General features: G+C 33.8%; 13 protein-coding genes across 13 annotated transcripts; 5 read left to right on the forward strand and 8 right to left on the reverse strand.

Annotated features, from left to right (window-relative positions):
• Window positions 1-14,082: 14,082 nt before the first annotated feature.
• On the forward strand, window positions 14,083-17,029 carry LOC120623977 (UDP-glucosyltransferase 2-like). Its single transcript, XM_039890277.1, has 4 exons — window positions 14,083-15,173; window positions 15,347-15,569; window positions 15,753-15,972; window positions 16,652-17,029. The coding sequence occupies exons 1-4, from the start codon at window positions 14,322-14,324 to the stop codon at window positions 16,938-16,940; spliced, it is 1,584 nt and encodes a 527-aa protein (XP_039746211.1). The 5' UTR covers window positions 14,083-14,321; the 3' UTR covers window positions 16,941-17,029.
• A 1,580-nt stretch (window positions 17,030-18,609) lies between these two features.
• On the forward strand, window positions 18,610-21,446 carry LOC120623987 (UDP-glucosyltransferase 2-like; the record flags this gene model as incomplete). The annotated part of the gene is made up of 4 exons (XM_039890288.1): window positions 18,610-19,571; window positions 20,166-20,388; window positions 20,554-20,773; window positions 21,173-21,446. Coding segments are annotated over exons 1-4 (1,542 nt in total), but the record flags the coding sequence as incomplete, so codon positions are not given.
• A 26,504-nt stretch (window positions 21,447-47,950) lies between these two features.
• Window positions 47,951-51,843, reverse strand: LOC120637663 (UDP-glycosyltransferase UGT5-like). The gene is made up of 4 exons (XM_039909597.1): window positions 51,009-51,843; window positions 50,581-50,803; window positions 49,128-49,347; window positions 47,951-48,230 (listed from the first exon to the last, which is right to left on the reverse strand). Exons 1-4 carry the CDS (start codon window positions 51,831-51,833, stop codon window positions 47,951-47,953), a joined length of 1,548 nt encoding a protein of 515 aa, XP_039765531.1. The 5' UTR covers window positions 51,834-51,843.
• Window positions 51,844-71,005: 19,162 nt separating this feature from the next.
• LOC120637670 (protein ALP1-like) lies at window positions 71,006-73,301 on the forward strand. Its single transcript, XM_039909611.1, has 2 exons — window positions 71,006-71,456; window positions 72,256-73,301. Exons 1-2 carry the CDS (start codon window positions 71,158-71,160, stop codon window positions 73,139-73,141), a joined length of 1,185 nt encoding a protein of 394 aa, XP_039765545.1. The 5' UTR covers window positions 71,006-71,157; the 3' UTR covers window positions 73,142-73,301.
• LOC120637684 lies at window positions 71,471-73,494 on the reverse strand. The gene is made up of 2 exons (XM_039909635.1): window positions 73,300-73,494; window positions 71,471-72,195 (listed from the first exon to the last, which is right to left on the reverse strand). Exons 1-2 carry the CDS (start codon window positions 73,478-73,480, stop codon window positions 71,489-71,491), a joined length of 888 nt encoding a protein of 295 aa, XP_039765569.1. The 5' UTR covers window positions 73,481-73,494; the 3' UTR covers window positions 71,471-71,488.
• Window positions 73,495-74,044: 550 nt separating this feature from the next.
• Window positions 74,045-76,340, forward strand: LOC120637677 (protein ALP1-like). The gene is made up of 2 exons (XM_039909624.1): window positions 74,045-74,495; window positions 75,295-76,340. The coding sequence occupies exons 1-2, from the start codon at window positions 74,197-74,199 to the stop codon at window positions 76,178-76,180; spliced, it is 1,185 nt and encodes a 394-aa protein (XP_039765558.1). The 5' UTR covers window positions 74,045-74,196; the 3' UTR covers window positions 76,181-76,340.
• LOC120637693 lies at window positions 74,510-76,533 on the reverse strand. The gene is made up of 2 exons (XM_039909648.1): window positions 76,339-76,533; window positions 74,510-75,234 (listed from the first exon to the last, which is right to left on the reverse strand). Exons 1-2 carry the CDS (start codon window positions 76,517-76,519, stop codon window positions 74,528-74,530), a joined length of 888 nt encoding a protein of 295 aa, XP_039765582.1. The 5' UTR covers window positions 76,520-76,533; the 3' UTR covers window positions 74,510-74,527.
• Window positions 76,534-80,629: 4,096 nt separating this feature from the next.
• On the reverse strand, window positions 80,630-97,063 carry LOC120632054 (the record flags this gene model as incomplete). Its single annotated transcript, XM_039901861.1, has 11 exons — window positions 96,233-97,063; window positions 95,733-95,955; window positions 95,204-95,423; window positions 92,397-92,641; window positions 86,012-86,241; window positions 85,238-85,448; window positions 84,535-84,598; window positions 82,384-83,161; window positions 81,913-82,132; window positions 81,605-81,824; window positions 80,630-80,843 (listed from the first exon to the last, which is right to left on the reverse strand). Coding segments are annotated over exons 1-11 (3,456 nt in total), but the record flags the coding sequence as incomplete, so codon positions are not given.
• A 609-nt stretch (window positions 97,064-97,672) lies between these two features.
• Window positions 97,673-177,875, reverse strand: LOC120632138. The gene is made up of 12 exons (XM_039901970.1): window positions 177,033-177,875; window positions 172,478-172,700; window positions 171,546-171,765; window positions 170,472-170,663; window positions 167,144-167,936; window positions 166,673-166,895; window positions 166,102-166,321; window positions 165,761-165,929; window positions 98,977-99,199; window positions 98,478-98,697; window positions 97,832-98,043; window positions 97,673-97,689 (listed from the first exon to the last, which is right to left on the reverse strand). The coding sequence occupies exons 1-12, from the start codon at window positions 177,873-177,875 to the stop codon at window positions 97,673-97,675; spliced, it is 3,555 nt and encodes a 1,184-aa protein (XP_039757904.1).
• On the reverse strand, window positions 135,668-141,343 carry LOC120637702 (vitellin-degrading protease-like). The gene is made up of 5 exons (XM_039909660.1): window positions 141,244-141,343; window positions 139,554-139,716; window positions 137,906-138,158; window positions 137,083-137,232; window positions 135,668-135,841 (listed from the first exon to the last, which is right to left on the reverse strand). The coding sequence occupies exons 1-5, from the start codon at window positions 141,281-141,283 to the stop codon at window positions 135,668-135,670; spliced, it is 780 nt and encodes a 259-aa protein (XP_039765594.1). The 5' UTR covers window positions 141,284-141,343.
• A 5,734-nt stretch (window positions 177,876-183,609) lies between the features above and the next one.
• LOC120637710 (UDP-glycosyltransferase UGT5-like) lies at window positions 183,610-190,614 on the forward strand. The gene is made up of 8 exons (XM_039909672.1): window positions 183,610-184,461; window positions 184,764-184,986; window positions 186,056-186,275; window positions 186,426-186,653; window positions 187,451-188,246; window positions 189,111-189,333; window positions 189,412-189,631; window positions 189,708-190,614. The coding sequence occupies exons 1-8, from the start codon at window positions 183,628-183,630 to the stop codon at window positions 189,997-189,999; spliced, it is 3,036 nt and encodes a 1,011-aa protein (XP_039765606.1). The 5' UTR covers window positions 183,610-183,627; the 3' UTR covers window positions 190,000-190,614.
• Window positions 190,615-239,946: 49,332 nt separating this feature from the next.
• On the reverse strand, window positions 239,947-246,442 carry LOC120632228. Its single transcript, XM_039902073.1, has 8 exons — window positions 245,397-246,442; window positions 245,107-245,326; window positions 244,794-245,013; window positions 243,353-243,607; window positions 241,830-242,691; window positions 240,865-241,087; window positions 240,528-240,747; window positions 239,947-240,217 (listed from the first exon to the last, which is right to left on the reverse strand). The coding sequence occupies exons 1-8, from the start codon at window positions 246,225-246,227 to the stop codon at window positions 239,947-239,949; spliced, it is 3,102 nt and encodes a 1,033-aa protein (XP_039758007.1). The 5' UTR covers window positions 246,228-246,442.
• Window positions 246,443-265,692: 19,250 nt separating this feature from the next.
• On the reverse strand, window positions 265,693-273,831 carry LOC120632572. The gene is made up of 6 exons (XM_039902515.1): window positions 273,756-273,831; window positions 272,840-273,071; window positions 271,457-271,599; window positions 269,891-270,032; window positions 268,944-269,070; window positions 265,693-265,917 (listed from the first exon to the last, which is right to left on the reverse strand). Exons 1-6 carry the CDS (start codon window positions 273,811-273,813, stop codon window positions 265,693-265,695), a joined length of 927 nt encoding a protein of 308 aa, XP_039758449.1. The 5' UTR covers window positions 273,814-273,831.
• Between the last annotated feature and the right edge of the window lie 14,527 nt (window positions 273,832-288,358).

Here is a 288,358-nt window from a genome sequence, read left to right on the forward strand (position 1 = left end):
CAGTCAAGCTAAAATGTACGTTGGATTTCTAATTTTCAGCGAATAATTGAAAGATTTCATAATATCGCAATTAAAGCGTTTCAGTTTTCTATTCAAGTCTAAAATTTAATCGAAAACTGAAACTCGTTTTTAGGCACCAGAGATATCAGGGTCAGGCCTTTTGGGACTCAGGACACACCAGGCTCCGTGCCAGCGGAAACGTCAAATCAATAGTATTATGAAAACTTTTTAAATGCATATTTAACGTCTGTTGGCGGTTTTCAAACTTCGTTAAATATACATTTTTTGTTTAACGTAAAATAAATACATTATGTTGCGAATATATGTTACCAGGAATTAATTGAACATACGCGGAAGCACGTTGTATACTAAGTACTTTTTAATGGATATAGTGCATTTCCTTGTTAGTTTTCACTGTCTGTAACCAAGCCACACTCCTTCATTATCCTCAGACCTTAGCGTGACTAACCTTTTTAGTATTAGAGTTTTTAGTGATAGAGCTAATCTGGGTACTCCCGTCATGCTAATTTCTGCAGCTAAACAGAGTTGCTATAATTGATATTAGTGTTTTTACCTACACTTGGAAGAATTATCAATTTTTATAAATTTAAAATGCATATAAAAAATTTCGGAACCGACAGTATTTGAACCTGCGACTCTCTGGCAATTGCGGCCTGAGCGCTTTCTCCAATTAAGCTACGGCTCTCCTACCACCGATGCCAAAATTAGTATATGCCTTTCATATCAGTCTTATAGCATTGTTTCTGTATGGAGAGCGTGGTTGCCGGCGTAATTTTAGGCACATGAGGCTGTACACTTACGCCTCAGGTTATTGGAAACAGGGTGGCACTTTGTAGGACGTTTTTCCCTGCGATTTTTGAGCTGTTTGTAGGTGACGGTTTCCAGGATCCAGGTTGTTAAGCAAACGAGGAAGAATCAATAACGGTAAAATATTCTATTATATCTAAAACATTTATCTTTTTTTACACACCTGAATTGGTTTGCCGTAAGAGGTTTTCTTTATTGGCTCACTTACCCTTCCTTACACGTGTTCTGATAATTTGACCTTGACTAGTTCGGGACTCAATACGTTTATTGACTTTTATTGATTGATTTCAAATAATGCTGTCTATATAACTGGGAAGACTAAGAGCCCAGTGGGTAGGACTTTGACTTCACTCGAGGGGCCGAGTACGAATCCCAGCACGCACCTGTAACTTATAGAAGTAATGTGCGTTTTTTAAGCAATTGAAATATCACTTGCAATAGCACTTTTCCTCGAAGGAAAAAATACAAAATCGTGAAGAAACCTGCATGCCTGAGATTCTGCGTAATATTCTTAAAGATATGTGTCCACCAATCCGCACTGGTAAAGCGTGGTGGACAACGGCCTTAACCTCTTGCCATTATGATGTAACTGTAGGTATATAGATAGCATTATTTCAAAATCACTTTATTCTTAGTATAAAGTGATTTTGAAATAATGCTATGCTGAGTATTCTTCTTCTTCTTCTTCTTCTTTTTTCTCTCCAATTTTAAAGGTTGGTCAGCTCTGCGGACTTCAGGTGGTCTTGCACCAAACGAAAATTACGCTTCTCTTGAAAATTCGCTTGGTTTAATAACGATGATGATTAAATAAACTGGGTTGTGGGTATGTGCTCTAAAACTCCATCTTCTATGACGGATCAGACCTAGCCCAGCAGTGGTATGTTAATAGGCTGGTAATAATGCTCGGAAACTCGGAAAATACATAAAAGGTTTATTAAATGTCTCTGCATAATTTGCGGGAACCGAATACCCAATTTGGGGTATGTCATGTTAAAAAAAGTCCATTGCCGTGTTTTATCTAAAAAGCTGCGTTCACCTTGCTGATAAAATAAATATTTGATAAGCGTTTACGACAGTGTTGAAAACATTGACAAAGGTACACCTTCAAAGGGAATAAGAACATATATTTTTTGGATTTTGTGTGTATTATTAGAGCGTTTTATGACTGAGCGCGTCCGTGAAAGTCACCATCATGCTTATTACTGCCACATAGTAGCATTGTAGCGTTGCTGTGTTCCGGTCTGAAGGGCGTGTTTTCCGGTGCAATCACCGACACTTACGCTTCCTGTTGTTGGACACAAAGTGGCACGTTGCAAGACAAGTTCCTTGCATGCTCTTCTAAGTGTTGCTATGTCTATACATAGCAACATCATCACCTCTATAGGTGATAGAGGTGATCGTTTTGGGTGGGCCATATCCGTCAATTTTTATTATATAAAAAAAGAGTATTGATAAATTACGGGAGTCTAGTTCATGTACATACAAGAAACTCACGTAGTATTCTGAGTTTTTGGATGAAATCATAATCATTATAAACCTATTATAGCCCACTACAGGGCACAGCTTTCCTCTTGAAATGACAAAGAAAAGGACGTAGCCCATCACACTAGACAAGCGTGGATTGGTAGACTTCACACCTCTTAAAAACCTTAGGTGAACTCTTGGGCATATAGGTTCTCCCACAATGTTTCCTGCCTCCGTTATAGAAAGTGATATTTGATTACCTCCAACTCGACAACAACTTCGAAAAGTGGGAGGTTGGACGTGCTAGGGATCGAACTAAGTCCACTGAATGAAGAGCCGACTTCCTCACAATTTTTATGCATAAGAACTTTATGAAGTAAAATTGAAGAAAAATTCAAGTAGGTAGCAGAAAATGGCGCAATAGAAGGCGCAGTCATACCGTCATTTATTAAAGTTTAATAACACGAGAATCTGCAGAAGTGAAGAAAGCTAGACCCACACCTAATATCGCGTATTCAAGTAGTTCAACAGTAAAACAAAGTATAAGTAGTTCCATGTACGTTCGAATGAACCCCTTATAGTAGTATCACATTTGATCGAATAAACATTAAAATAAATAGCACGTGATAAGTTTTATACATACCCAACACGAATTATTACCAACTGAAATTCGGTCAGATAATGGGGCCATTAGCAGAAATTATGTTCGCGTCCGTGGCGTTTAATCCATACAAATAATGTTGTGTGTCTATATCATATTATGTGAATTGTGATTTAAAACCAAAACGCTCTAGTCACTTGGAGACAGATCCGAATAGTTATTTAACAATACAAAGATACCAGGCTTATATTTTTCATATAACGATAGCCTAGTGAGTAAGATAAGCCTCCACTTGAGTTTGATCCTAGGCACGAACCTTTAACTTTTTCGAGCTATGTGTGTTTTAATTTAATATTACTGGCTTTCACGCTGAAGTAAAACATCGTGGGGAAACCTACATGTATGAGAGTACGTGTCGGGAAGAAATCGCTGTGAAGCGATAAGGCCGTCGATTTACATAAGTTGTATTTTTTTAAACATTTATTTTTTTATGTCCTTTTTATTAATAAAAGTATACTCATTTATTCATTCATGTCTGAGAGACTAAATAATGTTCTTAAAGACACCAAACATGGCAGATTTTTGGCGGACAGCAGTGTCTACACCTTTCTCATTCTAAAAGGAGACCCCTGTTGTGTAGAGGGTGTTACCGATCTAGTTAAAAAGTCTTTCTTGTGGTGATAGTATTATGAAATCCGATTCAGTAGTTTCAGAGTTAATTTATTCTAAACAAACAAGTAGACAAACAAACATATATTTCCTCTTTATAGAATATAGCATTGATCACATCAAAGATGAAAAGCAAAAAAATAATTTACGATACTAATAATGCGTGATAACGATAAATTAATGAAATCAGTTGTGATAGAAACAATATAACATATTAAATCAATGAAAAGAACCAACAAAATTCAATTAAAGCTTTTATTACTACGAAAATTTTAAAACATGTTTAAAATTTTCGTAGTAATAAAAGATAATATACTTAAATACGACCAAATATTTTATGTCTCCCTAGATTTCTACATTGTACTGCCGTTATCTACAAGATATAAAGTTTCAAGTCAAAGCCGTTTTTACATCCACCGGGGAACTCTAAAAAGTGGATAAAAATCAGCGATAGTTATAACGCGGTCGTAAATCAGGTCGGCAATATTTCGTCGAAATCACTATGAAGGTTAGGGTTGTCGCGTCACTTTTTGATATCTCCTTTTATTATTTTTGTAACTTTATCAGCTCTATGTTAACATAAACTTTGGTGTTCAGTAGATAGTAGCAGAACCAGCAAATATCGGAGACTTAGCTGTTGTCCACGAATTCGTCCACTTTTATTTCGGCTTATAGTTCATTTTTCCAGATCAAAAATTATGTAAGTCCAAGATGCTAGTTGTCTATGTATAAATTTGATACATCATTACCTTCAAGATGGTTTTATCATAATTCAACCATTTTAGCACGCAGAGGTCAAAACGATATGCACCTAGATCTTTTCCTTCACGAATCATGCATACATTTTTCGGTATATCTTAATGCACTCTTAAGCCTCTTATTCTTTAGGACGGGCGATTGGCGAAGCGGGCAGCGACCCTGCTTTATCAGTTCAAGGCTGTGGGTTCGATATTCACAACTGGACAATGTTTTTATGTGTTTGTGCGAGAAAGAAGGATAACATACCCTTTTGCATCTGTTATATTAGAAAGGATTTGACATAGAGATAATATCGTTAAGGCAAACATGCGTGTCGACTTGATAACTTTCTTAGGTCGGATGAAATACACAACCCTACCGTATCAAACGTGCAACGAAAACTGATGGCACATTACGGGCTGCCGCGCTTATGCGTATTTCGGATGCCGTGTTCACTGCCATATTGTTTTCTGATCCTCGGATCTTTATGGACTTGACGTTTAAATATTGGGAAGAAACAGGCGTTATTCTGCAGAAGTCCATCAGTTATTACGATGCTTTATTTTGTGCGCACGATTTCGCTTTAATCTGCAAAAGTTCATCATTTAATACAATGGTTTATTTGGTGCGCAAATCGATGGAAAGTCCTCAAATTAACATACTTAATCAGATAACTGGAACTATGAGATACTAACATACATATCGAGTTTTCCTTGTATTGTGTATACTATATTGTGTATTATGTGTATACTAACCTAGACAAGTGCTAAAAAAGTGATAAGTATTTATTGTTACTAACTCAAAAGGGGTTTTGTTGTCATAATAAATAAAACAAAATAAATAAATAGTAGTAAAGGTTTCCTTATTATTGACATGTATTAATGAAAAGGTCGCTTGGAAGCATCCGGCTCCGCTTTCATCTCTCACAAGATAGAAAAATGTAAAATGTAAATTGTTGATGTTGGAAAAGAGCAACTGCTGAGTTTCTTGCCATCTTCTTCTCGGTAGAATCTGCTTTCCGAACCGGTAGTAGAGTCACTACAAACAGACAGACAGACAGAGATTATAATATAAGCCTAATTGAAATGAATGAATGAATGAATTTAGGATATAATTGAATATTTTTTTTAAACCGTGAAGAGTACAGTAGTAGAGCTTTTTATTACAGGGCCTATGACCTGGGAAGTACTGCGGCCTTGCTTATTTCTGCCACAAAGCTGCATTGTTGCATTGCTGTGTTCTGGTCTGAAGGGCGTCGTCGCTGGCCTAATAGGCACACGGGGCTTTACACCTACGCCTCAGGTTTATGGACTTAGGGCGGCAAGAGTTCCTTGCATGCACTGCTTAGTGTTTCCTTGTTCATAGGCGATGGTTTTCCATTTACAATCAGGCGGGCCATCTTCTTGCTAAGTCAAACATCACTACATGAAAAAAAAAAAAAAACTGTCTGACCCGCATGCGCGGCAAAGTTATTCGAAATTCGAATGAGATAAACTGCAGTGCCAACAATGTAACTTTCTATATTTCCAACCAGATGTCATTTTACGGTACGTTTTGGTACACAATATTATTAGTTAGTTACTTAAAGCTATTAGTAATTATCGCTGGTCTTAATATATTAGACACCTATATGGTGTCTAATATATTAGACACCATATAGGTGTCTAATATATTAAGACATCTCTTACGCATCATCATCATCTGCTTTAGGTGTCTCTACAAAAAAAATCTCTCGAATGTAGGACGTAATATAGTTAAATTATCAAATTGTCTCTTTAAAGACGAGATAGTGAATGCTTTATATTAAAATTAAAATAATATCCCAAAGTGGCAAAATCTTGTCTAAAAAAATCATTACTATGCGGGCGTTGAGAAAAATGTTTATGTTACATAAATATTAATTACTACATGATTAAAGTATTTATTATTATCAAAGAAAAATAAATGGAAATATCTGTCGTTATCATAGTTAAGCCACAATAGAAGCTTAAAGAGGTGGCTCATATAACATTGCGTAACGACCTTTAGTTCACGCGGGTGAAACCGAAAGAACAGCTAGTGATTCAATAAAACAACAAGTTATAAGTTTCCCAATACAACATAAGTTTAAGAAGTACCTATACATTTTGTTAAAATGAACAAGCTTTGCTTTGTGAAATTACATCAGACACTTTGGGGATAGCGGTATAGAGCAATATAACTCACTCATGCAGTATAAAGTTGGAGTGCCGTAAAATCTTTATTGTAGGTACGCATTGCCAACTGGAAATGGAACTAGTATTTTGAAAATATATCAGAATTTTTCGTATTGTTTTAATGTAACAATGAAAATTTTGTTCAAGAAAGAAGGATTTCCGTATCAATTTGATAAAATTGTTTATTGTAGTTATTTTTATTAACTATCGATAATCACTAGGTATTACTCATAATGGTCTGGTGGCAGGCTTCAGCAGGCGTTAGTGGCGTTAGTGGCGTTGTGTTAGTGGCTCGGCGCTAAGCGATTAATAGTGCCGGTATGATGTCGCGTAGGAACCGATTAGGAGTATGGGTTCAATATAACTGCCATACTCCCTAACAGGTTAGCCCGCTACCATCTTAGATTGCATCATCACTTAGCACCAGGTGAGATTGTAGTCAAGGCATAATATGTAGTGTAATTAAAAAATGAGTTATTAGGATAAGGCCCTACCCCTGCTAGGACTTCGGCTTCTAGTTCAGGGACCGAGTTCAAATCCCAGCCTCTAACTTTTAAAATATCACCAGTTTCAACGGTGAAGGAAAACAGCGGGAGAAAACCTGTAGGCCTGAGAGTTCTCCGTGATCTTCTCAAAGGCAATTACTACATTCACTATCAAAGTATGTTTTTTTAACTCTTCGATAAAAAGGTCGTATGATTGTTCAGATATATTTAAGAGTAAGATGAAAAACCAAACCTTATAAATATATAAAATGTATATCAAATTAAATAATTATGTATTGCTAGTAAGTTGGTTGCAAACTATGTAGTGTTTATCACGGTAATGTTATAAAATTAAAAATCAAATTCAAATATTATTTATTTAACTAGGCCTTTCGCAGGAACTTATGAAGCGTTCATACAAATATGTTTTCATAATCGGTGATAACTACGTTCGCCAACCTAAACCCAAAGCTAGGAGGGTTTCAAACGCACCGGTGTTTATTAACGCATCACATGTTGCGTAACCATTAAGATCTTTGGAGTTATGAACTCACAACAAAAAGAAGTACAAAACAACTCGGGCAGCACTAAAGTTAAGTTGAATATTAACATCGGTATTCTACAGTAACCTGCAACACGTTTACGCTGTAGCCCTAAAGCTAAAGCCCTAAAACCAATGACCCATGTCCTACTGCAGGGCAATGGTCTCTCAGTCAGAATGAAAAGGGTGTAGACCGTAGTCTTCCACGCTGGCCAAGTGCGTATTATTAGTAAGGTCTACGAAGTTCACGTGAAAGTTTTACATAACGTGCTGAAAAGCGTGTGAAATATACCAACTTGAACAGCGTGTTTGACTACGGCCTAAAACACTTCTCATTATAAGACGAGACCAGTGCCCTGAAGTGGGTTGATAATGAGAATGATATACGAGTATGTCTATAGTTTTTTTAACAATTTTTTGAAACGCTCGCAGTATCATTTTATGTATATACACCAGAGAAAGATTATCCTAGGTTTGCTGCAGTTTAATAACTAGATAATCGCAATCAAACATGCACTAGTCCTATTGCATTAGTGAGTAACAAGTATGTAAAACATATTTGTACTCACTGGTGTCGACGCAAAGTGCTGGCAGAATGAATTGATTTACACTCAACGCCGCGTTGTCTTGTAAATTATTAACCTACTTCACTTCCCACATCGTGCTTGGGTTATGAGATTACCTTTCGGGTATCGCCTGAGATTTGCAAAAATCGAACGTAAAATCCCGACTGGAACGAATACTTCAACACGCAAAACAGAAATGAAGACTGTTGTTTATGCATTGAACTTGGTCTAGATTTAAGGTTTAAGGTTTATCTCACATGTTGGTGGTTTATATTATGATTACAGAGATATTACAGTCAGAGCGGGAGCGGAACAAACCCCTTTCTTGAATATACTGTAAGATAAACTGATCTCTTGGTCAGCTTGTTTGACTGTAGATTTCGAGGTCGTGGGTACATTTCAAATAGGCAACGGGGCCTAACTTTTACTTGGTTTTAATATTAAAAAAATACAGAGAGTCTCAGAGAGAGAGGTGGAGTAAAGTAAGTAAATGGTTGGATGACAAATTTCAGGCGTTCAAATGCCTATTGTTAGATAGAGTTTAGAGCAAATGGCCCTAACTGCATTTGATCAATAATGATCAATAATGACGAAGACTTTTAAATTTATTAGAACGATTCCTATCCTTGGTTCTTATTTCGTATTGGTGGACTATAAATCCGTACTAATATTATAAATGTCAATGTAAGTTTGTTTGTTACACTTTCACGCAAAAACCACTTAACCGATCTTCATGAAACTTTGTACACATATTCTTAAAAGTGTTAGAAGTAATATAGAATACTTTTTATCCCGACATAAAGCAACATAACTCCAACAAATTATAACCGATTTAAATAATTATTTTTGTACTATAGAGGTTATAATATGTGGTTATAATATTAATTTTGCCCAAACTTTGTGTAGATCTGATGAATGTGGTCGGAGATAGAAGACAGAACTCCTCAGCGGACAGCAGCAAACTCCTCAATTAAGGCTTAGCGATACTGAATAGTTTTTTTTTTAACCACAACTAAATTCAATGCCACATCAAAAAACAAAATCAAACGCAGACAAAGTCGCGGGCAACAGCTAATAATATATAATAATACCTTAATATTTGTAAAGATATTACAATAATCACTACGTAGTGATTATGGGCAAATTCTCCCGTTGGCCTTATATCCAAGAGTGGACTGTTATAGGCTGTTGATGTTGCTATTATTTAACTGTTTATTTGTACACCACTATGAAGATAGGAAAATAAAATAACAATAGAAATACAAAGACAGAAGTAGAATACAAAAAGCGGCCTTATCGCTTCGAAGCGATCTCTGCCAGGCACCCTTTGGATTGGGAAAAGATGAGCTAGCGCGGACAGGTGGTGATATTGATGAAGTGCAAGCAATAAACAAAAAAATAAATCCAAAGGATAAATTTCAAACCAATGCCGTGAGTTAAGTAGGCACACCTAATATATAAGCATTTCATTTTACCTAACTAAAAAATAAAAGACTTTCAAAACTATGCTCCTATACAAATGTTAAGGCATGTACATCAAACATGCAATAAGTTGGTATTATCAAGTTTATGAACGAAAACCTACTTACATACTTCAACAGGTAGGTATAAAATACTTAAACCTATTATAGATAGATCAATGGTAAAAAGTTTCTACAGTTCATGCTTTTCTAATACAATAAATACCAAAATAATAAATATTTATCTACACTTATCCTTACTTCCTTACTAATATTATTAATGCGAAAGTGTTTGTTGTTTTTTGTCATAGAGTTAGTTGAAAGGATTAAAGAAGACAAAGGGTTCCTACGGAAATGGTAAAAATCGTAATAAACACAGACGCTGAAGCTAGTAGTATTATAAAATTAAAATTTGTATGGATGTTTTTGACTGAGTCAAGCCAGGACGGTTGGAGGGTTTGGATGAAATCTGGCACAGAGGTACATAAAAGTCAGTAACAGCATATAGGTAACTTTATATGCCGGAAAATTGTACGATTCCCATGGGATAAATTTGTTTCTGTTTTTACAGAGCACGAGATAGTCATGTTTTTTTGAATGGTGATAGTTTAGGGGTCAGAATATAACCTAGGCATTCACATAAAAATTTACACGCTAATGAAGTCACAGGTAACAACTACTAATTTATAACAAAACATAAATTTCATTTATGCGTAACTAAACCCTTATTGTAATAAAAATTAAAATCTAGGAAATAAACTTCAAAAAAACCTCAGTACAATAGTAATTCTAACTATAGCACTTAATCTGTGCTTAAATAACGCTAAACCCAGGTGCCTTTAAAGATCTAGAATTTAAGAAAACAAAAGAAGAAACCGCTTCATTGAACAACGGTGCAACCGTCGTGCTCATTTCCATTCAAAGGGGATTTATTGTTCGGTTTTTCATTGATCATTTCTAAAGGCTATTGAGGTATTTGTTATGGAAAAGGAACTTTGAATTCAAAATATCTGGACTCGACTAACAATGTTTTTAAAGTCATATTAATAAATATGATAAGCAATCGTTTTTAAAATGAATATAATAATTATTTTACTATTTTGTTACAGCTGTTAATTAATACATAAAATGATTATAGCAACGTTTTCATATAATTAATTCTCAACTCATTTGCGCATAGTTACTCTGTTATCGTTTTTAAAACAGCTTTTAGCTGTATATTCATGGTTCTGATATTTATTGTGTATATAATATTATAGTTATAAATACACAAACTAAAAACTAAAAATCGACGAGAATATAAATACTGCGTTAAAAAACTATATAGACTATTAATTTAGACTAAAGGGCACGGCAAGGGTCTTGTTATAGTTTACGTCAGGCGGCTCAATGGTATTTGTATCCTCTTTGGGTCAGTGCAGCATTCACTTCTTTATCAAGCATACAAGGTGAATTTATTCTAGGGGAAAAGTTGGTCCCGGCAAAAACTACCGAAAAAGTACAAACGAAAACATTTAGATCTAATAAATAAAGAAATTTCACAATGCAGCGAATTAAATCTGTTTTGTCGAATCAGGGTCGGGAACTGTTTAATTTAATTCGTCAATTTAATTCAATTTATTTCAACACTTGTCCTATTAAACGTATTGATAAACGTAAAAACCTAATAGGTACTTGCTTGTGCATAAATATAACAGTCTTTCGACGCTATAAAATTTTGCGCTTTGAACATTGCAAACTTATATTATAATGCACTGGTATATTGGCTGACTCTCCGATACATTATATATTCTTGAAATGAAATCTTGGCAAGACAATTATGATAACATGCCAATTTCCTTGACAGTAACTCATGTACCTGCAATAATATGCGTGTGTGAATTAAAGAATATATTTATTTCAGTAATTATTGATTGTATGTGCCACCCGAAATATAGTGCTGTGTTAAAAAAATATCAATAATATCTCTGGAAAAATATTATGTTTAAAGGTATTTTTTCAATTTTACATTTAATTGCCCAGTTGGGATTTAATTAGTGACTTTCGGAATGCGTTTTTTTAAACGATGGGTATAACAATATTTATATATTTATTTACTTGCAACCATGCCTTAACATAGTCTATCAGTAAGTGTTACATTTTATAAGTCCAATTTCAATATTTAATTATTAATCATATATTATTACCACCTTCAGAATATTTAAGTCCAGTGTGAAACTAAACCTATATTTATCGTTTTCTTCTGGAACGCTAGGTAAATAAGTCACTTGGCGACACGTCTTTGTCGATAGGATGGTAATCAGCTACGGCCGAAGCCTCCTACCAGACATCCCATCCAATTCTTCCTCTATTTAAATTAAAACACTGACAGATAAAAAGACATTTTTTTACCAACAACATAACGCAAACAGATTGTTTGAGCTATGCTTTCGGTCAAAAGATCAGGGTTTAATGAGATATCGTAATATCGAAGTCACAGACACGCATATTGTATAAATAATGATTGTGTAGACTCTGTACTGGCTCGCAACTGTCTCGGTAGTCAAGTGGCCAGAATGGTCCTGGGTTCAATCTTGGCCCATACAATATAAGCATCGGTAGGTTTTCCTGATAAGAAATAATTATTACCAGCTTGGAGTTAGTATTTATCAGTGTTTTACACCTCCATGTCCCGTTGAACATGTTAAGCCGTTGGTAAATATCACTTCCATAACGTGGTAAGACTGCAAACCTTCTTAAATCTTTCTCTTCTATGACACAGGAGGTCTATGCTCAGAAGTGGAATATTAATACACTGAGGCACGCATCTCTGCCCACAATGAGAGTCGTCCTACAATGTGTTTACTGCGGAGTGGTAAACGCAGTAGTCCGTTGGACAGATGAGGAGCGTCTGGTTGAGAAAGGAGGAGATCCGTGTCTGGCGGTGCGCTTTCGGAAAGTCCAGCAGTGGATGCTTCCGGGCTGATGATTATGATGAGATTGAGATCTCTCACTCTTTAATATGAGTGAGCAGTAGTGGGACATTTTTTATTCCGATGGTGATAATTATAAAACATACTTGTTTCCACGTGTAAGCATGACAAGCACTAGCGTTCAAACTAATCGATTAAAATCAAGGAAGACAAACGATAATAATACACCTACGTATACTATTTTATGATAACACTGTATCATAATAATTAAGAAGTTCACATCTATACTAATATTATAAAGAGAAACGGTTTATTTGTATGTTTGTAATCTATATATTTTGAAACTGCTTAACCGACTTTAATATCGTTCTTTCACTATTAGAAAGCTATATTTAATTGGAATTTAAATTAGATTTCACTTAAAAATAGTGGTATTTCTTGAGCAAAAAATAGTCGCATATAAATAATACGTACTACAAAAATAAGCCTCAATAACACATTGTATGTAAAAAAGCAAGCAAAAATTGGGCATGTTATTTGGCTGCATTTAATGGGATATCATGAAAACTTTATACTAGAAGGATCTATGAGTCTATCAGAGTGAGAAATATTAGACTACAACCTATACTACATACTATAAGAAAAACTAGTTAGGTATAAAAAACCACACTAAAAAAAATATTGAAATGTTAAACAGAATATATATACCTAAATATGACGTTTTTTTACTAAAATGAGCCGTTTTACTATCGTACAATCGAATGAGGAACCTCTACGTTTACCTATATAACGGGACGTACGCGATTGGTTTAAGTATTTGAGTCATCGTGGTCTCATGGCCAATATAACACTTATTTAGGACTCTTAGCTTACGCGCGTGAAAACGTGGATAACATGATTTGTAAATATGAAGTACCTTGTATGAGTAGTATAAAGACGCTTCATTTCAAATTAATTATCTAAGAGTATTTATATGTTTCTATTATAAAGAGATAAGATAAGACATTTTGTATGAGAATAAACGCAGAAACTACTAAATCTATTTAAAAAATCTTTTGCTTGCAGAAAGCTACATTTAAGCTTATAACATTGTAGTCTATATTTAAATAATTAATAAATATTGTACTATAATAGCCATCTAGCCCCAAAATAAGCGTAGCTTGTGTTAAGGGTACTTAGATGGCCGATGAATATTTTATGAATAATAAACAATTCTTGTAATATACAGGTACACCCACCACTGAAAAACATTCATGCTCATCACATGCCTTTTTCCAGTTGTGGGAGTCGAACCCACGGCCATGAACTCACAAAGCAGGGTCGCTGTCCACTGCGCCAATCGGTCTAATTTAAGCGAATAAATTTATTTTAGTATTAAAAAGATTTCAGTCTGAAATATGTAAAACAAGCCAGAAGGAATAGCGCTAACGAGTTGCTTTATTCACGTGTGCTGACTTAATAAAGCTTGTCTTAATAAAGTCCTGACAACCAACCAGTAGCAGATGCAAAATGTTTGTTTTTATATTCTTAAAATAATGGATAAAAATCATTATTTTAAATAGGTCGAGCTACCTACTGCTATTTTAATTGAATATGTTACTTATTTTCTATAATTTTTTTCAGACTGCAAAATTAATATTGTGCATTAAGTCATAGTATCTCACTTGTTAAAACTATGAACATGTTATTATGTATACTTATAATACACGAAGAAATCATAAGTGTGGAATAAGATAATAATAACATTTCTGCACTTAATAGATGACTTCGCAGTATTGCATCTTTATTATTAAGCAGTAATATATAACAAGAAAATTAGTATCCGTGACATTTTTGCGACCGGCGTGTGTTCCTGTAACAAAATGAGCCTGGAAATATTAACGGGAAGCATACTAAAAATATTTTTTATTGTTTGTGTGATTGGATCAAACGAGTCAGCCAGAATATTAGCAGTGTATCCAGTGCCTTCCATAAGTCATCAAATAGTGTTTCGTCCATTAATGCAAGAATTAGTGAAACGAGGACACGAAGTAGTGGTGATTACAGCAGATCCCGCGTTTCCAAAAGGACAAGCTCCTGAAAATCTCACTGAAATAGATGTCCATGACTTATCTTACAAAATATGGAACGTTTTTTTAGAGACAGGGAAGGCGCAATCTAATAATATGAATCCTCAGCAAATAAAAATATTTTTCGACGTCATGTTAGACGTTTTTGAAGCGCAAGTTAAGTCAGAGAATGTCCAAAAACTTATTCGTAATAAGGATAAAAGTTTTGATTTATTGTTTGTAGAAGCTTGTATGAGACCAGCTTTAAGTTTCGCATACCTTTATAAGCGTGATTTGCCGATAATAGAATTCAGTTCATTAGGTGGTTTATGTGGAACATTTGACGAGACCGGAGCCCCAACTAATTATCTTGTGTATCCATTGCCTTTTCGCCAGAAAGTCTATAATTTGTCTTTATGGGAAAAAATAACAGAAGTTTATAATGACTACCAGATTGAAAGAGCTTGCAAAGAACATGAAAAATCAGAAAATAAAATAGTTAAGCGCATATTTGGTCCGAATACACCTGATCTGAGAGAATTGAAGAAAAATGTGCAATTGATATTTTTAAATGTAAATCCTATATGGGATTTCAATAGACCAGTTCCGCCTAACATAATATACTTGGGTGGTATTCATCAGAAGCCTGACAGAGAGTTGCCAATGGTAGTATCAATATATATTTAGAAACGTAGAATATCGATATTAAAATTAAACAGTTGTAAACCACAGTTGCTTGCTATATGACCAATAATTATTATGGTATCGTTGCAATCTTTACACATCCTATATCTTATTTTTTTATGTTTAAATCATTTAATAATAATTTACTTTTCTAGGATGTTAAAACCTACCTTGACTCGTCTAAAAACGGCGTTATATACATGAGTTTCGGTACAAATGCTAGACCATCGCTATTACCAGCTGAGAAATTGAGAATATTCACAAATGTGTTCTCCCAACTGCCGTATAATATTTTATGGAAATGGGATAAAGAGCAATTACCAAACCGTTCTAAAAACATAAGGATTTCAAAATGGTTACCACAATCAGACTTATTAAGTAATTGTTATCTTTCTTATTCGTTATTTACTTTGTAACTTACGAATAAGTAAGTTACAAAGCTTATTATGTCTAAGTTGCTCACTGTGAAGTTATTATAAAGTTCATATTTTGAATGAAGATATTTTTTGCTTCATATCAAAAAAATTATACTATTCTGTATATCTTTTCTTTTAATTTTAGAGCATCCTAAAGTGAAACTATTCATCACTCAAGGAGGTCTTCAGTCAACTGATGAAGCTTTGACAGCAGGTGTACCATTAATTGTAATACCATTTCTTGGAGATCAATGGTTCAATGCCGAACATTACGTTAAACTAAATATTGGGTTACATCTTGATTTGGAAACTATTACTGAGACTGACCTGAAGAATGCCATTCTAAACATTATTCAGGATAAGACGTGAGTAAAACATTTGTAAATGAATGTAAGAACTAAAAATAGGAATTTATAGATAATGTTTGGAATAAAGAGATTCTTTGATCTACTTTAAAACAAACACGTTTGAATTTTAAAATATTTTTATTTGAAATAGCCAATAATATATGCAAAAGTGTGTGTGAAAAACCAAATGGATTTTTGTTTGTTGTCTATGTTCGGCTAGACCAGTGCACCAATCTTGATGATATAAGGCACATAATATCTGGTTTGCATCCTGGGGAAGAATATATGAAACTTTAATTGATAACATTTACTTCATTTGATACAAAAGACTTATTGTTATTGTAACTGGTGTTTGTGAATTGCAGTCAAGAGTATTTAATATCCTATAATATAGAATGTTTTCTTTTTATTCCGCTTTCGATGATGCAGTCTAAAGAAAGCTTCATAACCTTAAACCGGTATAACAGTTAAAACCCGTACCTTATCCATAATCTTATAAGCGGCATCGTACCGGAACGCATATCCGTTTGCCGAAGCCTCATACTAAATCAGACCACAGAAAATGCAGAACTTAGAATTTACAACTAGTCCCTGCCTGGGATCAAACCCGGAAGCTCCCACTTATTAAATCACAACGCACAAGACAGCTGGCGTCTGAATAAAAACTCAATATTATTTTTTAATCTGTGTTTATCAGATACCGTGAGAACGTAGTCAAACTGAATAAACTTATACGCGATCAACCTCAGTCGCCGTTAGAACGGGCCGTTTGGTGGACGGAATACGTGCTTCGGCATGGTGGAGCGACGCATCTACGAGCCGCAGGCGCGCATATGCACTGGACGGAATATTACGCATTAGATATTTTATTATTGCTTTTGAGTGCGTCTGTAGCACTCTTTATGGGTATTTTATTAGTGATACGATATGTTGTATCAAAAGTACAAAATAAAAATTTAAAAATTAAGGCGAACAAGATAAACTAAAAAATAATAGTATAATTTATTTTTATTACGTTAAAAATTACTCAGGTGTAGTAAAAGTTCTTAGGTAATATCTGTACGATACAATACACACAAATTTCATTAAAAATGTGAAATAATAATAAATACATATACTACGACAATATACACATGAAAAGGTTTAACTTTTTGTATTGTTTAGTCAGATCAAAAAAATTGAAAAGGTTTTCAATAAGTTTATATATATTTTATTTATTAGTAGAAGATCCAGTACGCTAACCTTATCTCAACGCAGTCCTAAACAACAAACAAACTCTAAAATCAAAAACAACTAGTCCTTGCTAAAGAAAAAAAAACGGTGAAGTCGTTTAGGAAAGGAGTTCCAAAATTCTTATTTGTGTAAATATGTAAACAATTTACCGTAATAATTTTTTTTAATATACAAATATACTTGAAAATATCAAGATAATCACTGATTCTTAGATATTTATCGATCTTAAAATCAAGTGTTTTACATTATTTAGATTTTAGTGATAGAGGGTAAGAAAAAACCCAGTTTATATCATAATATATCAATACTCATAATTGTAAAAGCTCTGAAATTAACATTAATTTCTGTTTATGTAACGTTTTTAAATATTTTCTAGTCAAATGTCAGTGTAAGTATGAGAAAATTTTATTTTGAGTAAACAAAATACATGGTTTTTCATTGTATATTTCAAATTTTATACTTTACCCGACCTCCTCACGGCTTCAGACAATATTAACAACAATACCTAGGAATTTTATTTTTTATTTTGATTACGTTATTTTATTTCATCAAACCCTGCATTAAGTGGAAAGACTCATAAACTATTGCAAGGCTGACTATACAATAACTTCATCAAATGCATTTTCAGAACCATAATAAAATAAAACACAGTTAATTTATCGTTAACGTCAAGTATATCTAATTGTAGCGACTATACCCCTGGTGAGGTTACCAGTTGTTCTTTTCCAATATCATTTTACAGTTAAACAAACATTTTCTATCTTCTGAGTAATGAATTTAGGCTTGAAGACTTTTTGAGGGTTGCATATTCGTCACAGTTCTCATTTAAATATAGAAGGTTAAACTTACCTTTTGGTTTCCGCTAAAATCTATATTTTGGATAAAATATGTCCTGGATAAATATGTGGTTTGGAATATTTTATATTAAGAATTTTAATCGAAATACCTCTTAAAGAGTTCTTAATCAATCACGTTACTGAATTTTATCACTATAAAACTAGTTTCCGCCTTGAACTTAAACCTAACGTTGTATGGCAAAAAAACTGTAAAGACCAATAGGTTAAATTAACGTTATTGCATAACGTAATAAATTTACTGATAATAGTATTTGGTGACAAGCACAAGCCCGCAACGTCGTTCGACGAACAGTATATAACAATTTAGTATATTATACTAAAATGTTGCTGGTAAATAACAGTGGTTTTCTAGTAAGCTTAGAGCTTTCTAGAAAACGTAATAATGAAAAATTACAGATGGACCCGTACAAAATGCCCCGATAACGGGGTGGAAGTAAATTTAAATAAAATAGGTTTGTCTCTATCTAAAAAGTCTCTGCACTAGCTTAAGCATATTAAATAACAAAGGTTAACCCCCACTAAAAAATATTTCACAAACATTTATTTTACATGGTGTCAGAATATTCATTATTCACACTATATATTAATGACGACGTCACCGGTTCAGAAGGGTATCAAATCATTATATTACATCCAGTAAGTAGATACTATTAATTATACTTTTAGTAATCATGACAATTCATTATTAGTATTTAAACAACGATGTACAACTTACTGAAAATATTTTGTATTTTTTGCGTTATTGGTGCAAATAATTCTGCAAGAATACTAGCAGTGTATCCAGTGCCTTCCATAAGTCATCAACTAGTGTTTCGTCCGGTAATGCAAGAATTAGTGAAACGAGGCCACGAAGTAGTAGTAATTACAGCAGACCCCGCATTTCCAAAAGGTCAAGCTCCCCAAAATCTGACTGAAATAGATGTTCATGATTTATCTTACAAAATATGGAATGATTTATTAGAAGCGGGATTAGCGCAATCTCGTATGACTACGGAGACATTAAAACTAATTTTGGATTCCTTTACGGTAATTTTCGAAGCACAAGCAAAATCGGAGGACGTCCAAAAACTCATTGAAGATAAAGAAAAAACTTTTGATTTATTATTTGTTGAATCTTGTGTGAGACCAGCTTTAAGTTTCGCTTACCGATACAATGTGCCAGTAATAGAATTTAGTTCGTTTGGTGGTGTATTTGGGGTGTTTGATAGAACAGGAGCTCCAACTAATTATTTCGTTTATCCTTTTTCAATACGTGAGAGGATATTTAATTTGACTTTATGGGAAAAAATTAAGGTAGTGTATAACGAGTACAATTTTGAAAAATTATACTATGAACATGAAGAATCAGAGAATGAAATAGTTAAAGGCATATTTGGCCCAAATGTACCTATGCTAAACGAGTTAAAAAAATATGTGCAACTGATATTCTTGAATGTAAACCCTATATGGGACTTCAATAGACCCGTTCCACCTAATGTAATTTACTTGGGTGGCGTTCACCAGAAGCCTGATAAGGAGATACCGAAGGTAGGTTTATATTTACATTGTCTTATAATATATTTATATGGAATCAAAAAAACTTTATTTAGTGACAATACTGTTATAGTGTAACTAGATGGTGTTTGAATAAGGAAAAGTAGGTAGAAAATCTCACAACAGGCACCCATTTCACTTATATTTACGGTCGAAACAGTATTTTGAAACAATACAATACTAATTTGCTTAGATTTTACATAAACAATCCAAAATTTCAGCTTTGTAGTTGCAATAGAGATAAAAGTTACAACATTATTGCAAAAATGAAAAAGAGTACAATTGATTATGCTTTTGGATAAGTTATGTTTTCGTTGTGTTTATCCTCGTGCGCTGTCAAAACGGCCAGTCTTACAGAAAAACAAAATCTATACCTACTAAAATACTGGTACTAAAATAAATATAGAGCTTTGATAAAATGCGTTATAAGAGATAGGTAGAATAGAACCTATACGAGTATATACATGGAAACTTTATTTTAAATTATTCAAATTAAATTGTATAACACGGTTGCAGTTTAGACTTTAATAAACATAAGGTTTTCATTCTATATTTTCAATTCATAATTATTGGTACCTTTATTTTCAGGATCTCAAAACTTACCTCGACTCGTCTATTAATGGCGTAATATACATGAGTTTTGGTACAAATGCTAGACCATCACTACTACCTGTCGAAAAATTAAGTATATTCACAAGAGTGTTTTCCCAACTACCTTATGACATTTTATTGAAATGGGATGCAGAAGAATTACCAAATCGTCCTGAAAATGTCAGAATTTCAAGATGGTTACCACAATCAGATTTATTAAGTAAGTTTAATTACAATTTATCTTTTTATTGATTAATGTAGTTATTATAAGGCAAAGAATGAATTGCCAAAGTATTTATATACCAACTAGTTGAAAATTATTTAAAATTGATATTAATAATAATTTGACATCGTTAGGTAAATTATTATTTCTTTATACTTTAAGAGCATCCAAAAGTGAAACTATTCATAACTCAAGGAGGTTTACAGTCAACCGATGAAGCGTTAACAGCAGGTGTACCATTAATTGTAATACCATTTCTTGGAGATCAATGGTTTAACGCCGAGCACTACGTAAAACAAAATATAGGAATACGTCTTGAGTTGGAAACTATTACTGAAGCTGGACTGAAAAATGCTATTGAAACCATTATGCGAGATGATACGTGAGTATTCTCTTTAAAGAGTCATCAAGACAATCGGTGTATCGCTGCTCATATACCGAATTTCTGTTCATTACTACAAGGAAGCCTTTGTTACTTATTTTCAGCCCTACCATCTGAATGCCTGGTATGCTTATTACTATCTGTAATTTATTTTTTCACGCATACAGGGTAAAAAGGACAAAATTACTTGTAGACCCTAGATTTGATCTTAGACCTAAATTCATATTCAACGGAATCTGCATCATTATGTGTTAGTAATAATTAGCCAAAGTTTTTACGGTTTATGTGTAGAATTGTTGAACCAACTGCTTGGGCGACGTAGGGACATGAAACATGTTTTATTTAAGTAAGTTAAAACATTGTGTGGCAAAAATAAACATTTTCGTCCATCTTTTTCAGTTATCGCGAAAACGTAGTTAAATTGCATAAACAGATGCGCGATCAACCTCAGTCGGCGCTAGAGCGTGCCGTGTGGTGGACGGAATACGTGCTTAGGCATGGTGGCGCGACGCATCTACAAGCTGCAGGCGCACATATGCATTGGACGGAATATTATGCATTAGATATTATATTAATGCTTTTGAGTATGTCTGTCGCAATATTTAAAGGGATTCTATTATCAATAAGATATATTGTACTAAAGCTAAAAAAGAGTAATTTAAAAATTAAGATGAAAAGAAAGTAATAAAACAATATATTAAAATATATTAAAGGTTTAATGAAAAAAATATAAAAGCATAAGAACAACGTATCTCAATAAACACAAAAAAATTGTTATCGCTATCGAACCAAAAGTTCTGCAGTTAGGGTGTTTATAAAAAACCTTGTAGCTTTGTTATATTAAGGACCGGTAGATAAAGAAGATATCAATGCTATTTTGCTCAACACATTTCAGCAATCAACTGAGGTGTACACGTATGATATACTTGGCTGTTTTCACCTTTCGACTAATTAGTCGAAATCACTCAATCACGAAAACTCAATTAGTGCCTTAGGTAAGCAGCGTTTACCCAAATAAGTAAACTTTAACCTAACCTTGGAGATTTGGAAGAGATTCTCTGAGGACAGTCAATAATAAAAAATACCTTTTGTAATAACATAATACCTTCAGCCTGCATGCAAAATCCTACCCTTATGTGATAGCATGCTATGCCTTGATATGCAAGAATTGAAGTGTTGGAGTTTTCTTAAAAAATAAAATAAGGTGTTAAGTTGACAAGCGTTTCCTTTGTTTCAATAATTAAAGTCAATACTGGCACTTATGAATTTTAACTAAAGGAGAAAGGTTTAACTAATTAGCATAAAGTTTCAGGCGGAACGATAATTTGTTGTTAATTGTCCGTGAAGAAACAATCTTCCTCTAATTACTGGCTTAATGACCCCCGACCGAAAACCTTAAAAGAAAAATACTTTCCTTCCTAAGTTTAGGTTTCATTAGCATATTTCGCACGCGATACGCTGTGTCTGTTGAATTCTTTCAAAATTAAAACACTTTAAATCGTTTATGTGCACACGTATTTATTTTATTTATCAATATTAAAAAAAAACTTACTGCAATTAAAAAAATCCAATAAATTTATTAAATCAACAAAATATATCCTTACAATAGAGTTTAAACGAAAAAACCTCAACATTCAAATCGAGGTACCTAAATATAATATATATGCACGCTTTAGTATAAGTTTTTTTTTGTTTTAATTAATCTTAATATATAAAAATCTCCTGTCACGATGTTTGTCCGCGATGAACTCCTAAACTACTTAACCGATTTTAAATTAAATTGGCACACCGTGAGCAGTCTGGTCCAACTTAAGAGATAGGATAGCTTAGATCTTTAATTATAGTAACAATTGACAGTAACATGTTATATATATATATATACTATACTCATTTAAGGCTTAGCGATACTGAATACTTTAAAAACAAAATCAAACGCAGACGAAGTCGCGGGCAACAGCTAGTATTATTTAAATATTGAATAGAAGCAGGCGTTACTTTGCGAAAATACATGTATATGAAAATGATATGATATGAAAATTAAACTTAATTTACTATACTTCACAAAAAGCAGGAAAATATGTATGGTGTAACTTATAATTTCTTCAATCTTGATACTTCACACCAGACAGATATTCGGCTATATAGGTACCCTCTGCGCAAGTTTCGTTCCGAAACCGCAGCATCCTCAGGAGATGCTGACTTTACAATGAATAATTGTTGTTGACTTTACAATTATGTATGGTAAAGTCAAGTATTTTTTGTTTTTTTGTAGTTTTTATCAATACAATATCAACATTTGTTTACTATGAATAAATAATTCTTCTTCTTCTTATTAGGGTGCCGTCTCCTTACGAAGGTTGGCGATCTCATCAATAAATAACAATATACAATATTAACTCATTAATATATACTGAATAGCGCAAAGGGCATCCAAATTTAACTTCAGTTGTCTATGAACAGCATAGGTAATGCTGAGTCTGCGGCTATTTGCCATATTGTCAATAAATATAATTCTTTTGTCATTGCAAAAACTGATAATAGCGCATGGCAATAAAGTAATTAAAAATTGAACATATTATTTTTTATAATGATATTTACTGTAGCAAAATATATAAACAAATAATAAGATAATACTCATGTAATTACTTATAGTTAACAAGGCAAAAGGCTACGGAAATAAGCAAAACGAAGAAAGTTAATGTCGCCATATTGGATAAGTAAGAAAGCACCTACGTTAGTTATTTTTAGACCAACTCACAATCTGGTGTGGGAAAAGCTGTAGTTTGTAACCAGGATAATATTGCAAAGAACAAAGATCTCCGCTTTTGTTGGAATAGTCAATAAATAGGTTAAAGTATTAAGCTGACCATATAGATTTAAGCTATAATAAGAAGCTGATAATCTTGTGAAACACTTCGTTTTAAATCATGTGTAGGTATGATGTGGCATTATTAAAGTAACGTTAGTTGGTTTTTTTTATAATAATAATTGACGCGTCGATCCTACCTGGTAATTGAAAAATATCGCTTAACAGAGAGACAACACAGCCATCAAACTGAGGCGTACTGTCCCGATAAACAATAAGTTTCCTCCGGAAAATAGGATGATTTTTTTTTATGAATTTTACTTCATAGCCCGTTAAATTTGAACCGATTTTAATAATTATTTTCTTTATTTGAAAGTGTATACTAACGAGTATGTATTGTCTAATTTCAATGGAGATCTGATAATTATTGTCGGAGATAAAGGACATAACTCTTCACAGATAACAGCAAGTCGCAAGGCATACGGGACAACGATCAAATGCATGCGTACCATCCTACTTAATACTAATATTATAAATGCGAAAGAAATAAAATAATATAAATATTAAGTTTGATTATATACCTGCAAATTCATTTTTAAATTATTCCAACTGAAGTTCAGTTCATCGCTTAGAAGTTGCGACGGGTATAGAATAACACGTACGGCGACGACGCGACGGGCCGCTAATAACATAGTTTGGAAATAAAACTGGACCTGGTAGGTAGCGCTGCAATTAATTTGTAGGTTTTTTTAATATATTAAACAATCGTCGCAATGCGCAACGTCGTCTGCACCAAGCAGGCGATGTTGCACGGGTCAGCTAGTATATTAATATATATTATGAAAGAAATATATTGTAATAGAAAGAAAATACGAGAGTAAACTGAAGGCGGATCGCCAATAAAGCATAAAATATAAGACAACGGCTCTGAAGGCACTCTTATACCTAACAAGCATGAACTAGTGAAGTTGAAGCGCTCTGTAATTAAATTGAATTTACAACAACTCTCAGAGAAGTTGTGAATTTCTGGAATAACTTTGTAACAACAAATAACAAAATCCTAATGGGTGTTTTGCAAAACTAATATATTTGAAGCAAATTAAGTTATCTCAAATTATAAGTATATGTTATTATTTACGTGGCATTTTATCTGTATGTATAGTATATAACAAAGGGGCAGAGCATTTTCCCAATCGCCTTATTCATGGCATGGTTATTTTTTTTAATTTAATACAAGTTAGCCCTTGACTGCAATCTCACTTGGTGGTAAGTGACGATGCCGTCTAAGATTGTAGTGCGCTAACTTTTTAGGGAATATGGTAGTCATAATAGTAGTATGGTAGTCTTAATAGGTTTCGACGCGACATCGCACTGAAACACTAAATCTCTTAGTGGCCCGTCTTTGTCGGAAGGGTAGTAACTAGTCACGGCCAAAGCCTCACACCAGACCAGATCAGAAAAAAATCAGAAATCATAAATTCTCAAATTGCAGGGAATCGATCTCGGGACCTCTTAATTAAATTCACAGCGCTCACCATTGCGTCAGGGTGGTCTTCACGTATCACGAGGTCCTGTATTAAATTTCCGAAACAGGGTTAAAATAACTTAGGGTTTTCTGAGTATCATATTTGCATTGCTCACCTTTGTGCCTCGGAGAGCACATAATGCGGAGTGAAGATAATGGCTCCGGTTATTAGCACTCACAAAAAAGTTCCAGACGTTTCTCGTTAAATATTTTATACTAAGAATCACGACGACAGCGTGCCATTGAAATACTTTCATACAAGCTCAACAACTTGTTGATTGCTAAAGTAATTTTAGATTAATTGTTTTAGAGGTATTTGAATAAAATCTATTCAGATTTTAAAGCTGTAACTTAAAATCTTAGAACATCCATAAAATCTTCAACTTTTAGATTAAAGTCATGCTTAGTTTAATGATATACCGGTTCATCATCACCATCATCATCATTTCAACCAATTGACGTCTACTGCTGGACATGGGTATTTTGTAGGGAGTTACACAATCCACGGTCCCGGGTCGCTTGCCTCCAGCGACTCCCAGCGACTCGCCTGATGTCATCTGTCCACCTCGTTGGGGGCCGACCAACACTACGGTTAGCGGTGCGGGGTCGCCATTCCAACACCTTAAGATACATGTTACCTGCGATACCGGTTACTAGCCGGTTATATGATACCAATTTGCTAATTTTGTTCCGATCCAAAAGCAGTTCACTTATCGTAGAGCTTCGGGGAGTCATACTCTAGTCCTTTACATTCAAAAATACTTTAACACTTGGATAAATAAGCAGTTGATTCGGCATCTCCACAGCAACCTTAAGGGCAAATTTTCAAGGGCAAATTTCCGATTATTCTTTTATTATTTAAAAATTACGGTGTTTATTAATTTTTGCGGCCTGTTTTTACAACTATTCAATAACATAGTAATTAATAAGGTTGATTACATAACGGCACTATACATATAAGAATGCCACGGGAACAGCTCGTAAAAGATATATCTCATCAGTTCAAGCTGCTCAGTTTCGATAAGAGCAGTAAAATACACGTGCAATTACCAATAAAAACAACGATCTCATTAAGTCCTTCAGAAGTTCCAAAAAACCATTCTGAAAACGACATCTTTATTCGGCGTGAAATTGCACCGATATTGGTTAATTTATTGTGTTCTTGAATTCTAAATGCGATAACGAAACGATTATTTTAAGCAAGGGTAGCTTATCGTGTGAAGTTCAGAGCTCCGAATTGTCGATCTTTAGAAAAAAATAAGAGTTTATGTACCTATGGGTACGGTCTTTTTAAAAATACTGCATCTGATTTGAAATACCTACTGGTTTTTTTTTGGTTTTTGTTGCAAAGCACTCAATGTCTAAGTTGCTATTTAAAAAAATCGCTATGTATCTATCCCGGAAAATCCAGTAACAAAAAGAAACGAACAGTAAAAAATTATGCTATAAAAAGCTATAGTCTAAGTTTTTCTTTTACCTTACCTGCCTTAAAATGTGAAGGATCTTATTATTCCTTTATAGTTAAAAATATGTTTTTAGTACACAGAAAATAATACTTGTTATGAAATAATTTATATATTAATATATGTTATAATTAAATATATCATACAAAAAATTATAATATGTTAAAAAAAAGATAGAGGCTAAATTATACACAGAGCGTCTGTTAGCGCTCTTTTGACGTAATGTGCCGTGCAGCTCTTTGATTAAGGGGAACTGTAAGATTGATTATGCAGAAAGACAATAATTGCAGACTTTTCTCAGTTAATATTTTACTGAAAAAATTACGAAACTTTTGTCATAATTATGTTAGACTAATTATTAGCCGCGTTTATTTCGGTTTCCTTAAATCCTGCGGGAACTTCAAGTTTTCTAAGTATTAAAAGTATTATCTCTTCGTTTCCAGAATGCAAGCCAACTTTAAGCGACATCTTGCTAAGATCAGTTAAGGTGTGAATCCCCACGTAGATAGTAGTAGTAGTAGAACAAAGACTACATTTCTAAATGCCCTGGAAATCCTAACATGGTGTTTTCCGGATTAAAAAATATCTTATGTCCATTTCCAGAATGCAAGCTATATATATATGCGCCAATTAACATCAAAATCAGTGCAGTGGTAGAGCCGAATATATGTAACGAAGAAAGTAAAAGCACTAACCCTTTCGCTTTTAGTATGGATACACTGGTTATGGCACTTGTTGTGTACTTTGAGGTGAGAGCAAATCAAAATACAGTAGTCACCACACCTCTCCTTCTTGCGGTTGTCGTACGAGACGGAGATCAGGCAGCTGTAGGATATATCTTATAGAGTAAGTCATATCTATGTCATTTATTAGCGGAATCCCGCGACCTCGTTCCGTATAATAAGTAAGTGCAAAGAATTCAGAACATACAGAAACCGTGTACACAAATAATATTGAAGCATCAAAAACCACTCCACTTAAGTAGTGTTTCTCGAACGTAGTTTTAGTAGTATCGTAGTGTTCATCGAAAAATTCTATTAAATTTCGAACGAAGGGTTTGACAATGTCGTTCAGGGTAATGGTTTTAGACGCATTTGGTATAATCACGAACTTTACGGACCTTTATTGTCAAAACTATTAAACTGTTAATCTGTGCTACTAGTTCTTTCTACTGCGATCACCAACCCGTCTGCCCAGCGTGGTGATTATAAGCAAACTCTCACGTGGGAGACCTTTGATTCAGCAGTGGTCTATTATATCTAAACCTAGATGGTGAATGGCTAACAACTACCCAACAATTTTTTCTATTTATTTAAACTCATTATTTGTATACCACTACACAGTTAGGAAAATAAAGGACGAATAGAGAGAAATACAAAGACTAGAGTAGAATACGAACGGCCTTATCGCTCAAAAGCGATCTCTGCCAGACAATCTAAGGATTAGGACAACAAGAGCGAGAACAAATAGGTGGTGTAAAATTGTTATAAAGTTACATTCAACTAACGAATACATACACAAAAATTATACAAATAAAATATATATATATGAAATAAATATAAAAGTAATAAACTAATATTTAAATTGCACCCTAGCACTAAGTACTATTACTGTTTTCCTTGTACTTTTCCTATTGTGTTGTGTTGCAATAAAGTTTTTTGCAACACAACACAATAGAAAATAGCTATATATTATAATAAGCTATATTAATGAATAATGGAAAAAAAACAAAAATAAAAACCAGTCAACAATGGTGTGTGTATCCAAAGTTTTTATCAGGGTTGCCATTAAACTCCGTCTGCTGGAAAAATACAATACGAGTTATAAAAAAATTATAGGGTAGGCAGAACTTTTGTGCATGTATGAAACGCACAACACTGCTTTGCGGTATACAGTGACTGACAGTTTACCCTACATTAATTTTATTTTGCTGGCACTATTTTAGTCGAAAGACTATTAATTTTATTGGTTTACAGTACATTTGCAGTCTGCTTGTACATTTAATTTGAAATTGGGCTATTTGCGGCTCATGTTTCAATTAGTAGTCTAAGGTTACCTTGATTACAAGCGCCCGTGTTATATTGCATAGTGCGCTTTGACATAACACTCCATAATCTTTAGCTTTAATTTCTCATGGACAGCTGCAACTTTTGGCCGCTATTCCATTATCATTATCATCATATGAACCCATTAACGGCCCACTACAGGGCACGCGTCTTCTAATAAGAGGTTAAGGCCTAAATCTACCATGCAGGCCCAGTACGGATTGGTGAACTCTTGAGAACACATTTTGAGACATTTGAGAACATTATAAAGAACTCTCAGGCATGCAGGGTTTCACGGTGTTTTTCTTCCCCGTTGACGCAAGTGATAATTTAATTAATAAAACGCACATAACTATAGAGTTGCGTGCTGGGATTCGAACTCGTCTGCTCGTAAGTGAGATGGATGCCTACCTACTGGGCCCTCGACGTTTTAAATCATATTCCATTATAAAAATGGATAATACCGCAAAAAACTTTGAGTTTATGCATAAATAAATAAGAGTTTTAATAGAATATAAGGTGTTATTTTATTATTTATTAATTTTTATTTATTACTTATTGTGCTAGGACACTGAATCGCTTGGTGGGCTTTGTCTAAAGGTTTGGCACAAACCTACCACAGAACCAACAGAGAAAATTCTGAAATTAATAATTACTCAACTGCCCCTGCCGAAATTGAACCTACTATATTTATTTCTTTTGGCAATGTTATGGTCTTAATATCTCTTCATATTAAGACCATAACATTGCCAAAAGAAATAAATATTGAACAGGGAACCTACCTTGTACTTTTCTGAATTCACAACTTTTTACTAGTATAAAATAGTAAAAGTAAAAAGCCGGTTAAATATTAAAAAAGTTTCGAATCTACTCGGGCGATCCTAATAATTTCGCCGATTTGAAAACTGCTCACCTACGCGGAGATATTTTTTGTTCCTAACTTATGAGGGTTAAGGATAATCGATAGCGCGTCATATGCGATGATTTTGTGTGAATTATGGAGGGTGAATAAATTCGCATCGTGACTTTCTGACTGGCGGGTCTCTTATTTGCTTTTTTACGTCATTTGTATACGCTAGGATTGCCATTTTTTTACGTAATAAAGTAAGAAGTGTGTTTATATAGAGTAAGTATCCTAGATGATATCACCTTATCGTAGAAAATCGTTTTTCTGTACCTTTTATGTCAAAACTTTAGGGTAGGCGGTGCTTTAACATCATAATTATCATCTTCCTCCTATAAGTGTGCAAAGCTTGGCACAGACATCCATTGAGCATTAACTTACTGCGGCTTTAGTGCGAATTTGCGGCTCACGAAATTTTTTATCTCATAATATAGAATAATGTGATGAATTGATGACAGACGGCCTTTTGTCATCTTCAAGAAACGTCCACGACAACGCGGAGGACAGCACTGATTCACTATCACTGGTTCCGAATTTTTTAAAGAGAAAAATTAAATATCATACAATCATTGACCCACGCCGAGAATGTAGTCCATGCCACGGGATTCGTATTTAAACATACTGATCACTAGATCAACAAAACAGTAAGTTAATGCTTGTGTCTAAACGGGAAACCTCTAGTTAATAAGTTTGGTGTAACGTTGAAGTAGACACGCAGTAACATTCCAAAGCTGCTGTGGATTGAAGTATGACAAAACGCTGAGAAACTATTCCAACGTTACTCCAATTTTATGACTTAGTGGCATAAGGCCTTATCATACGTGGCATAATATCAAATAGCCAGTTTGGGTGCCCTGAAAAATACAAAAACGGTGGAACCGTTTGGAGTCGATTTTTTGTTTCGTTTGCCTCGTTACAGAGGTGAAATTAAAATGGAAAAATACAAAGGAATAGTCAAAAATTTAATGTAAAATTATAGATAAAAGGTAAAGAGAAAACATTGTTTAAATAATCAACAGCTATACAGTGTTAAGTAAGCCAAAGTGTATACGTAAATACGAAAAGAGTTTTAACTCTTATTTGTTCATACTGCTAGCTAGTTGGGTTGTCAATCTTTTTTCCCAGTTTAATGCAAGAGTGATTTTGCTCTGGTTAGACGAATTAGTTCGACCCTCTCGGGGCTCGAAAATCCTAGATTTATGTTTCGGGAAGATAGTTTACTATCGCGTAAATGATACTAGGCATGTAACAAACCTTGCTTCGTGGTTTAGTTTCAAAATATATTGTTCCTTTGTTTCCTTTTCTTACGTTTTTTTTTTCATTTTTATTCCCCTCGTTTAAGCTAGCCCTTGAATGCAAACCAATTGAACCCCACATCCTTATTGCATTGAAATAAAACAATAGTCAAACTTATTTTAATTTCAGTATTGTATCAATATTAAATTAAATAACCCTACATGAAAACCATACTCGAAAATAAGTTGAATTTCGGCTTTCCTATTAAAATAATCCCTCAAAGTGATGACATAATATTAACCGGGGGACAATACACACTGGAAACACAGTCTTAGTGCTTTTTTAATTTTATGCTGTTGATATTTATGATGAAAGCAAGAGTATTTTTTTAACGGAGAACGGTTTTCGAAATTGACATTATTATTATTGAATCTTAAATGGAAATTAACTATACATTGTTGCGTCACGATTCGATGGATTATGTTTTAAATTTCAATTCCAAATAACCTTCAACGGTAACGAAAGTTTATAATTAACTTAAGCCCCTGGCTCCGCTCACGTTAAGTTCAATTTTTGATTTGGTACAATTTAACTACAAAGGTTTACAAAAATGTCTTGCTGCTAATAGAAAAATATAAACGTAATTTACTTCAAAAATCAGAGACCTGCTTATAAATTTTCATCCCCTATTTGATGCCTTTGGAGTTTCAATTTTTAAAATTTGTCAAACACGTTTTCTTTGTTTTTAATCGAAAACCTAAAATCAAAGTTTTCAAGTTTCTTCCATAAGAAAATTGAATAATAAATTGATAAACGAAGGATTTTATACAAACTTTCATCCCCCATTTAACCCTCTTTAGGTTGGAATTTTCAAAAATCCTCCATCTTTGCGGATGCCTACGTTCTAATAACTATCTGTGTGCAAAATTTCAGCCCGATCCGTCAAGTGGTTAGCTGTGCGTTGATAGATCAGTCAGTCACCTTTGCCTTTTGTATAAATATATAGATTAAAGATTGTCAGCATTGACATGATCGTCTTTGTACTCCTTACACCGCGCCGTACCTTGGTTAATCAAGCAAAAATCTTCCTAGTCAAAATGTATTAGTCTAATTTTTATGTGCAGCAGTGATTATCAGCTTGATATGGGCTTCTAAATAAATGTTTCTAAAACGCATTTTTGTGCGTAAATTTGTATGTCTTACCTTTTATCAAATATCAAATACATGTATGGTTCTCGGATATTCCAATCTATCACGTTTAAATTGCAATATGTTTTATGAGACGAAGAATTTGTCTTTATTGATTATACAGCAATTCTTATGTACTTATACAATACAGTCAGTGTACCTATTACTTGTCTTTCCGTCCATATGTCGCGGCTCTCTAGATCGTAGTTACTTATAAACTTTTATTTATATTAGCACTTCAAATTGTGTCGCATCAATGTACAGTTGTTTACAAGCCCTGCCTTATAAGTAGCCGATGCCGGCCTGTCAGCAGCCGATTTCGTAGTTTATGCGCTATATAGCGGCTGAAAGAACTATACTTTATCGTGTAATTATAGTTAGTTTTAAAATATAATGTCAATTTCGCTATCGACAAACAATTTTCTCAAACGGGAATATAAAAAAAGAATTATTAAATTATTCCGGATAACCAAATAAATCCAACGCGATTCAACACGATTTGGACTAATATCAGCCGACATCACGCGCTGAACCTCGCTCGCTGGATCACATCATTTCCCACGAAACCAGTTTCGTACATTTATGCTACCGCTAACGTATTCGATATAGAACCTGAAATTTTATAAAACTATGCTTTTTGCTTTTTGATATCCGTTTATTGAATAAACTTAACAAAATAAAATATGGCCAATAGTACGAGTATGTAGACCTACTTAAAATAGACTCGTAACTTTTTACCGCCAATTACGACGCCCCAGCAAACTTTAGAGCGTTCAAAAAGTTTGGAGACGAAATACTTACTTTATGATTGTAGTACCTTTAAACTTAAAGTATATTATTTTTATCGAGGCGCAAACTTCCTACATATATATATTAGAAAAAGTTGATTATAAGAGCCAATTCAAAACATTTGGGAGTAAAGTCATTAAATAAATTAGTAAATGAAATAAATGCATGAACAAGATTTTAAGCGGATCAAACAGTATAATTTATAGTGAGGTCTAGTAGGTACGTATATCCTTTTTTGTCATGGGCAAGTGTGTGTATCCTCTTTGATATCTTAGAAAAAGAATATAAGGTAGTTAGTGTGTACACTATTTACCTTATATTCTTTGGCTTATTACCTAGGTCTAAACATACCTATAAAAGATGGGAGCCCAATCTGCTCTACTGGTAGCTGGAAAAATGATCGTTAAAAAGTTGAATTCCCAGACATTAACATGAATTCTGCGTCTAACTGCGTGTTACAATTTATCCACGTCATCGCCCCGCGCTCTGTGAGGAAATACCTAAGATTCCCGCGAGACGCATGGGGAGGATCAATATTGTTCAATTTATAGGGTTGCTTGCGAATATATTCAGAATTTCTATACTTATAATAAAACTGTAACAGGTCACATTCTGTACACAGAAGATATTTTTGTAGGGCACTCTTATAAACGATACTGAAACGAAAACTTTAATTTCTTTCATTCTGTCCGTCCGTAACCACTCATCACGCTGAAACTACTGAACGGATCCAAATGAACCCTTAAATGATTTGAGTTCATACTACGAGGGAAGTAAGACATAAGATATTTTTTATACCGAAATTCAGCCTAATTCCTATGTGTAAGTGTTTGTCAATTTTACACCATAACTCCGTCAAATGTTAACCAATTTTTTTTTTCTGTATAGGTTATACTATCAGTTCAGTGTTGCCCAAATTTCGTGTAGATCTGATGAATATAATTGGAGATGGACCACTGAACTCTACAGCGGACGGCAGCAAACTCCTCACTTAATGCTTGACGTTTAACGATACTGAATACATTAAATTATTATGTTGCCACTTTTATGAGAACTTCGGTGCTAGGACTCAATAAAAAATGTTTGAAATTTTCTTGGTTATTAATGCGGTAATTTGTTATAGGAAATTCAAAGTATTTTAAATTATTATAAGTACATATAAGGCAAAACGGGAGTATGATCCCGGGACGGCTATATACGATTGGCAATATTTAGATTACTCACTCACATTCACTCACATTTTAGTCCTTTGTTTTTACATGTTCAAATAATATCTGTACTTAATATCATATGTTTGTATATTTGGCATTATCAGCACGATAGAAAAAACTTTACGTCTGATTTATTGAGGTAGGTGTAGACTATGTAGCAGTAATTTTCAAGGGCGGAGTAGCAGGGCACACCTATATTATCATTACAATAGACACTTTAATATATTCAGTCTGTTTTAATACGTTGTTTAAACTTGTGCAAAGGTAAATTTAATATTACTTTCGGTGTCATCTTGTAAAAGCATTATATTTACACAACACCACATAGGATTTCTGTACATTTCTTATACGATATGATCATATTACTTGTCTATACTTTATACCTACTATATAAGTATTAAAAATAATTTACTATTTTCCAATATACTAGTATATTTCGCATATATTATATATTTGAAAATGGTTTAAAGTCCCTTTGATCTAGCTATAATATGTGCGGATTAGGATTATAATCCTGCGCCGATTAATTCACTGAGGCTTTACTCAGAAGGTATTAAACACGTCACGCCTATGTGATTATATTGTCAATCAGGTATTTAGTGATATCATTAATTAATAATTGTGAAACAATAATGTTAGCAAAACGGCCTGTACGTTTAATTCAAAAAAATAACGTATTTGGGTTTTATCTTGTATTAACTGTGTGAGCAATTGACACACTGCATTAACCGATAAAGTGAGGAACATGAACTTATAAAATGTGCGTGTGTGTGTGTATATTATGACTCCTAAGGGGGTCAAATAAATGGTAAAAGTTTGTTTGAGTCTGTCATTTTTCCTCATTAACACAATAAACATATTATTAAACAGTTAACAGGTAATTCTATTCCCAAAGAAGGGAAATAGGGGATGAAAATCCTTAATTATTGAAGTCCAAGAAACTTTAGTTTTCAACTAAAATAAAAAATACGTGTTTTAGAGTTAATAGGGGTTAAAAAGAAGTTAAGATCTGTAGTAATAACCCGCACTAAAGTTATAACGGTGAAATTTTGTATTTGGGATAAAAACTGAAATGGTCAGATACACGTTTTAGTATGTATAAAAATAACAACCCCAAAAGTATCTAAATACTTGGACCTTGCTCACGAGATTACCGCCATGTGGGGTGTTGAGTCGATCGTTATTGTTCCGATCGTCGTTTCAGTCAATGATCTTCTCGGGAAAAGCTTCGGCCAAGATCTTAAGAAGCTTTCGCTTGGTTGTTGGATCAAGGGTCGGATACGGAAGGCAGTAGTCCTTGAAACGGCGCGTATTGTGAAAAGGTTCCTTAATCTGGAGCCCTGACTGCCGGTTGCTTGGGTACTCAAAAGCCCCGCAAGCGGAGGAGTGGTTTTTTTTTAAATTTTAATAGAGCTTTTTTATTTTTCATTCATAATTTCACTGTTGAAAATTAAACAAAAAAAGGATTTTAAGAAATGATAGAAATAACAACCCCAAAAGGGTAAGAGAATAAAAGTTTATTCGAACGTTCTATTTTTTAGAGCAGTCCATTAGATTTGAAACATCGTTCTTACCTTAATATTTATCAAAGAAACTTATACGAGCAAACGAAGTAAAAGCGTGGGTGGACATTGCGACATGGTGAAGGCTGTAGAATAAATACTATACATGCGTGAATATATTAGCGAGAAGGTTGCTTGTAAGGACCCCATTTTTTCCATCTTTACCAAGATTAAAAAAAAATAATGTTAAAATGTAAAATGTATTTTTTTATGTTGTAACTTATAAAATTGTAAGCGGACAAAGTCGCATATATTTTGCTCTTAGAGGTTTAATTTTAGATAACGGCTATTATTATAAATCCAAATATGTTAGTGATAATTAGGTGCCGGGACTGGGATTATTTACAATGCTTTCCATCGGAAGTCCAAAATGGGACTTTCAAAATTTTAAGCAAATGCAGTTATCGGTTTGGTACAAATTCCTCTACATACCACAACCTACCCTTTTTTAAACTTTGCAAAAATAGCAGTGGTTCTATAAAAATATAATAAAATTTCGACTTCCACATTCGGGTGCTACAAAATATCACTTTTATTATATTAAAGATTTTATGGACTTCATAAAGTTACGGGTTAAACTCCGTTATCGAATTTATCGTCAAAAGTTAGTAAATTGTTGCAGATCGGAAATTACAAAGTATTTTATCAGATAAAAATAAATCTTAATTGAAATTTTGGTGTATCCTTTTATGTATCGATCAATCAATCTGTACATCGACTCGAAATTGAACATACGCAATATTAACATGGCAAATGTGCGATGGGCAACTGTGGTTTCACACATTACATAGCAATATGCGTAATATTTATACACGCCCACATAACTTAATATTTTTGCACCAAACATGCAGATGTATTTACCTAACAACAAACATATTAAGCTACTTTAACTTTCATCATAAGTGCAACAGTGCTAGTAATCAGATAAGTGATAATGTATTAAATTTTAAAATAATTAGATACATTTTTACGTATTTCATGTAACGGAAGTTTAGCAGGAACCCCTTTAAAAACAGCGGTATTATCCAGATAAATTATTATGAATGCTTTGTTGACATACATATAACTTGCCGTGAGGTATAAACAACTCAATCGGGATAATTATCATAAAACACAAGTGCTGTTATCTTATAATCTGAGCTTAAAGCAATTCTATAAGGTCCAATTTTCCAAAAAATTAAACAACACAAATAGTAAACAAGAATATAATTTTTAATTAAAATTAAAACTTGAATTTGAAATAAACGTTCGTTGAACTTGCAGTTCGATCGTTCTGAGAGCAGATGAATAATTAGTGAACGCTATAATTCTAGAAGAGACTATAAAAGGTCTCGAACTTTCAATAAAAATTGCATACTATTCTTTGAATGCTTGGTGTCGCTTTCGTTGCTGATGCATCTTCTACCTTGGATTGGTAGAACCGTTACTATTACTTTCACTGTAGTGTCTGATAACGTTATTAGCAGATCTTAATGTTTCTGCCTAATAAACTAGTTTATCTTTGTAAAAGGTAATAAGTAATAATCCGAAAACTCAATAATACGAATACATCGAGGAAGAAAACGTTGAAAGCTAGGTTAGACAATAACTCTTTAAGATGCGGTGGAATCCGTTGTCACGAAAAAAGGACGGTCTTTCTTAAGTGGATATTCAGATAAATTCTAGTTCCCAAAAGGGTACTACAAAGAAATATTGAAGATTATTTCATCACGTTTTTATGCGGACGCAAATCCCACTCATTCTTGCTAACATTAATAAATGCCACAAGTTTCGCATTACAAGTTGAAAATAGAATTCTTGGAAGTGTAAACCCAAATCTATATAAAGACTGATGGATTATTTTAGTATTTCTTTGTAAAGATGTAATATTACTATCAGTTTAGAATTCGTTCTGGAAGTTACAAATTTAAAAAATAATAATTCTTCTGAATAAACTCTTTCAATTCCACTAATTGATACTGTTTTTTTATTCCTCTGTAATCAAAACAAAATAACCCATTCAGTAGTGCATTTTTAAGAGATTTTTAATTGAATGGTTGGTAGGACATATCATGCAACTATTATTATTGCATCTTAATAAAAAAAAAATAACAAACAGTTTTGTTAAATTTTTTCACAATTCCTAGTCATCATTCGTTGCTTAGATGTATTAAAAGATATCACACCTCGCTAGGTGGCCTAGTTGGAGCCATTTGGAGAGAAAACTGCTTTCTCATTACATACGCAAAGAATCAACCTGGCTGTTCAGCCCGAATAAGCAGCCATCTATCTTGATACAGTTTAATGCGAGCATGACTTAGTAATATGTCTAAGTTAGATAAAAGCTGAAATTGAATGAACAAGGTTTACATATGTTTAACTAAACAAGTCTCCTCTTGTTACAAGAGGAAACAGGGATTGTCATATCTAGTTCCAATTCTTACTTAATTCAAGGTTGTAAAATGTTTTCAGAAAGGTAACTTCGACATTGCAACAGAAAATCTCGCTAACATCACTTTCCGATTTCGCAGCTAAGTTGGTTTAAGATAAAAGTTCTCTAAATGGTTTGGGGACATGGGATTTATTGTTTGTTCAACAAAGCGAACTTTGGATTTCTTAAATTACTTTTAGTGTTTTTTTTTTCTTTGCGGAAAGAAAACCTATACGAAAGGAACGCACTTTTAGTTTGTTTATCTATGTTAGCGCATACGATTTAAGTAGTCTTTATTATGGGATTCATATTTTACATACTTAAGGGTTACGACAGCTATCTACCGCTGCATTGTTGCTTTGGTTTGTTTAGAAGTTCGATTTCGGTTGTGCTAAAAATCTAAGTTAGAAATTTTGCTTCATTTGACCCTGCCTCAGAGATTAGACGTCATCGATGCCGTTTTTTATCAGTATACTATGATAAAAATCGTTAAGACTTACCGAACAAGCGTCAAACCGAAAATTTCTATGACAGAGAATTCCCAGCAATGGAATCAATAAACGTTGAGAATGATGATATTGATGAACTTACCAAGGAATAACAGTACTTATGATACCACGCCATAAAGTATACATAATACCGAGTCGTGACAGTAGATCAGAATACAGTTGTCATCATCTCTCGTCTTCCCGCGGGTGTCGTACGGTTCCACTAAACGTCCTCCGTGCTACTGCAGTATGGCTAGTATCGGCAGGAGACTAGGCAGGAGACTAAAATGTTATCCCCCAGTTATATTCAATGACCAGGGTTAAATTTAACTAACCAACTGCCAAAATACGACAACTGTGAAAATGAGAAGTTTACCCCCGTTTAATTTACATATTATTTGGATAATATTTCCATCTGTGCATCTATGCTTGGATATCTCCAAGCATAGATGCACAGATATATTATTTGGATTGATAAAACCGCGGGAAAAGCTTAAAATTAGATATGTCCTTTCCTCATGGAGAAAATTGCCTCCTGCCTTGCTAGCCGTGCTGCGATCACTAACCCGTATGCCCAATGAAGTATTTATGGGCAAACCCTCCTGTTGGGAGAGGCAGTCAGACTGATACAGTCTACTGGTGATGACATTTCGAAAGTTTTAGTCCTGTACAAGTAGATTTGCCAACCTTACTACCGTGTGAATCTACAGTGCAATCACGTACAATACCCCGCCTACACTCCATCCACGTACAAAAGGGCCCAATTACATAATGGTCTGAATTATTTTGATTATAGTTTCGGCTATCCATTTTACTAGTTTGTTAATAGCTGTTTTGTTTTCCGTAACAACATGAATCTCAGAGTATGTTCGGTTTGTTCTTTATTATGCAGTAACAGGAGTGGGAGTGATGGTTTTGCGAGTTAAGGTTTGGTTTGTTTGTCATCGATCAACTTTGAAACTACTCAACTAATTTCTATAATTGTTTCACTAAGATATTTTTACAGAGGTTTCATAGATTTATTTTATTATATAGAAATAATGGTATTTGTAGAGCAAGCAAAAAGAAAAAGCGCTTCTGACCAGCTTTTTAGCTAAATAAGCCAACATACATAAACGACAGGGTATAACTTTCGAAAATATTGGTCTTAAGTAGATCTTTAAAACTACTTTAAAATCATATACCTTATATATTACCATTTCATGTCCAAAATCATATAAAAATTAAAAGGTTATTTTACAATGTCATTATTTACTGGCATTGATTAGCGTGTGGTGAAAGAAAATACCTCAAGTTTTTTTCACCTTTTTACAATGATATTATTTTTGTCTTTTATAAATTTATTGCAACACTATTCATGTTATATTTTTAGTTCGATTTACTATTAAAACGTGTTTTTTTAGTTTTTAAACTACAATTTTTTTTCATTCGGTTTCTTTTTTTGAGGTTTATGTTTTAAGTTTTGATTGATGCTGCATCTATCTGCCTAATGTTGTCCTTAGTCAGATTATTTTTCATCATCATCATCATCATTATCAACCCATTACTGGCCCACTACAGGGCACGGGTCTCCTCCCACAACGAGAAGGGGTTAAGGCCGTAGTCCACCACGCTGGCCTAGTGCGGATTGGTGGATTATTTTTATTGAGTGGGAAACCATAACTTAATCAATTATTTTTACTTTTTACAAAGTATATTTTGCTTTACTAATCGCGATTCCGAGATATTTTCCACGGCGCTTCACGTCGTCCTGTTCTCTGTTAACGCTAAAAGGAAGTGTACTTTTCACTAAAAGCGTCGACTTGATTTATGTGTTAGCTAACAGACTCCGCTAAATAAATATTTTAATAGTATCACTTACATACGATAAATTAAGAATTTCCTCTTAAACAATCTGAAAATGGATAACTAACATTTTCCGTGCATTATGGTTTTAAAATTAGCAAGTCATAATAACAGTTGGATTAATAGGTTATTCCGTAGAAATAACGGAGAAGATTATTTGTGGTAATGGTTAATTTAACGCCTTTTATTAGTCAAAGTTTAAATCGAGCTTGTAGAATAAACCTATAATAGTATAAACAATCACGTTAACTTTACCTGGTTAAGTTAAGTTGGTCTTCGTTCTTAGTTTTACATGACAATGTAAAATAAAACCAAAAATAATACCCAGCCAAGTTTATTGCTGTCTTTTTATTAGGCGAAGTTGAGTTTAGAACCTATGTATCTTTAGTTTTAAGTTTACGATTGTAATCGCTAACAAGCTGCTCCTATGCGGATTTTTTAGTTTCAACTATTAATATCACAATAACGCCGGAGTTGACACCGTTTTTTTTATCAACTCCTTTTGTAAAGAATAAACCTTATATCTAATAATTCTTCTTTACCCGACTCGGGAGTCGAACCTCGTATTTCGTAATAGGCAAGGCAACCACTAGGTTAGCATGTTCAACTATGTTCGGTGACGAACGAGAATAAATAGATAAATCTCACAAATACCAGTACCTAAATATTTCACAGCTAGAAAGTTACATACATAATATCCTAGGACTTATCGAATTGAAATGAGAATTTTCAGGAATCGCCAGTATATTGGCCATCGCGTTCATATCTATAACTAATTGCATATTTGCGCTGATTTCCGTTCGATGCAATAAAAATAGTTCAAAGAAAGAAATAATAGTCAAAGATCTAGCGGCAATCCATGCAGTTTAACTTGACCGTTGTTGAAATACGAACTGGGTTCATATCTAAGAGATAGTAATGTTAAAAAGGACTGTAAAGCTTAAGGTAAACAAAAACAGATCTGAGAAATGGACAATTTAAGAAACACTATAATAACCTGTTAAGGGCGCATTTTTAACAAACCGTGAGAGCAGAAAAGCCTCAAAAGTTAAAAAACATTTACATTCTCGAAATACTTATATAAAAATACCACTACAGAAAAATCTAGACAAACTTAGCGTATCCCATTTTATAACTTTTACTAAATCACAATTAAAAAAACTGTATTTAAATAATTTTATTTTGGCTATTGGCACTTCACAAGTTTCAGAAATACTGGCACCAACTATCAAATTTGAATTTAATGAAATCGGTTGCCACACGCTCCCAAACTATTGTAAGTGTATAACCGATCCATAGCATTCAGAGACAAATTACCTTATTTTTGCAAATAGGTTTTGTTCCAAGAATCCATCCGCATTTATTGCTCCATCCGTTACAAGGATGTCGGGGAAATAAATCAGTTTTGTATTAGAATCTTGAACGCAAATAATAAAGTTGAAATACAAAACTGATAAAGTACAACAAAGGACGCCAGTTTATTTCTATAATTTTTAAAGAACCTGAAAACTTTTGACATAATTGAATACTTATAAACAAACACGAAGCATCAGTTAAAAAACGTTTTGCGAAAATCTGCACCTAAAGAGGTTAAATGAAATATTATATTGGACTTACTATTACATTTTAGGTTACAACTATACATGCAGACGGATAGTTTCCATTTGGCAAAAAAAAAAAACAAAACGGCGTCCCGTTCTGAGCATTACCACCAGATGGGAGTTCGGTACTAAATTCTTCTAAGTTATAAAATTAAAATACTAATTATAAATTTTAGTTGTTAACCAATTTAGTTTTTTGATATTCCTAATTTTATTCAAACGAATGAATCTATGATGTCAGATATAACTGTAAAAAAAAAATGTCGAGTAATAAAAGTAGCGATTAAGGATTTTTTTGTTAATGTATTAGGTTTTTCATACTTATCTTTTATGGAGAGGGTACATAGTGTTTTTGCCCTGCCGCGCGTATGAGATAAACTCTGCCTGTTTCCCAACCCAAAGATAAAAAATCTTATTTAACAAGAATTCCCAGCTCCACGTAAAACGTTATACAACAATGCTCATACAACTTGAGGTTTAATTAGCGAGCTTGGTATTATGTTTAAGAGGATATGAAAATGCCTTCATGCTTTTTATCTAAATCTTAAATTGTACTGAAGGAAACATTATGAAAGCAATAATACCTGTGCCCACTAACAACTAAAGTCCACGAGTCTGCTTGGTTTTTTGTCTGAATTAAAAGTGATTATAATGTAAAACGAAAATACTGCAAATTATAATTTAGAAAATAAGTATCTCTTTTTTTAAGGAACTTGTTCCATGTTGTCGGCACAACATGTCCTCTTCTAAACAAAGACCTAGTGTAATCTGAATGGATTCTGGTCTTGCTAGTAAAATTGTCTGGTGGAAGGCTTTGGCCGTGACTAGTTACCGCCCTACCGGCAAAGATGTGCCGCTAAGCGATTTAGTGTTCCGGTGCGATGTCGCGTGGAAACCAATTAGAGGTATGACTACCATACTACCTAACAGGTTAGCCCGCTACCACCCTAGACTGCTTTTCAGGTGAGATTGCAGTCAGGGGCTAACTTATAGTGGAATAAAAAAAAATATTAAACATGTCAACTTGCAACTTGTTTTGATATAAAGAGTCACATCGAACTCTTCCATCAAAAAAATATGTTTTCTAAGTTTTTTTTAACCGACCGCCTGTCATACTTCAACAATGTCTTTCTTTTGGTTTTTTACAGGATACACTTAGGCGAGTGTACTCAGGAATTCATAATCTTGTTCCTCCGGCACCATTCTAGCGCAGAACAGGGAGACGCTGAGACGGGAGACATCCTTATGTGGTTGACTTCAACGCGTACGAAGCCTTTTCATCTACGTTTCTAATACGTACGGCTAAGGTGGGGAACGCTCTTCCGGCATTGGTGTTTCCTACCTCGTAAAACCTGAATGCTTTCAAGGCAAGACTGAATAGGCATTTTCAAGGCAAGCGCGCCCCAACCTACATCGCATCATTGCTTTCCATCGAGCGTGATAGTTGTCAAGCGCAATCCTACCTAGTACGAAAGAACCCTCCTTGGAATTGGAATAATCTATCGGCACACAGACGTAAGTATTCCATTTTTTAATCGCAAAGTCATTCGCTCATCCTGCACGGATGCATAGGATTGGCAGGGAACATTTTTATCTACCGGGAAAGTACATATTTTTAAGCTTTACCAACAGTTTTATCCACTCTCCGAGCATGGGGCACGGGTAAAATAATATCCAAATAATAAACGTTTAAACTAGCGGGTTTGAACTTTTCTTTTCCCTGTGGCCATGTTTTGGCAGGTAGATAGTTAAATTTTACCCTCGTCAGTGGATATAATTACAACTTTTGTCTCTTACCCATGCTGAGAATCCGCACGATATCACTCCGAGCCTTTCAGGAAAAGGATACAACAGAATAAACAAGAGAACTACTGACATGGCAGTGCTCTTATTTATATTAACTGTTTATCGCATTCTGGTATCGCACTGCGCGTAGTGCGTGTCCACAGACACAAGTCAACACGATCGGAGCACCTGCCGCTTCGTTTACTGGGTAGAATTTGTTTAAGATTTGAAATAGTTGAATTTTATAACTCATACTTATTACTGCGGTCATATTGTCTGTATGCATATTTAATTTTTTTTTTCTTTATATTTAACGTTATTGTGTGACTGTTGTGCTAGAACAAAATTTGTAAAACATTACAATACAATAAAAGATATAGAAATAAAAACAGTAAATTAAAAATCAAATTTCCAAACGCGACTTTTTCTGTCGAGACATTTGAAATTTAGCCTGAATAAGTATGGTTTCCGTCCATCTTTAATTGTGCGGTCGGTGAAATTTTGAAACACTGTACTTGCAATTAACACAACACTCCTATTCTCATACATCACTGTGATATTATGTGGATCGGAACTGCCAAACTGCTTAGTGTGCGATCAAACAATACGATCTGCCTATGATCCAAAATGCGCGTCGAATATTGCACTCAGTAAATAAACCTCCTTTAGAACCACATTACGTGGAAAAAGCCATTTCCATTGGGAAATCCTTAATCCACGTGGAAACCGCTCCACAACGTGGTGAAGAGTTTATAGACTTCTACCGCCTGAACCCCAAACTCAAAACTCGTCATTTAGTGACGGAATTATATGACACAAAAGCGCAATTTACACATGAGTTTTTTCACAGTTATTACACGTTATTAGTTTTTAATTTGTTGATCTTAGGTCAAACAAAGAACTTAGATTTTTTCTTGTAAACGTCGTCAACTACACGGCAAATTGCTTGCTATTACGACTGAATAGATAATGGTACCTACTACGTAGGTACTATTAGAACAACCTGAGATTAACAAAGCTAAGGTGTCATTAGTAAATGCATAGACAATATTGGCGTACACAAGAGCTGATCAATTAAATGTTATTGTGGAATCATGGACTTTAACAGTATAAGATTAAGCATCATTTTAGCCTGTACAATTTGGACGTTTACGTTAAATTGTTTTATGTACCCAAAGTACGCTTGAGTTAAGTGATCTTTGATAATATTTGATTGCACGATGACAGAAGCAAATATTAAATTATATGAGACGGCTGTAATTCCCTACGCGGGGAGTTAAAGTATATCTGTTTCTGTTCATGAATATAACAAATCTGCATAGGAACTGTGCTTTTTCTGGGATAAAAAGCTACTACGCCCATGCTACTCTACGGCACATAAACTATCTATATGCCAAAATTCACATCAATGCGCTGGTCTCTTGCTGCGTTATTGATGGACAAACAAACGCACTTTCGCATTTATAATATTGGTATGGATGGTATGGATTGAAATTAATACATTCTACAGACAAACAAAACAATACTTGAAGTGTCTCACGAGAATCCTTGTATTTCAAATTCAAGACTCAAGAAAGCCACTGTCATTAACGCCCGCAAACGATTTTATATTGGAGGTAAATATTCATGGTATTCCGTGGAACATAATATTGTTAAACATGATTACATCTATTGACGGAAAAAGATAATTTATTCGAGTCGTAGTCTCAGCGGTCGGACAACACTAATTTTAGATTTAAAGCTCCAACTCCACTGTTGGTATTACCAGACTCAACGTAATAGACGTTCACCAGACATAGGTTTTTGTAAGGACTTCCAAACTCCACGGGGTCTTGTGTGGCATGTGTCCAGTAACTCCAAACCAAACACTGCACTTTCTAGCTATAGTAGCTTAAGACCACAAGGTACATCGGTCCCCAATACTACGCGTCCTGCCACTTGAGCCCCGCAACTCGTTCGGGTATTTGTTCACGGAAAGAAACTCCAAGCAGAACTATCTCCGCGTTCTGCTGAGCCTTTTTAAAAGGCCCTTAGCGGTTACATTTTGAACCCTTAATTCATCACCGGCAACTCATTCAGTCGCGAAATCGAAAGAGTAAAGCGTGGGGCATATAATCCTAATATATATCCTTATATCTTGAAACGAGCAACTCTCGTATATATATTTATAGTTGGAATCTTGGAATCGGCTTCAACGATTTTCATGAAATTTAGTATAAATGGGGTTTTGGAGGCGATAAATCGATCTAGCTAAAATTCATTTTTAGAAAACGACATTTTATTCGTGTTTTATCGATAAATATATAAATATATAATTCGAATCTCTGAATCGGCTCCAACGATTTTCATGAAATTTGGTATACAGGGGGTTTCGGGGGCGATGAATCGTTTTAGCTAGGATTCATTTATATTGGAATCTCGGAATCATTTATATTGGACATACGACTATTTTTTTAAACCGACTCATTCGCGGACAAAGTCGCGTGTGTCCGCTAGTTTATATATATACGTTTAAGTCTTAAGACCCCAACTTGGCTTTAGCTTGGTACATACGACAGCAAACAAATTGCAGTGGTAAAAAAAACAAGCGGTGTAAGATCGTTGAATCCTACAATAACAACAGGGTCGTCCGTCGTCAACCTATTTTGACGACGGACGACGTCAGCGTGTCTCTGGGAGTTACTGATCACATGAGCTACAGTGCTGTGTGCTCTCCACAAGTCCTTAAACAAGATCTTCCTCCATTTACAGTGTATGTCTATTACGTTGTCTGTTAATACCAACATGGTACCTATTGTTGATGTCCAACCGTTGGGACAGCGATAATACAAAATATAATCCTATTATATTGTTAAGGATTACCTAAACGATAAAAAAAGCTTGGTTGTGAATTGCTCTAACTTAATAGATTAATATTAATTTACAATGAGATGGTGATAACAAAAAAAATACCCGGCTAAGTTTGTTGTGAGCTCTTATTAGACCAGGGCGCGTTTCGTACCCTCGTATCTTTACGTTTAAGTTGGTGAACGAATTTATCACCATTCCCTAACAATTATGTAAACATATATCTATGAACGCTTCATAAGTGCCTGTGATAGGCCTGCATGAATAAAGAAATTTTGAATTTTAATATATCACTATCAGTCTAACTTTATTATGTCGTATGGACTCTATTTCTCAATCAACAGATTTATACAGTTTACATAATTTTAGGTTCCACCGAATCCCACGAGATGCAGTGAATATATACCTCCAATAAAATCGTTTTCGGGCTTTATTGACAGTGGCTTCCTTGAGTTTGTCTTGAATTTCAAATACAAGGATTCTCGGGAGACACTTCCATTGTTTTTGTATGCTTTCAGAATATATTCGAATCTACAATGTAACATTTTATGAGATCGAAATATCGATCACTGACTAATCATGCTACCTAAAGGAGTGTTTATTGCCCAGTGGGATTCAGAATATAATAGATTTCATTAATGACGTTGGCTTTAGTAGGCCAGCTTTTGGAAGTTTTTTTTTTTAATTAAAGTAAAGTTGCTTATAAGCATCTATGTTAAAAATATCAGTTAAAGATAGAAAATTGGCATTAAGCATTTTTTGTTTTAAGATATCTGTACAATGAACCTCTATATTTAATACCCGTGTAACTTTTACTACCATTCTAATATATTGTGTTACTCAACGTATTGCCGACTGTTTACTGTTCCATGCTCTACATAGTACACTCAAATAAATAGATAATGAGTTCCCCAAATAAATAAACATCGCTCTCAGTACTCGAAAATTATCATAATAATAATAATAAATATACTACGACAATACACACATCGCCAACTAGCCCCAAACTAAGCGTAACTTGTGTTATGGGTACTAAGACAGCTGATAAATAATTTTATGAATATAATACACATAAATACTTATAATACACAGATAAACACCCAGACACTGAAAAACATTAATGTTCATCACACAAACATTTTTCCAGTGTGGAGTGGGAAGCGACCCTGCAATCTGCGTCCAAGGCCGTGAGTTCGATTCCCACAGCGCCAACCGGCTGTCTAAACAAATATGAATAACAAAAGCCGCTACTAAATGTAAAAATGCTATTTCAATAACGAAGTCGGTACATTTTGTCTAAATTTTATTTTTATGTTTTGATTACATTATGTATCTGTCATATCCACAGGAATATTTTGTCTTAACATGTTATTATACTATGACATAATATGTATAAATATACTATAATTAGACGCTGCAACTGACATTAATAAAAGAAGACTGTCAAATTAGCTAATACCTACCTACTTTTATTAATTTACTTTAAGTTTAATACGAAGATACTTTAATTTGAATACAATGTAATGTATTGATAAAACGGCCGCTATTAATGAACTTACAATAAGACAAGTTAATGGTATAATGATATCTAAACCATAATATTCTATCCAGGGTACGTTTGAGGCTGCTGACCTCAGATGAACAGCACTGCCGTGCCGCAGCAAGTATTCCGTCCACCATACAGCCTTCTCCAATGATAACTGCGGCTGATCATGCATTATGTTACGTAGCTTGACGACATTTTGACGGTAGCTGAAAATAGTTGAATTAATTGGTAAATACTCCGAGTCGTGTTTAACTTTTTTTAACGCATAGACGCACATCGCTTGACTGCAATTATAACTGCATGGTAAATGATGATTTAGTCTTAAGTAAAGTCTTGTTTGTTTTTCATTAGTGATATTAAGATCATAAAAAGACAGCAAACAATAGAGCAAAGTCTTAGCTCCAAAACCATATGTCCTTTGAGAGAGAATACCTGTGCCCATTAGTGAGACTTTAACGGAGGGATGTTAGAGGGACGCTGCTTATGATGAACCTATGTAAACCCACAGTTGGGCACAGACCTCCTCCCTTGTATGAGAAAGAGATTTAGAATTTAGAACTACATCGATTCTCTTAATGCTAATGGTGGGCTTTAATAATAGGTACATTTATTATAGTCAACATAAGCCCTTGTTAAGATCAAACAAAATCATATAGTATACTACGACAATACACACACAAGTAAATGCAGCTTGTTATATGGGTACTCGAATAGCTCTCATTATAATAGAATATTTTTATGAATAAAATACACATAAATACGTATAATATATCGATAAACACCCAGACACTGTAAATCATTAATGTTCATCAAACAAACATTTTCCAGTTTTGGGAATCGAACCCAGATCTCAGAAAGCGGGGCTGCTGCCCACTGCGCTAACCTGCTATTATCACGAAATGTTAAAAAAGCATTTCTATTGTTTTTTGTTAAAAAATAACCTACATAACATGTCATTACATGTCACTACATAATATTACTTTCAATACTTTATTGCGATTGAAATCATAAAAACTATGTTTAAATTTTATTTTAACTAGTACTTTTTATTGAAAACAGTGCAGTATATATCAAGGTTTTGTATTAAAACTAGTATAAATTACCTCGTATTTCCAATTACATTTTCTATTGAACTTTTCAGTATTTCATCCGTAAGTGTTTCTATGCTAAGCTTTATTCCTATGTTGTGAATAACGTATTTTTCAACATTGAACCACTGATCGCCAAGCATTGGCACTCCGATAAGAGGCACTCCTGCTGTCAAAGCTTCATCTGTTGATTGCAGACCCCCTTGTGTTATGAACAACTTTATTTTTGGATGCCCTGGAAATATAAATACATTATTAACTATCAAGAACTGCCCATGCGCCTTGCCGCAACTTTTTGTAAGGTACTGAAGTAAAATTGTAAACTATGTTGAAAGAGCATTATTTCCATCAAGATTATCGAAGCTGAGGCACGGGCCAACACTCACAAAAAATATCATATAATGTAGGAATCACTTCACAGCCAAGTTTAGCACATACCGTGGTCATTTCCTTAAATAATAAAATAGGGTTCAAATATAGCAAGAAGCTCTACGCGTCATCTCTACCGAACGTTTCCATGGCTTAACGTTTCGGCTTTGTACCAATGGTTGATATATAAATTACTTTCATACAAATTTTTCGCATGCATCAACAAACACAATTAATATAATAAATCCCCTGCGAAGACAGATTTGCTTGAGGCAGAAGTTTAGGTTACTGACCTCTCCTCAGCTAAGCATTAAACTTTACACGTTAAAATGTTTGATAGATTAATTTGAACTCGAACTCACATATTCTTGTCTGGGAGCCTTAGTTGAAAAGCAGTGTATTAATATAGAATATGGTACAAAAAAGAAACCCTTATTAATGTTGTTATTTCGAAAGTAATATATTTGTTGTGTTATTTCATTGCATAAATAGAGATAGTGGGCCAGAGAGTGACTTTAAAATGAGACGGATTCGAAGCGCTTTGTTCTTAGCGCTTTTATTATTACTGTCACATTATAAAGCTGGGAAGGTTATTGAGGTTTTCGAAAAATTGTGGACGGGATTAATAAATACATAGATATAGAGTACATCGTAACCTACAGTTAAGATATAAATTCTTAAGTGACTTTTTTGGATTATTTTTCTTTCGCGAAGTCATAACAAAAGTAGTCGAATTCGAATCGGTTTATATTGTACACTGTACATGCGGGCAAAACCCTCGATTGATATAGCATTGTAAAAATATACTGTCATTCTGATCAAAATAGTATTCATATATTATAAAAACTTATTTCGGAATATTTTTGCACATTAATTATTATCATAAATGTACTACAATCACCCACTCATAATTTATTTATTCATGTAGGCCTATAACAGGCTGATGAAGCTTTCATACATGTTTACATAATTGTAACGTTGTGGTGATAACTTCGAGCTCTAGTCTAAGTAGAGCCTACTACAAACTTAGCCGGGTAAAACTGCTTGACGTATCAAATTTCAAAAAGTTATATTTATTAGAAATAAAAACAAAACTTACGAAGTAAATCAGACTGTGGAAGCCATTTGGAAATTCTTACATTCTTGGGCCGTCCTGGAATTTCATCTTTGTCCCATTTCCATAAAATATCGTAGGGCAGTTGAGAAAATACAGTAGTAAATATTTTAACTTTTTCTGGCGGAAGAAGTGATGGTTTGACGTTTGTGCCAAAACTCATGTAAATAACTCCATTTTTAGATGAATCGAGGAATGTTTTGAGATCCTAATAAAATAAATTATTAAATAATCAAGCTTTATTTGTTTATGGAGTGTTAAATTTACTGTCGTAATAGATAACAAAAGAAAAAGTATAGGTTTTTGATTTTAAATTACGTAACAGATTTTTTAAGTAAAATTTATAATTATAAATGCTGTAACAAAACTTCATAAAATATAACAAGTTAAAATTTCGATTTTGTTTACTTTACCTTTGGTAGTTCCTTTTCAGATTTTTGATGCATTCCCCCTAAATACAAAATATTTTGTGATACAGGCCGATTAAAATCCCATATTGGATGTATATTTAAGAATAACATATGAACATTGTTTTTTAGTTCCCTTAACGTAGGTATACCAGGACCAAAATGCCTTTTCAACATTTCATTTTCCGATTTTTCTAGTAGTCCAAATGTTCTTTCAGATGAAAATTGACTGTATAGTTCAAATATCTTCTCTAGAAATGATAAATTATGGATTCTTTGACGAGTAACTATGGGAAATAATAGAGGATGTGTCGGGACTCCCATTGTGTCAAATGTTCCGTATATGCCACCTAGAGAGCTAATTTCTATCACTGGTACATTAAACAAATATGAAAAGCTCAAAGCTGGTCTTACACATGATTCGACAAACACAAGATCAAATTTTAGTTTTTTATCGTTGATTAAATTTTGCACATCATCAGATTTTAATTGCTCTTCGAATACTGATGTTAGTAATTCAAAGATGTGTTTCACGTGTCCATGCGCTTCATTTGCTTTTCCTTTTTCAGCGGTCACAAATTCATTCCAGAGATTGTAGGATACGTCATGAACATCAATTTCTGTGAGATTCTGAGGACTATGACCTTTTGGAAATGCAGGATCTGTTGTAATTACTACAATTTCATGACCACGCTTAGCTAATTCGTGCATAAGAGGACGAAAAACTACTTGATGACTTATGGAAGGTGTTGGAAAAACGGCTAATATTTTTGCACAATCACGTGTAGTTATTAAAAATACAAAACAAATTATTAAAAGCGTAGGCGTCATTTCCACTCTATTGTAGATGGAGATCAAATGATTTATGCGGTTCTACAATTCTTTTTTGATTCTTATATTGTGTAGTTGTAGGTAAATTACGTATTATCTTAACAATAGCATATTATTTCGAATGATGAGCAAAAAAATTATATATAATTATGTCAACCTTGCTCTGTCATTCCTTATTGGTAATTATTTAACATACCTATAAGTTATGCTTTTAATCATTATGTTATATGGATACAAGTATAATTATGGCCCTTAATCACTTAAAAATTAAAAAAAATAGTTATTACCCGCGACTTCATCCATATTAACACGCACAGCAATAAAAATACTGCAGGTACTATTTGTGGTATACCCAGGTATACCACAAAACTACGTATGAAACTATTCAATATTCCGTTTCCGTTCCATTTAAATGTAATCATTTACATAGAGGCATACGATTGAGCTAAAGTTTTTTTTAAGTTTGTTATAAAATAAAAAGTGTAACACTTTTTTCGGTCTAGCTCCCATCCACTCAGAACGTGTAAGACGCGATATGGAACTTCTTTCAAAAAAAACATTTCAGAAATCTATGAAAAGCAAGATCAAAATGACTTACAAAAAGATTATGCGTTAGGACCAAAAATAACTCTTTACATTACTAGCTTTTTCCCGTGACTTTTTCCGAGTTTGTAGAGTTTATATATTAATTGCACAAATAAAGCGTTCCCAGTTTATTTCGCTTGGGCTTAAAATTATGCAATACCTATTTCCGAAAACTTTATCTGTCCATTTCGTACTCCTGTGCATTTTAATATTGGATACAAAGTATCCAATATTCTTTTATGCTATCTTTGTGACAAATAATATCAAGATCGTCGAAGGTTGAGCCAAACATAGATAATAAAAAAACCGACAGACAGACAGACTTTCGCAATCAACATTACCTACAACGGTTTCATCTTACCTGTTATACATTTAACTCCCTAACACAATATCGATATATTTATATGCAAATTTAAATTGTGGAACAAGTTTCATCATATTTTTATACAAACTTTAAACCCCTATGTAACCCCATTGGGGTTGGTTTTTCTAAAATATCTTTCTTAGTGCGCGGTTACGTCATAAAAGAAACTTATGGTCAGAATTGCAACTAACCCCAGCGGTTTAGGCTCTGCGCTGATTATCATTGAGTCAGGATTTTGAATTTTATATACAACGTGTAATACAATTACGAAATAATATTGAAGTATGCATAAGTATATTTCAAAAGGAATCGACCTGTAAAAATATTAAAGAAAAAGAAGCATGTCTACATTTCGATACAAACGAATTCAAAACATTTTAAATGTATTCTTACGACAGCCCTATTGAAGATAAAAGACCGAAACACGCATAGTACCTACGCTACGCGACGCGTACTTAATACAGTGATCGTAGTCACCTGATTTTAATTTTGCAAGTGATGTAAGCTGTATTGATTTATTTCAGTAAAAACTATGGCAGTGGTTTACTCGAAAACTATTCGGAGGTATTCGGATTCACAGATAAGTCTCGGAGACAGTGCATAATGTACCTCTAAAGCCTATGAAGTATAATATCGGTTTTCATTTACACGTTGGATAGTGATAGATGAACTAGAGCATAAAATGGCCGTTTACGTAAAGCAAAGCCGACTTAAATGCATGAGAAATAAACCATAATATTATTATGCCCATCTCCAGGATACAAACTATTTAGGCACCAAATTTGGGCAAAATCATTGTTTTTATTCCTCTACAAGTTAGCTCTTGACTGCAATCGCACCTTTTGGTAAGTGATGAAACAGTCTAAGATGGTAACAAACTAATGTGTTAGGAGTATGGCAGTAGGTAATATTAAACCTCTACCACTGATATGTTTCTATGCGAAACCGTACCGGATCGCTAAATCGCTTAGCTTCACGTTTTATCGGTTGGTTTTATCTTTTGAGCCATAAGGAACAACTTTACAACAGACGCTATTTCTGCATTTTTATATTTAGCATATTATTGTAAGGGTTATTTTCTAAATCTATTCAACTTTTTAAGAGTATAATAGGACACATCATTACACGTTCCTGTTATTGTTAGCCTATTTTAAGTAAGGTTTGGAATTTTTTATCTAATTTTAACCTGGTTCGTTTTTACTGAGGCAAATCCCCTAGGATTGCACGTTTATTCGAAAATTACGTCGTTTTATTGACAACGGCTACCTTAAACTGCTCTCGAATACCAAATTAGATTCCCCTGAGAAGAGTCCATTGTTATTCTTAATGCCTCAACAAATAAGATAAAGTGTATTTAAATATTTATTTAGATACCTTCCAGTTGTCTGAAGCACGAGATCAAAATGAAATTAAAACGTGTTTTGTAAAATATAGGCATTAATAAATATTTAAATACAATCGTGATACCTCCCGTGTGACACACTTAAATCAGTTTTATCTGCATCAGACCTTCAAATTATTAAAATGAAACGGCGTAAGCCTTTAAAATGCTATAAGAATTATCGAATCAATTTATCATTGAAAGTAACGAATAACATCATCAACAAAAAAAAACTAGCATCGAATGTGTAACACTACCTCCTGTTTCTTAACTTATTGACTATTATAATACCACTTTAAAATTGAAATACCACTCCATATCACTAGGCTGTGAAGCGGTGATAGCCCAGTGCATAGGGCTTCGAGTTCACTTTCGAGGGGGCGAGTTCGAATCCCGGCACGCACCTCTAACTTTTCTAAGTTATGTGTATTTTTAGCTTATCACATGCTTCAACACTGAAGGAAAACATTGTGAGGAAACATGCATGCCTGTGAGTTCTCTATAATTTTCTCAAAGGTGTGTGAAGTCCACCAATCCGCGCTGTCCATACCACATGTCTAGTCAACCCAGGGTGGTGGACTACGGCCATAACCACTTCCCATTATGGGAGGAGACCTGTAGTGGGCCGGTAATGGGTTGATATGGTGATTTTGATCTGGCTTCTTAGCTTCTATGCTGATGGAATATTGCTTGATATCTGGGATTTTAGAAAAAGACCTACTGGTTGATATTAGCCCATAATAAATTTAAATTATAACCTTATGAAGGTTCTATTTAATTTTTCTGATCAAAGACTTCTTTAATAACAGATTTTTCCAAAGCTACACTGTCAATTTACCAGTTTTTTATAAACAAATTATAATCCTATAAATAAAATAAAAATAAAAAAGCCTTTTATTTCCTGTAACTTACATTGACATACCTAAGATAGTTTAAAGTTAGTATTTTATTTTTCGTTTACTTAATATTTATTGTTATGAATATTAGTATATTACAAGAACCCCAGATTGGGTAAAGGCCTCCTCCAACGATGTCCATTTGTCTCTATCCTTTGCTACTTGAGCCCAATTTGGGCCGGCTATTTTTTTGATCTCGTCCTCCCACCGTGTCACTGGTCTCCCTCTGGCTCTTTTGCCTTCTGGGCCTTTCCACATAGTTGCGTTATAATCCTTTAAACGATTCAAAAAGAGTATATGTCAAATACATAGTAGTGTGTGTGAAATGTTTTTTACTGGTTTAATGAATGTTTTATGCATCCTTACTAATATTATAAATGCCAATGTAAGTTTGTTTGTAACATGTTGTGTTCACGCAAAAACTACTGAACCGATCCTCATGAAACTTTGTACACATATTCTTGGAAGTGTTAGAAGTAATATAGGATACTTTTTATCCCGACATTAAGCTCGGTTCCTTTGGGAGAGGGGATGAAAGTGTTTGACGATTTTACACCATAACTCCGACAAATTATAACCGATTTAAATAATCCTTTTTGTACTATAGGTTATAATATGTTTTTAATTTTTTGCCCAAACAGCGGACAGTTTCAAACCCCTCATTTAAGGCTTAGCGATACTGAATACTTTTAAATCAAAATCAAACGCAGACGAAGTCGCGGGGAATCTGCTAGTAATTTAATAAATATATGAGCATTCTGCTATATATAAACTATAAGTAAGTGAAAGTTAAAAAAAGCTTATTTATGTTATTAGTCAAGGTACAAAGTTTTTGCTTCACGTATATGCGGACAATAAACTTAACATATATATATATATATATAACTATGTTAACGCGAAGCTAAACATGTGGGATGTAAGCTTTGTATGTAAATTACCTATCGCTATGCAAATACGTTGTCAAATTATCTGCCAGTTTTCATTAATACGATATAATAATATAGGACTGTGGTTTTATTATGACTTGATTAGCGACCGATTCATTCATGTAAAAAAGAGAGTAAGTATTTGTGAAACGTGTGCCAATGCATTTCCTGGTAATTTTTTTATGTTACATGCATACCCTTGTATGCAATTTCACCTGATGGTAAGTGATGATGCAGTATAAGATGGTAGCGGGCTAACATGTTAGGGCTATAACACTTATATTGAAGCCATACTCCTACCAGAGACCCGAGAAAATTCAGAAATAATAAATTTCCAAATCAAGCAAGCAGAAGCAAGCCGCTCCGCTTTCATTTCACACAAGACAGAACAATGATTGTTAAATTGTAAAATGATGTTGGAAAAGAACAACTGCTGAGTTTCTTGCCGACTTCTTCTCGGTAGAATCTGCCTTCCAAACCGGTGGTAGAGTCACTACAAATAGACATACTTGACGTTTCGAAAGTGCTTATATTAGGCCTACTTGAAATAAATGAATTTTGAATACTTTTGAATTTTGATATTTTTTTTAATTTTGTACTTTTGCTGCCCGTTCTCCGTTATATTCCTATATTCACATTATAGGACACCCGTATGATGGAATTTCATACCCAATTTCACTCCTGAATAAAAGGTATAGCCCGTTCAATAAGATAAGTGCCATCAATCATGCAAATTAATCTATTATAGATAGTTTAGTTATAATGCGATATTCGATAGGCTGTCAAACTTAAAGTGTTATTTTTACTTATTTAACTTTATAAGTGCTAAGCTAGGTGTATAAGATAGCTACTTTTGTTTAGTTTCATCATCATAATTTCAACCAATTGATCTTGTAGAGTTTTCTGTTGTAGGGAGTTCCACAATACACGGTCCTGGGCCGCTTCCCTCTAGCGGCTCCCAGCGACTAGCGACAGAGTGTCATCTGTCCACACGACTTACGCTGCTTTTACCGGTACCTTAAGACTCCAACGTCCATCGGTTCTCCGTACCGAATTATATATATTGCAAGAACTGTTTCATTATTCGACCTCCCTGGCGCAGAGCTTAGCGCTGTTTTAAGTTTGAGGTCTCGGGCACGAATACCGGCAGGAGAGATTTGGGAATTCATTATTTCCGAATTTTCTTTTCAGTTGAGTGATTTACAATCACGGGGACTGTAAAAACATAATGCACTCGCAAAGGTATGTTTAGGTTTTCCTTCGACAATAATAATAAAGTTTATTTTTATATATGGGCCTCATAAGAAGACTCAGATACACTCAGCGGGCGATGCGGAGTATGTCAACGTGATCAAATCAGAAATGTGGAGAAGAACTAGAGTTACCGATAAAGCTCAACGAGTCGCGTAGCTGAAGTGGCAATGACGACAACGTCAACAACTGCAACGACCCTCGCTGTTCGTGGTAGATACCACCCTCTGAGAACGAACATAATACAATACCCTGCCCATTGTCACTTCAGCTCCGCGACTCGCTGGGCACCATATAAGAAAATTCTGAAGTAAATGTGTTTTGTTAGGTAGTAGATAGATATTGGATTTTTCCAAAAAAAAATCTCTGTCCTAGTTAGAAGTTAGAAAATTGAAGATTTCTCCGCTTATCAGAGCATGGTTGTTTAGTTTGCATTTTCATAATCCGCTTATTGTTATTTCAAGTCCTAACCCTTAATAGCGATTGAGGCTTTACTCAATAGCGCGTCACCCTTAGACTTAGTTAGTGGATGATGTCGTGTTTATGACATACTAAAGCAATATCGTGTCGCGTTTACTAATGAGCAAATGAAATGTAATTAAAATACATAGCTCCACTGCCATCTATAAATATAAAAATGTTATGTTGGTTTGCGTACCCTTCAAAAACTCAAAAAGTTCTGCACCGATCGAGCTGCAATTTTAGCATGATATATAAAAAGCATCAAGGATTGTTTTAATCTATTTTTTGCATCAGTCACATAGCAGATAATGGAAAAACAAAAAATATTGTATATCCACAGGTATTGCAAAATGAATTCTTTATTTTGTTCCCCATTTCAACCATTCAATCATAATGTGCCACAGCGAAGCGTGGCAGGGTACATCTAGTATATTGTAATTATTCTATTTATGTTATAGTGTAGTGCGTAGTGATGGGTCATAGATACGAGATAAATATATAAATTTATAGGCTGTGTATCCATAAACGGCTGGATTACTCATGTTTGAAATATGGTTTGCTACTTGGATGCACTAAGGAAGGAACTTTAATATACCAATAGTAGTAAGAAATAGAGTTTTCTGACTTGGTTAAACCATAAAATTTGCTATTTAGCCTTATTTATCGTCCATGTCAGTAGGAATCTGAAGAACTGATATTCTCTGTTCTGTTCGTTAAATTCTCAAGCTATAGTTAAAAGCTCCTAGATACGTAAATACCAAATTGAAATCAACAAAGTACAGTCATCATCCAGCATCCAGCAACTTGAGTCAATAGGGACCATGCAACGAGAGAAATAAACTCTCTTTAGCCCAGTGGGTAGGAATTTGATTTTACTTTCGGGGGCCTGAGTTCGAATCCCAGCACGCACCTCTAACTTTTATAAGTTATGTACGTTTTAAGCAATTAAAATATCAATTGTTTCAACGGTGAACGATAATACTGTGAAGTAACAAAGTTGTGTGGAGTCCACAAAATTCACACTGGACCAGTTTGGTAGGGTACGACCTGAAACCCTTCTCATTTTACGAGAAGACTCGTGTCCTGTAGTGGGTAATGAGTGGATATGATGATGATGATGACTATAGGAGAGTCGATGAGATGGACGGACCGAGTAAAGGTCGCAATCAAGGTTTTACATGAATTAATATCTACATTACTGCACCAGAAAGGCAAATGGGTGGAGAGACGGATAAAGCGAGCCGGCCCACACAGATGCCGACCACGACCAGTCTAACAAGACTAATACGACTAAGAAATCATAGGAGAAACGAGTTTAAGGTTCAGAGTTGCTCTAAAGCTGGTAAATGGTGTTAAACATCGCATGTAAGTGTAATAACCAGGAACCTCGGCTGATCGTGCTCTGATAAGCGGAGAACAACTTCAATTTTTAACTTCTAACTAGGACAGAGATTTATTTTTAGAAAACTCCAACACCTATTTAGTACCTAAAACACATAAACTTCAGAATCTTCTTATGTAGCACCACATAAGCCAGTATTATATACACACAAATAAACTTAAACTTCTTTAAACATATTATAACTTTAAATTAAATTTGTCGGTCAGTAGGCCCTGAGTGGGTGAGTGATTCACTGTAATAAATAAATTGAAAACAGCGAAAGCTAAGTAAGCAAAGCTAGAGTTGAAAGAAGTAAAAATTGAAGACAACATTCATACGCGGAGTATGAAACTGGGTTAGTTGAGTGAAACCTTTCATTTAACTCGTTTCGAACCCCGTATGTACAAAAACTTTTGCAAAAGCAAAGTGAATTTAAAAATTTGAATAAGCTTTTAAGCCAGGAGTCGAATAAATCATTTCGATGGAGCGTGAAACGAGTGTAAATGGTGTAAGGAAAACCTACGTGTAAAAGGAAACGCATTTTTATACTTTGTCTTTCTATAATATATCCCTTGTTAACCCGAGTACCCGTAAGCAGGGTGCTGTAATATTCTTAATTTTAAAAAGACCATCGCTTGTTTTACTTGTAGATTCTAAGCTAATTATTATCTAAGAGAACGATAAACGTCTGGACCTAATGTTGGATGGCGTGATATAAGTATGTGGAAGTATGACGTGATCCACTCTTTTAGGTGCAATATGAAGAACACCTTAACTTTGCTTACCGTACAGATTTTTTTTCACTCTAGCTTATTTGCTTATCTTTTTTGCTACGCCCACAGTATATCTAAGACAGAGACCAGGTTCCACCAAATATTACACTATTTAGTACTTTCAAAAATCATATCTATAAATACTAGAAAGATGGTGAGATAGATTAATTTTAGATTTTTGTTAATACGTAAATCAAATCTTAAAAAATTGACAATACAAGTAACTAGAAGTTAGAACTGCATTTCCACTGTAATCCTATTCAATATAGTTATGTCTAAATGCAATTTTTACTATGCCTAAGATTTTATTTAATATTGTACTATCTACTCGGGTATATCACTTAAAAATATCATATGAAATGAAATCAAGTTATCAATTTAAATGAAATCAATTTCAATATAACAGAGCATTCAGGACATTATCTAAACTATTGTGGTCCCTCCTTCTCCTTCAAATGTCTCTCCTTATTACTATATATAACTTAAGTTCAGCAGTCAGTTTTTTAAACTTTTCCTTTCCGACGGTTTGATTCCGCTCCACTTCCACTCCTTTTTTGTCTGCTAGAAGTCGTTTAGAGTTGTTACGATTGGTCAGACAGTCAGTCAATGAGTGACAAAATTAAAAAAATTCAACTGGTTAAAATTCTTAAACTGACTGTTCAATTTGGATGAAATTTAAAATATACCGTTTACTTACTACTGGTACTTACTGGCTTGGTAACTTAAATTGCAGAGTTTTACTTTTAGCTACAATGAAGTTATAGGGAGTTGAAATTGGCCTGAACTGCTTCGAGAAAAGGACAGTTTGGCCGCTATTTTTGCACTGCCTTGCTCTCTGAAAATGTAGTAAACAAAAAATTTAAGCCAGTCAATATTTTACAGTAGTTAAATTTCAAAAGCAGCTCTTCTATGCAGACCGACAGAAAATACTACGATAATGCACCCCATCCTCTTCACCTAATTTAAAGCAAATTAACAATTCCCTGTTTATTTACCAAACTGCATGTTGATTTGGTCACGCTGCATCTATGCATCATTGTTTAATGTTTATTCAATTATATTGAAAGCAAATACCGTTTATCGCGCGATCGTTTATGAATTGAATATTATTGCTTATTTCGTTGCGAGCCGTTCATAAAATATGATAATAATCGAAATAAATTGTTGGATAATTTTGAAATCACGCCTACAAATTGCGTGTAACATTTACCTCGATTATCGGTTGGGTATAATACGTTATTATTTTATACTGGTTCCAATTAAACTATGTATCTATGTGTGTTCACTTTAAGTACCTTGTCATAAGCTAAGCATTGACCTCCATTTTAACAAACGTTTACGTTGTGTTTCGTCACGCTCTGAACTTTGAAAGGTTCTGTAGTTGAAGTGTGACAAAACGTTTCTAACGTTACGCCATCTCTTTAATGACGGAGTAAAGGTCCAAATTTGACTTTTTTCTTTCCTTCGCCTTCTTTGCTCGGTGAGTCGTTATATTTTATTTATTCTACTTAAACAGTGTGTAAGACTGTATTAATGTGCTATCAACTCTGGCTTCGCTCAAAAGGGATCTTAAAAAAGCTGACTCTTTTGGTCCGCTTATGATTCCAATTAAATCACAAGTCTTAGTAAATTTTCATTTACACCATTGCTTATTAGGGGAATAGATATACCAGCTACCCTTACTGATAAAGATAAAACGTAGGTTTTGTCATTGACTGTAATTTGTAACCTCTTGTTGTTTGTGCGCATCACACTACTAAATATATAAATACTATAGTAGTGCGCCAGAGATGATTTCCATATAACGTTTTGGTTTCAGAGATATAAAATACTATATTACTCGGAAATGCAATATTTTGGTGGGTTAATTAACCGAATTGCATGTTAATTTGGTCATGCCTCATTGTATATCTATGTCTGTTGAAAGCCCCATTTACATCATGCTCGCTTATGAATTGAATATTATGGTTTATTTTAGTGACTGATAACAATTGTCATTATTTTATATCAACATATATCATTACCAAATCTGCTATGTTACATTAGGAAGGCTCACTTTATACGGGATAGGTGTTGTCGTGATGTCAGGCGAGCGGTGCACATCATTATTAATTGTAAAGCATTTTTGATGATGTAATAATTTTTTTACCACTATTTTTAATTATTTTGATCTGGCGACGACATGCCACATGCACATGCGATCGACCAGCACTTTTCCGGCCGGACTGGTTGCGCCGCCGTTTTTGACGACGTTTTGCACAGTGTGAAAATTTTAAGAAGTTTTAAAATTAATATATGCCAATGGGAAGTAGCAATTTAGAGCTTATCCAATGCGAGTTGATGGGCTTTAATATAAATAATTGAGGAACCGAAATAGACAAACCCAATTTTAACGTGGTTAGCAGATTCACGTTAACATTATTATTGATTTTCCAGATTAATATAAATTTAGCGGCCAGCCATTAGATCATCTCATAGAAGGCTTTCTGGTACTTCCATTTTTTAATAAAATTTTTAGTAGCAGGTATCTAACGACGAGTAAGTGCGTATCTATTTAACTATCTTTTTTTTTTGAAGTGAAAAACCAGCGCCTATAAACTGAGTAACACTTCGCAGGGCATGCGAGGAGCACTCCAGCAACGTGCCACCCTGTGTCCATCAACCTGAGGCGTAGCTGTTAAGCCTCATGTGTCTGTAATTACAACGGCACCTACGAATTTCAGAGCGGAACACAGCATTGCAATAATGCTGCTTAACGGCAGAAATAAGCACCGTGGTAGTTCTTCCCCGGACGAGCTCTGTCACAAAAAACTCTACTACTACTATAATCTTTATCTTAAAAGGCTTTATGTGGCAGAATAGCTAGAAATAGAAATTCGCAAGTATGGTGTAATATTATGCCCACTCGATGACCATTAAGACAGCATATAGTTCCTGTCCATATTGTTCATAGCGTATAGTATATATATTACTAATGTATTTATACATTTTATGCTTCAAACAAAAAAAAAATTAGGAGAAAAGTCATTATCTAGTCTAAGCCTTACATTTTTCTTTGAGCGTGAGCATTGAATTTAAACAGAAAATATATTCAGTATCCAAAAAGGAAGCTTTTGTTTTAAGACAACACTAGCTTTCCTTTGATCGTATTCCTTACTCCATTTGCATTCATTTTACAGTTCAACGTTATATTTTACTCGTCTCAAAGCTTAAAACCAAACTTAAAAATAAGCTTCAAAAGCTTATTTTTATGTTTGGTTTTCTTTTAGGTTTCATACGGAATTTATATGAAAATGTAGCTGATATCCGAAATAAAAATGCCTTTTCTTTTGAGCAATGTATTATTATTTATGCGTAAAGTCTCCGGTTGAACAGAAATTAAAAACTTCACGGTATCTACCATGAAGGAAGTCTATTTTTTTGCCATAACGGTACTCTCGAGTTAAAAGAAACTGAAAAACAAAAATCATACTTCAATTTTTATAACCTTTAACAGTCCACTGCACGCATATACGCACCTCGCCACGAGAGGAAACATTTGAATGCGAATGATCATGAGCAGCGAATTATCGTAGCATCCAAATGCTCGCCTAAGCGTTATTAGAAATGCTCCCGTATTCGACATAGCCGTTAAAACACCTGATATTTCACAAAGATTTTCTCTAATACTTTTAGTCTATGCAAATATGCGCTCAAGTCGATCATTCGAGTGCTTAGTTGCTCTAATGACTATAACGTATAACCGGTAGTTTTCAACGACCTATCGCACTAAGAGCTTGGTTACATCGCTATGTATTTCGGACCTAATGTGACGGAACATGACGCTGTTGTCGAAAAGCGATGCTGCTCCGTGTAGTCCGAATATGTAGCATATTATATCATATCGGCAATGTTTCATTTACCAAACTGTGAAATTATGAGTGAAACATTTTTTAGGAGAACGATTTGATGTTTATGTGATGCTTTTCTTTTCCATTGCACGGTAGCCCTTGACTACAATCTAACTTGATGGTGGCTATGGATGAATTCTAGTAGCGGGACAACCTGTAATATTAAACCCCAATTGGTTTTCGTCGCATCATACTGGAATGGTTAATCATTCGGTAGCACGTTTTTGTCTGTAGATTGGAACTAGCCACTTGAGAGTTTATAAATTCCCAAAGCTCCGGCGGATGATTGTTGTGTACTCAAGATTTCTCGCTTATGAGCACTGCACTATAGAGGTCGACAGAAATGTTACGAAACGAAACGTGGACCAAATCACCTAACTTGCAATTCAGACTTGACAGAATCGCCACGTGGTCTGTTGATTGGACCGAAATTTCTTAAATAGGACCTAACAAAGAAAGATGTCGTCGCCGAACTTTCCTACATTTCAACTAGTGCTTATTTGTTCAAAAGTTTACAACGCTTGAACATTTAGCACTAAGAATTAGCTAATTTAACAGTTATTTAATTCATTGTAAATATGGTCCATTAAAGATTGAATTCTTAGAACAGTGCAACACAGTGATGACTTATGGCTGCGAAACGTGGTCTCTAACTATGGGCCGGCCCCAAGAGGGCTTAAAGTCTTTCAGCGGGCGATGGAGGAGGCTATTCTTCGATTACGTGATCAAATGAATTTGTAACGAGTCACGAAATAATTTAAAGGTAGCGCTTCTCTTTAAATTATTGGTTCAGGATTACTTAATAGTTCCAAGTTTTAGGCATCAATTAAAACCAAATTTGTACATAACTACTAATACCATAGTAGTTTTGTACAGGAGTCATCGAATTCATAAAAATAACTAAAATTAACGGAGAAATAATACCACCTTAACAACAGTAAACTTAATTTGCAAATTAACAGGCCAAATTTCGATTTACAAAAAAAAATCATCCATAAAGTTGGGCTTACGTAACTGAAGTTGTTCAAATCGGTAACAACATCTGTTGGCAAAAGATTGAAAATAATAATAATAATAGCTACACGCGACCCGCGACCGCAAACTGGTCACCCGCAAGTCGCTATCGGCGTCAACATTGGTGTTTTCGGCAAAGAATGCTCTTCGAGCGACAATCGATATAACTACTTATAAGTATACAGTACCTACGGTATCTGGTAAGACTGCAGTAAAACCACAATCTTGCATAACTAAACGGAGCACCGCCAAAGCAACTCCGCCAACTAAGCGAATTTCCACACGTCGTAGTACAGCGCCTTAAGCCGAGGGACGTGCCTCAGAGTTCGGAACAAACGTAAATTTTAGGACTTGAATGTACTTTGTTCCAAGTGAACGTTGAATGACGTTATATTAACTCATTTTCCGTAGGGTGGAAACTAGCCTTGACCATAAAGGTAATTAAATGTAAATTTTCAAATTTAGCCGATTCGGGAATTGAACTGAGCAACTTCCACTGAAAGGTGCCAGTTGCTGCGTTGAGTAACGGTCAAAAATGTTTTTATATATTTTGAGTACACAACAACGTTTCTTAAATAACACACACATTCAACACATTTTATTTACATAACTTTGGGAAAGGGAAGTTTGCCGATTTTTATAAAAGTGAATGACCCCAAAGTATTTGTTTATTTGCTGTACAATTTGCTGTGCATTAATTAAATGGGCCAATTAATTAAATTAATTAAGTGTCTTGTCAATATTCAGCGCATACAGCAACGATAAAGAATTAAAAACAGAACAGGTTGCTTATCAAATTAATGAAGAAGCAATTCGTGAATAATTAATAAACACTAAAGTTCAAACAAACGAACAATCCAAAACGAGCATAATGAACGTTTTCTGAGAATATCCATCTTTTTCACACAAATGCTAAGATGAACAAGAATGAAAGTTACCCATTAATACCTAACCAACTATAAATTCCTTTGAAGTCACAGGAGCCACTAGAAAATAACGAGCCAGTAAATTTTCTCTGTAAGATAGCTCACGGAAATACATACTGTTACAACGCTTAGCGAATATCTAGAAATTTGGAATTATTATTGAGTAAATTAGTCATGGACCACTTCACCCGTATTCTGCATATTATATATATTATGTATGTAAATAATTAAATATAGTACTAGCTTTGCCTTGCGTTGCGGTTATAAGCGTGTAAACATAGGAACGAGGCATACAGCAACATAGTCTACAACTTATTTCAAGAAATCCTAACGTAAAAATTTTTCAACACTACTGGTAGTTTCAAATATATAACCATACTAAACAAACTGTTAAACTTTATGATATTAAATACAGATAGTAAACATAGCTAGCTTCTTGTAACATAGGTACTTCAACAAATGACTGAGAGGCACCTGAATAGTTTATCTATTCTTGCTCTGGGAGCTTTATTCAGTTTTTACAAAACATTTAGTGTTTAACAAAACCACGGAAAGTGAAAAAATCACTCTCCTCAAAAAAGATTCTAGTCTTAATTTAGATTTTTTTTATGTTCCGGCTACGTTACCCTAATGTTATTTGGGATAAAAAGTATCCTATATCTATCTGAAGGATCTGCAAACAATCTTGAAACTATGTTAAACATTTTCGAGATCAGGTCAGTATTTGAGCCACACAAACAAAAGAATAAACAAACAAATCAATAGATTGACAAAAACACTTTCTCATTTATAATATTGCTAAGGATAGAACCAAAACAAGGAAATATTCGCATTTTACATATATTTAGCTTGTTTCTGGAAACGGACATAGGCAACGGACATAACCTACCGTTTTAAGAGTGCCCCAGATCATTTTAGTTCGTTTTAATTTTGTCCTGTATATCCCACGTCCGTCCGTTTCCGTCTTGCACCTGTTACCGGGTTCTTTGTAAACTAACGTTTTTTATACGAACAATAAAGTTTACGGTTATTTCAAACTAATGTTTTAGAATTCGCGAGCAAAATGTGCTACGAAGAATTTATAGCAAAATATATTGTATGTATTTTTACTAGCTTTTATTTAACCTGTTCCGTTCGTTTGCCTTTTCAGTTCAAATGTATTTATTTATTTGTATTTATTTTAAGCACTCTTTGGATTCCGCCTTAGTAAAGTAATGAAGCTGGTCTTATCATAAAGTGAGAAGATTTGTAATTTATATCTGTTATAGTTAACGTGGACTCATTTTGTTTGGTATTGACAGTTCGTGATTGGAGTCTGATAATGATACCAGCATTAAACTGACTCATTTTGTTTGGTATTGACAGTTCGTGATTGGAGTCTGATAATGATACCAGCATTAAACTGTCAATTTTACAAATTAAATAGCTTAGTCTCAAGGAGATACTTATTTTATGCTATGGTTTACGTATCACCCTCAATACATATAGTATTTAATAGGTTTATTCAAACCTCTTTCAAATGATACTGTGTGCCTACTCCAAATTGTTTGGAATCGAAAAATCTAGTTACAATATCGGAAAATCATCATCATTAGGTGCCATCTTCATATAGAAGTTCGGAGGTCAGCTGGTGGAAAATTATGCATTTTATTCAATTCCTGATAGGTATGTCCGGTCCACTCTCTTATATCGTCGAACCACTTCTTCCTCGGTCTCCCAGGTGCTCTTTTCCCGGTAATTTTCCCTTCAAGGATCAACCTTGGAAACTCGAAAGGTAGATATATATAGGTAGATAATCGTAGGCAAAAAATCTCACAATAGGCACTCAGAATAAATGATAATTTATTAACATAAATTTAGGTACAATTTTTTTTTTGTCAAAAAACCGGCTTTGTAGAACAACTAAAAAGGGAGAAATAAATATTTTTTACAACATTTTTAACTCGGTGCCAAATTACATGTAAAGGACCTAGTAATTTTCTACTAGTTAGAGCTTATTAGTTAAATAAAATAAATAAATATACTGCGACAATACACACATCGCCATCTAGCCCCAAAGTAAGCGTAGCTTGTGTTATGAGTACTGAGATAGCTGATGAATATTTTTTATGAATATAATACACATAAATACTTATAATATACAGATAAACACCCAGACACTGAAAAACATTCATGTTCATCACACAAACATTTTCCAGTTGTGGGAATCGAACCCACGACCTTGGACTCAGAAAGCAGGGTCGCTGCCCACTGCGACACTCGGCCGTCTTAATTAGTTGTTTATTAACAAAAAAAAATTGTGTGCAGTTTTGCAATATAAAGTAATATAAATATAAATATAAAATAATATAAATATAAATATAAATCTGAAATAATATAAATCAATATAAATCCAAGTAATATCTCAAAAAAGGAGGAGTATTTGTATACCTATATTTAAAGTTTTTAGCGCTTCGATACTGAGCTTCTTAAATAAATATCTAGTACATGCTGTCTCGAAAAACCAACGTCGTACAGACAGCGATTGAATCTTTCGTTCGCTTTGCACAGCTATTTATATTAAACAAAATTACTTTGAGGAGAGAAACATTACATTTTTGTTTTCGTTTTCCAAGCCAACCTTTCAGGATTCTGGTTAGACATTTGAAAAGACTGAGAGCCTTTTCACACTATCTTATTGGGATAGTGTGAAAAGGCTCTCTCATAAGGATAAATAAGCCAATGCACCTATTAAACTTTTTATAAATTTAAGAAACAGTTAAAGCTTTAGCTCGAATATGCTAAACAAACAAACAAACTATTTTTCTGATGTAGTATAAATTGTGTCAGCAAATACTATTACATAATTTGCTAAGATAATAAGAGTACTTCCAGTGCTTTCAATTGCCCTCACCAAAACTCACGTAAATCTATTTAGTGAAATGTATCGTTGAATGTGGAATCTTAAGACCATCCATCTATGTAAAAAAGCTGGTGCAAAGAATAGTCTGTTTATTTGCGTAAAAAATAACGCCCCGCATCTCCTAGGCACAGGGCATATCTAAAGTGTACTCACGAACGCGATTTCCGCCTGAGTAAAGGCGGTGCTCAAAAAAAAACAACCCCCCCTTACCCCAAAAACATATTAATCTTCGTCACGGTTTAGGCAAGCATTTTATCTTTCACCATAAATCCTTACGCTACCATAGGCCATAATATATATTATATCTCAGGCTTAAATATTTTTTTTAGGTTTTGTGGTATTGGAGCGCTTTGTTTTCCATATATTCAGTGTTCTTTTTTTAAATTAAAACCATTCCCTACTTGTGATATCATATTATACTTCACAATAGCCCCTCGGGTGTTCATAAAGAAACGCGTACGAGATAGAATATTAAAATATACTAGGACCGTCCACATTATTTACTCAATCGAAACAATAATATCGAATAATATTGAATATACGATATATATGAATATGGTAATGCAAATTCCTTCGATATCCCTTGATTAACCTTCTTTATAGTACGCATAATACAATCCAAATCTGAATGATGGATTGATCTGTAACAGAGGCGCATCAAACTACGCATTGGTACTGTTGCACGTTGCAATGAATTAATGCGTCTTATTATGTTAATTAATATAATATGTTTTATTTTGAAGATCATCAAATTATGATACAATTATATAATTTAATCAATAAATAGCAGTTGCTCAGTTAAAAACTTGCATTTTGCAACGGTGGCCCCTATTTCTTTATTATAACAACTTTCTGCTATTATTATACCGTTTTTGAATTGAGAATTTTTCAAGTGATCAGTTTTATGCAAATAAGCTTATTTTATATTTACCAGATTATAGGCCTTCATGGCGAGAAATGTGAGAATTTAAAAATAATTTCAGAAATTCATACCTTACATCCTTAATTTGTCATGTCCGTCTGATGTTCCGGTGCAGAGTCTTGTGGATGCGAGGTCAGCGTGGAGTGCTTCTTGTCCTGGTGAGAGCTTTCCTTCGGCTATGGAATGTCAAGGCCTTTGGGATAAACCGCGTTCTTTAAACCGTTATCTTAGCACACGCGGGTCTCGTCGCACAATGCACGTCGGCATCGGATAAGGCGCGAATTATAGCGGTATCCGAAAAGGAGTCAGGTCACTGGCTACACGCTTTGCCATCTCACAGCTTAGGGACGATACTCGACCGGATATCGCTTCGTATGGCCGTATGTTCACGCTTGAGAATTAAGGTATGCGAGCCTCATTACTGCCCTTGTGGCATTCGTCAATTGGGTCACCATGGGCTCAGTTGTAATCGAAGTGCTGGCCGTTTGAATCGTGACGGCGCTATCAATGATATAGTCCGTCGCGGTCTGACCTCTGCGTCTATTCTTGCACAATTGGAACCTTCCGGTTTGTTCAGGGATGATGGCAAGAGACCATACGCTATGACTATAGTACCGTGGTCGATGGGGCGTGCGCTGGTGTGGGATGCGACTTGCGTTGATACGTTGGCAGCTTCTCACTTGCCGAGTACGTCCCAAAAAGCGGCAGCAGCTGCCGAATCTATTATTTGTAATGACTACGTTTTTGCGGCGCTTGCGTTTGATACTCTAGGGCCATGGTCTTCGGACACGAAAAATTTTATTAACGTGTACAAAATGTAACAAAAATTGGTCCTTATGTCTGGTGACCCAAGAGCTGGCGCTTATTTAGCCCAACGGCTAAGTATAGCTAGGGTACCATGCTATGGGCATGGTACCCTAGCTATACTTAGTAAGACGGCTTATATTTATTATAAATATTAATTTTAGTTAACTTAAGTTAAAGTATTTTTTAATGCGTATAAATTAATACAATTTTTGTAAGTAAACATGTAAATTGGTTCGTTACTCCTTAAACTGTTGGTAAACGTGTTGGTAGACTTGTCTTTTTCTACTTTTCTTGCCAAGCCGAGTTTCTTAAATGGTTTTTTCCTTTAGTGCAGAGTGCAAAATTATTAATGCTTGCCTGAATTCAAAAGTGACCCGGTGAACTCTCGCTTTGAAAAAAACGGAATATGTTGCTTTGGAAAAAAATACGAATGCAGTAAAATATTTTTTTGTGTGAGAATACTGCGCATACATTCTGCTTTGTGTATGCTAAGCATTTTCGTTTTCGGTTATTGTGTTGGTTTTTAAGGCATTGCGCAAACGTAGATACTTTGTTAGCGACACGGTACACAAAAACCACAAACAAGCGGTCAATATTTTGTGTTATCATACGTATCCTACTAGTGTTCTATAGTGCCTCTATTTTGATACTGGGTATTTAAAGCCTTTCATTATAAACATCTTACGTAAGGGCCGCCGTACACGGACTGCTCGAGCAGTTAGCGGCTGAGTGAAATACACGGACCGCTCGAGCGGTCGGCGTCGACTGCTTGAGCTGTCGGTTGTTGACTGCTCGAGCTACGACTCAACTGCTCGAGCAGTTGATTTTCTACCACAGTCGAGTCATGGATTCTGACGAGGAAGCACTGCTTTTGCTGCTCCTGCTCAGGCGGAGACGACGGCGGCGACGTCAAAAGAGAAAATTTTGGGTTCATCCAATTTTGCAATTAAGAGAACAACGTGGACAATTCCATCATTTGTTTATGGAACTTAGAAGTGATGAAGAAAAATTTTTCAACTATTTTAGAATGTCAAAGTCTTCGTTTGATGAATTGTATAATATACTAAAGTCTCACATTAAACGGGAAGACACAATTATGAGGAGAAGTATCGAACCTGAAGAAAGACTAGCAGTAACATTGAGGTAAGAAAAATATATAGTAATTATTAAAATTTTTATTCATTAAAAATATTGGAAATTACATCATCGGACATTACAGAACATGATGAAAGGTCTTCAAATTGAGAATTTTGGTCATCAGCCATTGATGTAGAGGGGCCGGTTGCTGATCTAGAGGGACCAGGCACTGATGTAGAGGTAGAGGGGCCAGTATTATAACCCCATGGTCCACGATAATCATTAAACGATGAATATCCCCTGTCACCATAACTCGAAGGATATGTGTGATTTGTCATCCCTTTAAAGTATTTCACTACGTTAAGTATTTCGGTCTTAGCATCTAATTTATAATGCTCATTAATTTTTTTGAATTCGCCAACTAATGATAGTAAAAACAATTTATCTTCATCTTCATTATCAATGCGCGAATTCTGCGTTTTTTCATCTAAACGTTTGGATAATTTTTCAATTAAGACGTTCTCATCTGTGATTTTAGTAGTTAATTTTCTTTTGTTTCTTTCTCTGGGTATTTTATTTTGACCATTTTCGGTTTCTCCGGACGTAATTTCAGTGTGCTCACTCTCTTGTAAACTATTTGTTTTGTCGGGTCTATCTTCTATTATTGCCTTTAAAAAAGACATCTGCTGATAATATGCATATGGCCGAATGTTGAGGGCTGCTGAACCACTCTTTGGTTTAATTTTTTTAGCATATCTGGTGTATCCATCTCTTAATGTTTTCCATTTTTTCTGTATTAACATGGCTGTAACAACAAAAAAATATAAGTTAGTATAATTGATTGATTTATAAATATGTTTTACAGGTATTTGGCAACTGGATGTACATTTATGGATTTGCAATATAGTTTTAGAATAGCATCAACAACAATAGGTAAGATAGTGAGGGATGTTTGCAGAAATATATGGATACATATGAAGGATATGTGTATGGAACAACTAACTAAAGATAAATGGAAAGACATAATAAATGGTTTCAAAAAAAATGCTCAGTTTCCGAACTGCCTCGGTGCCGTTGATGGCAAACATATTAGAATAATACAACCCGCGCAAAGTGGATCGTCATATTATAACTATAAAAATTATTTTTCGATAATACTTCTAGCAGTATGTGATAGTAATCATATGTTCACTTTCGTGGATATAGGCTCATATGGAAGGCACGCTGACTCGACTATTTTCGAAGAGAGTTGTCTATATAAAATGTTACAAGAAAAAAAGTTAAATATACCTCCACCTTCTGCAATATCACAAAATGGACCGTTATTACCGAATGTGTTTATTGGGGATGAAGCGTTTAGCTTGCAGGAAAATTTAATGCGTCCATATGGTGGCAAGAATTTACCAGAGAAAAAAAAAATTTTTAACTATCGGTTATCACGTGCGAGGCGATATATTGAATGCACGTTTGGCATATTAGCTAATAAATGGCGGATCTTTCATAGACCACTCAACGTCAACGTTGATTTCGCAGTGGATATAGTAAAATCATCGTGTGTTCTTCACAACTACGTAAAACAACGAGATGGAAATAAATTTGAGGATACGTTTGAGGGTCTTCCTTATTCTATAATACATTCAACCCAGCAAGTTCGTCCAGGTGGACCTATGTTAACAACAATCCGTGAAGAATTTGCTAATTACTTTGTGAGCGAAGAAGGCAAACTAGATTGGCAATGGAATATGATATAAATCAAAAGGGCGCCGTCCGTATAACATAGCCTCTGTATTCTTTTAAATATTAAAAATATAATAAGAAGCAAAACAACTATTATATTGTTACCAGTCTGTTTTTTAATAATAAATAAAATAATAAATGTGTGTGTTAAATGACTGACTTTTTTACTTACCGATTTGATTTTTTTCTTCAACTGGTTTTTCATCAAAGTTCTCAATTACTTGGGCACAAATAATTGCCCATGCATTGTTCTTCTTTATTTTGTCGCTGTGTTCCTTAAGTTTATAGTTCCAAATAAGTTCTTGCGTTTTAATTGCGCTAATAAGGGCATCACTATCGCACACGCCCTCCATGTTCAAAAAACAGCCGGCAAATGAGAAAACAGACGCCGCGAGGCCGCAAAGGGCGGGGGGGAGAGGGAAGTCGGAGAGCTGTCGACTGCTCTAGCGCAGTCAACGGCTCGAGCAGTCGGTGTATGCCTCGCAACCGCTCGCGAGCGGTCGACGGCACGATGGAATTTCATCATGCAGTTGACGGCTTGAAGCGGTCGCGACTGCTCGAGCAGTCGTGTGTACGGCAGCGAATGAATGACTATAGTTCACTGCGCGGTCGCGGCTTTAAGCAGTCGGTCTCAACTGCTTGAAGCAGTCCGTGTACGGCGGCCCTTAATGTTGATCACGGAACTGACGTTGGCTTAACTTGTTATTGGAGGGAAGGAGGTAGAACAACGCCAATTTTCTTACCGTGGACTCTGATAGTTTCTTGCCGATACAACCTAATACCTAATAATAATTATGCACTTAATCGGTACGAAGCGAGGTAAGTTCCCCCCTCTGTCGCCCCATAGTACGCACGCATGACGCTCTCATTGATGGATTGAGACCATCTCATGCGACGCACTACACCACCGGTAAGGGCCGCCGTACACGGACTGCTCGAGCAGTTAGCGGCTGAGTGAAATACACGGACCGCTCGAGCGGTCGGCGTCGACTGCTTGAGCTGTCGGTTGTTGACTGCTCGAGCTACGACTCAACTGCTCGAGCAGTTGATTTTCTACCACAGTCGAGTCATGGATTCTGACGAGGAAGCACTGCTTTTGCTGCTCCTGCTCAGGCGGAGACGACGGCGGCGACGTCAAAAGAGAAAATTTTGGGTTCATCCAATTTTGCAATTAAGAGAACAACGTGGACAATTCCATCATTTGTTTATGGAACTTAGAAGTGATGAAGAAAAATTTTTCAACTATTTTAGAATGTCAAAGTCTTCGTTTGATGAATTGTATAATATACTAAAGTCTCACATTAAACGGGAAGACACAATTATGAGGAGAAGTATCGAACCTGAAGAAAGACTAGCAGTAACATTGAGGTAAGAAAAATATATAGTAATTATTAAAATTTTTATTCATTAAAAATATTGGAAATTACATCATCGGACATTACAGAACATGATGAAAGGTCTTCAAATTGAGAATTTTGGTCATCAGCCATTGATGTAGAGGGGCCGGTTGCTGATCTAGAGGGACCAGGCACTGATGTAGAGGTAGAGGGGCCAGTATTATAACCCCATGGTCCACGATAATCATTAAACGATGAATATCCCCTGTCACCATAACTCGAAGGATATGTGTGATTTGTCATCCCTTTAAAGTATTTCACTACGTTAAGTATTTCGGTCTTAGCATCTAATTTATAATGCTCATTAATTTTTTTGAATTCGCCAACTAATGATAGTAAAAACAATTTATCTTCATCTTCATTATCAATGCGCGAATTCTGCGTTTTTTCATCTAAACGTTTGGATAATTTTTCAATTAAGACGTTCTCATCTGTGATTTTAGTAGTTAATTTTCTTTTGTTTCTTTCTCTGGGTATTTTATTTTGACCATTTTCGGTTTCTCCGGACGTAATTTCAGTGTGCTCACTCTCTTGTAAACTATTTGTTTTGTCGGGTCTATCTTCTATTATTGCCTTTAAAAAAGACATCTGCTGATAATATGCATATGGCCGAATGTTGAGGGCTGCTGAACCACTCTTTGGTTTAATTTTTTTAGCATATCTGGTGTATCCATCTCTTAATGTTTTCCATTTTTTCTGTATTAACATGGCTGTAACAACAAAAAAATATAAGTTAGTATAATTGATTGATTTATAAATATGTTTTACAGGTATTTGGCAACTGGATGTACATTTATGGATTTGCAATATAGTTTTAGAATAGCATCAACAACAATAGGTAAGATAGTGAGGGATGTTTGCAGAAATATATGGATACATATGAAGGATATGTGTATGGAACAACTAACTAAAGATAAATGGAAAGACATAATAAATGGTTTCAAAAAAAATGCTCAGTTTCCGAACTGCCTCGGTGCCGTTGATGGCAAACATATTAGAATAATACAACCCGCGCAAAGTGGATCGTCATATTATAACTATAAAAATTATTTTTCGATAATACTTCTAGCAGTATGTGATAGTAATCATATGTTCACTTTCGTGGATATAGGCTCATATGGAAGGCACGCTGACTCGACTATTTTCGAAGAGAGTTGTCTATATAAAATGTTACAAGAAAAAAAGTTAAATATACCTCCACCTTCTGCAATATCACAAAATGGACCGTTATTACCGAATGTGTTTATTGGGGATGAAGCGTTTAGCTTGCAGGAAAATTTAATGCGTCCATATGGTGGCAAGAATTTACCAGAGAAAAAAAAAATTTTTAACTATCGGTTATCACGTGCGAGGCGATATATTGAATGCACGTTTGGCATATTAGCTAATAAATGGCGGATCTTTCATAGACCACTCAACGTCAACGTTGATTTCGCAGTGGATATAGTAAAATCATCGTGTGTTCTTCACAACTACGTAAAACAACGAGATGGAAATAAATTTGAGGATACGTTTGAGGGTCTTCCTTATTCTATAATACATTCAACCCAGCAAGTTCGTCCAGGTGGACCTATGTTAACAACAATCCGTGAAGAATTTGCTAATTACTTTGTGAGCGAAGAAGGCAAACTAGATTGGCAATGGAATATGATATAAATCAAAAGGGCGCCGTCCGTATAACATAGCCTCTGTATTCTTTTAAATATTAAAAATATAATAAGAAGCAAAACAACTATTATATTGTTACCAGTCTGTTTTTTAATAATAAATAAAATAATAAATGTGTGTGTTAAATGACTGACTTTTTTACTTACCGATTTGATTTTTTTCTTCAACTGGTTTTTCATCAAAGTTCTCAATTACTTGGGCACAAATAATTGCCCATGCATTGTTCTTCTTTATTTTGTCGCTGTGTTCCTTAAGTTTATAGTTCCAAATAAGTTCTTGCGTTTTAATTGCGCTAATAAGGGCATCACTATCGCACACGCCCTCCATGTTCAAAAAACAGCCGGCAAATGAGAAAACAGACGCCGCGAGGCCGCAAAGGGCGGGGGGGAGAGGGAAGTCGGAGAGCTGTCGACTGCTCTAGCGCAGTCAACGGCTCGAGCAGTCGGTGTATGCCTCGCAACCGCTCGCGAGCGGTCGACGGCACGATGGAATTTCATCATGCAGTTGACGGCTTGAAGCGGTCGCGACTGCTCGAGCAGTCGTGTGTACGGCAGCGAATGAATGACTATAGTTCACTGCGCGGTCGCGGCTTTAAGCAGTCGGTCTCAACTGCTTGAAGCAGTCCGTGTACGGCGGCCCTAACGGGAGCATTCGCGGGAGCCCGTAGCCCCTGTTGCTCCAAGCTAGCCGATGTTGAATGGTCGTCGTCCTTTTTATATTGATGTCGTCGCGTGGTGCCGCCCCTGCATGTCCTTCGTACTGGAGGAGGCGTCACATCCCCCGCAGATGTTGGTGGGGTTTAAATTCATCCAACGACGACGACGACGACGACGATGACTCATGTTTGGATCTCGGTTGTGCGCATCTCGTTCTGCCACCACCGCGTCTCATTTTTTTCAATTTTGTACATTATTAATTATTTTTTCTATTGTTTACTATTTGATTTCTTGTATTAAAATTGTGTAAAATATTATAATTTTGTTGTAATAAATAACTGAGAAAAAATTTGACATATTCGACGGGTGGCAGGTGACATTTTTTTTTATTATTAAATTGCTTATTTGCTCTACTGGGATCGAACGATTATCACTGACAGGTATATTACAGCTAATAGACCTGATATAGTGCTAGTCGATCGATCAGTGCGCCGTGCAATAATTGTTGACATAAATATTCCACATGACAATAATCTGGTGAAAGCTGAAAAGGAAAAAGTATCTAAATACTTGGACCTTGCTCACGAGATTACCGCCATGTGGAATGTGAATGAGTCGACCGTTGTTGTTCCGATAGTCGTTTCAGTCAATGGTCTTCTCGCGAAAAGCTTTGACCAACATCTCAAGAAGCTTTCGCTTGGTTGTTGGATCAAAAGTCGGATACAGAAGGCAGTAGTCCTTGAAACGGCGCGTAGTGTGAGGAGGTTTCTCACTCTGGAGCCCTGACCACCGGTTGCTTGGGCATTCAAAAGCCCCGCAAGCGGAGGGTGGAAGTTTTTTTTTTTATAAATTTTTAATAGTGTTTTTAATTTATTCTTAAGCATTGTTAATAATTTAAAAAAAAAAAAAGAAAAATAATAAATGATAGACATAAATATTATGCACTTAAAACTCAGTATTCTATGTGATAAATACAAATTATAAATTATAAATCGCAATAGGAGCAACCATAATCTTAACTGTTTTCTTTAAAGTAATAGATAGACATAGATACAAGTGTTATAAATTATTTTCCTTTTTGCAACGCACGTTGTTAGCAACAAAAAATATCTTCGTCTGCATCGTGCCTTAACGTTTATTAGCCACTTTAAAGCTGTGCTGGTCTATGTTTGGCTCTACCATGTATTTTTTTCTTTTGCTTCTAACCTGTATGCCAATATTTTTTCTTGTGTGTAAAATTTAGGGCTAAAATTTTATAAATGTTTGCTAGAGTGCTATGCTATGCATTTCTCAATTTCTCAATATCAGCATATCGGTTGGTTGGTTGTTGGAGTAAAATATACAAAATTTATGTAAAATATTACCTGCCGATTACATACATTAAAGACCTTGCCATAAAAAATTGATAAGATGACACAAGGTTGCGCTACATATCTCAACTTCATATCTTCAAATTTAACTTTGGTTTACAAAGTAAAATTACAAATAGAAAACACAGATAGTTTTATTTTTAAAAATGGATCCTTAAAGTTATAATGTTAACGGAATATGTTCGCACCACTTAAGAACACTTATCTTGCGAACATGACACTTGAGAAAAACAGGTCAGGTCAGCACATAAATTCAAAGATCTATTTACTCCATTTTAATTCAATGGAAATGTTACTAATGAGGTTGTATACTATGAGAGGCTAAAGTTATTTCATCGAGAAGTTTTTTTATTCGTTTAGAACGATTTATTATTAAGTTTATTATTTACGATTGCATAAGTATGATTTATCTTATTTTACTGCCGATTAGCGCAGTTTGCAGCAACCCTGCTTTCTGAGCTTGGGCCGTGGGTTCGATTCCCAAAACTTGAAAATGTTTGTGTGATGAGCATGAATGTTTGTCAGTGGCTGGGTGTTTGTATGTATATTCTAAGTATTTATGTATATTATTCATAAAAATATTCATCAGCCGTCTTAGTACCCATAACACAAGCTACGCTTACTTTGAGGCTAGATCGCGGTGTGTGTATTGTCGTAGTATATTTATTTATTGCAAAATTGAAATAAATATTTATTGTGTCATTTTAAGCATTCAAAGTTTTTTTTTCTAAAACTAGAACTTAGCTAAAGTAACAGTTGTAGTAAGTCTGAGGAGAAACACGCTTGCCGATAAAATGCCTATTCACTCTTGACTTGAAGGTCATTTCCTATTCATATTGGTGAAGAAAATTAAAGCTGGAAAGGTATGCTACATTTTGCAGTGCGTATTAAAAGCCAGGAAGAAAAGCGCTTCGTACGTGTCCTTGGGACGGCACTCAAACTTCAAAGTTTGATATGTGTGTGTGATATGACTGTGACATCTATTATATAGAGTACTTTCAATCTTTATCTTTTCTACTAAGTCTTGGTGTGGTAGGGTGTTAGGAATGGGCTAGTACCAGACAATCTACCAAACTGCCAATCTCATCTTCAAGTTGGCTACACAGAACAAATGACACAGACCGATGCGATCAGTTAAGCCCTCCGTTGACCAGCCCGCCTGCTCAGCGTGCTCATTATCGGGCAAATCCTTTTATGGATGTTGGTGTACTAGCAGCGCTAAAGATGAGTCAGGGTCTTCGGAAGCGTCCCAAAACCGTAGTTTGTGAAAATAATTACAAAAAACCTATAAACAACATTGGAATTTTACAAGGTTGAGATAATGATGAAGTCTTCAAGCTCGACGATTCACCACGTCCTCAATCAAACTGGTACTGGGCATAAATAAGAGCAGTATTCCAAGCACGATCGAACATAAGCTTGGTACAAGAAAAGAAAGAAATTTGAAATTTGTTGCAGCAAGAAATACTCTCCTAGCAAAGAGAGAATTTCTTTCCTAGGAGAGTGATATTGTGTTTGAATAATGATGAACCTTGATACATTCAAATAAAATTAATTCAAGAGGTAACTAACGTGGCTATTGCATTGATAATCGTCATGTTTTCAAAATATTTTAATTATTTTTGTTTAAAATTTTGAGATAAGATCACTTTTTTCCGAAATCTTTAATAATAAATGATTCGTTTACGCTGTAAATACAACTATAACGGCTTTGTTCTTCTTGCACGAAAGAATAACCAAAAATGTATTATATCAGCTTATAAATATTAGGATTATTTAAATTTAGAAACGATGTATTGAAAATGTATGCAGATGCGGTCACTTAAAATATGGGACGTCAGATAAATATTGGCCAATATTATGTTGAACGCAAATTGCTTTCCTCTGATTTATGAGTTGAACGCGACCCCAATACTTCTTAGAAAAATATATTGGAATTATTTTGAGTACGAGAATATAGCGCTAAATGATAGTCCACTTTACAAAGAGTAGTTAATTTTTTTTTCAGTGGGATGTCAACCCGACTCCCGTGTTAGGGTACAGAGGTTATTTTAATGGTTTCATACTCGAACGGTGCTAACGGGATTCTATTCCCAAGCCTCTGCTGTCCGTCTGTCCGTCCTTTCGTTCGTCTGTGTGTGGAGCTAAACGTTATAGCAGTAAAAAAAATTTAAAGAACCTCTATAACAACATAATAATGCATAGCCACGTCGTCAGCAATAGCACGAATTAAAGTCTTTATTACTCTTACATTTTAATTGTCCCCTGCTCCAACGCAGATGAGGACTAAAAGCAACTCAATTCTGGAAATCAGTTAAAAACAAATGGGTCTTAGAAATGAAAATAATATTGAAATCAATATACTATAATATTGAAGTGAATTTATTTAAAATATGTTTAACAAAATAAATAACTAATAAAATTAGTACAAAAGTTGGAGGGAGCAAATATAATATTATATTTAGTTGATAATATTGCGTCCAATGCATATGCGCAGCTGCGGATCGCAGATGCTTTGCACCACCATGCCGTAGCACGTACTCCGTCCACCACACTGCACGCTCTAGAGGCGGCTGCGGCTGATCATGTATTAGTCTTCGAAGTTTGAGAATATTTATACGATAACTGAAACAATCACACAAAATTAAGTTTTTAAACATACGCCCAAAATTTTACTCAGTATAACAAAGACCATCTGCCGAGTGCATAACCTCCACGCTGCTGTAATATGGGTTCGAAGATTTTTTTGTTGTTTGTTTGAATTCTTTATTGCACACACAAAACCAAAATACAAAAAGAGAACAGAAACAATATAGAAACTTAAAAGCACGTTTAGGTCATATCAATTCTGGTACAATTATTATATTATATAATACATATTGTTTACAAATACTATAATGTTGCTAACATAAAAAAAAAGTTCAAACTACTTTTCAAAAGATTCAAGAAGTTTCCTTGAGGTATGTCAGCAGGTAGGGAAGTCCAGTCTGACACAATTAACCATTAAAGAGTTACTATAATATTTCGTACGACTGTATGGAACCTGTAGCTTGCCATCGGTGCAGGAACGTAGCCAGTTATCGTCATCTGAGCCGAAGAAGGTAATACGTTATTTTAAATATGACTGAGTCTGAAGAAGAAATAGGAAACGATATAAAAGGAGACGGAGTAAATCTCTGTCCATCGTTATATTGTGCTAGCAATAATAATCGGGACCGAAGGCTTAATTACAACATTAAGATGCTACTGAAGTCACGGGGATGGACGAAAAGAACTTAATGCGCGAGGATGACGCACGAGCCGAAGATGCTTATAGCTAGAACAGCAACTAAGTATCTAAATAGAACAATATGGGTTTGAACAGTAATCCAAAGTATAATATTAACCTTTTATTCCCAATTACGGTTCCAATTGCGTTTTTTAACTTTTCCTTCGTTAGAGTTTTGAAATCCAGTTTGACGCATATCTCATGCTTTAAGCACAATTCGATGTTATACCATTGATCTAATGACATCGGGATACCGATTAAAGGAACTGCCGCATCTATAGATTCACTTATTGATTGATATCCTCCATGTGTTATAAATAATTTGACATTTTTGTGCCCTGAAAATTAAAAATTTGGATATTATAATGATCTGCTACAAGTACCTATGTACAACACGTGATAAATAAATGTTTATTTTGATCTTACTTAACAAATCCGATTGAGGGTACCATTTCCTTATTTTGACATTGTTAGGGCATCCTGGTATATCATGGTCCCATTTTAATAACACATTATAAGGTAAATCAGAAAAAACATCAGTTAATAATTGAATAAATTCCAGATTAAATAATGATGTGAGAATCATACTTCCAAAGCTTATATAAATAGCACCCTGGATTGACTCGTCTAGATCCAATTGTAGATCCTTTAAAAATAAAATAAAAAATTGTAAGGCTTGATGCAGAAATGTGCATCCATTTATTATCATCCAGTGCCACCAAGCAAACCACCAAAAGCTTTGTTAAAAAAACGGAAAAAAAACAAAACTACACAATATTATTTCAGTAGTATAATTAACCCGTTACCTGTGTTTAGACATTTATTAGACATTACAATGAAATATATATATATATTAAAAATAAAAAGATTCCATATGCTGAGAATAGTAATAATTACCTTTGGTAAATCATGTACAGGGTTTTTGTGTATTCCACCTACATACAGTATATTTGGGGATACTGGACGATTGTTATCCAACATCCTATGCGTATTAAGAAATGTCATCTGAATATTATTTCTTAAATCACTTAAATCAGGTATTTTATGACCAAATATTCTTTTTAGCTGTTCATTTTCTTTCCTCTCAAGAAAGAAGTTGATTTTATAGATCATTATACCATAAACATACCATTGATATAACCTTTCCAATGTTGTTATATTATAAAACTTTTGCAAAGGCGGTGCCGGATAGACGAGTGGGTGTTTAACACTATCAACTGAATTAAATACATCATATGTTGGGCCAAACGAATTGAATACGATAACTGGCACGTTGTATAAATGAGAATAACTTAAAACAGGGCGTACAAAATGTTCGAGAAATAATAAATCAACTTTTTTGGTTTTGTCATTAATATATTTTTGCACTTCAGCCGTTTTTAATTGTTTTTCAAAAATCGAGAACATCACTGATAAAATTGTAACGACTTGATGTATTATGTTATTATTGTCTCCGTTAGCTGTCACAACATATTTATTTATTAACTTATAAGAAACGTCATGGACGTCTATTTCTGTGAGATTTGCAGGAATTTGGTCTTTAGAAAATGCAGGATCTGGAGTAATCACTGTCACTTGATGACCGCGTTTTGCTAGTTCATGCATCAGCGGTCGAAAAACAACTTGATGACTTATTGATGGCGTTGGAAATACTGCTAATATATTTGCTGTTTCACTATAACGTATTATTACATACAAACAAAGGTAACATATTACACGTCTTATAATCATTATGGCAGCTTGTAATGAAGTTGATAATTTTCACTAAAAATAACAAAAAGTAAGTCTGTATGCAAATTAGTATAAATTGACGATTAAATTAAAATTTAACAGCTTGTTGACATACTAATTTTAATTTAATACTAATATTATAAACGCAAAAGTGATTATGTTTGTTTGTATATCTTTCTCTCACGATCTAATTAGGCAACCGATAGACTTGATTTTTGGCATAGAGTTAGTTAGAAAGACGGAAAGTAACAATTTTATCCCAGGAAGACAAACAGTTTCCACGGGATGTGTAAAAAAACTATTATAAACGCAGATGAAAAGTAGGGGCAACAGCTAGTTTTAAATAAAGAATAAACTTTACTTATCTTTAGATAAATGTATACTGTACGTAGATGTATACTCTTTGAACTGGTGGCGAGCTTTCATCTTTAACAAGGCTTAAAGATGTAATTCAATTAGGAGTATATCCCAAAAAAGACATTGTAAGTCAAAAAAAAATTGTCATCTTCGAGTTATTTTGGCGTGCGGTACAAAAACTGTAAGAGTTACTTTAACATAATGTATGATGGAATTGTTTTTCCTAAAATAGTTTTTAAAAAATCCGCGTTAAGACATATTATCGATCTTTTATTTGTAAGCCATTATTACCAATATATTGCCAATGTAATTAACCATATTGCAGTACAAATTGATTTTCGTCAAAACTTTCGTAAAAAAGGACTTTCAACGCCAGAAGCAATATAAATATATCGCTACTGGCGTTGAAAGTAAAAAATAAAAAAAAAAATCAATAAATTTTGCAAAGAATATTATAATAATATTATAATTATTATAATTCTATGCTTGCATCTTGGAAACAGGCGTCGGACTAACTAAGAAACAGTTCCAACCAAAAAAGTGTGGACGCCTACTACGCCGTTAAACAAAAATTTGAAGGAGTTGGATTGCATCCTAGATAAATATATCTAAAAAGTAAAAATTCCCACGATAATTTTAAAATCTTAATCAACACGGAGAAAGTCACGGACAACCAGCTATAATCTCTTTAATGTATTTTTGTTTCCCTAGGCTTTTTTAATATTGATTGTATCGTGGAGAGATATATAAAAAAGTGCTTATTAAAATTAGTCAACCTTTATAACTTTATTATAAAATAGATTCTTAACAATAAATTTAATGAAACTTATTATAAAAATAAGTAACGAAAAACCTATAGAAAGCAAAATGAATATTAGATTTAGTTCATAATATTCAGTCCAGTGCATACGCGTAGCTTCAGATCGCAGATGCTTTGCTCCGCCATGCCGTAGGACGTACTCAGTCCACCATACTGCAAGCTCTAGAGGCGTCTGGGGCTGATCATTTATATGGTTACGAATTCCTATAATATTATTGCGATAACTGAAACAATAGCTTTTATTTAAAAGATAATACTATGTTAACTTGTCGCTTTATTTAAATCTCCGAAATATTTGTTCTTTTTCTTAACAACGAAATTAGATAATAGATAAGACTTAAGAGATACCTATCTCTTTAGTAATCTCGCCTAAGTAAATTTTTTCTATTTCGAGGAGTAAAATAGTTGTGATAACCACTAATCTAATTAGTATTTAAAAGTATACCTATTATTTCCAATTACTGTTTCAATTGCGCTTTTTAACATTTTTTTAGTCAAACTTTTCAGAACCAGTTTTATGCCTATGCCATGCTTATGGCATAATTCCATATTGTACCACTGCTCAGCTAACATCGGAATACCAATAAGAGGAACACCCGCATTTATTGCCTCACTCATTGAGTGATAGCCGCCCTCAGTGATAAATGCCTTTACATGTTTGTGTCCTGAAAATGCTTCTTTCATTAATATGTATAGTAATAAAAAACGCTTTATTTTTAAAATGACATATGAATACAGTCATGAATGATTATTTACTTATATACACTATTTTCACCGCGTACATATTCTGCTATAAAGATATTCATCAATTATGATAAAAAAAGATCTATTTACTCAACAAACCCGCCTGGGGGAACCATTTTCCGATTTTGACATTGCTAGGACTTCCTGGTAGGTCGTTGTCCCATTTTAATATCACGTTATAAGGAAGTTCAGAGAAAACGTCAGTGAATAGCTTAATTTCTTCCAATGTAATAAAACACATTGTGAAGTTACTTTCAAAACTCATATAAATAATACCTTTAGTAGATTGATCTAAGTACGACTGAAGATCCTGTAAAAAAAATAATGTTGAAATTCATATGTCAATCACATAATTGAATTCACATAATTGAATTGTTAAACAATGAATTAGCACATACACAGGACCTATCGTGTGATTTGAATTAAAAGAACATCAAGGAATTAATGAATTAATGTGGATTGATAAAATAATAATTGTACATGTAGAATGTACATTTCGAGTGCTTATATAACTGACCATACTTTAAAAATATATCAAACATATTTTTATAATTAAATCACCTTATGTAATAATTCATTTACAGGATACTTATGTATTCCTCCTATGTAGATAATATTTGGAGATACAGGACGATTATTATCCCAAAATAAATGAGTGTTTAGAAAAGTCATGTCAACGTTATCTTTTAAATCCCTTATATCTGCTATTTCAGGACCAAATATACGTTTTAACTTTTTATTTTCTTCTTCCTCGTAAGAATTGTAGACAATTTTAGTTGCATAATATTCATAAAATTGAGAAATTTTTTGCAAGGTGTTTAGATTATGAAATTTTCTTAAAGGAACAATTGGAAAAATTAGAGGATGGCTTACAGCATCAACAGAATCAAAAGTTCCAAATGAAGGACCAAACGAATTAAATGAAATAACTGGGACATTATATAAGTAGGAATAGCTCAAAGCTAGTCGTATAAAATGGTCGACAAATAGTAAGTCAAACTTTTTATCCTTGTTATTAATCAGTGCCTGTATTTCAACTGATTGGAACTGTTTTTCAAAAATTGATGACATAGCTGATTGATGATGTAGCGGATTTTCTTCAGCTGTCAACATATATTTTCTCCATATGTTGTATGAAACATCATGGACATCGATTTCAGTGAAGTTTGCAGGGGTTTCCTGTTTTGGAAAAGCTGGATCCGTAGTAATTACTGTAACTTGATGACCACGTTTTGCAAGTTCAATCATCAGTGTTCGAAAAACTATTTGATAACTTAGTGAAGGTGTCGGAAATACTCCTAATATATTCGCTGTTTCACAACAATTCATTAATGCTTGTAACGAAAATATAATAAACACTGCACTTGTTATCATGATGAAGAATTTTCAGTAAATAAAATTAACAATTCCACTTTATCTTTATGGTAATTTTAACAAATTAGCTACAGTCAAGATATTATCCACTTGAATTACATTTACTTCAAGTTTTCCTCAAAAAAATAATAAATATACCGTTTACAAAATTACAATGTTCTTTTAGGTTGGTATCCTGCTGCATAATGCTAAGGTGTAATTATAGTGTTTAAAAACTAAGCAAAAAATTTTCATAATAGAGGAAAATCATTAACTGCAGCTAGGTAACTCACCTAGTCACAAATTACACAAGGTTTATGTGACAAGATATAATGGATAAATAATTAAAATTCTTAAAATTGTAATCATAAACCCATCTAACGGACCGAATCAGTTGTAGCCCATTGGGTAGGACTTTGACTTCACTTGCGAAGGGCCGAGTTCAAATCCCAGCAAGCATCTCTAATTATTCTAATTCATGTGCGTTCTAAGCAATTAAAATAAAACTTGCTTTAACGGTAGAGGACACCATCGTGAGCAAGGAAGAGTTGTCTAAAATGTTCTCAAAGGTGTTTAGAGTACTCCAATTTGCACCAAGCCAACGTGCATTGTGGGAAGAGACCCTCGCTCTGTAGTGGGCAGGTAAAGGGTTTATGAGATCTTGATGATTATGAGGTATGACCAGGTGTGTCAGCACACAGCATTGCATTTGGATTGCTTGACTATGTAGGTATACTTACTACTATGCTTATGTGATCATATTGTTCTTTATCTTTATCAACAATAATTGTACATGTAATAAATAATACTAGAAAAAATCAAAAGTCAAAGGCTGGCAGGCGAAATACTTCCTCCTCGGAAATACAATTTTTTTTTGTTTAATATAATATGGACTACAGCTGTTTAGCTACAGTCAGTAATACCTGATGGTACACTAACACTATGGCTAGTGTACATCAGGCACTACTTTCTTGTATTATGCTGTTTAATCTTAGGCCTCTGGAATCCAAATACATGATTGTAAATTAAGTCCCCTTCCTGCTTGTACAATTTTGATTTAATAATACACATATTAGGATAGATTTGAGTACTATATTAATTTTTCTAAGCGGTTATAACAATATACTGACAAATAAACCTTTATAATAGCCAAACTTTGTAAAAGAGAAGGTACTCTTCACCACACTGAAAAATAACAGCATCTCCTTGACGTTGTCCTTATTGCTAAATTGGGCGCAAGTGACTATTGAAAACGCATAAAAGAGGACTAAACGTCCACTCAGATCATTACCTCATTCATTTTGTGTAGACCCAATAAACTAAACGAACTTATATTGGTTTGTAACTAGTAAAAAGCCAGAAAAAAATGGTTAACTTTATAGTAAGACATTGTGACATTCCTTTGCGTCGGATTCAAGGCATGCAGTACTAATTGCAAACTTAAGGATTATTGATGCTAGACCATTTTAGGAACGAGCCATGCCCCGTACGAGATAAGGAGGAGACACGGATCCTAAAAGTCCCGAACATTTCAAATGAAGCAGTATATGCTACACCATGTGGTGTTCATGCTGCGGACAAGGCTTGGCTGCAGCCGGCGCCTACATTAAAACTTAGTGCTTCATGTAAATTAATGTTCTTAAATCGAATGATTTCAGAAGTACTATGATTTGTACTATGAAGTCTGAAACGGCATTGAAATGGCTTGAAAACTTGAACTTTGGAAACAATATTTTATTACATGTTTACATGATACCTTGAGTATTCTTAGTACTTAAACAAACTACAACCAACTCAAACGCGGTGATAGTCTAGTAGTTAGGGCTTCGGGCCCGGCACGCACCTCTAACTTTTCGGAGTAATGATGTACGTTTTTAAATTTATCAATTTAAATATAGCTTCCTTTAACGGTGAAAGAAAACGTATGGAAACGTGCATGCCTGAAATTTCTTCATAACGGCCTCAAAGGCGTGTGTAATCTACCAATCCGCAATTGGTCACGCCCTAAGCCATTCTCATTGTTAGAGGAGACCAGTTCCCTGTGTTGAGCCCGTAAAAGTTTAATAATGATGATAATTCAGAACAACAGCTGATGTTTTATAGCTAACGCTGAAAACTGGAAAACGTTATATTGTATCATTACCAATCTAACTTATTGGGATTTATTGGGAATTAACGTACAAAATTTAGATCCTCGGTTCAAATCCCAATTTGCAATTAAATACAACAGTAACTGTACACTTCATGCTCGTACAAATAAAGTAACAATTTGAACTTACATACACTAAGTTGTTTGGTGTAATATCAAATTTTGATTTTAATCCGATATCATTAACGCTTTGCAAAACACCAGCTCTGGTGAAAAATAATTAGTCTGTAACGAAATACCGGTTTTTAAAATCTGGTCAAAATATACTTTCATGTTACTTTATTTAATATAACAAAAACATACTTGACCATACAACAATTTTAAAAGGGCTGGACTACTTATTTATTTTTGTTGGAAAAAGGTGACATTGCCACACTGGCCCCAAAAGTTAGCTTAGAGAATCAAATAGGTTATAATTTGTTTAGCAGCGATAATAAAGTTTGTAATTAAGAAAAATCCCGGTATTGCTGCCGTGACACTGGCTTCGGTATACGAAAATCATCATCGTCGTAATTGTATCAACGAATGCATGTCCGACGCTAAACATATAGTTCTCTTGTAGACTCCCACACTTCAAGATCTTCTGACATCTTCCAATGTGATTCCGTATTATTACATAACTCTTCCTAATTTAAAAACGAAGAGATACAGATATTACTGTTAATTATCTCACGTACAATGTCGGATAGAAGTAGGCGTTACTTTGCGGAATCCCACGATATATTAATTAATTTTAATTGAATTAGCTATTCGCGGAGTATAGCAAACTAAGCATTTAGTATTACATTATTATCTTTTATCTTAAAATCCTAAAATATACAGGAAAGCAAAACACAAAAAAAAAAAGATTTACGAGACTGACGCACGGCAACGGGTTTTAATATTAATTTGTGGTAGGTGTGATTAATGGGAAATGATATATAATAATTATCAATCATTATTAAGAATTACCGATGTTAACTACTTCATTAAGTTCTTTTCTCAGAATATACTTTTAGTAGAGCAGCTTATCGTTGAATTTCGCAATAACGTTTTGACTATCTCATTGGTGCAAGATTGATTGACTTTTCATTTTTAGATTGACATTTAAAAATGAAAAGTCCCGGCTTCGATCCACGGCAAGGCCATGAGATTTTTGTATTTCTGAATGGTTCTTACCAAATTGAAAGCTTAGTACCTACTTAGTATCTTAGGTGCTTTCATTCGAAATTTTACATGCTACATATTGCAAAATTCTACGGTTAGCTGCCCTACTGATTCGCAAACAAACTAGGATAATGTACGGAATAGAACGATAGTTAATGTGGAAATGCTCCAAGTTATCGTTCAGTCGATAGGCGCTCTCAGTTAGGCCAATCGAATTAAGCTTTTAACGATAACTATTCGATGCTTAATAATAACCGAGGTTTAGGCTTAACGAGGTTTTCGGAAGGCTGGGCGCATAAAATTTATAACGAAACTATAATTGTATCCCTAGTTTGATCTTCTAGATTGTTTATGGCATTCTTTTAAGTAAATTTAAACTAATAATATTATTACAATTAAAATGCCATTACTACCAAAATCTACTTAATTCAAAGAATTTGGCCCTCGGTCGTTAAAAAAAATTAAAATGCGTGATGATTATAAAGTGAAAAAACCTATTTAAGCAAGACCTACAGCTATAAAAGCAACAGAGTGATGATTGAGATGATCATTAAAATAACTTTATAATAACGAAACCAAAAATAACATAAGAAACAAAGAATAGTAAATAGTGTTTGCATGCAAAAGCGGCCTTATCAGGTTGGTGTCATAGGGATAATTATCATGATATTTGTCTACCTACTTATCATCAAGACCAATAAAATGAGTAAAGCTCAGTTGACCTATGCTTAAAAGGTTTTTCCATATAAGTAAAAAAGTTGACAAACGATTAAAATCTGTCCCTGTCTTATCCGTATCCCTATCCCTATCCTTATTCCAATCCCTATCCCTATCCCTGCCTTATCCCTATCCTTATCCTTATCCCTATCCCTATCCCTACCCTATAATATTATAAATGTCAATGTAAGTTTGTTTGTTACGCTTTCACGCGAAAACTACTTTACCGATCCTCATGAAACTTTGTACACATATTTTTGAAAGTGTGAGAAGTAACATAGAATACATTTTATCCCGACACTAAGCTCGGTTCCTTTGGGGAGGGGATGAAAGTGTTTGACGATTTTACATCATATCTCCGACAAATTATAACCGATTTAAATAAATATTTTGGTACTATAGAGGTTATAATATGTGTTTAATTTTGCCCAAACTTTGTGTAGATCTGATGAATGTGGTAGGAGATAGATGAGAGAACTCCTCAGCGGACAACAGCAAACCCCTCATTTAAGGCTTAGCGATACAGAATAGTTTAATTTTTTTAGAACTACAACTAAATTGAATGCGACATCAAAAAACAAAATCAAACGCAGACGACGTCGCGGGCAACAGCTAGTAATAAATAATTGTTCATTATCTTATATATTAATAATTGTCCAGATCCACCATTTTCGAGAAAGCTTTGTGTACGAATTAAATGAGCTAACGATCCGTGGAAGAACCAAAGTCATCCTAAAGCTGAAATAACAATGGGTGGTGCACACTGCACATAGCTCAGAGGGCCGATGGACGTTGGAGTTCCAAGTTCAACGGTTCAAAGAAAGCGCGGTGTTAGTAGACTTATATAAGGTGGACAAAATACTTAAAACTAGTCATAGAAAATCACTGGATACAAGCAGCACCAAACCTTAGCATATTGAAAATCGAACAAAAGATATCCAGCAATGAAGGTCCTGTTGTTGTGATGATTATAATGAAATATACAAAAATATATAATCGTAAATCAGTTATAGGTAAGTATTCTTTACATATATATCTACAATCCTGCCTTATACAACTCATGTTAAAAAAAATTATATAACGTTTTGGATTTTATTTTGGCAATGGGTTGTTAAATAAAAATGGGTATGATACTTAAGAAATATTCCATTAGTATTATAATTAGGTACTTTTATTGCAATAACTGTTTTCCTAATCAGATAAAAATATGATATTAATCATTCAATAAAATGAGATATCGCCGTTATCATAAATAATTAGGTCCATAGTCAACCATATTGCGTCACTGGAGTGTGCAATAGTAATTCAATTACTATAGCTAAACTATACAGTACGTCGAAGTTAATTTATTATAACATTTTTCATTTTAAGTCTTTTGTTACCAGTGTTTTGTGTTATTTATAATTAATCTTATACCAACCTTTGCAATATTGTTACTATCTTAGCTCAACTACTTCTATGACCAATCAAAATTACCATTCAAATTATTTCTTTTTATCCATTATCATAATCGTTAAAAGTCTTATACAACAAGATTTGTTTCAAATTATGTAACTTTATATATTTCCTTTAAAATAATTATATTAAGACTTAATATGCTACATTTGAGATTAGCTTACACGTTATTTTACAAATTTCGTTCTATTTAATTTTAAAACTATTCTAAGCAACTACTAATGCATATACAACTACCACAAATATCCACATATACATAATTATTAATAAATAAGTATTTTTTTGTAAATTTATAAAACTTATTATTATAAATAATAATTTATAATAAAATGTTTTATAAATAATACTAATTAATTTTTCCATATATACACCTTAATTTCATCTTTTGATACGTAGTCTAATATATTTTTAACTTGATGTTTGTTCTGTATATATTACGCGCAATTTTAAAAACTAATTTCATAATCCAACCTAATAGACCTAAGATGGCTACTAAAATAACGAGTATAATTAGCACCAGTTTAAGTTCATAGTATTCTGACCAAGACATGCTAGCAGCTGGTGATTTAAGGTGATTTCCTCCGTATTTGATTATATGTTCTGTCCACCAAACAGCATTATCCAGTGGTTTTATTGGATAATCTCTCATTATTGTCTTCAGTCTTGTAATGTTTTTCTTGTAGCTTAAATAAAATATGATAATTATTAAATATGTGTACAATAAGATTCATGACAAGTGCAATGATAATGGAACACGGCTGGCTAATCTGGCAAGCTCCCTTAATATGATCATAGGCAGTACATGTTTCCCACATAAAAATATACATAAAATAACCTGGATATCTCCTGATGGCCGAACTCAAAACCAGATTGACCATGTTCTAATAGACTCTAGGCATTTCTCTAACCTTCTTGACGTAAGGACGCACCGAGGTGCAAACATAGACTCTGACCACCACCTTGTTGTTTGCAAAATACGCGCTCGCATCTCTAGGTATAAATATGGCAAAACGACAAAAATATCCAAACTCAATATAGAACCGATAAAAAGTGACAAAAACGTGCAATTGAAATATATTGATACTGTAAACCGTTTACTAATCGATAAAGAACCTGGATATAGCGAGGACGTTGAACAGCACTGGAGTCGACTAAAAAGCGTACTATATGCAGCTGGAGAGGAGACACTCACCGTACAAAAACACACAGAGCGTTCTAAGTGGTTCGACAAAAAATGCCAAGAAGTAACAAAGAAGAAAAATGTGGCATGGCATAATATGATGTCATCTAACACCCGGAGCAAGAAAGAAATTTATAAAACTCTACGAAGAGAAGAGAAAAGGTTACATAAAAAGAAGAAAAAAGCCTTCGAAAAGCAAGAACTTTTAGAACTCAGCAGGGAATATAACCAAAAGGAAACAAAAAACTTTTTCGGAAGAATAAATAAGGGACGTAAAAAATTTAAACCAACAACAATCGCATGCAGAAACCAACAAGGTGACATCTTAAATGATAAAGAAGATATTTTGGAAAGGTGGGTAGAACATTTCAATAATCTTTTAAATACTCCTAAACCCCTGGCAGCCACTCCCGAACCTGACCTAAATATCGGTAATAATGAGCTACCGAGACCAACCCTCGAAGACGTTGAACGAGTAATCCAGCGCCTTAGAAACAATAAATCGCCTGGTTCTGATAATATACAAGGCGAGCTAATTAAATACGGAGGACCGAGACTTCACAAAGAAATTCATACTCTTATAGATCAAATATGGAGTAAGGAAAGATTGCCCGATGAATGGAAAACAGCGATCATATCTCCATTACACAAAAAAGGTGATGTGCTGGAGTGCACTAACTACAGGGGTATTTCACTTCTCAATGTAGCTTATAAGATCTTTGCAAATGTTCTGTATGACAAGCTATTAAAGTACACTGAGCCCTTATTAGGGGAATTCCAATGTGGATTCCGGCCAAATAGATCCACTACCGACCAACTATTCTGTCTGCGGCAGATTCTGGAAAAGACTCGAGAATTTAATGTCGACACCCACCATCTGTTCATAGACTTTAAAGCTGCCTATGATAGTGTACATAGAAGCTTCCTAATCCAAGCCATGAAAGACATCAACATACCACCGAAATTGATATCTTTGACAAGAATGACCCTCGAAAAAACAGACTGCAGAATAAAAATCCAAGCAGACCTCTCGGACTCCTTTCTGGTGAATGACGGTTTGCGACAAGGTGATGCGCTATCTTGCCTGCTTTTTAATATTGTGCTAGACAAATGTATGCAAGCTTCAAAAATTGAAAAAGACGGCACCATTTTCTCTAAATCTGTTCAGGTTTTAGGATACGCCGATGACTTGGACATTGTAAGCAGATCTCGACAAGCCCTGAACAATGCGTACCTAGCACTAGAGAGTGCAACCCAAGCAGCGGGAATGTGTGTCAACCAAGATAAGACTAAGTACATGCCGGTTTTAAGCGTCCAAAAGACCCCACTCGAAGAAAGTATTAAAATTGGCACGAACACCTTCGCCACAGTTAGGGATTTCGTATATCTTGGTTCTCTTGTCACGGCGGACAACGAAATATCATCTGAAATTAACAGGAGAATCACATCGGCAAATAAATGTTACTTTGGACTTTTACCTTATCTTCGATCAAAGATTCTGTCGAGAAGTCTGAAAATACTCGTCTATAAGACCTTGCTCCGGCCAATACTTACATATGGCGCAGAATGTTGGGTCTTAAGCAAGAAAGACGAAAACAGTCTGCTCATTTTCGAACGAAAGGTCTTGCGACGAGTGTTTGGTGCTATGCAGAATAATGGTTTTTGGCGCATTCGGTATAATCACGAGCTATACGAACTATTTAAAGAACCGAATGTCGTCAGAACTATCAAACTGTTAAGAATGCAATGGGCAGGGCATGTGCAACGCATGGATGGCACGAGAGCGCCAAAGAGGTTGATGGAGGGCACTTTGGAGGGGCGTAGAAGCCGAGGACGACCTAGGGGTCGGTGGAGTGATGGAGTTGAGAGGGATATGAGGGTTCTGGGAGTTCGGAGCTGGAAAGAAGCAGCTTCTGACCGCCTCAAATGGAAAAATATGCTTGACCAAGCCAAGGCCCACCCAGGGCTGTAGAGCTTTGATGATGATGATGATGTACAATAAGATTATAATATGTGTACAATTGAAGTAATTTTAAATAAAAATATATTTTAAAATGTAACCTACCTTTCATCATGAATTATTTTTTCAATAGATTCCTTAAAATTTTGTTCATTCAAAGTCGTTATATCCAATTGTAGACCAATATTATGGTTAACATATTTCTCAACATTATACCATTGGTCTAATAACATTGGAATACCTATCATAGGAACTTCAGCATCTATAGCTTCATCTGTTGATTGTAAACCTCCTTGAGTAATAAACAATTTGATCTTGGGATGTCCTATGAACAAAAAATAACATTGCATTTCTATTGCACATAACAGTTCTAACTGAGAATAAAAAGCTTTGACGCCACTTTAAAATAATAATTTCGCAAAAAATTGTATATTATTATTTTAAATTTATTTGTATATATTATACATAGATTTCTGTGTAAAAAATTTAAGTAATAGTAGCGTGCGTGTAAAACTATAGAAGCATAGCCGTGCAGATGTTCATGTTTCATGTAATATTAGAAGATCATTCGTACGTTTGCTCACTGCTTTCTTAGAAACAAGCTTTAACAATATAACACAAGGAAGTAACTTACTAATGAGATCCGATTGTGGAAACCACCTAGAAATATTTATGTTTTTCGACTGTCCTGGTAAAACATCTTTATCATATTTCCACAAAACGTCATATGGTAGTTCAGAAAAAACTTTTGTCATCACCTTAATCTTCTCAGGCGGAAGCAATGATGGTAACACATTAGTACCAAAACTAACATAAATTACTCCGTGTTTCGAAGAATCTAAATAGTTTTTGAGATCCTGCGAAATCAAATATGTATAAATCATCAATTTTATCAATAAACCATATATTTTTATCTTCATTATCTTTATTTCAATAATTTATAAAATATAACATTTGTATCAATAGTTTGCTTTCAGTAATTTTATCACTAAAAATAGTGAAAAGAAAAAGCACTCTGTAATTTATTATTAATTTAATCCTGTTGGAAGTGCAATTGGTTCTTTATCGTAAATCGGAACGCAATAACTTGGGTTTTAATAAATATTGAAAGAAAATATAAGGTAAAGCACTTACCGTTGGTAATTCCTTATACTTAGTTGCGTGTATTCCACCAATATAAAGAATACTTGGAGGTACAGGGTGGTTGTCAGCCCAAAGTGGATGTTCATTTAGAAATAACATCTGGGTTTTTTTCCTCAACTCTGGAAAGTTCGGAGTATCCTTTCCAAAAACTTTTTGCAATATTTTAAAATCATATATTTCAGAGTCGGCAAACAAAAAGTCTAGTAAATAATGCCCTAGCAGTTCAATGCTTTTTTCCAATAGAGAAAGGTTATACAGTCTCTGCCTTCCAGCTGTTGGATACAATAATGGATGTGTAGGAGCTCCCATTATATGATATTGTGCTGCTACGCCCCCAAAAGAACTAATACCAATAACTGGAGCATCAAATTTATGCGCGAATCCCAAAACTACGCGATTACATGCTTCAAGTAGCAACAAGTCGAAATAGTTTTTATCCTTTTTCAAAATTTCTTTTACTTCCACCGTTTGTGCTTGGCGATAAAAAATATTTGTCCATTTTTCAAAAATTGCTTTCACTTGCACCATAAGATCCCGTTTGTTTCCTGTATGATGTATAAAAAGGCCTTTCCAAATTTCATAAGATATATCATGGACGTCGATTTCTGTTAAATTTGTTGGAGCTTTTCCTTTCGGAAAGGCGGGATCAGTAGTGACAACAATAACCTCATGACCACGCGCTGCCAATGCTTCTGTGAGCGGTCGAAAAACCAGTTGATGACTTATTGATGGTGTAGGGAAGTATGCTAATATCCTTGCTCCTTGTATTCCAGTTATCAGAATCGCAATGAGTAAAACAAATACGCTTTTGTGTGTGCCCATTGTTAATTTTAGGAAAGAGACTGACTAAAATTTATATAAGTCTGTCTTTATATCGTATTTAATTTTATAAATTTATATCTAACTGTTATAGATAAAAACTGTAAGCTGATTGTATATAATTTAGGAGATAGCATGTTAATTTTTTACATAATTGAATATACTATGGGTTTGCTCTCTCGAACTATTTACTACTTATGTTTTAATTCCATAAATAGACGCTAGGACAAATCTAACCAATACTATACATTTTATAATAGTAATAAAACTAAGACTATAACATTATCTTAAATACAGTAGTGTCTGTATACGGCTCAACCGTCTAGATGGAAAACGCTCTGCGGGATTAAAAAAGCTTCTTTTGGTACAGTAGTACGGCTTCATAGCTAAACCGTTCTTGAAGAAATTATGCTTACAGATAGTTCGAATCGATAGTTTTCCTGTATCTGTGAACGCGAAAATTTCTTAATCTATCATCTTATAAAATAATTGCACCAGAAATTTAGCCCATTTACGGAGTAAGGTTTCAGGCTAAATGGCTACGACACATGTTGGGCGCAAGGCAAATCTGGCTATATTTTTAACGTTATGTAGGTCGGCTTTACTAAACTATTAATATTTCTCTTTAACTATAAGTGTTACTCACATTGTATTACATGTACTAGTACATGTGGTGGTACAGAACTCAATTTTAATGTATTTTCATTACTTTAGTATTTATTTTATACATAGTATAATTGAAAAATTTAAAGCTAGATTTTATAACCCAACCTAGTAAAGAAAAAATAATTATTAAAATAATTAATATTATAAGCACTAGTTTAACTTCGTAGTATTCTAACCATGACATGTTAGCTGCGGGTGCTTTTAAATGACTTCCGCCGTGTTTGATAACATGTTCTGTCCACCAAATAGCAAGATCCAGAGGTTTTATAGGATATTCTCTCATAATTGTCCTTAGTCTCGTAATGTTATGCTTGAAGCTAAAAAACACATACAGTTTGTGTGAATAGTGATGTATGTATAGTAAAGTAGAAAAAAATACTGATATCATCATATAAACTAAAATCTCGAATACTTTTATATAACTTTTTTTCCAACTTCGAGTACCGTACAGGTACTCGAAGTTGGAAAAAAAGTTATGAATTACTAGATATCTGATAAAAAGTTCAATGAAAAATTATTGGGGCATTAGTGAATTAAATTCTTTAGGTAGTAAAATGATAAAAGAAAAATATTACGATATTGTACTGTATACAATATCATGCAAAACACCTATGGCATTCCTAATAAAATTTATCATTATAGGTACTGATAAAATTAAACAGTAAATCATTCGTTCATAAGTAAAACCGCAAATCATTTTCAGTGATCGTAAATTAAGTGCTACTTTAATTTAGCTGTATGTACTTATTACCTTTTATCATTTATTACTTTTTCAACGGAATTTCTAAATTGTTCTTCATTCAAAGTCGTTATATCTAACTGCAGCCCAATGTTATGGTAGACATATTTCTCAACATTATACCATTGGTCTACTAACATTGGAATACCGATTAGAGGTACTGCAGCATCTATAGCTTCATCTGTTGATTGTAAACCTCCCTGAGTTATGAATAATTTAACGTTAGAATGTTCTGGAAATAAATAATAGCAATTTATCATTATTATCGAACTGCCATAGTTCTACTGGCTTATTCTTATATTACAATAAGGTTAACCTTAAGGCTTGAAGCAGCATAAACAATCTAATGCAAAATATTTTTCTGAATATCAACTCCATAATCTGAAATTATTAATTATTATTTACTTTCGTTGACCATTATTCAGAAGCTAAACATATGATTTGCCTAATTTTCTTTGTGTATAAATTTAATGCCTAAATAAATAAATGCATGAATAAATAGATTACTTACTCAAAAGATCTGGTTGGGGGAACCACTTTGACAATTTGATGTTTTCTGATAGTCCAGGTAAAATATCTTTATCATATTTCCACAAAACGTCATACGGTAGACTAGAGAAAACTTTTGTCATAATTTTTATTTTTTCTGGGGGGAGCAATGATGGCAAAACATTAGTACCAAAACTGACATAAATTACCCCATGCTTCGATGAATCTAAGAAGCTTTTGAGATCCTGTAAAAATTTAAAGCAAAATTAAAAATTTATAAAAATATATTAAAATAATACTCAACATATAATTGTTACTTTTTTTAAATAGTTTTGTGTTACTCTGATAATATAAGATGATGCTAATAATTATTATAAATAATAGGTCTTAAAATGTTACGTGGTAGAGTACTAATACTTCACAAAGAGATTTGTATTCTCTTCTTATTTTGTCCTTTGCCTTTTGTATTAAGTACCTACTCAACAGATTATTTTATTATTGTTTTGGTTCAAATATTTTTTCGAGTATTAATTTCCATATTAAAAAGCAATGCAATAAATAGAACTTACCGTGGGTAATTCTTTTTCTTCTATTTTATGTATACCACCAATATATACAACGCTAGGAGGTACAGGGTGATTGTCAGCCCAGAGAGGATGTTCGTTTAGAAACATCATTTTAATGTTTTTTGTTAGCTCGTAGTATGTCGGAACATTTTCACCAAAGTTTTTCTGCATTATCTTATAATCGTATTCGTCAGTATCCATAATTAAAAAGTCAAATAAGTAGTAGCCCAAGAGTTCAATCCCCCTTTCCAGTAGAGATAGGTTATATAGTCTCTGTCTTCCAGGTGTTGGATACAATAACGGATGTACAGGAGCACCCATAATACCATATTGTATTGGAACGGCTCCAAAAGAACTTATAGTGATAACTGGAGCATCAAATATATGTGAAAATCCCAAGACAGCCCGATTACATGCTTCAAGTATTAATAAGTCGAAATGGTTGGTCTCCTTGTTAAATATTTTATTCACTTCTTGTGTTTGTAATTGCACATCTAAGATAGTACTAAATTTTTCGAATAACGATCTCACTTGTAGCAAAATATCTTGTTTGTTTCCTTTGTGGTGTTTTAGCAAATCTCCCCAAATTTCGTAAGATATGTCATGGACGTCGATTTCCGTCAAGTTCACTGGAGACTCTCCCTTCGGAAAGACTGGATCTGGTGTAACGACAGTGACTTCGTGACCACGTGCTACTAGTGCATGTGTGAGTTGACGAAATACAACTTGATGGCTTATTGATGGTGTGGGGAAGTAAGCTAATATTCTGGCACTTTCAATTCCTGTTACTACAAACACAATGAGAAAAGTAAACATTCTCCTGTTAATAACCATGTCTAACGATGATTAGGTACGTAATCAACAAAAATTATTAAAGAATGCCGATAAATTTTAAGAGTTTTCATAGATATCCATTTATTATCAATAGAGTTATGAACTGATTGCGTAGTTTACAAATGATAAAATTACAAATCTTTACTTGTAGTGTTTGTTCTGCTTCTTCACTTTAGATTTTTTATATATTATTTATTTTGAATTGTTTTTAAATTTTTTTACGATCTAAATTATTTATTTAATTGTTGTTGTCATGTGTAGCATTTGATCAGATCCGTTGACCTATTGATCAAAAATATAGACGCTACACATGTATGTTCTAATATAGCCATAGTTTTGAGATTTATTACTGTGATAGGGTGCAAAATTAGCCAGCCAATCCCGTTCCTGGACAGATCATCCACCTTTTGGGGTTAACCACATTCTGGATTTATTCAATTCGCCCTCTAAGCTCACCGCACTTGGGCATACGTCGAATTCCGCAACCCTGGTACCCTTACCATACCTTGACTCCAAGTAGATATCAGAGAACCTTACTAATATTATAATTAATGCAAAAGTGTGTTTGTTTGTTTGTCAACTTGATTGCGGGACAGACTTAGTTAAAAAGACGGCAAGTAAGATAGGCTACTTTTTATCACAGAAAAGCAAAATGATACTACAAGATTTGTTAAACATCGTTATGAGTGTGATATACAGTATGAGTTAATATAAGCAATGCTCAATCTATTATAGTAAGCAGCATTCACTATCTGAATCTAGTTCACTTTATATAGGTGAATGACAAAAATGATTATGCTCGAAAAAAGAATTTAAGTAATTTTCTACGTTCATACATCATCCAAAAAAGCTTTGTATTTATATCAGCGGTGTTTTTGTACTTATTCTAAGCAAAATTTTTTAAGATTAGTTACTATGTTTTTTTTTTTTTTTTATTAATGCCCAATATTACGAGCCTAATAGAAACAAAGACTATAAATTTTGTAAAACCAGCCAAACAAACAAAAGTCACAAAGAAAGCTAGGAAAAAACGAATTAATAACACGGGCAAACAATGCGACGCAATGGGTCCCTAAAATTATAGCCGATGAATGTTTGTAAACGAATCTTTCGTTACCTACCAGAAGTTGCTTTCGAACGAAGCCGCAGGTTGACTGGTAGTCGAGTAGTCATTTTTCTACTTCAAGGGATTAGCTTTCGGCGTATTACCGGGTATCTATTGGAAATCATGTATATTGTAATTATAGACAAGCTACTTAGATTTATCAGGAATCACGATTGATAAATTGAAAATTCTTAATGAATGCATATAACTTGAACATTTGCTTATTCATTCCAACAAGAGCTAGTCCATTAATCTAACCGAGGGAGTCACTGACCTTTTTTTATTTAAATCACAATAAATGAAAGACTTCATAGGTTTGCCAAGTTTGGTTACAATGAAAATGTTAGCAAACATTATTGTTTTAATTTAAAGATTCCGACGAATTGAGAACCTCTTCTCCTCTAATGTAGGTTAGAAAGAAAAGCAATTTGTTTATTGTCATTTTATTTACACAAAATTTTACATAATCAACCACGGGTTTTCTTAAGTCAATGGAAATAAAAGAATTAAAGAACTTAGTTGGCATTTATTCAAAAAATTATCATTAAATTCTAAGTCGATTACAAATTGGAGGTCCAGATTCATTATCGCCTGACGTAATATCTAAATATGCTACGTTATTTATTGAACGGGCTGAATTGTTGGCTGAAAAGTTTCGAAAGCTCGATACTCACTCAATACATCCTCAAACAAAAAAAAAATGGTAAATTATTTGTTTATACATTTATGAGAGACTCAGAAACACTAGACTGACCAAAAATGTGACTTTACCAGTATTGCTAGTTGTAACCTTTGTAAAATAAACAAAACAAAAAAAATACAGGAAATGTAGATTATTCCTGATAGAGCAGGATAAGGTATCTTTGCTAAAACTTAAAGTGATGAATGTATATTTAATAACTTGTCGCGTGAACAATTGCCAGTTGATCTATTAAGCTAATATGTGTACTAAGTGTTAGGATTGTAATAACGGGGACATTATGTGAGCGGTCATTTTCTGCACGCCGTTATGGCGGATATGGCTGTTTTGTATGGTCCAAGTGAAACGCTTGTATAAATTTATTTATTTTCTTCTGTTTTGAGCTTTTAATAGTATTTTTATATGTTGTATTAATTTTTATATTATGTGTGTATGCTATTTAAACAAAGGTTTACAAACATATTGTTCATAGAACCTTCTTATATGTATGGATGTCATATGTCGTAGCTCACGCATTATAGCATAGTTTATGAAGTATTTCATATTGGAGTGACAAGTGACGTTTGACGTGTTGTTTCTCCAGATGCGATTATTGGCGCTTCTCGGTAGACCCGTAATAACTAAGGGTATTTGCAACGTAAAAAAATATTATAAATCTTGTTGTCCTGTTGGTCTGTTGAAATGTAAGGTATTGGTATTTTTTTTTCTGTTCTTTCTCAATACCATCTCAGAGAGCAAATTATTCTGTCCCGGTTATTGTCCGTAATGTTGTTGTTATACTAAAGTTTAAAGCCCACCAAAGCGCTTTTCAGAAGCAAGGTGGATCTATGTTCTAAAATCTACCTAACAGCGTGACATTAAGGATGATTACCTTTAAAATCAACCTTGTTGGCGTAAACTCTTAAAAAAAAAATCGTTCAGGAATGCAGATAATGGCAGAAATCTTTACACTTCGAACAAAACTCAAACTTTACTCTTTTGTAACTGTCAATTATTCGTAAGTAAACCGTTATCAAATCTTCAGAAGTATGCTATATTACTTTGACCTCTTCATGCAAATCAGTCTACAAGTTAAGCTTCTGTGAGTCCTGACTAATGGTTGCAAATCGCCAGCAGAATTCTAAACAGAAAATGCAAATATCAAGTTTTTGGTAGCATCTTATTATTGTTAAAACATAATTTTTGTTATCACACCCGATTTTTTACATTCTTAACTGGACATGAAAAGACTTTTTGATACGAACTTTGAGGACCACCATAATTAACTAATTGGAAAAAAAACATATCAAAAGTTTTGTATTAAATAAATAAATATAAATATACTACGACAATACACACTTCGCCATCTAGCCCCAAAGTAAGCGTAGCTTATGATATGTGTACTAAGATAACTGATAAATATTTTATGAATTCAATACATAATATAAACAATAAAAATATAGATATAAACACCCTGAAAAACATTCATGTTCATCACACACACATTTTCTAGTTGTGGAAATCGTACCCATGACTTTAGCTGCGTCAAATTATATATTCTTAGATTAGTTTGCCTATCAGTAGGACAACAGATTTCTAAGTTGAATATAAGTTACCTGCGGTTTATTTATTCCATTTTATTCAAATTTAATTGATGAAAAGACCAGTTTTCTGGGACATATTTGGAAGCATAGGCAATTTATTAATTACTTGATCTCGAAAATCATTGTTTGGGTCTCAGTGTTTCAAGCTTAAGGTATTTAAACAGTATATTTAACTAGTGTCACTAGTGACTCCTTACCTAAAGACTCCTTACAAATTTTACAAAACTTAAACCGCCGATGCAGGCGATGGAGAAAGAAACGGCTATATGTGAAAAAAGGAATGGGCAACAACTGAACATAATATGGTCGTAAAAGCCAGGTAACAGGACGATGAAACTCTAAAGAGCTAAAATGGAGGCCATACTGTAATCTGATTGAGACGATTATACCATTGTTAAAATTACTTACAATTTTTTTTATAAATAATTTAAATGGTTTCTATGTACTCCTGAGATTGAGGAAAAAAAATTCTATAAAGTTTTATATTATTTATTATATATTTATAAGCAACAGAAAGGTGAGAGAAAGAATATTAGACTTTGACCTAAGTAAAGGTAAGTAAAGTTAGCAAGTGTAGAGAGTTCTTGAAGTATAACATACCTTCCACACGACGTAACTTATATCAACCATAGTAGGAAGCAAGCCACATGGCTTGGTCTGGGGTGATTAGCACTCTCGCGTACATTAGCGGTGATTGTTCAGGTGAGTAGGCTCCACGCACTTGGCATTTCGCCAGACGCCATTGTCACGGGTCTTGCTCATTCGTGAATAAGCAAGTTTATGCGAGAAAAAACCAGTCAAATGATATAGTCTGATATAAAAGTTAAGAGTTTTTCTTAGAGAAGGTAGGCAGGCGACCTTTACAAAGAAAAAAATTTAATGTGGTCAAAGATTTTTTAATGGGAATGGCATAAGTGAATGCTCATTTAATGAAAACGAACAACCATCAACTACCAAAAGGAACAGTCCGCCTTAAAACAAAGTTTCTCTAGTTTCAATTAACTTAAAAACAAAGTTTCTCTAGTTTCAATGCGTAATTCAAAAGAGCATAATAGTATTGTACAAAAGACTATAGAAAAGAGAATATCTAATTAATTTTATATTGTGATTATGATATCTTTATTTTGTTGTACCTAATATTGTTAATTGAATGTAGTTTGGCCTAGTTGCGACAACGTAATGTTACAGTAAAACACATTTTATGCATGCAACAGTTTACAAAGTCAGAGTTCGCCAACTCGCCTTGTAATGTGGTAGATCTCAACTATAAATAACACTTTCCTATTAGTTGTAGGGCATTAATTAGGTTGATAATTGTAATTTAAAATTATTTAACGTAAGAACTCAAAAATATTTTGGGGTTTTGTCGTCGAATCGCAAGTCATAAAGAAAATTTACCCTTTGAGCCCGCACGATGCTAATTAGTCTACATTTCTCTTGTAGTATTACTTTGAGACGACATAACCAAAGTCGTATTTCTTTATACGTAATTAAGACTCGTGTTTGTTCTTCAGCATCTTTAATTGTTTCATTTCTAATTATATTTCCATTTTAATGATGTTTGGTCTAATTAAATCTTCTTGAGGATATACGATTTAAATTCATTATTTAAAGTAATAAGGTTATTAAAATCCATTGATAATTTATGGGTTTTAGTACTAAAATCTGATTGATATCTTGATAATAATGTCCGTTTTCACTAAACCTAGGAATCACCTAAATCAAATTACCAATGATTTAGGCATAGGAAAAAAACGTTTCACCTCATATCTTCCTTAGGTAATTACTATTGGTAAAAAGTTGATGTATGCCTTAGAATCTCCTTAGATTAGACGTTACTTATTAAGGTATTGCCTCGTTCATCGTTAGTGAAGGGCATTAGTGACGTTAAGACTAAATTAAACAGTCAGTTTCTTTTTCCTGGCGGATAATTCTCTGTATTTACTCGTTTTTATTGATGCGTACTAATGTGACTTCCAGCTAGGTTATTATTTTCATGTAATTTGTCATAGCTCCACATTCAGACCAAGCTCAGACCAAGGTCCGTCAATTGCAATGATATACCATCGATTTCCGAATATAGCTAGATTCAGTATTTTTAAATAGCTTTCGCTTTACTTCGTTTACATTTTCTCCCTCCGTCTACCAGATCTGTTTTCGGTTTTTTTATCTATTGCCTATAAAGTCTACGTCTGAAACTTTAGAAGGCATCCTGCCTTTAAATGTCCGAAAAACGGACTGTCATTTTACACGATATTTTTTTTTTAAAAGCTTGTATCACTTTTGCATAACTCGTCCACGAAATGGAAGGAAAAACAATGCAGCGAGCGTAAGCGCGGACAATCGGGACGCTCCGCTTGGGCGACCTCAATGTGTTTTATGTAGGTAACTGGTAAGTGAGAGTATCTTTTATATTAGATGCAAGAAGACATAAATAGTACGCCTAACTGCATATATTAATAAGTGGTGATATAATTGTGATCAGGGCTTCCGCCTTCCTTTTGATAATTTTCTCAAAGGCGCGGGAAGTCTACCAATCCATACTTGGTCAGCGTGATGAACCCGCCTCAATTGAGACGAGACCTGAGCCCTGTAGTGAGCTGGTAATGTGATAGTGATAATGTAACTCTACACGTATTAAAATATATCGGTATCATGCTTGAATTTAAGCTCAAATAAAAAAGCAATTATTGGAGAATCAATGATCAACAGACAAACAAAGCCTGCTAAACCTTCCGTCGTCGGGTAAAAGTACCAACCAAATTTTTTAGTCTTTATCAATCTGTATATATCTGTAACTTTAAATAGGTATTGTATTGTATAGTTTGTTTAAATCGGTTGACAAGAAATTATAATATTAGACAGACATCAAAAATAATATGTTTATTCTATGCGAAAGTTTTTTCCTTGTTTTTTCCAACTAAGAACATGAGTTAGAAATATGTGGCATTACGCTCTATAAATTAAAATATTATTTTCCTTACAATGAAAGCAAACCACTTATTGTTCATTATACGTTCATCAGGAAATATTGTGATTATAAAGGCAGTTTATTATCACAATTTATCGAAACAACCACTGAAATCCACTTAGTTACTAATTATTTATTTCAATTGTTGTTTACACTGACTAATATTGATAAAAGATTCCCGATACATCAAATTTGATTTATTCATAAAATATAAAGCGCCTCTCAAAGACTTCTTTATTAACATTATTTTATTTTTATTTCAAATTAAAAATCTAAAGTGGCTTTAAAATACAATATTTAAAATTTGCGCCCATCCATTACCATTATTAATGGCAATGGCTCATTTAGAAATTGTAATGGCAGTTGAGATCGGAGCGCTTTTAACTTGTTAATTTAAGGGCTCTAGAGCTTTCTGAAAAGTATTAAAGATATAATTTTTATTACTTATTACATCTGGCTTGTAAGACGGTTGCTTAACAAAGGTCATGAAAACCTACCACCATTATCAATCCATTACCGGGCCACGGTTCTCCTTACAGAAGAGAAGTGTTAGAGGCCGCGTAGTTCACCACGCTGGGCAAGTGCGGAATGATAGACTTTACGCGCCCTTTAGAACATTCTGGATAACCGTCATGCAGGTTTCCTTTAAGGCGACATCTAATTAACTGAAACACACATAACTACAAAAAGTAAGAGCGTTGTGCCAGTATCGAACTAAGCCCCGAAAAAAGGAAGCCGAAGTCTTACTGATTCGGCTAACACCAGTATAAAAAACTCAAAAAAAATATTGTGTATTTTTTTGCGATCTTGGAACCTATTCCTTCTGATGCTGACTGTGAGTAGTGTATTTTTGTACTTTTTACCGACAGTAAGGATTCTAGTTGCCATAATATTGTCCACCTCAACTTCATTGAATCTCAGGTTGTTGTCATGACCTTTGAATTAAAAAAATAAATTTTGGGACAGCGGTATGAAGTTGCGTCTATTGCTATTCTATAAGATTTATTACGCAGAGTATGAAAAACTAGTGGATTTTAGTCCCCCTCACCTTTTACCATTGAATTACGAAGTTCTTTGACGAAGGATCTCCATCCTCATGTAGTTAAGAAAACATAACCGCATACGCGTACACACCATAATAATACTCTTCCGGATTCCGTTTTCCCCACCATGTGTAATAATAGTGCTCCATGGAAGCAAGAGTAAATAGCTATATTCTAAGGAAGCGCGCTACCTTAGACTACTCATGTACTCGTACATGGTCAATTTGCTAAGTGTATAAATTTGATTGTGAGCAAGCAGCCACCTTGGCTATTTGTTATCTACAGATATCCTATTAATTGATATACGTCCTGCGCCAGAGGAAACCAAAATCTACACTAATCTCGTGCACAACGGCCGGTAGAATGTTGAATTACCAAATCATACGCATCATCATAACCACAACGTCCACAGATTGATGTCCACAGCTGGACAAAGATCTTTTGTAGGGAGTTCTAACATCCACTGTCATGGGCCGCTTGTATTTAACCGACAAATTTATTTTTATGGTTTCTCATCAGTAAAAAAAAAACATTATTTCTTACAATAATTGACAAAATCCATCCGCCAAATTGTATGTTTTGTTTTGTCATACTTTTGTTTTTGTTCTATGTACTTTTTGTGGTGTGCAATAAAAGTATATTCATTCATTCAAAATCTGTTCGCAAAACAGAAAATCAATATTTGGATCTTGAGAATTTCTAAGAATCCATTATTTTTAATGGAATTTGAGGGTTTTCATTGGGTTAATATTGAAATAATAAAATTATCATTTGATTCTGTGCTATTAGAATATAAGAAATTTTCGGAGTATCATCGGGAGTTAAGATTTACTTTAGACATGCCTATTGAATACCCGTCTTCAAACAAACCTTTGAAGACAAAAAAATACCAGTGAGTATTCTTGTTTCAATTATTTTTTGTTACGACTGGCAATTAATACTATTTAGGTATTATAGATAAAAAATAGATACTTGATTATTATGTTATCAATATGATATCATTTTTTTACGTCCATTTCTCAACTACACGACGACCTTGTTTGACCTACGAGTATGAATGAAAAGAATAGGTACAAAATCTGGTGAGGCTATTGTTGAAGATATGCCAGTTATATAACAATTTTTTGGATAACGTAAAGCGGTAAAATATAATAAAATGACTAAGAATCAGAAAACTTTAATTTTTAAATAAGCCTTATATGGACGGATACCTATATTTTGTACAAGTGAGGTGATGTCTATTATCCGTAATTGTTTGTTTAATAACGCGGGTTACAAAATAATCTTTTATTGTTGATGACTAGGCACTAAGAAGACGGTGCCTAGTCAGACCATTTTTTAATCAAAGAATTAATACACTTTTATTGTACGAACCATAAAAAACCAGTACGAAGCATAAAGCAAATAAGAGAAGAGGATGCATTTTGTTATTCCATTAGAAGAGAGCCCTAGACTGCTATTTCACCTGGTGATAAGTCATGCCGCAGTCTTATATGGTAACGGACTAACCTGTAAGGTTGTATGGCAGTTATATTTAACCCATACTCCCTAATCGGTTTCTATGCGACATCGTATTTTAATATTTAAATATAAACACGAATACTATACATAAATTAAATATGTTTTTTTAGTATATTCTTTTGTTATACTATAAAGATAGAGTTGGCTGTAATTTATATTTGTTATTTTCATATGCGTTAAACTTGGCATATAAAAGAGTATTTTTTTTCTTCAGGCATTACACCGGCTAGCTAATTATATTTCCTATAATTTGTATTTTGTACGAGCTTTTGGTGTAGTAATTATAAATCATGTCAACGTGCGTGAAAAGTAAAGTGTGCCAAGAAGCTTGGCACGCAAGCTTTGACCTACAAATTTTTGATACCAAAAGAAGTACCTTCATCATAAACAAGACCAAATGTTGTCAAACAAATCCTTATCTGTATTAGAAATCTCTACCAGTAACACCGAAGAGTTTGAAAAGGAAGAATTATTCGGCTTTCGAATACAATTTTTTTTTAATTTGACTGGTATCTAAGCGCATCCAAACAAAATAAATAAACGCTTTAGCTTCCTTATTAATGCAGACAAAAGTAAACGTTTTTAGTTTCATCATCAGCACCAAATTCGCTACATTCACCTTCTGAAACGATTTAAAACTAACAATGTACCGAGTAAAGAATGCAATCGGTGCAGCAAGCTTTCGAAAGGCGATTAAATCACCGATCGCTGAGGTCAAAAGTATTGAGTGAGCCCTTAGCAGTAAGTTGTCAGCAGTATTAAAAAGCTTCAAACTTCCATACAATTTAGTTTCCATTATTCATTTTAACTTTTTAACTGATTAATTATACCAGAGATTTCTTTTACAAAGTTTTTGTATCACTGTTGAACTCTTGTTCCAACTTTTTACAACTATGATGTTACCTTGGGCTTTTTAGCATTGTGGAAACATTGGATGTTAGTGATGCACTTTTAAAGGACTATCCAACGCGTGCATGAGACCTCTCTTCTTGCCTCTGGACAACAAGCCGTTCCGTGGAGTGATAATTTCGAAAAATGTGCCCGAAGATTCATATTTGCATAGTCTACGATAAACTTTAGATTTTTAGTTTTAATTGGCCGACAATTCCAGTTTTCCCCCCTTTTTTATGTAAGAGAAAGCATGAGCATTGGAACATAAATTTTTGATCTACTGACTAGAAAATATGATAAGAACGAAAAGGGACGCTAGTGAAATGATTGCTGTAATCTCGATAATAATCACTAGTTCCGCAATCGACTCACAGGTGTTAAACAAACATATCATGATATTCACGTGTATATTTGAATATTTTAATCTTCTCATTAATATGATTAATTACTTCCTACTCACCATTGATAATATCCTTTGTCCGTTTATGATCATACATATCTATATAATATTGCACTATGAGATTACGTAACATCAATAAACATAAAATTTTAAACCCTCGGACTTGTGTCCTGCTTACAAATATTAATGATCATAGGTTTAAAACGAAATTCAGTTACATTTTTTTTATTATAATATCATAGCTACAGTTTAGTCTGCATAGGAATCCCGCGAGACTAAGATATCATTTTTTCACTCAGTAAATTGTTGACTTGGGAAGATTCAAAGAAACTTGTTTATTTAGAGATGAAGAAAACTTTTATCTATGAAATAATTAATTTCAACAATAAATGCTATGAAATGGCAGAGTATTAAAGAAAAGCTTTTAACAAAATCCTGTTTTTTCTAAATAAACCTTTACATAAAATACTAGCTGTCTTTTGTGTTCGCAAATGTTTTGCTGGCTGAAGATTATCCTATGTCCATCTTAAGGATGCATTTCTGGTACTATGTACTGACAGACATGATGGAGTTTTACCGATTAGACATCTGATCGGTACCGATCAGACTGCTTATGCACAGGACTTAGTAGCAAATGGGTCTGTAATTATACAGTATGATAATGATATTAATACCATTATTTTTAAAATTACCAATCATCATCATCAACATCATTATCAAACTTTGACAACATCGTGGAAAACTCTCAGACATGCAGGTTTACTCACGAGGATTTTTTAACTGGGTCCCACTTAAGGGGAAAATAAATCTTACTCACTAGGCTATCCCCTATAACAAGTCATTATATTGTAACTGTATATCATTTTATCATACAATTATAATGAATGGATTAAACTACTTGATATAAAACTGCGTTTGACTTTATCTAAGGTTATAATCATTCATTGTGATTGTGATAGTGCATGTAGGAATAAATGCGCGAAACTTAGTGATTAAACAATAGCGAAATAACAGATTTAACAATTTAATGTCTGTGACTCTTGAAAGCAGGGCAAGTCTCTTTCTTCTCGAGTCAGGGCCAATATTTTTAGGTATTTAGTTCTTCTTGTTAATCGTTACAATCTTGGCAGACTGGTCGTGGTCGTCATCTGTGTGGTATTTAGTTCATTTTCTTTATATTCTCAAGAATAATCAGAAGTTAGGATTTTTTTCTTAAAGCTCTATATTTCATTTCTATTTTTTTCATTTATTAGTGTAAAGCATGTATACATACATAATAATACATATAGATGGAAATAATAATTACAAACTAAAATTAATATTTATAATAAATATAAGCCGTCTAACTGTTCACTTATGGGCATGGTACCCAACATGCTGGCGCTATTGCCCCTTTGTATAGCTAGACTTAGCCGTTGGGCTAAATAAGCGCCAGCTTTTGGGTCACCAGTCGTAAAGACCAATTTTTGTGATACTATGTTAATAAAATTTTTCGTGTCCGAAGACCATGGCCCTAGAGTCACAAACGCAAGCGCCGCAAAAACGTAGTCATTACAAATAACGGAGTATTTACGGCGCTTAAGCATTTGAGCAGATTCGGCAGCTGCTGCCGCTTTTTGGGACGTACTCGGCAAGTGTCACATATATTTTTTTCATTCACATTTATATTCTTTTATGAACAAGGAGACTTGTATCCAGCATTGTGAGAGCCAGCTAATGATGATGATAAGGAATAACTGTATTATTATTCAGATTAAAAAGAGCAAGTTAGTTGTTCATCGGCAGTGGAATCATAATTGTTTATATATATATATATATATATATATATATATATGTATAATAAATACTTATATTATCTTTCTTCTATTCTCTCAAAATAACATTTGTTCATTCCTATATAACAAGATTAAAATAATTATGAATTATTCTTGTAGCTGAAATATAATATCCTTTTAGGCGACATCCTAAGTCTATTTGATTTTGATTTTGTGTTCTGTTACCATAAAGTCCGTCATAGACTGAAGTCATATTAGATGTGTCAGTAAACTAATAAAAGCATAAACCTATTTGATTCTATCACATACCGAGTGCAGCAAGTGTACATACTCATTTTTGAAGTAAAACTTTTGAAGTAAGATTTTTTTCTGACGGAAGTAACGCTTACGTCAGATGTCTGTGTAGTTGGATTGGTCGTAATTATATGTCATATATTCCACGCATCTTGACTTATACGCCAGCTAGTAGCAAATTTCATAAACAATTAGAATTATTTATTTCTAATATTTTCAAACGGTTTAATTGTGAATAGCAAAGTGAATATAAAATCAACAGTTTAAAAAAAAAAATTCAATTGCAAAGTTTTTTGAAAATCTCTAAATATATTACTTTAATTATTTAAAAAAAAAGTCCCAGGAACATTTTACTCTTTCATCAATAATAATAATAATAAAAGTTTTACTTCAATCGCGCGTAAAGGCTACACGCACACACTTTTTTTTTCACGTACCTACTATTGTACATATGAAATGAATTGATTTCTGGATGGGGATTCATGAATGGGGAAAATGAATTTAAAGGTTATAATATTTACGCGAATAGTTAAAGATGGGATAGTGAAGAAAGTAATGCTACTTTGTTCTAATTTAATAAAGAAAGTGTCATGTCTAACAATTTTGTTATTCCATTTCCACGACCCACGTTAAAGAGTGATGCGGGTCACTCATATGTGTAGTACGCATTGCTTGTACTTTAATATAAATATAATATATATATGATGTATGTATGTAAGTTAAATAATATATTCTTGATACTTATAACTCTAGACTTTGTTTTCACGCATTTGTCTGAATTTCTTGATTTGAACAATTAATATTTATTAACTTACTTAATCGTTGTATCATAATCATAAGTACAAATGGTTGTTATATGAGACTTTGCTGATAGTGTAATAATTCTAGGGTATTACTTCTTTGTGACTTCTGACTTTAACTGGACAAAGGGCAGATACAACGCCTCTCCATTACAAGGCAAAGCTTCTCTACGTTTCGCGCTTCCTCCCTCTCGTTTCTAATTTTGTCGACCTCCCTCATGCACTGTTAAGTATCTTATCAGATATATAAAAGGACCCGAGTTACTCTACTAGTTGGAGAATTTACATACAATATAACTTCTGAATTTCTATGGTAAGGTCCGGCAAGAGGCTTTGACCCGCTGCCAAAAAGAAATTGCCGTATTGGGATAGTTTATAGTGAAATAACAAGAAAATGATTATTCTTCGCTAGGTTGGTTTTTTCTTTCCCCCTGGAAAACGTTTCAAGCTTGACTGTAGATAAATGTGGTGGTGATAGAGTATGCAGGATTCAACAGTATAGTCAAGATTCGGAAAAATATGATCTACAAAATGTCACTGCACAAAAGTTCGATAGACAATTCAACATTAATGTGAATTTTAAATTTGTTCATTAATAGAATTTGTAATTAATAAAGTAAAAAAAACAATGTACCTAAATAAATAACTAAGAATATACTGTTACATTTTCTTTGAAATCGGAAAGTCGGCACTGTATCAAATTAATTATTATTGAAAAGCCAGTAAGAATTTCAGAGCATTTACATTTATTATATCAATCAAATTTACTGTTCAGTAATGAAATATTACATAAACTTCTTTGACAGAGCGTTTTTAATCTGTGCCCACGTCAACTTATGAATATTATCTAAATTTGTATGTTTTTATTAGCGCTATTTATATCCTTTTATTTTCTATATCTATGTTTTAATGTTAAAATTAATTAGAAATGCGTGCAATTTTAATGTAAATATATTCCGTACCTACACAAACAGCAACACAATATTCAACTGTATTAAGTAACGTAAATTTCAGCGCTTTATTATAGTTAAACTTATAACAAGGTATTAAGCAAATAAAAAAATGACTTCTGAAATAAATGTTATACCAACTAAAAACTTAATATTTTTTTTATATAAATTTAGCTTGGTTACTGTATTAAGTAAAGTAAATTTCAGCGCTTCATTATAGTTAAACTTATAACAAGGTATTAAGCAAATAAAAAAATCGACTTTTGAAATAAATGTTATACCAACTAAAAACTTAATATTTTTTTTATATAAATTTAGCTTGGTTACTATGTGTTACTAGCTTCCAGGCGCGAAAAAATATGGAACTACTGCCTACTAACATTGATAGAAAATATCTTTTGAGTGTACAGGCGTGATGTTATTTTGTTTGATTTCATTAACAATTCATACTAATGGTATAGCAGCAATCATTGTTGATTTGATGTCATTTTTTTAAGTTCCGTAGTCTGTCTCCGAATCTCATCATCAGATCCATATGAAATTTAAATGGGACCATTTCCGAATTAACACTTTTCGGACAAAAAAGAGTTTTTCAAAACCGTCTATATATGACGGAGTTACGACCGATCATACATAAAATAACATCCTTCTAATTTTATTAAAAAAATAAGTCCGAAAATAAACACGAGATTGCTCGGTCTATTCGTTTCTTCAAAATATGGGAATTTTTACATTATCATCATCTGACTACGTATTATATATATATATATATATATATATATATATATACGTGATTTTATATAAGTATACTCAATCTTATTTCCTCGTTCGAAAATTCGGGTTGTTTGTTTGTAATTATCATTATTTTCTCATCGGTTCAGTAAAATTGTAATATTACGATCAATTGATTTCACATAGATGAATGAAAACGAACGAATTGGTTGTCTTCAAGTCAAGTATAACTTGTCTGATTTTCTTTGCCAATTATTGATTTTTATTTAATCTATTCGATCCGTTTAATGTGCATTTTTGTGTGTACGTTTTTCCCTTTTATATATATTATGTATACACGTGTGTCAGTGGGATCTTTTTGGAGACGTAGACAGGTGCCAAGTTGTTTTGTTTGTCTAGGTATTTTATATTATGTTAAACGACATTGATTACCGATATATCGAAAGGTTTTTCGATTACTGGGTCGGGCCAAACATTATAAGGTACCAGGCGCACCCCAGGTTGGGTAACTACCGTGTGTTTTTTTTATTGCAATTCCGTGTACTCCTAAAAAACTTACACGTTTATAATTAGTACGATTGTTTGTTTGTTTGAAATCTTTCATCTTCTTTTTGACGTTAGGAAAAACAAAGAAACGGGTTGGTGCAGCAATTTAAGTTTAAAATATATATGTATATATAAACAAAATAATTTTAACTACTTACTCATAAATTCTAATACTACACACATATTATACAGGAACAACATGGGTTCGTTACACGGAAGTCTACAGAAAGCAATCTTTGTGAATTCCTCGACTATGTCTACAGAGCCATGGATGCCGGGTTTCAGGTTGATGCTGTGTATACCGATTATTCTAAAGCATTTGATAAAATATCGCATGAAATTCTCATACAGAAGCTCGATAAAATTGGTATACATGGTGACCTGTTACGATGGCTTGCATCTTACCTTAGGGATCGTACTCAGGCTGTTGCTATAAAAGGATACTGTTCCTCATTTCTGCCAGTCTCCTCTGGTGTTCCTAAAGGCTCACATCTTGGTCCGTTGCTATTCAACATCTTTATCCATGACGTTATTTCTTGTTTTAAAAATTCAAAGGTTTTGCTTTTTGCAGATGACATGAAAATTTATAGGTCTATCAATACACTTCATGATTGTAAACTCCTACAAGAAGATCTTTTTAGATTGAATACGTATTGTAAAGTCAACCTTCTTGATATTAATGTCAAAAAGTGTAATGTTATTACTTTTACCAAAAAGAAAAATCATATAATTAGTGATTATTACCTAAGCAATAGCTTGCTTGTTAGAGTGGATGAGCTGCGTGACCTGGGTGTACAACTTGATAGCAAGCTCTTGTTCAGGTCGCACATAAATATAATTACTAATAGGGCATTTGGAATGCTTGGTTTTATCATGCGTGTTACTAAGGATTTTAAGAAGACGTCAACTCTGGTTCTTTTATTTAATGCCCTAATACGTTCTATTGCATTGCAATGCTTTTAACAACAAATATTGTGAGACGGACATTTTTCATGTCAAAATTGGTACGTTTAGGAAATTTATTATGTCAAAATAAGTACTATAGCTTTAAAGTTTTTGTTTTTCATTTTTGTTTTAATTAAATTATTATATTTTTTTTCTTTTTTTGTATAATAATTGCTCTAATTGCTGTTATCGTGTTATATGTATAACCAAGTTGTGGAAACTTGACACAGATGAGAAGTTCTATAAAAAACGTATTAAATAGTGAACTGAAAGTATTAAGGCAGGAAATCTTAGACATGAAAAATTCTATAAATTTTATAAATAGCCAGTACGAGGATTTCTTGGAGGAACACAGGGTAAATCAAATAGCTGTGAAGGATCTTAAAGAAAACAATAAGAAACTAGAGGTGACTATAGACGCCCTAAACACACGTGTAAACGAGCTCGAGCAGCGATCTAGATCCAACAACCTGGAGTTGCAGTGTGTTCCCGAAAGAAAAAATGAGAACCTGATCAAAATCGTGCACCATTTGGGCAGTGCCATAGGGTTGGACATAAACGCGGACAATATTATGAGTATTACGAGAGTGGCTAAGGTAAACCGTCAGAGTACTCGGCCAAGGTCTATCATTGTGCAATTTAGCTCTCCGCTCACTAGAGACAGTGTTTTGGCCGCGGTGATAAAACATAATAAAAGCAATCCCAAAGATAAATTGAATACCTCGCAGATAGGAATGGGGAGTGTTGGAGAAAAACAACCCATTTATGTTATAGAACATCTCTCACCCGAGAATAAAGCCATGCATGCAGCGACGAGACTTAAAGCTAAAGAAATAGGTTACAGATATGTTTGGGTTCGAAATGGTCGTATACTGATGCGAAAGGATGATAACTCCGACTACAAAGTAATAAAAAATATGGACTTCCTGAATAAGTTAAGTTAATGTTACGAAGGTCAGGTATTGGTGTCATAATGCATAAAAGGTGCATCGATTAATATGTTGTACCAGAAGGTTCGCGGACTGAGAACCAAGACCCAAGATGTTTACAGAAACATAGTAGTTAATGATTATGACATTATTATTTTGACTGAAACCTGGTTGAATAGCTCTATATCAAATAGTGAACTATTTGACACGCGTTATAATGTGTATCGTAGAGACAGGGAGACTGCAAAACTTAGCACTAAGTCTAATGGTGGGGGTGTATTAATGGCTGTCAAGAAAAGTATAATTTCCAGTAGAGTCAGTTGCTGGGAAAGCGAATGTGAAGATTTGTGGGTGGTTGTCGATGTGCCCCACTTTAACAGTATACGCCATATAGCTTTATGTGGTATATATATTCCACCTCCTGTAAATAAGAACCTAATGGATATTTTTTTAAACAATTGTAACAGTGTTTCAGAGAAACATAATATGTGAACCTGCATAATTGGCGACTTTAATCTAAGCTGTATATCCTGGAATGTATCTATTAAACCAGTAGACTGTAACCTTCCCCCAGTAGCGCAAAGCTTACTTGATTTCATAACAGAAAATGGACTGCGCCAATGTAACTCTATTCTTAATAATAAACAAAGGATACTCGACCTCGTACTCGTAGACTTACCTATATGTTCCGTTAGATATTCTTGTAATCAAATAAGTAATATTGACCCTTCGCATCCTCCCCTTGAAATCAACATACCTAATGTGAAACAAAATAGACTTGCAGCAAATACATCACATATGCGGTACAACTTTTATAAAGCCGATTATGCTTCGATTAATGATTACTTCAAAGGAATTGATTGGGATAAGTTATTGGACTTAACAGATGTAAATGATATGGTTAAACTATTTTATGAGATTATACAAAATGCTATCACAAAATATGTTCCCTTGAAAAAAATTAAGAGTAATAGGTTCCCTTCTTGGATAAATCACGATATCTCAAAAAGGATAAAAGAGAAACACAAAATGCTAAAACGATTTAAAAAGTATAATGATCCAATGGATGAGATAGAGCTAAGAATACTTAGTGATCGTTGTAATAAAATTACTCACGATGCTTACAACAATTATAATCAAAAACTAGAAAAACAAATTCAAAAAACCCCGAAAGCATTTTGGACATTCCTAAAGAGTAAACGTAATAATTCTAATTCTTATCCAGCTGCTATGAGTAATGGAATTAAAACCTCTATTAGTGGATTGGAAATTTGCAATATGTTCTCCAGTTATTTCGCTTCTGTGTATGAGGATGCATCTAGTTCCTATACTTTAGATTATTTATCTTATTTGCGTAAAGTTCCCTTTTTAGGCAGTAGTGAAAATCTGTCAGTTATAGAACTAAATCAGAATGATATCCTAAAAAAGTTGAAGGGCCTTGATATAGCAAAAGGGGCTGGGCCAGACGATATACCACCATCATTTATAAAAAACAGCGCAACTCATCTGTCTTTGCCTTTATGCCTTATCTATAGAGCATCGCTGCGCTCGGGCACTTTTCCCTCTTTATGGAAACTAGCAAAAGTTGTTCCAATATTTAAGAGTGAAGACGAGAAAGACATACGAAACTATAGGCCCATATCGATTCTTTCGGTTTTTGCAAAGGTATTCGAATCTTCGGTTTGTCCGGTAATACAATTCCATTTTAAACGTTTCGTTTCTGAACATCAACACGGATTTTTGCCAGGTAGGTCTACCACCACTAATTTGGTAAGCTTCACTTCAGCATTATCAGAGGCCATAGACTCACAGAAGCAGGTAGATACCATATATACTGATTTTAAAAAGGCATTCGATAAAGTTTCGCATAGGATACTTATCAAAAAATTATCATATTACGGGTTTTCAGGACCGGTGCTGAATTGGCTTTCATCATACTTGCATGACCGTTCTTTTTATGTAGTGGTTAATGGTTTTAGATCTTTAACTAAACTAATAACCTCAGGTATACCTCAAGGTTCGCATCTTGGCCCTATATTATTCAATATATTCGTGAACGACATCGTTTCATGTTTTGAACATTCCACACCTTATTTATATGCTGATGATTTAAAAGTAACGAGAACAATTTGTTCGCTGGGTGATTCAATTGTATTACAGAATGATCTAAATAGACTAACGAATTGGTGTGAATCGAATAGCATGCAACTCAATTGCAGTAAATGCTTACATATTAAATTTACTCGGAAAAATAATATTATCCCAACAAAGTATAATTTATATGGCTGTAGTCTCAAGGAGGTTGAGCTTATAAGAGATTTGGGTGTTATGCTAGATAGAAAATTGACATATCTTAACCATATAGAAAATGTAATAAAAAAAGCTTCTAAACTATTAGGATTTATTATGCGACAAGGTCGAATTTTCAAAGAAGCTAAAACAAAAATTAGTCTTTACAATAGCCTTGTGCGCAGTCATTTAGAGTACTGTAGCGTTGTGTGGCGTCCTCATTATTCGACCCACTACTTAAGACTGGAGCGTGTTCAGAAGAGATTCATGTGGCATTTGTCATACTCGGCAAAGATTCACAAAAAGGTGGTATCCTATACAAAAAGACTGACATACTTTAAAATTCTGAATCTTGACCAAAGAAGAGATTTGCTGGATTTAATGTTTTTATACAGGTTGCTAAGAAATAATTTAGATTGCCCCATTTTGCTGAGTAAAATTAATTTCAGAGTACCGTATAGATATCCGCGTGCTGCTATTACGCCGATCGTGCCGCCACGCACCAGAACAGTCTTCGGCGCAAACTCCACTATCCCTCGGTTATGTAAATTATACAATAAATTCAGTCAGTCAATTGACATTAACTTTAACTCGCATAGCACTTTTCGTAAAATTATCATCAGTAAATTAACCAATCTGTCATCCCGAGTATCTTAATCATTGTTTATTTTGTATAATTAGTCTCTTTAGTATGTAGAATAGTTAAACATAGTTCTAATTTTAATTTTAATTTTAATCATAACTTCTTTTATAATAATAATTTAGTTTTTTCCGTTTGTAACTGTTTCGGCTTTTGTTGTTGTTCTTTTTATTAGTTTTTATTAATTCTCTTTGAAAATTGTTAGTACATAAGCGAATTTAGCATGTAGTGTTTACCTTTATATGGTTTTGCATACTCTGAGTAATATTTATATGATAAGTAATATTATTTTTATCTATGTAAATACGCTGGTAGACCCAATAAATAAATAAATAAATAAATAAATACAGGAACAACATGGGTTCGTTACACGGAAGTCTACAGAAAGCAATCTTTGTGAATTCCTCGACTATGTCTACAGAGCCATGGATGCCGGGTTTCAGGTTGATGCTGTGTATACCGATTATTCTAAAGCATTTGATAAAATATCGCATGAAATTCTCATACAGAAGCTCGATAAAATTGGTATACATGGTGACCTGTTACGATGGCTTGCATCTTACCTTAGGGATCGTACTCAGGCTGTTGCTATAAAAGGATACTGTTCCTCATTTCTGCCAGTCTCCTCTGGTGTTCCTAAAGGCTCACATCTTGGTCCGTTGCTATTCAACATCTTTATCCATGACGTTATTTCTTGTTTTAAAAATTCAAAGGTTTTGCTTTTTGCAGATGACATGAAAATTTATAGGTCTATCAATACACTTCATGATTGTAAACTCCTACAAGAAGATCTTTTTAGATTGAATACGTATTGTAAAGTCAACCTTCTTGATCTTAATGTCAAAAAGTGTAATGTTATTACTTTTACCAAAAAGAAAAATCATATAATTAGTGATTATTACCTAAGCAATAGCTTGCTTGTTAGAGTGGATGAGCTGCGTGACCTGGGTGTACAACTTGATAGCAAGCTCTTGTTCAGGTCGCACATAAATATAATTACTAATAGGGCATTTGGAATGCTTGGTTTTATCATGCGTGTTACTAAGGATTTTAAGAAGACGTCAACTCTGGTTCTTTTATTTAATGCCCTAATACGTTCTATTGCATTGCAATGCTTTTAACAACAAATATTGTGAGACGGACATTTTTCATGTCAAAATTGGTACGTTTAGGAAATTTATTATGTCAAAATAAGTACTATAGCTTTAAAGTTTTTGTTTTTCATTTTTGTTTTAATTAAATTATTATATTTTTTTTCTTTTTTTGTATAATAATTGCTCTAATTGCTGTTATCGTGTTATATGTATAACCAAGTTGTGGAAACTTCATTGGTTTATGTAATACAAAAATACGGCATTACTTTTATGTATAATAATACTGTTTGTTTCCCTTGAAAAGCTAATAAATAAATAAATAAATATTATACATAATATATATCAGTATATACATATTTATGCAGTATACTAAATACTATAATATTACATAGATAAGAAATGGTTTTCCAAACGCATCTTGAATATTTTTAGAGATTGAGCCTGACGTATGTCAGCAGGCAGGGAATTCCAGAGTCAGTCAGCCAGTGACACAATTAACCGTAAAAGAGTTACTATAGTATTTCGTGCGACTGAATCTAACCTTAAGATTATGTTTTTATTACGACAATTTCCGGTAGGTAGGTAATAAGCGCCTACTTTCGGAAGTCGGTTCCGGTAGTACTTGTAAGTAGGCCATAAACACAGTACGAATAAAGGAAAAATTATTTGAAGGAATGAATTGAACGATAACTCAAGCAAACGTTTTCACACTTATTGTTGTCAGTCTGTTTGAATGCGCTAACTTTTGGAACTACTTTAACGGGCCTTTCACAGGCAGATAAAAAACCTGTGAGTGTAGAGGAGGGAATTATTACGTATTTGAAGATGTCCCGGGTAACCAAAAGTTATAATGTAAACTAGATTTTATTGCAATTAGTAGATATCCAATTTTTTTTTAAATCTAAGCTAAGTTCAACTAAGACCTCTTCAAAAAGTACTAGGAAACGCAATTATTTTTTTAAAAGTTGGTTGAACATCGAGGTTCAGAATTATTTGTTTTATAAATAAGTGTACATATATTATATTGCATACTCAAATCTTAAAGTTTTTCGTTTGATTGTATATTTGTATGGCTACAGCTTTGATAATCACATCACAATTGCAGAGCAGTAACCAGCAGTCCTTAACTAGGGATTGTAATAATTCTGAAACTAGAACGTCGATATTAAAATAACACAACATTTGCGATTATGTCTCCTGTTAAATTAAATGTTTTACAATAATTATAGTTTCGCGATATGGAACTATTTACTACGGTATCACAAGAGGTATTTAAGCACCTAAATTGTTTCAGTTTTTTAAAAATTACATTACACATTCGTGTGTATCGCCATGCGTTGCAAATGGACTATGCGCCTGTTAATGTTGGTTTAACTATTTTTATGGCCGTACTTCACTTGATTTATCTTCTCGTAAAGTTTACACTATCAGTACTTTACTCGTAAATAAAAACGGAGTTTTTGTCGTGGATTCCAATATGTAGTCCTCTTTCAGAAAAATCTGCGTTACCCTAATTATAGTTTGAAATAGGAGGATTCTACTTGACCGACATAGCCAAGCGTGTCTGCTTCAAGTCTGTCAAAATTTGCTTTCCGTTATCAGTTATTTGGTTAATCAGTTTCTTTACAGGTTGTATTTTGCAAGACCTGGACAAAACTATGTGTAAGAGCTAAAAAACTGTTTTATTGATTTGAGGGGTACTCGCTCCAAAATGGATACTACTGGATATCTCCACCTTAGGGGATCTTTTTTTGATGATATTTTTTATTTGAAGGTTTGGAAGTAATTTTACTTTGGCTTTATAAAAATTTGGTGAAGAAGTGATGAGAGAAAAAATCTCCTCGTGGTTTATTATTTATTGCAAAAAGTATGTGCCTCCGAGGTTACACTATTTGCATAATTACTAGTTATAGCTTTTGATAAATGCTAGCAGAGCATTACATGCCGATTGGCGCAGTAGGCAGTGACCCTGCTTTCTGAGTCCAAGGCAGTGGGTTTGATTCCCACAACTGGAAAATGTTCATGTGATGAACATGAACGTTTTCAGTGTCTGGGTGTTTATATGTATATTATATTTATAGTATTTATGTATATTAATCATAAAAATATTCATCAGTCATCTTAGTACCCATAACCCAAGCTACGCTTACTTTGGGGTTAATTGGAGATGTGTGTCTTGTCGTAATACATTTATTTATTATTATTATTATTATTATTAATACAAAAGTTAAATTTAGTGATTGTATTTTAATTCACGGACTAATCAGACGGCCAACCTGATGCAAGAAACATGTCTTCGAAAGTGCTGGGCTGTGTGCATCAATTGGAGTCATAGATGTTATAGTTGCCTTTTGTACCTGTAATTACACCAGCAGCCTTGTTTCGTGACTCCGTAAAATAACTTAGTGACAATCAGTTGTTGGATCCACTCGAACGATCTATAGCCAAACTTTTAGCCTTAGTACAAGATTGTCTCGCTCGCAATCAACGTCGTTCTCACATAATATGTAAGCACTGTATCGTCAAAGTAAAATTGGCCTTATGTCACTCGTTTTAGAGTCGCAAATCCTTTACTTCTGATTTTTGTTTTACAAATGGTCGGAAAAACGCCCAAGCTAAATTTTTAATATTGTAATGCTAATTTTCGGCAGATTTGAGCTTGAACGCAATATCATAAAAATCTATTTTACTCTGACGTTCAAGTATTTCCATACTCGAAAACGAATCTTCACCGATGCTATCCACCTCACCGACGAGTCAGTTTCGTAATAATAATAAGAAAACATAATTACAAATCCTAAAACAAACCACTCTTATAAAGATAGACTTAATAACCAAGTTAGAAGTTAACGATCTTAAGATTTGTTGGACACGAGCTATTGAAACGATTGGAAATAAATAGACCTTTACACGAAATACAACGAGACACTATTAAGGGATAGCTTTACTGTAGAAAATTAGCATTAGAAGTAACTAATACTTAAACCACAATTCAATTATTCTTTCTATCGTATCCCAAAGTTGACTTAATGCCTTTCCGTAGTTGCCGTACCACTAAATTTTAAGCATTTTTGCGAAGGTTGTAGTATGTGCAGTGACTAACGATTTTGATAAGTATTAAATTTTTTTTTAATAATGTTGCTTACAATTCATTAACTATCAAAATATTGGTTTACTTGGGCTTAACTTGGGTTCGTTAAGATTAAATTCTTGTTTTATTTTAAAGGCAAGGGTATATTGATAGTCCTGGTTTTCAGATATCAGGCTTTTGTAAAATCATGTTCAGCTCCAAAATGAAACATGCACCGAACGCATTCAAAATACTCATTCTAACGCACACTTTATCAATAATAGTAGTTGGATAAAAAAAATTACGCTTCACCAGTTTTTTCTAAGGTTAAAAGGCAACGCAAAATGGATAAGGATTTGATTTGTTTCGAAAATCATTTAGCAAAAATTTATATTTCACAATGCATGGTAAAAGCTCCGCAATATAATTCAAAAACGCAACAATGTCATTTAGATTTTAAAAGAACTTCGCTTTGAGATTTAAATAACGATGGTTTTATTTTAAAAACAAATGAAAAAGCTTGACACTACTTATAGTGAACAACAGGCTTGCTATTTAGTCGCTTCGTTTTGTTCTAACCGCTTTTGTTATCTGAAATATATTTTTTATTGTCCGTCATCGTGAGTTCCTTAAGTACAGCTACTTTTTTTATAATTTACAGACACACTGCATCTTTTCGTGAAAAATCTTGTGGTCAGTTTTGGGATTAGTACTTTCATACGTTTTTAGCTACGAGTAAGTTATCAAATTTTGTTTTCGCAAAAAAACAATCTACCTATTTTAGTAAAGGTGTAGGTTGGGTGGTAACACGGCCAAAGCCTCCTACCTACTCTATTCTACTAGATCAGACCAGAGAAAATTCAGCAATTATAAATTCCCAAATCGCCTCTGCCGGGAATCGAACCCGGGACCTCGTACTTGAATTCACAGCGCTCATCCTTGCGCTAGGGAAGTCGTCATAGCTATTCATATTCGCTATAGTTGTTGACTCTTCACTCACTTCACTCGTGTTTTTACGTTATTGGTCACCCGTAATAGATCGCTATGTACCTTATCGGCTGCCAAATTCTACACAATAAGTGGACTTGTTTTTACAATAAAAATCCTTTATTTTTAAGTGGTGTACCAATTACAATTGTATTCATTTATTTATAGACATTTAGGACTAAACGCTGACTAGAAGCAAACTTTGTCTACAAAATAATAAAACATTCACATATTTTCAAACGAAATAGCTAACCCTTAACTGATAAATACAGGAGCAGTCGAGACATTCGGTTGGCAATACAATCTTCCGGTCTGTTTACTTCGCAAATAGAAAGAGTACTTTTTAATCGAATTACTGCATTAGACCGATTTAAAACTAGTGTTAGATCGATCGATTATCGATCATCATTATATTTCTGTTTTCAAAACGTAAGGAGAAATATAAAATACTTAAATATCGAAAAGACCCAATTATTTTCTTTCGATGTAAGTCACAATTAGGTGAATGTTTATACGGTATTTCCTCTGATAATGCACCAAACAATTATTTTAAATATTTTTTAATGTTTTTTGTGTACAGACATATTTTATCAATAAGGCACCAAGTACGGAGATATAGATTTGCATAGATAATGCCAATGACATTAAAAAACTAATTTCGCGCTTTTTTATTTAAATATAACAACAATATTATGTCATAGAAAATCAGGGCCCAGAAGCGAACTGCTAGAAATATTCTTTGTATTTTTATTCATGCTTCGGAACAAAGAACTTCCTCTCGAAAAGCGAGGGTTTTCTACCATAATCCATCAAGCTACTCCACTGTGAATATACGTCTTAGAATTTATTTTTAGACGAGCCCGATATAAGAAAATATTTGAGTGGTCTAGTGAAATAGATACATTAAAAATATATTGTATGTTTTAGTTCGCATTCATTTGCCAAACCCATTTTTTTATTCTATTTTTAAAAAGAAAATTTGATAAATATCATCACACGAAATACTAGCATTTTTTACACAACCAGTTCTGCCCGTGGCTTCCCTTGCGTGTAGTACTCAAGGTATTATTACCGCAATTAATCTGCGTCTCGTTTTGACTGTTGAATTTTCCAATCAATACCGACAAGTTAAAATTATTAATTAATTGGGATATTATAAATTATTATTCTAATTGTATCAACCTAGACTGACTGAAATTTTTTCTATAATATTGGCGAACAAAATTGTTTGAAATTCGTCGAAATTCGGCGCCTACCCTCATTATCTAAATGCTCCAAATTGTCTTTGTTTTCGTCCTATTATTTTTATAAGCTTCTGCTATTTGCTGTGATTTTCGGCCTATAAAATAATGATTGCTTTTCAGTTTCGTAAAATTCCTTCGTAAGTAATATTATTAGTTATTGATTTAAGGCACTTTACATTTTATTAAAAATCTAGTCTTGACGGATCCACCAACGCATTGCATAAAATTTTAGGGCTACAAACTTCATATTTAGAAAGTGGGTTATAAAGTTTTATTTTGTGTTATAAAGACACAATGGTTAGAATGGAATGGAATGAAAATTTATTAGTAAACCTGTGATTTTTTCAATTAATTTCTCTTAAATTTGTATATGGACTCAGCGAATAGGATAGACATAGCAAAAACGTACATCAGGATTTATAGATTTTTCACCTCCAAGGATAAATGTATCTTTCCGTCTAATTCTCTTACCTAATGGTCTAGTTAAAATATTTTAGTCCGAATCACGAACTCCAGAGTGTCATTCTCTTAGGGTTAATACCTATAGAGTTTATTTTGTTAAGAAATTCGCAGGAATCAGCCTATTAGCGAAATTGATAATGTTTGCCTCGAAGAGCACGTTAAACTGTCTCTTTTGTGTTATAAATTTAAAATGCACATTAAAAATAATAATAAGCATTTTCAATTTATTAAACAGATATTTTCTCCAAGTTTAGGTAAAAAAATTATTGAATAATATAAAATTGTCTCTTTTTCGTGTTCGTACAAAGTAAGTTTACCAAATTAAGCTTGGTTCGCACAATACTTTAAGCTATTGTTTGATACCGACCTGTATTGGGGCAGCGTGGTGGGTCTAAGTACTCTCTCTGGATTATCATACGAGAGACAAGGTAAGTAGTGAGATAGTTGTCTTATAGTCGGTTTATGACTATCTAACGGACAAATATATCGATTCTGAAAATTTTCGACTTAACAGTAGTTTGCTTTCTGGAGACGGGCAGCAGGTACTGCAGGAAAAAGAGCATTGAATGTTTTATAAATTATTAACAGAAATATATCAGTGTTGTTTTTTACATTCCATAACACAGCAAACAGTTTAGTATTATAAATAATACTTAAAACAATTTTCTTCCTGTAGTTGATGTAAACAATTTGTAAAACAATTTCGGTTTCACCTTGCCGTTACTACCGTGTAAAATGAGAAGATTTACAATTTGCGTTTGATATCTGGCCAGGAGAAGGGCGTTTGTTTGTAATCAAATATCAGGATTAACCCATCGGTTTTTTTTTAAACTAACTCTACTTATCATAACACTAACCAGTACTGGACATGAGAAGAGACGTGGTTTGATGTTTCATATTCAATTACATAAGAATCAACTGTTCTAATCATTTACATATATCAACTATAAAAAAAACTTTCTCCAACGTTCCTTAACACGGTATTATAAATAGCATTAAATAAAGATCTATACTCTACAGCTCTCTCTCCCTAACAAGGACCCCGGCCTCTGTCCAGAAGCATTCACAGAATAGGATTATGATGATAATTCAATTATAGCGATACAGTTGAACGACCAATCAGAAATTGCTTAACTATTTTACAAACTATAATATAACCATACCAATAAAAATCTACCAGTCATTCTTGGGACCAACGTGATAACCATTTGAGGGTGCGGCTGAAACCAATTAATTACATGTATATAATTTATACCTTTAAGTAGGTAAAATTTTTAATTCTGGATTTTTAAATAACCTATAATTAAAATTTAAAATAAAAGGAAACAGGACTAGTTAAATACTTCATGCACAGCGCGAAGACGCGTTACACATTTTTTTTGCAATAAAATAGATTAATTTGATAGTATGTTAATCAAACTTTCGAGCAATTTTAATTTATAAATAATTAGTACAATTGACATCTAGCACGCTGGTTTGATAGCTCAACACCATGCTTTACTTTACTTTAATATTCCTTTCGAGGCGCTGACAGAAATCGGCCTCGACAAAATGAAAGTGATAATTCGGTTAATCCGTGACTTGCCTGATAATTCTAGCATTTTAAGTTGCCAATTGTTCTCAGTTGTTTGTTAAGATTAATCGAAATTGCAATCTTTTACTTGTGTGTACCAACAGATTAAACCGCCCGGGGTTTACAATTATTCTCTAATGATACGGTGTTTCAAAAAATCAATAATAAATAATGTCACAATAAGCTTTTGTTCCTTTTCATAAACATTCATATTATTGCTTAGAATTTAAGTAGGTTCTGAAATAATCTGAAGATTTGGATATGAGTATGCTAGTTGTGCTAAAGTATCTTTGAGCAAAATAATTTTTAACTTTTCCTATTGTACAACTTTGTTCTTGTTACTAATATCAATTTTGTTTTCCTTTTCCAGCCAATCATATGTTCTACTACTTGTGATAGAAAAATAGTCTGAAGAGCGGAACTGTAACCTTTGATCTCTTGAATAACCATTCATCCTCAATATTTTTTTAATTTGCTTGCGCGTGATGACTTTCATGCCTATGGGGACCAATGATAAGGTTAAGATTTGGGCACGCTTGCTAAGAAGGTTTAACTTTTAGTATAAGTCAGGAGCTAAGACCTGGGGTTTTTTATATGAAATGTATCCCATACGAAACCTGATTAATTTAACTATCATGATCAATTAGTTAGGAATGTATTATACCGAATATGTATTAACTCAATTTGACAAAAAAGGGGACTTATCTTTGTTTCTTCTTAGCAGGGCAGTATGCTCATGTGGAAGGTGCCGGTAAGGCGTTGCACTGATTTAGCAGTCAGAATCATATCGGTTTTCTGAAAGGAATCGTGGATGAAAATAGTTTCGTTTGCATAGCAGTGCCTCACAGTTCTGTGGTAAAATAGTGACGACGAAATCAAATGAAGACATAATGAGCACACTAACGAATTTTATTCCTGACTAATTTGATGTTGTCAGAATAATTTGAAACGAATAAAGTAAGGATAAGAAGAATAAAGGTGATAGAAATCTAAGCATGTAGAGACTGTGTGAAGTAAATATTTAATTTAAGATTCAAGTGTTTCTCTAACGACAAGAAAAGGCAGCAATTCCAAGTACCCGTGTTATATATTAGATAATAGTAGGTCAGATTTTACTTTCAATATAATTGCAAGTCAATTTTGATGTCGGAATTGCCCGAAGCTTATATTTCAATTATCTCAATGACAAAACGATATTTACATTTAGAAACTGTAAATTGCGACGTATCGGCCGAAAAGGCCAAATAGGCCGAATATGTAAGGATTTTACTTAAACATTCTAAACCAGTTTTTATTAAGTTTTACGAATTAAAGTTTATGATTGAATGCCCACCCCTCTTATCTCTGCAATGCAGTTTACTTATAAACTTTTGTAAACGCTACAGAAAAAATTAAACCAAGTCTCTAACTTGCAGTTTTTTAGATCATTACCTTGTCAACCAATGGACGTCCACTGCTGATTATGTCTGTTGTGGAGAGTTCCAATTACCACCGTCTTTTGCAGTTTGAGTCCAGCGGCTCCTGCAACTCGTACTCCATCGGTACTCCGAGCTATGTGCCACGCCTATAGCCACTTCAGATCCTTTACATGTTGAGCTGTGTTGGCAACTCTGGTTCATACTCATAACATAAACAAATATTATCGTAAAATGTACTTTAATACTTTTTCTGTTGGAGTACTGAACCGTAGTTCAGGGCTATGACTCCTACCAATTTTGTCGGTATGCATGGTATATTATAAGGTCAAATTAAAATGGCCCTAGTGCTACTTGTTTGGTGTCGTAAACAGCTACAAAAGTTAAATTTAAGCTATTAACCGTGACGAATTTGAGCTATAACAGAAAGCTTCAAATGCAATTTTACTCCGGCGTTACACTGTTTATTTTAATGTGACAAATTATATCATTATCTTTATTTTATCATATCGCATAATAAAATTAAATGCATTTTAACACCTGGCATACTTTCTTTAGGTAATCTTTTTGTTTATTACGCGTAAGTAGGTCTGCACCATATCGGATAAAACATGAGATAGTTATCGTAATAAAAACAGATAAACCTCTATTTCCGATGCATGCAACGCAATTATTGCAGGTGTCCTATTTTATATTACGTTAATGCCTATGATATAAATAATTGGCTGAATAGGCCACCTTCTTCGTCACACAGTCACGCAGACAAAAATCGGATAGAGAAAAATATAATTCCACGCAGGTATACTACTTGCGTGCAATTTTATTTCTATCCGATTTTTGTATGTCCATCTGTCAGAACCATAGAACTTATTATTGAATAATGGTTTAAATCGTGTCTCAGTGTTCGTGTTTTGTGTATTAATTTCTTTAAAATTGCTTAATTAAAACATCATTGTATTTGTTGAAAAAAAACTGCATTTAAATCTATTGCAAAGTTTAAAAAACTTAAGTTAAATATGTTAACTCTTAATTTAACGATAACTAAGAATTCGTCTTCTTCTTCTTTTGGTTTTATGGCTTTAAGGTGTGCCAAATCAGCACGTTGTATTTCGCCAATATCATAATTACGTTACTTTATTGATAAAAGACGAAACTGACATTCTCTATCAAACTTCCAAATATGTTTGTCTGTCTGTTTGTTTTTATCGATGTTTGGCTCAACTTTCGCCAATCTTGATGGAATTCGGCACAAAGATCCGATAAGGACATAAATACTTTGTATCCCATGTTCTCAGTTTCCGGATGGTTAAAAAAGTGTTATTTAAAACGGCTAAGCAGAAAGACCGATCTTGAGAAAAATTCGCATAGATACCTAAAGATTACTTCTGGGTAAATAAACTGTACCAACGCGATTGTTTAAAAACTAAAGAAATGGACGAAATCGCGGACATAAGCTTGTGTTGAAATAACATATTTTTTAAATATATCATTATTTTTTAAATTTATTAGCATTGCAATTACCAAAGTCATACTACTATATCATCGCTACTACTCTCAATTAAAAAGTTCCGATTCGTGACACAAACCAACCTTACTATAACTACTTTAATTAAGTAGTATGAACTATATTTAAAAAATACGCACGTTAATAATATTTTTCCTAACCCCAACACCGATTTTTATCACGTTGATTGCTCATTCGGTATATTAACTTTGTTACAATGTTGGACCGAAATTTAATAATGAAGGTTCTTGTTTGATTAAACATTGATTAATGTGGGGATCCCGTTTTTGCTACATGCTTGGGCGGGGACAATGTCAAAATTAATATTCAGGAAGATTAACTTTAGGGCGTTTAATTTTAGTGGTGGACGTTGAGTGTCACTACTAATACATTTTAAGCTAGATCCTTTATTATTTAGTACGGAAAGTTTTTGTGGTCCGGGAAGTACTACCGCAAGTCGAGTAGCATTGGCATTTTTCGGTCTGATGGGCGTGGATGCCGGTACATGAACAAACAAATGAGGCTTTACAACTATACCTCAGCTTAATGGACACAGGCTGGCACTTTTAAGGTCGTGTTCCTTGCATGCCCTGCAAAGTTTTGCTCTATTTATAGGTGAATGTGGTCTAGTAATAGTCCAGTTATACTTTCAGGTCGGCCATTTGCTTGATCCGTCAATTATTACTAGGTACATAAAATAAAAAGGTTTCGTGTAAACGCGTTTGTTAGATATTTGGCTCGAGCCAGCACATGTTTTATTTGAGCCTGCAAGTAAGTAGGTACTTTTAGCCTCAAGACGTAAGTTTAATTTACAACCTATATTACATTGCAAAATCTAGTTAATGTGTTTTTTCTCTAAAATTATACACGGGGTGCAATATTGATATAAGATTTAGAGTTCTATTTTAGATATTTAAGGATTATATTTAAATTATTTTAAATGATTATAAAACATTAAGAACATGGTGAGATTTTTTGAATGCATAGAATAATGTTATTTATACCGCATACAATTAATAAATATTAGCTTCAATAATATCAGGATAGAAAATAAATGATATACAATGTCCTACTAAAATTTAATAGCAAATAAATCACCGGAATAATCTGCTAAGTTCAAAAGTCTTTCGACAGCTAAGCATTCTGCACCACTATCAAGAATCCCAGTTTGATTCTAGTGTGCCATTGCGTTGTACCATAAATAAAGATTACCACAGCAAACATTGCGGACCAAATATCCCTTTTGGGGCCATAAAACGTACTGCTAATATTTTTTATAATAACAAGTCCTTTCTAGTAAAATCTTTTTTACTAGAAAGGACTTGTTAAGTATAAAGACTTTTTTAGTATCAAACATAAAAAAGATATATATTATCTTTTTATGTTTGATTCTAAAAATTATACAGGTTCAATATATGAATTAAAGAAATACAAACACGAGTTAGATGTAAGAAAACATAAGTAATGACAAAGATTCTTTGCACTTAGGTCACGAACACAAGATCTGAATTAATCTGCGTACAAGTGAAATACTAAAATCGTAATAAAAAAGCAACTGATAATACCTATTTGTTCCTAGAACGTCGTTGTCGTAGCGCTTAGAGCCATTATAAAAAAACCTAGCAGATGTAATAATGAACTTCTTTATTTTTTATGTCAATCTATCGACTTTGTTCGTGGAGGATTATGGAAATCTATCTATCTTCCAAAACGAGCTATAAACACTCCTTACAAAGTTCTATTCCTATCTACCTTTCTGTAAAAAATACGAAAAATTCCGTATTTTCCACGGTAAGCAATAACCTAAACTAAACAATGTAAAGTGCCTTTCGACACGATTTAAATGTTTGGTTTCTTAGCTTGTAGAAAAGGTGGCTAGGACTTTAAATACCGGAACTATTTGGGGATTACTATTTTCAATTAGACCTTCTAAGCAACTGAACTTTCAAAGGTAAACTAGGCTTCTTTTTTCGCGGTTTAATGTGTGCAGATAAAGTTATGCTAGTAGTCCTTAAAAAAAAGGGTGTGCGTGAAACTTTTATTATTAATATTCATTAATGTCACTTTCACATTTTATAAATATTTTCATTTGTTAAATAGAGTAATTGAGAGTAGAAAATTGAAGGTTAGATAAGCACATGTCAATTTAACCTTGTCATTGAATATTATGGAATGTCGCAATCGTCAGAAAATTATTAAATTTATTACAAAGTTATAAATAAAAAAGTATATTTGGAGATTTTCAAAAAACTTATATTTTTAAACTGTATATAAAAAAATTTTTTTTTAAACTGTTGAATTTTTTTTCACTTTGCTATTCACCATTAATCTGTTTAAAAGTATTGGAAATAAATAATCCTAATTGATTATGATATTTGCCACTAGCTGGCGTATAAGTCAAGAAGCGTGGATTTAATGACATATACTTGCGACCAATCCAAATTATTATTTTTAAATAGCGGAAAGTACACAGATGTCTGACGTAAGCGTTACTTCCGTCAGAAAAAAAAATTGAGTTACTCCCTAGTTGCGCCTAAAGAAGTTTTACTTCCAAAAATTGCAAAACAAAAGTTGCTTTGTTAGTGGCCCAAACACACAAAACGATACTGTCCGGTTCTGTCGTTATCATCGGTCAGTTCAGTCGTTGAGCCTTAATAAGGGACGATAAATATGCCAAAATGAGACTGTTCTGGTACCGCAACAGTCTTAAAGTGATGAAGAGGAAACAGTGGGCTTTCGTAATTGGTTTTATGACCTTATTTACTTACGACTTAATATTCTTCCGTGTTTTCACTTCATACTCGTACTATGTATAAACAAGCTCGCGTAAAAATACACTCTTATCATTTTTCTCCATCGCGCCAAAAGAAGTATAGCTTCAAAAACAGATAATTTTAGAAATTTCTCATGTGATGTTTGAGAACACACTTTTTGTGCTTACTTTGGAAACGCTGGCTGAACCGTATAAGAGGTAGATCTAAATAATGTACTACAGTATAGTAAACCTTAAAAGGGTCTAAAAAAAGTCCGCAATGGTAAATGTTTATTTCCGTAGGATACCCCACGGTAAAAATATTTATCTTTGTCATTTAAAAAAAAAATATGGGTTATTAAAAAAACTATTTAAAACAATACAGTATTTTATTCCTTATACAATTAAATACATTATATACGTTGTGTATTATATGTGGATCGAAATTATCCTTTACAGCATATCATTAAAATGAATATTTTAGAGGATATAAGAGATTTAAAAGGAGGGGGCAGGACGGGTAGAGAGTGCGTCATTTAAACTTCCGAAAAGCAAATTCAAATTACATACACTACACTTCACAGCTTCGCTCGGGTGCAATGTATGAAAGTATACATTGCACCTGTGAAGCCGGATTGGGTCGCAAGTTACTGATATTTATGTTTACAAAGTAGTATTAATAAACCAGAATAAAATCTATAAATATAGATTAAATATTGGCTTATATACTTACTGTGGATATTGTTACAAAAATACTGTATTTTGGGCTGGGTCGTTTGATAAGGGTTTGGTTTTGAAGGAGAATTTAGTTCTCTGTACTATGAGAGAGGAGACTGGTATCCAGCTTTGGGACATTATCAGTTCCAATAGACCGAGGATGATGAAACATACAACCCTCACGTTTTACATTTTTCACACTGCTGGGCAAAGGCCTCCTCTCTCATAGGAGAGAGAGTTTTAGAGCAAAGACCCACCACACTGCTCCAATTCGGTTTGGGAGGCTCACTCACTTTTATATTAAACTAGTTATAAAACACATTTAGGTATTTATTTATTTTATTAATAGAGAAGCATGATCCATTTACGCGTACAGTATTATTACATTCTCAAGATGTGTTTCAGTCTCAAGTGCATTGTTTGATTGTCAATCCATTCTCTCAATGCAGATACCTTGGCGTACACTCCGGGGTAATTGGGCCTCGCGCATCCTAAGCCCCAAGAAACAATACCAGCAAGTTTTCCGCTGTTTACGAGTGGGCCGCCACTGTCACCCTGTAGAAAAAAATAACCATTTCATGTTAGTTGTTCATAAATAAACCATGTGTCACTCAGACAAGAAGCCAGAGCCGTAAAGTCCATTAAAAATAATACCCCTGCCTGAATATCAATGATCACTGAAACCCGTTTTCTATAAACCTAGGCATCGCCTAAATCAAATACCTTATGATTTAGGTTATGTCTATATATAAAAAAAAGGTTTCACCAACTCGTAGGTAATAACAATTGGTGAACAGTGGATGTATGCTTAAGGAATCTGCTTAAATTAAGCGTCACTTATTTAAGCATAGCCTGGTTCATTTTTAGTGAAAACAGGCATTAAGCGTAAAGAGTTAAGTGTAAAGAGCTTAGACCCAACAACGCTGCTTACTTACAAGCAATGATCCGCGCACTGATTCCAACCTTTGGTAACCAATTTATTAGTAGTCGTTAGTGCGCAACCGAACCCGTGGCTTTTAGAAGATACTCTGCGAATCACAGGCGATCTCTCTGGCTTAGAAGTGCGCTGTGGTTTTAAATGGAAGGGCCTAGGTTCGATTTCAAGCAGGGGCAATTTGGGAATTTATATTACTAGAATTTTCTTTGGTCTGGTCTGGTAGGAGGCTTCAGTTGTGGCTAGTGACCACCCAAATGACAAAGACGTACGATTTCGCGTTTTGGTACGTCTTTTAGAAACCTATTGGAGGCATGGGTTTTATGCAAGTGCCATACGCCCTGGTTAGCCTGTTATGATCTTAGACTGCATCATCACTTACCATTAGTCAGTTTGCGGTCAAGGGCTAACATCAAATAATACACTTTTAGCTTATTTTGTTATTTCATATCACTAAACAGTTCGTTTTGCTGTATCTAAGAAAAGGTTCAGATGCTATATAAATGTCGAAATAGTCGTAGTTTTATTAGTAATATCATTATGACATAATATACATTAATGTCATTATGTGGAATACTAAGATCTTTCATCATGGTCTTCATAATATCAACCCGGTCCAATACAGGGTATTAGTCCTCCTGTACTGAGGAGAGCTTAAGGCGGTAGTCCACCACGCTGGCCCTGTGTGGATTGGTGGACATTCCATCCCCTCGAAAACGTTATGAAGAACTCTCAGGCATACAGGTTTCCTCACGATGTTTTCCTTCACCGTTGAAGCAAGTGATTTTATTAATTGTTAGACTCTTGTTTGACAGTTATAATCACGAAAACTCATATAGTTTACGATTTGGTGTGCACTTACTTGGCAAGCATCTTTTCCTCCTTCAGGCATACCAGCGCAAATCATTGTAGGAGTTATAGTGTATCGAGGGGCGTAAGCATCGCTGCAAACCTCTGCACTAACTTTAGGGATCAATGCTACTTGCAAAGTTCTTGGTGTACCTCCATTTTCCTGAAAAGTACAATAATAATATTGAATAATCACAGCAAACGCCCTGCGCACATCTCACTTCACACCCGCATAATGTTGCTAGCTAACAAACTTTTCCCATTTTCCCCATTTTATGGCTAACGTTTAGAACATTAGAGGTAAAATAATAACTGTCAACTGCTAAATGGAGTGAAGTGTCTAACCGCCTGTTCGAGAAACAATACTTAAGTGGTATAGGAATATATATAATGGATCTTACACGCGCTGTTAGCTTCATATTATAACAAGTTTTTTTTTTTTTCGAAAATCGAATCGAGTTTGAAATAAGTTTGAGTCTTGTATATTTTTTAAAGTGCCACTCAGATATCTTATTAACCACCTATAAACAGAGCAACATTCCCAATAGCATGCAAGGAACACGTCGTACGAAGTGCGTCCCTGAGACCTAATCTGAGGAGTGTTAAACCTCATATGGCCCTAATTATATCGGCAACCACGCTTTTCTGCCAAGCAATAGGCAATACTTGGTAGCAGAAATAAGCAGGGCGGTAGTCTCCGTTCCAAAAAGCCACTTTGTTCAAGTCTGAGTTTCAGCTTGAAAAATTCTTATATCTTCAAGAAAGCACCATGAGATTTCAAAAAATCCGTCGTCGAATAAATACGTATTTATTTAAATTAAATTTGCAATACTTACTCTGGTATTACCCCATCCAGAAACAACAGTCAAATCACCATCGTTAATTTCCTCACCAGCATCAAACAAAGGTATAGGAGCGACACTGTCACTAAACTCTAGTTGGGTGGCCAGCCATAAAATTGCAACGTCACTGTCCATTTTGCTATATGTAAATTCGGGATTAAACACAAAGTCGCCAACTTGATACAGCTGGCCACCGGTTTGACTGGAGGATGAACCTGCTCGAATTTGAAGATTCCTTGCTGAACTCCTAGAATGTTGAAAAAGGTGCACTTATTATTATTATAAAATTCTTTATTGCACACCCAAAAACAAAATACACAGAGAAACACATTAAAAAACAAACAAACAATAAAATACTAGTTTAGGTGTGCAAAGGCGGTCTTATCGCTAAAACTATCTCCCAAACAACCTTGGCGAAAGTTGTTCTTATAAGGAACGGGTTGGTGCGGCAATAAAAATGTATACCTACATAAAAATATTGCAAACTAAACTTCATGTTATAAATTCTAATACTACACAAATAATTATCATATAATATATATTGTTCATATATAACATAATAATAAACTATATATTATAAAGCTAAATACATAAAAAATTGATTTCCAAAAGACTTTTAAAAAGAGGCAAGGATTTCACCCAGGAGTAGGCACATCAGCTAAAATAGTTACAATTATAATATACAGTATGGATTGGTAGACTCCACACACCTTTGAGAACATTATAAAGATGCATGGAGATTCCTCACAATTTTTTCTTTTACCGTAGATATATTTTAATTGCATAAAGCGCACGTAACTTCGAAAAGTAAGAGGTGCGTGCTAGTATTAGAACTCAGCCCCCCAAAAGTTAGGCTGAAGTCCCAACAACTAGGCTATCACAATTACAAATATCATTATAATTTTGGCTATTGTATGAAGAAGTACGATATTTATCGTCTCACAAAATTTCATGCCTAGCTATACATATCGTACAAAAGCAATAGCCAGAGAGAAGTGGCATTTGATGTCATTTAAATTATCAATTCGTGATTTCAAGAGATAATAAGTGCCTTGAGACTATAAAAGACTCATGGCATATTATTTTGCTGTCGTACACAACATTTAAGAGTAAGATAATCTTTTTAGCTCATATAGATACATTTAGGTACATAATTTACGTACCCTTTCAGTAAAATGCAAACCTTAATTATATTTAATAAATATACAAGGTCCACGTACTCGTGATAAAATCGTTTAAAATAACTTATTCTACTACTATTACTTCACATGGTACATGACCGTGGTACATGGTATAATATGCTTAATTTAATCACGTACAATTATATTTTGACATATTAAACTCTACCTATTTTATTTAAATGTCAGAGTAAGCTTATTAGGTTTGGATTACTCAACTTCTACGTTATGACGTAAAACTAAAATACCTACCAAAATAAAAAAAAACTTGAATTTTGATTTAATGACTTAATATACCTTACCTTATCTTACCTTTGACTTATACTAAAAACATTAAATGCTGACTAAATGCAAATTGATCTTTACAGCGAATAAATAAAATGAGCAATAAAAATTGGGCCCTGCTAATGAATTATTGGTGCCGTATTAAATGAATTGAAGAAAATTTATTCGATAAATCTCACCCAATAACACAATGAGCCGCAGTCAAAATGATATCATTGTCTATGATGGCACCACCACAAGAGTGTCTTCCTCTGCTCAGCAATGACACTTGATAAGGCACTTCCGTGATATCTACATCTTCTCCACCTACAATTCTTGTGTCTTCTTCAAGAGGCTTCGATGCTACGAATTTGAAAGAGATTCTACGTTATTATTAAAACTAGCTGACCCGTGCAACTTCGTCTGGACCAAATCGGTTATTACCGGAAAACACGAATAAAATGACATTTTCTAAAAATGAATCCTAGCTAGATCGATTTATCGCCCCCGAAACACCCTGTATACTAAATTTCATGAAAATCGTTGGAGCCGATTCCGAGATTCCAATTATATATATATTATATACAAGAATTGCTCGTTAGATTTAAGATAAGTGACAACAAAACTTCTAATTTTGATTTGTTTCATTATTATTTAGATTCAAATATTCAAATACTAGTTCTTCAACAGTGCTTTAACAGCTCCACATGAAAGAAGGTTATCAATTTGATCGGCATGAATAAACTAATATTTTAAATGCGAAAGATTGCGTGTTTGTCCTACTTTTACGCCCTAACTAAGCCACTAATCAACTTTATTTTTGGCATAAAATTAGATGAAAAGAAGGAGAGTAACATAGGCTAGTTTTTCCAGAAATACAAACGGTTATTAGCGCTGTATTAATAAACGCTGATAAATAACGCAGACAACAGCTAGTCGTCTATTATTGTGAAAAGTTAAGACGGTTCGATTCAATTGAACTTATACTTTTCAGAGATAGTTTCACTTTTTATTATGATTTAGGAAATAGTAAAGATCTTCTTACTTTTTTCCAATTTTACGTCAAATTTTTCGTAATAGTTTAGTTAACACCGTAGTTTTAAGACATTATTTATGTAGGTTCATATAAAATGTACTCCATTAACGCAACATCATGAATGGACCGTAATGTATATACAGCGTAAAAACATACTGAGATACATTAAATACAAGTTCTATTCTTAATTAAGTTAATTATAACTCTGCGTAAATTCACTCAAAGAAAATTTAAATACGTTACCCGCTGTCTTTTACTGTCTAATATTATAAAACTCTTACTTATTCACTTTGTTATTAAAGTAATAACGTTAGAAGTAAAAACAATATAGTTATTGAATTTTTGACGATAGTTTCTACATGGAGTTCAAGTTCTTACGTTATTATAGGTGGTTAAGATTTAACACGATATAAATGCAATATGAACACTGCATGTAATGCACTATATATAATGCATATGCTGCATTAACTATTTGGATTTAGTATAGCAGAACTTATTAAACCTACAAAATTTACAAGAATAAGTTCCAAATACTAAAATTTATTGTTCTTCCAAATCAAGGACTATATATTTTATATAAGCAAAAACATTCAAGAATAAACTAAGGAAATAAACATTTTGATGACTGGTAACCAAATCACATATGTTCTTTTTATTAGGTAAAATAACCCAGATGTCAATATCTCAATGCGTAAACTATCACATACGAGATGTGTGAGTAAAATTCCTAAAATTCCTAAAATAAAAAAGAATTTTAAGAAGTATTATTTTTTTAACAAATGAAAACTTAAAATATGGTGTTCTTAGGGTTATTTTTATAAAATAGGAAACAATTGTGGGTACTATTAGCTTACCGGCATATCCGATACAAATAAACAGTAAGACTTTGTACATTTTGCGTTACAATGAGCACTGACCATGGTTCACACCATCGAATCTCCATTTATACCTAGGCGTTACAAAAGAAAGAATATTAGGTCAACACAATTATCAAATGTCTGATAAAGATGGACCTTCACACCGATTCATAGATAAGGATTAAGTTATTGATTGTTTATAATAATAATAATTATAATTTGTGAAGTGCTTTGATAACTGTTAAAAATAACAAGAGTTCGATTGATGATACTGACTGATAAGAACGTGCATTGATTTAAGACAATCGTAGAAAGTATATTAATCAACCGAGAATTAATTTATTTTTTAAAGCTAGGTTAACCTATTTGAAGTGGATATGGGTGCTGCTTCCCTGTTGTTGTGACACAGTTTGTACGTACCTTCTTCTAGCTTCAATCTGATTTAAGTGAATTTTAAAGCAATTTAATACCACTTGCTTTATGGCTGGAGGGAAGTGACTTGAAGAAACCTGCATGCCTGGCGTGTCAAGTTTACCAATCCACACTTGGCCAGCAAGGTGAACTAACCCTTCTCGTTCTGAGAGTACTAGGCGTCGCGCCCTACAAGTAGTTAGTTATGTGTTGATAAAGAATAACGATGATGATGACTCCTCGTAAATAAATTAATTCATCACGTAGATCAGGATAACAACAGGACTGGTGTGTAACGTTGTGCTGTCGCATGTGCTGTGTATGGTGACTCTACTACTGGTTCAGAATACTCTGGGATTTCATTACGAAGCTTAGCAAAATATTGTATGTTTGTGAAAGATGGTCTGTTCGTTTCTACAAATCTTTCTTAAAAAATTTTTGGTCTTCGAAAATAGTTTTAGTTAGTAACCTCAACATAATTTTTTGTAGGTCTAAAATTGTCTTCACACTATGCTATGAAACTGTATACTAAAATAGATTTCAGTATTTGGCGCATATAGTGTTACGAGTCAATTATTTTATGTACATATCTGGAAAGTTGGTTAGTTAATTGTTGGTTGGTTAACTCTGTAAAGATATTACTTTACAAAGTTTATGTTGCGTTTATGTACGTCTATAAATGTTTTCACAAAGCAATTCCTGAAATCCTAGTACATAATAATAAAATACAGTTTAAATATCAATTATTTTGCCTCACAGTAAAATACCATGCAACGTCATTCTGCGAGCAGTGAAAATAAACAAGCTTAGCTGTTTCAACGTCGGAAAGTTGCCTCATCTTTCTGGCTGCTTAGGCAGCAAAGCTAAGTTTACCCACAACTATACCACGTTAATCTTTTGGCAATTACGTTTGCTGCTATTATGAAGTTAAATGTACATTTTCATCAACAAGGCATACTTATCCGATCTGAAATTAGGAAAAGATTTTACACAAAGATTTTCGTGGTTAATCGACATTGAAAATAGTTACCTAAAAACAACAATAATTATAATTATAATGTTGTTTTTAGGTGCTTATTAATAATTACAATTTCATTATTAAAAGGTCGATATCAAGTTTATCATGCGAATCCTCGTCTGAATTTGAGGCCAAGTTTATTGTTAGTTGTACGTTGATCCTAAAATTTTATTGCAAGCATTGGGTCCATATAATTCCTGGTGTCTAAAACAAAAATAAAGTTGCTAATATTAATTATTAATTGCAACTTACTTTAAAAAAGTGGAGGGCATTCTTATGAGGATATTCTAATAGATACTGAAACCAAAAATGTTTCATGTCTGTCTGTCTGTGACATCGCGCGATTATGAAGCTATAGAATTAATTCAATTAAAACTTTCCTCGATTTTAGATCATACTACGAGGTAGGAAATGGGATACTTTTTACCCCGAAATTCCGTTTAGTTCCTTTGAGATAGACGATGAAAGTGTTTGACAATTTTATATCATAACTCCATCAAATGTTAACCGATTTAATTTGGACGGCCGATTGTCGCAGTTGGCAGTAACCCTTCTTTCAAAGTCAAGGCCGTGGGTTGGATAGCCACAACTGAAAAATGTTTATGTGATGAACATGAATGTTTTTCAGTGTATTCTTGCCTGTATATTATAAGTTTTGTGATTTATGAATATTATCATCATATTAGCACCCATAGCTTCAAATTTCAAATTTCGTTTATATCTGTTGAACTTGATCGAAGAGGGGACAAACCTCTCACTTAAGGTTTAACCATACTGAATACATTAAGTGTTGCCACATTAATAATCAGGTGCTATTACTGAATAAAAATGTTGGATACTTTCTTGGCTAACCATTAGCGTAGGAATCAACGATTTGCTATTGCCATTGTTTACGCGATTGAAGGTATCAAATAGTGTGTGATTAAACCTCCAAGAGCAAGATCAGATATAGTATTCGCCCGCACCTCATTCGTTTGTTGAAACAAGTTGAAACACATAGTAATGTGTATTTAATATCATAGGATTGTATCTTTGGCATTTCAAGTACTATTGAAAAAAACTTTACGTTCGGTATCTGACTAATTGATTTACTTTTAGGTTATGTAGTAGTACGCTGAGTTCCCATTGTTTACGCGGGCGAAGCAGCAGGGCGCATCTAGTTTGAAATATTTATTCGTATATGTAGTATGCGCCATAAATAGCGCATCTAGTATTTCCTATAGTATGAATTGTTTGAAGGGATCGTTTTTAATATTTTGGTACGGACTCATATGAAGTTAAATTTATTTATAGTAGAATTCGAAGATCCGCATTGTTATTTGTAACAAAAAAATAAAGACATCTACCAGCTACAGTCAAGTGAGTGAGAGAAATAATTGAGTTTATGGGAGCTTTGAGCTAAATCACTAATAAAAATTGAATTCAAAATGAGGAAGAAGGGAATCAATATATATGTCGCAGGGAAATGAATACCAAGAATTTTCTCAAATGTAATGATGTACATATATATATGAAAGAATAATACGTAATTTTTTTAGGGATGTACCTATTATATTTGCACTTTAGTCTTACGTTGGCACTAATTAGTGTAAGTCAGCAACTTTACAACTTAAAGATCCAAATTTAAGAATAGGAGGTGCCTCATCGCTAACATTAATTTTGTCCCATAATTCTGTAGCGGATTCTAAAATAAAAACAATATTGGTACAACAAACTATTTTAATAACTTTTAAAAGAAATGGTGAAAAGCAATGGTGTCTTAGTTTGACGTACCATAACATAATGGCGGTATTTTTGGTATGGCGGTGAGGTACGACAATATGGCTTGGCTTTGACAAATTGTCTATCTATAATCTGTGGTCGGTGCACTGGCTGACGTCTTATTCGTTACAATCGGCTCCTGCGGCAAAATTTTTGCTAGCGATGAGGCACCTCCTGTTCTTAAATGTGGATCTCTAAACAGTTGCTTAAAAAAATTGTTGCTCAGCTGCAGTGATATATACTCAACTCAACGGTTCCTGACCAATTTCCCAACGAAAATTATTATAAGCATATTTTATAACCTAAACACAGCTTCCAGTTTGAAAGTAGATATAAGGAGGTAGGTATGTGAAGCGTCACGTGCTAGAACTTAACTAAGACCGTGGTTCATAAAATGAAATAGTGAATACGTTCACTATCCCATCCTTTCTTGGAACCGCTAAGGACGAAATATTTCATTGTGTAAAGTAAGATATTAAACCGCACTGTTACTTCTCAAGAGACAAGTTTCAGTGGACTAAACTACTGCAGGAAAATTGAAATCTATTAGAAACGGTGATTAGAAACTTGGACTGTATATGCCTTTATGCATGTTTATCATTTCAATAAATGTAAACGATTTGGATTTGGTTTACAGTTTGTTTATTTTTAAGGTTTATATTGCGTTAGTTGCGCCAGTTAGTACTAAGTAGACTTTTTTTAATATGTCGATACATCATCATCATCATCATCATCATCGACCAATTACCAGCCCACTACAGGGCATGGGTCTCCTCTCAGAATTAAAAGGGTTTAGGCCGTAGCACGCTGACCAAGTGCGATTTGGTAGACTTCACACACCGTTATGGAGAACTCGCAGGCATGCAGTTTCCTCACGATGTTATCTGTTGTAGGCGATCGATATTTAAATTGCATAAATTAAAAACGCACAAAACTCTGTAAATTCAGTGGTGAAGGCCGGGGCTCGAATTCGGTCTCTACAAAGGGAAAGCCGAAGTCTTACCCACTAGGCTAACACCGCTTCATGTCGATACGTATGGCATTGAAATCGAACCACTTCATTGGGATCCCATGAGTGCCACACTTATTTTATCAAGATAAAATGATATGTGATTATAATGATTTTATAATTATGTCAAGGTGTAGGTAAGACTTATACGCACTTGGATTAATATTATCATAGTATAATGATGAAACACGTGAATTACTTGAAGTCACGTGAAATACTCTATTGAATTGTTTTTTGCTGCTTTGAAAAGTGCTGCGAAATACAGGTGTCTTACCTACGATATAATTTTTATTTAGTTGGTCTTACAACGTTATGAATAAGCGAAGACTGAGCACTTAGCAAGGTGAGTTTTTACTTTTACCTGCTCTTTCTCTACGGTTAATTAAATATTGTCCTCAATATCAATATGTGATATAGTATTCGAACATTAATTTTCAGTTTTTGTTAATTTAATTGCAACTCTTATGCTTATTACTGCTCTTACGAATATTGCATATTTCGGTATAACGCTGCTGTTTGCTACTATGCGACTTTTGGCTCTGACGTGTTCGCCACGACATTTTACACATGCGCCAAAATTTCTGCAGCGCGATTTGTCCCGTGGCCAGCACATTATACAAGATGCATAGGTGCTTCATACACATCTCTTAGCTCTTAATTTTCAGTGAACTGAATAGAAGAAAAGAAACGAATTACCAGATAAAATCCTTGAGATGTCTCTCAATAAGTTCAAAGTTTATATAAAACGTAAGCTTATAGAAAAATCCTATTATAATATTAAGGACTAGCTGACCCGCACAACTTCGTCTGCATCAAATCGGTTATTATCGGTTTTAATATCTTAACAAAAACCAACCTGATTGCAGCCCCACCTACCGGGTCGAGTTTTATTTCCAAACTATGTATTACGCGACCGGGCGGCCCTCGTTATTTTTCTTTAAAAATACTATATTCTATGTCTCTGCCAAATTTCAACCAAATCGGTTAATTCGTTGCGGCGTTAAAGCGTAACATACATGCATCCATCCATCTATCCATAAACACATCTATCCATCCATACATCCATCCTCACAAACTTACGCATTTATTATATTATTAAATTAGCTACTTACTAATATTATTATATTATTATTATATTAGTAAGATGGTACGCTTGCATTCGATCGCTGTCCCATATGCCTTGCGACTTGATGTTATCTGTGAAGAGTCCTTTATCTCCATCAATATTTATCAGCTTTCCATTAAAATTCGACAATACATGTACATGCTTAATAGTATACACTTTTAAACATAAAAAGAATTATTAAAATAAGATCAAATTTGACGGAGCGTAACGAACGTTACGTTTATTGAACGATATGTATGAAGTAAAATTTATAAAAAAATTCTTCCCATTTCCCGGAGGAAACTTATTGTTTATCAGAATAAAAAGTATCCTATAATATGTTGACCCGGAACATCAGCTACCACTGAACCATATTTTATTTAAATCCGTTCAGTAGTTTTCACGTGTTGCCCGGACAGACAAAAATTGAATAAAATTTTGTTTTGTACTCAGAATTGATTATAAAGCATCCCCCGGTCAAAATTATCAAAATATATTTAATGTGCAGAAATCTTCCAGTCACAGTTTAATTATTAGTATAGATTACATGTATGATAAAAAGCATATGAATTCATAGCTAAACATTAACTCGACTGTGAGATGGTGATAATAAAAAAAAAACCTGGCTAAGTTTGTTGTGGGCTTCTTAGACCAGGACGCGTTTGGAACCCTCCTAGCTTTAGTTTTAAGTTAACGAATGCAGTTATCACCATCACTATTATTAGTGTTAACATGTTATATGTATGAACGCTTCATAAGTGCCTGTCAAAAAGTCTACATGAATAAAACATTTTTGAATTTTGATTTTTATTTTATTTCATATGTTTAAAGTAAGCTCATTTTGACTTCAGGAAAACAAATACCTTTCAAAGTGGCAGTGGCTTACCTACCTGCTACCTAAGCGTATTTATAACTTGTTTGAAATAAATTTCACGATGTTCTGAAAATCAATATCTATATTTCAAGTACATATCAAACTGACGGTTTCGTGTGTTTTACTTTTTAAGCTCTCTCAGAATCATTTAGACAAGGAGTTTAAGTTAAGCAAAATACCTGAAAGTTCCGGGGAACTGCTATTAAACTATTCAGACGGCCAAATAATACTATCGGTTTAGTATGAGTTCTACAGCATTCTAAGTAAAGCTTAATATATATAATAATTATTTAATAAAAGATACGCGTCAAAGGTTCAAGCTGGAACTCAAAAATAAAAGTCGTTGAGTCAACCATTTGTGTTGGAAGCATTTTGCTTTCCAAATCACTAAAGAATGCTCTATTGGTCTCTTTCAAACATCGAATTACGTCGAGATTATGAACTCCAAATCGAACTACGATTTGGAGTTTGGTCGATCTAAAGATTATCAGGCAAAGGATTTATATCAAGAAATTATCTGTATCAAGGAATTTTTGTTATTACATCTTCGTGTTTCGGCAAGTATGTGATAATAAATGCTCATTTGCATGGGAACAACCATCTCCCTAATTGGTCTAATGGTACGCATGTTCAACTACGGATCACGAGATCATGTAGTTGGATCCCAGGTCGAACCAAATAATTGTGTTTTTCTGTTTAAGAAAATTTCAGTCCGGAGTTAGAAAATGTCGGGTTGAACGCCACAGCCTCGGAGTCATGTCATCGATCTCGGTTTTAACTTGTGATAATAGTCGATAAAGCCCACCAATCAGCATTGGAGCAGCGCGATGGGTCTATGCTCTAAAACAGTTTTTTGTCTTATGAGGGAGGAGGCCTGTGTTCATCGATGGGACGTTTATAAGCTGCTGATGGTAATGAGAACAAAGAGTTTTATATTAATTCATTAGATAGAGGAGGCTTGTGCCTCACTATTGGGATATAATCAGTAGAGTAGCAGTCTGACATGCCGACAGAGAATGCTGAGTACTTGACACGACTCCGTTCTCCACTTTTGGTCTGTCACAATATTCATGAGTAAATTCGTTGAACGAATACGTAAAAGTATCGTCTTTTTTAATATATGTTGTGTGAGTAAGTAAATTCACAAAAAATAAAAAATAATCGCTATACTTTTAGAAAATATGTATGAGATTCGAATCACTTTATCTAAGATCTTGCAATTTAAGAGCCATGATTGATGAACTGCGATTCGAGATTATAAAAGGGATTTGATTTAAGTCCCTTTGAGTTCTAACGACATCGGTCTTGATTGTAATCCATCATGTTCATCCGAAGTTCCAGACAAAGGAGTCACTTAGGAACTAACTAATATATTAATATTATATGTACACAATATATTCAGAAGGGTGTGTACTATGAATTCAGAAATAAAAATTACTTTCAAGATACTATACTTAACCTACGTCCTCCTCAATTGTGTTGTCCTGAATTTTGATCAAAATTAGACCCAAGTGTTCACAGCCACGTCTTGCGCTTTATAAGGTTAGGATACCTTAGTTGCGATATCTACGGATCTATCGAATAAATTGATTGCTTTACTGGCATGTAAAGATAGAAGTAGGTAACTCGATGTACAACTTTGACTCTTTAGTGGATCTAGCTTTAACTTACCAACGTCTCTTTTACAGTATGTTCAGCTGCCAGTTCCAGTTATTTTCCGGTGGTAGAGTCAATACAAACAGACAGACTTGACAATTCAAAAGTGGTTCTAAAGTGCTTATAAATGAATTGTGAATTTTACCATAGTACCGTACTCTGAGGATGTTCTATCATGATGCTCTTTAACGATGCAGTAGATAAAATGAAGCAAGTAGCCGCTATAACATGTGGAACAAACCCGTATTGTGTGAAAATTGCATTGCAATCATCATGCTTTATGCAAGCAAATTGTTTGTAGGATTTAATTTATTTTTAATTAAGGTTTAAGATAATAAACTATCTAAAATCTTCATTACAATACCTTAATTGCTAAGTGCATTTAAAAAAATCAAAATTCATTTACTTCAAGTAGGCCTAGTTACATAACTTTTGAAACGTCAAGTCAGTCGGTTTGTAGTGTCTCTACCACCGGTTCGGAAGGCAGATTCAACTGAGAAGAGCCGGCAAGAAACTCAGCAGGGTGCTCTTTTTCAACATAATTTTATAGTTTAACAATGTTTAGAATTTTTCTGTTTGTGAGAGATGAGAGCGGAGTGGCCTGCTTCAAAGCAGCCTTTTCATTAAGGAATTTATCAATTGTGTAGTAACTAAGATTGGTTAAATGTGCTTTAATATATTGTTTAAATTCCGATAAAGGTAGATCTTATATTACAGTTTAACAGTGGAATACTCGTAAGAACAATTTTACGAGCTAATTTATTGCAAACGGATGAAATGCTCATCTTTCAGTCGTGATTGAAAAACTATTTTTTTATTAAAAAGAAAATCTAAATAAAGATCCTTTGAGTTGTAACAGCAACAGACTCTGATCCGTCACATCTTTTCACAGCTGATGATTTCTGCTTCTCTACAAAGGCAAATAAAATTGCTCATTGGTTTGTTTTACGAGTACATAGCTAAAAATAATATAGTAAAAATAATATAGTAAAATAGGTGTACAACGGTTTTATGGTGATAACTATTTAAATTTTTATCTATTACAAAATATAATCTTCTTGACGGCCGACTGGCGTGGTGGGCAACGACCCTACTTTCTGAGTCCAAGGCCGTGGGTTCAATTCCCACAACTGGAAAATATTTGTGTGATGAACATAAATGTTTTTAGTGTCTGGGTGTTTATCTGTATATTATAAGTATTTATGTATACAATTTATAAAAATATTCATCATTCATCTTAGTACTAATAACACAAGCTACGCTTACTTTGGGGCTAGATGACTAGACGATGATGTGTGGATGACATATGGAGCTTCAAACAAGAGTGTAATGTGTTTCTAAAATTCAAAATTCAAAATTAATTTATTTCAAGTAGGCCTAATACAAGCACTTTTGAAACGTTAAGTCTGTCCGTGTGTAGTGACTCTACCACCGGTTCGGAAGGCAGATTCTACCGAGAAGAAGCCGGCAAGAAACTCAGCAGTTGCTCTTTTCCAACATTTTTGCCAATAGATGCTGTCATCATCATCAACAACTTAACATTTCGCTGCTGGACACATGCCTTCTCTACCATAAGGGAGGGGTTATAGAGCATGGTTTCACCACGTGGTTTCAATGTGGTGGTGGCTATAACGTATTTTATCACATGTTAGTGGCAATAACTGAACGACGGCTTATCGTGCTCTTCAAGGCACGGGACCGGATCCTACCAATTGCCTAACCCTGTTCTGAAACAGAGAATTTTTAACTGAATTAAAACTTTCAACTCAATTCAAATTTTTTATAATTTGGGATAGCAGCAAAGCAAGTATGCTATATGATTTCTAAATCATATGGCATACTTGCTTAGTGCAATTACCGTGCATGATTTTAGTAGTGGCCACAGTCGGTTCCCATGTTATTTCAGAAGCTGGATATTCAGTGAGGCAAAATCAAAACTTCATACCGGTATTACAAATATATCAAAATATTACTACCTATTCTGATTGAAGATCAACAATGCTATCTTCTGATTTTGCTAGCATTTTTGTAAGCATATATTGCACCCATAATTTGTACAAAAACAGCTACTAGTATTGCTATAAAATATTTAGGTATAAATGTTTTTTTCCTTAGTCATCAAAACGTCGCAAGCGTGGCGTGGGAGGGAAGGAAGACCGAGGTTAAATTACAAAGTTCACCAGTTGTAACCGCTAGAGAGATGTGCTTGTTTTATATTATGCATATAAGTTATAATAAAACTGCTTCGGTGGTCTAGTAGCCTGGTCGACTGCAGATCACGACGTCCTGCGTTTATTATATTATATTATTAAGGTTCTTCAATCAAGACATTTTAAGTATCGTTTCCTGGTTGCAAGTTCACATTTCTATATATATCGGCTTAAAACATATCACACAGATACTTAGCAAACTAAATCATAGTATACCTAATATGTGCTACGAAATTGTCAAAGAACAGGATTATGTGAATAAATTTTGGTTTTTCTGTTTCGTAAAATTGTATTACGGGGTAACTCTATATTATTACGCGCATTAACACAAAAACAACTAGGTACATTTCTATTTCCAGAAATAATACTAAAATACAGCGAGCACAGCATTTAACTCCCGCAGGATTTTCGCTACAGTCCACAAAAGCTTTTATATTCATGTGATATTTTTGTAACATTTTAATAAAGATGTTTTTGGTTCTACTCTTTACTCACATTTTTATTTTTACATACTAAGGCATACTAAGGTATAGCAGATAATACTGCTCGATATTAAAATAAAATAGTATAAATTTAGCGTTCTCGGTTACACATACGTGTATTATATTTTTGGACATTTGTCGTTATGGGAATGTTTTTGTTTTTTATTTTAATTAATTAAAAACAAAGAAAAACCGCAACTTTCTATAGAGAGTAACAAATAAAAGTGAAGAGCAACCAAATTTGGACTGTTGGAACCTAACTTTTTTCTTTAATTTTTGCTGTCTTTTTTAGTTTCCGGGGTTCTTTAGATATTAGATGTTAAAGAAACTTAATTATTTACTATATTCCCCTATTATGTTAAAAAATACTAACTGTTTGGTACAATTTTTGCGGTTGTCCTTCAAAATGTGCTTAAAACAAACAAATAAACACATGAGTTATTTTTGACAGCCAAATATTAGATTTTTTTAGCTTTTGGATTGAATAATTTTATGACAAGATAAAAGTAAATGATTTATAGGCTGCAATGTGAGTTGTTGAATTTAGAGTTGTTTTCGAACTCGTCAAAGTAAAATAAACTTAATATTCCTACATTTATGGTCGTCCATTACACCCACTGATTTATAAAACATTTTTTGTTTGAAAACATTCTGCGAAGCGCTTATAACTAGACAAGTCCATTTTACTTTAACGTCACAGAGTTTCGAAAATCAAACATGTTTAATAAATTGGTGGTAGATGCTAATACTCATTGAACAGCTTTTCAGTTTAGCGCCCGTTCTTGTAGACCCAACTTAATTCAACTTTAATTGGAAATAATTACATCACAGGACCCTCATTAAGGAAATAATTAAAAGATCGCTCAAATGGATGATCCATTATTAATTCCTTTAATTTTTTTTTTTACTATTTGAATATATTGCTTTGATCTTTAATTATATTATGGCTATATTAACATTTATTTTTAAACCGTAAATCAGAAAGTGGTAACTCGATTATATTATAATATCTACAAGTGAATATAACGGAGATTGTTTACATAGCTAGGATGGAACAACAAACAAACAAACACACTTTAAGAAACAATAAGATTAACGTGATTTTTATACATTTTTATGTATTCAACAAAAAAACTATTACAGTGTAAAATAATACCTTAGTGAGAGTAATATAGCTACTCAATTAACTTTTGTAACTTTATAACCGCATTTGTAATTGCAATATTTATTATTTGCCTAATTAATTTATTAAGATGACGTTATTACTTATTTCTGATTATTGTATTTTTATTCTTTAAATTGTGTAATAAATATTGATTTTTGGCATACAGTTAGTTGAAAGGACGTAGAGTAACAAAGTTTAACTTTTATATCAGGAAAACTAACGGTTTCCACGGGATGTGTAAAAACTTTAATAAACGCTTTAAACGAATAACGCGGGCAACAGCTAGTCTTCTTCTACATATATAGAAGGAAAAGGTGACTGACTGAGTGGCTGACTGATCTATCAACGTACAGCTCTTGACGAATCGGGCTGAAATTTTGCACACAGATAGTTATAACAATGTAAATCCGCTAAGAAAAAATTTTTGAAAATTCCAACCCTGAGAGTTAAATGGGAGATAATAGTTTGTATACAATCCTTCATTTAGCATTAATCTTTCCCTTAACATGAATTGGGAAGTTATTCCATCTTATTAAGTAAACAATTCTGCAGCTTCTTTGACTTGTTTTGGTTATGTCAAGCATGATCACATGACATTACAAATGTTCGTCTGTCTATCTGTCTTTACGTGTGTTTGATTCTGCTGATATATACAACAGCTGCACCTTCAAGGGAGGTAAGGGATTAAAGTTTAAGCAGGATTTTTTAAATTAAAAGATTGCAAAATTACTCAACCGCATGTGAGTATATCCCACATTTGACAGTATTCTTCTGACAAATCGGAAAAAGGAGGTATTCAAATTATTATTTACTGTATCTAAACATCTTTCCAACAAAAATACTTTTGTATTAACATCAAGTTATCATAACATGCGCTTATAATATGCCAAACTCATTACTTAATCAAAATTTTTTAATGGAATTAATGACTATTCGTGACCACACCGACCGAGCGATATTAGGTCTTAACTCGTAGGTGAGTGCCTGCTCCGGCAGAAAACCGCCATTGGAGTCGCGGTTGTGTAAAAAGCGGTTTTCTAGCTCTGTCGTCCTACGGTGTTTGGGAAAACCATGGGTTTTAACCTGTAAAAGTCTGACATAACCTCTGCGCCTCCCCATGGCGCAGGAATATGCATGATGATTTCTCCAATATAAAAAAGGTGAGAGAAAAGTTTGTTCTTTGATCTGTCAAAGAAGCTTATATTACTTGCACTAATTCTGTATCTGTTTAAGGACAACGCTCTATATTACCAAAATACTTTATGAAATTAATTATATAAAATAAATTCTGAGACAGTTGCTAGAATTCCTCTCAAATGTACACTGAAGCGGCAGTAATTATTGCTGAGAACAGTGTTCTAAAATAGGAGTCATTAAGAGACCTTTTATAAAGCTGCTCAATTAATTATGTCGTGTAACTTACTTTACTTTTTCCAAAATTAGAGATTTTAAGTTCGTACAGAATGAGTGTGCCGTGTTATAATTATTATTGTCACGGTTATATTTTTACTAATAATTAATTATGAATTAAAATATATTATATAAATATATAAATGATGGCTTTCCACTCATCCTTAGGTGAACCATCTGCTCGCAGCGTCAATCAGAGAACTAATACCTAGATTTATTTTTTACGGTGTTTGCATGTTGTTACGTAGGAAATAATTGTTTTTGTCACGGTTTTTTTATTAGTAATAATTAATAATATACGTTATGATTTATGTCGCACCGACCCAAACATTCAAAACATTTATAGTTTGACAGTGGGGACCGTGGACTCGAGCTTTATTTAAAGAATTGTCTAAAAGGGTCTACCGGTGATCCCAGAGCATGCAGTTACCTTGGCCATAGAATTAGTTTGGCCATTCAAAGGGGCAATGCTGCCAGCATCTTACCTCGCAGCTTCGAATAGGCTTTAGATTTTATTTAGTTTTATTTTTGTACATTGGTTACCTATTTTATTTTATTTTTGTTAATGAATAAAATTATATCTATAGTTCTTAATACAGATTATGTCTCTATTTAACGTGTGTGTGCAATAAAGTATTGAAACAAACACACAAGTTTCTGAAAGGCAGGTGACAGTCTAAGAATGAAGCGGGCTCACTTGTTAAGAAGTATGGCAGTTATATTAAACCAATTCCAATGGGTTTTTACGAGAAATCGTACTGGACCACTGACACCTCTTTTTCATAGGGGGGTGACTAACATGCCTGAAGCTTCCCACCTACCAGACCAGTCAAGATAAAATTCACAAATTATAAATTTCCAAACTGCCCCTTCCAGGGATCGACCTCCCGTATATAAGACCACTGCGCCAGAAAGGTCGACAAAAAGGAGGAAGTAAACTAGGTTACCTTAGTTTTCGTTCTCGCTGTTCCTTTAGGTATTTCTTTTAGCCTTACTGCAATCAACCTAAATAGTTTTCTACAAACGCCTTAACTCCTTAATCACATCGAGATTAAATACTGAGACCATAATCCATTAGGCTCGTGATAACATCAGCTTGATTAAATTTTAACCTTGTTTCACTAATTTTATTTCGGTTAAAGGAAATTAGTTTTTAGTACCCATAATATAGAATATTACGGTGAACACATTTATAAAATTAATTGGTTCCTTTATACCTATAATATTCTGTTTTAATATACATAAATATCGATTAAAACGATCGAATCGACGCCCTGTTAATTTGTGTTGCCTATAACTATAGTCTAAAGAGGAGACTTTAGGTAGAATGTACTTTGTTGTGAAATTATGTTACCTTGCATTTAAAATGTCAACCAATCCACACAAGACCAGCGTGGTGGACTACGGCCTTAACCCCTTGTCATTTTGGAAGGAGTGGAGTCCCGTGCCCTATGTTGGGCCGGTAATAGGTTGATAAAATGATTATGACGAAAAAGTCGTAGCTAATAATTATCGTAGTAATCTTTATCAGTAAATTAATACCGTACTGTTCCACAGGCATCCTTGCTCATGGCAGATAAGGTTTTAGAGAGTTTAAAAACTACGTGGACTACGTGGTTACGTGAGGCAAATTACGTGAATGCCATTCTAAGTTCTCGCAGTTTTTGGTGCTTCGGAATCACTGGCTAGTAAATGTAGCAGGGCGGAGCATGTTTATCTAATAGGCGTCAGAGCCTAGATATTTTGTAGGGGCAACTGCGCACAGAAACATCGGTTGACCAAGAGCTCGAAGGCGTGATGATATCGTAAAGGCAGCAAAGAAAATCTGGATGCAGCTGAAGAAGATTGCGTGGCAATGAAGTGGCCTTAGTCAAGCAATGGGCTAAATGATGCTAATGATGGATTAAATGCAACCAGTAAATGCCTGTTTTCGTACAAAAGTACATAGACAGGAACAAGAAACAACAAAGAAAAGGTATTTAGTTGCAGTTTCACCTTGCACGCCGTACGATCCCCGTGTTCAAACTTACCTTATTTACAAGTAAATGTATTTGTTTTCAATACATGGTCAGTTGTCTTTTTTTGTAACTTTATTTTATTAGTTCTTCTTTTTTCACGATACAAAAGTCAGCTCATAGTGAGATTTTCCCAATGAAACAAATGTTTCGTGCGCATATGTAACGCGTGATAAATTTTGGCTCTAATGAAAATTATTCTTTGGGGTATTTTATTGACTTATAATTTTTGTTACTTACAGTTTTACTCGATTCAATTCATTTGGATTTATCTTCCTTATCCTATGCTTAAAAGCAGGCGTTACTTTTCGAAATTCCATGATAATATATTATGAAAATTAAGTTTATGCGTAAAAATACATTTGTGCTTAACGCCAAAGAAGTAGGCATAAGATTTTACGTGCGTATGGACAACATACACACATACATGTTTTTCTATTACAATAGAGACTAACGGATATTAAAAGTCCTACACTAAATTTTAACCCATTCAATATAATTATTTTATTACGTTGTGATGCTAAATATATACAGAAACTTCAGGCAAGGAACGCTGAAAGGCATCTGAAATGTAGACAGCTCAACTTGTGTTTTACTTAAGGTTTCAAACATAAGTTATAGCAAAACAACCCTTATTGCAGTGAAATTGTGTAGACCTTAATTCCAATCTTTCAGAATTCCAAGGCAGAGTAGATAGCTGTTTCAGAAATTCATAACTTGTCGCAGAGTTGTTCTTGAACGTAATTTCATTTTGGTTAACAAGAATGTCTTCTCGGTTCTTGTGTATGATGAAATGGACTAGGTATTGAGATAAATAGAGATAGATAAATTAAAGTCGGAAAATGTATAATATTTCATAGTAGTAAATTTATTTACAAAACATTAAAATTACTCTATCTTTAACTAACATGATGAATGGTGTTGTAGGACCGAGGCAAACGTTTTTGACAGTCGTTTCCATCAATTTGAGGAAGTGCCTGTAAAAACACCGGCAACCGCACCCTTCAGACTGTAACACAGCAATACAAATTTCTGCTTAGCGGCAGTAATAAACATGGCCATAGTGCTTCCCCGGACGAGCTGTATAACAAAAAGCTGTACCACTACGAAAATATGCATATGGATTTGAACTTTGTGTTCTGTGTCCAAAGCACACACTTTTGTCATGCAGGTACTGAGTACCAGTGAAAACTCTTACTCGTATTAGCACAGACAACGCTGCTACCCGTCAATCACTGTATTCCTTCAGTGTGATCGAACCACACCTGTGGTGTGAGGCGAGGTAGTGACAACTGTATTCTGATCTGGCGTCACCACACGGCATGGAGAATACCTAATTGAGAATGATATTTCAGAATCTTTATAGAATTAATAATATGAAGAAAATAAACAACTTTTAAAAAATTACAAGTTGCAACTAAGTTAATTCTTTATTTCTAACATAAGCGTACAAAAATTTAATAAGTCCTTAACATATGTTAGAGCTATGTCGCTTTACTTATTTTTTCACACATAATATTATGTGTAAGATACCTTAGGTAAGTACTTATACACAAAGTGAATAATATTTTTGCTTTTATAAAGTGGATAAAACATTCCGCTCACCACTTTCTAGATAACAAAGACTTAAATGAACTACTGATAAAGCTGAAACTTTTATTCAAAGAACATTTCTACTGCATCCTTCTATAAAACTTCTTCGAACATTTAAAGTCTTCTAAACTCAACGGAACCGAGCAAAGATCTAAGCAAAACTATTTAGATAGTATAGTAGCTTGAGAGAAGTTGCAACTAACAACTCTGCATTTATCTTAAATATTTAGAGGATGTTAATTACCAATTTAAAATCGACATCTAAAACACAGCCATGTTCTTTAAACTTTTTTCTTTTGCCAATTGAATTTTTTTAAGCTTCATATTCATAGCATCTTCAATAAATCTATTTCCGGCCATCATCCACACTGCTTATTTTTAAGACCCTACAAAATTATTTTTCAATATTTATCTTTGTATTCATCAAATCAGAAATATAGGCGACTACTTCTTCACGTTTTCCTCTGAAGATTAAAGCAATTTTCGTACTTCTTAACCATTGACAATTGGCATTACTGACATAACGTGTCTAATAATAATATGATGCGGCTCATTAGCAAATCACGAATTATAATACAAGCAAACATAGTTACGCTCGTCAAAGATGGCTACAGATTGCAAAACAAGAGTCGCTGAAAACAATAGTAGTTTTAAATACGAGTCGAATGAAGGTCAAATAGACACGTCTGACGATGGTTAAGACGCAATAAAAAATAGCTTAATTTTTGTCTTGACAAAAAACTGACTGGTATATAACTGCGGTTATGCGGTCATTTTTATGTTATTATTACGTCATCCTTATTTAAGAATAATCTTCAAAATAAACCTTACAAAATCGGTAAGAGAAATATGTAGGAATAATTGATCGATATTTGCACACATGATCAAATGGAGAATTTGGTTGTGATTTATATATTTCCATACTTTTGAAGGCAGTTTATGCCTTCAACGTAAGCCCTCATAAGCGTCGATTTGACGAAGATCTCCAATCAATCAATAGCCTGTCAAGTCCAACGCTGGACTGAAGGCCTCTCCCAACGGGAGTATTTTCCCATAATCACCACGCTGGGTAGACGGGTTGGTGATCGCAGTAGATGGTAGTAGTAGCACAGAGAATGCTGCTTCAATTAAATTCCCTTAGTCGCCTTGTACAGCTCTCGCGGGAAGCAGACGGGTGGTGATATAATTATTCTTATCTGCCGTCACGACACGGCACTTACGTCGAAGATCTTAGGAAATCGAAAAAGAGTTATAGTAAATTATTAGTTAATAGTAAATTAATAGTTTAATTTATAATAACTCTATTAGTTGTGTTGGAATTTTAACCAATTAAAACAGTGGAGATTCTTGAGTTCCGTGCACTTATTTAATTCAAATAAATTATATACTACTAGCTGTTGCCCGCGACTTCGTCTGCGTATGATTTTGTTTTATGATGTGGCATTAAATTTAATTGTAGTTCTAAAAAAGTTTTAAGTATTCAGTATAGCTAGCCTTAAATGAGGGGTTTGCTGCTGTCCGCTGAGGAGTTCTGTCCTCTATCTCCAACCACAGTTTGGGCAAAATTAAACACATATTATAACCTATATAGTACAAAATAATTATTTAAATCGGTTATAATTTGTCGGAGTTGGGGTGTAAAATCGTCAAACACTTTCATCCCCTCTCCCAAAGGAACCGAGCTAAATGTCGGAATAAAAAGTATCCTATATAACTTCTAACACTTCCAAGAATATGTGTACAAAGTTTCATGAGGATCGGTTAAGTAGTTTTTGCGTGAAAGTGTAACAAACAAACTTACATTGACATTTATAATATTAGTAAGGATAAATCAATACTAAGAGTAATGCAGCGCTATTATTTTAGATCATCATCAGTAACCATTATTATAATATTCAGATGTTCATAAATTTAATAGAAACTCTATATAACGCCTGTCACGAACATCATCATCATCTGTCACATCCTACAACGGCCCAGTTCTAACTCAGAGTTCATTTAAAAACTTGTGACTATACTATATCTATTTATTAACATAGCTATATCATAATAAATATTAGTTTATTATATTTATATTTCATCATCATCTTCACATCGACCCATTACAGAGCACGGTTCTTTTTCCACAATGAGAAGGCCGTAGTCCACCACGCTGGCCCAGCGGATTGGTTGACTCCGCACACCTTTGAGAACGTTATGTAGAACTCTCAGACATGCTGGTTTCTTCACGATGTTTTCCTTCACCGTTGAAGCAAGTGATATTTTAATTACTTAAAACGCACATAACTTAGAAAAGTTTGAGGTGCGTACTTAGATTCGAACTCGGCCCTTCGAATGTGAAGTTGAGCTCCTACCCAATGCGCTACCATCCCTTCCTTCGCTTTTTATATTTATTTCATACATATATATTTTTTTATTTGTGTATTTTTTGTTTATTTATTCGTATTTAGTTATTTGCATGTAGATTTATAAAAAATCATTTTACACCACTTATTTGTTCTCGCTCTTGTTGTCCTAATCTTAGGATTAGATTGCCTGGCAGAAATCGCTTTTAAGCGATAAGGCCGCTTTTTATATTCTACTCCAGTCTTTCTTCAGTCTGTGTTTCACTCTACTCGTCCTTTATTTTCCTGTGTTGTGGTGTACAAATAAAGAGTTTAAAGAAATTATTAAATAAAATATCAGTAAAATCGTATATAATTTTAGTTTGGCATATATAGTTATGGTTACATAGGTTTCAAAATATTTTACTCTGATTTATTTAATAGTTATGTTTTACCTAATCTCAGAGAAAATATCTACGAAGTCTACGTTCTCTATGAAGAACAGGAGTTGACACCGCCAATTTCACTGATACTGAAATGATACAGACACTGGTACTGAAATGTTTTAAAAGAAAAACCTTATATTTTTCGGCCGGAAACACGTAACCCAATTCCAAGCAGACAAAATCGCGGGCAGAATTTAGTAAAAGTATAAGGATGAAAGTAACGATCAGTATTTTAAACTCGTAGGAACACGAAGTGCTGATAAAATGAACTTACACTCAACGCCATCTTATAATTTGTTAACCTATTTCATTCCTTGTCCACGTGCTTTGACTTTGTGATCGGAATCTTAAGCTTATTTCTTATTGCCAAGTAAGTAAAGGAAAATTTCATCTTTTGAAATACAATACAAATAATTATCGTTGGGATAATTTACATTTGATGAATTCCTCAATGACAAGGTAGAATGGAAGCAGCCAGCCTCGCTCTCATCTCCCGCAAGATAGCAAAATGATTGTAAATGTTGATGTTGGAAAAGAGCAACTACTGAGTTTCTTGCCGGCTCTTCTCGGTAGAATCTGCTTTCCGAACCGGTGGTAGAATCACACAAACATACATACTTGACGTTTCAAAAGTGCTTATAAAGTAGGCCTACTTGAAATAAATGAATTTGAATTTAAATTTGAATTTGAAATTGGGTGTTGGGATTAGTGGGAGGGGTAATGTAAGTCAGCTAGTACCAGTCAGCCTCCGCAATCACCAACCTCACCGGCCCATGGTGCACCCTGCCGTCTTACCGAAAAGGCTCTGGCGACCGAGAAGTGGCGGTATAACCACATCGAATTGGCTAGGCTTAACAAATCCGGCTCAGACCAGTGTCGGGCAGCAGCGATGCCGATCATTCTAGCTCTACAGTGACCAACCCGTCTGCCCAGCATGATAATAATCGGGCATAACTGTAATGAGAAGGATTCCACAGCCCCTAGTTTCCGGTGGCCTCGTTGTTCCTGGCAGCGGTTGCGGTAACGGTAAAATGAGAAAGCCTTTGATTCGATGGAAACTTGGTCTGTGTTAAGGTCACGTGTTGCAGTCAGTGTTAGTACAAAAACGCCACTATGTTAGATGGTATAAATTACCGCTGCGTTGATGGACGTCTCTAAGCTTCTGGATTGGAGCGCACTTGGCATCAACATCAACAGCGAGTACATCACCCAAATTCGGTTCGCCGACGATGTAGTTATAATAGCAGTAGTATGGAGACTCTTGGAGACCCCAGCAGAGTTTCTCAATAGGTGGGCCTACGAATGAACATTAGCAAGACGAAGATCATGTTTAATGCTCATGTTTCGCTTTAACCAGTTATCGTTGAAACCACTTCACCCGAAATGTCGATAAGGTAGGTCCAATTTCGAGAAAGAGGTGAACCGCCGTATCCAAATCTGAAGAGCTGCGTTCGGGAAACTTGAAACTACGTGACATATTTTCGTCCAAAATGGCTTATTAGCTGATGTGTTTTAGAAGCTGAAGAATAATTTCAATTCAATATCATCAACATCATTATCAACAGCCTACAAGCATCCACTGCTGGACATAGCCATTTTTCAAGAGAATGCCACAACACATGGTCCTCCGCTATTCCAGCCTTGCTTTCATGTCAATTATATGTTATGCCAATAATATTTATAGAAAGCACAATCACATCCGGGTTATACAAACACTATACAAACACAAACGCTATATATCACAATGTCAACAAAATCGCAGGTTCACTGTTCCTCGAAAATACAGAAAGTAGTGTTTTTTTACCTATACGTATGATATTCTTCCGCCTCTCTGACTTGCCTCTTTTATAGAAATAAATTGTTCAGGACCATAATGCACTTTGAAGTAGTCTACAATTGACATAATTTTTGCAGCGGATTCGAATGTTTTTATGCAAATATTTGTTGAGATATTTAAGATAAGTTTTATTTGCACGACACGAAAAGTGCTGAAGGTACAAAATGACACTCAATGCCATCTTATAAATTGTTAACCTATTTTGTTCAGTGCTACGTGCTTTTGGTACGTGATCAGGTTTTTGATACCGCCTCACAGATTTGTGTGTGAGTATTTTATATTATGTATCACGAATAGCCGAATTTGAGGTTTTGGCTGCAACTATTTGAAATTTACTTCAAGTAAAATGTATATTTTCAGTACTGGCTGTATTTATTTTATTTATTTATGTTATGAACAATAACAAAACTTTAACGCTAATGAATGAAACGATGATCACTATAAAAGTAAAAAACTGCGTAACAGTGATCTCGCGTACCTCCAAAACTTATAAAATTACCACTGTTTACTAGATATTTACCAAAAAATCTAAATACTTAGTAAAACATTCATCAACATAAAATAAGATTAAAAACAATTATCAAAAGGGATACATGCAACATGCTTATCTTAAATTCGAGTGTGCAACATGCGTGTATCTTAAATGTGCGCGCGTGTGTGTATGTGCCAAAACAAATATTTCAATTGAATTTATAATCAAAAGTTTTTCCGTCCCTTCATAAGATAATGATTGAATCCACTTTAATCTATTTAACTAACAACAGTAGTCTTGATAAAGAGTTGATATTAATTTCTGTTGTACAGTACTCGAAAACGGGTAATGGCGTCTTGCGATTGCAGTGCGGGTTGCCTCCAACCTACATACCGTATTTGATCAACGTGTCGTGTTTGTTAAGTTAAGGTCTTAGCGCAACTCGCAGTATTGAAAATATACTGTTGTCGACCCTATTATTGACCAGGTACGGATTATTGAATTCTTGAAGCATTGAGTGTATAAATAAAGAATTCTCGTTGCTATTTATTTCATTTACTGTTATATGGTGATTACAAAAAAATTACCCAGCTAAGTTTGTTGCGGGCTCTTCTTAGACCAGGGTGCGTTTGGAACCCTCGTAGTTTAAGGTTTAAGTTGGCGAAGTTAGCACAATCCCCTTACAATTATGTGAACATATATGTATGACGCTCTGCCTTTGAAATGCCTACATGATCAAAGAATTTTTGAATTTGAATTTGAATTTATATTTTATAGTAACTATGACAAATCAATCAATCAATAAAATTGCCGCTAGAAAGAGAGCTTTGCAGCGTACTAGCCGGTCATCCGCCATTGCCTCTTCTTTAGTTTGGCTTACAAAATCACATTTACAAAAATATTTCAACCACTAAAACAAGTCAAGTTTTCATCATCAACATCTTTATAAAATGAAAAAAAAACTACTTCCTACTTCTTTATAACTTTAATCAAAATAAAACAACAATACAGTTGTGAACATCGAAACTATTTAATTTAATGACATCAATGAAAAACTATCAACATCTTACTTTTTTTTGAAGAAAAAAAAACCAACAGATTTTTTTAACCCTAGCAGTTTAGTATAGATTCGTCACTGTTTTAAGACATGATAATATCATCACATGAAATTAGAAAATCTTTAAAAAACCATATGTATTAATTTACCAAATAAAAGTTTTATAAACATTTTTTTAAGGCGTTAAATAATTTCAGATCTGGAGGGATCGAAATGTATTTGATGATTGATTCAAATTGAGTTGGTATTACTATTGATGTGAAAGTTATATATGCAATCATGGAAAACGGATTAAAACAAAAAAAAATACAGTTCAGGTCTCATATTGACTATGTAAGATAGCATTGATCCCATTAAAAGAAAAAAGAATTCCTACAAGGTTTTAAAATAAAAGAAATAAATAATTTTAGTTCACAATTGGATAATTGTTATTTCAGAACAATAGAACAGCCAGTGAACGCTTCTCTTTTGAATCATTTATATTGGTGCTTCCAGTTCTTTCAATAATATTTTGTGAAATGATTTTTTGTTGTTTGTCGCTGGTTTTCTAAAGGGTATTCAATTATTTGGGATGGAAAAGCGCTTTAAACGCTATTCTACAAATGTAGGCTATTATGAAGTTAGTAGAAAAAACTTTAATTTTCTCATTTGTGATGCCAACGCAATTTTATTGTAGAGTGAAACCCGCTATTAGATAATATCAGCTAAGCCTTCACCGATATTACGAGTACTTGTAATGTTTTTTTCTGACTATAATGAACTACTTCTGGTCTGATATACTGACTCAATACTTTATTATATAATAATTATCCATGACATAATTTGAGTAACCTTGAAAAACCGGTTTTCTGCAAAATAATCGTGATCCGTTATTCTATGAGAATCTTTATTTGATTCTTAAAGTACGTTTGCTTTTTGAAAAAAAAACTTACGTCATTATCTTGTTTTTCAAGTAAGATAATGACGTTGCCAACTAGGAAAAGAGTTTTCAAATTTTGATTATAATTTTTTTTTTGTACCTTTTTATGTTATGTTTTGATTAAACTTTAACTTAGTGAACTTATTAAATCTTGCTTTATTATTACATACAGAAACGATGAAAAAACTGGAAGTCGCAGAAGTGTACCTACTGTGTGTATAGAGAAATAACACCCTTAAAACATATTTGTTTTGGTGAAATTTTAAACACTCGAACATATTTTGTTAATATTTTATCAACCTAAGGGAGCGATCCCTTTACCAACGAAGTTTGCAGAGAAAAATCGCCAATAATTACAGTTGATTAAGGTTTACGTTAATATTAAAAGGAAAAAAACTGAAATTTTTTTTAGAAACCTAATGTTTTACAAATACAAAGAAAATTTGATGTATGATTCGGTGATTTGAATGCATTTTAATAGCAGAATCAAAATAAAGCGTAATATTAAACATCAACCACCCAATCTTGAAATTAATAATGACTATTCTGTTTGTAACCAAAAAGATCCTTTCCTCTATATACTTATATATATATAATATTCTTAGTAATAGCAAAATGTCTCATCTAGAGTATTTTTTTCTTTATTTCAATCTTAGACTCAAAAACCCGTAATATCAAAATTCTTAGGACATATAAAACCAGGAAAAATAATAGTAACGCAAAAAATAACACTTGGATTAATATTAATACTATTTCAAGCTCTAAGTATTGTGCCCAAGAAATATTAGCGCCAGCTGCTCGTAGATGCTTTGCACCACCGTGCCTCAAGACGTATTCGGTCCACCAAACAGCGCGTTCTAGAGGAGTTTGTGGCTCGTCTCTCATGAGTATTCGCAGTCTCCTTATATTTTCTCGATAACTATGAAACATTCAAAATTATTGGCATACTTTTTTAGAATTCCTCGTAATAAAATAAAGGTTTTCGTTTCCGGATAAACAAGATCCGGAGACTATTTAATACTTAAAGTAATAATATGGTTATCCTATATTAATAAAAAAAAGTAATTTATGATTTATAGCATTGCACTTACCTTTTATTCGAAATAACTTTTTTTATGGCTTCTCTAAACACTTCTTCGGTTAAAGAAGGCATTTCAAGTTTCATTCCAATTTTATGATATGGATATTTTTCTGTATTGAACCATTGATCAGCAAACAATGGTATACCAATAAGTGGTACTCCAGCATCTATCGATTCATCTGTGGATTGAAGTCCTCCTTGTGTGATAAAAAGTTTGATTTTTGGATGTCCTGAAATATTAAGAGTGTAATCGGACGAATTATTCCAGGGCACGTTCGGAACCCTCCTAGCTTTAGTTTTTACAAATGTAGTTATCACCAGCACCATTAATGGTAACATATTGTAATATGTATGAACGCTCCATAAGTGCCTGTTATAAGGTCTACATGTATAAAATAAATTTGAACCTCTCCCTTGTTTTAAAGAAGGAAATGTTGTAAGAATCATAGGAAACACGAAACACTAAAGAACATTTCAAGCCGCAGTCATGTGTTTTCTTACAAAAAGAAGATAGAGTTTTGGATATTTTGGTGTCTAGCAGGGTGATGTTGAAACTTATAATTTCAAACAAAGGCCCTTACTTAGTAGATCTGCTTGTGGCAGCCATTTGAATATTTTGATATTTTCTGTTTTTCCAGGCATGGATTCCAGATCCCACTTCCAAATAACGTCATATGGTAATTCTGCAAAAACTTTTATCATCATCTGTAATTGTTTTGGTGGCAAAATTGATGCTTTCACGTTGGTACCAAGGCTGAAGTAAATTACACCATTTTTTGATGCATTTAATAGATAATCCAAATCCTGTAAAAATAATTATACTTCTAAACTATATAACGATGCCTAATAATAAACTAAGCCTACTTGAAATAAATGAATTTTGAATTTTGATGTATATTCTGTTATTAATTTTATTTCTTTGTAAATTTCGGTTATCTCGCTGACCTCTGCGGTTCTTATTAAAATATAAAAGAACATCGAAGATGATTATGTCAATACATGCATCTTGTTCTACACTAAAGTGTGACTAAATATAGTATTTTTAAACTGACCTTGGGTAATTCTTTTGGTGCTCTATTGTGTATACCGCCAATGTATACAACACTCGGGGGAACCGGTTGGTTATCCGACCAAATTGAATGAGTATTGAGAAATAGCATATCAACGTTATTAGATAAGTCTCGTATGGATGGAATGTCCCAGCCAAATATATTTTTTAAAAGTTTATCATCTTCTTGCTCCAATAAGCCCATTGACCTTTCAAGCACACCTAGCTTATACAACTGCTCCAGTTTTTCGTAATTGGATAAATTGTATGTTTTTTGATTCATCACGGTTGGGTATAACAGGGGGTGTACAGGAGCACCAACAACTGCATAATTAAATTGTAATCCACCAAATGAACTAATCTGAATCGTTGGCGCCTTAAATATATGAGTAAAAGCTAATGCAAGTTTCACGTAAGCTTCTATAATTAATAAATCAAAGTATTCCTTTTTCCTACTAATTATTTCCTGAATTTCATGAGTAGCTACTTGAGCTTTGAACACTTGAGACATTGTTTTCAGTACTACTTCTATTTGAGTAGAAATACTATCGTCTTCGCTTCCAGCTTTTGATTCTTCCAAAGCATTTATCCATATTTTGTAAGACAAGTCATGAACATCTATCTCTGTTAAATTAATTGGTGCTTCATTTTTTGGAAAAGCAGGATCAGTCGTGATAACTGTGACTTCATGACCTCGCCTGACCAATTCGTGTATCAACGGTCGAAACACAATTTGATGACTTATTGAAGGTGTCGGAAACACTGCTAGGATTTTTGCACAATTAGTCAGGGATAAACTGAAGTTAATAAAATAAAACGCTGTAGAGATTTTAAGTCTAGCAGACATTGCTACGTACTAAACGTGTTAAGGCTAAGTTTCCCTTTATATACGAGCAGCGTAGGTAATACTGGGTTCACTTGATAACAAATTATAAACAAGATTATTTTTTTGACGCGCGAATGTAAAAAATTAAAATTTGCAATAAAAGATGCAATTTTTTCTTTATATTCATTGCAAGTCTTATGGCCGTTTTCACTGAATCTAAGCATTGTCTAAATCGAATTCCTAATGATTTAGGTGAAGTGATAGGAAAATAAGGTTTTACCAACTCTTAGATGATAACTATTGGTGAACGGTTTATGTATACCTGGTAATCTCCTAAAATTAGGCGTTACTTATTTAGGCATTGCCTTATTTGTTGTTAGTGAAAACGGGCATTAATGTATAATAATATATACTCTAATTTTGTAAACATACTTAACAGTATAGAAAAGTAATAAGATTGTTTACATAATATGCACTATCACTATATTACCTGTACTTATAATTAATTATGTAAGGTTTAAAGGTAGGAAATGACAGCTAAGAATAGATATCTAGAAATTCCATCCCTAATGGGGTAATATAGGGATTGGAAGTTACAGACAAATTCGTGTGAATTTTTTTTTTGAATATCACCTTTAATGTGTGTTGAAATAGAAGATAAAGCTTATTGCCGCAAAAAGAGAGACTTTGAATACTTTGTATCCAGTGTGTGTTTTCAAGTATCTGGGTGTTTTTCTGTATATAATAAATATTTATGTATATTCATAAAAATATTCAACAGTCATCTTAGTACCCATAACACAAGCTACGCTTATTTTGGGGCTAGATGGCGATGTGTGCATTGTCTAAGTATATTTATTTATTATTTATAAAAAGAAACAATTAGATCTATAAAGCTAGCAAAAAAAAAGGTTTTACCGGAATGCTTTTGCGGCACGTCGTTTTCCGTAATTTTCGGTAAGCCTCCAAGGGCTATATGCCCAGAACAAAATTCTAAAACTTGCCCTTCAATGATTACAACTTTCTACAAGAAACTACTACCACGAGGGTGAATACATATCATTTATTCATGCATTCAATAAACAATAATTAATTCAATGAAATTTTTTTGAAATTAGTTTTGAAATGTAATTTGTGTACGGAACGATATGTCACTTGCAAAATAACTTTTATCCGAGGAATTTTAACAGGATCAGATTTTTTTTAACTGAAAACAACGAATCGTTCGTTAGTTTAAGTTTTTTAGCTGGTCTTAACTGGTGCCTTAAATTCATGTGCAAATAAGTTGGGGTGGATGGGATGTCGCGGAGCGCTATCTAATGAGTCTAGGTCCCGGATTTGATCCCCGGATGATTTCTGAATTTTTGCTTGTCTCGTCTGGTGGGACGCTACAGCAGTGGTTAATACACCCTACCGACAAATACGTGCCGCGAAGCAATTAGGCGTTCCGGTGCAATGCCGTATATAATTCGATTAGGAGTATATTGATTTCACATTTCTGCTATACCCCTAATAGGTAAGCCTCCTACTATCTGAAACAATAGACTGAACCACCGCAATCTTCGATTTGCAACCGAAAGTTTCAGTACCTAATAATTCCTGGACGGACCTGTTAGGTATCTTATAGGTAGGTAGATATGCCAATAAGTAGTGCGTCTTCCATACACTATCATCTTCAGGAACGTATCATCAGGAGTCGCATCAGAATAACTACGACTGCACTAAAGCAGTATTATCGAAGTTAGTCACACATTACCTAATGTTTACCTAATTAAAAAATATCATGCACGGCACTGATTGATTGATTGATTAGGGGGCGGGTATTATAAAACTGCCATAGCCCTCACAGGTTTGTCCGTTACTGTCTTACACTGCATCATCACGTAGCATTGGATAAGATTGCAGCTAACTTGTAGTGGAATGGAAATCCAAAGATTTATGAACATTGTGCGATACCTTATATTAGTTACAATCTCATATTTATCACCGTCAATATTGCATTTCTAAAGAAATAGGCGCCGTTAGGTTGTCAAGAAGTAGATGTTTTTAAAATGTCCTATAAATACAGTAGAAATAAATATTTAAAAGCGTCGATTATAATAATCGATATCGTATCGATATGTTAATTATTCAAAGGGGTAATATATATAGCAAAGGTAATTTAATCAACTTAAGTCTTGTAACAGCGTCTCCAAGAGTCCAGTCCCAAGATTTGACGACCTCTGGGGAGGGGAAGGGGAGGACAATCTTAAGTGCGTCTGCCACGTTTGGCACTCAAAAACGCTGGGACACGACACGATGAGTTCTACACGAGTTTCTACAAGACACGACTCCCACGAGGGTGAATTTACACCCAACAAAGTTAACACTCTTAATAAATCTTAATATCAATCAAATCAAACGGCATATCTAAGATTTTTTTATTTTGTTAGAAGAAGATAAAACTTTTGTTATTAATTTCCATAAGAGCTTTAAAATGAAGACAAATATCAGTAAAGCAGAGAACAAAAAAAGTAATACTATTGCTACTAATTCTAGCTCTAAGTATTGCGCCCATGAAATATTAGCACCGGCTGCTTTAAGATGTTTTGCCCCACCGTGCCTCAAGGTGTACTCTATCCACCAAACTGCATTTTCTAGAGGTGTCCGTGGTTCATCTTTCATGAGGGTGCGGAGTCTTATCATGTTTTCTCGATAACTGTAAAAAAAAACATTTATTTCGGCATTGAAAATTTTCCCACAAAAATAAAATATCATGAATATAAAGATGGATATATGGAATAAATATAATATTGCAACAAAACAATACAAGAAAATAACGATAGAAAATAAAGCCATTTTCTTTTTTGTTTTTAAAAGCGAATTTTAAGATAGGATTTCAAAGCTTTTGTATCTAAGCATTATTTTAAAGAACAACTGGCAAGCGTAAGAAGCGTAGTAAGTTGTAAAGTTAGTCATCTTCAAAGTGAGGTAACATAATAATATTATATTGGTAGTACATCTTATACTAATTAAGACGATTAAAACTAAAAAAAACTTTTCAACGACCCACAGTTTCAGATCTCCCATCTATTGTTGGACTCCTAGGGTTTGTAGACGTTTACATTCCTCAATAATTGGGATATTAAGTGCATATTGGATAGAAGCAGGTGTTACTTTGCGGAAATCCATAATTCCTAACATATTAAGAAATTAAGCTTAATTTGTTATACTCCGCGAACAGCAGGAGAATCTGAGTTACAATGAGTCATTGTAAAGTCAACATCTCCTGAGAATGCTCTGGGCGTAGAGGGTACATTGCCAAGGATCTGTTTGGTGTGGAGTTCACGGATTGAAGTAATTATAAATTACACCATACAGATTCTCCTGCTGTTCGCGGAGTATAGCATATTAAGCTTAATTTTCATAATATATTAAGTGCATAACAGTTTTTATAGTCCGAGTGATCTACCACTTACCGAATGATTACCACCAAATAAAACAAAAATGAGAAAACCAAAATCCTCGGCTTTATGATTAGTCTAGATTCAGGTGTATTATGTGGTGATAGTATGGTAAGTATATTATAATGCCAATTTACCTTTTATCAGATATTACTGTATCAATAGCTTTTCTAAATACTTCTTCGGTAAGATCTGGAAGATAAAGTTTAATTCCAATTTTATGATATTGATATTTTTCTGTATTATACCATTGATCTGCTAACATTGGTATACCAATAACAGGTACTCCAGCATCAATAGCTTCATCAGTGGATTGAAGTCCTCCTTGAGTAATAAATAGTTTGATCTTGGGATGCTCTAAAAAAAAAATCGTTAAAAATAACTAATATTTAGTTAAAGATAAAAATTTGTCAAACAGCAAATATGTACCCAATTTGTGTCAATAAGCATAAGCTACTAGATAGCTCTTCTGACTTAAAGTTAGATATACCAAGGCCAAAATAACGTTTTATTATTATCATCATGAAGTTCGATTTTAGAATCGGGCCAAGTACCAATCAAAAACTAAAAATTGTTTATCCCTTCAGTTTCAGTGGTTTGGTATCACTATAATAAGAAAAGTTTAAATACGCTAACCAGCATCGTTGTAAGGGCGTGAAGGCCCTATATTCAAATGAAATGAGACAGGAGACCTGTGTTCAGCAATAGAACTTTTATAGGTTAAAGATGCCTACTAATATTATAGATGCGAGAGTGTATCTATGTTTTGCAAAGAATGGGCAACAGTTTCTTCTTTTCTACTACTTCTATCTACTGTGATGAACAACCCAGCGTGGTGATTTTGAAAAACGCCTCCTCTTGGCAGAGGCGTTTAGTCCAGCATTCGACTGTTATTAGGTTGTTCATTGATTTCTTTAAGATTACGTTTGTTGTTTTGTCCTTTCAGAAGGAACACTTTAAAAAAATATTAGATAAATATGGATATAGTACACGCAAATTATAGAACTAAGCGACTCTGTTACTGCAAAAAGGCAAACATGAATTAACTATAAAATAACAAGAGACTTACTAAGAAGGTCTGCCTGCGGTACCCATTTAAATAGTTTGATGTTTTCTGTTTTTCCAGGTATTGTATCCTTATCCAACTTCCATATAACATCATAAGGAAGTTGAGAGAAAACATTCACCATCATCTGCACTTTGTCCGGTGGCAAATTTGTCGTATTCACATTGGTTCCAAGACTGAAGTAAATAACGCCGTTACTTGATGCATTCAATAACAAGTCCATATCCTGTAAATAAATTTTAGTTATAATATTTAATGAAATATAAAAAACAAGTAGACACGTATGGTATGTACCGATGATATTGATATTGAGGTTCGGAAATTAGGTAGCGAAATCTATACTTATAATAAAACTGTAACTGGAAGATTTTTGTACATTTAATATATTTTGAAAATTTTGATCGGGGGATGCTTTATAATCGATACTGAGTCCAAAACTGATTTTTATTTAATTTTTGTCTGTCTGTCTGTCTGTCTGTTCGGGCATCACGTGAAAATTACTGAACGGATTTAAATAAAATTTGGTATAGTGGTAGCTGATATCCCGGGTCAACATATAGAATTTTTTTTATCCCGATAAACAATAAGCTTCCTCCGGGAAGTGGGATGAAATTTTTTTATCAATTTTACTTCATATCTCCGTTAAATTTGCACTGATTCTGATAATTATTTTTTATTTGACAGTGTGTACTGCCAAGCATGTATTTTATAATTTTAATGAAGATCTGTTGATTATGTCGGAGATCAAGGACAAGAAGATTTTTACAGATAACAGCTAGTCGCAAGGCATATGGGACAACGATCGAATGCATGCGTACCATCCTACTAATATTATAAATGCGAAAATTTGTGAGAATAGATGTATGGATGGATGGACGTATATATGGATGGATAGATGGATGGATGTTTGTTATGCTTTAACGCCACGACGAATGACCGATATGGCTAAAATATGTTAGACATACCTACAATATAGTCTGGAATAGATCATATGCTTCTTTTTATCCCGGAAAAGAAAAAAGCTGCTACAGGATAACATTCTTCTCCTTTCTTTTGTCTTTCAAAATCCGCGCAACGGAGTTTTTTGGATAGGCATAATTGAAATATTATAAAGCTTTTCAATTTTGTTTGGTTGAACGCATTAATCTCAGAAAATGTTTTTCGATTTTTATTTTTTTTTTGGATTGGTAGTATTAATTATGGCTATACAACATCACGCTTCGACCAATGGCTACTATCATTAATGAAAAATGTTGCAATAAATGCAAAAAATATCCTTTTTCAGGGATTCTGATGCATGCGATGCGTGAACTGTAAAAGTTACGCAAAACGACGGAAGTATGAAGTAAATAGTTCTATAAAACAGTCCGCGACAACTTACGACAATTTTTTAAGTCGACTCATTCGCGGAAAAAGTCGCACGGGTCCGTTTGTTGTGTTTTGGGAACTAAGATGACTGATGAATATTTTGATGAATAACATACATAAATACTTAGAATATTTAGAATATACATATAAACACCCAGACACTAAAAAATATTCACGCTCATCACACAAACATTTTCCAGTAGAGGGAATCGAACCCACGGCCGTGGACTTAAAAGCAGGTTCGCTGCAAACTGCGCCAATCGTATCATAATGATTTAATAATAATTATATTTGCTTTATAGCTTGCTTTATATGCTGCCGGGGGGGTTTTTGCTATTATTATTATGACCCAACCAGGTAATAGTACCCAGGACTTTGCGTCTTGTAAGCATTCTTACCATTAGCATCGGGGCAGTTAGTCTCATGATGTTATGCTAAGCAAATTACTAAATTAATACTCCTGGATGGTTTATTTTATAAGATTCGCACTAAACAGCTGCGTATAAACTTTAAATAGTTGCTATATTTGCTACTTTAGCTGATAATAGATACATAGTATAATAAAAAAAGTTGATATTATTTTAAAGTTTACCGGTATCATTAGAATAAAACAATAATAGTTTATGTGCAATAATACTCGAACTGAATTAACAGATTGATCTGAAATGAAGATTTATGAAAAAAATTCAAAATCACAGATAGCTTAGAAAGCGGAACAGACAGTCAATACATTTAAATTGTCATAATAACGGGCATAAATGCACTTAGAAATATCACCTATCTTGAAAATCGTATCAGTTAACATAAAATAAGAAACTTAAAAATAATGTGAGTAAACTTTTTAAAAGTTTTTATTGCATAGAATCAATAAAAAAGTACCTACCTAGTTATTTATGAAGCTGTTGTTTAATAAGCGGCATTAAAACATTCACGTAATTAACCCACACTAGTGTTTTAATACGTTATTATCAACAGTTGCATACAAGACTTTAACTACTCCCCTAATATGAAAGCTCTTAAATATTCTGAAACAGTTACTTTACTGTCAACTTTAAAACAGCCAGTACTAGTAACCTAATATCGTCTATAACAAGTATAAACAAAAAGACCAAGTATTACTGAAATTAAATATTTACTATAGTAGAAATTACACATGTTGCATGGTGCTATTATTAAAATTCCCTGGAATATGTTCTATCGTTTAAATCTTTTGACGACCTCTGTGGCGGAACGGTGAGCGCTATGAATTTCAGTAGGAGAGCCCGGGTTCAATTTCCGGCAGGGGTAATTGAGGAATTTATAATTTCTGAATTTTCTCTGGTCTGGTCTGGCCGGGGCTAGTGATCACCCTACCGACAAAGATGTACCGCTAGAGATTAAGAGTTTCGGTGCGATGTCACGTAGAAACGAATTAAGGGTATGACTGCCATACTCCCTAACAGGTTAGCCCGCTAACATCTTAGACTGCATCATCACTTACCACCAGGTGAGATTGCAGTCAAGTGCTATCTTCTAGTGAACAAAATATATATTAATGTTGGAAGTTCCCGATCCCGGTGTACTCGGCGGAATATTTATATTTACCGCTTCACTATTTCTATTTTCTATGGTATTTGAAAAATATAATAAAAAAAATGTATTTCAAATATCTGGCAGTGTTCTGTCAAAACTTGAATCGCTCATATTTTTACGGCGCGCAGCGTTCAGCCATGCTCGTGCGTGAATGGCAATATTCTCTTTTTTAAATTCATATACATACCACGCATCGAGTAGTAAGAAATTGGCTGTCTGTGTGAAACCCTTTGCGCAGAAGGTATCGGAAAAACAAAAAAAGGAGTGTTATAATGAAATTCAGTGCAACATTCACCCGTTTGGATCTTATCATGGTTATTATGATATTGAGTCTTTTAATATTGGCAATAAGCTAATTGTTTCAGAATCTATCATAGAGGATCTAAAGCATGGCATAGAAAAAAAAATAAAAAATAATTTCATAGGTACCAGATACCAGTAAATAATAATATTATCACACTTCGCGCGGAAATAGTGACGCATTTACTTTTGCATAACTCGTTTACTGATTAGAAGCATCTAAAAATATATATTGATATTGACTGTAGATTAGGTAATCGAAGTTCGACGCGCCTTACGATATTATTTAACATGCTGGCCACGGGATATTGGCACTATGCAATAATTCGAGTGGTGCGAATGTAAAAAACAAATGTATGAACACGTACCAAGTATGTTGCGGGGAAGAAATAATGGACGCGGTGATGCCCTATCAATACTTTTTCACATTCGCACCACGTGCATTTCGCACAGTGCGAATGTGGTTCCAGCACGTAAAATGTTATCATTGACCCACATTGATAAAAGTTGTGGGATGACTGCACTTATACCTACTGTATTCTTTTTTAGCTCTTAGTAAAAATTCTGCATCATTATCATTTCCCTGCAATAATCCCGTTTAAAGTATTTTTTACTTATTTGATATAATGGTTTTAATTACATAATATTACTTAATCTATTTAATGCCTCATTATTATAACAATGTCCAGTTTATTGATTGGATTCTTGAAGTACAGTTTTAATTAACCCTCACCAGAATGAAATAGGGCAAACTTTATAAAACCGTTAAAAAATATAATATTGCACCACTACTTCAAAACTATTTTAACTCAATACTTTGCTATTGAGCTCTCACATTTATTATCCCTGATTCGTTTATCCCAGCGATATATATTATTAGGCGTTTGAGGAAACGGTATACCCAAGTGTTCAGGACTTCGGTCTCCCTTTCGAACCCCTTCGGACTGAGTTTCGCTCCCCGGCACGCACCTCTGACGTTTTGAAGTTTCACTTGCTTTAACGGTGAAGGTGAATATCGTGAGGAAACTTGCAAGCCTAAGAATTCTCCATAGTGTTTTCAAAGGCGTGTGGTGTCATTTGGACTAATAAGTGGGCTAGTAATGGGATGATTATGATGATGATAATCTTATTCTATATACGGAATTGATAATTGTAGAACTGCATTTAATAGCTTAATCTCCACTGCACCATCCTAAATAGTTTATATTTATATTAATATTTTTTTAATATGAAAAAGTGTACTTTCAACTTTAAAGAGTTTTGAATCAATTGTGAAACTTTTTATACTAAGAGTCATTTAACCTTTTTAACTACTTGCCTTTGGTAATGCTTTCGATAAACGAGTATGTATTCCTCCAATATGTACAACATTTGGTGGAACTGGTTGGTTGTCTTTCCAAATCGAATGGACATTCAAAAACAGCATGTCAACGTTATTGGACAGTTCTTGTATCGATGGAATATTCGACCCAAATAAGGTTTGTAGCATTTTGTTGTCTTCTTCTTCAATTATATGATAACAACTTTCTAGCCACCATCGATTATATAATTGCTGGAGTTTTTCATAAAAGGATAAATTGTATATTCTTTGATTCGTCAGTGATGGATACAAGAGGGGGTGCATAGGAGCACCAAATACTTCAAAGTTATATAGTAACCCATCAAATGAACTAATTTGAATCGCTGGGGCTTTGAATATATGTGTAAAAATTAATGTGGGTTTCACGTATGCTTCTAATAGTAATAAATCATAGTGTCCTGCTTTTTTATTTATTATTTCTTGGACTTCTGCAGTTCCGAGTAACTGTGTTTTAAATATTTTTGAAACGATCCTTAACATAGAATTTATTTGAGAGTAATGATCTTCTTCGCTTCCAGTTTTTCCTTTTAGTAAAAAATCCGTCCAAATCTCATATGATAAGTCATGCACATCTACTTCTATTAAATTCAGTGGTGTTTGTCCTTTGGGAAATGCAGGATCCGTAGTAATAACTGTGACTTCGTGTCCCCGCCTGACCAGTTCTAGTATCACAGTTCGAAACACAAATTGATGACTAATTGAAGGAGTTGGAAACACTGATAGTATTTTTGCAGAACTCACTACTCCTAAGAAATTATTGACAAACAATACCGTCAAAATGATTTTGATACTTATAAACATCGTGAGATACTAACCCAGGAGATACTCGGTTTCTCATTATATATGAGCTCTTGATATCATATCATAGTGTGGCAGATTAATACGTGCAAAATTATATTTTGTATAAACATAATAAATGCGAAAGTAAAATCTTAAGTTTGTCCGTCCTACTTCACACAGTTATCGAGTGACGGATTAACTTGTTTTATATTGCATAGTTTATGGACTATAGTGTGACAAAGAATAAAAGTACTATTTATGACAAAAAAATCTTATTTTTTATAATTATTATTATATCTCTATTTGTACACCACATCGAAATACAAACAAGAAAAAATATGAAGAATGAATTAGAATACAAAAGGCCTTAGCACTTAATAGTGTAGTAATAGTAGATCCCTACTAATATTATAAATGTCAATGTATGTTTGTTTGTTACGCTTTCACGCAAAAACTACTCATGAGATCCTACATCAAAAGATCCTCATGAAACTTTGTACACATATTCTTGGAAGTGTTAGAAGTAATATACGATACTTTTTATCCCGACATTAAGCTCGGTTCCTGTGGGAGAAGGGATGAATGTTGGACGATTTTACACCATAACTCCGACAAATTATACTATAGATAGTACAAAAATAATTATTGAAATCGGTTATAATTTAAACACATACTAGGTTAGTATGTGTTTAATTTTGCCCAAACTGTGATTGGAGGTAGAGGACAGAACTCCACAGTGCACAACAGCACACCCTTTAAAGCTTTGCTATACATTTTTAAGGCTTTGCTATACTGACTACTTTAATTTTTTTTAGATCTACAACTAAATTGAATGTCACATCAAAAAAAAAATCAAACGCAGACGAAGTCGCGGGCAACAGCTAGTCTTATATAAAAACTAGTCCTGACTGTTTTATCTATCAACGCGCAGTCTAAATAGCTGAGATTAGAAACACGGCATTTTAACAGGTTCCTATTAAGACGTAAAACCACCACGAAGGTTAATCTGGGAGTGAAAGTTTGCAGAAAAGTTTTTAATTTTTCAGGATATATCCGAGAATGGTACGTAATTAGTGGTAATAAGGAAATTGGTAAAACACATGTTACAGAATTTAAATTCCAAGGGGTTTAAATCAGAGATGAAAGTAAAATTGTTGTAACGTACTAACAGTAGGGAGGTGGGTGCATTGCTAGCCGCAGCCTAAAGCACCTAGGTAAAGAACAACAGTAGAGCTAGCATGCGCACCGCGAGGAAATTAAGCCCACCTGTACTTTTCCTATACGAGATAATGTCCAGACGTTTGATTGACGAGATAATGGGTAGACTTATGTCTACCCATGCTAGTCCTACTGGGCAGACTAATTGTTTATTAATGCCGCTTCTTGATTTAAATGCTAATTAACGTTTAGATGAAACTGATAGAAATATTAAAATACCACAAGAGTATGACAACAGAGCATTGTTAGTAATAATACATTTGCGAAGTCTTACATCCTCTGGCAATAAAAAGATTTATCTCAGTTTTTTTTAAACCGGTATTTAATACTTACAACAAAGAAAAACCAAAAAACGAAGGCATTTTGCTATTTTCGGAGTTGTTGAATTATAATTATTTTCAAGGTGAATGTCTCAACCGCGCAAGGCGCTCTTTTTATAACCGAATTACAAACAAGGAGGAGGTTATCAAGTAGTTTGTTAGCTCAGAACATAGTCATTTATAAACCGATATAAAAAAAATGTTTTGTTTGAGACGGTATACTTCCCATGTAGTCCCATTTTCACCAGGTATATTGGTGAAATTGAGGGCACTCTTTAAATATTATAGGGACACCTATAACGATTTCAGTATTTTTTTAAAGTAACTTGAGCATTTGATATCGAAAGCTGAAAAGTGAAACTGGGAGACCACGGGTGGCCACTGGAACTACACGATAAGTTTTTCACACAATAAAGGAGCTTATGTTTAAGTGCCAGATAACACCTCAAGAATTAACGCCCCGGCTTCTGGCAAAGCAATATTTTGGTAGAAGGTTATGAGCAGTTGACATTCGGCTATTTAAACTTGCAAATCTCCCCACTAAAAATCGTGCAAAAAAAATGTTTTGCCAAAAAAGAACCGACTTTGTTATACTAATCATCACATCAACCGATAGACGTCCACTGCTGGACATAAGTCTTTTGTAGGGAGTTCCAAGTTCCACGATTCTGAGCCGCTTGGATCCAGCGGCTACCTGCGACGCGCTTAATGTCGTCTGTCCACCTCGTTGGGGGTCGACCAACGCTGCGCTTACCAGTACGGGGCTGCCATTCCAACACCTTGGGACCCCAACGTCCATCCTTTCTCCGAACTATGTGCCCGGCCCATTGCCACTTAAGCTTCGCGACTCGTTGAGCTATGTCGGTAACTTTGGTTCTTCTACGAATCTCCACATTTCTGATTCAATCGCGTAGAGATACTCCGAGCATAGCTTTCTTCATCGCCCGCTGAGTGACTCTAAACCTTCTTATGAGGCCCATAGTTAACGACCATGTTTCAGAGCCATAGAGGTCATCACTGGCAACACGCACTGTTCGAAGACTTTCGTCTTCAGGCACTGAGGGATTTTTGACGAAAAGATGGCACGAAGTTTCCCGAACGCTGCCCATCCGAGTTGGATTCGGCGGTTCACCTCCTTCTCGAAATTGGACCTACCTAACTGGATCGTGTGTCCTAGGTATACGTATTCGTCAACAATTTCGAGTGCAGCGTTCTCAACGATTACTGGTTGAAGCGGAACATGAGCATTAGACATAATCTTCGTCTTGCCCATGTTCATTCGTAGGCCAACCTGTTGAGAAGCTCTGCTGAGGCCATTGAGCATCGTTTTTAGGTCTCCCAGAGTCTCTGCCATTATGACTACATCGTCGGCAAACCGAAGTTGAGTGATGTACTCGCCGTTAATGTTGATGCCAAGTCCGCTCCAATCCAGAAGCTTAAAGACGTCCTCCAACGCAGCGGTAATTGGTTATACTAATAAAAAGCAACAAATAAATATTTTCTACAACATGTTTAAGTCGGTGCCAAGTAAAATCTAGTAAATCATGATATTTTTCTCATATAGCAATATGAAAAGGAAAACGAAGTATATGATTTATACAAAGTAATTTTCTACATTTTGCTTGGCAACGACTTAAAAATGTTGAAGGGAATATTAATTTCTTGCTTTTTATTTGTATAACAACGTCGGTTCTTTTTTGTCATTTTTTTTTATCAATAAATTAACATCTGACATAGTCATTATGACATTGCGTCGTCCGTTATGCCCATCTACCGTGTTATCACGTTAAACAACTAATAGATATGTCATGATAACAAAATATTTACCCAGACGCCCACGTGAATGGAAGATAGTTATAAAAAACCGTCGGACTCGCGGCCGAAGGGTTCTGTATCAAAAACGGCAAAAAAATAATGTCTGTTGAATGGGAGCCCCCTTAAACATTAGTTTTTTTTTAATTTAAATCATTCTTTTCGAACAAAATCGAACAAAAAAATCACGTTTTTTGTATTGATCGCTCTTTAATATTTATTTTATTCTGTTTTTAATACTTGTTGTTATAGCGGCAACAGAAATATAATTATAATAATAATAATATAAAATAATAGAAATACATCATAATTAAATTGTCTGACTAACACGTTTCATAAGATACAGCCTCGTGACAGACGGGCAAACAGACAGACAGGCAGACGGACGGACAGCAGAATCTTAGTAATAAGGTCCCATTTTACCCTTTGGGTTCGAAACCCTAAACACTACACCGTAAAATAAAATTAAAAAAACCAAAAGGCTATAACGGCAAGGAATCTTACAGCTGAGACCACAAAACAAGAATTAGCTGCTTCCCATTCCGCTTATAACGTCGCACATCATTATCATCTCATAAGAGAGATGAGTCCCTAATAGGAGAGACGGTTCTAGATTATAGACCCACAATTACCAAACAAAGACAATTATCAAATTTAATTATGAAAAGCGGATACTTTCCGAGTCAAGGGGATTGATACCGCCAATCCTAACTCCGGACTAGTCCTGAAAATTCTTAACCATAAAAACACAATACAATCTGAAGAACCCTGGATCTCGTGGTCTGTTGTTGAACATACTAACCACAAGACGAACGAGGTGGTCGCCTTTGTTTCGAATACGTACGGTAAATGTCTAAAATATACCTACTCCCGCCTTCCATTTTGCACACCTTATTATCTTTACTACAGGAAAAGCTATTTTAATAAAACTATCTTAAACATACGCAAATTTGTGTGATAAACCGGTATCATTTCTGTATCACGATGATTGATAATAAAAAATCTACCAACCTGTCTGTGTTAGCACTAAGATTGCACGCATAGCTGTAATGTTTTTAAATTATGCTTTATTATCTTTGTGTCTGCATCTATAATAATCCAGCAACAAAAAAAGGTGAACGTAAATTTACTTATAAGGTTCAAATGAAGAAAAACAATCATTGAGCAAGGAGCATACCCATTTTATTACTAAGAAAATAGTATTTCTGAGTGCTCACGTGTTTTGGAACCAGTTACGTATAAGCGGAAAAAAACATTTTAATTACTTTTTTTACGCTACAGTTTTTACGTACCACAGCAATGAACAAGTGAGAACTATAAAGCTACTATAAATAAAAAGCTTCTATAAATAACCTCTGAGAAATTATTGTAAACGGTTTTGAAACTCTAGCCAATAATTTATCATTGCTTATAACTTAAAAAAAATGTAGTTTCTAGTTATGTAACTAAGATAGAGAAAAACAATCAGTGTAAAGAAAAAACTCAATGATTAATGCAGTTCAGTAGAAAATCACATAGCTATGGCATAGCAATGTTGCACATTACATTGACCATAATTTGACCGTTTTACTTCCTCATCGAACTTATATGGTACGTCGCGGTGACCTACTGGTCTTGATATTCGGTACCAAGTTACAACCGATAAGATAAATCCAAAAATACATATTTTGTGTTGGATTACTAGGTCAAGTGGAGTTTATATGGAGGAGATTTTAAAATGAGTTTATTTTCTTTTTTGGAAATAATTTTACAATGTAGGTCATAGTGGTTTCGCTAGTTTTGTTGTTCAGTTTGAAACCCACATTCGAGCAAGGTAGTTAGTTTCTGCTCTGAACATCTCTCGTATGAGAAAGGAGGACAAGGACTTATTATACGTGTTGGTCCCAGATCCGCAATCCTCAGTGAACGAGCTTACTCGTGCTTGGCAATTTATGTTAAATTTGCCAGAATTAATAATACAGTTTTTCTGTGTTGTGTTCTATACGTTTACAACACTATTTAGTGTTATCATATTATTATTGAACTCAAGCGTTCTATTTAAGTATTTATTATGATGTAACTTTGAGTTTAAGGACTCTTTAGATTATATTATATTTGTTTCCTAATGTCTGAGCTATTTCTCATAATATAACGTCTCCTACACTATACACGTCTATAGAAGGTAAGAGACGTTATGCGAAAAGCAAAGTTTATTAACGTGATATGAGGCCTTTAAATAAAAAAATACATAATATGAAGATTTCTGCATCTGTTATATAACTGACAAACAGATAATTTTATCAATTATTAAAGTGAACCAAAGTAAACAATGACATAGGAGTAATCATATCAGCTGATTACACTTTATTGTATAAAACGATTTAAATATCATTATATTCTTTAGTCTGGATATAGTAATAGGTACAGTCATTTTTATTATTGTAATGGCATTCAAACTATTATTGATAATTTATTACGCGAGTGCATTAACAAATATAGAATCAGCAAGAATTTTAGCAGTGTTTCCGTTTCCATCTATAAGCCACCAAGTTGTATTCCGTAAACTTACACAAGAGCTAGCCAAAAGAGGGCATGATATAACTGTGTTAACACCTGATCCCGCGTTTCCGAATGGCGGTGCACCTTCAAATTTCAACGAAATAGATTTACATGATATATCTTACCAGACATGGCAAAAATTATTTCAAGAAGACTTTAGAGTAAGAAAGAATTTCATTTCTTTCTCTGAGATAAGGCGAATGACTGAAATAATGGGTATTCTATTTAAAACACAGCTGCAATCACCCAAAGTGCAAGAAATTTTGACGAATACGACAAATAAATTTGATTTGGTACTAATGGAAGCTATAATGCGCCCCGCACTTGTATTTTCTCATATCTACAATGCACCAATAATCCTCGTGAGTTCTTTAGGCGCCATGTTTAATAATCACCATATTATGGGTTCACCCACTCATCCCTTATTATATCCATCACCGTTACACCAAAGAATTTATAATCTCACTGTTTGGGAAAAATTAGAAGAACTCTACAATCATTTTTCTACCGACTACGCATTGTATTTGAATGAAGCTGATGAAACTCACTTAATTCGTCAAATGTTTGGACCAGAAATTCCACCATTGAGTGATCTTTATAATAATGTTGACATGTTATTTATTAACATCCATCCGCTGTGGGCAAACAATCAGCCTGTTCCACCAAACGTTATTTATATGGGTGGAATACATCAGTTACCTGAAAAAGAGTTGCCAAATGTAAGTCACTTCAGATGTATTTAATTAAATTCTCATTTTGATTATAAATAACTATATATATTTTCTATCATTTATTCTTCTTCATTTTTTTTAAATTCTTAACAAATCTTTGAAATAAAATAAAAAACACTATTAAAATTTATAAAAAAAAACATCCACCCTCCGCTTGCGGGGCTTTTAAATGTCCAAGCAACTGGCGTCAAGGCTCCAGAGTGAGGAACCTCCTCACAATACTATAATTATTAGTGTGCCTTAAACACTTATTTAAAATATTGGCCTAATTCATCATAAATTAATTGCAGGATCTCAAGAAATACTTAGAATCATCAACACATGGTGTTATATATTTAAGTTTTGGAACCAATGTTTTATCAGGAATGATGCCACCTGATAAAATACAAATCATAATAAAAGTTCTATCCCATTTACCTTACGACGTCTTATGGAAATGGGATAAAGATGAACTACCAGGAAAATCTAATAATATAAAAATATCCAAATGGTTCCCACAGTCAGATTTATTAAGTAAGACGAACAATATTTTCAATACATAAGCGCAATATAAATTACGTATTAAGTTTAATAATATGCATTTAATTATAATTTTTTCATTCAAATAAACTTTCAAGAACATATTATTAAGTTAAAGGTGACTTTAGGAACATTCCAATTGTATCGTAGTATCGCTGTTGCACGCGACTTTATCCACGTATTTTTAAAAATGTAGTTACGTTGGCGGTGGTCTAGCCGAGCATGGGTAACAAAAATATCAACAAACAAGCACACTTCCGCACTTTTAATATTAAAAGTAGTGTCGATAATACAGTATATTTTTAAGGACACAAAATTATTTTCATCTTATAAGTTTTCATTTTATGCATACATCATTATTATGTCTTGCTTAGTACCCCAAACAATACCAAATAGACCTCTCTATCATGAATCAATTGTTATTATGCGAAAATTAATATAATAGAAAACTTAAGTTTTAAGCACGTGAATGCTATCGCCATTCTAGAAGAAGTTTTGATATTTACGATTATATACGCACATTATGAGAATTTTCGGCTCTAGACAATTACAAAACATCTATATTACGGGAAATAAAATGGGAATAGCCCAGTCTTTGACTCAATCAGGACTTTGACTTCACTTTAGGCCAAGTTCGAATCCCAGCACACACATCTGTCTTTTGTAAATTTTATAAGTACAATTAAAATATAACTAGTTTGCAATTTACAATTAAAATATAACTAGTTTGCACTGGACCCAGCAGCGCAGCTGGCCTGGCCTTAACCCCTGCTCATTGTGGGAGGAGACCCGTGCCCTATTTTAATGGGTTGGTATGATGATGATGATGAATGGCTATATTCCAGAACCAACTACAAACACTAATTTTTAGTTCTTTCTGTAATTTTCTAACGCAAAAATGGATATTTTAAAAATTAATGATCTTATGTAGTGAACATGCTGAACTTGTTTTTCGGTAATTCTCTATTACATTTACATTATTTTTCGTTACTTTCTTTATTCAAATTACAGTCCTTATATTATGAGAGGATATCATCAAACTTTATTAAATTAACTATTACAGGACATCCAAAAGTTAAACTCTTTATAACGCAAGCAGGACTTCAGTCTACAGATGAAGCTATTACTGCTGGCGTACCTCTCATCGCCATACCCATGCTGGGAGACCAATGGTACAATGCAGAAAAATATGTGAAGTATGGAATTGGTAAACACCTGAATATAGAAAACCTTACCGAAGACATATTGAAAGATGCCGTTGAAACTGTGATCAAAGATGAAAGGTAACTAAAATTATGCAACATATTTTATTTGTTGCGTTATATTCCTTTTTTCCTAGTGTAAATGAATTATAGTTCATTATATGGATCATTAGTCGGGATAACATTTCATATTTTAAGATAGATATTTTTATATTTCAATAATTCTTACAGTTATCGGAAGAATATTGTCAGACTTCGTCAGTTGATGCGTGATCAGCCAGAATCACCTTTAAAACGTGCAGTATGGTGGACGGAATACGTGATAAGGCATGGCGGAGCGAAAGAGTTAAGAGCAGCTTCGGCTAATATATCATACGCACAGTATTTTGAAGTTGAACTTATACTGGTTTTACTAGCACTGGCTTCAATAGTTTTGGTTGCATTTTTATTAGCTATTGTGCTAATAATAAAATGTCTTAAAAGTTTAAGGTGTAGAAATAGAATAAAGATAAAGGTAAACTAGTAAGTTGAAAAAAAAAACGCTTTCAAAAATAATGCTCTATATTTTTATTGCATGTTGTATAATTATTTGAAATAGAAATCTAGTCTTGATTAAGTTGATAATTGTCAATTTGAAGTCCCGATTTTCATTTATTGATAAGTTATAAGGTCTTTACGAGATAAATTGCAATTTTTTGGGTGGTAAATCTAGGTAAATTAATGATTTCTGTTGATTGCATTACTTTAATAATTTTTAATGTCAGTAACTATATTTTTTTAAAGAGACAGCTTTATAATATTTAACACATTTTATGCGACATACTTTAGGATACATATTAGATTGTGACGTCATCAAAAGTAAAAAAATTTAAGCCATTAAATTAAAAGCAATTCTTATTTCCTATTGTATAATACAATTTATATGTACTTTATGTTTGTTGTATTATTTATTAAATATGTTTAATGGTAAGATATTTCGAAGCCTGGTGAATATTCATGTTTAGCTAGTAGTAGTAGTAACTGTAAAATTACTCTAATGGTTATTTAAATTACCTTTGTCCTTAAGAATAATAAAAATCATTAAATATGACTTTATAAAATATTATCAACATGCTATGCGGTGTATAAAGTCACTAGGGTATCTATTTTAAAGATAACAACATGCATATTATAATTTAGTAATACATGTTCACAGTTCAATCTAAGTATACATTTAAAATGGTGTTTAAACGTCGGTCTTTTTTATTATGTTTGAGTGTGATTGCTGAATTAAATTCAGCAAAAATATTAGCAGTGTTTCCTGTACCGTCAATAAGTCATCAAGTTGTGTTCCGTCCTATAACTCAAGAACTTGTTAAAAGAGGCCATGAAGTAACTGTGATTACGCCAGATCCAGCATTTCCCAAAGGAGAAGCGCCTTTAAATTTAACAGAAATTGATGTACACGATATATCTTATACAACTTGGCGTAACTCATACATGGATAGCTACAAAGCTGACGGTAGTAGTACGAATTATAACGTTGTAAGACAAAAGTGGCCATTGCTATCAAAAATAGTAGAAATGCAGTTACAGTCATCTGAAGTTCAGAAAATTATAAATGATAAGAATAACAAGTTTGATTTAATATTGATCGAAGCTATGATACGTCCTGCACTTGTTTTTTCTTATATTTTTAAAGCACCAATAATTTTAGTAAGCTCTCTGGGTGCAATTCTGAGTAATCAAAAGGTCATGGGTTTGCATGCACATCCACTGTTATATCCTTCAGCACTGCAGAAAAGAATTTACAATCTAACTCTTACTGAAAAGTTAAACGAACTCTACAAGTATTGTTCTATTGAATTGGCTGACTATTTAAATGAAGTTGACGAAAACAAACTTTTGCGAAAAATGTTTGGCCCGAGAGTTCCACCTTTGAGTGAACTCTATTTAAGAGTTGACATGTTGTTTATAAATATAAGTCCCATTTGGGTAGACAATCAACCAGTTCCCCCAACTGTTCAGTATATCGGTGGGATTCATCGTAAATCAGAAAAAGAATTACCAAAGGTAATAAAACTTATTTTAAATAAATAAGAATAAGGTCGTTTTTGTACCTACAAAATTGCCGTTTTGTAATCAAACATTGGAAACTTTTCTTAACTTTTTTTTTAAAGAGATTTAGATGAGAGTTATTTTATCCGAACAGATGACATCAAACGAGTTGCAAGAAGTTACTGGATCTAAGTGGCACAAGACTTAAAGAGGTATTTTAAAAAACCCTACAAAAAACCTATGTCTAGCAGTGAACCTCTTTTATTTGATATTATTAAGATCTTACTTCTTTTAAAACATATAATTAAATTGGAAGTAATGGTTACCACCTGTACAAATTTATGATGCGAGATTGAAGTTCTAATTTTAAAACTCTCTACGTGACTCCTCTTATACAGATCGCTATCTGCAAACAATGTATTTAGTACAAAAATGTTACCTTTAACGGCTTATATGTGCTTGAAGCACGCTGCTTCAAATTACAACAAAACTTTACTTTAGCCAACTGGTTGTAGCAATAAATTACTTTGTTCCTTGTCATAACCAATACGACAATAAATAGTCAGAGTAAATAATCTTGTTTGGTCTCAACGATCTTAAAAACACAAGCCAAGGACAAGAATGAAAGTGTTCAATTTATCTTAAACAACATAAATGACCAGTGATGTGCATTGGAAAGCCACTCGGTACAATAATTTTATGTTAAAATAATATTAAATTTTTCACTGTCCCAAGTTTTTTTCTGTCAAGTATATTTTTTAAATATAACGTCAAATACATCGTTAAATACAACTATTTAATGTGTTACTATGTCAAACGGAAAACCTAATCTAAGTTTTTAGGTTAATAAAATATCATAATATTGGTTTTCTTTTGTAGGATTTACAAACATATTTAAACTCTTCAAAACATGGTGTGATATACTTGAGCTTTGGGACAAACGCACTCGCCAGAACAATACCTCAGGATAAAATACGGGTAATTGTAAACGTTTTGTCGGAACTTTCGTACGATGTTCTGTGGAAATGGGACGAACATAAATTGCCAGGACAATCTGATAACATAAAGCTTTCAAAATGGTATCCACAGTACGATTTATTGAGTATGTATCTAAAACTACGATTTAAAAAAAAAAAATTGCGTCATAAGTATGTGGTTACTTTATTTAAACATTTTACAGGGCATCCTAAAGTTAAGCTATTTATTACACAAGCTGGGCTCCAATCTACAGATGAAGCTATAAATGCTGGTGTACCACTTGTTGCTATACCTATGTTAGGAGATCAATGGTACAATGCGGAAAAATGCGTTAAGCATGGTATTGGAAAAAAACTGGATATAAACACTTTAACAGAAACTGGGTTTAGAAATGCCGTTGAAAATGTTATTAAAGATGATAGGTGAGACATACACATTTTTAAATATACAAGTAGTACTTTAACTTAAGGTTAATGAACAATATTGCATTTATTACAGCTATAAGAAGAATATAATAAAACTTCGCACAATTTTGGAAGACCAGCCTGATACTGCTCTTCAACGAGCCGTTTGGTGGGCAGAATATGTCATAAGACACAGTGGAGCAAAACATTTGCGCCCACCATCAGCTAATGTGTCTTTTACTGAGTATTTTGAAATTGAGGTGTTGTTTATTATGCTATTAGTAGTGCTTACGGTTTTAGCAACAATATCCATATCAATTATATTTGTTACACTTAAAATTTTAAATAGATTTTCCAAACAAGAAACAAAACTGAAGGGCAGTTAAAGATTTTTGTTGTTATCTTTTAATTCTCATGAAAGTGTATTGTTGTTTATGTGTGTGTATGCGTGTGTGCTTGCGTGTTTGCATGTATGGATAGGTTTGCCTTTATGTGTTCAGATGCTTAAATAATAATGATATTAAAATTAAGTATTACACACAAAGAAAACTAAGTTGGGTTGTAATACTATCCCAGGCAAATAATAAATGAATCTAAAACAAAAGTAACACAATCCTAGAATAATATTTATCATGAATAAACGATACTAGGTTATATCATCGTAATAATTACAAATAATGAAAACGTAATCAAAATATTATAAACTAAGTAAAATTATTTTCAGTATTAGTTGTTTTCTCATTATTATAAAGACTTTCCAGCCTTATTTGGTTGCTCAGTTTTTGTGAACCTAGACATTGAGGCAGATGTGACTCTACTACATTTCTCAGGGGTAATGGTTAGTGACGATACAGCCTAAAGAGGATTCTCTTTGCTTTGTAGGTAGGCAGTTGCAAGAAGGGATATTTTACCTAACTTTTTCTTGATTTTATAAAATGTTGATATTTGCAAAACAAATATTTTTTATTTAAATTAATTTTATAACAATAACTAATTCCAGATAAAAAGATTACAGGCAGGGTTCAATTATAAATAACAAAAGCGATAGAGTTATGTCTTAGATTTTTTTTCAATAATTAAATATATTTTATTAACGCTAAAGATGTAATGCGAATCACATACCCGCGTCACAGCATGGTGACCGATTTATAGTTTGGCCATTTAAATAATTCGATCTTGGCAGATTATTGATTATTACACATTTAAATAAGCGTTGCTTTAAGATACTAATATTTTTATTGTTTATTTGACTTAATACATTTTAAATTCGTTTTGCGTTGTTTCATAATTATTTCAACTGATTATTAACGGTTATTTATAACAAATTTTTAGACGATGGGAACACATCTTTCAGAGAACAGATTATCAACTGTCAATCCATTCTTGCGAGAAGAAGAGTTCTGTGACCAGCTGTGGGACAACAATAGGCTAAAAATAATGATAATGATTTGTGTAAAGTCACTGTTAAATCTTTTAACTATCAATCAATAACAGCTACATAATGTATAGTGTACAGTATTATTTTTATATTGTGCATTTCATTTTTTTTTATTTCTAATAAGGATTTCGTTGTTAAAATTGTGTCCTTATTTAGACGGTATTTTTTATTTTTTACGGTTAAATTTCGGGGCACAGATGTGCAAAGTGGCAAAGAAATGAAATTTTAACGTCACTTGTTCGTTGACATTTTCACCGAACGTGATAGGAATTTCGATTAAGTGACAATAACATTTCATGCATTTTCAGATTTTGAATGAAATGCACTACACAATAGCTATTTTAAAAGAACTCTTTTCAAAGAAATTTTTGATGACTGACTTCAAACAAAATATCTAATATATAGTAGAATAAAATATTGACAAAGAAAGTTACGGGAGCACGGCTAGTATGTATTATATACTTAAGTAAAGATAGTAGGGATTGAAAATTTCCTCCATTGTTTAAAGTCGGTTTAATACATTCGGAAATTAAGGTAATGAATAAAACGGTACCCAGATTAACATAGCAATACGAGCTTCAATTCTGGATTTCGGCTGTTGAATTATTAATTTGCTTAAGGAATATCAGTGTTAAGCCGGCGCGGGGATAATGACTGCATGGAGTCTGCTAAAGGAGCTTTCACATTTGTAAAATCGATTTTTAAGTTTTAATGAGATTTATTTGTTTAAGTAAAACAAATTGAATAAATACTAAATTGCAATTCAGATCCGGTAGGGTGAAAAACTATACGCGCATCTTCGTATGTTCGTATGTTTCATTCGTAGAACGAAATTCAATGTGAAAATACCTACTTCTCCAGTTTTGTGTCACAATTACTGGGCCTTTTAAATGTCAAGGCGGAAGAAAAGTGTCAGATGTTATGCTACGTTATTAATAAGTTCATGTATATTTGCCTTCCCGTAAATTTGACAGTAAAATTATAAAAATTAAAAAGTTCACTTTAAATCAAAGAGCAAGTGCAACTATTTTAATGTAAGTGCAAAAATGACTTGATCAGAATTTTTAAATTTAGACTGCCAGAACCCGTCTTCTGACCTTTCTATGAATTATTACGCTATGCTGATTGTGCAATTTGAAATTTCTAACCCAACCAATGCGTAATGTAAAGGGTCTCTTAATCACTTTGTTTACTTTCTTAAGATGGTTCCAGAGTCAGTGAGTAGTTAAGAATACAACATTTATTTAAATGACCTGTCTTCTTTAACATTGGAAAAACAAATTGTGTCCTTCCTTTAGATGTTTGCGCTTGTATTTTAATATTTATAAGGAAAACGATTTCACGGTCGATGCATTAAACAAAACATGGCCTCGGTAGTCGAAGTAAAGAGTAAAGTAGTAGAAAATAGATTTTAAGTATTAAGAGTTTTAAGAAGTTCCGTAATCCTTAGTTTTTATTTTTTCTTTTCATTTATAAGTTAAATATACCTAATCAGTTAATAATTGAAAAAAAAAAATTGTCGTTTAAAGTCGCATTGCAAAACACAATAATAATAAGTAATTTAATAACGATATAAAAAAAAGAAAACAATGACAAGAATTCAAATAAAAAATATTGTAACATAATAATTGCACGGTATAACCTACCCTGCCTCTTCCGCCATGAGAAACTGGCATAAAGATAAATTTCAATGCAAAAAATCGTATATTTGAGTTAGTCCTGAGATTTGTGTAGTCGTGCAAAAAGCTCCGATATTTATAGATAAAAGGACTTTTCATATCTTATCTGCATACATCATTCAAACAATAACAAATATTTGAAGAAATGTTTGCTAATATTCCACCTACTCACCCCGGCGATATATTTTGTTTTGCAATAGGTACTTTTAAAACCAACTCGCATTTGTATTTAAGATTATATACAAAGTTTGAACACATTAGCTTTTTTGAGTGTGTACGAAGCATTCAAATTTCAAGTGCTAGTGTTACTTATCACATATGCACATTTGCGTACGCGTCACGGAGCGATTCAAAAAAAACTGGGCCAGATTGAATTAAACACCGTACAATTTCATTCACACATTCCTTGCAGTACATACAAGTACCTACTTGAGTTATTACTGAAAAAGTAATTTTCCCACTAGAAGAGATACTTGTAAAATGACGACCTGTACAGATTGACTAAATTTACATAGCGAGTGGAGCTGCGGGCGGCAACTACTGTTTCATACGATTATATTAGATCAACAGAAAACATCGTCCATTCGCACTGTAAGCCATATCTTATATCATATTCCTAATGTTTGTATTATATTTATTTTTTTAGCAATTGTGCGTTGTGAAGTCAACATATTCGATACGTAAGGATATTCCGATATGTAAGCAAAACATTTGTAGACAGCATATTTGGGTAGATCTGTGTAGTATTTCTTTTATATAAGAACGTAATAAATATTATAATTACACCCGTGAAGGTTTGAGTGGATGTCTCAGATTAGAAGTATATCTTAGAAGTATATCCGCAATGTAACGCCTGCATCTTTCGAATAGTATTCTCACCGCAACAACAAGATCTGCTACTACGCGATGAAATTTTTATTTCGTCGTTCCCTGCGCGTCTATTAATTTCAATCCAATTTTTACAAGGCTAAAAAGTATATTAAGTGCATAGATTTCAAGATTGACTTCCCACTTACTGCGCTCACCGCTGCGCCGCGCCCTGTCCTCAGTCAAAATTATTATTACAATATGAGGAAAACCTTTATGGCTTACATTTCGGAGCTATGTGCGTTTTTAATTCAAACAATTTAAATAACACTTGCTTTAACAGCGAAGGAAAACATCGTGAGGGAGGAAGCCTGCATGCCTGAGGGTTTTCCATAAAGTTCTCAACTGTGGCGTGTGAAGTCTACCAATCCGCACTTGGCCAGCGTGTTAGACTACTGGCTATACCCTTCTCAGTCTGAGAGGAGACCCGTGCTCTGTAGTGGGCCGGTAACGGGTTTATGGTGATGATGATGATGATATATTTATGTCGAATGTGAACTTCAAGAACGGAACCATTTTTTTATTGCAGTCTCTCATGTTAATAAACAGTAATAATAACAGGCTATTACTAGGTTGTTCAGTGTTAATTTTTGCGGCCGGTTTGTATGAGTAAACCATCCATCCTACAAACTTTTGTGAAAGAAAATAAATAAGGTGATGTTTTTCAATATTAGGATCTTAGTAGCTCATAAGGCATTAATTTGTTTTTTGTAGCAATATGGTTTATATGCAGTATGTTTATCTTTAGCGAATGAAATGATAATAGTAAATAGGTATATTGTGGTATACCTAATATTATAGGTAATCATATAATTATTTTCTATTTACACTTGCTAGTATTAGAGCTTTGTAGATCAAACAAACATAGAATCCAAGTACCTTCTTGTTTATATGTAGAAAAAGTAAGTAAGGGATTTATATTATTACTAGCTATTGCTCGCGACTTCGTCTGCGTTTGATTTTGTTTTTTGATGTGGCATTCAATTTAGTTGTAGATCTAAAAAAAAATAAAGTATTCAGTATATCTAAGCATTAAATGAGGGGTTTGCTGCTGTCCGCTGAGGAGTTCTGTCCTCTATCTCCAACCACATTCATCAGATCTGCACAAAGTATGGGCAAAATTAAACACATATTATAAACTCTATAGTACAAAAATAATTATTAAGATCGGTTATAATTTGTCGGGAGTTATAGTGTAAAATCGTCAAATACTTTCATCCCCTCTCCCAAAGGAACCGAGCTTCATGTCGGGATAAAAAGTATCCTATATTACTTATAACAATTCCAAGAATATGTGTACAAAGTTTCATGAGGATCGGTTAAGAAGTTTTTCGCAAAAGCGTAACAAACAAACTTACATTGACATTTATAATATTAGTAAGGATAGGGATAGGGATAAGTATTTTTTGTTTTTCTTCGTTTTAGTTCCAGTGTAATATGCAAGTTACCGAAGGTATTAAATAAGTTACTGCAACTGCTAAAGTGTTATGGACAGTAACTTTGCAAACCTAAGTCATCATTATCCGCATCATCATCATCGTCATCATCATCGGCAACCTGTTTAATGTCTGTCTCAACTGCTAAACACAAGCGTCCTCTCGCAATGGGCTCCGATACTTACGTAATATTACAAATTAAAGTACATTATGTATTAAGTATGGTCGCATTTAATTTACCAGTCGAGGCGGTAGTAGGAGCGTAAGCTAAAAGCGAAAATATTTTCATTAAAAAAAAATCGTAGATACTATTTTCCTCCGCATAAAAACTCTTTGTTAGTATTTAAAAAATTGTGTCGGTTACATTAAAAATGGTCCATCTTCATACATGTAACTTGTAGTAAGGTATAAATAAAACTAAGGTAAAGATGAGTTAAACAAAACGAGACGCGTTCTTATATCTTGGATTATGAGCCTTATATAGATTTAATAAGGTCCACGTCAGGAGAAGGTAGAATGAAAGGAATATTATTGAACGGATTTTTGACGACCTTTCTGTTGCGTCGGTAAGCGACTAGGTCGAATAGGTCTAGGAGCCTCTTCCTTATAAGACCTAGTCACTTTGTCGCGTTGTCCCGGATTGTTTCCCGGCAGCAACAATTTGAGAATTCAATATATATATGAGAAATACGTGCCGCTAAGCGACTAAGCGTTCCGTTACGGTTCGCTTGAAAACCGGTTAGGAGTAAAAGTTTTAATATAACTGCCAGAATCCCTAACAGGTTAGACTACATCATAACTTACCATCAGGTGAGATTTCAGTCAAGGGTTAACTTGTAGTAAATAGCCTGCACCTATCCGAGACTGCTTAAAATTCAAGACGATATTCTCATCATCATCGCTTACGCTCACGCTCTAGGTGATACCGCAGTCAAAAGCTAATTTTTAGAGAAAGAGCTTATTATACTATCTGAGACTCTCTGAGAAGTAAGGTCAAATACGGACTTTCACTGCGATCATTGCTGCTGTCACGTATAGAACACACCAACAATATATCTGCAACTTAAATAAATTATTTTAAAAGTATATTCGTGTAACAAACAGAGTTAGTGCAATTTGGCAAGGATTTTTGGTTCGCTCTTTCTCTATTTGCGTTTCACACAAGGCGGGTGGAAATCGAACGTGCCAGGAATTGTAAATCAGAAGCAGTCACGTATATCAAGACCCGATATGTATTCCTGTACTCTCGGCACTACATGACTTGTATTGCGGTTTCCTTGGTATAGGGATACCTAACCTTTTTATATTTATGTGCCGATATTTGAAAAAAAAAATGGGAATAAAACATCGTAGCGCTCAGTAGTGTTAAATATATATTTTGAAGAGCATTTTTTGTGACGAGCTCCCTAGCGCAGGGGCGGCAGGGCAATTTAGGAATTTATAATTTCTGAATTTTCTCTGGTCTGGTTTGGTGAGAGGCTTCGACCGTGAATAGTTATACCACCCAGCTGACAAAGATGTGCTGCTAAACGATTAAGCGTTTAGGTACGATGTCGCGGAGAAATCGGTTAGGGGTATTAGTTTAATATAACCGCCGTATGTAACAAGTTAGCCCGCTTCCATCTTAGCCCTCATTGTTCATCACACCCATTCTTGACCAGCAGTATTTCTAAAGTCTAACTTACATAAATCTGCACTTACCATCAGATGTTATTGCAATCAAGGGCTAACTTGTAGTGGAATAAAAATAAAAGATGAATGGTGATCTAGTATTTGCTTTCAAAATGTACAAAGTATTAATCTGTACCGAGCGCGAAGACTGGTTGGTTTTAATTTTAATGAGCTTAAAAAAAATACGTCAGAAATTAAAAGAGAAACATCATCTTTTATTATACTCCTTCAAAATAGATGAAGAGCGTCAAGCATGTCACTTTGGATTTGTACTCTTTTTCATGCCAGTGGTTTATCAACCCTGCCTTTATGTATCCGTAACAAATAAAGTATTGAAAAAAGCTCAAGTTACAAGTGTTTTATGTAATTGAATTTTATATTGTCATAAGATTGGTTAAGTTACCCGCACTTTGTCAGCGAGGTGGGGTCCATCTTTGCCAGACATTGAAGGTCATACAGAAATACGCGCCGACCTCGACACATCCAGACGAGGATGTAGAAGTGTTGTGTGAGGACATTTCAAAAGCCATACATGCCTCGAACAGCAACAGTATTGTGATAGGGCATTTCAACGCGAAGCTTGGCGAGCAAACTGGTACAGAGTTGAGAGTGGGCCATTTTAGGTATGGGCAACGGAACATAACAATAATAAAAAAAAAAAATTGAGAACCAGAGCTATCGACTCGCAAAGCTGAAGTCGCAATGGGCGGGGAACATAGCTCGGAAAAAGGATGGACGTTAGTACCCCAAGGTGCTGAAATGGCAGCCCCGCACTGGAGTGCGCAGCATTCGTTGACCCCCATTGAGGTAGACAGACGACATTAAGCGCGCCGCAGTTAGCCGCAGGACCCAAGCGGTACAAAACCTTGGAATTTGTAACTCACTACAATAGCCCTATGAATAAAAACCTATGTATAGGCCAACAGTGGACGTCTATCGGTTGATATGATGATAATGATTTGTACACGAAAAGTGCCACATGTTATGGATGCGTTTTGATCAATGCAGGCACATGAGGCTTAGAAAAATCAAGAACCACTTCGTTCACCGTTTATTGTTACGAGCTTTATACCAAACTGAGACAGGCAAAATATTCCTATCATTGGCTGCAACTTTAATTAACATTTTTCACTCTGAAGCCTTCAGATTCCTTCCGCGATCATTGTAAAATCAATTCAATTCCAGTTTCCGAGTTCTAAACTCAATAATTATTCTGGTATAATTTATTTGAGGTGTTAAGGGTATTAAGTTTCAAAACGGTGGTTTTCGGTGGATTCTATTTAGAAGTTGGGATTTGGTAAGGTGTTATGGCCTAGTTTCAAAATAATCAGTAAAATAGGAATTTTGAGGAAAGATCAAAGGCCCCATCTGCTGCGAGTTGAGGTTTCTTGTTTTGATGTTGTAAAACATAGCTAAGTTTTCATTCACAATTATAATTGCTTTACGTGGTTCTATGTAACAATAATCTATTGTACTGCTAAATAAAGTCATTAAAAAAATATACATAAAATAATACTAGTTACCATATAATAGCTATTGTAAATATAGTAGATTCTGATTTAACGACATGGGTTTTATTTATAAACATATCTCTAAATACTAGGCGTATTTCATTTAACCTAATTGACACTATGTATTACGCAAAATTATTGTAAAAATAACTTTTTTTTTGTATTACCTAAACAGCACCTTTTTTTAACTTGACTACTTCGCTTCGCTACCTCATATTTCGTATGTATGCAATGATAATAATGTATATTTACATATAATTCTTGACAAAAAATATGTTTTATCGCGTTATTTTACCAAGCAGGTTAACAATAAATTAATTAGTAGTTAGTCGTAAACGGAGTAAAATAAGCATATAACAAAAATACATTATGTAATGTGTACAAAGTAACCAAGTTTATGTAAAACTTCCTTCACATCTAACTCAGTAAAACGCGTTGGTATTAACTTTTCGTAACACTTTTCTCTTGTTACGGCTAAGAGCTTTATTTAGCTTTGTTTCATTGAGAGTAAGTGGAACGTCGATATTTTTAGGCCTTCCAACGTTATAAGTAAAATAACATGTATGCCACCGGCTGTTATTCATAAGATACCGGCGGCTTTGTTAAGTGGTGGTTCTCAGATGCTATCCACTGGATCAGCGAGGCGGTTTTCTCTTTAATTATTTTTTTTATTCCAGTTCCAATGAATCCGTGTTCGACCACCTGCGGGATCAATTTGGGAATGTATAATTTCTGAATTTTATTTTATCCGGTTCACACTAATGGAAGCCTTTACCCGTGTCTGCCTACCAACTTACCGACAAGGCGTGCTGCGAAGCAATTTAGCGTTCCGGTACGATGTCGCGATTATGGTTTAATGTAAATACCATATCCCTAAAAGATAAGCCCACTATTACCTTAGACTGCATTGTTACTTAATACTTGTAGTGGTTAAAATAAAATGATGATTTTATTGAGGACTTAGACTTTAACGAGCTTTTTTAGAGCCAATTATCTAGTTGATTTAAATAATAGAAGCTTCTATTTCTATAATAATTGAGAATTGAATCTGCGAACCTTACGCAAGGCGTTTCACGTTTAGATACATTACTTACAAGAAAGTTCTATAACGTATTTGAAAACGCCAGTCGATTGGATTCGAGATTGTATACGTTAAGCTACGTTCTGGAAAGTCCTCTAACCTCAAGTGTATTTGCAATCTCACATGAGTGCGGGTGTATTGTGAGAAACATTAACTGGTTTTTTAATGTAAGAAAACATCAAGATTGGTTCAATAAAAAGGATATCTTCAACTTTTAGATTAAAAACTTTATGTCAAGGATATTTAAAAATTAATTTTGTTTCAAAATTCTATCTTGAACACGTATTACCATGTATTACCAGCGGTCTTAAAATGTTGCTAAAACATCACGTGATCAATGAGCGGTTCCAAAAAAAAACTGATATAATTAGAAGATTACTTTATTAATTATTAAACAAATTTATTAAAATTAGTTTAAGAAATTAAAAAGCAAAAATATATAGTAATTTAAAAAAAGAATCAACGCGTTTAAATACTAAAGGGGACTAAGAAGTAAAACATGTTTTACTGTTTAGGATTAAACCCTTATCATTGCGGAAAGAGACCCATGTCCTGTAGTGAGTAGGTAATGGGCTAATATGTTCTTCACCGATAATTTCTAATACGACTTGACGACCATTACTGAAAAAAGTTTACTCGAATAAACAAGTGGTGATTTTTTTTTTAATTTATTTATATCATAGAACAAAAGGCCCATTTGAGTTCATTACAATAACAACTCAATTTTTTTTTTTTTTTTTTTTATATTTATAGACGGGTAAGCGATGATGCAGCCTAAGGTGGAGCGCGCTTGCCTAGAAGATGCCTATTCACTCTTGATTTGAAGGTACTAATGTTGTAAGAACTGGGGAAAATGGAAGCTGAAAGAGCATTCCAGATCCTAGCGGTGCGAATTAGAAACGAAGGTGCGAAGCGCTTCGTACGCGTCCGCGGTATATCGACCACGTAGGGATGCAGATCCTTCCGGTGCCTCGCGGTTCACATCTAGGTTAGTAACAATAAAAGGAAAACTAATACAAGGAAAAATATTTAGGTAATAAAGCTTTTTATTTTTGTACAGTCTGCCACAAATAATTCGTCCCAATTGGCTGTTAAAACCACTGTTTATTTGTCATCATCATCACCATCTCAGCCAATTGACATCCACTGCTGGACATAGGTCTTTTGTACGGAGTTCCACAATATACGGTCCTGGGCCGCTTGCCTCCAGCGGCTCCCAGCTACTCGCCTGATGTCATCTGTCCACCTCGTTGGGGGCCGACCTACGCTGCGTTTATCGGTGCGGGGTCGCCATTCCAGCACCTTAAGACCCCAACGTCCATCGGTTCTCCGAGCTATGCGCCCCGCCCATTGCCACTTCAGCTTCGCGACTCGCTGAGCTATGTCGGTAACTCTAGTTCTTCTACGGATCTCCTCATTTCAGATTTGATCACGTATAGATACTCCTAACATAGCTCTCTCCATCGCCCGCAGAGTGACTCTGAGCTTTCTTATGAGGCCCATAGTTAGCGACCATGTCTCTGATCCGTAAGTTATCACTAGAAACATGCACTGTTCGAAGACTTTAGTCTTCAGGCACTAAGGGATTTTGGACGAGAAGATGTCATGAAGTTTCCCGAACGCTGCCCATCCGAGTAGGATTCGGCGGTTTACCTCTTTCTCGAAATTGGTTTACCTCATTCTCCTATTATGTATGCTCTCGTATTTCCCAGTTAACGCAAAGTCGTCTTCGTTTTAGATATCTAGAGTGCCACAAGTATTCACAGCAAAGTACCTAAGTCGCGAAGGGAATGAATAGAGGTGCGTTAGAACACACTTATATTGGACTAGCGGTCTCTCGCGACTTCGTCAGCGAATAAGTCAAACTTAAAAGATAGACATATACTGTTCCTTTTTTAAGAACTTCTAAAGGGGAACAACTTTGTCTTACATAATATTATCAATAATTGAAACTATTACGCAGCACATGTAGCGGAAGAGATAGATCTCGAAAGGAAAAATAATCTGATTTTGAAAAATCCTTCATTGGTGCTATGATTCCTCGATAAATGGTTCCTTAGTTCTCGTTCAAGTAAACATACAGACTCTTCAGCTTTATATATTAATATAAGATTAGAAACTATGAAACTTGAGCCCTAATTCTTTGTTTGACTTAAGTTAGTTTTTCTGGGGCGTTTTAATGTTATTATAATAATATTTAAGTTCATATTTTGTTACCCAATACAAGTATAACAAACTGGAAATTGTCTTGGAAAGCTAATTTTATAATTTAAGAGGTAAACGGGTGAGCTCGACTCATATAAACCTAATTAGAACAGAAAATGATTATAATTTTATACGTGGCTCAAAAGAACCACGTAAATGAGGTCAGAGTCCGCTACAGGGAAAGATCATAATGCTACTAGCATTTCGTTAAGTAAATGTGAAATGCTGAAAATGTTCAAAGGTTAAACCAGATAGGCGACAGTTTTTTTCCAATTTGATTCCACTTTCTTTGATGCTGGTTGGAGAAAAAAATATTATTTTAACAATAAAGTTTAATACTAGTAGGTACATCAAACATCTTTTGTGGGATGAAAATATGTAGGTATATTGAAATAGCAATATGTAGTTGAGGCTCAGGATATATAAAAGCGTTAACTGACTTCTAAACTATCGCGATAAAACTTAATCTACTCGAAGTATTTGTTTAAGTAAATGAGGAGAAAAAAATCTCTATGTATGAAACTAGTAGGAAAAGCCCTAATGGTTTTTAATGTACCTAATTCAGTAAGAGTTATTATGGAAATAAAAAGGCATATAAAGGCATATCATAATAAATAGGCACGGCTTAGAATTGAATTAGATCACGCAAAGCCCTCAAATGGTAATTAAACTTTAAATGCCGATGACACCTACACATTGCTTTATTTCCAAAACAGAGCTACCAACCTAAAAACCGCAAATTCGGTAAAATAATATGATCGTTGAATCTTTTTCGTTAATGTCTCAGATCTGCCATTTTAAGAAAGCATTACAATGTCAATAACAGTTAAGATTTAAGAGTTTTAAAGTTTGTAAAAGTAGCGTTTTAACGTTTTCTACTGAGATTGTGATCACGAACGGACGATCAGATGGACGAAAGATAAGTAAATTATAATAAAGGTATATCCCTTCTATCTCGTAAATCGTTTATTCCTGTACCCATGTTCAACCACTGCACCGATGTTGCTTAAACTTGGCATAGGATGCCTTCCTGAAGACGGATAAAGAATACTTTTATCCCGCGGGATTTCATTAATATTACTTTTCGCACCACTCGCTCGACAATGCTGTATTACATAGCCTAGCTCTAGGTAGAACGGTCAAGTTCGACAATACATCCTATAGGCTTAGCAGGTAAGTAATGTTGTACTGGAGTCCTCTATAGGCTCTTATAATTTGTATAAGGAACATCGCGCACGGCGTCATCTGAATAAAATCTGTTCATTGTAATATTGCTATCTCGCTCTAACATATTATGTCGTCCCTGTCACTCACCACAGCCTATGAATTGCGAACAATAGAGTATAGATTTTAAAAATAATCCCTCCACAACTTAATTTTATTGCCTTGTGAGGTGTGAAAAGTAGAGTATTCAACTTTGGCTGTCTTCGTTTTGTTAAAACCCTCGTTTCACTCAGGGTTCTAGAAGCAACACCCTCGCTACGCTCGGGAGCTACTCTAATCCCTCGTTTGCTTGGGAGTTTTCCCGGCGCCTGTATGACATTGCTTTACCCCCTTGTTGAACAATTTACTGTTGTTACCTATGTACCTACGTTTAAGCAGCAAAACCAACATTGATAAATGTATATAAATGCATAAAAATGGAATTGAACAGTTTTCGGTGAATTATAAAAACCTAAAACAAACTTGGGCAATGTCACGGGCACCAGCTAGTACCAACTTAATTCCCTAATTTAGTAGCTAGCTTCCGATCGTCCGAAACTTTTTGTGATGGATCACCTAATGACGCCACATAGCGACATCGATTGCGGCAATACCAAATGCTTGATTAACCGAGTAATCGAATACAATCCCAAGTGACTGTTTCCGCATATAAAACTTTCCAAACATTGTTGCGATTGCTTACAGGGACTGTGACATCAAAACAACATTTTTTGTCCGCAACAACTTGTTGACCGCAACATTTTTTGCTGGCACTATACATAGCACGATATCGATAGTTCACTATATATTTTAACCTTGTGAAACTCTTGTGACTGTTTAGTTGTTTCGAGACAATAGAACGAATAAAAATGAGATTATTACTTTAATTAGATCTTATACGAACATTTTATCCTTAAAATCTGCAATTATGTTAGTTAATTAAAAAATATTGGGGCGTTGTGGTCATGAGGGCCACCACGCAACGTTCATCTTGCTTCCTTCGGCGTTTAAGTTAGCGTCCTTCGTGCGTCCAATCAAATGACTCGTGCTCGAAGGCGTGCTTCTAATATAATTTGTCTACTAACTTTGACTTTGACTAAAAATTAAAAAAGGCTGTTTGTGTTCTCTATTGATATAAGCTTCCCCTTATTATAATTTTCAAAAAAATACTTAATTTTGGATAGACAGTTTAATTATAACTATTCAATCTGCTCTTTCACTCTTTTAGGGATAGAATAGAATTTCAAATTATCCTTTTTTAGAGAATACCTAAACTTTATAAAGAACACTTCCTCCAAAATTCAAGTCCCTAGGATCAGCGATTTTAGCTGTGCGTTGATTTTTCAGTCGTATTGCCTTCCTTTAATCCTTCGTATTGGCCGATGCGAATCCTGGACCTATTGACGCATGCTGAAAATCAGTTCGACTCAAAAGGTTACCAATGAGGAAGACGAGTTGGTTGTCAGCGCGAATTTTGGAAAACCGTCAAAAAGAAAAAAGTTGCTAATAGGGCATGTGCTTCGTCGGCATGACAGATACAGGCTACTGCAACTGATAATGATGAACCAAGTTGCTGGAAAAAGACGCAACGGTCGCAAGAGGAAATCCTGGTTGCGCAACATTAGAGAGTGGACTGGGATCGCGAGTACCGCCCATCTGTTTAGCCTCGCGAGAGAAAAGGAAAATTATCAAAACTGACGGTCAACCTTCACTAGTTGGAGAGGTACCTAAAGAAGAAAAATTTTTCGTATTTCTACCTCTTTGGGGGTAAATTATTTGCGTTCTACAGTATTTCAAAAAACTGTGGTACAAATATAACTTTATTTAATTTTAAAAGACAAAGATATTACTTGACTATAAATGATAGACTTTTATACAAACTTTAAACACCTATTAAATAACTTGGGGGTGGGTTTTTTTTTAATCCTTTCTTAGTACGCGGTTACGTTATAACAGAAACTTACTGTTTATATTCCGAGTTTCTAACCTAAGCGGTTTAGGCTATGCGTTAATTATCAGTCAGTCAGGAATTTTATGTATAGGTATAGATTTATTAATACGAGTAGTACAGTTTTACATGATTTTTACTTATTTATGAAAAAAAATTAAAATATGTTATATTAATCTTCCTAACATTGAAATACTTACTAGGAGCTACGAGTTTGGCGATAGCAAATTGTGAAGGAAGAGAAGCAAATGAAGCGAGAATGCGATTATAAATGTATAGCTCAGGACTTGAGAAAATTTATGCAAAGTGAGCTATTTATTCAGTAGCGCTGGGTCGGTTGTATAAGGGAACGTTCCGTTATTTGAAACTTGTTTGTAACTCTTAGAAATACACAGAAGTAACTTACCTCAAATATGATTTGAAGAGATTCTGGGAATAACAAGGTACCTCGAATCGCCATGCCACAGTACATAGATAAGCTGTAATATATTTACTATGGCCATGATAAGTACTTATTTACGCTTAATCGCGGACGCGGATGTGTATACTCGTAAACCTATGAGGCATTTTATGAAAGGCTTGTTTAACGCCAGCATTATTAACAACATTCTACGCGAACCATACATCCCACATCCCCGTGGGGCAGACGAAATACCAACGCAAAGGCTGCTAAAGTGACCAAACTAAGTGTAAGTACGAACCGTAGCAGGGTCGACTTGGGATCCCCAGCATCTTTTCTCGAAGTCCTAAGGAACCTTTTTTCTTAGCTTAACTTCAGAATTAGCTTAGATGGCTGGATGAGGCGAAAAAGATATTGTAGATATGCTGTACCACGACCTACTCGTAAGTTACAAGTTAACTTTTTTTAAATATCACGAATGTGTGAAGTAAATTTTGAAATAAGCAAAGGGGAATGTTGGGCAATAAGCTCGTTTCTCCATTGTTTATACAGAATAGGAAAAACGGATATCAGGCATCTAACTTATTATGAGTATTACCCAAGTGTATATGTCTGCTTATAGATATTGCAGTGACCGCCAATATAATTTGCGTAGTAAGTGAGCACCCACTTAAAGTATAATCTGTTAGAACTTTGTTAATCGGATTGTTTCCAGAATAATCCATAGTTTTCAGCACCTATAAACTTCGAACTTTAGAGGTCAAAGAGTATTCGACGAAATTTCTGACACTAATTAAATACTCGTTTTACCTTGAAGACTCTTGCGGACTAATATTGAGCAATAATGGTATGCTCCAATTAAGTCAGACGAGTTGCTGTTATTTGCCAACTTTATTACTATGATGCTCATCAATTTTTATTAAAAAGCCTTAAAAACGTAGTAATAGCCTAAGCAACAAAAAAAGCATTTGCTTATCATTAAAATTTAACAATCATCATGTTACATTGTAATCGTAATCGTAGTTACAAAATATATTGTACGTTAAGTGTTGAAGTGTTACTGTCATTTGATTTTATAGGATATACAAATCTGTAATTTATACCTTAAGTAGTAAGTGGTGTAAAATTCAAAATTCAAATTCAAAATTCATTTATTTCAAGTAGGCCTAATATAAGCACTTTTGAAACGTCAAGTCTGTCTGTTTGTAGTGATTCTACCACCGGTTCGGAAGGCAGATTCTACCGAGAAGAAGCCGGCAAGAAACTCAGCAGTTGCTCTTTTCCAACATCAACAATTTACATTTTGCATTTTAACATTCATTTTTCTATCTTGTGAGAGCTGAAAGGGCTTCCAAGCAACCTTGTCATTAAAAAATTCATCAATTGTATAGTAACCTCGCTGTAATAAATGTGTTTTAACAAATTCTTTAAACTTGTGCATTGGCAGGTCCAAAATCACCTTAGGAATCATATTATAAAAGCGTATACTCAATCCCACAAATGATCCCTGTACCTTACGCAGCCATATGCAGATGACACTAATTTATGACCATTTCTTGTAAGTCGACTGTTTATGTCCACTTTTTGTTTATAAAGACTAATATGTTGTCTTACAAATACTATATTGTTATAAATATATGTAAGTACATTATATACTTTTCTAGCAAAATAATTAAGCACAGACCATAAACGAAGGTATTTTATTTCACATTGTGCAGGTCTACCGAGAATTCCCTTTTAATTATTGACTTTATATCTAACATATAGAGCATTCTAGGCAAAATCCATCTCCTGAGCCTACCAACAAAATACCAGTCAAGCGTGGCAAGAAATAGTTTTCCAGGGAGTACCGGAAACTGCAACAATAAATAACGTAAGTTGAGGAACTTCCTCAATTCTAAGAGAGAAAAACATAAAGAAAATCTATTGTAATATTATGTTTAATTTTTCAAGATCAATAGTTATACAAACCATTTCAAGAGTTTTTAAAGATATTTCTAAAACTTCTGGTGGTCGCAAATTCCTTGGTTTTTTAATAATATAACCAGTAGGTTATGAGACTGGAGTTGTATTACCTCCATCTTTTAGAGCACATAAACCATCAGTCCCCAACCAAGTAATAAAAATGATAAAGAGATAAATACCGTCCGGTCCGTCTTACCGTTCGCATCTTTATTTGCTAATAAACAAAACATTTTGAACTACTACAATCTAAATCTTATGTCGGTAGTCCTTTGCTAGCTTCAATCTTCGCGCTTCGATTCGTCGTATTACATACGTTGGACAATGCTTAATTATACAAGTATTTTTTTTTTACCATGCATAAAGAATGTACTGTACGGGATGTTGTAGTCCCCAGCATATAATTTTTTATATATTGTAACTTAAATCTAGAAGAAGAGTTAAAATACGATTTAGTAAATGTATAAACATTAAATTTCAGTTTCTGGTCGGTAGTCCATCTAACGCTTTGAGTCAACGTCTCTGAATCCGTTCTATTATTTGACAAACATTTGCTACTATGCACTAACTATTAAGTTTGGACTAAATCACGCTTTCATTGGAGTTGCTGTTTGTCTCTACAAACGTCGCAAACTTTAACTTAATAAGTTATTCTTTACCAAACTATTTATGGCTGTAGCTTAGATTATTGTGTCAATCATTTAAGTCTGACAATATTCTACATATTGACAATAATATTGACTGGATGCAAATAATACACGCGTATCATAATATTGACTGGATGCAAGCAGCAACACACTATTGGCCTAACGAATAAACGCAGTACAACGTCGGATGACTAGACTATGTAGTCTAGTGCATTTCTAAGTCATTGTATCCAGATCAATTAAAAATCGGGGTAATTAGACCGATACATAAAAGGGGTAGCTACTCTGAAACCAGTAACTATAGGCCCATAACTATCCTATCATGCCTAGACAAAATTATAGAAAAATACTTTGGACATGAAATTAACAATTTCTTGACAAGTAATGGCATTATTCATGAGAAACAATTCGGATTTCAGAAAAATAAAAGTACATCGCAGCTATTATCCTTATTTACAGACGAAATAAACAATTTTTTAAACGATAAAAAGCATGTAATTGTCGTAATGATTGATTTTAGCAGGGCCTTTGATACCTTAAATTTTAACATACTATATAATAAATTGCAGCAGAATGGTATACAGGGCCCGGTTTTGGAATGGTTTAAAAATTATCATACCAACAGGTATAACACGGTTTGTATCGCCGGGGAATACAGTGATCTGCTCCCAACTGCGTTTGGCACAGCCCAGGGCTCGATCCTAGGACCAACTGAGTACCTAGTGTATGCCAACGATATGTGTAATATCTTCCAAAATAGCTCCGTGTACCAATTTGCTGATGATACTTGCCTGATAACAGCTCACCAAGATATTGTAACAGCTACAGAGAGGTTACAAAGTGATTTCGATCGATTATGTAAATGGGCGCATGACGTAGGGCTTGCCATAAACGATGAGAAGACTAAGCTTATGTACATTCACTCCCCATACAAAAAAACATGCATTATTCCAAACATTAAAGCTCACGAGCATGACTGCATGCACCTACGGCGTGAGTCATGCGCATGTAAGGTACTTGAAATTGTTAAACAGCATACATACTTGGGACTAAAGATTGATAACTCATTTAACTGGGGACCGCATACCGACTATGTATGCTGTAAACTAAGAGCTGTGTTGGCGAAAATGTGCATACTTAAAAATAAGTTGCCCTATAGAACATTACGATTGCTATATATGTCACTAGCAGATTCGATTATAAACTATGGCATCTCTAGTTATGGCAGAACTTATAAAACCCATCTGCAAAACATTTATAAATTGCAACTTAGATTACTGAAAACAATAGTTCCATTAAAAATTAAATATAAACATAAAAATAATTACGAAGGGCTTTTTAAATATTGTAATGTGATGTCAGTTTATGACAAAGTGGATTTAGCAATAATAACTCAGTATCATAACAACATTTGCAAATTAGACAAGAATGCTAGACCTATGCACTTACGTCATTTAACCTACCTACCTATGTTTAGAACACCCACATTTAATAATGTTTATGGAAAGAGGGTATGGGAGTACCTCCTGCCTAGTGTTTTAGAAAAATTACCTAGACCTTTGCTAGAAGAAATTGAAAATAAAAACCTGAAGCAAATCAAAAACAAATTGAAACGTTATTACATTCAGGGTACGTGCAAAAACTACTAGGCGGAAGTTCATCCAGACCATTCCTACAAATTCCATTAATTATCACTATAGAAATGTTTCTTTTGTTTTTTTTTTTTCTTTACATTATACATTAACTAATATATAATAATCAATATATATTTGTGCAACCCTCTCAAGCGCAAAAATCTTCCATAATGAAGATTAGCGTAATGTAATTGAGATCTAAACAACCATGTATTTTTTATTTATAATAAACAGATTTAAATTTTTTTTTTTTTTTTTTTTTAGTCAACAAGTGCTTTTTGGATCAACTTTTTTCAGCAGTCTCCGAAAATTATGATCGAGGTGTCATTCGCTCAGGAGATGTTGACTTTACAATTGTTCATTGTTCATTGTAAAGTCAACATCTCCTGAGGATGCTCCGGTTTTGGAGCGAAACTTGCGTAGAGGGTATATTACCGAAGATCTGTTTGGTGTGGAGTATAAGGATTGAAGAAATTATAAATTACACCACACAGATTCTCCTGCTTTTCGCGGAGTATAGCAAATTAAGCTTAATTTTGATAATTATATGTTGATGTGCACATAGCGGAACTTTGTAGAACGTACTCTTTGCTTGCCCTGCGAAGCGTTGCTCTATTTATAACTCTATATTTATCTGCTCTATATATATGGGTCTGTATTCTATAACTCTGTCTCCCCAAGGAGTAAAATAAAACAACGGGGCCAACTCTACTGTACATTAAGCTTTTGTATAATTGATATTAATTTTTACCTAGAAATGACTCTACTACCAGTTCGGAATGCTGTGTTGGCAGAGAAGACCACTGGCAATAAACTCTACTGGTGCTCTTTTATTGAATCCATTAAACCAAGACTTATAAGCACAATTACAACATTGTCATACGTCATAGCGCTAGGCCCTTTGATACGAGACATATAAGATAGGTCAAACATAAATAATAAATAAAACTACGACAATACACACATCGCCATCTAGCCCCAAAGTAAGCGTAGCTTGTGTTATGGGTACTGAGATAGCTGATGAATATTTTTTTATAAATATAATACACATAAATACTTATAATATACAGATAAACACCCAGACACTGAAAAACATTCATGTTCATCACACAAACACTCTCCAGTTTTGGGAATCGAACCCACGGCCTTGGACTCAGAAAGCAGGGTCGCTGCCCACTGCGCCACTCGGCCGTCGAAACATAACTACTTCTTATCACTTATAACACCAGGACTTTTGGAGCAACCTTTCCTACATATACTGTCTGCATAAAATAATGCTAGGGCTCCATATATGATACCTAAATAACCCAAAGGATATTAGAGATATACATATCTTATGCAACATCAGGTACCACTGTAGTACCAACAACTTTTAACAACTCCAGTATATACGACTCTTGTTTCGACATAACAATGTGTCGTAAAGTATATCTTTCCATTATCATCATCTATTCTCAATTTGTAATGTTATACTTTGCTTAATCTCCCAATTAATTCATTTCAATCCTATATTTTCTTTAAATATTTTAATCATTGATTTAATTATAATTAGCAACTTTATAACATATAGATCATTTACAACTATCACAACTGTTCATTTAATATTCTCTCTACATTATTGATTATTTAAATATTCTTTCGACAAAAGCTTTATAATATTTCAATATTCAATTGAAACAATTTGTAATCATCATGATGAATATAATTGAAATCATTTATTGCATTAAATATCAGCCAGGGAAATAGGATCATGAAAATTTATGGATATAATAGATTTGATGTTTAATTGTTTAAAAAAATATATTACTCCATACACTTGTCCAATATGTATAATGTGATAGAATAAGGCAATGCTTAGGATCAGACCGGTTGCTAACAAAGCGTAACATAGGGATTCTTTCACATAGAATAAAAAAATTGGATTAATTAAATAAGAATAATCTTAGGTAACGCCATGTACTTTCTGCTTTAGAAAATAGTTTCGATAGTTCAAGTCGACCAGGCGTCCCGCGACAGCGCAATATTTTTCTTAGCGGATTTCCTTTATTGTCCTTTTCTATATTGTTTAGTTTTATTACCTGGTAGTTAGTCTTGATGAAGTCTAAAATGGCAGGGAGCTGTCATGTTAGAAATATGGCAGTGATATTAAATCCATACCCCAAAGCGGTTGACAGCAGATTTTTATCTTTGCCGATAATTTGTCATCACCATCAAACACCCATCGTCTATAAACACACGTCGTTAGCTAATAAAAATTCAACGATACTTGGAATTATTGGAATCTTGCTAGGAGTTCTGAGGAAGCTCATTAAGTTACATTTAAAAATATATTACATAAATTAAATACCAGTATCCCGAGTAGACGGTTTGGTTTTTATGTCAAAAATTTAATTATATACCTTATTATTATACTTAAACTGTTTATTTTCAAAATGTAAGCAATTATATATCCAATATCAAAAATTTATCTCAATTTTAGTAAAGTAATAATTGTTAGTCGCAGCACCATTTTTCAACCTAACCAAAGTTATATATTTTTCAATTATATTACACTAACGGATCCGAGAAACTTTGTCTGCACCAAATCGGTTATTACCGGTTTTAATGTCTTATAAAAACCTAAAACCTTCCACCACCAGGAAAGGTAGGGCCACCTATCGTTTTCAGTTAATTTTGAAACTACATGCACTATATGAACCCACTCAAACACATAACTTCGTATGAGTAAAATTCTCAAAACAATACCTAGAATCCGATTGCAGCGCCATGTACAGGGTCTAACTGTTAATTTTTGACTTACAGTTGGAATTTGACTATCCAAAATCTTCTTACATAAACTAAGAACTTGATTGTAGTACCAAATACTGGGTCCAATTTTCATAAAAACGATTGTATGTATAATTTCAAGTGGCACTAACGACGTGTGTAACGTATTCAAAATTTAGATACATAGATAGATAGATTTATAAGTCGTTTTGGCATTATCGAAGTTAGTTTGAGACAAACACCATAACACGTTATTTATACTAAACGGTGTAACGGTGCCCTTCGGTTTCAACCACAAAAACTACGGAACGTAACCTACATAATCTCCCCCAATAAATCAGCTTATACAAAAAGTATTTATCCTATCGGAACTTCTAAACGATAGGTCCAATTATATTAATTTTAAAAGGAATTTGCAGGTTCATAAACAATTTTAATTACAAAACTATTTATTTGGACATGAATTAATATCATTATAGGAATGTCACCATCTTTCGATTGTACCTATGCTTTGATTGACAAATTATAACAAATTGTGACTTAACTACAATATATAAACATATAGCCTGGAAGACTTTTTTGTAGGTAGAACTGATTACTTTAAACATGTAGTACATTATTTTTATGTATTATCAATCCTTTTCGCGTCGTATGCCAGTAAAGTCGGTATATTTCAGCCAATTTCCAAAGAACTATAATAAAATATAAACTTAAACCTTCCGCATTCACTATGTTAATTACTGAAAACCATACGAAAATCCGTTCGGTAGTTTTTCGGACCCAGACGTGGCGTGAGAATTTGTTTTATAATACGTAATATTTTTTTTTATAAAAAAAAAGATTACTGACATGACCATAACATATTGAATTTTAACCTCATGTATCATTCAAACACTAACACCAAACCGGTTTGATGAATTAATCAGGTAATGAAAATGTGGTTTAGCACTTACTCGTACCTACTCTCAGGGATGACGGATATTTTGTGTGTGCCGTAATAAATGCTACCAATTCAGAGCGCTGGTCGATAACTGCCAGTGTAGGGACAAACTTGATTTTTAGTATACCATCCACTTAATATTGTAAACGTATGAAATGTATATTATTTTTTCAAAAAAATAAGTGAAATAAAATTTCCAGTAATCTAAGACCACTACTACACTTATTTACTCTTGGCTTATCATAAGAATTGCTACTGGTTTATACCAGTAAGCATACTACATATAATGGGCATTAGGTATAACTAGAAATCTCTGTTGCCTTCTGGTCAGTCCAAATTTCAACCATTTTGTAAATAATGCGCAAAAGCAGGTTTAGGTTTTAATATCTTATTGTTCAAATATCCTAAATCCAAACGCATGTAATAAAATCTTCCGGAATTTCGATCCGAATTTTAATCCTCACCCAAAGTCAAACAGAAATGTGAAAATGTGATTCTAAAATCGAATACTTGTCAAGTTGATCCGGGTTTGGGAATGCAATATTCACTGGTAACATTTTTGCCGAAACAGCGCTCACTGTATCTTTTGTAGTCAATCAGTAGAGAATATTTAAAATACTACGTTTTCCTTAGAAAAAAGATATTATTAAGGTGATTATGTAACAGCTAATGGATCATAGTGTGTTTATCGATGATAGTTTTAGCTCAGCTGTGATCTCAACTTTATATGTTAATACGCGCGCTGTGTACAGCGCTTTTGATGCAGATACAATTCCTTCCTATTGAGGATTTTTTCTTAAACATTATTATTTGAAAACATAACACAAGCATTCTTAGCTCTCAGTTTTTACCTGGTTTGTTAGTAAGTATTGACCATGTGCATAACCTAGCTCTATTCAATCCAGGATATATTGTTAGCTTAAACTCAGACTGAATATTGCCTGCTGCGTCTATTTAATTACTGTCTCGTTAGCACGCTCCGGAGGTCCGGAGTAACAGAATTCCGTACTATATAATATCTTGGCCCTTATTCGATATGGCATTCACATTGTTACGCATAGCGCCACAAACTTATCTGGTTGGCTTGTAGCTTCGATAGTACCGTATGCCAAATGTCAGCGACATACGAGAGCAGCGAGAGACCAAATGACATTTTCATATGGAATCAATCATTTACAAGTTTGATGTTCTATACCGTTATTGAAAGTTGTAATTTCCTGTTCTTCATTTGCTTTTTGTACTTTAAGTGTCCCCGCACACGGACCACTCGCCACAATCGCAAAACATGGCGGTGGCATATTTTCTTACATTTAATATGGACTCGCCGCACACAGTTGACGCTGGTGGCCGCCACATGCTACAATTCGTCGCTGCTGTTCACTACAGATAATAAATAAATTAAAAATTTATTTTTCTTTGTTGGATGGACACTTTCCGATAGCCATCCGAGGGTTTGCTACGGCGTCACCGGGGGTTCAAAAAACCCCCGACTTTTATGCGCGTATTGAGAGAGTTGTGAAAAGAAAAATGTAATTTGCCAGTGTGTTTTGACGGATTTGAAATTTGTTATAGTGTACTTTAGTATTCTACCAAGCCCTTTCATTTGATACCAATATTGAGAGAGATGTTAAAGAAAATGTTATTCTTACTACACCTTGCCTTTTCTCGTTTTGACTTTTATCATTATTTATGTACAACTAGCTGACTCGTCTCAGATTACCACGAACAATCTTCCCCTCTTTACAGGGTGGTAGCACAAAAATAAAGTTCATTCTTAACTTTTTAAGATTACTTTCAAACAAGCAAGGATTTTTCTCTAGAAGAAAATGGTGATTTCTAATAGTAAGCCATAGGAGCATCATAAATAAAGAATTGCATTTTATTCATCACACAAATTTACGTGTTTTGTTTAAGTTTAACTTTTATTGGCATTACTAACTACTTCTGTATTTTCGTGTGAAGTACAACACGGATCAAGAAATCGACGCAGGTGTTGAGCTAATACAAAACATATTTGAAGCCTGGGAGGAGTCACGTGATGCACTTGGTGTGTTCTGTGACTTATCTAAGGCGTTTGATTGTGCTCAACACGAAACGTTAGTTAGGAAACTACACGACTATGGAATTCAGGGTGTAGCTCTAGACTTAATGAGTAACTATCTACGCGATAGAATTCAGAAAGTCGACGTGAATGGAAAACGGTCTAATGGATCAGTTGTGAAAATAGGTGTCCCACAGGGGTCTATATTAAGACCATTTCTGTTCCTTATTTACATTAATGACCTTCCTTACCTTGCCAAGGACAAACACGGGATAGTTCTGTTTGCCGATGATACATCAGTGACTTTTAAAATAAATCGACGTGAACTAGCTTTTGACGACGTAAACAACTCTCTTGCTAAAGTGGTACAATGGTTTGAAGCTAATAATTTGGTTCTTAACGGAAAAAAAACCAAGTGTATAAAATTCACTTTACCTAATGTTAAACACGTGAAAACCACTGAACTACACAGCATTATGTCATATGGAATTTTACTTTGGGGTAATGCTGCTGATATTAGCACTTTTTTTGTGCTGCAGAAGAGGGCTGTTCGTTCTATCTACAAAATGGGTCCGAGAGAGTCATTGAGAGATAAATTTAAAGATATTAAAATAATGACAGTGTATAGTCAGTACATATTTGAAAATTTAATGTACGTTCATAAAAACATTTCTAAATTTAAGAAAAAATGTGACTGCAATAATTTAAACATTAGAAGTAAGAATAAACTTACAGTGCAATATACTAGGTTACATAAAATTCATAATTCGTTTAAAGGAAATTGCATACAATTCTACAATAAACTACCAATTGACATCTATGAGATGTGTCTTAAAAAGTTCAAAGTTTGTATTAAACGTAAGCTTATGGAAAAGTCCTATTATAGTATAAAGGACTACGTAAACGATAAAAAAGCTTGGGTGTAAATTATTGCTCTAACCAGGTTGCTCTTCTAATAATTTAAAATGACATTGTGAGATGGTGATAACAAAAAAAAAACACCCGGCTAAGTTTGTTGTGGGCTTCTTCTTAGACCAGGACGCGTTTGGAACCCTCGTAGCTTTAGTTTTAAGTTTACGAATGTGGTTATCGCCATCATCTCACTACCGTGTAATTCTTATGTACGCATCAAAAGTGCTACCTATGGGCCTACTTGAATAAAGATATTTTTGACTTTAACTTTGACTTGTAAAGTCAAAGTTAAAATTAACTTAAAACTATATAATGAGGACAAACACTATAAAAGATAGAACTGGTCAACGTATAAATGAAAACTGAAATAATACTTCACAGGCTATAGAGGTAGGTATATTATGAACTGCCTCTAAGATTTATTTGTAACCGGAAACCTAATAGTTTTTGAGTAAACCACTGCCACAGCTGCTAACATCACGTGCAAAATTATAATCATGCGACTGCTGTCACTATATTAAGTACGCGTCGCGTAGTGTAGGTACAATGCGCGTGTGGGTCTTTATCTTCAATAGGGTTGTCATAAGTAAACACTTAGAATGTTTGTATGGAAAAATAAACATGCTTCTTTTGTTTTTTTTTTTTTTTAGTGTGAATTCCTTATGAAATATACTTATGCATCCTTCAATATAATTTCTTAATTCTGGTGTTTCTTATTTCTTAGTTCGTAAACACGTTGTATATAAATCTAGTAAACTATATTATCTAGTAGCATAACTAAATGCAGCTAAACAGAAATTTGTTCGTAAAAACCGGAAACTGCTGTTAAGCTATCGTTTTCGGCTATCATCACCTCATCATTATACATATCAACCCATTAACGGGCTACTAAAGAGCCGTAGTCCACCGCGCTGTTCCAGGGCGGATTGGTGGACTTCACATTATGGAAACACTTTCTTACCTATGTTTATCGGCAATGTACATAGGTCGAACAGTAGGTATGCTATTTCCCAAAACTGTGTCTTACTATTTCAAACAAGTTTTCACACTTTCATCAAGTTTTCACGCGTTTTCATCTTCACATAATCGTTATTAAAACTGCCTTAAATTGCAACTGGTATTCCATATCAACTTACCTTTATGGAGCAAGTGTACTAGATCAGTTTATAACATGCTAATATAATTTTCCACTGTTCTCTACCCGTTGTTAATCCCTACAATTGTGGGCACACTCAACAACGATACCAACTCTTCTCTTAACCAAGTTTTAGGAATACCTACCATATGACTATAGAAATAAGTATGATATAGCCAGCAATATACATTGGCCTATGTTTACTATTGTCGTGTCGAAGTTAATGATTTACACTCATGACTGCAGTGCAGATTTGGCGTAATTTTACTTTCCTTTGTGTTTTCCTTAGAACACTGTAAAAAATAATTTTTTGGATGTAGCTGGTGATAAGTAGGTTTTTGTTTAAAACTGTAGGCGTTGATTTAAGTCGGTAACTGGAAGAGGTATTTCGTGTCTAGGAGATCATTAAATGCCATTGGTTAAAGTTATTGAAAGTATGGTAAAATAATCGTAATCTTATGACAGCCGATTGGCACAGTGGGCAGCGAATCTACTTTCTGAGTTCAAGGCTCGATTGGCACAACTAAAGAAATTTTATGTGATGAATGCGAATGTTTTTTAGTGTCTGGGTGTTTATATGTATATTATAAGTACCTACTTATGTATATTATTCATTAATATATTCATCAGTTATCATACCCATAACACAAGCAACCCTAACTTTTTGTGTAATTTATTTATTTTATTAATCGAATCCCGGTGCCTCAGGAGAAGTGTAGTGGGTCTATACTATACATTTTTATCTCGCAAAAGGAAAGAAAAACAGGATATTAACATACGCGAAATTGTAAGGCAACACAAAACAAAAGATTTAATAAAAAATTATTACTTGGGATATTGGGTAAAGGATAATACCTACTTGTGATACCGAAAACTTTGAAATGTTTTCAGATTAGGGCCGCATTGTGTGAAAATTTAACGCGGATTACTATACGAAAGTAAAGGATTGACGTTGTTTATTATTCACAGGTGTTGCTAATCTGCTACTCGCCCCAAGTTTCATCCGACCATTCGTAAGGGATTGTCCCGAATTAAGATGTCCGTTGGCCAAAACAGGCTATATCCTAGTATAAAGTGGCTCATGTTAATCTTTTGATTTTTAAAGTTTCTTAGGTGGCGATTTGTATTTCTTTTTTGAGAGAATTATTTCTTTTTTGAGTATAATTTCAAGGAAGCGTCACGTTAAGGCGCCAATAGAAGAGAGATAAGAATAGAAATCGCAGAGGAGAAAAAACATAATCACGCATGTATGAATATAAGCGCATTTACCTAGGCACTATGGGAGACGCCTCGGGAGTAAGGCTAAAAAGAGTGACATGCGATAGAGTAAGATAGAGAAGGCCACTCTTTGTCTAAGTAGTAGCACGTGTAAAATGCTGCAACCGCTATTTATTTTTAACTAGCTGCTGCCTGCGTTCTTCGTACGTGTTTCTTACTGTTAATTTCGAATTCAAATATTCTTTATCCATGTAGGCCTATCAAAGGCACTTATAAAACGTTCATACATATATATTAACATAATTGTAAGGTGATGGTGATAACGTCATTTGCCTACTTAAACCTAAACCTACGAGAGTTCAAAACGAGCCGTGGTCTAAAAATATACCACAACAAACTAAGCCGGGTATTTTTTTTTGTTATCACCATCTCAAAATAAATTAATATTAAGCTATGAAGTTAGAGCAATTCACGGGCTTTTTTATCGTTTAAGTAATCCTTAACATTACAATAGGATTTTTCTGTAATTGTACGTTTTGTATAAGCTTTGAACTTATTGAGAGACATCTCAAAGATTTCATTCCGTAATTTGTTATAAAATAATATAGAATTGCCTTGAATAAATTGGCAATTGTATGCAGCCTAGTAAACTTAACAACGTGTTTATTTGACGGCCGATTGGCGCAGTGGGCAGCGACCCTGCTTTTTGAGCCAAGTCCGTGGGTTCGATTCCAACAACTGGACAATGTTTGTGTGATGAACATGAATGTTTTTCAGTGTCTGGGTGTTTATCTATATATTATGAGTATTTATGTATATTATTCATATTATAATTATTCATCAGTCATCTTAGTACCCATAACACAAGCTATGCTTACTTTGGGGCTAGATGGCGATGTGAGTATTGTCATAGTATATTTATTATTTGTTTATTTATTTATTTTAACTTATAATATACATATTGTTACAGTCCATTTTCTTATCAAATATTTTTTTTAATGTATCCCTTAGATAGTCGCTCTTGGACCCATTTTATATATTACACGAATAGATTTCTTCTGCAGGACGAAAATTGAATCAATATCAGCAGCATTACCCGATAATGAAATGCCGTATACTTAATATAATGCTGAGAAAATTACTAAAATAAACAAGCCTTTATATATCTGTCATTTGACGAATATTCTTTAACGCGTATGCTGCAGAACTAATTCTGTTCGCTAAATTATTTATATGTGGGGCTTTGTCAAAACCCGTGAGAATCGTTTGTTTTCCTGGGATAAAAGTTAGATTATTTTACTCTGCGTTCGTTCAAGCAGCAGATTTTTGCCATAATGTTATGGCAAAAATCAGCTGCTTAGGGTATTTTGTCTTCTGTTTGACAAAAGACAAACAAGCAAACCTACTTTTATATTTTTACTGTTAGTTAGGATTTGAGATACTTGTTATAACATTTTACTTTTTGCTAAATACTTGTAAATCGTTTTGCTTTTTATCCGCCATGTCGAAGCAAAAAAGATAATGTTTTAAAGTGGTATGTGTGCTTGTATATGAGTATGTGAATATATATAAATGCATACATATATATATGTTTTGAACTCTTTTCTCGAGTTCATATATCGAACCTTTTCTGAAAGTCACCAATGTTTTTTACTGTGATAAGTGACATTTAGAAAGGATGTTTAAGAGTTTATTTTAAATTTTAAAGACATTATTTTTGATTTTAAAGACTTATATATTTATATATATGTATATGTATAGGTATATCGCCACTGAGCTATCTCCGCTTCATGCGCTAACTCATGTGTCGTACACCGGCAACTACGCCCTTCGGACTGGCTAACAGCATTACAACAATGCAGTTTTACGGCGGAAGTAAGTATGGCAGTAGTACTTTCCCGGACGGTCACAAAGAGGTCTACTACTACTTAAAATAAGAGAATGCTAGCTTTAGCAATTTAAAGACGTGTAACTTATCACATTATAAATACAGATATAATAATAATACAGATTGAAGTTTGGAAGCCTCTAATTATAAAGGCGGAATCAAATTGCCCAAGTTTCCTGTACGAGGCGGGCAAAACTTTTATTTTACGGTGTTTCGTGATTAAGTCGACATACCAAAACTTTTAAATGCTTAAGTTCAAGTGTTTATGTTCATTTTGTTACAATAGCGACACGCTTGCTTAGCTTTGTTTAGGCATAATATATTAATATAAAATAAAGAAAACCCCAATATCATTAATATCTTGTCTTTCAATATCATGTACATTATTCTACTCAGTCATGCCCTTTCATTTGATATCCATATTGAGGGAGTTGTGAAATTAATGTGAACCACCATTTTGGCGGCGGCCATCTTGGACCGGTTCCTCAAACATAGCTAAGAACTCCCGACGAATCACACTCACCTAGAAAAACACACACACACACACACGCATAGGTACACTTCAAACTTATAACGACCCTTGGTTCGCCCCAACATTTTAATCTAGATAATAATGGTTTAAACTCTGTCCTAAACAAAAGTTATATTATGATTACTTTAATTGGTTAAAGGCGGTTGTTTAGTAAAATATAAATTAGTAAAGGTTTTCTATATATGAACCCTAAGTGAACGAAAATTCATAGCCAGAGTTGGAGAAAATTGTGTTTATATATTATTCCTTTTTCCTTCTTTCCTCCTTTTGATCCCGGTATCGTCTTTTTACTTTCCGTGTTCTATAAACAAATATTTACATACGTACGTTGTGCTTAAGTACTCCAGACATTCTCTCGGTGTATTTCATATCTGAATCCTCTTGGACTAGTAATTTATGCAATGCTCAATCCTTTAAGATGCTTTAATACACGATATGTAAATTAACGAATCTGCATGCTTGGATGCTAGATGAATAATGATATGATTAGATACCAACCGACTCACAGTTCTTCATAATTTATACCAAATGGAAGACACTTAAGATAACAATAATGATGGATTAAAGACATAATAAGTCTTTTTCAGACCAAATTAGTGTTAACTGAATAATATCCATGTCTTCTTATTTATTAGTTAGAAAACGACCAGATAAACCAACTTTATATTAGAAATACACAGAAGTATATCTATAAAAGGATTTAGCCTCACACACTGACTGAGAACCTACAGCCAAAAATATTCTTTCAGCACTCTTGAGACATTAATAGGATGCTCGTACAATACTCCAAGTAAAGTTTGTTTTTAATTTTATCGCAAAAGGGGAAAAGGCTGTCATTATAAAAGTTATATCCATAAAACTTGTAAATTAAAAAGTAAAAGGCATACCACCCCCAACTGATGAAACAGGCATTTATCATTACGAATCGGTATTTTGGCTTTCGGTTAAAAATAAAGAAACAAGCATGACAGATTTTTGTCAGGAGGACATTATGGTATTTCGACTTTTTTGGCTGTAACATTTACCTGTAAATTGAATTCTAAAAGGAGCAGACACCTGAGAAATTTCTTAATCAAGATTATTTGCATAAAAATTTAACAATAACAACAATTGTGATAATCGCATTTTCACAATAACAAGCTAACCTAAAGAATAAACTATTAGAAAAGAAATGAGTTAATAGACAAGGAACACATGTGGATAAGAGCGACTATTACACAGGCTTGTTAATTGCTCGTCTCTTTCCGGAGATAAAACACGGGTGTAGGTATTACTCCAGTTTATTAACACAAGAGAAAGGAAAGGAAATATATAATATGTCTAGCTATAACGTGTTTATCATTCCGTTTTAATGTGAACAATTTATATGAATTAAGCCATCATCATCATCGTCTACAGAATACTTATGATCCTTTGCTATGCTAGGAACAGGCCTCCTTCCAGGCATTGAAGAAATGGATTTGGAGTTTAGACTCTCCACATTAGTCATACAAACTGGGGCAAATAGGTTGACGTGCTCTCCGAGGTACGGGGTTGAAATACCACCACTGTCCTAATTCCGGGGTAGGTATTATAAACTTGACAAATTCCTCATAAATACTTAGAAATGAGATGGTCCGACCCGATTAATTGAACCTTATCAAACTACTCAACAGATAAGGTAAACAAAAATTTAATAATTATTGTTAAAAACTGTTGCTTCTGCGAATCTGACTTTAATATTTTTTTCGAATCAATCTCACCTGGTGATATCAAACATGGTAACGGGCTAACCTGTTAGGTGCTATTTCAGTTATATTAAATCCATACCTCTCATTGGTTTGTGCGCGACATCGTACTGGAACGCTAAATCGAATCGCCACGGCCGAAGCCTCTAACTAGACAATGTATTCAATTGCCTCACATTTGCTTCTGTCTTAATATTCGCCTCTTATTTTCCACGGTTGTGGTATCGTTTTGCATTCACCTGCAATACCCGCGGCAGCCTTTCCATCCCATCTGTCACGTGCTTTACTACAAATATTGTTTTTTATCAAATTAAGCATGACAAGAATTATATTTATCAAGAATTTTCGCGTAGACAAATAAAAAAGGAAAAATATATTTCTGGAAAAAACACTGACCACTTATGCAAATGTTTGCAAATGCCATTTGGCTGTACCAATTTATTATTCCGAACATTGTTATTTGAATATTAAACTCAATATTTTGATTGAGTTTATTACGAGTGTTGTTCACGTGGATTGCACTCAACTATTATAGTAATGTAAATACAATTTTACTCCAAAAAATTCAATATTTATTCGAACTTGGATGTAATAATCTGAAATGTGAAAGTATCTACTGCCTACTAATGAAAATAGTTTAACTACGTTCAGCGGTTTTCCACTTTTAACTTTCGTATTTAATAGTAAGATATTTAGTAGTCATATACCTATCCCAGAATAATCACAGATAAATGAGGCTTGATATCTACTCCTCAAATTAACAGACACGAGGGGTACTAAGTAGACCGTGCTTCGTGCTATCTTGGCCTACGATGTTTTGCTTTGTATTTGGGTGATGGTTTCCAACTTACCATCATGTGGGATATCTGATTGGTTCGTTAACTATTGCAAAAAAAATATATCTAAAAATATATATATCTGTATATATATCTTTATATATACATATTTTATGTCTTGTGTTCGTGTGTATGTCACTGAACTCCTCCTAAACGGCTGGACCGTTTTGAATATTTTTTTTGGTGTGCGTTTGGGTGCACCCTGGATAGTTTAGATTCACAAATCAGCCCGACAAATATCGCTGGGGTTCGCTAATATATATATATATATATGAAGCTATGGCCTTGCGCCTGTGGGATGTTTGGTATCGAGTCATTTTAACCACTTGGCATCCCAAAATCCGTCGTCACTGATGAATTGTATATATATATTACGAAGAACGGGCAGCAACTTCCTATTTAGTACCACTACCATAGATAGATAGATAAATCCTTGTGGGAATTAGGTAAACAAAATAAAAATGCTACCATCTACTACGATCACTAACCCGTCTGTACAGCATGGTGACCAGTGGCGTGCACTGGATATCTTACCAGGTATGCATATAGCGGCTAGATTGCAACAAATGCCATAAATCTCCCTCCTATTCGAGTTATACATCATGAACGCTTAATCACTTGGCGGCACATTATTGTCGGTAGGGGGCCACCCCCCTACTGGAAATATAATGAACCGCCTATAAATAAATAATCTAAATATAATCCCGAAGTTAGGAAATAGTTAAAGTTGTTATGTTTAATTTATTATTTTAAAAGTATACACAGAAAAAAAAAAAAAAAAAAAAAGTATACAAAGCGAAACAGAATGGCCAAAAGATATTTTCTTCCAATTTACCTGATGTATTTGATGCTTTGTTAGCAATTTTAACAAGATGTGATGAAAGTGTGCTCCGGAATTAATTAGGTAACTAAAACTTAGCTCGTCTTGCGTTTTAAGCATCCGACAAGATGATGAGGAGTATAACTTGTGTAAATATTTTCAAGGGAAAGTTTTAATCAAGTTATTGGATAGTACGAGGAATATGCACAAACTTATTCTTATAGGTAATTGAAAGCAGTAGAATGTTATTACATAATCGACACTAATATTAAAAAGAGGAAAAAAGTATTTATTTGTTCGCTTGTATCCAATAGGCTCTGGAAGTATTGTACCGATTTTAACCATTTCATTGTCAAAAGAAAGCTAAACTATCACGACGTAACATAGGATATAATTTATTTCCAAAAAAATAAATAATGTAACACAAAGAAGAAAAAAATTACAAGATGATTAAAGTGCTAATTATTCCCTACAAGGAAGTCCGTAAGAGAGTATATTATTATAACAGTCATAGCTAAATCACATTAGCAGCTTTTAAATTCTATAAAAGTAAAAAAAAAATTATTAAATCGCCGGTAGAAACAAAATTGGGTTGCATAAGTATCTCAGTATTAGTTCTTATTTAAATAAATAGTTTAAAAACTTATGGACTACACCTATACCTACAAAAAAAATATTTTTGTTGTTGCACGTAATTTTTGTATAAGTTCTTTTTAACACCTTTTTTTCACATTAGAATTAGGTTAGCTACCGTCTTAGCCTGATAATGCTGGCTAAAATACTAGCTAACCTGTTAGAGGTATAATAGTTATTAACACCCCTCATCCGTTTCTACGCGACATTATATCGGAACGCTTAATCGCATGGCGTCAGGGTAATAACTAGACAACTACCTACTACTAACTAGACAAGGCCTAAGAGCCTCTTGGTTTGCCACCATTACAAATTTCGGCAACTTCTCATGATATTGATTTCATATATGAAACGTTATAAATAATTCTTCGAAACTTAAAACTGGGTTTACTAGGTCAAGCGGAATATCATATTTGCATCTTCTAAAATAGTTATCTATTTCTATTCAAGGCGCATAGTATTTACCCTTTTATCCCTCTTCATTGTGGGAGGAGATCTGCGCCCTGCAATGGGTTGACATTATGAGGTTTTTGATGTCATAAGAATGAGGGTTTAAGCGGATTTTCCCCAATTATAGATTTCTCACACGTTTGAGTTTATTATTTACTCAACAATTCAACAATTTGCTAACTCAGCACATTTTTAAAATTAATTACACTACTTTATGTTGCAGTATTTTATGATATGTTTCTGATGATAAAAATAATTTGTTAATTATTTTATATACTACGACAACGCACACAGCGCCATCCAGCCCCAAAGCAAGCGTTGCCTGTGTTATGGGTACTGAGATTACTGATGAATACTTTTATGAATAATATATATAAATACTTATAATATACATATAAACACCCAGACACTGAAAATCATTAATGATCATTACACAAACATTTTCCAGATGTGGGAATCGAACCCACGGCGTTGGACTCAGAAAGCAGGGTCGCTGTAAACTGCGCCAATCGGCCGCCAAAAAGCCTATTATAAAGCTCGTTTAACAAAAGGTAAGCTGATTTGCCTTTGTTCAGCGATATTTTTCAAATTAAGGGACAGATTTTAGCATTGTATTTAGATTATATCACAACCCTACACTGGGGTATCTTTAATACTTAATCGAATTTATATTAACATAATAATTGTGGTGATAGCAGATCTGAATACGGTTGTCACCAGTGGCGTGCACAGGAATTCGGACCAGAGTAAGCATTAAGAAATAAAATTAATTTAAATTGCAGAATGTTAGGTTATGCAGTGTTTTTGTGCATATATGAAGTGCACGCCACGCCACGCCGTCTTACGATGTGACTAAGGAAATATAACGGAACTCCCCTCCCGTTGGAAGAGGCCTTCAGTCCAGCAGTGGACTGTTATAGACTATTGATGAGACTCTTAATATTTTAAAACATGCGCATTAACAACATGTTTTTCTGGTTCTTTATTAGACCTAATTGAACATTACTCAACATTTAGAATTTAGGTAAGCTATGCAAATAAACTAGCGACCACACTCAAGATAACGCAATATCTAAAATGTCATCATGATAGACAGTTATTAGACCACTAGTCTTTTAGACGACCTAATGTGAGTAAGACCTCACTCAGCAATCTGCAATACTTAGTTTTAGAGCCATGTGGCGTTTAAATTGAACAACTTGCGAAGTTGGCAGACATGACCTGCAGTTTGCACATCGCGTCAGTTGGTTCCGATCCAACTTCGTAACTGATCATATTATATTATGTTTACTGTATTTAGGTTTTAGATACGCTTTCTGATAGCTATTTTCTTAACTAAAGACCAATGAAATAATACAGTCGCTATAAGACTGATGTGAAAGGCATATACTAATTTCAGCATTGGCGGTAGGTGAGCCGTAGCTTAATTAAAGAAAACGCTCAGGCCGAAAATATTTAAATGCATTTTAAATTTATAAAATTGATAAAGACTAATGTTTATAATATAAATAGGAAAGCACTACTAATTATCTACTAGTGTTAAAAATCTACGTTATTACTAGCCCCTGATTGCAATGTCACCCATGGTAAATAATGTTACCGCTAGGAGTTTGACGGTTATACGCCTAAACGGTTTTCTACGCGGAATTCATATTCCTTCGGATTTGTTGTATTTATAAAGGATGGAAGGAAGGATGATATTTGCCTTAGCTCTTGGTAATTTGATGGTTATCTAGGACCCATGTTACTTTCCATGACAAAAATCACGACGATTGGTTGCTTAGTTAGGGCGTAAAGTAACGACCAATAAACAAACAAACATACTTTGAAATAAAAAAAATTGTATGGATGATAATAAAATTAAAATGTAGGTATAAATAATGTTGTACATATTTGTTAAATAATGTTGTATGGCATAGTTTCCAAACTCCAAACTTGTGTTCCGCAAAATATTTGAGCGAACGAACTATACATCCTTACAAGAAGCAACTAAGTTTTGGACCCATGGAATGTAATGACATCAAGAGCTCAGTAATTCTAGTTTTAAAAGCATTATATATCGTACATGTTAATGCAGTACACCTATACGAAAAAAGTGAAAGTAAAAAAAGTTCTAACCAAAACTAGGTTAAAAGAAAATTACGCAAACAAGTTCCTAGCGTTCTCAAAGAAACAAATTGTTTTTTGATTGCGCGTAATTCAAAGTTGACTTTGTTTACTGTTGCTGAAGAGAAATACCTCTTTATCTTAAAAGAAAATTGCAAGCATATTTACGGTCACAAAGTACTTACTTATATACTTTGTTCATCATCATCACATCGACCAATTACCGAGATCTCTCAGGCATGCAGGTTTCCTCACGATTTCTTCCTTCACCGTTGAAGCTAGTTATATTTTAATTACTTAAAACGAACATAAATTAAAAAGGTTAGAGGTACCTGTAGGGATTTCAAAAAAATTCTTACCTGTCCTAAAACTTCCAAGAAATAGCTTAGTCAAATAAAAAAAACTCACACGCATGTCAATTCCTACGTGAAAATTTAACAGCCTGATTTATAAAAAAACTAAAAGAAAGTTAACTCTAAATAATTATGAAATAATATTTTTATGACAATAATCAACAAAAAATACATTGTAAAATTTATTAAAAAACCGACCTCAAATAAATTGTAGGCAGCTATATATCTTTCTTACGTACCTCTTAGTAAAAAAAAATGTCATTAATAATTTTTAGTTTATTTCTTTTTTAATTAGTTTTTTCTTAATTTCTTTATATCACCTACCCTTGTGTGTACAACAATTGCAGAATACAGATCAATTTAACAACAGAGGTACCTAACTACATAACAATGTCCATAAACTCGACCCGCGATAGAACGATCGTATGTCAAGTGGCGCGGAAAGCGATAGCGCGATTTATGTTATCCCTTCGCGCTACGTGTGATATATTAGAGAGTTTTGGGCCGGCGGAATATTTGCAGCAAACAACATAATTGCCGTTTGGTTGTAAAGTTGGTGGCACCCAATTGTGGCAGTTATTTTCCCAACAAAACATTTTCCGAGGAGGGTGGATGCCGTTTGTATAAAAAATATGCAAAAATCTAAGGGAAAATCAGTCTTTTAGTTTGACGAAGACATGTAGTAGCAACCTCCCATGACGTGGAATGATAGCTAGAAGAAGGATATTTTAAATAAGAAAGCCATAAGAATCCACTTGCGGTAAGAGGAGGGGTGGCAAGAACTTTTTTTATATGTACCTACTAATAATAGTCAGACTAAGCAGATGGTCCGACTGATGACCTCATATCATAGTGGAAAAGCACGACTTAATAACAGAGCAACACTTCGCAGGGCATGTGAGGAACACATCTTAGAAAGTGCCACCTACACCGTGTCCATCAAGTTTAAAATTAATGTTTATGATGTGGGGGGTTAGCAAAGTAACCTGCTGCACCTTATTCAGAGGTAGCCATAAGATTTTAAGTTAAGCTATAAGACTTTAAGTTAAGATAAGAGAAGAAGAAATTTTTAATTTTCTAATAGGGATCGATGGGTCTGACTAATAAATAAAGAATTTGAGAGACCTGAAAAAACGGTCGAACGAGTTGAGTTCTATAGAAAAGTTGTAGAGCTTAATCAGCTTATAAAAAGGCTGTGAAAGCATATGCATAATTGTTGCTGATATTAGCACTATTTTCGTGCTTCATAAGAGGGCTATGCCCGTTCGATCTTTAAAATGGGTCCGAGAAAGACTTCAAGAGATAAATTTAAAAAATTTAAAATAAAATGATATTAAGCCTTAATTGGTACTGTTGCACGGTACAGAACTACAGGTTGGTGGCAGAAAAAAGCGTTGTACGTTCCTGTATGTTTTCTTACCTTACTGTCATTAACAATTCACAGCAGTCTGAATCTTTATCTTATCTTTATTATCAAATCTCTTAACAACGTCTTGTGTCTTTAACAACATCACATAATTAATTTAATACATAGATAAAAAATAATTCAAATCAATTTTTATGATTTCTTTCAGAGTTACGTAGTTGTTTACTCCACTGCGTAATATTAGGTATTACTATTTGAGTTGGGTCTACAAAGAGAACACAATAACTACACTGAAACAATCTAAAACGTTATTGCAATGATCAATACCGAGCCACAATACCATTGAAATATACTTGAAATGAAGATCATAAAGGAAATATAGACAGCTAATTAAAAAGCAGCGTTGAAAGCTCAATTCGCGCTAGAATGACGTACGCCAAGTGGCGTGGAAAGCGATACCGCGAGTTATGTCATTCCAAGTTTGATATATTAGAGATAGGGAGTTTTACACGGGCAAATTGTTACATAGAGGGGAATTGTATTGTATACATACAATGTAGCAATTTAATATTCTTCTTTTGACAGCTGCTACTGATAATGTTCACAATGAAATCCATACAAATGCTAAAGAGTACCTTATTATCTAGTTTATTTGTTTATTCTTTTGTTTGTTTTTACCCAGCCACTGAATCTTCGATCTTGAAGATGGACATAGGGGAATTCAAACCAAGACCTTTTTTACTGATGCGCAACCAAACGTTAAACCGATCTTGAGAGAATTTTGGTAAGATATTGATGTGTGTTGAGATAGTTAAAGGATGGTTTTGAACCCAGGAAAATCGGAGGTATTATAACGCCTATAGCCGCCTTAAGTTATGGTAAAAAGGTAGGTCGTCTAAGTACCTCAAAACGCAGCGGAGAGAAACCCTCTTCTAGGGTGATGGCAACATCAGGACATTTTACAGAGAAATAGTACAATAACTTCGGATAAATTTCCCATACAAACTTCTTACGCTATCCTACGCAATATAGAATCACATCTGGTATTTTGCCACATAATGTAATTTTTCGTCGCTATACCTTAAAATGATGGACTTACAATCTTTAATCTTTCATCCCCTTTTTAACTCCGTTATGTCTTGAAATTTTGAATTTTGGACGACCTCCCTGGTGAATTTCAGAAGGAGGTCTCGGATTCGATTCCCGGCATGCGCAATTTGGAAATTTATAATTTCTGAATTTTCTCTTGTCTGGTCTGGTGTGAGGCTTTGGCCGTGGCTCGTTACCACCCTACCAACAAAGACATGCCGCTAAGCGATTTAGTGTTCCGGTGCGATGTCGCGTAGAAACCGATTAGGTGTATGACTACCATACTCCCTAACAGGTTAGCCCGCTACCATCTTAGACTACATCATCACTTACTACCAGGTGAGATTGCAGTTAAGGCCTGGCTTGTGGTGGAATTGAAAAATAAAATAAAGTCTCTAGCTTGCCGAAGATCAATGCAAAAAATAAGGTTTTTCAATAAGTAAGATTGGATGGTTCCAATCTGACTTATTGAAAGAGATACAAAACTCGTGCAAATAAAATTACAAGTTTTATTAGTATAAATTACTTAGTAGCGATCATAACTTAGGTAGATGTTTTATAAATAATATGCTGGGTCTAAATACGTTGATGTCCAGAAACTCAACTATTAATAGTTGTTCCATTCAAAAATCCTTGCAGATACAAGCAAACCGCAAATAACATTAGTTAAGAAACAATAACGTTGTTGAGTAGCGTCGCCAACGAACTTAGCTTTGCTTAGTCTGTAATTGAATTAGTAACCAGCTGCGGTAGACTAAGTAATGGCATTCAACTTTAACTTAAATGCCTTAGAGAAAACATTGGCACACCTACAATAAGAGATGCAGTTTAAATTTTGTATCTGTTTCTCTTTGATCTATAGCGGATTACAATCTACGCTTTGCTTATAAACGACGAATCGCGACGAATTTCATAAAACAAAAAGTGAAAATAAGAAATTTATTTTTATTTACTATATTTTCTTATATATTTATATATTTTTTTCGGTATTGAGATTTTAAATTAGGTATGAATAATGTAGCTTATTAGAATGCAAAAATATTCAGTTTAATCTCATTTCTGGTTCTCTTTGATCTTTAACATATTTCTAACTACGCTTCGCTTATGTATCTTGCGTTAAATTTTATGAAAATAAGATTTTTGTTTTCTTTATAATATTTTCTTATTTATTAATATATGTTTTAAGGTATGAATAATGTACCTTATCAGAATGCAGAAATAGTCTGCACACTGGCTTATTTATTATTGGATTGGGGTGTAAATTGTAGATGGACTATTTTCTTATTCCATCTGCAATAACATACTTAATGAAATACAAACAGCATCTATATTATCTGACTTCTGTTTTTTAAACATATAATAAAAAAAAAGTCCCCAGCCGCGTCTGTCTGCTTTTCTGTCTGGGGTCGAAGAACTAAAAAACTGCAAAACGGTTTTTTACAGGAATTTCAATAATGAGCAGAGTGACCCGCGCGGAAGGTTTGAGTGGATATTTTACTACGGTTTTCTATAAATTGGCTAAAATATAACGGACATCGTTATATTTTAGCTAAAGATTTCAGAACGATTGGGAGCCAGAAAGGCTTTAATGATTGATAATTCATAACAATAATGTAGGTACTACATGTTTAAATTAATCATTATTAACTGCAAAAACGCGAGGCTATATGTCTAACTGTTACAGTCACCGCTTTTTTTTATAATTTGTCAAACAAAACACGAGCACAATCGAACGACAGTGACATTAATAGATTTATAATTAGGACTATCCTTTGACCTAAGTTACGATGGGTAGAAGCAAGTTAAATGTCGTGAGCGTAAGTAAAGTGGCGCTGCAATCAGGTTCCAGGAACTGTTTTAGTTTTTTACACATACGAATTTATGTGTTTGAGTGGGTCCCTATAGTCCATACAGTTTGGATATAAAACTGGACCCGGTAGGTGACGCTGCAATTAGTGTCTAGGTTGTTTAAAGATATAAAAAAGATAATAACCGTTTTGGTGCAGGCGAACTAGCAAGGGTCAGCGATTAAATATGTAAAACACACACAAATCTACAAAGACACAAGAACATTAGAGGCAGGCAGAATTTAGAAAAACAAATATATACACATTCGAATAAATAAGCACTCAATTAAGATTCATAAGTTTAAGTAAGAACTATGTATACGAGTACGATATGTTTTAGGTAGGATAGACAATATTAAATTATTCAAACCGCAGCTCAGACAAGAGCAAAACACAAGCAATTTGACTCTCAGAGGCACAAACTTAACGCATCCACAGAAGCTACATTTTCCACCACATAATGGCACACTACATCATAATCTTGAAAATTTTGCTCTAATAAGAAAACTTTGTTTGCTATAAAACTACAAGTTCTTAGACACCGTATAATATTATGACGTTGGAACAGTGAAAAATTAATCTAAGTTACAGCTCAGCACTTTTAGTTGGTAATGGTTTGGCTTACTAACTTTTTCGTTCTCTTTATGATTTGTGGATTTTATCTACATAGTAACCTATTTTTAGCCCAGACGCAAAACCTATGTGTCTCTGTGTACGTGTGTGTGTGTATTTGTGTGTATGTGCGCATGTTTGTGTGTGTGTTTGAGTGTGTGTGTTTGTCTGGGCCATTGTGTTTCTGAAACAAATTAACCGATTCAAATTTCATTTTTCTGATGAAAAGGAGAATCAATTGCTAGAGTCCTAAGCTAAACAATATATAGATATCCAGGGATTTCAAAAAAATTTAATTTATATATTATTATTTTGAGTATTGCTTCAATCCTATTTTGTTTCAAATCTTACCCAATAATACATTTTACTAGCGGACCCTCGCGACTTTGTTCGCGTTTGAGTTAACTTTAAAAAATAGTCGTATGTTATCGCGGACTGTTTTTTAGAAATTTAAAGAAACAATTCCGACAATTCCGATATACTTAATTCATACTTCCGTCGTTTGGCGTAACTTTTACAGAATTTTTATCAGATCTTCATTAAAATTAGATAAAACATGCTTGATAGTATACGCTCTCAAATAAAAAAAAAGAATTATTAAAATCGTTTCTAATTTAACGGAGCTATGAAGTAAAAGTGATAAAAATTTCGTGCCATTTCCCGGAGGAAACTTATTGTTTATCGGGATAAAAAGTATAGGGACAAATTGCATTTAAATCCGTCAGTAGTTTTAACGTGATGTATAGAATAGACATACAGACAGACAGACAAAAATTAAATAAAAATATGTTTTGGACTCGGTATCGATTACAATGCCCCGGTCAAAATTTTCACAATATATTAAATGTACAGAAATCTTTCACAGTTTTATTAGAAGTATAGATTAGTAACTAGCTGACCCGCGTCACTTCGTCTGTCTAGTATAGGTGAGCAACGATGACTGAATTCAGTAAATGGATGGATGCACAACTTTAGATGTTTCAAATAAAATGGGCAGCTCCTACCCCTAGCCAAAAAAAAAGAATTTTAAAGGAAGATTCAAAATCGCAATTAGTTTACTGCGATGCAGATGCGTAATCAAGATTTTTTTTTTAATTTTTAGTAAGTCATTGCCTTGAAAACCTTATATATCTAGCAGAATTTTATGTATATATAGTAAAAAGCACTCTATAATGCTCCAAAAGATATGTTCAAAATTCTTACAATTTACAGAATTTTAAAACCTTCTATTGTATTTAGTTTATCTATTATATTATTGTATTTAGTTCATCCTATTTAGTTCGTTCTTTATTATTAAACTATATATTTGGATAAGGATTAATATCTTAATAGGAATGTCACAATCTTTCGATTGCACCCTTTTTTTATTGACAAATTATAACTAAACAATGACTATAACATTTAGACAAGTTAGCCTCGCGGATTTTTTTGTCGATAGTAATGTTTAATTTAAACATGTAGTAAATTATTTTATGTATCATCAATAACTTTCGCCGCGTACAACCGTAAAGCTCCAAGTCGGTATGATCTTTAACTAAGTTATTCTATACGTTTTCCTAATATTTCAGCCAATTTACTGATAACCATGGTAAAATATACATTAAAACCTTCTAACAGTCATTCTGTCCATTAGTGAAAACCGTATGAAAATCCGCTCGGTAGTTTTTCAGTTCAAAGTCAAAGTCAAAGTCAAAAATATCTTTATTCAAGTAGTTGGCACATTTGATGCGTACATTACATGAGTATTACACGGTAGTGAGATGATGGCGATAACCATATTCGGAAACTTAAAACTAATGCGTCCTGGTCTAAGAAGAAACTCACAACAAACTTAGCCGGGTGTTTTTTTTTTTTTTGTTCTTCGCGCCCAGACCGAGACAGGCGCAGTGGGGGACTTTGCTTTATAATATGTATCAAGATTCCTACGGGAATATATCGAAAGACACAACCGTAGCTAACCCAGACTCTGAAAAACATTAATGTTCATCACATAAACATTTTCCAGTTGTATTGATCGATCCCAAAGCCCTGGACTCAGAAAGCAGGGTTGCTGCCCACTGCGTCATTGGGCCACCAAATACAAGACCACAGCACTGACTACTGCGCCAAGAAGGTCGATTTACTGCTATTTTTATTATTTTTGAAAGGTTAAATCAATCTTAGAAGTTTCTGTCAATTTCAGTGGGCACAACGTTTCAGTTAATTGCATTTCACTTTGAACAGAAGACATCAAATTCAGACCGAGAATTCAAGTAATAATAAAGCCATACTTAGATTCACATAAATTGCAGATATTAACAATTGAATCTATTGCTGCCCCAATGGAAGACCTTTTCAAGAGCACTTTTGACCAGAAGTTGTTAATCCAACTTCTGGTCAAAAGTGCTGAGCATTTATCATGTGAAAATGGCACATTTTAGTCTTTATATCGATCGAATGACGCTTAGGTACTTCTATAGGTAAAAACGTTATGAAATGTAGATTCATCCCACACACGCACCCTCAGCCTATAAACGTTCTATTGCTGGACATAGGCCTGATATCTCATAAGAGAACATAGACCCACCACGTTGCTCCAATACGAGCAGATGGGCTTTAGCGACAGTTAATAATATTAACCGGGAGCGTCAGCAAAGCGTGCGCTCCGAGGCGAGGATAACACCGCCAATTTACAAATCCGGGTTGGTCTTGAGTATTCAATTTGTATTATTATTTATTTTAGTTAACAGAAAAGCCCAATACCTATCAAGTTTTGGCCTGACTGTAGATTCAAACCTAGAACCTTGTGATCCGTAGTTAATAATGTTCACCACTAGATCGACGAAGTAGTTACAACAGACATAAAGAGTTACCGGTTTCGAAAAAAAATAAAAATTGAAAAACGTTTTGTAAAAAAGTGGCCGTTTTGGGTGATTTTTTCTTAAAACAAGGTAACCGTTGATATTCTGGATGAAAAAATAAATATACAGACTACTGAAAACATTCTATCTTTGTGCTTTGACACCACTGACCTCTAATATACTATAGTACGCGTATAATAGAGGTCAGTGTTTGATACCCATCTGCCTTCTTTGACCGAATCGACTAAAGTAAATTTACAGATGTAGAATCGCTACCATTTGAAAAACAAACAATTATTTTTCTTTAAAAACATGGCTACGTTAAGCAGACATTGACAGTGGCATATATTGTTATCAGACCAAAATTATTCAATCTATTCTATGACCTAAAAATAAGATGTATCTTCGTATACGAATAGGCTAGTCAAATTAACGGCTGTTGACAGATATAAATGGGAGTTGTAAATAATATCTTTATTCTGGAGCACCGATTGGATTTGTATTCATTAAATGCTATAGGGGGATTTTATATTATTTATATTCATGCAGTATTTCAATCTTGTTGCTAAGTGACAAAATATTTTTTTATCAATGTAGGATCCCAGGACTAGACTTTTTTATACTTGGATATAGTCCAGAAGAAAATAAAAGAAGTTTTTAACTATACATTTTCTTTAAAATTTTAAATTATAATTATAGCAATATCTACGTAACAAAATTTCATCATGGCGGTAACATGTCTTTTATTTCGCTTTGACAGATACTTGACTTTGACAGAAACGTAAACTATTGTTGTTATAGTTTGCAAAATGAGAAAATAGTAGTTGAAAGTGAAGTGTTTACCGGATAAATGACTGATGATGAATATTTGATTAGATCTTATATACTTGTCTACTTTGTCTAGTTGTCACCATCCCCCTTCATCCCGCGAGTGTTGTACGAGGCGACTAAGGGACTATAACAAAGAACGGCAGCAGCGTCCTATATGCTACTACTACAGTGATTACCAGGCCGTCTGCGCAACGTGGTAATTAAGTGGGCAAGCTCTTCCGCCGGGAGAGGCTTTAAGTCCATCAGTGCACATTTATAGGCTATTTATGACAAAACTTAGCCTGACTTGAAACATCTCATTTATAAAATCTTTAAGATTCTACAAAAATATTACCTAAAGTGAAACTTAACACTAGATTATTTAGCCATACAAGATACAACGGATTACAAAATATATATAAAATAAATAGTAATAAGAAACTTTAAAATCATTTGCGATCTGGTAAAATGTGGTCTTCTTTAAACACACACAGATACAGAGCCCTGTCACATAGGAATAAAAGACAGTCGAGAAGTCGGAAGGACTAATACGAACAAACTCTAGCTTCACCCAAGTAAACTCTACGTCCGCGCTTTGCTTCTTTTTATACAGTGTAGTAGTGCCTTTATCCAAGATCCCCACAAAAAAGAAAAAGAAAATACTCGGATTAAATTACGAGGGATCAAAGCTGTTGGGAGTCTTTCCACATACCAGTATAAAAACACAAGTAAATGAGTCCTTTTGGATAATAAGACACATTTCGAATACAAATCAGTGTATTCCCATCTCATAGGATGTTTATTCTAGAACGCATTATGTGACATATTTAATTTGTTTTTGGTCAAGACGCTTTTGAAGTTCTAACGGATAACATGGCGGGAATAAAAAAGCTTTATTTCATTAATCAACATCAGCCTCATTGATTCCCTTAACAGGGCTCTCGTCATTTATGTTAGAGGCAAGATTCCAGCACGTTGCTTCAAGGTAGATTGGCAGGCGTAATGTACGAACTCTGACGCTCCAACGAGCTGGAAGTCGTCCCACAATGTACCTAACGGTCTTCCCTCCAGAATACTTCTACCCCAGCGGCCATCGGTTCTATAGCATAATCCGCCTACTATCACTTTATCCTGCTTTCCAGCCACTATAGAGATGCAATAAAGTAATATCATAGTAATATTATCAAGTCAAGCCAGATAAAATGATTAGGTATCCGCTTAACGCAATTAATAAAACCGCAAGTACCTCTGACTTATTGTAGTTAAGTTAATTTAAATATCACTTGCTCAAAATGACCAAGGAAAACTTCGAATCCTCCATTTCCGAGAGTTCTCCAAGATATATTCTATCCCATATATCCTCAAAAGCGTGTGAAGTCTAATAATCTTTTAATTGACAACAGAGGTAAGGTGAGGAATGTAATTTTAATTAAGATTCTTATGAATACCACAAATGATTACTTAATAAGTTGCATCGATAATTTTATATTCTATACTAAAAAAACTAAAAATGACTGACTTGAATGCATGACTTTCATGACTGATTAAAAATGCTATAGCTCATATATTGAGAAATATTTTATGCTTATGAGTATCAAGCTTCTACTCATAACAGCTGATGTGTGTGCAACTTCCTTGCACATCTTGTTGAATATTTTCATTATATATATACTTACGAGGACGGTTTATAAAATTGAAAGTGAAAAGTTTAATATAAGGTTTCATTGCACTGTAGTTGTTTCATTAATAGTGGAAGAAAATGATTGAGGAACTCATTTACAATTTCTTACTTATCTACCTAAAAAAAAACTCTTAAATGTTTCAGGCAATATTTTTCAATTACCCTTAATTTCTCCATAAACTTTTCCCTGCCATTAATCAGACAGAACGACCGAAAATTTGTGGGAAAATTGCTTTCGTAATTGTCGAGAAATCTTGTTAACTTTAAGATGGTTGTCGAGCTTTAGTGTCACAGCTTATTATTAAAAACGTATATTTAATAAGTTGTCATGTACAGTAGATAAACGAGTTGCAGGGAGTCACTGGATGCAAGCTGCACAAAACTATAGGGAGTGGTAATCCCTACAAAAGATCTATGTATGTTGACAATATGATGATGATGTTGTGAGTGTTTAAACAATTGTACAATACAATTGCTTAGAGTGGTTAAACAATTGTACAATACAGTTGTTTAAACACAATTCATTCAACGATAATTATTTTTTTCGTTTTGCTCTATAATAGTGAAAATTGCTTTTTCTGATAGTTATCATTATTTGGAAAACTTTACTGGCATATAACCAATAGTCTTGCGAAAAGATTTGTAAAAATTCAAAAGTAAACAAACTTCAATCAGCTTATTTGTGGACTCATTAAAATTTTGCATTTTTTGTATTATAATACATTTGACGGCCGAGTGGCGCAGTGGGCAGCGACCCTGCTTTCTGAGTCCAAGGCCGTGGGTTCGATTCCCACAACTGGAGAGTGTTTGTGTGATGAACATGAATGTTTTTCAGTGTCTGGGTGTTTATCTGTAAATTATAAGTATTTATGTGTATTATATTCATAAAAAAATAATTATCAGCTATCTCAGTACCCATAACACAAGCTACGCTTACTTTGGGGCTAGATGGCGATGTGTGTATTGTCGTAGTATATTTATTTATTTATTTATTTGATGATATATCTTGGTCATAAGCCTTTAGGGAAAAAAGCAGTCACAACGTTTCCCGATTGTAACCTGTCAGTCGCCACATGTATAAATCTCACTCCACTAAAGCTAACACACGCGAAGTAATTATGTCTATACATTTTCTCGTCTTATATCAAAGACATGACGAAAAAAAATTATCTTGCGGCCCGCAACCTGTAGGCTTAAGATACGCGCTAAGGAATTTTAATGCATTCTATAGTTCTTAGACTGATAAATCGTTGAGTGCGCTTGAAGCAATAAAAATGTCTTGACAATACTAGTAAATTAGAAAAGATGTTATTTTAGTATCTAGAAGTCCAACATACAAAGTGACTCATGTGGTAGGTTTTAGTATATGTATTTAATATGGTTTTCTGTAAATTGGCCGAAATATAACGATGTTTTCTAAAGCTGTCTTACCGACTTGCAGCTTTACTGGCGTACGCTGCGAAAATGATTAATGATATATAAAAATAATGTACTACACGTATGAAGTAATCATGATTATCTTATTATATGACTTAACCATAAGTATTATGGTTAAGTCACAATAACTGCTTTTTTTATTATTTGTCATTCAAAACATGGGTACAATCAAAAGATGGGGATATTCCTATCATGATGTTAATCCTTATCCAAATAAATAGTTCTATAAATATGGAGTTTCACTATATACCTGCAAATTCCTTTTTAAATTTTTCAAATAGAACCTATCGCTTATAAGGTGCGACGGTCATAAACAAATAAATAAAGCAAAATAAATGAGAACGAGAATAATATAGTTTGAGAACAAAACTGGACCTGGTACGAGTAGGTGGCGCTGTAATTAGTTTCTAGGTTTTTTTAAGATGTTAAAACCTGTAATAACCGATTTGGTGCAGACGAAGTTGCGCGGGTCAGCTAGTAGTACAATAATGTATTTATTCTGTGTAAAGACGGAAAACCAATTATAACGACATGTTGACAGCAACAATACAAAATCTCAGCTAATTATGTAGATAGGATACAAATAACTTACTCTATTTATATATCCTTTTATCAGTCCGTTTTAATTTTATTTACAAACAATCGTAATATACGTAGAAATGTTAATGATAATATAACTAACATTAAAATAGTGAATGTTCCAATAAATAGCATGAGTTTTATTTCATAGTATTCAATCCAGGTTATATGTGCAGTTGGAGCTCGCAGGTGTTCTGCTCCGCGATTGCGTATAACATATTCTGTCCACCAAATAGCTCGCGCTAAAGGTGATTGCACCTGATCACGCATCACGGAATGTAACCTCAAAATATTTTCCTTGTATCTAAAACAAAGTTTAAAACTATAAAGGTGTAGTCTAGATACTTATAATATATACTAATATCAACTTGATTTGGTACATGTACAGCTTGTATGTTTTTAGATATGGGATGTTGTTTATTTGAACCGTTCCGACATGATCATAAACTTCTGGTACATATATACAAACTGGTCTTAGAGAAATTAAACTTAATAAATAAATAATGAATACAACTTTTTACCCAAAAAAAATCTAATAGAAACTGCGGAGTAAAAGAAACTGAGACAACACTCTTACGTAATCGCAAGCTAGTTTTAATTAAGATTCAACATACCTTTTATCACCGAGAATTGTTTCTATAGCATCTTTTAATTTAGTTTCTGTGATAGTGTTAATATCCAACTGTAAACCAATTCCTAAGTGAACATATTTATCTACGTTAAACCATTGATCCCAAACGATTGGTATACCTATAAGAGGGACACCTGCTGCAATAGCTTCATCTGTAGACTGCAAACCTCCCTGGGTTATAAATAGTTTTACTTTTGGATGCCCTGCCAAAGTAACATATATGATACAAAAACACATATATGATAATTACATATTCAAATATGATAATTTATACATTTTGATAGATGATTGACTGATTTTATAAGTAGCAAGTAACTTACTAAGTAGATCTGATTGAGGAAACCATTTATAAATCTTTATATTTTTCGACAATATTGGAAGATCTTTATCATTCCACTTCCAATATACGTCATAAGGCAATTTGGAGAAGACATTAATAAATATTTGTAGTTTTTCGAGCGGTAATATCGCTGGATTCACATTTGTTCCAAAACTAACATAGATGATACCTTCCGTTGCAGAATCAAGAGACGATTTTAAATCCTGTAAATATTTTTTTCAAAATATTAGAAACTAGCGGACCCCCGCGATTTTGTTCGCGTATAAGTCAATAGAGAAGCTAGAATATAATTATCTGATGCTAACATCATAATCATCGTGGGTAGCTATGTACCTACTATTAATTTACGTGGTATTTTAGTTGATACATCCATCCTCACAAACTTTCACATTTATAAAATAGGATGGCATGCATTCGATCGTTGTTCCATATGCCTTGCGACTAACATTTATTTGTGAAGAGTTATGTTTTTTATCTCCGACAATATTTATCAAATCCTTATTAAAATAAGACCATACATGCTTGATAGTATACACATTCAAATAAAAAAAGCATAATTATATATAATACTTTTTCAAATTCGGTTCAAATTTAACGGAGCTTTGAAGTAAAATTGATAAAAATTTTCATCCCATTTCCCGGAGGAAACTTATTGTTTATCGGGATAAAAAGTAGCCTATATGTTGACCCGGAATATCAACTACCACTATACCAAGTTTTATTTGAATCCGTTCAGTAGTTTTCACGTGATGCCCGGACAGACAGACAGACAGACAGACAGACCGACAGACAGACGGACAAAAATTAAATACAAATCTGTTTTGGTCAAAATTTTCAAAATATTTTAAATGTACAGAAATCTTCCAGCTACAGTTTTATTATAAGTATATATGACCTGATTTAATATGGCTAACAAAATGTTCACCAGCGTAATCATGAGCTAACCTTGAGCAATACTTGTTGCGGTTTTTGATGCAGACCTCCCAAGTATATAACATTAGGTGGAACAGGACGATTTGAATCCCAAATAGGATGTATGTTTAAAAACAGCATATGAATGTTTTTCTTCAGCTCATGTACTGTTGGAGTATTTCTTCCAAAATGTTTTTTCAATATTTCACTATCCATCATTTCGGCTTCATTGTAAACTTTTTGTAATCTATATTGCAGAAATAACTCTGAAATTTTTTCCCACGCTGAGAGATTATGATATCGTTTTCTAATAGCAAGTGGGTATAAAAATGGATGTGTTGAGGCACCTACTGCCTCAAATGTTTCAAAAGTACCTCCAAAGGAACTTATTTGTATAACCGGAGCGTTAAATAGGTGAGAAAATATCAACGTTGCTTTCGCACAGTCTTCTAGAAAGATAAGATCAAAATATGTACTCTTATATTTGATTAAATTTTGAATATCTTCTAGGCCTAGTAATTCGTCATATATTTGAGAAGATGCTTTAAATGTACTCACAAATTGAGCCACTAGGTCTTCTGATATATTTATTTCTTCTGTCATTAGCTGTTCCATAATGTTTTCTGAAATTCCACGTATACTAATCTCAGTATAATTAACTGGAGCTATATCTCTTGCGTATATAGGAATTCCAGTAATAACTGTAACTTGATGTCCACGTTGAGCTAACTCTTGTGTTAGCACCCGAAACACCATTTGATGACTTAGAACAGGAACTGGTAATACTGCTAAAATTTTTGCGGATTTTGATATAACTACCAGATGAAAGATAATTAAATAACTTATAAAGCTTTTAAGCATCTTATAAGTCATTTTTATACGTAAAATTTTAACACTTTAAACTGATGATACATGAAAAAACACTAGATGAAATATTGTTGGTAGTTTTTATGAAGATAATGGTAAAATTACTTTGCGATGCGTCGCATGCAATCTTGTGGCAATTAATGAGTGACTCTGTGTACCTATTATCACGAAAATATCCGTAATTATTATTTGTTATCATGCAACCGAGAAACGGTTATCTTAATGTGCGACCTTTCTTTTCTTATCTCATTGGGTCTAACAATAGGATACCTAAGATGCTTTCTAATTCGGTTCTCGTTTCAACATTTCAGAAGCAGCTAGGAGGAGGGAAATTAATACGGCAAAGAAAAGATAAAAACATATTTAAGATATAAAAAATAGAGCCGTGTTGCCATTTTATATACCTTTCGACTTCGGCCGCGTATTAAGTCTGATTTCTCTTGAAATTAAGAATTTTATTCATAGTAAATATAATAAATATGAAAATACGTTTATTATTAAGGACGGAAAGTAAGTAACATAGGCAACTTTTTATCCCAGAAAAGCAAACGAACGAACGAAACACGTGGGCAACAGCTGACCGCATGTTTCGTTCGTTCGAATGTACTGACACGTACACGTATATCATATGCATTAATTTTAAAAATATCTGTATCTCATTTAAGTTTTCTTTTTAATCAGTTTTAATTTTTTTAACACACATTCGTAATACATAAAGTGTCATTAATGATAAAAGTACTATTATAAAAATTAAGCCTATTGTGACAAACATTATAAGCTTTATTTCGTAGTATTCTACCCAGGTCATATTTGCTGTTGGAGCACGAAGATGTTCTGCTCCGTGATTGCGTATAACATATTCTGTCCACCAAACGGCTCGCTCCAGAGGTGACTGTAGCTGATCATGAATAACTGAGTGTAGCTTTATAATATTTTCTTTGAAACTGCAAGAAAATAAAAAAATGGGATTAACCTTGAACAAGAGAATTCTATTTAAAATATCAAGATTTGTCCAATCAATTAACTTCCGTGTGGAATAATTAGCGAATAGAGTTACAATTGCGGATGATTCTTATATATAAAATTAACTGTGTAATTAACGGCCCTACCGTAAAAAATTATATGCATATTTTATAATTTGAGTTTTTACAAATATATTTATATAATAATAGGGATGCAAATTTTTTGACTCTGTTGAGGACAGGGGAAGTGTTTAAACGCCGTTGCATATCTCTTGACCAGAATGAATGTCGTCTGGGAAAAGGTGATATTCAGTTTGTCACATTAATAATAGCGGATGTTCAACAACTTCTGTTGCAAATAATAATGTTGTTGCTATGTTGCTTGTAGTAGTAGACCATGCTTATTTCGGCCGCTAAGCAGCATTGTTGCAATGCTGTGTGCTAGTCTGAAGGGTGTGTTTGCAGGTCTAATTACAGGCACATAAGGCTTAACACCTACGCCTCAAATTGATGGACACAGGTTGGCATGTTGCGGGATGGACTTTTTGCATACCCTGTGAAGTATTACCCTCTGCTTATAGGTGATGTTTTTCTTCTCAACATCAAATGGGCCATTTGATTGGTTCATCAATTGATGAACCAATCAAATCATCATCATCATCATCAACCCATTACCGGCCCACTACAGGTCACAGGTAGGAGACCTGTGACCTGTAGTGGGTGAGAGAAGAATGAGAAGGGTTTAGGCCGTAGTACCGTGCCGTTGTAACGCTGGCCAAGTACGGATTGGTAGACGCCTTTGAGAACGTTATAAAATCACAAAGTAAAGGTTAAATATTACTTGCTTTCAACGGTGAAGGAAAACATCGTGAGGAAACCTGCATGCCTGAGAGTCCGTCAATTATTAGTTAAAAAAGTTAGTAAAAAAATCTTTGTTATAAATCCTAGCAAGTTATATAAATATTAAAGAAAAGGTATTCACTGTATATAAACGCCGCAGATTTTTTAGCAATTAACAATCGACGTCAGAATACTATGCTACCGCAAAGGTAACGCTAAACTTAACCGTGTTTTATGATAAGATGTTGTTTTTTATTTAGTGTTATGTAATGTTCTTTACAAAGTAAAAAAAAATGTTCATCTGTTCATTATATCAAGGAGATCCTACCTCTTATCTTGGATAACTGTTTCTATAGCATCTTTTAAATTACTTTCGGTCAAAGTATTTATATCCAATTGTAATCCTATATTAAACTGTACGTATTTATTTACATTGTACCATTGATCCCACATCATGGGTATGCCAATAAGAGGTACACCGCCCACAATAGCTTCATCTGTAGATTGTAACCCTCCTTGGGTAATAAAAAGTTTTACTTTCGGATGCCCTGTAAAGGATAAATAATATTTCATAAATTATGTCATATAAATTAAAGAGTATACAGTCGTTAATTGCGCTAAAATGTAGTTAGTAAACTTACTTAGTAAATCCGATTGAGGAAACCATTTCAATATTTTAATATTTTCCGTCAATCCAGGAAGGTTATCGTTCCATTTCCAATAAATATCGTAAGGTAATTTTGAGAAAACTTTAATAAATGTTTGTAGTCTTTCTGGAGATAATATTGCTGGATTAATATTGGTTCCAAAACTCACGTAGATAATACCCTTGTCTGAAGAATCAAGAGATGATTTTAATTCCTGTCAATAAAATAAAATATAAGAAAAGCTCTTTAATCTAACATAACTTTCGCCGGCTGAACGAGCTAACCTTGGGTAGTTCTTGTTGCGGTTTCTCATGAAGACCTCCTAAATATATAACATTAGGAGGAACAGGACGATTTGAGTCCCAAATACGATGAATATTTAAAAATACCAAATTTATATTTTTCTTTAACTCATCTAACGTTGGAGCATTCTTTCCAAAATGTTTTTGAAATACTCTGTTATCCAATTCTTCATGTTCATTATAAGCTTTCTGTAATCGATATTGTAAGTGCAATTCTGAAATTTTCTCCAACATAGAAAGATCATGGTATCGTTTTCTTACGGCAAGGGGATAAAAAAATGGATGAGTCGCGGCACCCACTGCCTCAAACGTTTCAAATGTACCTCCAAATGAACTTATATGTATAACCGGTGCTTTAAAAAAGTGTGAAAAAATTAACGATGATTTTAAACAATCTTCTAGAAAAATTAAATCAAAATGTGTACTCTCCGTATCTCTGATCATTGTTTTAATAACCTCCAAACCTAATAATTTATCGTTTATGTCAACTGTGATTTTAAAAGTACTTAAAAACTGGGGCACCAAGTCATCAGATATCTTTATTTCTTCTGTGAGCAGTTTCGTTCGTACACTATCTGTAACTGGACTAACATCAATCTCCGTATACTTAGCAGTCATCTGATCTTTTGAATTAGATGGAATTCCAGTAATCATTGTTACATGATGACCACGTTTCGCAAGTTCTTGCATTAGCACTCGAAACACCATTTGATGACTTATCATGGGAACTGGTAACACTGCTAATATTCTTGCAGACTCAGATAATACTACGAGACAGCTCAGCATTACAAGTACAAAACTTTTGATAATCATTTTAATTATATTTTAAATTGACACAAACACACAAGCACAACAAACAATTATGTGGTTTTAAATGTTCAAAATAATATCATAATATTCACACTCCAGGTTATTGAGCAGCCACTTTATCTCGTTCACTTACCTACATGGTGTTTGTAATTACCAATATGATCGTAGTTATAGTTCCACTTTTAATAAGAAAAACCACACATAAATTATAAATTCTTACACATAAATTATAAACCATCAATGAATCAATATTAATTATTAGAATGGATGAGATAAACTATTTTTTGTACAAAAACAATTAGTTACGATATATATTATTTTATTTTATAAAATATATTATTTTATGAATGGTTATGAATTCACAAATGTGTTCGCAAGAGTATTGTTGATAGTTATGAGTTAACACGTTATTTGAGTTTTAATTTATATCATTGTTCTTTGTACGTAACTTATGTTGTTTGAATGTTCATTGATTTAATGTTACTGTATTTATAAGCTCACTGTTTGAATAATGTTGTTTCCACCATGAGTTATAAACACACTTATCTCAGTTGACATTCGATTAACTATCCAAGCTAATTAAAATATATAATAATCAAATAAAATTTAAAATATTGTAGTTATCACAACGCTGCTCTTTTGTCTTATAACGATGCCCTTTCATTTATCGCTCACTTTTACTTCTTCCACTGGGCTGGTTCCCGCATTTAAAAATTTCGTATATTTTACGTGTTCCGTTAGGCCATTTATTTATAGTTATTAACCTAAATGTGAATTTGGGGGTCTCTGACTTTAAGGGATGGATTTCGATAAACCCATTTTTTTATTTTACGTTTCTAGACTTAGTAATAAAAACATCAACAAAACTTATATCCCCTATTTTACCACCCTAAGGGCGATTCCCCAAAATAATTTACACATTATTTATTTATTTAAAAAAAATTTACGATTTTCACATTTCTAACTTCAAAAACAAAGCCCTAGCTTTGATACAAACTTCCAACCCCTATATCAACCCCTTAGGGGAGTAATTTCTCAAAACCGTTTCTTAGCTGAACCCTACATTTAGAAAGAACCTACCTCTTAAATTTCAAGTTTGTAGACTTTATAGTTCCTGAGATTTTGTGATGAATCAGTCAGTCAGTCAGTCATTAGATAGCCAGCACTTTTATTTTAAAGAAATAATTTCAATATTTTTTTTTAAATTAGCCATGTGGAAATTTCGTGCCTTATTATTTATTTACAACATAATCATGGTGAACATCGTACCTTCTAAATTTTAGGGCGTTTCCGTTTTTATCACCCACCCCAGGCAAAAAGAACAAAAATAAAAAAAACATCGTCTAACAATTTATGAGTTTTTGCGAAACACACGTATTTAGGTTCTGTTTAATTATTCGATCTACTTGATATCAAAAAAGTAATAACAACATTAAACGCATTAAACCAATGAAGTCAAATGAAATGAAAGATCGTTATAAAGTATTATTGCTGAACCCTAAAAACTGTTTAGAAACACCGTTTATCTATTTTTTTCTGTAATATTTACCAATCAAATATTCTGTTGCAATATATTTATCTCTATTCCACTTTAGCATCTTGGTGATATGCTATGCTATAGGTATTTAAGAGATAATAAAGTTTTATTTTTATTTTAAGGCAATAGTCCCATAACTTTGAGCAACTTTACCTGTTGTATGTAAATGTTAAATTTGAACTACTATTATTAAGTGTAATGACATTGAAGAGTGTTCTTCTTGAACCGGTGCATACAAGATCAATATCTAGCAAATGGATATTTCTAAGATCCTCAAGTAAAGTTCCCAAGGCATTTTTTGGTACGGAGTCTTAAACCTCCCCCAGAATGAGGCCTTGCTCTAAGAAGGCAAAGAAATCGGGAACTCTCACAATTGCAAACATTGATTTAGCACTATAGACACGTGGCAGCTTTATTACGATGCGAGATAAGTAAAGGATTGTTTTTTTTTTAAATAAGTAACAAATTAATTTTCAAGTATGAAATAAAGCCTTTACTTAAACTAAATTGACACAAAAAAAGTAATCAATATGAGTTTTATATGCATATCTGAAGCCGTATATGCATATCTGAAGCCGTTATTGCAATGATGGGTATTAACACTTTGAAAATAGATACGCAGGCAACAAAGTGATGTTATAAGGGTAAAATTTTTAATTTTCAATAATGAGTTACAGAACGCTAATGATTTTATCAACCGTTTCGCATTATGATGAATCCGGGGTTCTTTAATATAAATAAAAATGTAGGACCAATGGATAATAGTTGAATGTTTAAGTTATGATTTTAATTAGAATAAAGTAATATGTTTAATATTCAGTTAGGTATTGTAAGTGTAATAATTTATGATATTTATGCCGTAGTTTAGGAAGTTAAGACACACCCAGAATGAATCTCTACCTTTCTACTTTAAAGTATATGGATTAACTAGTTAGGTTTTTTATTATTTAACAATATGAACCAACTAACATATCTATTAACAAAAAATAAATAGATAAAACATAGAAGGAACACGAACTTGAAATTGAAGAACACGGTCCAAATACGATAGAACGTCTTGTTATTTTATGTTTTAAATTTTCTAAGTTTAATATAAAGGCACATCTAGAAGAGATGGAAGTTTTATGTAAACAAGAATATGGTTAGATATCAAAGAAATGAATATTAAGTTAATGCCCAATAGAAGTAAGTGGAAAAAGAAGAAAAAATATATGTGATGAAACTAAGTAATATATATCATGTTCCTTCTTTTTCAATACATACTCGTTTTGTAGGATAAGGAAAAGAAAGAAATAACCTATACAGTTTTATGACAAAGACATCGGAATATTCCAAAGTAATAAACTATTAATGTATGTATATGTATCGAGACCGTAGGTAAATGTGTAACAAGGCCGGAGATCGTTAATAGTTTCAAAAGTTCTAAAATTTTTTACATAAGTTAGCAAATAACCCTTTTCAAAGTTGTGTTGAATTTAAGTATATACAATCTAATACCCGTTTCAGTAGGTAATAGTTATGTTGTAAGATTGAGTATATGCTAATCGCATGTTACGTACTGCAGTAAACACATATTTCAAAACTAGAAATGCATAAAAATAATATAAGTAATCTGTATGCCTTTTCTCAATCATCATTTTAATCATTCCTGTTCATATTCGACTGCTAGAATGCTGGCAAAGATGGAAAATAAGCGCTATAACTAACCGAGTTGGAAAAGAAAATGATTTTAATATCATATATTTATGGTAATAATCGTAATAATAAATATTTACTGCAGAGTACCCAGGAAATGCGCTATATTACATTTTCTCAAATACCAATAACAAAAAGTTTTTTGTGAAATGCATAGCCTAACTCTCGTGTTTATTTTGCATCGTTATTGTCAATAGAAACATATTTTCAGTTTAGCTTTGCATTGTTACAAAGAGCAGCCATCTCATGCAGCCTTAGTGTAAATCAAACCTTAGATGGGAACCGGTTACTGGAAGTGCTCGTTTACGCCTATACGCAGCGTTTGAAACCGTTCCATCTAACATTCGGAGCTCTTCTATTTTCCGGCTACAACTCAATAAGAGTAGCTTCATATTAACTTTACTGCAACAGACATTTTCCTTCAATGCGTATAATATAATGTTTTTCTAGAGTCCCAGGATTAATCATCTACATTAGTAAAATAACAACGGCCCAGAGCTGGGTCCAGGACTTTTTTTTTTGTGATTGTTTAGGAGGTTAAACCCAAAACCCAGCTGCAATAAGGGTTACCGGACTTCTCTTTTTTTGTTTATAATCTACTAGTGTTTTTAAGAAATGGTGCAGTCGTCTAAGATGATACCAAACTAACCTGTTAGGGGTATAGCAGTCATATTAAGCGCATACTGCTAATCGGGTTCCACGTGGCATCGTAGCGGAACGCTAAATGACTTAGCGGCACGTCTTGGTCGGTACCAGGGTGGTACTGGACACGTCAGACGCCTCCCAACAGACAACGTCATTATAAAATTTTAGTGATAATAACCGGAATTTTAGCCTTAACGTGCATTAACGTGGCAGTTGATTGTTTCTAACTTCGGTACACGGTAGTACTTTAATTTTTTGGCCTGACCGGAACAGCTTGACCGCGTGCTGAGTAGGTAAATACTGATTTTTCGACAGGAGTCAATGATTGATATAGACCTTAATATCTTCACTTACTCACCATTTATCACTTATTTTTCTTAGTTGCACCTTTATAATAATTAGGTGCTTTGCATTTAAAAGAAAAGAAAATGGGTTAGCCTTTATTTGCCATTGGCTGCTTGAAATGTTATAATTGTGTACCTAACATATTGTGTATATTTTATTATGAGTTACTAATCTTCGTTATTTTTTTATTCTTGGTAAACTTTTTATTTTGATTTGATAAACAATTACATAAATAAATAAATAATAACATATTATCGGTTTTTCCTATTTTATCTCTTCAGGGAACCAACATATTATTGTGAGAGCCTACTAGAACATTTTTGGCTTTAATTGTTGCCGGTTGTCGAATGAACGCGAAATGTAATACATCTCATGTTGACAGATATATATTGGGAAAACATAAATTGTGCCGTGATATGTGGTATTGGAATAGGTAGTATTTGCCGCTTGAAAGTTTCCTTATCAATTTAATATCACATGTTATTGTTAACAGTAACCAACCAGGCTGCATAGTAATAAGACTTATGTGCCTATAATATTTAAAGGATTTATATAATAACTAGCCAAGTGCATTTTAGAAGCTTAAGGATCAGTTCTGGTGCTTTAAAAAATGTCCTTTAATCAAAAATAAGTCACACACCAAGTTCTAAAAAGGCATATTATTTCAACTAGGTTTGTACGACTTCGTCCGCGTTTGATAGAATCGTCTTTTAAAGAATCGCGAAAGAACAATTTATGTAAGTGCGCTTAAAATAATGCAATGTCTATTTCCTAGAAGCAAACTATATATATGCAAATTTTCTCATGATCGGTTTAATAATGTATCCAAGAAAATGTAGAAATTTTAAGAATTACCTTTAGCATACAAATCAATTTTATTTTTTATTTTTCCTTCTCTTTTTGTGAACATAAGAAAAAATACTTTAATCCCTGACAAAAGCATATCGCTCATGTAGCCATATTCAAGATAGACACGTGACCGAATTCGATTTCAGTATCCAACGTTACAAAATGTAATAAGATATTATTTTTATACAATTTTTTTTCGCATTTCTTGACGTAGTTCATTAAAAATTAAATTTTATATTTTTATTTGTGTTTTTACTTACAATTGGAGGAAAAATCAGCATAGGTATACTCAGTATTGTCAGTTAGTAAATAACTAAGAAAAACGTACTTCATATTTTCGTTGCAGGCAACTTTAATTTGCATTTACACAGAAATATGGTCAATAATAACATATCTTTTTTTCGCGCAGAAGTATTAAATAAAATAGTTAAATTTATTATGTTCATCATTGAAAGTTGAGTTCTTTTAACCTCTTTTAGCAGCACTCAGCAACTTAACTTACCACAAGAATAAAATCAGAAATGGGTATATATTTTTCTTACTACGAGTATAGTGTTCGTTCTATGTTTACATTGTACGAGATCTAAGCGTTATCAAAGTGAACTCTGTCTTCTTTGTTATTTATGATAGTGAAAATAAATGTTTGAATATATAATAGAGCACGTGCTTATAATATTCTAGATTGGTATTACTTGGGTGTGATGTCGCATTGTAGCTAATGGTATAGAAACCGATGGGTTTAATTAATTAATATTTATCAGTCATACCTTTGCCAGTTCAGCCCTCTTCCATGTTGGTTTACAGTCGTAATTATAGGAATATTTGGAAGATTATACTCAGAAGCTATTCGAAGTACTTCTTCCCTTAAATTTTTACCATCGTACCGCAAGGCATGGTGTAGACATGTTCTATGCTAAAACGAGGTGTTCTACCTGCGTTGTTGGGCGTGGTTCATAATTAGGTCCTTTCCTTTTAGTTACCTTTCCCAGGTATTGGAAAAAAACTGGGTAATTTAAAAATCGAATAGGGATATCTAAGCCAAGCACGTTCCTCCTTAGGCTGTATTTACCTACTTTATGAGGTAAGTACTGACATAAAAAGAGGAAAGATTTGTTTTTTGTAGTTTGTAATCGACTACCTTTAAAATTAACGTACCAATTTTGTGATGGTAATCTCTTGGTCATGCGCTGACTGAATGAATTATCAGTAATTATTATGTACTTCAAAAATATTGGGATTTAGAAAATGTTATTAAAAAATAGAAAGATTTAAAAAATATTTTGACCACTATAAAGCGACTTTGTTAAATAACTAAAAAGCATGAAGTAAATATTTTCTATAAGATTTTTAAGTCCGTGCAAAGTAACATTTAAAAATACTAAGTTTATACCTAGTACCTAACAAGGAAAGTATGTAGTAATTTACATTTTAATTGGCACCGACTTAAAAATCTTGTAGAAAACATTTATTTCTTGCTTTTTTGTTGTTTAACCAAGTCGTTTTTTTTTACCAAAAAATATTTTTAACGCTTCTGCTCATAACCCTTAATAAGATATTGCTTTTCCCGAGGCGGGGCTGGTAATGATTGAGGAGTTCTTGCGACACCATCAGCTTTTTTATTATGACGAGCATAAATTGCTAAGCATTGAAGCCTAACTCTTGATAGTATTTCATTGTTAGTATATTTGTTAGTATTATTGTATTGTTCCAGTGGCCATCCATGGTCTTCATCATCACTTCTACTTGAACATAAGGTGCGTTTCGAAAGAACATGCAAGAGTTCACTTAAAAAAATACTCATATTGCTATAGGTTTGCCTATAATATTTGAAGATTTCCCTCGGTTTCTCCAGGATCCCTTCAATAAATCTTCACCAAATTAAAATGGGACCATCTCTGAAGTATAACGTAAGAGATATGCACGTGGCCAATATAAAATAACTTAATTTAAGAAATTCGTATTATAAAATAACGTGGTTGAAACCGGGGGGGACAGTGAGTACATAATATGTACAAAAAGTGGTAAACATTAGTAATATTATGACCCACTAGTTAATAAATATCTGACACATTAGACATTTACATTACCTATCTATGTACTGAACTTTTACCCTCCGATAAACGAAGCATTATAAAATATGTTATCAAACTTAGCACGGACTAATATGAAATTGATAACATCCTTCCCCAGATAATGGATATTGAACCCCGATACAATATTTTGGTCACGAACCTTTCCTTCACCGGAGATAACAATTTTGTCCATAAATAATATTCCGGGAGAAAATTTAATATTGTTCAAATTACTTCTGTCAATATGAAACATGTCTAGGGATAGGGATATACGATAAAGGTGTTATATTGAAAACACTGATGACTGCAATTTCATTCGCGTCTTTTTAATACCGGGAGAAACATTTATTTCACCGGGAACTCGTGACACGCATAGTGTCACGAGGAAACTGTGCATAAGTAACTAATGGTTATTTACTTATAATCCGGGTGCTTTTTCAGGATGAAGAGTATCCTATGTCCGTCTCGAAGATGCAAGATATTTAAGATATAAAGTTCATGAAGGCCTGTGCAGTATTTGAGCTGAATATAGGCAACGAACAATCAGAGAACCTCACATATCTATTAATCTTAAAACATCAACGATGTGACCTCACGTCCCATCGCGATATTTTCAAAGCCGCCTTCATAAATAAACTATTATATGCTTAGGTAACATTAATTAAATTTAACTACTAAGCTTCAAATAATAATTTTACTAGAATTCTTAAATTTAATTATTCACTAACCAAAGTATAGTGTTTTGTTTTTCTTAGTGACTAGCAGTCCCTCCAGACTTGTTCTTGTTGTCTTGTTCGAGATCCGAACTTGTAAAGGGGAACAATTTTGTCATACATGATTTTATCGAAACCTTAAGGCTTTTACGCAGCGTACGCAGCGGAATCTCTCAAAGGAAACAGAACCCAAACACTCTTCGTTGGTGCTATTCTATACTCCTATTAGACTATCTTCATAGATGGGAAATCCATGCCTAATCTATATCTAATAAAATCTAATCTAATTTTTCAAATCGGACCAGTAGTTCCTGACATCATCGTGTTCAAGTAAACAAACAAAAATCTCTTCAGCTATATTATATTATATATATATATATATTATATTAGTATAGTTATAAGATAATTATTTAAGTTAACAGTCACTTGTTGATTAATAACTATTCTTATTATTTTATTAACAACTAAGTATTCGTTTTTTTTATTCTTATTTTATAATAGGCATAGAGTTGTTTAATTCCCCCCTAATAATAGGTCGATTGGCGCAGTGGGCAGCGACCAGCTGCTTTCTTAGTCCAAGGCCGTGGGTTCAATTCCCACAGTTGGAAAATGTTTGTGAGATGAACATAAATGTTTTTCAGTGTCTGGGTGTTTGTTTTATTAAAATATTCGTCAGTCATCTTAGTATCCATAACACAAGCTACGCTTACTTTGGGGCTTAGATGGCGATGTGTGTACTGTCGTAGTATATTTATTTATTTTTAGAAAAAAAATTGTTTAGTAATAAATTCGCCTAAATAGTCTAAGTTCAACCCACATAATACAAATAGTTCTAAAGTAATAACTCTTCAGGTAAAACTCAAGTCATTGTTTTGGTTACCCATTAAAAAATCATTAATTAATCATCCAACTTTATATATAGAGGTCAAGGGAGCTTGCCAACAAAGAAAAGGCTTCGTAAAAACAGTAGGTATTCAAATTTACTTCCTCTTCATGAATCTTGTTACCCTGTCAGAGGAGTCTGAGAGCTTATTAGATAGGGGATTTGAACGCCAGTCTAAAAGAACAGATTGGACCTCGCGTTGAATATTAAAAAAAATGCACCTACTTGTTTTATTAACCGACTTCTTTCAAAAAGAAAGCTAACAATTCCTTTTTTTTTACTAAACTAACAAATTAACAAAGCACTACAAGCTCCCTAGCCCTTTAGGTTTAGCTAAACTTAAAGCGTTCTCAGTTGCAGGTAAAGGAACAAATTTTTAATCTTCTCTGATTACGGGCGGAGTGAAGCTTTAGTCAATTAGCCAAGTTGCTGACTACAGAGTAATTAAAAGGGTCATCATCTTAAGCCTGTAATTGTCTAGGCAGCACTTTTTGTGACAAAATAAACAGAAGCCTATTTCCATTATTTTTCATGACATACTGACAGTTACCCGTGACTTGGTACGACCCCTTTGTACTATTTTCCCTTCATCGCGATGTAAATTGTAAAATCCTTTTATTTACTCGTTCGTTGCTCTTAATTAAATACTTCAATACTTTAGGCTCGGATATATTTTTGGTTTTGTGTAACATCGTGTTTTTGACAGCAAAGACTTCAGATAAACTTTATAATCAATCTTTTATATTAGAAGCTTTCGGAATCTATCGATATAAGTTTATATTAATTTGCTCCGATAAATAATTATATTGCGTAGATCTCATATTAATAATATTATAGAGTTTCAAAACCCTATTCGTGGTAATATATAAACATCTCAGAAGATGAAAAAAATTTAAAGATAATCTTACCAATTTTCCAAATGTTCGCGCGGCTACAATATTCCCGTATATTATTAAATCCTTTTACCTTAGAGGCAAAATCATCCAGAGGCTTTCCTTGGGCTGGCTGGTGAAAAGTTAGATTAAATTACGTTTAATACTGTAAGTGTTAATTGCAGATCACAAAAATTTGGTTCACACTTACCATCTTATTAGCATTATTTGTCTAAACAGGAAATATTAATAGTAGATTATGAATCAAGTTATGTACCTTACGCGTTTCATAAGACGACTAGCTATGACCCGCGTCCTTACTGCTGTTTTTCACAAATCCCGTGGGAATGGTTTGGTTACCTGAAATGAAGCCTATTCAATCAACTCCACGCCAAAATCAAGTTAATTGGTTTCTTATTTAGGACGTGAAGGAAGGACAAAAAAACTAACACACGTTTTTTTAATTTATATATTCACTTTATTACACAACCAAAAAATCAAACTGCGGCCTTAATGCTTAAGCATTTTCTACCAGCCACCCTTGGACGTGCGAGAAAATCGAGATATATATTTACATGTTATATATTATTTTTATTTATTCGATTATTGGCAAGCATAAGTGCCTATTGTAAAGGTTTAATATCGGTTATTAAGACCGATACTCTAATTGAGTTACAAATTTTAAAATAAACTTTTTTAAGATAGAACTTTCGGATAAAATACATTGTAAAACTGTTAGATATTTCATCTATATGTGAAGCTTATATCTTATATCTTTCTATATTAATTCTACTTTGGGCCACAGACTTTTAGCCCGATCCGTCAAGTGGTTAGAGCTGTGCGTTGATAGATCAGTCAATCAGTTAGTCAGTTAATCAGTCACCTTTGTCTTTATATAAAGATTTACTTCCCACTTGTAATTAAAAAAAAAAAGAAAACTTTTAAACGAATTCTCAGAAAAACCTGACCATTTTGTGCTGTTTTTCCATAAATATGAAAGTTTCGTAGGCCGCTCTCTAGATTTTGGTCGAAACCAGTTTTTCACTCGCGATTAGTGCCCCATTATTATTCCCGGTGGAGTAAAATATACTAATGCTCTACTTTAAATTGAAACTGGACATTTTAAATTATTAACAATGGACCAAAAAGCGAAAATATTACTTACGTAAAATACCGCGCGGTTTTTTTTCGCGCTCCAAGGTAATCTGATCTACAGCCAGCATCGTTCGTTGCCTACAATATAAAAAATATAATAATTTGAATATTTTCGTATTTAAAACATGTTTAAATATAACTAGTTATGAATTGTGAACAATTTGATAAAATTTAACGTGCATTTATCATAATAATTGAGAAGTTAAAAACATTTGTTCATTTAAGGTAATGCCTGCTATTTTTAGCCGCATAAAAACTCTTTGTTAGTTAAAAAAAACAATCTGTACTACCCGGCTATATCAAAAATGGTCCATTCATACATAACTTGCAGTGAAGTACAGACTAAACTTAACCGGGTTATTATAAATAAAGTACAAGTACCTATAACGGTATTTTTAATAAAATATATATCTTGGATTATGAGCCTTATGACGATGTGATAAAGTTCACGTTACGAGCAAGTGTGATGAAAAAGTAATAATATGCCTAGGGCTACATTTTAAAATCCACTATAATGGAAAAGGTATTCTGTTTTTATTATTTTCAAGACTAAACCTAACCTAATATCATAAAACTCTTTTACAAATATTATGAAAGTGAAGCTTAATTTGCTATACTCCGCGAAAAGCAGATAATCTGTATGGTGTAATTTCTGCAACCCTTATACTCCACACACATCTTCGACAATGTACCCTCTACGCAAGTTTCACTCCGAAACCGAAAAAGAAATTCTTAACAATTATTCATTGTAAAGTCAACATCTCCTGAGGATGCTCTGGTTTGGTTTTTATTAATGAATTTCAACAGTCAACTGACTCGGGTTGTTTCACATGAATAGATTAAAAAATTAATGATGATTTAATAAGTTTCAAGTAGTAAACATTTCCAATGCGAATGAATTGAATCGTATACAATGTAAACAGAAAACAGGGAAGTGGAACATTTCCAGATTTGATTGTTGCGAGCGGAGTGTTTGCGAGGTGCAATACGTCTCATGTTGACAGACAAACAGTGAATGGAGACCTCGCTTAATGCTCTGAATTGCGTCCAATTCTGGCACAAATTATAATATGTTGTAGTAATGGAGGGAACGTACTTGTATATCGATTCCACATTTTGGCGGTTACTTTAAATCTTGATTAAAATACTTGATATTGTAAGAAGATCCTAATATCGTTAATCTCGGTGCAATAAGCAATGTAACACCGGATGTCTAGTACGCCCTTTAAGTAGATAACTGAGTTTTTAATTCCTGAGTTGATTTTTTATTAATCTCCAATTGAAATTGCAATACATCCAAATTTCAAATATCTAAGTCCACTATTGTAATGCTTTGCATCGTGCGGTAGATACATTAATATTTTATGAAAATACAATTTAAGAATTACGTATTGTAATTAAACTATTTATTGGTTACATTAACTTTTAATTTCTCAAATTTTATATTACTTTAGTAAAAAACACGAATTTGATATATATACTTCAAGACTAGCAGCACATTATAATCTTAGAAATGGGTGTCAGGAACAAAAATACCAACTGCCTAGTTCGCACTGTGTTAGTTGCGAGTAATTAAGTAGCTAAACGTGTCTGAACATCAAAAATTTAGTCGAGTAGGTAGGTTACTTAGTTATTTAGTCGAGTCAATCCGTTTCATTCTATTTTTATCCGCCACTCGTCCGTTCCTACTGATTCACAGGCTAAACTATCTGAAGCTGTAAATTTAGTTTATTAGTTGCTATAAAATAACTTCATTGCATTGTAGGCTATTCTTGTTGCCAAATACCACTCACTTGTAAACTGGACTCGACTACCGTGCGAACAATTTTTGGGTAGTAGTTGTCTTTTTAATTGATTAACTACGTTTAATAGCTGCCTGTTAGCTTTCCTAACAATATTTTTGTTTATTTTCACTTCTAGAAATAGGCTTTAGTAAGAAATAATTCGCTTATTACAATAAAACATTTCTAGTTTTAATAGTTGCAAGCAGTGCGAAGTGTTAGCAAGATGCAATACGACTCATGTTAATAGACAAACAGTGAATCGACACCTAGCTTCATGTTCTTAATTGAGTCCAGTTTTGGTGCCAACTACATTTTGTAGTAGTAGAGAATAAGTAGGTAGGTTTATTTCAACATTTTGCTGAGAAGATAGTGTTGCTTATCTTATCATATCTATTTTTATGTTTTCGTACTGTCATCGTATTATTTGTACTGTTTATTTTACAGACCATTATGTAAAGTAACACTTTTAATTAAAAAATAAATATATAATTAACTTCGTACCATAAATATTCTCACTTCCGGTTTACTCATTTTTTAAGTCGCCAAGAAGTTTTTAAGTCACAACTTCTTTAGGCACATCATCGTCACCGCACGCTTCCCATGAGCTATATGTATATTGTTTCTATTGGCAGTCCCCAAAGACTGCCCCTCATGTTTTTTTAAACCTTATACTAGTAACCTAAGTTTGCAAAAACTGCAAATGTAGTTTAGCTATAAATCCACTACAGTCAGTGAGTTAAAACAAAAGTAAGTAGGTACAAGTAGATATACAAAATCAAAACAACATGTTACGATAAAACGCCGACCGAGAGGATTTAAATATTTACACTCCATTTTACGCACAAAGTTTTGAACACGTACCATAGTTCACTTTCAAAGTTAATTCATTACAGCGACAACAGATGGCACAACTGGGAAAATGACATGTTTTATGTAAGGTCGTCCGTTAGTTCATCATAAGCCAACCCGTCCTGCGTCTATTCTAATAAAACTTCCACTTGGGTCGTTAGGACCCTTTGTAAATGCTTCATCGTTCCAAATAAAAGTTAACTGACCATGAATAATATTGTTTTCATAGGAAAAAAATTAACTTAAAGAGACAAAAGTCATAATAATTTCTGGATGTTTTAGTGGTATCCTTCCGTTCGTAATAAAAGTGAATAATGTTTTACCGAAAACTTTTCTGCTCTAATAAACTTTTTCTCTTCAGTTTAGTAATTATGCTCCACTGATGATTAGCTGGTTGAGACAGCCACGGACCCTTTCCGTCGAAGAAAAGGTCTCAAGCGACGTACGCATGATCGAGGCGCACAGGCTGTTCCTGGTATGCCTCAGACGGAGTCATGAGACCTCGTCGATAGAATCAGGGACAGGAAGCGGCCTCCCGGCTCCCTGGGTTGCGGAATATAGCGCAAGTGTTCCCGGGACCCAGTAGCCAGGCGACGCGAGCGTTTTAGTGGGTATTCTGAATGCAGTTCAGCGCACAAGTATAATATATACCCACTCAACTAAAAATAAAGCAGTTAAAAATAAATACCATTGATAAACATATAAAATATATGTTTATTGAAAAACATATATAATATATGTTTATCAATGGTGGTTTATAAATATTAAGATAAATATACTACGACAATCCACACATCGCAATCTAGCCCCAAAGTAAGCGTAGCTTGTGTTATGTGTATGATGAATATTTTTATACTCTATTTTTATATCTTATGATATACAGATACCCGGGCACTGAAAAACGATCATGATCATCGCACAAACATTTTAAAGTTGTGGAAATCGAACACACAGCCTTGGAATCAGAAAGTAGGGTCGCTGCCCATTGTGCCAATCGGACATTTATTTCTGTAACAGTGTTTAATTCTTAGATATTAAAATTGCCCTCAATATAAAAAACCAAGTACTGTATAATATAACAAAACAAATCTTAAATGGGTTATAACAGCAGAACTTTATGTTGTTTTCTCGCTGAAATACGCGGACAATGTTTACTCGGCATCATTACACTCATATAACAGACATGGCATATGTTTGAAATGCAATAAGCTTAGCGTACACTACGTTTATTGTTTTGCGACATAGAGGTAATTGAATGTAACTTAATTAATGACAGAAGTACAGAAGCAAACGGATCGAATGACGTTTTTAATTAGATTAGCCTTGACCCGTATTTTAATCTGCATTGAGTGGATCTAATAAGCGTGATAAAGACTTAATAAACCTTATAACCTTTCTTAATAAATTTTCTATCAAATGCAATAAGAATTTTCAAATCGGATAGGTAGTCACAAAGATCGGCAAGGTTAAATATACAAAGAAACATCTAGAATAAAATACTTGCTTTGTCACAGTCTCAGCAAATACCCGATAGGTATAACATTCGTAATGTGGAAACTCTTCGTTATTTTTGAGTGCAAAGCATGTTTTAGGAATATTAGAAACCTATACCTATACATGATGTAACTAATTTTGTTTAAAGCATAAGACAAGCTTAAGAAAATACATACCCATTTTAGACAGGATTTTTTACCTACTAATTCGGGATTGTCGACCAGCTGCGTCTGAAGTATTATTTTGTATTGGAAAAGCAGTTTATCGAGTTCCGTTATTCAAGTTAAAGTAGGGGTTAAAATCTTATTTCTTCTAAGGTCAAGGCTTTTGCTTAAGGAAGCCACTTTAAATACGAAGATACTAAACAAAAATTACATTCGTAGGCTTATAACTAAAGTTACGAGGATTCCAAACGCGCACTGGTCTAAGAAACGGTCCACAGGGTTACATTTTCTTATGATGTAACCAAGGCTGTATAAAATGCCGTTCAAGCAACTCTTACGGCAACCTATACGACACTTGTGGGTTCTCTAGCATCCTGATCCTCTAATACATTCAAATCGTGCCGTTTGCACGCTGCTGTAGCTACAAGTCGCATTGTAAAATTTACAGTTGGTACTTTAATTTTGCATGCAGTACCAATTTTAATGAATTAGAAAACCGGCCTATTCTTTCACAGGAAAGAGGGTTTAGAGCAATATGCACGCTGCTCTAGTAACATGTTGAAGGACTTCAAGATTATTTATTTATTAATTTATTAGTAATCCAACAGCGTTACAAATTATTTCGGTTAAGGTTTTATCTTGTTACTTAATTAAGCCGAAATCTAGATTACAAATCTAAACTGTAACAATTAAGTAAAATGTCAACGATCATGATCATAATAAAAAGTAGTGATCGATGTAAAATATACAAAACAATCAGTTACGATACTCACAACCGCATGAATGAGTGTGTGTGGGTGCGCGTAAGTGTGTGCGTGTGTGTATAAGTGTGTAAATTTATGACATGTTAGTGACAGTTATGGAACCCACGTACCTTATTGCCGAGGCACACAGGTGGACAACGCTAATTTGCTAACTTCGGGCTCGTAATGAAACTGTCTTAACAGCAAAACGTAATACATCACAATTTTCCTACCGCTTTGACTACGAGTTGTAAACCTATGGAATAACTTTATACTGTGTGGATGTGTGTGTGTAGGTATTATTCTCATAAATATTAGGGACAAAAGTTCCGGTACGATGCCGCGTAGAAACCGGTAATGGGTTAAATAAAACTTCCATACCTCTATTGGTTAGCTTATACCATTTAAGACTGCATCGTTACTAGATATCAGGAGATTGTAGTCCAGAGCTAACTTGTAGCGCAATACCTGGTACCCAAAAGTCTTCATATGACTTTTTCTTAGGTCTGCTTTATAGAGTTTGTTCTTTTGAATTGCTCCACCAAGGTATTTTTTTAGGCTGAAAACTCACTTTTACCTATTAGGCATCCAGCTCCTACTCAACATATTGTACGCACGAAAAAATGAGAGTCCGATCGATATTCTCATAAAAGAAGATATGCAGTATTATATAGCAGCAGATAAGCAGTGCAAGGAATACATCCTACAAAGTGCCACTCCGTGTACTTCAGCCTAAGGTGTTGGTGATAAACCTCATATGCCTGTAATTAAACCGGCAATCACGATCTTCAGACTGGAGAACAGCAATGCCATTTGGCAGCAGAAATAAGCATGGCGGAGGTAATACCCACGAAGAGCTCTGCTACTATTAAACAACTATTACTAGGTGATATCTAAGGAAGCGAAATGGCCATTATAAAGCAATAAAGCATTTATATTGAATGCTAGGCTTTACATTTTTCTGGAAGAATGTATCTTTTCATACACAATAGAACTAAATCGGAAAAGCTCTATGCTTTATTATTATCTCCGCCAAGTTAGTTCTTTGTACTACGATAATCGATAATGTTTGCTAGCAATACATAAACATACATTTCTTTATTCAGTACAAGTTATTTACCGACTTATTAACCGACTGATAAAAAAGGAGGTTCTCAATTTGGTTGTTTTGGTTTTTCGGTTTCATTGTAAGCTCAGAACTCTGTCATTTATAAACCAATTAAAAATTAATTATCTTTTTTTCTGTTTGAGTCGGTATGCATGTAGTCCTATTTTCATCAGGTCAAGATTAGTTGAAGGGATCCTAGAGATCTTAGAGTGATGAGTCAAATATTACAGAGACACCTAGAGTGATTTGAGTATTTTTAAAGAAACTTGAGCATTTGCTATCGAAAAGCACAATTTGGTCATGTAAAACTGATGAGAAAGACCACGGATGGCCACCGGAAGTACACAATAATTAGTATTATTGCTAGTTAGTTAGTATTGTTGCTTCGATTATGGCATATAGTAATATAGTAGGTAAGCAATGTATGCTCGTCACAATAAAGAAGCTGATGGTGAAGTGCCGGGATAACTCCTCAAGCATTAACCGGGGTGGCTTCGGGAAAAGCAATATTTTATAGAAGATTATGAGTAGTGTACATTCGGCTGTAATAACCGAGATATGATTGCATATCTACCCGCTAAAAAGCGTGAAAAAAAAATGTGACCGACTTTGTTTCACAACTAAAAAGCAAGAAATAAATATTTTCTACATAATTTTTAAGTCGTTGCCAAGTGAAATTTAGAAAATTACTGGTACTTTCCTTTTACTTACTTTTATAAAAAGGAATACGAAGTATATGATCTACACACAGTAACTTTCTGCGTACAGTGCACACCCTGTTTGTTCTCCGAGGTATATATATAGGATATAGTGGGGGTTAGGTAAAAAATACATTAAAAGGGTCACTCAGAGTAATATCAGGTATTGCTATATTACTAAGACACATGTGGCATTCAATTTAGGTTTAGTTCACCTGAAATTTTTAATTTGTGAATTCCTATAAAAAAAACTGGTGTAGTCTTTTAAAAAATTTTTGAATTCACTTACCTTATAATCAATATCTAAAATAACTGTCTGATCAGTCCCAGCTCCTATCACTTACAAAGAATAATAATCGTTAAAGTAAGAATCGAAATCGCATTGTTACAATGAACATTTCTAAAATTTTGTATTTAGTCCTAGCACTGTCATTAGTGTAAGTCATTATAAATATGGCAGCTTCTATGTATTCAGTATCGCTAAGCCTTACATGAGGGGTTTGCTGCTGTCCGCTGAGGATTTCTGTCCGCTATCTCCAATCACATTCATCAGAAGTACACGAAATTTGGGCAAAAATAAACAGATATTATAACATCTTTAGTACAGAAATAATTATTTAAATTTATCATTTGACGGAGTTATGGTGTAAAATCGTCAAACACTTTAATCCCCTCTCCCAAAAGAACTAATAATATAAACTATTCAACATACGAGTTGACTGAAAAGCTTCAAGCTCAAGTAGTTTCAGGGTTTTACAAATTCATTTATTCATTATAGTGTAAGTGCCAAAGGAAGTTTTATTAGTAGGGGTAGTGTTATCCTATTCAGGATACTTAACAATTTTTGTTCGCGAATTTGACTCTGGAACAAAATGTTAAGTGCCGTGTCGAGTAACCAAACTCAGCTGCTCGTGATACTCAGAACACCGAACTGAAGAGGCAGATTGTTATATATTTAAGAGATTTATCTAGGTTTGTGTGAAACCAAATAGTTAAACCTTTAGTTTGTCAACAAAAATTAAACTCACATTTCCTTAACTAACATGAACCCATCCTATTGTACTTATAAGCTTTCATAGTTCAGTTGACAACTAATCACATTTTAAATAGTTTTGAACCATGATACGTAGGCACTACAAAATATTTCCAGCGAACTAAGACAAAGTTTTCGTGACACTTGAAATTGCTGTATGAATTCATTTCCCCGAGAGACGAATATTTTATTCACGCAGGATAAAAAGTATCACGGTTTATCTGTCAGATAAATTTTAGTAAGACAATCCAGCAAAATTACACATTTCACATTTGTTATACTTGTAAATTCGGTGTGAAGGCAAGTGAAGGTGCTTTAGATTAACACACTATACATAGCTAGATAGATTAAGTCTTTATTACAAGACAGTACAAGAAGAATAAAGTTATCAAAAACAAAAATATAGATGTACAAAGGCGGTCTTGCCTCTAGAAGTGATATCCTCAAAACAACCTTAGGTTGAAGAGTACAGCGATACAGAAAACAGGACTTTACTATACTACTAAGTAGTAGAGCTTTTTATGACAGAGCTCGCCTGGGAAAGAACTATCGCCGTTTTCATATCTGCCGCTAAGTAGCACTTTTGCAATCTAAACGGCTCGTCTGAACGGCGTATGTGCCGGTGTAATTACAGGCTCCTGAGTCTTAACGCAACCTCAGGTCGGACACAGGAAAGCACGTTGCATGATTCCTTGCATGCCCTGAGAAGTGTTGCTCAGTTCATAGGCGATGGTTTTCCACTTGCCATCAGGTGGGCCATCTGCTTGGTTCGTCAATTATTACTTCAAAAAAATTTTTTTTATCACATACAAAAAATGTGGAGTTTATTTTATACTATCATAATAACAATTCGATCGAAATGAAAAGCAATATAACCTCTAAAATATATTAGCAAAAATAAAGTTGTTATCATATGCAGTGGTATCCGTAAACTGTGCCAGCTGTGCCATTTGACTGTTTTGCTACCAGCACTCATCAGTTGAGTTAACAACGAGGCAGAAGGACGAGGATCTCCGCCTGGGCAATTTGTATACATCACGTTATGGTCACAGTCCTGGGGGCAAGTTATAAGTTGTTTAAGTTATGAAGCTTTGTAGATGCATCTTTTGCATTACCTGGAGACTCTTCAATTTCCCTAGATGGGAAGACCATATGACAGAACGGATGCTACATAACCATGGTAAGCCGTTACCGCGGCTTCCTTCGATAATGTCATATGGAGTCTTCTAAGAGCGTAAACGAATTTATTCAGCTTACCACATACAATATCAATGTGTTGTTTCCAGCTACAGGCTGTTGAAAACGATACCTAAGAGTTTACTTATTTTAGCCGCAGTTATTTGAACACTGCCGTGCTGGAATTTTTAAAGCAGGTTTTATGGACTGGTACGTGTTAAATTGTGTTATTTTTGCCTTTTCTAAATGAGCTATTTTTGCTCTGCCATTGCATTATATTTGCTAAAGCTTCATTTATTATTTGCTGATAATTAAGTACTTTGGTGTCATCAGAAAATAATACATACATACAGCAAGGATAACTTACACTATTTGAAAGGTCATTTATGTATGTAAGAAACAAATGGACCCATTACACTGCCCTGTGGTACACCTATTTCAATGATTTTCGGACCTGATATTTATTATTTTTGATATTTCAGAACATTGTAACCGATCTTTTAAATAAGTTTGAAGCCACTTATACGCTGGACTTCTCACACCGTATTTTTCTTATGTAAGTAGAAGCCATTTATGGTCTACGAAGTCAAATGCTTTAGTCATGTCTAAAAATAATACTTTTGAATAGGTAATTTATTGTTTAAGCTTTCAGTTATTAACTTAATAAGATAAAAACATGCTATTGTTGTTGAGCTTCCATCACGAAAACAAAACTGTTCTTTTATTAATAGTGGGGTAACTTATTATTTATTTTTACAATAACTCAGTCATGAAGTCTTATTACTAGTAATACTTGTACTGGCGTGGATACGAGTCGTATGTAGAGCATTTGTTATCTTAAGCTCTGGGACATTTGGTTGCCACATTGTTACATATGAGGTTTCAATATTTTTATATTGCTAAGTATAATGAGTCGTGTTTGTACTGAGTTTGTTCACAGCCATATTGAAAATTATTTTCGTTCTTTGTGGCACAGTAGGCCTATGCCACTTGCCAGTAATAAGGAAACTAATATGACCTTTATTTAAATTTTATCCCTAATTGATCCTAAATTATGACATCGTAGTTTGTTTGCTAGCTATATAAGCTATACTTCAATATAGATACAAATACAAAAAAACTGTTTAAGAAAATAAATTGGTTTTGCTTATATTTCCGAATATAAATATTTGGAACAACACAAAGGCTCGTCTCGTCCATTACGCAGAGTCCTTTGATTGTTCCTGCCAATAGCGGCTAGTTCAGAATTACTTGCATATTAAAACTTATTATACGAGATCTAAAAGGCTTCAACTACAAATAATTTTAAAAGCATGTTTCGCGCTCTTATAACAACAAATAGCTATTTGCTAACTTGGACATTCTGGTCGCCATCGTAACGAAAAAAACAATGAACCCATGCGCCACGTCTGCTCCGAAAATCTCGGCTCGCAGGCGCACTATATTATTTTTTTAACTAGTCCAAACCTCGCGAAATGCTATGTGTCATTAAAGACATTTAAATTTAAGTTATTGAATAGTGCACCATAATTTTGGAGAAAAACTAAATTTTGAAAAACAAAGCTACTTTAAACACATTAAAGTTAAGTAAAATCCCCAAACGACATTATAATTTTTTACAATTGAAGAAAAAAACCATGTAGCAATAAAAGTTAACGCTGCTTTGAGGCATTTGAGACACTCAATGTTATGTTTAAATTTAGTTGGCAATATTAGTTAAATACGTTTAAATATTGTTATCATATAAATAAGTAACTATGGAAATACGTTCTTCATATTGCTATATCAAAAACTGCAGCAAATAGAAAAATACCGGTTAGATTGATCGATAGAAAAAAATCTAATACGCCAGCGTCAAAAATCAGATTGGGCCAAATGTTGGTTAGCGACGTTATAGCTTGAGGAGGGCAGAGTGATGGAATGTACCCCACATTTCTTACTGGAAAAAATAAGACTAAATGATACGTTAAAAAGTTTTCAATTGAGGGTATAATACTAGCAATTGCATCAACTTCAAGCTTACAAAATGATAAGTATATGAGAGGATGAATGAGTCCATAAATAAACTTGGAATTTCAACGCTCTAATATAACCATACTTTTGCAACTCACTTAAAGTTTTGCACTAAAATTACTGAGTCTGAAAGTGTTAACAATATCACAAATTGTGATGAATTTTCGTGTTGGTTCAATTCAGACTTCCATTGTGTCTGGACTTCAAAGACTGAGAAGATTGAAGTTATAAATTCATTCTTACAATTATTTAAAATAAATCTTTTTAAATTTTAGAATCAATAACTAAACGTATTTAACGACACCGTCGAATGTGATTGTAGTTATTTTAATTATTGTAGTTTGTTTTGGTTATTGTACTTCGGAAAATTAATGAAAGCAATTCAAATTCACTAATGTATTTTCTTTTTTTTTATCAATGTTGTTGTATTAATTTATAAATAATCTTAATTCCTTCACACTTTAAAATCCTAAATTTTAATCATCATCAAATCGCTATAAAGCAATCTCTATCAAAGAGCCGAGATATTAAGAGAATAGAAGTATTTAAATATTTCAATTATATTGTAATACGTATTTATAGCCGCTATGCTATGTTTAAATTCAACAAATAAATAAATAAACTACGACAATACACACCATCTAGCTCCAAAGTAAGCGTAGCTTGTGTTATGGGTACTAAGATGACTGATGAATATTTGTATAAATAATATACATAAATACTTAGAAGAAATACTCTCATAAACACCCAGACACTGAAAAACATTAATGTTCATCACACAATCATTTTCCAGTAGTGGGAATCGAACCCACGGCCTTGGATTCAGAAAGCAGGGTCGCTGCAAACTGCGCCAATCGGCCATCGAAATAATTACAAAAATAATAAAATTACCTGATAAACGTCCCCTTCAGACACAATTACTGAATATTTTTGTAGCATTACAGCTTGTTTGTGGGTGCATTCAGAAGTCGATTCGAATAAGGCTTCCAAAGTGCAACGCCGAAATCTAGCTCTAGCACTGAAATAAAACAAAGACTAAGAACTTATAAATAAACTGTGACACGAAAATGATTTTTTTGTCGATATTGGTTGCACATTTAGGCAGAACCGATATTTAGGCAGAACAACATTTGATACATTCTGAAAAAATAATATGAATGACGCCATCAGTATCTACTAGTACTAGAGCTTTTTATGCCAGAGCTCGCCTGGGGAAAGAGTACTAATGCTATGCTATGCTTATTTTTACCGTCACGCAACGATTATATTAGCCTGGTCAAGTAAACCGGCACTTTTAAATTAGTATACATGAAGGGAATCAGTTTTTTTTGTGTTAGGTTCTTTACACATAACATTTATGTATCGCTTCGGCACTTAATCTAACTTTATGGTTGAGAGATAAAATGTGGAAAGATCACATATTCGAGTTAAATTTCCGCTGTTTTTGAATTCCCACCGGCAGCTATTGGCTTCTGCCCAAAAGCCTCATGTTTTATTCAAGGCATCTAACGGTTTTTTCTACAGAGAATTTGTAGTTTATCAATATGAACAGCTGTATGTGGTATCGAGTGCTTCAAGCAGTGTAAATAGAGTACGTACCTGATAGGTACGTGTGATACGTATAATATATTGTTTACGTGTAAATATCAGAGTTTTTCTATACAATGAATACACCCTATAAGCGGTAACTTGTCGCTTGGGGTATGAAAACACCCCAATTTTTATTTCCGAACCTGTGCGTAGTGGAACATTCAAAGCATTTTTATTCAGTTAAAGGAGGCTCTTAATAAAAATATTTGATCCTAATTATTAAGAAAATATTAATAATATAGACTGACCAACACAAATGAAAATGAACTTCGTAATGCGTCCACTCATGTGTATTGTTTTTTTGCTCTTCCACTGCTTGCTTAAAAAAAACATAGCAACTCTCCCAGGAATCCGCTGTGGCTTCTATGCAAACTCCTGAATCCGCATAACCTGATAAGTTTACTGAATACATTAAAACAATACTAGTCAAATCCGCATTCTTACAGGTGAAAAGGGCTAGACGTAGTTCATCAGATTTAATTTAATTGCAATAAAACACGAAGGAAACCATCCAGACTCGCAAACGTAGAATTTCCGATTTTCCGATAAATTGTGAAATTTTCAGTACGTCACGTACGTCATAGGCTATAGAAAGCAATTTACATGCAAGTGTATTTCACAAGATTGCCCTATTATTTATAGCTTAGAAGTTCACCAAAAAGCAGATGTTTTTCAGGTTGAAATATACTGGAAAAGTAAATAATCTTTATTGAATCAACAGAAGTTAAATATAACAAACCATAAACTTCCCAACTAACCCAAAAAGATAAAAATAAGGTTTAAAAGTATATTGTAACAGTACGTACGAACAAGGTTGTTATTGCCACTATGCAGCTCTTCTTAAGCGCTATATATCAAATTGTAAACTGTTTATGATAGCTGGGCTACGTGCTGGATTAGTGACGAAAAGTAAATGAGCAAAATAACGTATTCACATACAATTGCCAGGGTAAGAGATAACTTTGACCAATTTACAATACAATAGATAAAGTTTTATTCGCACTCGCATCACGTCCTGCATTGCACGAATGGAAAACTAGAGAATGTGTAGCTGTTAACATGACACTTCCAAGTAAGAGGAAATTTCAATTATATTCAACTCGTATCTATAGGTAGCAAAATGCTCAAACTCACAATCCAATATCAGTCTTATAACAATGGAAGAGAACTGTTGTTTCCCTGCATTTGATTCAGTAAGATTAAAGTTTCCAACAAGTAAATAGGTATATCAAGATCCTCAGAATATAAATTTAAGTCTCCAATTACATAATAGCTTAGTTTAACGATATATATATAAATCATGGTGTTCATACGCACCATTGAAATTCATAAAAGAGAAAAAGTTTTTCTAAAATTTATTATATGGTTTAAGATTTATGATTTAAAAGGTAAGACCGATTGAACAACTTAACCAAGCAAACTTGACTTACTTACTTGAGTACTTACGGACGCACTTCTTCATTTTATCATAAAACACGCTATTATAGAACATGAAGTTACTAAGGGGGAGATGCATAAAACTACGCTCGGTACAACAGCGTGATCACCAAATTTATTGCTATAACTGAGTAAGTTGTGCAGCTCAAGTTAAAATGGTTGGGACAAACAATATCTCGAAGTAACGATGGAATTTCCTTAGACTACAAGAATCCGTTGTAAATGAGACACCATAAAGACTTGTTATTTTGTAATAAGAATTATTATTTTGTGGATAGATGGATATTTATATTGTTTATAATTTTAACATTGATAAGGATTTTGGAAGAAAAAATAATACCGCGTACAAAATTATAGTTACTGAAGTCTACACTTACGTATAAGTAACCATTCGTCGTCACATACATTATTAACAACGTGGATGTGGCCTTTTATACTTTCCTCATTGAAGTGACTGTCAGTGACATCCTTACAATCGGTATTCCAGTCTATTGCACAGTTAGTTAAGTGTCTTATTGCTCTAAAACATAAGACATAATAATCAAAGTATTATACAGATTTTTGTAACGATATTTTTTTTTCCACAGAAACGCGCAAACGGCAACACCGTTGTGTAATGTTTTCTCTTCGTTTATTTGCCTTAATATTAGTGATTAAACAAAGAGAACTAGAAAAAACCCAAAGGCGCAAAATTGAAAGATCTTCAGTATGAAAATTTATATTTCGAATTTAGTTCAAAAGATTCTTTAATAGTTATTAAGATAACCAAGTCATCTTAGTGCATGTCAGTAATAGGAATATAGAATATTATGATTTCCGTCGCGAATTTCAATTTGTAGACCAAATATTTTGATCTTCTAAAAATTATGATGTTTTTTGCCACTTAAAAATGTTATGTTGGTTTGTGTACGTTTCTAAAACTCAAAAAGTTCTGCACCGATCGAGCTGAAATTTTAGCAAGATATATAATCCGCATCAAGGATTGTTTTTATCTATATTTTGCATCAGTCACATATCCGAGACCGCGAAACTACAGTTTTTTTTAACGATCGATGTACCAGCGACCGAAAGCGAGAAAAACACTCGTTGACAATAATATGTAATGTATTCTTGGTTTGGTTTCTCATTTCTCAACCATTCCATAAAAATGTGCCACAGTGAAGCGTGGCAGAGTACAACTTTCATTGTATGAAAATAAAATCGTTTTATTCCCTTATAATATTTCCAAAGATTACCTGAAAGAGATCGCTACTAAGCGATAAGGCCGCTTTCAGTGTTCTACTTTTTCACTTTCTTATTTTACTGTTTTCTTCGTTAGTACAAATAAAGTGTATAGTAAATAAATATTTAAATTTTCATTTCTCATCATCAACCAATGGACTACTAGACATAGTTTTTCATTTAAATTTTCAATTCGTGGCCCTATGTCGTGTATAAAATAACACATGTTGTGCTGTTTATCTTAAACATTTTGCACGAATATTTCGGCTACATTTCAGAGGATACTTCGTCTGGTGGAAAGCTTTGGCCTTAATTAATTAGTAGTTACCACCGCAAAGCTGTGCCGCCAAGCAAATACGAGAAATTCTAAAACTCAGCAAACTGCTCTTTAGAGTAGTCCAGTTCCAGATTATTGTGTTTTTTCTTAGATAGACACCAAATTTTGCTTAATTAGCTTATCGTAACGAAAAAAGAAAAAGGTTAACATGTGTTAAGAACCAACGGTGTGTACACTTTAAAATAATGACATGAATACGAACTTGCACCAGTAATAAATTTTCGAAGGAGGAGGTGGTGACCTTCTGCTAGAGTTATAAATTAAAGCAGCATCAGCTCTGCAGTTTACAGCGTAGCTGGAAAAATCATCGCAATTTATATTCTTGGCGGATATTTTATCAAGGTTACTAGAATATATCGTGACTGGCTCAAATTCTTGATAATCTTCCGTGGAGCTGGATATTTTTGTTGACTCGCCATAATCATAATTCATGTCTGAAATGCCCAACAAAACGTTATATTGTATAGATACGTTAATTTTTTTATTTTAAGGTTTAGACTTTAATTAAGAAGCATTTTGAAGTCAAGACTGTAATTAACAAAATTCTGGAACCGTAATGCTCTGATTATTTCTATCTCCAAGCAGCAATGCTATTGTCTAAAGAGTGTGCTAACTGGTGAAATTACAGGGACATGAGGTTTAACATCTATGCGTCTGGTTGATGGATACAAGGCAGCGCTTTATAGGTTGTGTGCCTTGCATGCCCTGCAAAGTGTTGCTCTATTTATAGGTGCTGGTTCTCCCTTATACTGAGGTGGGCCTTCTGCCATTAGTCCGCCAATCAGTACTTTTAAAAAAGCGTCATTAAAACTCTTGCTAAATTGACATATAAGATCAAGCAACTCGCGAATTAAAGGACAAGTTGATGGTTTATCAAAACCGTCGAGAATATAATCTCCACACGGTACTCGTACTTTCTTAAGGCAGAATATGTCCAACAGTTGATATGAAAACGGCAATTACAAAATCGTTTTTGAATCTATCAGTTCATTGCAAGGCCGATGAGAGACTGGCACTGAACGCACTGAAGATTTTAATTATCAGGATAATAAGGTTGCTGTTTTATCAAAATACAACTGTATATTACTGATTTGAAATAATATTATCGTGATACTTACACGATGTGTTAATATTATCCAATATCATTGCTATAATGAGCGAGTAAATTTTTTGCATCGTAAGTTTCTAGCTAAAATCAACATTTCTCTTTAGAAAATTTAAATATTAAATATTTAATTCATTTAATAGTTGTAAAGATAGTAACATATTGAAAATATTACCAAGAGACCATGATTGATATTTGACAAAAAAAAAACTTCTTTATTCTTTTCCTTAGGGAAAAGGCTAAGGTATATCACCGTACAGCCATATCTTCAGTATTTAATATTCATATCAAAATTTATTGTATGACACCAGTAGTAACATATTAAATACGTACATTTGTAATTTTTGTATCCTCTTTGGAAATGTGCTGCAAAAATTAGTGTCTTGTACGGTTGAGTAAAAGGTAATAAAGGGATAAATTGATATTCATATTTCCATTCTACTGTTTATAACATATGCTCGGCTCGACTTTACACTGATCTTGATGGATCTATAAAGGATATTGTCTTGTATCCTGGAAAAAACAGGATAACTTTCCCGAGATATTTGTAAATAGAAACTCTTATTCGAGCTTAGTTAAATTTATATTAGAGATCAAATAGTGTTTGTATCCTGTAAGAGGATTAGGATTTATAAAAAAAGCTCTGAAAATCGCATTCAACAACAAGTCGATAATATTTATTTATATTATTAATATGAGAGTAAGTAGTAGTAAATTTTAAATAAAGTCAATTTTTTTAATTTTATGACAATTATGAATTATTGTCATTGTATGTTATACCTAGTCATGCAACGTTGTGCCGGGTTTGCTATGGCAATGTGTACAATACGATATCTCTCGTTTACCATTACAAACATTTTCTAAGTATATGATGTAGTAGGCTAATATTATGATAATATGTATTAATAGTATTAGTGAATGTTTAATTTTTATGACAATTATGTATTATGATAGTCTTTGTATAGAATACCTAGTCGTTGTATGTAATGCCAGGTATGCTCCAAAATATAATAATAATCTGAAACTATTTCATACCCACTTACTATAAAACAACGTGAAGAATCACTCTTGTCGCATTTCCTTTCAATTTACTCTGAGAATATTCCTATGGTCGACATCAGCAAATTCACTTAGATCCTGACTTTAGCAGATTTGGTAAATTTGCGACCATTACTCTATCGGAATTCGATGGTAGAAATATTTTATACGCACGGCTACGATTTTTTTGTTTTTTATTCTTCGATGTAAAAATATTGCCTAGTTCTTTGTTCGTGTCATTCAAAGTATAAGAAGTCTATAGCCGCTAACTTTTTTTATTGTTTATTATATTTAGTTTGTAGGATACTTGATATTTTAGACTCGTACCTAAGTAAACTTATACTTACGTAAAGAATAAAAAAGTAATTTTACACATGATAACGCTTACCTATTCAAGATTGTTATCCAGCGATAACCTTTAAGTATACAAATCTGATTTATTTATTTATTCATAACTTGTTATGATTTACATACGCATCTTAATCATTTTCTATATTTCTTTCCTATTTTGTATAAAACCTCGTTCAAGCACTGCCATGTACCCGACGAAATTTCTTTTAGGTTACTTAGGATTCAACACCCTGGAGGTCAGACTGAATCTTACGAGGAGACGTCGATGCTCCAGATCATCATAACCGACTGTGTTACACGAAAAAATATTTTTTTGTGGTCCCTTCTTGTAACACTATTGCATGAAGTATGGCACCTATCTCGTTCATTGTCTTCATTCAACACGCTCTTGGACAGCAATGCTCAATGCGATCTATTCCATGACGGGTGGACAGCATTGTTCCGTGAATTATTGAGGTACTCTGACAATATTGAATGACATTTATTTCAATATTTGCAGGGTACCACTACAGTACACGATATTAATATCATGTCTTGTATAATGTTTAATGTCATCTTTAATTCTACGTGTTATAGTTATCCTGAAATAATGAAGTTCCATCTAGTTAGTGTAAGTGGCCCTGCCGTACTAACGAGATGTAAAAAATAAATAAAGACTTGCTCACATACCCTGGCATTGCAGGGGTAGCATTACTAACGTTAATTTTATTTAAACATATCTAATCAAGCCTGAGAGCTGTGTTTAAGTCGTATTTCAAAATATTACGAATTTTGCCAGTAGCTTTTTACATATAAACGTTCAGCTAAGAACAGGTTTTCAGGTATCGGTTAATCAATGCTTAAGACCGAACTTGAAAAACTTTCCTTAGCACGATATCGGTTAATTAATAAGGGCCTCAGGTACAAAAAGCATCCATTAAATTAGTCACTCAAGTATCATACACTGTTAAGGAAATTGAGTTTACAAAGTAACGTATTAAAGCAATGGTTAAACACGACACAGCAAACTATTCTAAATGTTTAAAACTGTGAAATTCCTATAAACTGTGACATCAAACGATGAGCGCTAAATGAAAGACTTTTAGCGCTTTTTGATATAAGCGCTTTCAAATCAGACGAAGCGGATTGGTGTTCTTATATAAAATATTCCTGAATTGTACAAACCAAATTCATTTGGAAGCATTTTCATTCGACTTACCCTATTTACCCCAAACACATTCCGAAGCCGTGTCAGCAAAGCTGATCCAGTCAGAGGCGGAATTCGTAAATTTACGCCTGCCGAACTGTCAAAATTGATTTGATGGCAGAAATATTTCACCCTTACCCCTACGAAATTGTCGTTTGATGTTTTTACTTTAGGTCGACGGTTTTACTCACCTCGTATGTTAGTGTTCTTTGTTGTTCTGAATTCATCCATGATGTAATAAGTTTGGCCTTAACAAATTAACGCCCGAAACTAATAATCAAAGTAATAATTTTAGTTGGGCTATCTATCCCTTTTCTCGCTATATCTACTTGTTAATAAAATTCATAAAATATGAATATTTAGTTTTTTCATCATTTGTTTCAATAGTTTAGTTTTCAAACTAAATAAGACTTATTTTATTCCACGGCAACCCTTAAATGCAATCTCACCTGATGGTGTGATAATGAAATCAGCAAGATGGTAACGGTTGCCGGTACGGTATGGTTATTAACCCAGGCTGATACCTCCCACCAGAAAAAAGATAAAGTAATAAGAGTATGTAAATATTACAATAACTTAGAAATCTATTTCTTACTATATCTAAAAATCTATATCAGATTTAGGAAATTGACGGTGTAAAGTCAGCGAATTGAAGAACCCGTTGGGCCGTCAATCTTAGTTATTGGTAATAATAGGTCATCCATATACTTATAAACGGACGCAAATCACAGACGCAGACTCACCACCTACGTTCTGAAGCTGCTTTAAGGTTTCAGGAACAACCTCGGGCCCCTTTAACCACGGCCTTGTAATTCTTCCATAAAAATAAATTATGTTGTCACATAAGTTATTTCTTTTCACACTTGAAACGTCTCTTTTCACACTTGAAACGTCCCACTGGTGTCCAACGTAGGGGGGGGGGGGAGGGTTTAATATAATAGTTAAAATCGACAGAGCCTTCCAGCCCGCACTGAAACAGTGTGGTTCGTCAAAGTAATAATTTAAAAATTATATTACTATTATTTCCTCTCTCCTATGTGTGACAACCGCGGCCAGCCATTGGTAAGCTGACCACGGATAAATAGGTTAAGGAGGTTAAAACTTCAGGCAAATCTCTGTCAAGACGCGAAATTGTGTAAATACTCCCTTAAATTTATTTAACCTTAAAAGAGTTTTTTCTCCTACAGAATAAAGTGCGGCCGACGGAATATGAATTTTTGATTCAGTCTCTAAGGACTAATTACTGGCTATATACTGAAGCATGAATATTTGAAACTGGACGCGCTGAGAAAACTTGAGCCCTTTTTGCTGTCGTCACGGGATCCAGCAATGCAGAAAGTTGTAAAAAGGTAATAGTTGATTCATAAGAAGCGTTATATCTTTTCATAGCTAATAATCTAGCTTAACGTAAGTCGTCAGTCGGTATTACAAATGTTTGCGTCTACCCACCTCGCCACCTGAAATGTGCGTCACTTGAGATGACAGGTGAATCATACATATATGAGAAACAAAACAATAGTACCTTATCAAATACACATTCTTCATAATATTATCAACCCATTACAGTCCCAGTAATCCATTACACTGGCCCAGGGCGAATTGGTGGACTTTATACGCCTTTCTTCTTCTTTACTTGTCAAACATATGCATTATCTGTGGTCGTTATATTTTTGAGTAGGAATTCAAATTGACAGGGATCCAGGTCAAAAAGGAAGGTAGTATAAAATTGCGGGAAAAGAGAGGTATAGAAGAGTACTGAAATAAGTGTCAAGTCAAGATCCAAGAATGTTAAAGTTCAGTGAGTAAAGGTTCAGATAGTTTAATGTTTGAGTAGTGAAGTTATTGATAAATTACAATGAACAATCAAATATATTATGTAATAATTAAGCGAACAGACTTAGTTCTGCAGCATATGCGGTTAAAAAGGTTCGTCATATGACAGATAAAGAAACTGGTAGGATCGTGTATTTTAGTTATTTTTACAGCATTATGTACTACGGCAATTTATTATGGGGTAATGCTGCTGACATAGATTTAATTTTTGTCCTGTAGAAGCCTGCCTTTTTTGTCTTGAGAGCAGTTTTTTCAATAAATGGGCCCAAGAGAGTCATTAAAGGATAATTTAAAAAAAGTTAAAATAATGAAGTTTCATAGTCAGTACATTTTTGAAAATATAATTTATTTCCATAATAATATAACAATATTTACAAAGAATATAAATATTAGAAGCAAAATAAACTCTTTGTGCAGTTTGCTAGGTTACATACAAAATGTCATTCAAACAAATATCATTCGAGAAATCCTATTACAATGTTAAGGATAAAAACACTTGGGTGAGAATTGCTCTTACTTCGTAGCTTAATATTAATTTACTGTGAGATGGTGATAACAAAAATAATTTCCCCGGCTAAGTTTATTATGGGCTCTTTTTAGTCCAGGACGCGTTTGGTACCCTCGTAGCTTTAGGTTTAATTTGGCGAACGAAGTTATCACCATCCCCTTGTAACTATGTAAACATATATAATAAATAATTTTTGATTTTATTAAATATATAATAGATGTAGTTACGAGTAAGCTCATGTACCTATAACTAATACGTTATTACCATCGTATTAGTTATTCCTTTTGCAAGTTAATTATTATCAACAACGCTAATTGGATTATGGTAATTATTGAGCTGTTAATATCCACAGATAATTACGGGATAAAAGATCTCGTTATATACCTACGTCTAAGATAATTATAGATATGCACCAAACGAAGACACGGATTTCGCTTGAAAGAACATGAGTTAAAGATATAGCTCAACGAGTCGTGAAGGGAATGGGTGAAGTGGCAATGGGCGGGAGAGATCACATAGGTTGGAGATGGCCGTGTAGGTCCTGAAATGCTGGAGTGGCGACCCTTACGGTTAACGCAGCGCAGGTCAGTCCGCAACTAGTTGGACAGACGACATCAAGCGAGTCGCTCGGAGCCGCGTTACACAAGCGTTCCAGGATCGTGGATTTTGGAAATCTCTACAAAAGACCTATCCAGCGACATCAATCAGATTAATTGATGATGATGATGAACAAGCAGTTACTGCTGCTGCTGCGGATAACTTCACCAGCAAAATATTTCTGAGATCTCAAGAGACTAAGAAATTTCCCGCAGTGTCTAATCCCTGAAAGAAAATGTTACAGTAAATTTATAAAGTGGGTAAATAATTAAACTTTTGATAACTATAACTACCTTGTTCGATTTGACTGTCAGCTGAAATGACTGAGACTGAGATTGTTCTTAGTGACTATTGTTTTTCAGGCTGTGGCCATCTTTAACGATTGTCTACTAAGCTTTTGGCAAAAGTGGTGATTGTGCTATTAATCATACGGTGTCAGCAATGTGTCTGTGTGACCTATTTACGAGAAAGTCTATATGACCATCTATGATAACGTCTGTGTGACCGCGTAAATGCGAGCCGTGTCATTTTAGCTGCAACATATTTGCAATGCCACTTACCTGCTAAAATATGTCTGTTTGTTATATGTAAAAAGAGCAAGTATTGAGTTACTTGCAGGTTCTTCTCAGTATAATCAGCATTCCGAATCGGTGGTAGATTCACAGCTTTAGCTTCCCGATTATAGGCAAAGGTAAGTTTGCGAGGTCGCAAACTTTTGCCAGGATGGTCGAATGTACAAACAGTAAATTTATAAAGTGGGCAAGTAATTAAACTTTTGATAAATATAACTTCATATTTGCCAGATATTTATGATCATGACATTGAGTTTGTGGGTATTTTGAAATAAATACAATAAATAAATAAATAAATAAATTAATATACTACGACAATACACACATCGCCATCTAGCCCCAAAGTAAGCGTAGCTTGTGTTATGGGTACTAAGATAGCTTTTGAATATTTTTATGAATATAATACATATAAATACATATAATATACAGATAAATACCCAGACACTGAAAAACAATCATGTTCATCACACAAACATTTTCCAGTTGTGAGAATCGAACCCACGGCCTAGGACTCAGAAAGCAGGGTCGCTGCCCACTGCGCCAGTCGGCCGTCATCGACGAATACGACTGCTTTATCGATGCACCGCAGTTCTACATGGACTCGAACGATGCAAAGATACCTCCCGGCGTCTTAGTCGTTTATCACAAGCTACAGGTAAAGCAAATGGGAGAAACCCAAAATTATGGATAATTATGGAGGTATGTTCAGATCAAAAGATAATTGTATAAAACTAATTTACTAAAACTTTTACTACAATCCGTATTGATTATCTTAAAAGTTTTGGGGTATCTGTATGGATTGTAGTAAAATTTTTGGGGTGTGGTATAGTATTTACTAATATTATAATTGCAAATTTATATTTGTTTGTTTGTCCTTATTTTGAGCCCTAACTGGGAAACAAATCGACTTATTTTTTGGGATAGAGTTACTTGAAAGGACGGAGAGTAGTAACATAGTCTACTTTTTACTCCAGGAAAAAAATCGGATTGAAAAAAAAAGCCGTTATAAACATGAATGAAGAATGCGGGCAACAACTAGTGACAGAATAAATTCCAATGTTCTAAGTAGGTATAATTACTATTTTGTAGAACTCTACAGATTATAATAAAGTACATCGCTTGTGTCAAGTGTTTATCCAAGTAAGCATATCTCAGGAGAATATAAACACTACGTTATAAGTACACTTGAGATCGATCCTGTCTTCATTACAGCTCTGATTAAAATTAAATGTAAATAAAATGTAATTGAAAACTATTTACCATTCTCTGTGGTAGGTAAATTCGAATGCCTTAGGCGAACGCGTGATATAACTAATCACTCTAACTCAAATAATAATTTAGTCTCAGAGCCCTTCGCAATTGTTTACGTCTGGGATAATTATACTGTTATTATATATAAAAATTTAAAAGCACTAATTTCTAGACAAAGATTCCTAAGGTATTAATGTATTACATATCTATAGCTATTGCCCGCGACTGTTTTCACGTTTCTTTCGGGTGTTATAAAAAACCCTCAGGGTTCGTTATTTTTACTGGAATAATTAGTATCATCTAAAAATGTATTCAAAGTTTCGATAAGATCGGTTTCGCTGATCGCTGCACATGTAATTAAGCCATATTTCAAAATCCCTTGGGAATTTCACCCTAATACTTTTCTTGGACAAAAAGGTTCGAGCCTTATAATATGCCAAATGACCAAGATCAGTGCATTGGTTAAACAAATTCAAAAATTCAAATTCAAAATTTCTTTATTCATGTAGGCACTTATGAAGCGTTCATACATATTTGTTTACATAATTGTAACGGGATGGTGATAACTTCGTTCGCCAACTTAAATCTAAAGCTACGAGGGTTCCAAACGCGCCCTGGTCTAAGAAGAGCCCACAACAAACTTAGCCGGGTAAATTTATTTTTTTGTTATCACCATCTTCCAGTAAATTTAAATTAAGCTATGAAGCTAGAGCAATTCACACCCAAGCTTTTTTATCGTTTAAATAATCCTTAATGTTATATTAGGATTTTTCTGTAAGCTTACTTTTTATATAAACTTTGAACTTATTGAGAGACAACTCAAAGATTTCATTTGGTAATTTGTTATAAAATAATATACAATTGCCCTTGAATGAATTTGCAATTTTGTGTAGCCTAGTAAACTGCACAACGAGTTTATTTTTGCTTCTAATATTTATATTGTTACAGTGCATTTTCTTTTTAAATTTTGATATATTTTTATGGACATAAATTAAATTTTCATATATGTACTGACTATGCACCGTCATTATTTTTTTAATTAAAAACCAAACATAGGTTACAAACAAACAGACATTTCGCATTTATAATAGCATATTAGTATGTAAATTATAATATGTATTAGTATGGCTTGTGCCAAAGGGCAAGCTGATGTTACCGATGTTAAAAATTAGCTTTTACATCGTTACATTATACAAAAACAGCCCAACTCCATTTAGTACATAAACTACCAATATATACTTAATTATAAAAAACTCGTTGCATATACGAGTATAATAAAATACACTATAATTCAACTTAACTTCATATCAAAGTCGTCAAATATGTCAGTAACTACACAAACGTTTATGTCAAACTCTAACTGACTAAAACGCAGCTGGTTCGACTAGTAGCTGGGCCACTGGAACACTTTCGCACACATACGCCTTCTAATGCAAACCTACTAACTCTGACCTAACTAGAACGGAATGCCTTTACCATAGAATTAAAAACATACAGAACCCTCGATTAGCCATTATTTCATGAAATACTGCATTGTGTACAAAACCAGTGAAAATGACCTGTGCACGTCTGACTACACCCGCGTAATGTGCTAGCTCACAAAAAAATTCTCATTTGCACATTTTAGCGTAAAGGTTAAGAACATTAGAGGTAAAAAATACTGTCAACTGCTAAATTGAATTAAGTGACTAACAGCCTGTTCGAGAACACTACTTAAGTGGAGGGGTTTTTAATGCTTTAATATTAGTCGTGTACACGGTTTCTGTATGTTCTTAATTCTGTGGTTTTGGTGACCAATAATAAGTATTCACAATTCACATAATTTAAATTTCATAGGTACTTGTTTCATAAGTGCGATAGATAGATATACCGCAGTGAGTAAAAAATAGTATATAAATAATTTTATGTTTTTAAAACGTCTGCACTCAATTGGCAATATAAAACCTTTGATGTTATGCCGGCCGAGCCAAAATGTTCAGCGAGCCTTGACTGGTGAAGCGAGAACAACAAACGTACCTACGGCTCTTTATGTGAGAAACCGAAACACGGCCTGCGCTCGGTACCAGCAGCCTATGCAACTTGAATATCCAACCATGGGTAAATATACCTACACCTAATATTCCTACCTAAATATTCCGAAGAAGTAAACTCAGAACTTAAATTTTGAGTTATATTATTAGATGTTTACATAAAGCGCTAATAGCTGTCTGAGAAGGACTTTGACTTCACTTTCGGCGGACTTTTAATCTCAGCACGCATCTTTAACTTTTCTAAGTTATGTGCGTTTTATAAAATTAAAATATTATACTTGTTTCAACGATAAAGGAAAATATCGTGAGGAAACCTGCAAAACTGAAAGTTCTCCATAATGCGCGTAGAGGTATGTAGAGTTAACTAATCCACACTGGGCCAGCGTGGTGGACTACGGACTTAACCCCTCCTCATTTTGGGTGGAGACCCGTGCCCCGTAGTGGGCCGGCAATCGATTGATGTGTAAATATTATTACAATGAGCGCAATGAGCTTACTTGTCATCACCGATAGCTTGGATTAAAACCTCTCCCAACGAAAAGGTTTGCTCATAGTTACCACGCTAAAAGATGGATTGCTGATCGCAGTAGAAGTTATTAGTAGCCTAGAGGACACTGCAGTCCGTACGTCAACCGCGGAAAGAGGAGCTATGGTGACAACTGTATTTTGATCACCGTAATTTCAGCAGGTTTCCTCACGATGTATTTCTCCACTGTTAAATTAAGTGATATTTTTGTTGCTTTCAATTAAAACACGATCTCCGAAAAGTAAGAGATCGAATAGGCTATCACCGCTAGCTTACTTGTACAATAAGATTTGATAAAATTCTTCGTGATAAATGCCACGCAAAACGCATACATAATAATACGTTTAATGTTTACTTTTAATATTCATTTACAATATTTATTTACTTATTTCGTTGAGAGATTGTTTCGTTTGCTGCGATCTGCTATACTAACAGTATAATACGAGCAGTAAAAATTTTACAATCCTGATTTTGAATTATATCTTTTTTTCTTAAGATAATACCTTAATATCTTCAGATAATTATAATAATAGAATATAATGCAACGAGTCACATTGCATTTTACAGTCGAGGTGGTATTAGGCGCGAAGACTATAAGCGAGCGCGATAAGGAATATAATAAGTAATGTCCCGTTACGTGTCCATTACTTAATACACTCTTGGCTTCGCGTTATATGCGTTTCATACGATGATTTTCATTACATCACTTGTGACTAAACTTTTGAATACGTTCTCAAAAAATAACTTACCAATTGTTGCTGTTATTTCACTCTATGAAAGTTTCATAGGCTACTTTCTAGATTTAGGTGGAAACTAGTTATTCACTCGAGATTCGTGCCTCGATTTACCAAAATAGCGCGGTTTTTTTTTTCGCACGCAAAGGAAAACTGCCTGACAGCCAGCATAGTTCGCTGCATCCATCTTATATTAAAACCCTAAAGGGACTAATATTTTCGTATTTAAAAAATAACTCATTATGAATTGTGAATAATTTGATCAAAATTAAAAAGTTTATTTATCAAGAACTTCTTTTCATTTAATTATATGCCTACCATTTTTAGCCGCATAAAAACTCTTTGTTGGTTAAAAAATACAATCTGTATTACTTTGCTAAATAAAAAAGGACCATCATACATATAACTTGCAGTGAGGTACAAACTTCCCTTAATCGAGCCATCAAAAATAAAAAACAAGTACGTAAATTTTTAATAAAACATGCGTGTCTAATATCTTGGATTATGAGCTTTATTTTGATGTAATAAGGTCCAAGGTTCTATAAGTAAAATATTACTTTATTCCACACTTAAGTTATCTAACAAATGAAAAACCAGCCCTCAAAATAATATTTCCATGTAAATACCATGTTATAAAGTTCCACTCTTGAAAACTTTTGGTATCAAAAACATCTTTATGAACTCCAATATGTAATATATCACAGTTTGAAACTCTGCTACGATTTCAGTACAGTTTATATCACGTTTATTATGTTACAAGTCCCTGGAACAATTATTGCCATAAATTACTTTTCACATATCGTTTTGAAGATAAAACAAGAATAAAACTTTGAGATGGGTGCGGAGTCGTTTTCGGGAATTTATTAGATGAAAAACTTGGTTACAATATTACAAAGTTTGCTCGCATATTGGGTATAGGTACAATTTTATTATAGAGTATAAATTGTATGTGTTCGTAAATCGAGGGTTGAGCAGCTGAGATGCGACTTTGATACTCCGAAATCATCGTTTGCCTTTACTCCGTGCCCTGACTAAACATTACCACTAACTTACACCTAATAATAGTCTAGCTGTCGTTGAAGCTACCCACCTACCCATATTAAAACAACGGTTTTGTATATTTCCGTTCTTTCAGAGAAAAGGTATTCGCACATTATATCGGCTCGTCACCAACTCAACTCAGTCGAAACTATTGGAATGAGTACTTTTTGTCATTTATAAGTACTTAAAATCAAACTCTAACTCGTGCAATATTTTTGGAGGGGACTCTATGATGGAAAATTAAGCCAAAACTTCATTTAATTTTTATTTTTATCCGACCGTCTGTCTGTCTGTATCTTGGCCACGCATCACGCCGAAACTACCCAATGAATTCCAATGAGACTTGGAATTCATGCCAGTAACATTTTCGCCAAAGATGATACGAACACGAGGCCAGCTACATTTAAAGTACTATTATAGCATTTTCTTTGGTAATTAATTTGCAGAACGTTTAATTAAAAATAAAAAAAATAAAGTGGCAAATTGGATGAAATATCAGTTTTATTCCCTCACAATCTAAGTTTACATCTTGTTGGACAATCGTCTTATAGGTGAATATCAAATCCAAATCAAGACATATTTTGTTTATTATTTTATGAAAAACATGATAAAAGTTATATTAAATTATATAATTGATTATTTAATATTTTTTATTCGATAGAACTTATATTAGGTTATATTATAAACGGAGAGCACTTATGTTAATTCATTGATTAAAAAAAAATCAATCTTTTGGCGCGTTAGAGAAAATGATGATAGTATTTTTTTACGGTGCACGCGCCGTAAAAAACCGTCACGAAAAACTGACACCTTGAAGTTAGCTAGAGACAACATTTAAGTTTAAAAAAAAAAAGTTTTGACAGTGTACCTACACTTTCAATAGTCAAAGTCTGCCGGCTCATTCCAAGGTTTCACTTAGTTGTACGATAATGAGATAACTAGATATATGATGCGTTATAATAAAACTTTCAGTATATTAAATCTATTGTTAGTGTAGTGTTTTCAACAAACGTTAATAAGGCGAAAGTTAAAATTTTATCTTCTTACTCCAAAGAAGTATAACTTTTAACTCGTGTACATAAGTACCTACACGCTTTTTAACCAATTTAGATATGCTATATATATACAGAATCAACACCATTGTTACTTTAATCTAGTACCTTCCTATAAGGCCACTTAATCTGTCGTTCCATCTCTGGTATCTTCACCGCTGGCTGGTTGTATTAGCATCCTTTCTTCTTACTTGCTTTATAAAAAGATCTTCTACTGTGTAGATAAAAATTTCTTCCTGGACATTGTATGTTCCAATGAAATCAAGCTTAAAAATAAGTTCTAAAAAGTTTATCTTTATGGAAACCAGATGTTACAAACTTTTAGAAACTGTGAAAAGGTTTTACAAATTGATTCTGTATTCCGGTTTAACGAATCATTACCGTTCTTGACTCTTAACAAGAAATACAAACTTCCTTGCCTCATTTACTTCAAAGAATCGAATATTTATTCAGGATATAGTGGGGGTTAGGTAAAAAATACATTAAAAGGGTCACTCAGAGTAATATCAGGTATTGCTATATTACTAAGACACATGTGGCATTCAATTTAGGTTTAGTTCACCTGAAATATTTAATTTGTGAATACCTATAAAAAAAACTGGTGTAGTCTTTTAAAAAATTTTTGAATTCACTTACCTTATAATCAATATCTAAAAATAACTGTCTGATCAGTCCCAGCTCCTATCACTTACAAAGAATAATAATCGTTAAAGTAAGAATCGAAATCGCATTGTTACAATGAACATTTCTAAAATTTTGTATTTAGTCCTAGCACTGAAGTCGTTATAAATATGGCAGCTTCTATGTATTCAGTATCGCTAAGCCTTACATGAGGGGTTTGCTGCTGTCTGCTGTGGATTTCTGTCCACTATCTTTGGAGATAGCGGACAGAAATCCTACTTCTGATGAATGTGATTGGTCACATTCATCATAAGTAGACGAAATTTGGGCAAAAATAAACAGATATTTTAATTAATTATTTTCGTACAGAAATAATTATTTAAATTGGTTATCATTTGACGGAGTTATGGTGTAAAATCGTCAAACACTTTGATCCCCTCTCCCAAAAGAACTAATAATATAAACTATTCAACATACGAGTTGACTAAATAGCTTCAAGCTCAAGTAGTTTCAGGGTTTAACAAATTCCTTAATTCATTATAGTGTAAGTGCCAAAGGAGGTTTTATTAGTAGATAAAGAATAAAACGAAATACAGTTTTTTTTCTAGTACCTATGTGAAGTGCAAATATCGAATGACTCAAGAAGCCATTTAAATGTGACCCCATATAACTGTAGCTGGATACAAGATGAGCTAGCCACGCGGCGCTTTTAATATCATCATAGGAGCTCGTGATTATTTTTTTGAAAATATAAATGAAAAGTTATGAAGTAAATAGTTGCACAAACTCTTTAAATGGGTAAAGCAAATACAACGTATAAAATAATATGATGTGAAAAGAACCCACTGTACTTTTACGATATACATAACATTATTTATACACCATTTTTTTAATTCAAAATTCAAAAATGTTTTTTTTATGTAGACCTTATCACAGGCACTAATGAAGCTTTCATAAATATAATATGTTACCATTCATGTAAGGTGACGTTCGTTAATTTAGAACTAAAGCTAGGAGGGTTCCAAACGCGCCCTTACCTAAGTAGAGCCCACAACAAACTTGGCCGGGTAATTTTTTTGTTATCACCAACTCACAGTAGAATTAATATTTAGCTATAAAGTTAGAGCAATCCATGCCCAAGCTTTTTTATTATTCATGTGATCCTTAATATTAAAACAGGATTTTCTATAAGCTTACGTTTTATATAAACTTTGAACTTTTTGAGAGACCTTTCAAAGATTTCATCTGGTAATTTTTTATACATATTATAGAAAAA

Source organism: Pararge aegeria, chromosome 1 (assembly GCF_905163445.1).
Source record: "Pararge aegeria chromosome 1, ilParAegt1.1, whole genome shotgun sequence".
Taxonomy (NCBI): domain Eukaryota; kingdom Metazoa; phylum Arthropoda; class Insecta; order Lepidoptera; family Nymphalidae; genus Pararge; species Pararge aegeria.

Coding starts and splice junctions, on each gene's coding strand:
- LOC120623977 (XM_039890277.1), top strand. CDS start 14,322: ATGAGCCTGGAAATATTAACGGGAAGCATACTAAAAATATTTTTTATT. Junction 15,174..15,346: donor CTGACAGAGAGTTGCCAATG/GTAGTATCAATA, acceptor TTACTTTTCTAG/GATGTTAAAACCTACCTTGA. Junction 15,570..15,752: donor ACCACAATCAGACTTATTAA/GTAATTGTTATC, acceptor TTTTAATTTTAG/AGCATCCTAAAGTGAAACTA.
- LOC120637663 (XM_039909597.1), bottom strand. CDS start 51,833: ATGACGCCTACGCTTTTAATAATTTGTTTTGTATTTTTAATAACTACA. Junction 50,804..51,008: donor CTGAAAAGGAACTACCAAAG/GTAAAGTAAACA, acceptor TTATTTTATTAG/GATCTCAAAACATTCCTCGA. Junction 49,348..50,580: donor TCCACAGTCTGATTTACTTC/GTAAGTTTTGTT, acceptor TTATATTTCCAG/GGCATCCAAAAATAAAGTTG.
- LOC120637670 (XM_039909611.1), top strand. CDS start 71,158: ATGGATTCTGACGAGGAAGCACTGCTTTTGCTGCTCCTGCTCAGGCGG. Junction 71,457..72,255: donor AGACTAGCAGTAACATTGAG/GTAAGAAAAATA, acceptor TATGTTTTACAG/GTATTTGGCAACTGGATGTA.
- LOC120637684 (XM_039909635.1), bottom strand. CDS start 73,480: ATGGAGGGCGTGTGCGATAGTGATGCCCTTATTAGCGCAATTAAAACG. Junction 72,196..73,299: donor TGAAGAAAAAAATCAAATCG/GTAAGTAAAAAA, acceptor TTGTTGTTACAG/CCATGTTAATACAGAAAAAA.
- LOC120637677 (XM_039909624.1), top strand. CDS start 74,197: ATGGATTCTGACGAGGAAGCACTGCTTTTGCTGCTCCTGCTCAGGCGG. Junction 74,496..75,294: donor AGACTAGCAGTAACATTGAG/GTAAGAAAAATA, acceptor TATGTTTTACAG/GTATTTGGCAACTGGATGTA.
- LOC120637693 (XM_039909648.1), bottom strand. CDS start 76,519: ATGGAGGGCGTGTGCGATAGTGATGCCCTTATTAGCGCAATTAAAACG. Junction 75,235..76,338: donor TGAAGAAAAAAATCAAATCG/GTAAGTAAAAAA, acceptor TTGTTGTTACAG/CCATGTTAATACAGAAAAAA.
- LOC120637702 (XM_039909660.1), bottom strand. CDS start 141,283: ATGTACAAAGTCTTACTGTTTATTTGTATCGGATATGCCG. Junction 137,233..137,905: donor CTGGATGGGGTAATACCAGA/GTAAGTATTGCA, acceptor TGTACTTTTCAG/GAAAATGGAGGTACACCAAG. Junction 135,842..137,082: donor GAGGAAAAGATGCTTGCCAA/GTAAGTGCACAC, acceptor TTTTTTCTACAG/GGTGACAGTGGCGGCCCACT.
- LOC120632138 (XM_039901970.1), bottom strand. CDS start 177,875: ATGTTTATAAGTATCAAAATCATTTTGACGGTATTGTTTGTCAATAAT. Junction 171,766..172,477: donor ACCGCAGGCAGACCTTCTTA/GTAAGTCTCTTG, acceptor TTTTTTTTTTAG/AGCATCCCAAGATCAAACTA. Junction 99,200..165,760: donor AATACTTAGAGCTTGAAATA/GTATTAATATTA, acceptor AAATTTTTACAG/GATCTCAAAAGCTTCTTAGA.
- LOC120637710 (XM_039909672.1), top strand. CDS start 183,628: ATGGCATTCAAACTATTATTGATAATTTATTACGCGAGTGCATTAACA. Junction 188,247..189,110: donor CAGAAAAAGAATTACCAAAG/GTAATAAAACTT, acceptor TTTCTTTTGTAG/GATTTACAAACATATTTAAA. Junction 189,334..189,411: donor TCCACAGTACGATTTATTGA/GTATGTATCTAA, acceptor AACATTTTACAG/GGCATCCTAAAGTTAAGCTA.
- LOC120632228 (XM_039902073.1), bottom strand. CDS start 246,227: ATGATTATCAAAAGTTTTGTACTTGTAATGCTGAGCTGTCTCGTAGTA. Junction 245,014..245,106: donor TCCTCAATCGGATTTACTAA/GTAAGTTTACTA, acceptor TATCCTTTACAG/GGCATCCGAAAGTAAAACTT. Junction 241,088..241,829: donor CGCAACAAGTATTGCTCAAG/GTTAGCTCATGA, acceptor AAATATTTACAG/GATTTAAAATCGTCTCTTGA.
- LOC120632572 (XM_039902515.1), bottom strand. CDS start 273,813: ATGCAAAAAATTTACTCGCTCATTATAGCAATGATATTGGATAATATT. Junction 269,071..269,890: donor GTTCATTTTCATTTGTGTTG/GTCAGTCTATAT, acceptor GTTTTATTTCAG/TGCTAGAGCTAGATTTCGGC. Junction 265,918..268,943: donor CTGAAGGGGACGTTTATCAG/GTAATTTTATTA, acceptor ACTTGCCCCCAG/GACTGTGACCATAACGTGAT.